Below are 286391 nucleotides of genomic sequence, written 5' to 3'. Positions count from 1 at the left end.
GCCAATGAATGAGACAGACACATGTGAGCAGGTGGAAGTGTATATGGTACCTGTTGGGGGTATGTGTGTTCAGTGTCTAGTGTTATGAAGGCGTGTGTGTGCCTAGGGAGGGGTGTGTGTGTGTTGTCAGCAGAGGATGTGTGTGGGTTCTGTTGGATATGAATGTAGGTTGGTGGTGGGGTGTTGTCTGAGTGTGTGTCCGCTAAGTGTGAGTGTATATGTATTCTCTCCTTGGTCGTGTCTGTGTTTGTAGTGTTTGCGAAGGGTGAGAGTAAGTGGTATCTGTGGGGAGTGTCTGCAGAGTGTGTACAGTGCTGGGTGGGATGTATGTGTGTCATGTCAGCTCTGCGTGCCTGTAGGTGGCTGCCTGCAGGCTGTATCGTGATGCTACCTTCCAGAAACCTTTGCGTAAAATGCCTGATGCTATTCCTGACCAGTAAGCCTGTGCTTGGTCAGAGGCTACTACCCCTGGGCTGGCTGAGGAGGCATGAATGGAGGGTCTGGGGAATTTATTTCCTCAGAAGGTCAGGAAGCTGAGAGATAGTAGTAAGTGCTGTGTGCCTGGAGACCCAGGCACAGGTGCTGGCTGCCATAAGTGGACAGAAGCCAGTGCCTGGAGGCCTCGCATCCTGTTGCAAGGGTCCGCAACCTGTGGGCCACAGCCTGGTACCAGTCCATGGCTCATTAGGAACCCAGGCACACAGCAGGAGGTGAGCGGCTGGGCTGGGCGAGTGGCAAAGCTTAATCTGTATTTGCAGCCGCCCCCCAGCACTAGCATCACCACCTCAGCTTTACCTCAGATCATCAGGCATTAGATTCTCATAGGAGCACCTGTCCCTGATGCCAAAAAGGTGGGGGACTGCTGTCCTGTTGAATAGAAATGGCAAGTGCCCATGTACCACACAAATCCCAGGCAGGGGAGTGGGCACATCAAGTCTGGGTCTCAATCCAGGCAATACATTCAAGCTCAGGACAGTTCAGAAGGAGAGGAGCCCTGAGAGACGGCTGAGCTCAGTTGATTGGGGTGGGTGGGATAAGGAAGTGAGCCAGCTCTGGAGGCTTAGGGTTAGCTCATATAGCATCCTGGGCAGTGGCACTTCCGTGCCAGAGCCTAGGGCTCAGTGAAAGAAGCAGGAACAGGATCTCAGCCCCATGCCTCCCTGTCCAGGTACCCTTGTTCAGTGTACAACCTGACCAACTGTACACCGTAACCCTGGACCTTGGCCTTGAAACCTGCAACTTCTGCTTCCTCTGAAGCAGAGAAGAGTGCTTCCTCCTCAGTCTTTAAAGGAGAGGGAAGGCCTGGCTGGCCAGAAGGGGTTGGCTTTGGAGCAGGATAGCTGGAGGCCTGTTGGCTAGGCACACCATTTCCTGGGTCCTGGGCTGGACTTCACAGTGAAGGCAGGACAGGAGGAAGGGGCCAGCAATCCAGAAACTTCCTGCTCCATAGAGTGCCAGAGTGGCCACTATGACCCATGGGAAAGCTATGATGGGGAAGTGATGACAAAAAAAGTAGGAGGGTTGACCAAAAAGGGCATTCGGAGAGGAGTCTGACAGAGGAGAGAAGAGAAGCCTCCAAATAGTAATGGGAATCACCAAGGTAACCCACTCACTAGATTTGTAACCTCTGACTATTAACTGTTTTTAAAACTCATTTTGTCATCTGATTCAGGCTGTTGGAATAAGCCAGCTTCAAGGTTCTTTTCCCTGTGATTCTAACCGCAGACAGAAGTGAGTTAACACCAGTTCCGGTCCTCATTCAGGGAGGCTGGGCAGGGGCATGAAGAGTGTGGATGCTTCAGGGCAGCCCACCCCCAGACCGAAGAAGACCCAGCCCGGGGGCCCACATCTTGCCGTCTGGAATACCATGTTTGTGTGAACAAAACTTCAAAAGATTATTATGGACTTTTAGTTCCAAGAAGGGCAGTGTCTTTCTAACCCAATTTGAGAATAAAATTTGGAGCCCACTTCTCTAGACTTCCAGGGCTGAGATTCTGGGAAACTCCAGCCAAACTCCTGAGCTGATGTGACTAGCCTACGGCCATTTTTTGGTCACTGGAGCCTGGAGGACAGAGAAGGGCAAGAAGAAGAGAATTCCAGGCCTTTGGAGGTCAGGAGAAAGTGGAGGAGGAGGAGGGAGCTGGCTGCCCCAGCACCCAGGAGGGCGGGGGGAAGTGATGAGCAAGATTTTTCACACCTTCGGTAAAACAGAAAAAAAAATTATTTCTCCTATTTCCTTCTCTGAGATTAATGATAAACAGTCTATCCCCTAAAAGAAAATGATAAAGACTCTAATTTTACTTGGAGGCTTAGAAATGCCATTTCTACGCAAAACAGGGAGCCCATAATCAGACTGGAGCAGGGCAGAGCTTTGATAGAAAATGTTTTCCTCTCTCCTATTTCTTCCCCTCCTTTCCCTCCCAAACCAAGATGCCCGACAGCTAAGAACAATGCTCAATAAAGTGAAATAATATTTTAGTCAAAATAGGCCAAGACTGCTCCCAGCCAACTGTAAATTAGCATTTTGAGGGCAAATATGCAGACAATTTGAGATAATGAAGCCTGATTATTCAATCCAATGAATGTTAACTAGGGAGCAGAGGCTCCACTGCCTTATCTCACTCCCTTCGATTTATTTTTTTAATCGCTTCACATTTGAACTCTTTATTTGTTTCTGTTTTATGCACCCCCTCCCTTCCTCCCTCCCTCTGTCTCTTTCTTTCTCTCTCTCTCTCTTTCACACACACACACACACACACACACACACACACACACACACATAGAGTCTCCCTCCCTCTCCACCTCTACTCCTGCCCAGACTGCAGAAAAGGACCAGCCTGGCCCTTGGGGCAGGCTCAGCAAGCCCCATGGAGCTCCCACTGTGTGCATGCCCTTTGCAGAGTCACGGGGGTTGGGAGCCACGTGCACTAGGCAGCCAACACAGACCTGGCTTCTCAGAGCTTAAAGCAGGGCTGTGGACAGGATATGGGAGAGTCACACACGTTTGTAAAGGAATATGCCAGGTGAGTGTGAGGTATAGGAAACAGGGGTGCACAGGAAATCCAAAATAACAGGAGGAATGCCTTTAAGGCTTTCAACCTACCCTCCCTGAAGTGCCATGGGGGAACCCCTTGTATCCCCATGAGTCACAGAAACCTTTCTTAAATTATTCTTCATTCCAAGTAGAACCAACTTTGTATTTTGTGTGGTCCTGTGCAAAATGAAATGCAGGGCCCCTTGTTAAAAAATTATTGAGAATTTCAAGATGGTAATGGCAGAGCGTTAAACCAAGGATGGGGGCCTTCTTCTGAGCGTGAGGCCTGGGCACCTGCAGAAAAGGACCAGCTGTGGCCCCAGGTGCTCTCAGTGCGGGTAATCCAAGAAGGCTTTCTGGAGGAGGAATGGGGCAGGAATCCACAGCTCCTGGATAGCTGTCAGCATGGTCTTGTTTCCTCTTGACAGCACCTGTTCTCCATCCCGGAAACAATGCTTGCATGGTAATGAAGAGAACATCTTCCTGGGGCGAGGATCCCCCATGCTCTGGTGCTCCCCCGAGCCTCTGCCTCCTCCTTTGGCCTTTGCCCTGCCTTTTCCCTCATCAGCACCTGCCTCCTGGTCCTTGCCGGTTTTCCTGCAGGCTCCTGCCTGAGTGCCAGGCCTTGCAGCCCCCTTCCCTCCGTGCTCATTGAGTGCCTTCATGGTACATGCAGCATGAAGTCTCCTCCCAAGCATGGCCTCCTCTTCAGCATGCCCGCCCCCTCCCCCCTGCCAGACCTCCTGCTCACTGAGGCCCATGTGCACCACGCCTGTGCTCACGCTGAGCTCCTTACCTGGAGGGTCTTCCTTCAGGCCCCCTTCCTTCCTCTCACCTTCTCTCTGTTTCTATCCCTCCCAGCCAGATACACTTTGGTGTCCAGTAGCCCTGGTTCTATGCCCAGCTCTGTCCTATACTGAGCCTCAGTTTCCCTGTGAGTAAATGGGAATATACTAGACCTTGTCTTATGAAGTAATTGGGAGGACAGAATGAGCTGGTGCAGGGGGCTGACTCTCATGAATATGGATACATGTTAGCTCACCCCTCCGGGAGGCCATAGGACAAGGTTTGCTCTCAGAACTCCTGTACTGTTTTGAGTCCCATCACACAGTGTGGTCCACATTCTTGCACTGTTTCCTCCACCTCACTGAGTCTCCCACGAGTGGGGTGGTAAACACTGAAGATGGGCTCCCTCACCCTCCTTTTGGCTGGAGGGGTTGGAAAACTAAAAACTGCATTTCTTAGACTCCCTTGCAGCTAGAGGTCTAGAAGTAAATAGGATTGTACTGATCTGTTACATTCATAAAGTTTGGAAGGTGGACACGAGGCCAAGGCTATTCTCTGCCTCTGGTTGTTTCTAATGACTAGGAAAATCATAGGCACATGACTTCTTTTTCCTGCAGCCGCTTCTAATAGTTCATTCTCTAGCTTCTGGGTGTCAAGAGTCAAGGACAGTGGTGACAATGTCAGTAATAACATAGACTCTGATTTCTTGATTGCAGGTGCAATGGTTTTGAACTCATAGTTCAAGGAATGGTCTCAGAGGATGGAGTGCCACTGGAGTCAGTTCAGAATTCTTCTGGGAATCATTCCTGGGTATTCAGGTTGGAACTCATTATTCTGGCTCTTCCAATAATTTTGAAAGCACTTAATTCACTATATTAAATTTCTCCTTGGTTAAAATGACAGGCACAGGTGCAAACCAAGCCCTCTCTTTCTCCTGCACACCCACAGCATTGAATTTAATATGGGTCTCCCTCTCCCAAAGAAAGTCTCACCCTTCTCACCACCAGACCCAGTGCCAGCCTGGCCTCTGAGCTGCCTGACTCACGTGTGGCCTTCGCCTGTTTGCACATCCATTCACTTCTTGCTCTTCTCTTGCTCTGCTCCTATGCAAGGAGTCAACCCCACAAATTACATTTCCTGGCTGCTCTGTCCATTGCTTTCCTGCTAGGTTCAACCAATTCCAAGGCACTGGTGGCAGGCCGGAAGATGGGAGAAGAAAAAGGACCAGAGTGTTTCTCGTCCTTCCTCTCTCCGTCTCGCTTTCCTTCCAGCGGCATCTATTCCGTGCGGCCAGCTTCTGCCTGGCATCTCCCTCAAATGGCTCCATCTCCCAGATGTTGGCCCCTCCAGATTGTAGCTCTGATCTTGCAGCCCCAGCTCTTGGCCCTAGTAAACATCATCTCCTCCCTCCGATGGTCAAGCTCCAGGGATAGTAGCAGCTTCCTGCAATTGTAAATGTTGGAGTTGCCTCACCTTCCCGTTTTCGGCTCTTCTGATACTCCTGTAACTGGGGTCTCAAATTAAATCCCTTCTGCAGTGAGCTAGCTGGTGTGAGTGGACTTTCCAGACCAGACCATAGCCTCATTCCTTAAACCTGTGGAGCCGGGGCTGAGGGCCCAAGCCACATCTTCCCTCCCACTGGACACAGTCCATCTTAGAGGCCTACCTCACAAGCCAGTGCTGGCCCAGCCTGCAGAAACATCTGGGCAGAGTTCTTCAGGGCCCCTTTCCCCAGCTGGGCAGTGGGGGGCGTGGGAGGAGCCAGGCTGAATGGCAGCTCTGCCAAAACCTCACTCTTCTCTTCTCGACATGTTTACTCACAGGCTGTCTGGAAAGTGAGAATCCTCCCTAATGGATGTTTCACCCAATTAAATAATTAACTCAGAGTGTTGCTAAGCATCTTCAAGAACATCTTCCAGTCCTGGAGGCTCCCTCATGCCACGCCGTGGCCGCTGCCAGCCAGGGTCTGGCCAGTGCTGACAGGACAGAGGCTGCGTGAGGGGGATGCCCCCATATTTCCAGGCCAAGACGAGGGAGGTGAGTGCCACAGAGAAAAGGGGAGGAGAGGTGTTTAGAAAAGGCAGGCTGGGGCTTATAGGAGGGGGCAGCAGACAATTAGGTGAGGAATCTACAGGGGAGAGGCTAAGTATGTTATGAGTCCATTCATGCTGTGGAATATCGCTCAGCTCTTAAAAGAAATAAGACAAACTTACATGTACGGACAGGAAGAGATCTCTAAGATATTATAAATGAAAGAAATGCAGACACTAGTGAATACAGCTGAATTTAATATAAGTAAAAATAACACACATGCACACATATACCTGTCCATCTATGACAGAGGCCAGAGGAGGCGCACTAAACCATTCCTCGGGGCAGCCTGAGAGTGGAGTGAGGAGAAGGCGAGCATTCTCATTTTACTCTGCACTCCTGAAAGGCTTGAGTCTTAATAACGGACCGTGTTCTTATATCACTTCTGTAACTAAAACCAGAAAATGTAGTGAGGGATACTGTTAGAAAAAATAAAGAAATAGCTGTTTTTAAAAATGGCACAGAGGAGGATGTAGGAGTTATGATAAATTGAAGAAAATAGATTCTTAATCCCAGGGAGTCTAGATTCTTGAATCAGTATTTTTCAATCATTTTGGCCTCATGTCACAGTGAGAAATAGGATTTTGGCAGATTCCAGTACACATACATATATTTATTCGAAACCGAAGTTCCACGAAATGATGTTTGCATTTAGTATATGTTGTGCACTCTAGTATTTTCTGTTCGTTTCTAATTTTCCCTTTAGAAATACTGGTTGTGACCCTCTAAATAGATGACATTGGCATTCGTGGGAGAACACCACCTAAGCGGATGGGGCTCTGGGGCCCTCTTAGAAAGGCTCGCCCATCAGGCCCTCAGGGACAACCCCAAACCCCGCCCATCAGGCCCTCAGGGACAACCCCAAACCCCGTCTGGAGAGGAACCCTTATGTCTTCCAAGACCCAGGGGAACAGGGAAAGGCATTCTTCACTGCATGACCGCAGGGTGGCAGAGTGGGCTACACGGGCTATCAGTACAAGCACTAGCCCAGAGGTCTGTCTTCAAACCATTATGTACCAGAATTGAATCACTGCCTACTACCCATCCAGGGGGCTCCAGAACTGAAAGCCACTTCCAGCAGGCCAAGAAAGAAGGAAGGAAGGAAGGGAGGGAGGGAAGAAGGAAGGAAGGAAGGAAGGAAGGAAGGAAGGAAGGAAGGAAGGAAGGAAGGAAGGAAGGAAGGAAGGAAAGAAAGGAAGGAAAAGGAGAAAGGAAGAAAGCAAAAAAGCAAGCAAGCAAGCAAGCGAGCAGAACCCAAAACACTCCACAGGAGGGGCCCAGACTGCCACCAGTACTGGGGTAGACCAGTTTTAAAGATGACACCTAATCCCACCCAAGTTCAAACCCAAGTCCTCACTACCAGCTGTGTGGCCTTGGGCAAGATTCTAAACCTCTCTGTATCTCAGTTTCTTCTATAAAATGGGCATAGACAACAACACCTCCTTCCCAAGGGGAGTTGTAAAGATAAAATGAGTTAACCCAAGTGCAGAGCATTAAGAACAGAGCCAGGGGTCAGTAAGTATAAGCTATTGTTATTACACTGCTTCCCCTCCTGAATGCTCCTACTCTGGAGGCGCTGTGGGGCGGTGGGAAGTGCTTTAGAGGTCAATTAACTACACAGATGAATGAAATCTCAGAGAGCCCATTTCCACCGTCTCCCCTGGCTGGGCAGTGGGCTGGAGCAGTGGGGGCGAGGGAGGTGGAGTGTGGCGGCTTAGATGAGGCTGATAAGCCACGACTCAGCTCCCTTGTGACTGTGCCCTGGGGCCTGGTTGCCCCCACCCCGACACCCCCCGCTGCCGTGCACACTCTCAGAGTCAGGCCTATCTCTGCCATCACTGGCCCTGAGCCAGGCCCACCCTCTCCCTGACCCCGAATGGTGGGGTGAGAGAGGGACACACCCCGTAGACCCCTAGAACCCCTCACTCTACCCTCTGTACCAACCTCATCTCCCTTGGGAACGTAGGGGTGGCCCACTGCTTCCCTCCTCTGTGCCTGGGCACACCCGTCCCCTTTAGCAAGTACACAGCTCCTGTTCAAGGTCACTTCCTCCCCAGAGCTCCGGTCCTCTGATCAGCCTCCTCTCTCTTCTCCAGCCCTGCTTAAAGCATCCTAGTGCACCCCGTTCCCCAAAGCCCTTCCCCTGAGCTGGGTTCCTTCTCCATGCCCAGAGCCAGGCCTATTTCAGCTGTCACTGGGCCCCCAGGCCAGCACCTTCAATTTTATCAGGGCATGATGTTATCTGTTTAGAAACCTGGAAACTACATCCAAAAATATTAAAAGTAACCTTCAAAATGGCCACACTTCTTTTTTTGGAACTGTCTTCATTGAGGCAAATAACACAAGAGTGGAACAAAGAAGCACCTGAGAAGTAGCTCCAGCAATTAAATTCGAATACAGAAAAAGTCACTTTTTTGGCATACAGTTTTATGAGCACTAACTTACGCAGAGAGCCACCTAAATCAAGATATTGAGCAGTTCTATTACCCGTCCCAAATTTCTTCCTCCTGTCTTATTTTACTTATATTTACCTCTTCTCTGCCCGACCCCTTGCAACCACTCATTTGTTCTCTCTTCCTGTAGTTTTACCTTTTCCAAAAATGTGGTATAAATGTAATGCTAGAGTATGTTTCCTTTTGAGACTAGCGTCTTTCACTCGGCAGAGTGCATTTGAGATTCATTCCTGTTGTTGCATGTATTGTTAGTTTCTTTTTATTATTGGGTAGTATCCCATCGTATGGGTGTACCATAGTCAGGTTATTCATTATTGGTTGATAGGTGGATAGTTTTTTAGTTTGTGGCTATCGTAAACGAAGCTGCTTCATATACATTGGTGTACAGGTTTTCGTAAGAATAAAAGTTTTCATTTCTCTTGGGTAAATTCCTAGGAGTAGGATCGCCAGGTCACATGCAATTTATTTAAAAATTAAGAGTGAAAGCAAATCTTCCTGGTCTTCTAACTCCCCATTACAGTTTTCTTTGTATTTTTCCAAAGAGGTGTGTATATGCATGCATATGCAAATGACTATGAAAACGCTTTGAGTATTGATTTTGGGGTTATAAGTTAATTTACACAAGTAGATGAGTTCACAAAACAGAATATAATAGTAGTGAGAATTAACCGTGAATATCTGTACTTTTAGTCCACTAAGAATTGGGGTAATTTGCTCTGCAGCAGGAGATCAATAATATGCACACCCTAATATACCAATACTATACATACTAATATTCATATACTAGAATTCTAGTTTTTGCAGAATAATGATACATGCATAGAAAAGGATCTGGAACCAAAAATACCAGTATAAGTAATTTGGGGTGAGTGGAACTATGAGTCCTTTGTTTGGTGGTATTTTATGATTTTTCCTGAAATAATATTTATTACTCTATGAAAATATAACAAAAGAAGACTTTTAAAATTTATATTGGTAGATGTTGTGTTTGTTCAAGTTAGTTACTTGCTGTTAGACAATCATTTTGCAATAAATTCCATATTATTAGACATTTGTTTGACCCAACCAATCTCTTTTTGGATATTTAAGTAATTCCATCTCATCTCAAACCAGATTACTTTCGGCCAAATTGCTTTGAGGCACGTGTTATACTTCCAACTTGATTACACACACACACACACACACACACACACACACACACACACACACACACACCATCCTTTATCTTCAGCTTTGCCTCCCTTCTTACTTTCCAGACCTGCTCAGGTCTCTCCCATTTAATCAAATAGCATCATTCTTTCCCCAGGAATGCCTGCATTCACTGTTTCCCATACCTTACTTCCAAACTCTGTCCACTGTGGTCCACCTTCTGCCTCCATCTGCTCAGCAGAACTGTTCTCCCAATCACCTGTGGCTAAGTCCAATAGACACTTCTCAAGTCCTTTATTACCCTAGACTTCCCACTGTAATCCCTCCCTCCTTCCTGAAGCACTTTTTCTGGGTTTCCATGTTCACACACTTCCTTCCTACCTGTCTGCCTGCTCCTCTGTGGCCTCTTTTGCAGACTTCAGAGGAAGTGATCTTGGGGCTTCTCTCTCCTTGCTCCTCTTCTCTCCTCACTCTACACTCCCTCTATAGGGAGCTCACTCACTCCATGGCTTCAGTTACCTGTGTATGCTGAGGATTCCTGACAGGTCCCATCAGGTCCTTGCTTCCATGCCTGTATGTCAACCATCTACTAGGCCTCTTACAAGGACGTCTCAACTACACTATACACTCAGGTGGTCCACGCAGGACCCTCATTTCCCTCCCCTAGCCCCCCAAGTCTGTTCTTCCCTTTTTCCCATTTCAGGTTCTCATGCTAGGAACTTGGGAATTATTCTGTCCTCTTCCTCAGACTCCACACAGTGCCTAGTACTCAGGAGCATTCAATTAATATTAATGATCTTAATCAACCACCAATCAAGCTGATTCCACCTCTGAATGACCCTAACACCTGTTAGCCTCTCCTCCCGCCCCAAGGGCAAGATGAGATCCATCCACACTTAGAGTCTGGTCCAGCAGGCTCCACGTCCACCCTCACCTTGGCTCTGCCTGGCTGAGTCCAAAGAAAGGGGTGCTCTTGCTTCTGGGACGTCCCATCCCGGCTGAGAGCCAGGAGAAGAGGGAGGGACAAAGAGGGAAAGGGCAGAGAGATTGTGTGCCGCGTGGAGCAGCGGGGGCAGTGAGGATGGCCAGGGGCTGGGAGAGGAGGACGTGACGGATTTCCTCACTGTTCACAGACCGCCCTGGGTTGACCTTGCTGGTGGGGGCAAAGAAACCTTATTCGGTGGAGAGAACCCAATCCAAACCTAGCCACTCGGGTAGCGCAGCCGCTCGAAGGAATTGTTTTACAAATTACCAGCAGAGGGCGCCCTCAGCTCATCTCTTCTCAGTGCAGGGAGGGTGTTTGAGCTAAACTATGATGGGAAGGTTCTGATGAGTGAATGAGGGGAGCAAGTGTGAAGGAGAGGTGACTTCCACGGTTCTCGCGTGTGTGACAACCAAAACTCAGGCACACAGGAGAGGAGCAGTGTGGTGGTAGTCGGGAAAGTGATGTGTTTGAACCTGTGGGATCTGAGGTCCTGAGGGAGATGTATACTGGGCTATTGCTGTACAATTCTGGAGTTCTGGGGAGAGATCCGGGTTAGACATGCAGATTTGGGGTCATCATTGTGTGAGCAATAATGCAAGACCTGAAATGGCTGAGATTACCCAGAAGGCATGAGAAAGAAGCAGGCCAGAGGCAAAGCCCTGGAGAGCATCAGTATTTAAGGGGCTGGGAAGAGAGGAGATGCAGAATTAGAATGTAGTAGAATAACCAAAGGAGAGTGTGGTAGATGCAAGGAATGAGAGAATTTAAAAGTGGATGAGGTCCCCATTGATAGCTCTCTAAAGAAGAAACTTTGTCAGCTGGTCCCAGGATCTTTTATGATATATAGTCCAGAGAGTGGGAAAACAGAGACGCAGCAGAGAGGCTGGGAGGAAGGCGGAGGCCCTTAGCCAGAGAGGCTGGGCAGGAAGCTGATGTTAGAGAAAAATCTGTGGAGGAGGAGAGGTCACCACTCTGGGGCTTAAGAAAAGTTTTGGAATTTGGGAGTGCGAGGGTCTCCAGAGTAGCTCCAGGGTAAAAGAAAATTGGGAGAGGGAGAGAAAAAGGGGCTCTTGGAAAGTGTGTTCTAGTATAGCATAAAGAGAAATTTCTTCCTGAGTTATATTTGAAGGCTAGATTTGAATGACACACATCTTTGAACCACATAAGACTTCACAGTCCCTTAGTTTTATTATAACCCATTAAACTTTAGCAAGCTAGAAATAGAAAAAAATAGAAAAAAGGGAAATTACCAGAAATTAATAGCATTCCCATAAAATGTAAGACCATAACAAAAATGCCTATTATCGTTGCTATTATTCAACATGGGACTGAAAGTTCTACTTTAACAAGAAGACAAAAAGAAAGAATGATTTTTGGAATGGAAGATACCAAAATATCATTATTTGCAGACCTAGAAGAGACTTAACTGAAAAACTATTAAAACTAATAAGAGAATTAAGTGGCTAACACAAGATCAACATACAAAAATGAACAGTTTTCTTACATACCAGTAATAAGTGATTAAAAAACATGAATATCAAAAGAGGCCATTTCCAACAGCAACTAAAAACTATAAAATATTGTACATGGACACTTACAATTGTTGAAATGGTGAATTTTATTATTTATATTTTATACAATAAAAAGATAAAAATACTATACCTGGAATTTAAATTAATAAAACAAAAGAACAATACCTGTATGAAGAAAACTCTAAAGCATTACTTAGAGAAAAGAAGAAAGGTTGAACAAATGGAGAGATACATAATATTTCCAAAATGATATTGTTGTGCAATATTTTAATTGTTTTAAAACCCCATGAATTAGACATTACTATAATTATTTTATACAGACATTTGTTTATCTACATGTTTACTAATTTATTTGCCCTTTCTTGCATCTCTGATCTTCTTTCCAGGATCATTTTCCTTCTTCCTTAAATAAAGTTCTTCAGCAGTTCTTTAGCACAAGGCTTATTGGCGCTGAGCTCAGTTTCTGTTTATCTAGCTAGATAGGTCCCTAATTCACCTCATCCCCCCCCCCCCACTTTAATCCTCCTCCCTTCCACCCCTGACCTATGGATGTTGCCATTTCCTTTTAAGAACTTGATCTCTGAAGGTGGGGCGTGTCCTCCCACACACTTGTGGGCTTGTGGGGCACACCTGGGCCCTAGTACAGAGGGGGGTGGGGCGGGGAGGCAGGCACAGCTGGGGTATGGTCCATGGCGCTCCCCCTGGGGCACAAACCCAGGACCTTCTGCGTGTAAAGCAGAAATGCTAACCACTACACTGTGGAGCCACCCCTCATCTCATTCTTAAAAATAGTTTTGCTGAATATATAAATCTAGCATGGCAACTATTTTCTCTCTTTTGAAGATAATATTCTGCTAGCTTTTGTTTTTCACTGTTGTTATTGAGAAATTTTTGTCAGCTTAATTATTGTTTCTTTATAGGTAACATTGCTTTTCTTTCTAATTGCCTTTTTAAAGAACTTTATTATAGAAAATTTCAAATGTACCCCAAAGTAGAGAGAAGAATTTAATGAATCTCAATAGTTAACTTTCTGTCAATAATGTTTCTTTTCTTTATTTTGCCTCCTTTTCCCTGAGGCTTTTTTTTTGCTACAGCATTTAAAGCAATTCCATATATATTTATGGATCAGATTGTGTCTTTGACAGATAAGGACTTTTTGCTTTATTTTTACATTAATCTCTTAATATCATCTAATTCTTCATGCATGTTCAAATTCCTTCGATTGTTTCAAAAAGGTCTTTTTACAATTGTTCATTTGACTCAGCATTCAAATTCCACTATGAATTAGGTTGATATAGCTTTTAAATCTTCTCTCATCTATCACAGACCCACGCTGCTTCCTTTTTATGCCATTTATATGTTGATAAAAACAGGCCATTTATCCTATAGAATTTCTCACAATCAAGATTTGGCTGATTACTTCCTCATGGTGTCGTCTCCCTTGTTCCTCCAGCCCTTGTATTTCCCATAAATTAGTTGTTATATCTAAAGCCTCGATTAGATGTAGGCTACATTATTTTGGCAGCACCTGTCGTCGGTGGCACTGTGCATCTCCTTTTGCACCATGCCAGGAGGCCCTCTGCTGTTTGGTTACTGAAATTTGGTGTTAAATTCATCCCTTACTGAATTAGGAGATGCAAAATGGTAATTTCCTTCTATCATTCCTTTTCTATTAGCTGGAATTCATCAATTAGAAACCTTTCTTCAACCAACTACTTGATCGAAATGCAATTGAAATCCCATCAAGATACTGGATTAAGGGGTGTGTGTGTGTGTGTGTGTGTGTGTGTGTGTGAGAGAGAGAGAGAGAGAGAGAGAGAGAGAGAGAGAGAGAGAGAGAGAGATTATGAAATTATGGAAGTTTCTATAATTTCATGTGCTTCAGTGAAAGGTAATCATTATGATTATTAATGCTGAAATTATTCCTTATTTAGCCAATGTCCCTTCAAGTTGGCTCTTACATCCTTTTAACATTATTCTAGTAATTGTTGACCACTTCCTTTACTCTATGGCTCAAGAGAGCTCCCAGGTTCATCTTGCACATATCCTGCCCTGGTTCCTGTTAGCAAGGGATGGCATTTAGAGAGATTCAGTGAGAGCAAACTTTGCTCACTAAAGGTGCTTATTGCTACTTGGTTGTCATTTCTTTAGAGGACAGAGCTAAAAAATACATATTATTTAAAAAGAAAAGTAAGCTATGAGTTTATTTTGATATTTCCAATTCGATTTTAAGACTACAAGGTTTTTAACTCAACTTGAAATTTTCATGACTCTGGTTGTTTTTACAACTCTCCCTTTGTCTTAAGTATTCTTCTGTTTCCTTACAAACATTGGGAGTGAGGAGGAGGTGGATTTCTTTTAATTTATCCTGCTTGACATTACACGGTGTATCTTGTATCTGTGAATTCACATATTTCAGTAATTTTGGAATATTCTTTTATCTCTTCATATATTGCTTCTCTTGCATTCTTTACATAATGCCCTCCTGAGATTTCGGTTAGACAAATGACAGGCCTTTTCATTCTATACTCCATAGATATTACCCTTCTTTACCTTTTCCAGCTCCTCTTTCTCTTTTCTGCATTTTAAATAATTTCTTCAGCTCTTTCTTTGCTATTTCTCTTTTTAATTGTGTATAATCTGTAGTTCAGGATATGCAATGAAGTGGTATTTTTTTATTTTGGTATTATTTATTGATGAAAAACTGGAGGAAGATTGAATTCCATCATTAGATGAATGCTAATGTACATTTATATGTATATAAAATGAATATTATGAAATTATTTACATGGTATTGTATTGTTTTAAAAATAATGTACAAAATTTTAGCTGAACATAATTCAATATATATATATATATACTTCATTGTTTAATTGTGTACCTGAAACTTATTGGATTTCGTTAATTGATGTCACCATAAAAAAATATTTTTAGCTGAAAAAACTAAATATCAATTTAATAAATGCTTTTATCTCAACTATATATAAATTATACACAGAAATAAAAGTGTGACCCATTGAAAGTAATAAAAAAATACCACTTCATTGGTCCATGCAACACAATAGAACAATGAAAAAGAAACACAATATAGCTAAATGAATCAACATGAACAAATCTCATGACCATGAAGGAGCAAACTGCAGAAAAATACCTGCAGTATAATTTACAGAAAAGTCAAAACTAAATGAAACAATATGTCACTTAGAAATGGGTACTAGTTGGACCATTTGAAACTGCTTAGTGCATATGTAAAACAAGAAAAGTAGAGAAGTAAAAACACAAAATTTAAAACACAAAATTAAAGTAATTGAGAATGTAGGGGGCTGGGATCTGGGAAGAGCGGTCAGGGATTTCAAAAGCTCTAGTTTGCTACCTGGGGTGGTGGGTCTGCCAATCTTTGCTTTGTTTTTATTTCTTATATTTTAAACATATGTAACAAGTATTCAAGTATTCTTTTGTATTTGCTCAGTATTTAATAAGGCCATATGTTTACAAGAATGAAAGGAAATCTATTACAGCGATACTCATCGCTGTACCTGGGCATTTTGATTGTGATTTTTGTCCTTCTATATTTTTGTGTCATCAAAATTTTTTACAGTGGCATGTATCACTTTTATCGTCAGAAAAACATCTCCTAGATAAGTTGGAAAGTTGGCAGCAAAAAGATTAATGTTTTCAGAAATGAGTTTCATGTTGGAATGTTAAAAAAAAAAACAAGAAAATTTAGGTAAGACGTTTTACTAGTATTCATGTAGAAAAAGGCAACGACATGTATTTTTTGCGTGATGGCAGTATACTTCTCAAGTTTACTGCAATGATCACAAAGTGATGACACTTAGAGAAGCTTACACAGTATTCTATACATATCAATTACTGCGAGAAATGATTAAGACAGACTAAACATAAGATTGTTCAGATAAAGTTTATAAACCATTCTCTACCAGTAAAATTTGGGAGATTTTGTGAAGGCTAATGAAATATAGTGTAACATCCTTCTCCAGAGATGTAAAGGTAATTTAGGAGAGACAATTTCAAATATACCCTCAAAGTAGGAAGAATAGTTTATTCATACTATTTGTATGTACCTATTACCCAGATTCAACGATCATCCAAATTATGTCGACTTACTTGTGTGTGTGTGTATTTGCTGTTGCTGAAGTACTTTGAAACAAAATCTAGACTTACTGCATCTCTAAAAGATGTAGACTTATTCCTACATAGACATACCATTATCACATTTAACAAAATTAACAATAATTCATTAGCATTCTCTAATACTAGGTTATGTTCCAATTTCACCAGTGGTATCAAAAGGTCTATTTATACTTGGTCTGTTTGCATCAGGACCCACACAGTTAACAATCGTGCTTCTTAAATTTCTCTTAATAGAGCCATCCCTCTTTTGCTTGCTTTTGTTTGTTTTTGTGGTGACAGTGATATGTTGAAGAAGCTGATGAGTTTTCCTGGGGAATGTCCCAATTTCTGGCTTTATGTCTGACCTTCTTCACGATGTCATTTACCTGTTTTTCTCTCCCTTGTGCTGCCATAAATTGAGAATTAGCTCTGAAGGCTCAATTAGGTTCTCGGTTTGTTGAGACCACTTTATCCACAGGCTGTGGACTTTATATTGTATCACATCAAGATGCTCGTATTGTCCAATTGTTCCATCTCCACCAAGTTTTCTTACTTTAACAATTCTGCTTTTATTTCTAGAAGTACCGTTTGTCTCTACTTTTATTTTGTCCTTTAAAATAGTCTCTTTTGTCTTGCTCATTTTTGTGATTCCATCTCTTATTTTCTTAACTATTTTATACACAGGAATTTTTATTATGTAGCTGATAACACCACTCTGGTAGAGAATCTAAGTCTGTTGTTTATAGTTTCTGCTGACTCTCCCCCATCGTAGTCTGTTTGGTACTCTCTGACTGAAAACATGTGTTTGGGTGAATAGAGATGCTTTCCCCTAGAAAGGGTCTGTTTTTGCTCGCATGAGAAACCATGGGCATGGGGGCCTGGAACTGGCTTTGTTCTCTTCTAGAGTCCTGGCCTTGAGGCTAGAACTTCAGGTTCAAGTCCCTACTCTATTTTCGTCCCCAAGATTGATCAAAAAGCTTCCGTTGGCATTTGCCTCAGAGCAACCTTGACTTGGTTTCCTATCATTTACTGTTCTAATTTCAGCTCAAAACCTTTGCTTATTTGCATTTTTTTGTTTTGTTTCCTTTTCTCTTTTTAGATTTTTCTTATTTCCAGTGAGCACAGCGGAAATGCCATACTTTACATGAGCTTTAGCTATTTTGCGGTAGCAGGGCCCTTCTACTAGGCCATACCCCTGGAAGTGGGAGCTTGCAGTGCAATTTGTAGAATTCAAACATGGAAACAACTTGAATGTCCATCAGCGGGTGACAACTGAATGAATTATGGAGCATTACCACAAATCAGATCTTTTATTTACGGTAAGGAGTCTATTTTTCAAAAGGCGCCTCCCATGTCTCTACTCCTTCCCCCAACTCACAGCTTATAAAACACCTACGCCCTGACAACTCCCAAGTATGTTTCTCCAGCCTTAGGCTCTTCCCTTACTACAAAAAATACATATAAAGAAAAAAAATTAAAGAAGGCCCACTCCCAGAATGTTTCACCAGAGAATTTTATCAGATATTTAAAGATGATATTATACTAATCTTTCACAAATCCTTTCACAAAATAGAGAATAGAACACTTCCCAATTCATTCTATGAAAACTAGGGACTAATATCCCTTACAAACATAGATGCAAAAATCCTTAACTCAATATTAGAAAAGAAAATCCAACAACATATAAAATTGTACATTTATATATGTTGGCCTTTACCCCAGGAATGCAAGGTTGGTTTATCATCTGAAAATCAATTAAGGTAAATCATATTAACAAAATAAAGGACAAAAAATGATATAGTCATCTCACAAGATGTAGAAAAAACATTTGACAAAATTTCATATCCATTAATGATTTAAAAAAACCTCTTAAGCTAGGAATAAAGGAGAATTTCCCAACTTGTAAGTGTATCTAACCCAAACCTACAGCAACATTATATGTGATGGTGAAAGTCTGAATGTTTTCCTGTAAACTCAGGAACAAGGCAAGGATGTTTTCTCTTACGACTTTTATGCATCATGGTACTAGAGGTTCCAGTCAGTATGATAAGGCCAAAAAGTAAAAAAAAAAAAAAAATGATATAGAGATAGATATAGAGATAGATATAGATATAGACATAGAGATAGATATAGATAGATACATCTCTATCTCTATATCTCTATATCTATCTCTATATCTATATATACGTGTCTATATTGGAAAAGAAGTAAGGTTGTTTTTATTCAAAGATGACGTGATTCTGTTTATAGAAAATCCTAAGAAATTCACAAAAAGCAGTTATTGTTAAGATGGTAATACTGCCCAAATTAATGTACAAATTCAATGCAATCCCTATCAAAATCTTAGCTGGGGAAATGCAAAGAATCCAGAGGAGCCAAAACAATCTTTAAAAAGAGCAAAGTTGGAGGACTCACACTTTGTGATTTCAAAACTTACTGCAAAACTACAGTCATCAAAACAACATGGCACTGGCATTAAGATAGATTTATAGACCAATGGAGTAGAACTGAGAATCCAGAAATACCCCCTTCCATGTAAGGGCATTTTATTTTTGGAAAAAGTGCCAAGACAATTCAACAGGCAAAAGATAGTCAGTACAAATGTTGACAAGGATGTGGAGAAACTGGATCTCTCATACATTAAATGGTATAGCCACTTTGAACAACAGTTTGGCACTTTCTTAAAAAGTTGAAAATAAAGCTATCATTCAACCTACCAAATCCATTCTTAGGCATCTACCTGAGAGAAATGAAAACTTACATCCACACAAAGACGTATACATGAAAATTCATAGCAGTATTTTCATAAAAGCCCCAAACAAGAAACAACCCAAATGTTCATTAGCAGGTTAATGGATAAACAAAATGTGGTATATTCACACACTTGAACACAAACTCAACGATGAAAATGAATAACTACTGATTACTGATATACACTATGATATAGATGAGCCTCAAAAACATTATATTAAGTGAAAGCTAGACACAAAAGACTATATATATATCTCATGTGATCTCATTTATATGAAGTGCACAGAAAAGGCAAATCTATACAGACAGAAGTAGATCAGTGGTTGCTTGGGCTTAATTTGGGAGTGGGGATTGACTACAAAGGATCACAAGGGAACTTTTTTGTAGTGTTGGAAAAATTCTAAATCTGGATTGTTGTGGTAGTTGCACAACTCTATAAGTTTGCTAAATAATTGAATTGTATACTAACAATGGGTAAATTTTATGATATATACATTAAACCTCAATAAAACCTTTTTTTAAAAAGGAATCATAGGTTCAGAAACCAGAGTATTAAGATATTTGAGGGACATTTTATTCTAGCTGGGGTAAAATCTGTGATAAATTTAAATCTGAGTACTACAGCCAGCTCTGTCCTGTAGTATACCTGTGGTAGGATGAATAACGGCCCCCAAAGATGTTCAGGTCCTAATCCCTGAAGCCTGTGAATGTAATCTTCTATGGCAAAAGGGACTTTGCAGGTATGGTTAAGTTAAGGGAAGATTATTCTGAATTATCCAAGTAGGTGGACCCTGGTTGTAATTACAACTGCCCTTATAAGAAAGAGGCAGAGGGTGATTAACTATAGAAGTAAGAGATGTAAGTGAGGGGCTAGAGGAAGGGGCCATGAGCCAAGGGTTGCAGGCTGTTCCAGAAGCTGGAAAATACAAGGAAGTGTGTTCTCCCCTGGAGTCTCCAGAAGGGCCTCAGCCCTGTTGATACTTTAATTTCAGCCCAGGAAAATGGATTTGACATCTGGACTTTAGAACAGTAAGGAAATAAATTTGTGCTGTTTTAAAGCCACCAAGTTTGTGGTAATTTGTTATAGTGGCAAAAGGAAACTAATATAATACCAACCTCAAACATATTTAATTTAAATTTTATAAATTTTGAATTAATTGCAAACAAAATTTTTTAAATTTCACATTATAATCTGGATTTTTTTTTTATTATTGGAAAATTAGGCAGCACAAATCTTCCCCATCAGCGTGGCAGTAATAATTGCCTGGAACTGAGTAATGATGCTCTGTCTCCCTCGGGGCCTACCTGCTCCTCTGTGGCTGTCTGGCTCCTGCAGGCGTATGAGAGATTGTGACTTCTGCTTTAGAAAGGTTGCTGTATCTTTCTGCTACCACATTGTGTTTGTATCTGAGGACATGATCCAGTAAGTTTGAATGGATGAAGCATCTTCCGTGGATTTTGAGAGGGTCAAGGAGGAAAGAGGAGTCACTTCTGAAGCTGGCCGATATCATCTTGTGTCATCCTGTGTCACTTACACATCTTTTGGCTGAAAAGCCCTTGACCACATGTCACCAAGACTAGTCCCTCTGTCAGGCTTCTGGCATTTCTAGAATATTTGGGGGCGAAGGGGTCTCTTACATTCATACTTTGCTTGCTTTTTCCATTTTGCTGTATTCTGATCCATTACCTCCTGGAGTTCTAGGATCACCACCCTCTCTTGAAAGCTGTTGTTAGCATCTTGGTGGCTTCACAAGTGTAGGAGGGGGACACTGAAAAAGCTCTTCTTGAGCCAAGACATGAACACAGACCTGTTTAATTATTTGCTTCAGCACAGGTGAATGACTGGCAGACTTACCTGAAGTCTTAGGGTGAATCACAATTCATAAAAAAGAAATCATGAAAGTAAATGTTCGAATGCTCTATCATTCAAAGGCCAAGCTCCTCCACTGAAGCCCCTTCTGGGCACTTTCTCTACTATTCCTCAAAAGAGTGAGACCTATAGCACTTTCCCCCATCATGAGCCTGGGCTCATGCAGCCCTCCTGCAGCCCTCGTCACAGGTCAGGATGCTGAGATTGGTCTTTCCACACTCTGACCTGGCCCTTTTCAGAAAGACTGACAGTTTTACAAAACTTACCTTTCTCATCCAATCGCCACCCAAGAATGCCACACTTCTCATCAGAGCACCTCTCAACGTCTGGAGTCGTCAGTCTGGATGAGGGCAGTGCACACGCAGCCTCACTGAACAGCCCCTCCTGCGCTTTGGCACTGCCAGGGGAGGCCCCTCAGGGGAGATTCACCTCCAGGCCTTTTGTCCGCCTTCCTGGCTCTCCTCCCAATTTCCTGTGGGTAACTGCTTTGACCAGGATGTCGCCACACCCTTGCCCAAAGCATAGCTGCAGAGACTGCCTGGTCTACATCATAATTTTTAAAAAGGAACATTTTCCTAATCCATAAATGTTTTACCATGCCCTTGGTAGAAAAACCCAAATCTCGAAAGTGGCTCACAGGTCCTAGTAGTGTGGCTCCTGCCTCTTCCTCTTGCCATCGTCCCCTGTGCTCAGGCCACATCAGCTTTTTCTTAATGTCGATGTCTTTTTTTTTTTTTAATTTTCAATTACAGTCGACATTCAATATTATTTTGTATTAGTTTCGGGTGTATAGCATAGTAGTTAGACACTTGTGTAATTTACAAAGTGGTCCCCCAATAAATCTAGTACCCACCTGGCACCACACATAATTATTACGATATTATTAACTATATTCTCTATGCTATATTTTAATCCCTGTGACTATTTTGTAACTACTAATTTCTACTTCTAACTCCCTTCACCAATGTCAGCATATCTTTCTTAATGTCATGCCAGATCTTCCCTTTCTTCTTTATGCAAACTGTTCAGGGATTCCTTTCCACTTCTCATTTTTCTCTGGTCTTGCCTAATGTAATTTCCTCAGAGAAACTTTCCCGACTTCCCAACTGAAATAAAGTGCTCTGTAATACAGGCTCCCATTATCCTATGCTCTCCCTTCACAGAGCTTATTGAAGTTTGCAGTTTTATATTTTTATGGTTTTAATGTATAATACTGTATTTAATATGTCTCTCCCATGAGACTCCCCTACCCATAGGGGAAGCCTCTTGAAAGCTTGTGTCTGCTTGGCTCACATTCGTTAAATCAATCAATAAATAAAAGGGAACCATTGACACAGGCACTTCCCCCCACTTGGTCCCCACCAATTTAAAACATGCAGAGGTCCTACCCTTTTAAACATTTTAATTTCAAAATAGGACGTTGGGTGTATCTTTATAATTTGCTTAACCAAAAATCCCAAGTCTTACGTGTTTTTCTCAAAATAAACAAAAAGTCACCAAGGAAGAAGCAACAACAAGATAGTTGATGCTTGGAGACCACAGCTGGTCCTGGATGGGTCTGAGGTCAGAGTGCGCCAGGATACTTCTGGGCCAGCAGTTGCTGTGGAAGAAATTTCTCCTCAGCACAGGGCCAGGGTGGGGAGGCGGCTCTGAGACAGGAAAGCCACAGCTGTAGTACCCCACTTGCCGGGCTCACGGCCTTTTCTCTGACATGCTGTGATGTCTTTATCTCTGCTAATGGATATTTAGGCTCCATGATTTTGAATCATGCAGAAACCAACATTCTTATACAAAGATCTTTGGACACTTATGTGGGGATTTCCACAGACTAAATTCCTAGAAAGAGAAGTGCCAGATTAAAGGGACAACACATTTAAAATTGTTGATGGATATTGCTGAGTAATCTCCAAAACTGGCTACGTGGGTTCATACTCCAAGGGTATCTTTTTGCCCCTCACACGGGGTATCACTCTTGTATCAGTTCGCAATTTTAAGCTTGTAGTGAGGCTAAGCATTTTTCCATATGTTTAGTTGTCCTTTGTGGTCCTCAGTGAATTGTTTCTTCAAATTCTTTGAGCAATTGAGATAGAAACCCAGGTATAAAAAATAAACTCCTATGTTTCATTCTATTGCTTTGGTGAAGTTTTCATGTTTAGATCTTTCATCTAGCTGATGGGATTCCAACTTTGTAGTTAATATTTATTACTATTTCTATTATAAGTTGAAAGTAAAGTTGTCCTTTTCCTACATATTTGAAATACCATCTTCACCATAGATGAAATTCTTATGTTTGTGTAAGACTATTTCTAGACTTTCTCGTCTGTTCCTGCTGATTCTTTGTCTACTTCTGGCTCTACCACACATTGTTTTAATTACTGCAGCAATATAACATACGCCTGATACTGGGTAGGCACTCAACAAGTATTTGCCACTCTCTAAATCCATCTTTTGAATATACTTTAGAATCAATTTGCCAAGTTATTTTAAAACCCACTGAGTTTCTTTTACTTTTGAACTCCTTGAGCAATTTTATCTTATTGATAGATTATGTTTTGGTAGTTAGTTTTTTAAACCATATCTGAAAGTATTTTTTATTTTTTATTTTTTTAATTTGTCAATTACAGTTGATAGTCAATATTATTTTATATTGGTTTCAGGTTAAAAGTATTATCTTTTAATTGACAAATTTTTTCCATTCAACTATCATTATACAGATAGATTTGGTCTTGTCATCTTTTATCATTTCAGATTGCTTTCTAATACTTCCTTGTTGTTTTCTATCATTTGCTTTCTGGTCTGTGTTTCTTTGTTGCTTCTCCCCACACCCAACAAAGTGAAAAAAGCATAATTTTTAAAAATTAATCTTTACCTTTTTATTTTCAAATAAATATGATTAAACATGTGAAACTCCAAATTTATTCCTCTTAGAAGCCAAGAGAGCAAGCAGACACAAAATAGAGATATTAACATTCTAAACAGCACAATTAATAAATTGTGATTTATGAAATATAATAGAACTCCACACCCAACAGAGTCCACATTCTTTTTGAGCACAGGAAGAACATTTAAATTGGCCATAGAAGGAGCTGCAATAAATTTATAGACTCAGTATTATACAGACTATGTCATCTGGCCATAACGCACTAAAATTAGAAATTTTAATTAAAACAAAAATAAGGCTTAAAAGCACATGTCTCTTGCAATTTTGCTGGCACTGCTGTCCCTCTGATTTCTCCTACCTGCCCCTCCCTCCTGGATTGCTAGATGGCTCAGGGAAACTTGAAATTTTAACTACACAGCAGTTCCGATTTTCTAGCCTCTCCTTGCAAACTCAGCTCCCAGGCCAACTTTTTTCTTCCAGAACCCATCCAGGTGCCCAGCAGAAACAAAAGTGTCATCTTCTGATTTACCAGGCTCTGGCCTTCCTAAGAAGTTTTTAATGATAACTTCATACACAACCAGTATCTGTTGGCTTTCCGTCTCCTTCCTATATCCTATGTTCAAACAAAAAAGCTTAAGTTTTGAAGCTCTGAATATTGGGGATGGAACCATGATACTTTTGAAGAGTACTACTCAGATATTTTGAAGCATGTCTCTCAATTTGGATTTATCTGACATTTATCTCTGGATTAGAAAGAGGCTATGAGTTTTTAGAAAGGCATGGAAATGAAGTGTCCTTCCCATTCCATTATGTCAGGGGTACATGCTAATCTATATGATTTATCACGGGGGATGTTAATCTAGATCACTTGATCAAGGTGGTGTCTAACAGGTTTTGTCATTGTAAAATTACTATTTTTTATACTCTGTTTTTTGAAGGTGAGTCTCTGAGTCAAGCCACACTTAAGGAGAGTAGAATTAAGCTCTACTTCTTCAAGGGGGCAGTATCGACATATATTATTTAGAATTGTTCTGTAGGGAAGATTTTTCTCTTCTCATTTACTTTATTTGTTCCATCATTCATTGAAATCACGATAAACTTCTGGCTATTTATTTTATTTTATGGGTTATAATTCAATACTATTGTGATTTATTTTGTCATTCAAATTGTCCCAGCTCTGGCCATTGGGAGTTCTTTCAGGTTGGTTTCTGTGTTTTTTTGACATTACCCCTCCTCCCTTCCTTTTTTTTTTTTTTCCTGAGGACTTCCCTAATTTCTAGCATTACAAAATGATCCACACTCATTTTATATTTTCCCTACCGTAGTCCTGGAATCAGCCATTTCTCCAAGGAGCCTAGTTCTTTTCACTGGAGAATAATATTTAAAAACTATGATCTGGGTGCTGAATGTGCTCATTGTTATTGATGTATCTACTTGCTTTTTAAAATGTACTTTTCAAATTTCTAGGTTTCTCTTCTAGCTCTTTTTTCCTTACAATTTACATTTTGAAAAAAACTGCATTATTTGTCCTGTAGTTTCCCATAGTCTGTATTTTGCTGGTTATATCCCTTAGATGTTACTTAACATTTTTCTCTGTCCCATATAGTTCCTGTAACTTTATAGTTGGATCTAGAGACTTGATCAGATTCTGGTTAGAATTTTTTGGGCAAGATACTTCATAGGTAATGGTGTGTTCTTCCATTAGGAGGCACACAGTTCCTGGTTATCTCTTTTTTGGTGTGATGTCAGAAGCCATTGACAATCATTGCTTAGATTCATTCATTTATTAGGGGCCAAGAAATGGTGATATTCCAATTCAATCATTCTTCCTTCATTTATTTGCTGGAATACTTCTGTAAAGAGACTCTTCTCATCTACTATTTTGTTAAATAGTGTTGCAATTCATATAGAAAGGGAAGTATTCTTTCTCTTTATTTAGCAGTTTTCAAAATGGTATCGGTTTCTTACCATCGTCTCATATAAAACAATTTAACTTTTAAAAATGATGAAATTATGGATTTAAATATAGTTAATGTATTTCAAGCCATTGACTTATTATCTTTGTAGATTCTCTATTTGTTGCACTTTTAGCCAGGGGAAGCCTCTTATGTTGGCTCCCGAGTCCTCTGAGACTTCTTCCGATGCATCTGGGAAGCAGGCAAGAGGCAAATGCCCTGTGCTGCCTCTAGGTTTGGCAGAAGCGCCTCCGCCTAGTCTCACCTTTGACAAGGACAACACTGCACCTTCGAGGTTAATGGTAGGGGCCTTAAGGGATTCACCAAGAGAAGGAATACAGGAGGGCGCCAGTCATGGTGGGAAAGATGATGAGTTCAACTTTTAATGCTGTTATGAGCTGAATTGTGTGACCACCCTCTCAAATTTATACGTAGAGGTCCTAACCCCAGTACTGCATTTGGAGATAGGGCCCTTAAAAAGGTAATTAAGGTAATTCAGTATGACTGGTGTCCTTTATAAGAGGAGAAGATTAGAACACAAGAAACACCTAGACTGAAAAACAATAATGTGAAGATATAGCAAGAAGACGGCCACTTGCAAGCTGAGAGAGGCCTCAGAGAAAACCAAATTTGCTAACACCTTTATCTTGGACTTCTAGACCCCAGAACTGTGAGAAAAAATAGATTTCTGTTGTTTAAGCCACCCAGTCTGTGGTATTTTGTTATGGCAGCCCTAGCAAACTAATATCAACTTGTTGAGTTTGAGGTATCTATGGACGTTTGATGGCATTTGTAAGTGTGGATCCGGGGATCAGGAAAGAGGACTGGGCTGAAAGAAGACATACTGGTGTTGGGGTCATATACAAGGGGAATCAAATCACATGTATAAAAATGACTCTCTAGGGAGAGTCTGGGGAATGAAAAGAGAAGAGGGCTGAGAAACCTAGTTAAGAAATAGGAGAAGGAAGAGAAGCCCCTGAAAGACAATCAGAAGTAGTGGTTGAGGGAAAGGCAGGAGCAAAAGCATGAACGGGTGGAGTCCTTGAGGCAGGCAGAAAGTGGGGTTGAGGGAGTTTGGAGAAGGGAAAGGCTAACTACTGAATGCCAAAGAGAGGTCAGGTAAGACTAGGAATGAAGGAGGGCTTTGGGATTTTGCAATTATGAATGGAGTAGGAGCACGGAGAGCCAGGCCGCTGTGGTTTGGGTGTGAGTGGGGAAGTGAGGGGATAAAGACTAGGAGGGTAAATCATCTTCAGGAAACCTGACAGAGAAGACAGGGTATAGAGGGAGTTTGTTGTTTTCTCTGTTTTTAATGGGAGTGACTTGAGCACATTTATGGGATGAGAAGGAGCCAGGGGATGAGAAATGACAGAAGAGACGGAATCCTGAACTGACTCAAGGCAAAGAGAGGGAAATTAATCACACAGAAATACCTCTTCCTCTGAGATGGGAAAAATGTGGGTAGTGGTAGATTGGTTTATAGGTTTGGGGTAGGAATCTAGAAATGAAGATTCATGCACAACTTTTTATGTGGATGCATGTTTTTATTTCTCTTGGGTATATACCAAGGAGTAAAATTGTTGGGTCGTGTAGTAACTCCCATGTTTAAGGATTTGAGGAACTGCCAAACTGTTTTCAAAAGCAGCTGCACCATTTTACATTCCCACCAGCAATGTACGAGGGTTCCAATGTCTTTATATCCTGACAACACTTGTTTTTATTTGTCTTTTTTTTTTTATCTATGCTTTTCTTGTGTAAACTTATATCTTATTGTGGTAGTCATTTACATTTCCCTAACATGGCTAATGTTTTTGGTGTCTTTTCATGTGTATGTTGGCCACTTACATATCCTCTTTAGGAAAATATCTATTCAAATAGTTTAGACATTTTAAAATGAGATTATCTTTTATTGTTGAATTATACGTATTCTTTACATATACTATATACAAGTCCCTGATCCTATATGTGATTTGCAAATATTGTCTCCCATCTTGTAGATTCTTTTCGTTTTCTTGAGCGTGTTTTTTGAGGCACAGAAGTTTTAATTTTGATGTTGAACTTATCTATTTCTTTTTTTTATTCAGTTGCTTGTGCTTTTGGTGTTGTAGCTAAGAAGGCTTTGCCTAACCTAAAGGTCACGAAGATTTACCCTTGTATTTTCTTCTAAGAGTGTTATTGTTTTAGTGCTTATGTTTAAGTATATAATCTATTTTGAGTGCATTTTTGTGTCCAACTTAATTCTTTTGCATATGAATATCCTGTTGTCCCAGAATCATTTGTTGAAAAGACTATTGAGTGTCTTTGTACCTTTTTTGAAAAATCAGTTGGCCATAAATATAAGGGTTTAATTCTGGACTCTTAATTCTATTCTATTGATCTGTATGTCTATTCTTATGCCAGTACCACACTGTCTTGATTTGTAGTTAAGTATTGAAATTGATAAGTATGAGTCTTCCAACTTTGTTCTTTTTCAAGATTTATTTGCCTTGTATTTTCATAAGGATGAGCTTGTCAATTTCTGCAAAAACAGCAGCTGGGATTTTGAGAGAGAATATGTTGAATCTGTAGATAAATTTGGGCACATTGACATCTTAACAATATTATTTCTATTCATAAACATGGACTGTCTTTCCATTTATTTAGGTCTGTTAGTTTCTTTCAATGATGTTTTATAGTTTTGAGTGTATGAGTCTTATATTTCTTTTATTAAATTCATTTATAAGTATTTTATCCTTTAGGATACTTTTATAAATGGAATTGTTTTATTTTATTTTCAACTGTTCATTGCTAGTATATAGAAATACAATTGATTTTAGTATATCGATCTTGTATCCTATAGCCTTGCTAAGCTCATTTATTTAAACTATATTCTAATGGTTTCCTAGTGGATTCCGTAGGATTTTTCATTTACAAGATCATGTAATCTAAAAATAGAGACAGTTTTACTCTTCCTTTCTTTTCAATCTGGATGGCTTTTATTTCTTTTTCTTGTTTAATTGCTTTAGCTAGGACCTCCAGTGCAATATGGAATAGTAGTGGAGAGAGAACATCCTTGTCTTATTCCTAATTTTAGGCAGTATATCATGATTTTTGAATAGCCATTATTTGTAAAGATGTCAAATTTTCTAATAACAATTTATCCCACAATTTCAAAAAGAATGAGAGCTCATGTGGATAAATACATGGGTAGCTATAATATCTTTGAAAAAAGAAATGAGTGGAGATTTGTTCTTCCAGTGTAATAAAGCATTTAAAAGGCAACAATAATTAAAATAGAATGGCATTGGCAGAATTATATAAATCTCAGTGGAGCAGAATATGAAGTTCAGACTCTGTCTATAGTATATATAAGAACTTATATGGAAAAAAAAAAAAAACCCAGTGGCAAAGCAATACAGTTTTGCAGTTTGTATTGGGAAGTTTGGATAGCTAATGGAGAAGAAAGGGTTGGATTTTCACCTCCAATCATTTACCAAGTAGCTTCTAGAAGAATTTAAAGAGAATAAAAGAACAAAGAAAAGCCAAACTTAAAAACTAGAAAAAATATAAGTGAATATTATTGGACCTGTGAGTGTGAAAGAACTTACCTTCGAAACAGCAGAAGAAATTAAAAGATTTTACCACGTGACTTCTTATGCCAAAACATATTTTTCAACCAATATAAAAGACAAGGTGTTATTGTTCTTAACGTATAAATGGTTAATATAAATTAATAAGAAATTAAGACTTCAAAGAAAAACAGGCATAGAAAATAGACAACTTATTGAAAGAGGAAATATAATAAAAGAGGTAAGACTAATAACTAAAAATGAGAGTTCAGTCTCACTGGTAATCAAAAAAATGCAGATGGAACAACGAGGAGGTACAACCTTTTTCTTTCAGCAGAGATTCAAGATGATAGTACTCATTACTAATTAGGGTGTGTTACGATAGCTCTTATACCCTGTGAGGTTAGTTCCTATTATTAGGCCCATTTTATAGCTATGGAAACTGAGATTCAGTGGGGTTCAGTAATTTGCCCAAGCTTATAATGCTAGTAAGTAGCGGCACCAGGGTTTGAACCTAGGCTGTGTGACTCTGCTATGGTGAGGCAGGGAAGAAGAGGTGAAGGGTGGGGGATGGGGTGAGGGAGGTGGGGGGAATGTAGCTTAAAGAGTCAGGCAAACATATTTGAAGTGCCCAGCCCTGGAGTGGCAGAGGAGGCAGGAAGGTCCACCGTCTAACTCTCATGGCTGGCTGCAGGGGGTGGAGGTATTGGTGGTCTCATCTTCTAGAGGAGGAAACACACCTCTAGGCGGCCAAATCCTCAATGTCTTCCGAGTTTTTGCTCTTTTCTCAACCGCAGACACCTGGCAGACTCCGCCCTTTCCTCCTGGGGCCAAGTGACCCACAAGGGAGCCCTGCCTGGTTCACTGCTCTCCTACAGGTCCAATTCAGGGCCAACAGGAAGCCTGCGCTTGCCAAACTGCGTGGGCCAGGGCAGGAGGAAGGAGAGCTCATCTGAATTCTATCACCCTTTCCTAAAGCCTTTTTACTCCACTGGGGAGGGGGGAGGAGGCAGTGCAGTCATGTTGGAGAGCTAAGAAACAAAACAGAACCATTAATGGAGATAAACAAATATATGGTAGTGGGAGTTTGGTAAAGATACCTTTATTTACAAAGCCTTTGGGGAATCCATTCTTAAAGTGGAGGACTTCATCCTGCCTCTGTGACCTTGGGTAAGTCTATTATCTTTTTTTATACCTCGATTTCTTCATCTGTAAAATGGGTATGACAAAACTTACTGCTTAGTCAACTTCAAAAGTATGTAGTGCTTAGATGACCAACAAGCTAGTCTGTGGGGCACATTGCCACAGGCAGTAGGGTCACTCAGGTACCAGTTTCCAGTCTAGTATCTGCAATTTTCCAGTTGGAGACATGGGGAATATTACCCAAGCTCTCTGCTTCAGTTTCCTTACCAGTGAAAATGACAGTAGCAATAGCACCTGCCTTAAATGATTATCTCTTGAAATAAAAGAGAAAAATCATATAAATAGTAGAACCAGGACACCTAAGTCCACAGATTTAACCATTAACACTACAATTGCCTCACAACCATAATGCATATGAAACAACAACATATAAAGACTGGAAAGAAATACAATTGTTAGCAGTGTTTATTTCTGGATGGTGAGATTATGATCTATTTTTATTTTCTTTGTATTATTCTGTATTTTCCAAATTACTTTTATAATCAGAACAAAAGGCTGTATATGATGTTCAGATGCTTTAAGATCATTTGACTGTCTTTACTGCATTACAATCTTTGACTATTTTCTCATGTAAACTTCTCAGCAACTGTGTGATGTAGGAATCATTATCCCCATTTTCTAGATGAGGACATGAGGCTGAGAGAGAGGTCTCATCGCCGCTAAGTGGCAGAGAGCCAAGATCCATAGGCAGGTTTGGCTCTCTCCAAAGCTAGGTTCTGTCCACAGGAATGCTGGACCATGGGGGTCAGTGCCAGGACTCTCACGCCCTAGACTTCTGATCATAGAATTAAAGTTGGAGGCTGTCAGAGTTGGGCCTGTAGCAGATGTGCTCCTGTGGGGCTCCTGTACTGGTTTCCTACATCTATATTTCTGGTGGAGGATAGGGCCTGGAGAGTGGAGATTTCCATATCCTCCTCTCACAGCATAGGAAGTCAAGGGGTGCTGTGGAGAGTCTCCCCAAGAAGAAATAAAGATTTCCACTAGAACTAAAGGTATCCAGTAGAGGAACTAAAAATAATAGCATAACTACACAAGACTGAGGGAGGGAAGTGGGTGTAAGATAAATCATTATCTATCACAGCAGGAAGACAATAGATAATAGCCAGTCCTGATTGATCTAGATATAGCTATGCAAGCATTTTAAATAAAGATATGGAAGCAAACACCAGGCTTGAAAACACAGGTGGAGACTATAAGTGATTATCCCTGAGTCCAGGGGTGGAGCGGGAGTTTTTGCTTTTCATCATAAAGCGCTTTTGTCCTATTTGATTTTTTTAAAGCTGTGTGAGTTGCATTTTTAAAAATTTATTTTAAAAGTACAGGCTCTGGAAGTAAAAAAAACAAGTACAGGCTTTGGAGTCATCTATGTGGATTCAAATCTTACCTTTCTGCTGGTTATGGATCTTGGGCAAGATAATATATCAAACTGGAAAATAAGGATGAAAACCATACTCACCCCACAAGGTTACTCTGAGGATAAAATGAGGTAATGTATATAAAGCACACAAATCAGTACTGGCCAAAATTCAGCAACTGTAATTATAAACCATTGTTATCGTTATTAATAAGCCAAGCGTGCAATATCCAGAGCTTGTACATAGTAGGCACTTAATGGTTGGAATAGTTTAAAACCTTCAGCAGAACCTATAATTTCTCCCAACTCATGACGCATGAGCTCCAGCACTCTGAGTGAACACTTAAATATTGATGTGGTTACTCATTTATTCATCATTTTGCTTTCCGCCGCAGTGTCCACAGAGGGCGAGCCCAGCATTCTGGCCTCCGCGCCGCGGTCTCGCCGCATCCGTAGTCTCCTCCCGCGCGGAAGCTGGAAGCAGCGGCCGCTCACCCGCTTCCAGGTCGCTGATGCGGGGTTGTCACGTGGCGAAGCGGGAATCGTTTCTGGTTTCAGCCGGGCTTCTTCTCGGGCAGGGGCGGGCTGGAGAAGGGGGAGCGCCGCTCAAGATGAGAATAGTAGGGGTCCACATCACTCTCACGTTCTCGCGCCAAGAAGATGGCCATCCTGGGCAGTTTTAAGGAGAGACCTTTCCGGAGCAGAGATATTTTGAAGAAAGATTTGGGATTGGCCGCGAGACGCGGAGCGGGCATTTCAGAACCAGCCAAGGGTGTCGCGGGGCCCCCGGGGAGGCGGGGTTTCGCGGGTGCCCCCAGTCCGGGGCGGGGCCACGTCCGGAGCCCCGCCCACCCCTCTGCAGAGGCCGCGCGCCCTGCTGTCCTCAGCAATCCCGGCGCGTCTGCGGCTGCCGGGGCGAGGGCGCGGCGGCCAGCGATCCCGCAGCACTGCCGCACCGCGGCGCGGGACTGGGTCGCGGGTTGCGGGCAGTGGCGTGGCGCGGGGCGGGGCGCTGACGTCGCGGCGCGGCAGGCGGCCGGGGAGGCGGGGCGGTGGGCGGTGGCGGCCCCTTCGGCCCAGCCCAGCCCGCAGCTGTCGCGCCTGGGTGTGCGAGCGGCGGCGGCGGTGGCGGTGGCGGCGTCCCTCCGCCGCTGCTTAGTTTCTCACTTGGTCCCTGTGTCTGCGTCGGGCTGGCCCAGCCCTCGCCCGCCGCCGCTTCCCCCGCCATGGCCCTGGTGCCGGGCGCCGAGCCGGCGGCGGGGCCCTCCCGCTGGCTACCCACGCACGTCCAGGTGACCGTGCTGCGGGCCCGCGGGCTGCGGGGCAAGAGTTCCGGGGCGGGCAGCACCAGCGACGCGTACACGGTGATCCAGGTGGGCCGCGAGAAGTACAGCACGTCGGTGGTGGAGAAGACGCCCGGCTGCCCCGAGTGGCGCGAGGAGTGCTCATTTGAGCTGCCGCCCGGCGCCCTAGACGGCCTGCTGCGGGCACAGGAGGCAGATGCGGGCCCGGCTCCCTGGGCCGCAGGCTCAGCCGCTGCCTGCGAGCTGGTGCTCACCACTATGCACCGCTCGCTCATAGGCGTCGACAAGTTCCTGGGCCAGGCCACGGTGGCGCTGGACAAGGTTTTTGGCGCAGGCCGCGCCCAGCACACGCAGTGAGTGAGGGGTGCGGGGCGCGGAAACGGTTAAAGGCCTATGTAGGCGGGGCGGCTGGGGTAGCAGGACCCCGAACCTCGGCCTGGGCGGTGCGCCCTTTGCCTCGCGCTCAAGGGCGCAAACCGACAAGTTGGTTCTTCGTTTTTCGGGGTCCCCTTCCGATTCCCAAACGAGTGCTGTACTTGGCCCCTGGTGGGCCATGGGAGGCCCAGAGAGGTGTGAATGGCGGCCTAGCGTTAGGAGTAGATTGTCAAATAAAGTTAGGGGTAGGATCCAGGGACTCTTGGACAGTGGGAACCTCAAGAAAGAAAATTCTGTGGTCATTCTTAGGGCCTCTCCGGGATTGTCACCCTTTCCTCGAAGGGGAGGGGAACTGCTGGCGCCTGACCCACGCCAGGTCTGCTGGCGAGTAGAGAGACGCAGTCTCGCCCTGTGGCGGAAGGAAGGTACACTGTTACCCCCAGGGTGAGATTGAACCCAGGTGCCTCACCAAATCTAGAGACTGCGAGAGCATCTGCTTCTTGTCTGGTACCGGATACCCTGTGCCCTTTAGAGACACCCGGGACCCTGTTCCTCTGTGTCTCTGGCCGGAGAACAAGAGAACCTCAAAAGAAAGGAAACACTTTAGTTAGGCTTCAAGCTCCTGCCTCTCCTGCCTGAAGTGGAAACAGGGGCATGGTTAATGCACTGCAGGAGATAATCTCCCAGTCACTTCCACCTGGAAAGGCCAGTGGTTTTTTTTTTTGTTTTTCGTTATTTTTTTTTAAATCATTTATTTTGGCAGCCTTTAACCTTCCCTGTGTTAACATCAAGGCTTCAGACTTGGAGCCTCATTTCCTGTTTTGGGCTTGGGCAGGATCTGTCCCCAGGACTGACTACCTGCTCTGGATCACTCAAGTGATCCACTGGGTGACACTTCCCCTGGCCCCATGGGTCCTGGATGGGGAGGGTAAGGGAATGGGGGCAGGGATGTGCTATATGTGGGGACAGGTGCTAAAAAGGTTTGCCCAAGTGGAATGGCACCCAACTGCTTAAATCTAGGAAGGCTTGCTGGAGGAGGATGAGCTTGGTCCAGACCCAAATGAAAGCAGGCGTTGGATACAAAAGAGTCTGACCTTGAACGTTTTTCAAAGTGTGGGTAGGGAAGGGCCTTCATGGCTCTTTGTGGTCTAAAGTGGGAAGCACAGGGCAGGTTCCCCGCAGGGCTGCGACTTGGCTCCATCTCCCCCTCCCCTGGCCTTCTCCTCTCCTTCCCTCATGACTTGCTGTTTGGTTGCTGGGTGTGGGATCATGTGGTATAGCTTGGCCCTTGTTTTGTTTTTTTCCTCCCCTTTTCTGTCCTCTTCCTCCTTCCTGACTCAGGGAACCCAAGAGGGTGGATGTGGAGAGGAAAGCTTTCCCTTGGATCTCTTAGCCCTTTCTTTTTTTCTGAAGAGGCTCATATCCCCAGATTCAATCACACCCCTTTCTTTCTTAGTCCTTCAACCTTTATGTCTCAGACTTGTAGATGACACATCTGCAGGGTACACAAAAGTTTCCAGGCTTGTAGGAAGGGGCTTCTGTGAGGTCAGTGACTTTGTGAAGGGCCTTTGATTTTTTGTTCCGTTCCTGTGTATCTTGCTTAGCTGAGCTATGTCTGTAGGCCCAGGTGGGCCTGTTTTCAGTCAAGAACAGTCCTTCCTGGAGTATTTGACTTGCCACCTCTTGATCTGAATGGATGCCTTAATTGACTTTATAGAAATCATCTTGCCACCAGGATCTTTCTGCACCCAGCTGGCTGCCTTTCCTCTGATGCACTGACCTGGGTTATTAATAGAACCTGAAGGGGGCAGGGAAGAGAGGGACACTTGTGGTGGGCAGAGGAAAAGTCTATGAAATTGGCCTGATTTTCTAGTACACTGGACCTTACAGCATGCCCACTGACATAGGGTGAGGACTGCTGCCCCCACTCTGGCCCCCAACTCTGGCTTTAATGGTCACTCCTGGTTGCCTTTCCTGGAGCCCTCTGGCATGGGCTGTTAAGACAGTGAGTCTGCACATTGACCAGTGGGGTGAGGTAAGATGGAGAGGACCAGGGTGTATCCTCCTTAGCTTTGGATAATGGTGGAAAAGAACAGTATCACACTTAACTCCAGGAACCAGCTGTGGTGTCTAAAGGAGGGCAGATGGTAGTTCTGTATTGCCAAGACAGAACCTGACTGGAGAAGGGCAACCTCTTGGTGGAAAGGAGGGGCCTGTTGAATGGCATGGCACAGATTCCAGGCCCAAACCTGCCACCTTGTGACAAGACAAACTCTAGGTGTCTCAGTTCTCTCATCTGTAAAATGGGACTAATTTACACCTTCAAAGGGTTGGTTTAAGAGATAAAATGAGAATGTAATTAAAGTACCTAGTGCAATTCTTGGACATGGTTGATAGTAAACAGTAGTATGGTGGTAGGAGGTTTTGGTAACAATATGTGGTAGCTCTGATCTGGAAGATATTACCTGCCCTGGGAGAGCCTCTCATTGATGGGAGGAGATAATATAGAACTTAGAGCCTGGGAAAGCCCCAGGACTGTGTGAGACAGGGTATGAGAATTCCTGATGAAATGGGCTGGCCTTTTGCAGTCCTCCACCATTCTCTTTGCTGCTAGAGGTTTGAGAACTAGGTAGGGCCAGACTTCACAGAGGCCTTCTGTAGACCTGAAGCCAGGCTCACATCAGCCTGCAGCTCTGCAGCTTTCCTTCCCAGCAGCCTTGTCTGGAGCTGCCCCTGTCCTCTTAGAAAGGCAGGATGGCAGAGTGTTTAAGAACCTGGAGACAGGTTTCACTCCCAGTTCTGTAACTTACTACCAGGCAAGTTACTTAACCTGTTTCCTCATTTCTACAGAGGTCATGATAATAATCATAGAACCGTACAGATAAAAGTAAGACGGTGTCTGTTAAAGCCTTAATATAGTTCCAGAACCATATCAAGCTTTCGAAAATAGTGTTGGGGTTACCCTCAGGGCCCTGCTTTGTGTGATGATGCTGATAGTGGTGGCTGGGATGCTAGGCACCTTAACAGCCCCGGAAGCTCCTTTGTCAGTGGGTTGCTCTTTTGAGGTGAGGGATTTCACTGGAGACTTCCAAATAATGGAAGAGGAAAGTCTCAAAACAAAATTTAAAGTAATACACAGGAAATTGATTATAAGCCATATGTGGCTCATCATGGCTCTGAAAATCCTGAGATGCTTTCCCGCTATTTCCTTTCAGGATTTTACCTCCAGCACCCTTCCTGGTACACCCCAATGGGTGCTCCGTGTGGCGTAAAATGGTTCCTGCCATATAGAATCCCCATCCTGGCTTGTTATCAGTGGCTTGGGGAAGCTGAGGCTGTGGGCCCGATTTGGTTTGGGACTAGTTTGTCTTTTTTTCCATTCCAAAGAGTAAAACTATTGTGACCAAGGACAGGCTGCTAACTGTGGACCCTTTAGAGGCTTTGTCAGCCCTGATCAGACCTGTGCCATTGGTTTTATAGGGGGGTCTCCGGGAAGCCTGTGCCCAAGGGGGACTTAGGCTTGAGACCAAAGTCATTTGGCCTGTGACTCTTGAGGAGGGTGGGTTTGGGGTCATTGGGAGAGACATCCTAGGGAAAATGCAGCTTATTGGCCTAAGTTTGGGGTGGTTTTTGAGGGCGTCTATTCATTCCTTAGCCTCCAGATGGCCTGTGTGGTACTGTTGTGGGCAGGTGGCCCATGACCTCACAGCCTTCTCTTTGCTGGTTTCCAGATGTACCTGCTCCTTAGGAAGCAGCAGAGGCCACAGGGGTCCTTGGCCTTGGCTCCTGTTCTGGCCCCAGATCTGGAGTTGGGGACCTGTGGGGCTGCTTGGGAAGTCTGCTTTGGCTACCAGAGAAGGGTGTGGCTATACTTGGAAGCCAGTCATTAGAAGACAGGAGGCTCCATCTATCTTAGTTATGGGGCAGTTTTTATTTGGGCTTGCTTGAGTAGTAGCATCTGGGGGGTGGTGTGTGGGGAGGGGTAGGAAGTGAGTATCTATCTCATCAGACTGGGCGGCTCCTCCCAGCTGGCACAGCAGCTTCCCCTTCCCTCTGCATCTGGCCCTACATGGAAACCCCATGTCTGCCCTATTCTCCCCTCCCTGTAGACAGCCAGGGACAGGCACAACTCAGCAGAGCCTCCAGCGCAGATGACCTTGAGGGCTGTCCTTTTCCTGTGATGGGGGCTGCCTGCCTCATTTGTTATTGCTGACACCCAGGTGCTGTGACATTCTTGCCTTGTCCAGATGTTTCCCTGCCCTCCCCACCCTGTGCAGGGACAGATAATTAATAAAATGACAGGAGCTCTGTGTGTTCTCTGGGAATCACTGCTCTTTTCCTTCCTTGTGAAAGGCCAGTCCTCTGTGAAATGATGTGGTCATGAAGAAGCTTCGCCCTTCTTCACAGCCAAGTAATAAAATAAGTCCACAGTGTGAGTCCTTTATGCACCTGGCATGCCCACTGACAGAGGAGAGTCTGATTGCTTTGCTCTTATTGAACTGGCCAAGGATGCCTTAGGTTCTTTCTTCCCTCTGGAATGATGGCGGTCATACAGAGAGCTGGCTGGGCTTGGCAGGTCATTTTGAGTCCTGAGTGTGGGACTGGCCCAGGCCTCTCCTCAGTGAGCAGTAAGCAAACAAGGACCCTGCAAGTTCAGCTTTCAGGAGGCAGTGCTTCAGAGGAGCTGCACAGGGAGGGGCTTTGTCGCCAACCACCTCAACCTTCAGCTGACCCGGGAGGTGGGGGGGGGGGGCGGTGGGATGATACAGTCTTTAATCCTGGAATTCTAATGTCAGAACTAGAAGAGCGCTTAGACATATGGAAATTGAGGCTGGGGAGGGAGAGTGACATGCTGTCAGCTACTCAGCAGTTAGGGAGGGTGGGGCTCTGTGTGGTTTCTGTTAGGCCCTGGCAGCCAGAAGATATGGCATTTGGGGCCCTGCGTGCATCCAAGGCTCTTTCTGTGGAAGTGCCTGTGGGCTTTTAGTGAGAGGTGGACATTTCCGCTGAGATGGGGGAGAGGGCCTTGGGGCTTATCTGCAGACCTGTAGGACAGTCTGGAGTGCCTGGGCAGAGGCTGAAGGAGGGGGGCAGGATACAGGTACCCCAAACTCCATGCCTGGAGGGCACAGTCTTATTAGGAGGGTGGAAGACTCTCACATTTGGAGGAAGGGCCATAGCCAGGCCAGGGAGCACTGGAGATGTTCAGAGCAGATGGAGCCATTGGGGTCAGGGAAGGCTTCTGTGAGAAGGGGGCATACACCAAATACCTCCTGCTTTCTCTGAGTTCCTACACTGACAGTATGTGGCACTCCGTTTGGAGGATTATTATTGCCTTGTTGGCTTGATGTATCATTCATCAAGCCCTTTCTAGGTGCTGCCACTGTCCTAAGGACTTGACTTAACATTAGCTCACAGCAAATCCTAAAGGTATAGGTACTGTTACTGTGTAACAGATGGGGAAAAATGGAGAGCCAAAGTGACAATTCTAAAGACGCAGTACCTGGCAGAGCCAGGATTTGGACCCAGGTACCTGGCTTCACATTCTTTGCTCTTCATCACCATGCTGTACTTACTGACCACCTCACTACCCCATGTCTCCCATGATTCAGCTCTGCATGGGACTAGGTGCTCAGTAGGTGTTCTCCTGAGGGTTCCTCTCTCCTCCGCAGAGCAGAGCAGAGCAGAGCTCAGGGTTAGGCTTGAGGGCTCTGAAAGCATGACCTGCTTCTCCCACTCGGGGCCTTGTTAACTGGAGTAAGTGTGTTTGGTCTGTGGCTCCGTGTCTTGTGTGTCTGTCTTGGCATGGGGGTGTTGCCCAGCACTTTGAGAAGGAGGGTATCGCTGCCACCAGGGTTCCCCTCAGGAGCTGGAGGAGGCCCGGAAAGCTCTGCCTTGGCCCCGGTCACCCCCAACCCCAGGGAGATTTGCTCCCATTGGCTTATGCAGTAGAGCAGGGCACGAGTGCATCAGCAGTTATGAGACTTCCAGACCTGGCCCAGGACATCACATGGTTGTTTCACTGTGATGGAACACTGCGAGCCATCTACTTCCTCCCCCTACAGTGATGCAGTCATTTGCTTTTTTGTTTTTTTTTTTTTCCTTTCTTTTGTTCAACATCTAGGAAGCAATGACTGGGCAACCGTTGTGCCTGGGTCAGGGCTTTGGAGAAAACGAGAAAGAAAATGTATAGCCCTTTCTCTAAAAGGTGACAATATGTTTGAGACAAGAATACTTAACTAACAAAGCAGCATAGAAAAAGTGTGAGAGAAGGAAAGGGTCAGAACAACGGTCCAAACTTACCAGGGTTGGAGTGATCAGAGTGGGCTTCCTGGGGGAGGCAGGACTTTGAATGGCAGGGGAGGCATGTGTGTGTTTGGGCACATTTCTAGGAGGGACACCACCATTCCTCCAGAAGAGGAGGTAAGGGTGGTGGGGCTGGGCCAGGAGAGAGGGTGGAGGGGAGCCAAGCCTAGTTTCCTATTTGCCTCTCTCAGCAAAACAGCATGACTTTCTTCTTCTTCTTCTTCTTCTTTTTTTTTTTTTTTGAGTAGTTCACCTGGTTCAAATTCTAAAGGTACAGAGGGTACACAATGAAAAATCTCCCTTGCTCTGACCTGAGTCACCCAGCTCCTCTCTTCGGAGGTATCCAACATTACCAGTTCTTGTGTAACCGTCCAAAGTTATCCCATGCATTCAAAAGCCGATGCATTATGTATTTTCTTCTCCCCCTCCCTTTTCATTTGCACAAATGCAACATTCTCTACACGTGTTTCTACCTATGATCAGCATGACTTCCTCACAAAGGGATGTTTACTGTTTGTCTCATCCTGTAATGAATCTTGAACTGAGACCTTGGCAGAGGGAATGGGTACCACTTAGGTTTGTCCTCTTGACCGAAGACTCCTGTTTGGGGGGAATATGGGATTAGGAGCAAACTGGGGAGGGATAAGAGCTTAAGTAGAATTTCTTCCTTGTTACCCTGTCTGCCAAAGATCCCGGAGAGAGGTCGTCTTGCTTGTTCTCTGCTTCCTCCTGGGCATGGTGATTGCCATTTGACCTTGGGCCACCTTGCTCCCACCAGGCTGATGACAGCCTGTAAAGGCCATTAATAGACACCAAACACAAATCGTTATGTGTGGTTTGTCCTACTTTTCAGAGTCTTTCCCAGCATCACCTCATTTCGTTCCTCCCTGAGGGTAGGCAGAGTGACCCCCATTTTTACAGAGGTAGAAGCTAGGGTCTCAGGAGGTAGAATGATCTGTTCAAGGTCACATGACTTGTTAGTGGCAGCCAGATTTCTGACTTCTAAGCCCAGTGCTTTTTTCCCTACATTGTGCTTTTGGCTGTTCATACTTTCTGTTGCTATCTGTGGTGGTTAGACTTGTCCCCAGGCATTTTTATAGTTTTTTGTCTGAGTAAGTGCAGTAGGGGCCATGTCTGAGGCAGCTGACAGTGACAGACCTTTGGAGCCTCCAGCAGTAGGAGGAATGAGGGTTAGCTAAGATATTTGTGCACAGGAGGAAGGAAGGCGGACCTGGCTGGGGTCTGCAGAGAGCTGAGTAAGCCATGCCCACAGAGGCAAGGGCAACTAATGAAGATGTTTCTGGGCTCTGATGGCTGTTAGTGCCAGGCATGGTGCCAGAGTAGATGACAAAAATCGTCTTCTGGCCTGTTGTGCGATTGTGTCTGGCTTGCAGGTGAACTGTAGATACCAAATCGAAGGGTGGGTTAGGTTGTGAGTGTGGGGAGCCAGAAAGGGATTGGCTTACTGCCTGCATACTTCCTATCTAATAGGTAGTTCATAAGGACGACTGCTCATGGGAGAATTTGGAGAGGAGGGAAGGTATGTAGTTAAAGGAAGCTCCGGGAAAAGGTTTTCTAGCTGTCTCTCCAAACTTTGAGTAATAACAGTTTTAATTATCCCTGCCCCTAACTGGCTTTTTAAATTATTATTATTTTTTTGTCACCTCCTTTTACAGAGGTGAATGGCTAGTTTAAAGCCACTTAGTAAGTCAAATTCAGGGCCGGAACTCAGGTGTCCTGTCTTCCAGCCCATTGGGGTTTTCCTATTATGCCCTTAAAAATTTTTTTTTTCCAACTTATTTTTGCAACTAGCTGAGCCCTACTGATTTCTTCTCATTTATCCAGCAGGTGTTAGAAAGTGTTCCACATATCGGGCCCTAGGTTGCGGGGGACAGAAGGTGGGTAACAGCCCGGCTGTTGATAAGTGGTGAGAGTGCAGGGTGGAGTGGCTCTGCCAGAACGGTGCTGCAGGGGGAGGAAAACCCGCCCCTCCCACCTTCCCCATTGCTCCTGTCCTAGTTTAGTATTATTATTTTTTTTTACCTTGGCTCTGGACTGATATAGTCACTGCTTCCTTTTTATAAATGAGAATACCAGTTTATTAATTTCTGATGAGAAATAACTACTAAGGCTTAAGGAGTTGCTCCGGTCAGCCCGGCCATGGGCCCTGCCCAGGGTTGCTCTGGCTTCCTGCTGGCCTCCCCTACCTCACCTTTTTGCTGTTCCTTTCCCTGCTATCCTGCACTCCTCCTATAGCACAGCTTCAATCAGCTCCTGTCCTCGGTTTGTACCCTGTGGTGCTCTTCAGGGCCAGAAGTCTCCTATCTGCCCTAAAGCATCCTCCTGCCTGTCTTTGCCTGTCCAGCCCTGGGCATCTTCGTATTCTGTTCCACCTGGAATGTCTCCCCACCCATGTCCTTGCCTCCTTCCTACCCATTGTTCAAGGCCCAGAATAAACGACATGTCATTCTCTATCTCTTCTGAAATCATCTTATTACTCCCTTTTAACCTTCCTGTGCAGTTTATTTGTGCATTTTTTGTGGTGATCACCTTCTTCCCTTGTATGGATATCTTATTTCCCCATCAAGATGTAAGCTTCACAAGGACACTCCCTGCCTGTTCCCTTGTTCCTGGCAAATTCTTGGGAAGTGTTTATGTGGAGGCTGAGGCCTCCTCTGGTTGTGTGGGATTTCACTGGTGAGTTAGTTACTGTGCCTCTAAGACATTGTGAGTGCCAGGACGGGCTGTCAGGATGTCACGTGTCAGGCCCCTGTGCTGGGGCTGTGGCCATGGGTGGGTGGTAGCACAAGGTTCAGGACAAGACCAGGAGATGGGCTTAGTCATAGGACAAGGAGAAAAAGCTGTGTCCTGGCCTAAGGCTACCCCTTGATCTCCTCAGGAGTCTAATATAGACCCCTTGTTAGTCCCAGGTGGGACCAGAAGGAGAGTATAAATGAGTCAGTGTTCCCTAGATGCTTCAATATGTGCTTTCAGCCAACTCCAACAGTTCCAGGTGTTTTTTCAAAACCATAACCTTAATGCCATTATTGTGCAGACAAAATTAACAACTCCTTAATAACCATCCAGTATCCAGTCCATATTCAAATTTTTCTGATAGCAAAACTACCTCTCTATGGGTGGTTTGTTGAGTCAGGATCCAGAGAGGGCTCCTGAACTGTGCCTGATGTGCGTCTCCCAGTGTAACAGTTCCCTTCTTAGTTTCATACCCTTCACTAATGGAGGAGCTGGGTTACTTGTCCTTGAGAATATTTCACACTGGCCCTGGCTGATGGGTTCCTCATGACGCCCTTCACCCTGATTCTCCAGACCCTGAACACTAGTTCCGGAATGCCTGTTCCCCTTGCCCCAGCTCCTGGCAGGAGCCCTTCAGCGTGGCGTGGCTGCCTCTGCTGCGTGGCCTCACCATCTGTGTCTCACGTTCAGTGAAGCCCAGATGAAGCAGTGGGTTCTGGGCCATCAGCCCGACTTAGCCATTATGTTCTCTTTCTCCCAGTGGTTTAAATGTCCATTGATGATGATTGTCACCACGGAATCCAGTTCTGCCTTTTTTTCTGTATCTTTCAGGAATTTGGCATAAGGAATCTGACCTCTCAACCGTTTGGTCACTCTACATAGGAATAGCAGGAATGACAAATTTTTGCCATTATTTTTCAATTGGTGATGACTTTCAAATTAAAAATCCACCCTGCCCCTTGACAGCGTGCAAGATAATAGTCACGCACACAGCAGGCGTTTCCTGCCAAGGGGAGACAGCAGGGCCTCGTGAGCTGCGGAGGTGGGGACAGGGTGGCAGGTCTTTTGAGGGCAAATGATTTAATCTGTACAACATCACTTGAAATGGTCGATGGTTGGCCTGGAAATCTGGGGCAGACAATGTTTTGGATAGTTATTTTGGTATTTTCTCTTACAGTTTCCCCCAACTTCTACTTTTTGAGTCACCTGTTTTCCCTTCTAGAACCCTGAAGCCCCCCGTTTGTACTAACTCTAGGGAAGCTCGATGTGGAGAGAGAGGCCAGGAAAGGAGAACTGGATCAGGATTTCTACCCCTGCCTGCTGGCCCCTCACTTTGTCTTCTAGAAGATTCTCCAGCCAGTACATAGGGCAGCATAATTGTCTTCCCTGAAGGCCTGTTGGCTTCATTTGCCTCGGGGGGTGGATTTTGATTCTACATTTGTCAGCTTTGCAGGCTTCTCATCCCCAGCATGGTGGTAGCTTTTCACTAGCCTGAGATAAGGCCAGTCTCTCATGAGACCGGGGTGGAGGCTACAGCCAGGAAAGAGAAGGTGCAAGACCTGACAGGTTGCAGTCGTCACAGGTGAGGCTCAGGTGGGGATCAACCCCGGGGAAGTTGGGGGTTGTGGTATTGGGGTCATGATCAAAACAAACTCTGGAAACAGGTACTGTTGGCTGTTTTTGTTTCTCTGGAGTCACCTTCAATGGCATGCAGGGTGTGTGAGGGTCAGGCTGAGCACTGTAGTATGACGAGTCTCAGGGCCACCGGCCAGCTTCATGCCCATCGTCAGGCCCTCCTGGGCCTCTGATTGGGAACTGGGGAGCAGTGCCTGTCCTCTGCTTTGAGGTCTCAGCTTAGGTGCTATACATTGGGGCAGGAAGGCAAAGACTTGCCCTTCTGTTGCCTTTGTGCCCTCCCTATTCTAGAGCAGGTGTTCTTAGCCTTTTTGTGTGTGTGCCATAGACCCCTTCTCAGAACAAGGTCTTCAAATAACATGAGATTACAAACTACATGAATGACACTGAAGGGCGTTTATCATTTTATTAGAACATTTGCTGAAGCAACATGTGCTTTATTGCTGTATTAAATAATGTGATCCAGTGGTGGTCTAATAACTTTAAAGTTCAAAGTAGTGACGAGTAGAGACAGTATTTTGTGACATCTGTAACATCTGTAATGTGATATGAAAATAATCTGATTTTTCCTGGTGATACCCTCAGGCACTGCTACTCTACTACTGCAAAATTCATAATGGGAAGAAATGCTAAATTTCAGTTAGAGATTAGGGGAAATAAAGATGTAATTTTTCTCTGTTTAACACATACATACCCCTCGCTCTAGGGAAATAAGGAGTGACTAGATCCCTTGGTTGACACAGGGGTTTCTGGGCGTGTGTGTGTGTGTGTGTGTGTGGTGGGGGGTATTGCAGAGGAAGGCAGTATAGTGCAGTGATTAAGGTTGGAGCCTCTGGAGACAGGGAGGTTGAGTTCACATCCTGGCTCTCCTATTTACTGAAAATAATTGTATGACTTAACTCAGTGGACTTCTCCATGCCTCCGTGTCTGTGCCTGTAAAAACACATGAGCTGACACTTGTAGGACATTTCCCATGTGCTAGGCCCTATTCTCTGGTACTCCACACATACTCCACTTAATCTTTACAGTGGTTTTGTGAAGGGAATGGACATCCATTACCCCCATAAGTGTGGAAACAGAGGCGTAGAGGGATTAGGTGACCAGCCCAAGGTCACAAAGCTGTAAGTGGTGGGGCTGGAGCTTCAACCAGGCAGCTGGTTCCAAAGTCTTTGCTGATAGCCACTCTCAGGGTTGGCCTCCCACTCCCACTTCACAGGGCTGTTAAGAGGATTAGTAGGATATAATTTGGTGTGTTGAGTGCTTAGTATGGTGCCCAGTGTGCAATAGGTGCTAGATTAAAGGGGAAGTTGTTAGTGGTGATGAGGCCAGCGGCTTAGTGATGGGCTAGAGTGGGGTCAACAGTCAGCTTCATTCAGGAGGCTGGGCACTCCTCAACTCTGGTTGGGATCCTCTGAGATTCTCAAAGATGGGGATGAAGCCTGGCTCTCGCGGCCCCTTCCTTTGGGAGGCTCCTATTGGGGGATATGGGCAGGGAGCCCCCTTTTGCTCTTTGGGAACTCCTGGTGTCATCAATAAGACCCATGGATTTGTAACGATGGAAACGTTACAAAACCGTTCAGTTGTAAACAGGGACAAACAAGTTCCTAAGTCAATTCATGGATTAACTTGTTAGTTCATTGAACAAATATTTGAGTGTCCACTATTTTAAGTGCTGGGGAAACAGAATAAAGTTGCTGCCTGTAGAGCAGGGGGAGACAGATGTTATATGGCTGTGCGTACACACATTATTTTACTGTGTGAGATATACATGTGTTCACACGCACATGCACAGACACACTGTGTCAGGTAGTGTTAAGTACACCGAAGAAATAAAATAGGGTAAGGGGCAGGTGAAGTTGGGGTATTCAAGGAAGCCTGAGGAGGTTCAGATAAACCAAGACCCGACATCAGTGAGTGAGTGAACCGTGGCCTGAGATTTGGGCCTGTGTCTCAGCCAAGGGAGAGACAAACGCAGTGGCCTTGAGATGGAACATAACAGACGTGTTTAGGGACACCAGGAAGGCCAGTGTGGGATGAGATGTAGAGTCAGGGGAGCAGGGACCGAAAAGATAGTCCTTTCCACCATTCCGAGGAGCAGATGTGATGTGCTCTGATTTCACCCGTTTGCCAGGTGGAGCACAGATGGCAGGGAGGCAGGTAAGCAGGGCACTGTAATGTCTAGCAGGAGATGGTGCTGGACTGCACTATAAGGTGATAGTGGTGGGAAAGGTTGAATTCTGGATATAATTTGCACATAGAGTGAAAAGAGTTCAAAGTTTCAATGTGAGTTGTGAGAGGGAAAGGAGACAAACGTCCCTGGGTTGGAGGCCTGACATAAATGATGTGTAGGGGCTCAGGAGGGGCACGATTATTGGGTCTTAAGTTGAACTTTGTACTGATAAGAACTGGAAGTGAACTGAGTGTGCCTGGCCCTGTGGCTGCTGTGGCCCCGCCGCCCCATCTCTGACAGGAACCGCCTGGCACTTGCATGTGTTTGGTGTCTGCCCTAGGTCAGGCCTCCCAGGGTGCTGGGTTTTTCCAGTTATGCTGTGTGGCAACTGTTAGCCCAGCTCACAGGGTCCTGAGTGATGGGTGGGGAGCTGGGTAGCCCATTAGGAGGAGTAAGTAGGGCCATAGTCTTGGTAACAGGTAAGGCAGCTAGTCCCCCCACACCTTCCATCCCACCTTTGTCCTCTGCTTCTGCTGTAAGTGGAGAGGGGTCCAGCCTGGGAGGAGGCTGACGCGTGATTCCTAAGTCCACACCGGGCCTGCTGAACTGTGTCAGGCTGGGGGAGCATGGGGGCAGGATTTCGGCTGAGCAGGAGCTCTGTAAGAGCTTTCTCATGGTCAGCCCCCCCAGGAATTCTGGACCCTGAGGGCTGTTGGGGGAGGCTATTCTCTTAATGGCCTGGGGACAGAACAAAACTCCTAGGCTCCCTCAGTAATGTCTCAGGGCTCTATCCTTCCAGGATTGTGGCAACTCTTGGAATGATTTTCTGGTCTTCATACCCCATCTCTGCGCCTCTTTGGGAGTCTGTGACGGACATCTAGGCCTTTTCCAGCCTCTGTCTTTTCAAGGTTTCCAGAGGTACAAGCTTGCATTCAACTTGATGAGAAATGCTACACCTTAAAGACCTTGCATAGGCTAGGAGTTAGGCATCTTCAGGGTCAAGTTCTGACTCCATCCCCTACTAGCTGTGTGACCTTGGGCAATTCACAAACCTCCCTGTAAGTTAGTTTCCTCATCTACAGAATGGGAAGAATTAGATTTGGGCCTGTGTCTCTTGGACTATCTGTTTAGTGAAAGAGGCACAGTGAGGCTAGCTCTGCAAATTCTCTAGTCCCATCGTATGTCTCCTTCTGCCTAGGCATGGTCCTCTCAGGCCCATCTGTACCCATGGTGTCAGATCTGTCTTGTAACAGGACCCAGGGACCCTTTAGTACTGTGCAGTTTGAGAAGCGCTGCTGAACATCACTCCCAAAGAGTAGCATCCATAGCTTTGCCTGCTTCTTCTTGTAACAAGGAATTTCCTCTTACTGCTCCTTTCCTAATGGTGCCTGTCAGGCCTTGGCTTCAGATGGACCTGGGACAAGTCCCAGATAATGATCATCTCTTTCAACACCCTTGGTTCCTGATAACTTGCTGCCTGGGCCTCGGTGAGTTCCAGTGCCTAAGACAGTTCGAGAGTCAAGTAGAGGTGAGTGCGATGCAGGTGGAACAGTTTAGTACCTACAGGGAAGGATGTGCAGATTGGTCATTTACATGCTGTAGGAGTCAAGGAACACAGGCTCTGGGCACTGGTTGGTGGCAGGGGAATTGCATCGGAGCAGAATCACTGTCCCGTCTCAGTGAGGGTGCCTTTTCAGAAGTGGTTTCCTGGAAAGAAGGCCTTGTTCGTTATTAATAGGAAGTGCTTAATGGTCCCTGCCCCTCCCCACACATGTGTGCCTCTGGTCTATAGTCTCCTCCCAGGGAAGGGGTAAACATTGCTAGGGTCAGTCCTCTCAGAAGGAGCAAGTCATCAGACTTGGGAAGGCAAACCTTAGCCAGGCAGGGAGAGGTGCACGTTTTTTTGGGTACCACTTGAGTGTCACTGAGGATGAGCCCAGGCTGAGGGAAGGCTGGTCCCTGATCCATGAAGTGATATAGACCAGGCAGGGGACTATCTCCTGCGATTCTCACATGGGGCCTGATGAATTCAGTCATCTGAGAAGGGACCCCTCTCCCTTCACTTAATATAGATTCTCAGGTCTGGCCCTTCTAATTCTGTAGGTTTTAGGAGATGTGTTGGTATGAGTAGGTAGAAAAGAAATCTTGTGCTGATGTCAAAGCAGGTTTGGGTGCCTCACTGGAGAGCTCTGATGATGAGAGATCTGTCTCATGAACCTCCATCTAGATGTGTGTTGGGGCCTTGGTCAAATCCTGATCAATTTTGGCTGGGCCTCAGCCATGGACGGGAGTGGCAGGTTAGGCCTTAGCTTGCTACTTGGAGTTGGAGGTCCTAGGTCTACATTGGCCCACCCAGGCTGGTGGGTGCAGGGCAGTGAGAGAGCAAGAAAGCCCAGGGTGAGGGGTGCATTATGAGGAGGAGCAGGAACTCCAAAACCAGAGGCCAGGTTTAGGAGTCCCTGCTGTTCCTCCCAGGGGCCGTCTCCTCCATGGCCAGTCCTGATGAATTGAGGATGAATATTTATTAAAGGAGCCAGCAGATTCCCTTAAAGGCGAGGCACAGTGCTCAGGGTGAGGGTTTTGAGACCAGAATCAAAGTCCCAGGAGCTCACAGTGTGGGAAGGAATGACAAGACTAAATGGGAAATGTTGGTTCCACCTGATCAGGCTTTGTGTGTGTCATCCTCTTGGCAGCCCCTATATCAGGGATCCCCAACCCTTGGGCCATGGACTGGTACCAGTCTGTGTCCCGTTAGGAACCAGGCTGCACAGCAGGAGGTGAGCAGCTGGCGAGCAAGCAAGCAAAGCTTCATCTGTATTTGCAGCCACTCCCCAGCATTAGCATCACCTCCTCAGCTCCACTTCAGATCATCAGGCATTAGGTTCCCTTAGGAACATCGGTCCCTGGCACCAAAAAGGTTGGGGACCACTGCCCTATAGGATGGTATCCCCACTGGACACCAGAAGAAACAGAGGCTTAGGAAAGAAACCTGGTAGCTGAAAGTTACATACAGGTAAGTGGAAGGGCCAGATGTGCACTCAAGATGCAGATCCAGCTCTGAGCCATTGTGCTCTGCTGCCATGTACATCCAGATGAGACTTCCTAGCCAGGGGTGGGCAGAGCAAGGGGAAATGAGAGGGAGGGGTGCACAGTGAATCACTGAGGGCTTGTGACATCTTCAGGCTTTACTGCTAGGGATACTCAGTAAATATCCACAGGGTACACAGCCCAGCTAGGGAGACCCCAGGTACCTGGGATGACAGTACCAGGTGATTGGAGCAGAGCATGGCCAGATCTGGTTGTAGAGTGAGTTCGGTTCAGAGTATGTATGCTTGGTCAAAAAGAGGAGGGTTGGACGGGGCCAGCATGGTGGCAGCTGAGGGAACTTCCTGGAGGTGATGGAACCTAAACTGGGTCACAGAACATTGCTGTCTTGTTCCCCATTGGAGCTTCAGTCCATAGGGATGAGATGCTGAGAGCATGTTTGCTCTGGGGTCTGCTGTGTACAGGGCTCTGTAAAGAGAACATCTTCATCTTCTCACTGAGAGATTATCAGCCCACACTGGCCACGCTCCTAGCCCCACTGGACTGTGTGCTGCAGTACCTGGCAGGCCTGGGGTCTGTTGGGGGACCCTGTGGACAGGCAGGGGAAGCAGTAAGCAGGGGTCCGAGGGAGGGATGTGGCCTTTTTTGGGGAGCTGTTAGTTGTGGCACCCTGCCATCTCAGCCTGTAGTCAAGTCCTTGAGGCACCCGAAGTACTAGGCGGAGTCCAGTTTAGTCTTCCCCTGGTGGGCAGAGAGAAGTTGGTCGGGGGATAGCTGGGTGACAGTGGGTGGAGTTTCTGAAGCAGATCCTGGCTGTTCCCAGTCTTACCCTGCTCTGAATGGAAGTGTCTCAAAAAATGGTGAAGAAAGCCTTTTCTTTCCTTCCTGGCCTCCCTGAAAAGCAGGTTAAGAGAGACCCCCAGATTCCTTGGGGAAAAGCAGAGGCAGAGGTGACCTTATAGCAGAGGGAACTGGGAAGGGCAGGGGACAAGGATCCTTTGGGCAACGGACCTGAGCCTCTCCGTAGGCTAGTGAGGCCCGCTCCCTTCATCACAGGATGTGAGAGGGAAAGAGGAGCAGCTTATCCTCAGGCTCAAGCAACTGAGGAGACGAGATAGGAACGGCATTTTCATGCCTCTTTTTCCTATTATGACAGTGATACATGCTCCTTATAAAAAATTCAAACAGGACAAAAATAGACAATGTCGGAAGCAATGGTTCCTTGCAGCCTCGTCCCCCAGAGATAACCATGGCGAGCGCTGTGGAGCGTGGAGTGTGACGCGTGGCCAGTGGTGCTGAGGGCCCCTGACCTTTACGCCCCAGCAAAGGGTTTCCGCACTTGCTGATGCCAGCTACTCAGGGCTTGGAGGGTTTTGGGACTGGAGGCCACACCCTTCTGTTTTGCCCCACCTCCCACGATCTTTCTGTCCTTAGTGGGGCCTAGGCCAGGTTTGGAGAAAGTAACTAGGGATGGACCTTTAAAGAGTTAAAGGTTCAGGCCCAGGGCGGGCATGAGGTTGAGAAAGTGGGGTTGTGAGGATGTCGGTGCTAGCTGGTTCCTCCTGCTATTAAACCTCCCCTCTTGCCCCCAGACAAATCCTCACATGCATCCCTTCAGTCTGTCTTTCTCACTTAGCTCTCTCCTCCCCACTCTTATCCCCAGCACACACTTTTTCCTCTCTGCCCCTGCATATTATGACAGCGTGGGGATGTGCACACACACCCTCCGAGCCTGGCCGTGCACCCTCCCTGCTCGTGCCTTGTCTGCCAGGCCCAGCCTTGCCAGGGCTCGGTCTCTCCACTTTGGGAGGGAGAACCAACAGCCCAGGCTCACTCTGCTCAGACCATTGAGTGGTCACCAAGGAGAGGCCAGGCGTAGCCTACGATAGGGACAGGGGGGTTAGTCATGATGACATCGTCCAGGGATGCAGGGGGAGGTGCCCCTGGGAAGACCTTTTTTTTTTTTTTTTTTAATTTCAGCATTAAACACAAAAACTACCACCACCAAGACCTTACAATGACTTAATTCTGGACATTTAGAGGTCTAAAGACTTTTCATGTGTAAGATTACCCCACTCCCAACCCCTTTGTGTCCAAGAGAAGCTCACGGAGGTCACGCTGTGGGGTGGGCAGATCCCAGGTGGACGGCGGCTTCCATAGTGCTGACTCAGGCATGTGGGGTGTTGTGTGACGTGTGTAATTCAGTGTGTAGGGTGTATGTGTGGGGTGTTGTGCAGTGTCACGTGTGGTGTGGTGTGGTGCAGTGTAGTGTAGTGAGTAGAATAGTGCATGACGTGTGTTTGTGTGGTGGTGTGGGGGCTATGTATGTGTGGTGTGTATGCACCAAGGGACTTTTTGAGCCCTTCAGGGATCGATCCAACCATTTCTACCAGACTTTATTCCACCTTCGTGCCTGATTGGCTAGGTCTAGAATTCTAGGCTGTGAAACTTTTCCATCCAGATTTTCAAGGCGTGACTTCCTGTGGTTCCCAGTGCTGCTAGAGAGGGCCTGATGCTATTCTAACTCCTGAGTGTATGAACCTGTCTCCCCTTTTTGGAAGCCTTTAGGATCTCTTTTATGCCTGGTATTCTGAAACCTCACAGTGATACCGTGACTGAGTCTTCATTGTGCTGTGTACTTGGGGGCCCTTCCGTGGTGGTGCTCACATCCTTCAGTTCAGAAAACTTTCTTCCATAGTTTCATCGTCTTTGTTTTCTCTGCACATCCTGTCTTCTTTTTGTAAATTAATAAAGTTTGTTGTTTTAGAGCAATTTTAGGTATACAGAAAAATGAGTGGGAAGTATGGAGAGCATTCATATACTCCCTGATACCTCCATCCCCACCCCAGTTCCAAGTTTCTTCTGTTATTAATGTCTTGTATTAGTGAGGTACATTTGTTACAATTGATGAGCCAATATTGATACAATATTATTCATTAGAGGCTATAGTTTACATTACAGTTCACTCTTTGTGTTTTATACTCTATGAGTTCTGACACATGTCTAATGACTTGTATCTACCATTATAGTAGATACAAGAATAGTTTCTCTGCCTAAAAATCCCCTGTGAGTTGTTGATTTTCAGGTTGCTCAGCTTTTTTCTTCTTTCGTGGTTGAGAGAGATGCCCCCCAAGCCCCTCACACATGGGAACAGACTCCATTCTACTCTTTAGACTCTCCAGTTATTTTGTGGCGAACCTCCTTGGATTGACCTCTAATAATTGCCTCATCTTTGTCTTTCTGCATTCTGGAGATTTCCCTTAATTTACCTTGGAACATATCCTTTGAATATTTTATTTCAGCTATGTGCTGGGAGGTTACTCATTCTGAGAGCTGGTGTGAGAAAAGAAGCTGATTTCCAGTTACTCCTGTTTTCAGCTGCACCTGACCCTATCGTTTTGGCTTGGTGCTCCTAAGTTCAGAACCTTTCTGTTTCAGTGACTCTGAGGAATCTCTCTGCCCACATCTGTGGAGATAGGCAGGAATGTGACCTGGGTGAGTTGGGTGGGAAGGGGGACTATGGAGGTGTTGAGCTTCTCTACTCAGATGCTGTATGGTGTGGCCAGCCAGGCAGAATTGGCTTGGTTAGCCACTCCTTTTTGAGCCTTCTCCTGGGAGTCTGAGTGGTTGGGGAGGAGGATTAGGGAAGCAGAGGAAGGAAGAGCTTCCCTCCCCTGTAGGGTGGGCTCCACCCACCTGGTCATGTGTGTTAGTGGTCTCTCTGCGAGTGCGTAGTAGGAAGAACATGGGCTTTGTAGCTCCGCATCTCCCCTCTCCTTCCCGGCTACTTGTTCTCTGTGAGTTACTTTACCTCTGAGCCTCGGTCTCCTGATCTGTAAAACTGGGTAGTGTCGCCGACCTTATGGACTTGTGAGGTGTAAGTGGGGGTGAGATGAGAACCCCTGCACTCCTGTGACACACAGTAGGTGCTCAGCAGATACGAATCCTCCTTCCCTGGCACTCTTGCTTCAAGCCCCTTTACACCATCTTGTCTGCTTCTCCATGTTGCAGAAATGTTCGTGGTGGGACTTGGGGTGAGTCAGTGAGTGGGTGAGGTGAGTGCGTGTATTTGTACTAGTGTTCCTGTGTTCCTGGCCCTAGGCCTCTGGTGAGCTGTTCTTTCCTGGGCTCACTGGTAGCTCAAAGCAGAGCTTTAGCCTGGACTGGCCAGAGGAGATGATGTAAACAGGGAAAAATGTGGGCAGGTCTTTCCATACCAGGGCCTGGAGATGTAAGTATCCCTCCTAGGCTCAGCCTCAGCCCTCTGAGACTCAGAGACTCAGAGTTGCCGTGGGAGGGGGTGGGGGATAGGGCAGAGGGGAGGTCTCTGAGCTCCAGGGAAGGTGCTGGGCTGGGAGGGGGCCACGGTGTGGTAACAACTGCTGCCTGCCCAGTAGCACCAAGGAGCGTCTGCTACTCAGGATTTGGTTTTCTCTAGCATGGAAAAGTTTTGTATAGTTTCTCAGCTATGCCTGTAGTCTGGAATGCAGGGCCTGTGTATCATAGCAGGAGTCTCGGGAGAGGCTGCTGTGGCCCTCAAAGCAGGGAGGGGCCCTGTGAGGCACCTGATGTTGGTGGAAGCCAGGCTCCCTGCGTCTGTGACCAGAACTCTGTCTGTCACCCCTCTTCTCACAGGTGGTACAAGCTGCACTCCAAGGCGGGCAAGAAGGAGAAGGAACGAGGGGAGATCCAGGTCACCATCCAGTTCACTCGCAACAACTTGAGTGCCAGTATGTTTGACCTGTCCGTGAAGGACAAGCCGCGGTCCCCCTTTAGCAAGATCAAGGACAAGATGAAGGGCAAGAAGAAATATGACCTGGAATCTGCTTCTGCCATCCTCCCAAGCAGTGCCCTGGAGGATCCGGAGCTGGGCAGCCTGGGCAAGATGGGCAAAGCCAAAGGTTTCTTCCTCCGCAACAAACTGCGCAAGTCGTCCCTGACCCAGTCCAACACATCACTGGGCTCGGACAGCACCCTGTCCTCGGCCAGCGGGAGCCTGGCCTACCAGGGCCCGGGCGCTGAGCTCCTTACCCGCTCACCGAGCCGCAGCAGCTGGCTGTCCACCGACGGGGGTGAGCAGTGAGGGGCCATGCCTGGCAGGGAGACCCACGGCCAGAAAACAGGGCTCCTCTTCCCCATGCTAACCCCAGTGTGCTTCCTTTTCAGGCAGAGACTCTGCACAGTCCCCCAAGCTGCTCACCCACAAAAGGACCTGCAGCGATGAGGCCAGCCAGATGCGAGCAGCTACCCCCCGGGCCCTTCTCGAACTTCAGGGCCACCTTGACACTGCCTCCCGCTCTTCTCTCTGTGTCAACGGCAGTCATGTTTACAACGAGGAGCCCCAGGGCCTCTTGCGGCACCGCAGCTCCATCTCTGGCCCATTTCCACCCTCCAGCTCCCTGCACAGTGTCTCTTCACGGCCCTCTGACGAGGGGCCTCGGTCTGCAGATGACTCCTGGGGCAGAGGCAGCCATGGCACCAGCAGCTCAGAGGCAGTGCTTGGACAGGAGGAGCTGAGCACTCAGGCCAAAGTTCTGGCCATGGGGGCCAGCCACTCTGGAGAGGAGGAAGGGGCCCGGCTCCCAGAGGGGAAGCCGGTACAGGTCGCCACACCCATGGTGGCCTCCTCTGAGGCTGTGGTGGAAAAGGAGGGATCCCGGAAGGAGGAGCGGAAACCCCGGATGGGCCTGTTCCACCATCACCACCAGGGCCTGAGTCGGAGCGAGTTGGGGCGCCGTGGCTCTCTGGGGGAGAAGGGAGGTCTCGCCCTAGGAGCCTCCCCCCATCATTCATCCAGCGGGGAGGAAAAGGTCAAGAGTAGCTGGTTTGGCTTGAGGGAAGCCAAGGAACCAACTCAGAAACCCAGGTACGTCCTTGGCAAGACCATCTTTGCCCCTCGGGGAGGATGATGGGGTGTCTGCAGCCTGAATCCCAGAGCCGGGAGGACAGAGCCGATGTGGCCCTCGGGCAGCCGCTGGGGCTCTGGCTTTGCATGGTTGAGCGGGGCTTTCCCTAAGCCAAAATTCGTTGTCTGCACTCGGAGGCAGTCGAGTCTCAAGGGCACAGTGCTCTGAGGGCCATGTGGATTGAGGAGTCCAGCTCCTCAGTGGTGGGCCTTGCGTCATGAGCTGGTACACTCATCCCCTGAGGGAGGCGGAGGACTAGGAGGAAGCGAGAGAAAAGGAAGGGCGTCCTTTGTATGAACTTTTTGCTTCTTAACCTCCACCTCTATCCTCTGGCTTCAAGGTAAGGGAAGCCTTGGCAAGTAGAGGTGAGGACAGACTTACCAGCTAGCTATACATAGGAGGTTCCAACACCCCCTCCTTGGGTTCCATTAATTTCCTAGGGAGGCTCACAGAATTCACAAAAACGTTTTACTTACTAGGTCACCCGTTTGTTATGAAAGGCTGTAATTCAGGAACAGCCAGATGGAAGATGTGCAGAGGGCACGGCATGAGGAGCAGGCACGGTGCTTCCATGCCGAGTGCAGTCACTCTCCCGGAATCTCCATGCGCTCACCAGCCCAGAGGCTCCCTGGGTCCTTTTGCGTTGTTATGGAGGCTTCATGTGACTGATTAATTCATGGCCCATTGGCGATTGATTGATTCATCCTCCAGTCCCTCACCCTCCCCAGAAATTCAGGGTGGGACTGAAAGTTCCAACCCTCTGTGGTTGGTTCCCTTGGCAGTCAGCCCACCCCCTTCCAAAAAGCACCTCATTCACATAAACCCAGTTGTGGTAAAAGGGGTTTGTTATGAATAACAAATATCCATTTCACATTTATGACTCTGAAGTGTTTTCAGGAACTCTGGACAAGAGAACAAGTATTATAAAAGACAAGCTCCCATTGCTCTTATCACTCAGGAAATCTCAAGAGCTTTAGGAGCTGTGGTCCAGGAACTATGGACGAAGGACACATACATATTTCTTATAAATCACAATATTGCAGGCCCTGACCCCCACCCTAGCCCGTGTGCCTTTTCCTAACTCTGCTACGTTGCAGGCTGCTACTACGTTGTCCAGCAGGCCCCAGGATGGGGCTCCAGGCATAGACCGTAGGTGTGGTGTGTCCCCGCTTCCTAAAGGCCTGAGGCCAGCCCTGGACAGGAGTGTCTATAGCAACTCTAACCAATGTGGCAAGGGCAGCCATCTCCATTCTCAGAAAGCCCTGCTCCTCCCCGTCCATGGATATACGGGTGGGATGGGAAGGCTGAGCACAGTGGCAAAGGGTAAAGCCCATGGGACAGCAGGTCCCCAAACCTCTTTCTCAGCAGAGGGAGAAGACTCCTGAAGTCCTGGTTTTTCTCTTTTCCTGTAAAATTCGAGTGTGCTGAGAGGAGTTGGGAGAGAAACATTGGGTCTTTCTCTGTCTGGGCCCTGGCCAGCTGGCAGCCTCATAGACAGGTGTGTGGGGTGGATTAGTCTCCGAGTGATACCACCCTTTGTCCCCCACTTCCGCCCCTGCTGAGTACATCAGCCTTGGTCTGATTGGGAAGAAGGGGATTGGCCTTTATCAGATGCCCAGGTTAAGTCTGGTGGCCCTGTGACAACTTACAGAAATTTGCAGGTGGTGGAATGGAGGGAGGGGGTAGGATACCTGGGTGGGGCATTTGTTGAGAACAGCTGGGGGCCTGTGTCAGAAGGGGCACAGACCATGGGGCTCAGCGCTGTCATTTATGGGGTGTTTTCTAGGGCAGGAGAGATGCTGGGGGACATCTCTCTATGAGGTCATTTCTAGTGTCTGCGCAGGCTTTGGGCACAGACCACTGCAGGCCATGACTTTGAGTTATATTGGGGGTGTCACTGTTCCTGCTTATAGTATCCATTTTACTTCTCATGTTTCTCCCTGTCTCCTAATGACCTTTCAGAATCCAGAGAAGTTAGGTCACTGATGGCCATAAGAATTCTGAAGTGTTTGTCCTTCTCACACTTTCATTCTGAGCTTGTCCGCAGTTGGTTGGAGGGCACTTGGGGCCATTCCTGCCCTCCCTGGGGCCCGTTTGCAGGGGCAGGCTCTGTGACCTTGTATCCAGGTGGGCAGGAGGGGCTTGTCTCTGGATAAAGTGGCTTGGCCTGGAGAGGTGTTGAACTCCATCAACATCACCTGGACCCTACCTTGAGGCAGTGGGGAGGCAGATCTGGTAGAAATGTCTGTTGGTGCTTACCCAGAGGGCTTACGTAGGGCTTTTGAAGAGAATATGAGAGGTGAGCTCCCTGCTGGAAGCTGTAGGTTAAGCACCCAGAACTAGAGTGACTGAATGTAGCTGCAGCATCTCCAGCAAGGACACACGGAACCTGTCCACAGGCCTAGAGGTTTGGGGTGCCTCTGCCCTAGGGCTGCAATTGCAGATTGCTGGGTGCTCTTCACTAGGAAGGGCAGCAGCGCCCTCTAGTGCTCCCACATGGCACTGATGCCCCATGGAGAGGCCCGAAGCAATGTGTTGGGTGCACAGTATCCAGGGAAAGGCAGTGGCTGGAAGAGAAGAAGGGTATAGAGGGCTGAGATTTTCCTCTTGTTTCTCCAGAAATGGCCCTCATCTGTTCGGTCTCGTGGCTGTTACACCAGGCCCCTACTAGCATGTATGTTGGGGGTGTGGGTAACGGAGAGCAAGCACCATCCTGGCCACCGGATGCGTCCCTGCTCACCAGCTTTGCTGTGAGCCGTGCACCCTGAGCTACTTAGTTTAGGACTGTGAAGACCACAGGTGTTAACCCCACCAGTGCCAAAGCGGATTGTTTTTGTGTCTGTCCCTCCCTTTCTCTACCCTTTTAGAGTATCTGCTTCCCCAGGGCAGGTCACTCTGTGCTCCCTAAGCCCATCCTCCCCTCACACTGACCATAGAACTTTGTGCATTGTAGGGGAGCAAGTGGTGAATACAACCATTGTTTTAATTAGGGGGTAAGTGTGGTACAACAGCGGCAAGAATATCGTGGAGGCTTTTAATGATCTCTGCCTCTGCCCTAGTCTCTCACCAGGTGTGGTGGACAAGGTCCTGGTGAGCCTGCACTGTGCAGTGGCCCATGAAAGAGCTTGCAGTCTCAGTGACATTCTTGGTGGAGTAAATGAATAACTGCACTGTGTGCCTAGTGACTTAGAGTTAGTGTGGCCACACGTCCTGTTTGTGCCTGTTTTCCTGGCATAGTTAGTGCCCTTTACCATACTGAAAATGTCCTGGTTTGGAAGATAAATGATATGGTCTCCCTACTCACAAGGTCCCACTGTGTCACCTCTTTCTGCCCAGATGATGGGAGAGGATATGTCTGGTATCCGGGACACTTTTCCTTGACATCTGGGCACGTCTCAGGCAGATGCCAGGAGACCATGCCTTAGGAGAGAGGGTTGAAGGGTGCCTTTTCTGGGAGTGGGTATGCCTCAAAGGCCGGCTTTGGCCTTTTGTGGGGACTGCCTGGAAAAAAAGCCTTTGCAGAGCCGCATGCTACCTCTGGGACCAATGTGGGGAAATAACAAAGACATAGAGCTCATCTCAGCCTGAGAAAGAGCTGCCCACTAGTAAAGCCTGGCCTCCAGCTACAGGGGTGGGCCAAAGGTGCAGTGAATTGCCCAGTGACAGTAGTGTTTAAGAACAGAGGGTCTTTTGGAGTGAACAGATGATTCCTGTATTAAATGGCAGGTTCAACCAGTTGTGCTGAGGTTCCTGCAGGCCCTGAAGTTTGATCTATAATTTGAAGAGGCAGGGCCATTTGGATTTCTAATTTTTTCCCCCAACTTTTGATCCTAACAGAGATGATGAATCAGCATATGTTGAAGCCCCCACTGCTTGATGAGGGGTGGGGGATGGTGCTGTGCTAAGCTGGCTTGGTGGCTTCTGGGATGCACGTGTTTATCCGTCCTCAGAGCATAACCTGCAAAGCTAACCACACATGGGACTGTGTCTCTGATCTGTGCCAGGTGGAATGGTAGGGAGGGGACACATTAAAGTGAGAACCTTCAGAATGTGCATCTCATGTGGAACAAGGACGAGGAAAGCAAGGGGGAGAGGGGTTGTTGTTGGGTAGGAGGCGTGGACAGGATGCTCTTGGTGGTGCCGCTGGCTCCGGGGAAGCTGCTGGGCCTGGCACCTGGAGTCCCTTTCTCCAGGGAGAGCCCTCTGCTGGTTCCATACCAACGGGTTTGTGTTCACCTCTGGGGAGCCATTCGGGGCTAGCCAGCCTAGCTTGGGGCTCCAGCCAACTTCCCTGCCGTTCTGCTGCCCTATAGTTCTGACTACCAGCCAGATGGTTGTAAAGCTTTAAGGGTGAGTACGGCCAGGCTGGGGCCGAGGGGTTGTAGAGCTAAGTTTGGTGCTATTTTATGTTGATGGAGCTCTCTTCCCCTAGATCACTCATCCATAAAGGAGACTGGGGGGAGAGGTAGCTCAGACTACCCCAGCCCTGTTCCTGGGGGTCTGAGTCCTGCTGGCAGGGTTGGGCTGTCTCCAGTATGGGTATCCCAGTGAGGGGCATCTCAGGTCAGGGTCTTGACCCACACCGTGGTGGTATACTTCTCTCCTTGGTCCCCATGGTAAGCCTGGGGCCTGCCTGGTTTGAAGGGAGAAGGGATGTTGGGCCCAGGATTCTCCCTATTTCAGTACCATCACCATGTCCTGACGGTAGGAGTAGAGCACTGCTGGGAAGCCCGGGTGGGGCGGGAGTGGATGGGACTTTTTTACCTCTTCTTTCTCCATCTCTAGGTGTTGGCATGAGACTGAGAATAAACCCTTGGATGGGGAGTTATTGTAGGGGAAAAACAGGGTCAGAGAATCTCTGGAAGCTAGATTTTTAAGAGAAACCCAGAGAATGGGGACCTGGCTACGTCCTCCTCGCGAAGCTGGGCTCACAGATTCACAGACTCTCGGGAAGCCCACCTTTGCTGCTGGTTGAACTGATTCCTTCCCATTTCCTGCTTCTGGTGTTTGTGGACAAGCTGGCCCTGCCTCTGCCCAGCTCTATGTGGGACCTGGTCTGTCTGGACCCTGAGTTCTTGGAAGAATATCCTGGCAAGCTTCAGACTTTTTGGCCTCTTTCCCTAAATGCCCTCCTATCCCAACCTGCAGTCCTCATGGGCTGACTGGTGAAGCCCGCCCACCCCCATGATTTCCCTGTGGGAAGAGGCAGCTTGAGTGGAGAAGATGGATGTGTGGGATTTCCCCAGGATGTTTCCACTTGGGCAAAGGTCGAGGATTGGGAGTCTTGGGGCTTAGAGTGGGGCCTGGGAGATGGGGTTCAGATAGCAGGTGAGGCCACTGAGGTCTGGGTCTGACAGGTGGGGTCAGCCTCAAGGCAGCTGCAAACCACAGCCAGACTGTTGCAGACTGGGGCGCTGGGTCCTGCGCTGTCTTTCTAGTCTTCTGTCTATGTCCTGGGAGTGTCCTGAGGAAGCTGAGAGCTGTAATTACAGAGTCTGCTCCTGCCCACATCCCTAAAGTTAGCTGCACACCGTAGGTACGATACAAGTGTAGGGGATGTCCCCTCCCAGAGAAGACCCTAGAGAGGACACTTGTAGGCCAACAGGTGTTTGTTGTCCAGTGTCTTTGGGCATGTAGGTTCACTGCCATGGCATGGATTTCCCAGGGGAGCCAGGAATCAGTGTGGGGGGCCTCAGGAGGCCCCTGGTGCTGCTCCTGCCTCTGTTCCACGTTCTAGCCTTTGTCCCCACAGCAAGGGCTACTTTCAAGACTGGCACGTGGGTACCCTTGGTGAGGGGCACCGTCTGTCAGGTGCTGGGCCATGTGGACGCCTGACAGTAGATGTCCTCAGCAGTGTTTTGCTGTCCTCCTTTACCTGTTATGTACTAATATCTTGTTATACCTGATGACAGCCCCGTCATCACCTCCTGTTACTGCGAGGGGTCAGTAGAAGCCAGTCATGTCTCTACTAGTGCTGTCTCTGGTCTCTGTCCTCTTCAAGCCAGCTAGTATTTCCTTTCCTTTCCTGGTTCTTGAGGGGATATAAGATACTTTCCAACTGCCTCTTCAGGCATAATTCTGGCATTGAGTGGAATCTTCACAGGGTTGTGGAAAGAACACTTAGTTTAGGTTGAGATCCTGCCAGTAAAATGCTCCCTAGGGCTGGCATGAGAATTAAATGAACTCTGTACAGCATCTTCCTTCTTGGGTGGTACCTAATATATGTTATACGTTGCAGTATTCCCTCTGTCCCCTGGCCTACACATGAGCCTGAACCCTGCCTGTGCGCCGAGACACCTCCTCCCTAGGCAGGTGGGGGGCAGGGGTGTGTGGTATTCAGCAGGGGCGTTTCCAGTCTTGGCATTAACCAGGAGGCTCACGGTTTTGTCTCCCTCCACAGCCTGGACGTGTCTCCTCAGGTAGAACCTGACCCAGCTGCTCCTCCTCACCACCTCCCCTGCTCCCCCTGTGCTCCGGCCCCCCCCACTCCTGCTCCCACCGCTGCTCCCATGCTAAGCACTAACCTTTTTGCAGCCACCTCCCCTGCTGCTACCACCGCTGCTGCTGTCACCGCCGCCCCTGAAGCCACCCCATCTGGATTCTTGGGTCTCACCAACCCGTTCCTCACCTCCTTGCAGAGCAACCCTTTCTTCGAAGAACTCATAGCCGACATAGCACTAAACTCTCCTTCACCTGCTCCCTCTCTCCCCAGTGCCTCGAAGGCCAGCCCCACCCCTCTGGCCTCCCCTGGGAAAGCCCCGCCTGAGTGGGAAGACACCTTCAACATCTTTACTGCCAGCAGGCTGCGTCCAGAGGCTAGTAGCAAGATTCTGGCTCCTGCAGGAGTGGGGCTGGAGGCGACTGGGCTGCAAGACCCAGGCCCTGGGGCCATGACAGTGAAGGCAGCTGAGCCCCAGGGAGAGCCTGGGGGAGGAGGAAGAGGTGGGAGCAGCGTGTGGCTGGAACCCAGAGCTCCTCTGGACTTGGGACTGGATCACCAGAGCACGAGTGTGGCCGACCAGGGGCCCCTCGGGTCAGTAGGGGCCAGCCTGCCCTCCACGTCAGCCTTGCTACACCCACAAGCCTCAGACGCCAAAGCAGAGAGGGAGCCAACGGTGCCAGGAGGGGAAGCAGGACAGAGTCCAGCAGACAGTGCGACATCTCTTTTTAGCTCTCCAGAAGTGATCAGTGTGTGGGAGAGGCTGCCTGGCCCAGATGATGCCCCCGAGAGCCAGGACGAGGAGGCCTCCAGAGGCGAGAACCAGCTTTTGCATGAGCTCGATACCGTCGAAAATTCGTGGCCTTGGGATGTGGTCACCATTTCTCCTGCAGCTGAGATGTCCTCACCAATCATACAGGGAGAAGATTCTGATGAGCTACCTCCTCCCCAGGTGCAGCCAGAGTCGCCAGAACCTGTGAGCCCCAAGGGTATCCAGGGGCTTCCGCCACAGGAGCTGGAGCCAGAGCCCAAACCCGCGTGGGTGTCGGACAAGGGGGTGCAGCGCAGCACACCACCTCCCAAACCACCACGCCTCTTCACGGCCTCAGAGTCTCAGGAGGAGGAGGAGGAGGAGGAGCCTGCAGGGGGGCTGAGTAGCAGGGGGACAGAGACAGGAGACAAAGACGCCTTCTCAAGTGCACTGATTGCTGGTCCCCAGGAGGCCAAGGAGGAGGGCAAGAAGCCAGGCTCAGAGTCTGACAGCTGTTCTTCTGGAACCCTGCTGGGTGAACCAAGCCTGGAAGAGCCAGTAGAGGATGCTAGCCCTCCTGCATCTGGGCCCTGCCTGTCTCTGTCCACCAGCTGCCCTGAGGGTCCTGCCCCCACGCCCTGTTACTCAAAGAGCCTGGATCCTCAGAGTCAGCAGATCTGGGGGGCTCCGGAAAGAGGAGAAGGTCCCAAGGCACCTGAAGCCCACAGCCAGGGACCAGCAGGAGAGGGGCTTGGGCCCCTTCCAGGCAGCTCTCAACAGGCTGCTATGTGGGCCTTGGAGGAGGATGCCTTGAACCCCTTCTTGTCTCATGGGAGCCAAGATCCCCCCAGCCTCCCATCCACATCCCCTCCAGGGTCCAGGGAATCGTCCATCTACTCTGGCCCAGAAGAGCTGCCCACCCCACCAGAGCCTGCCTTTCCACCGCCCCCTCTCCCGCCCTGGGCCAGCCATCGCCATGGAGGGCCCAGCCCTCCATGCTCTCCCCTACCTGGAGCCTGGCCCCTGACCTCTTCCTCCCCGCCCCCCAGGGAGCCAATCTCCCCCAATGGGGGCTCCCCTGCCCCACTTGGGGACGACCACGCTGCAGCCACCCCAGCCTCCCCGCTTGTGCTTCTGCCCTTGGAGACACGACCAGCTGAGGAGCCACAGCCCAGTGCCAGGTGAGCAGCCACCCGAGAGCACTTTGGAGGAAGGGGTTAAAGGGAGCAGCACAGCCCAAGGGCCGAGGTGTACATGATGCAGCCTCAGCCCCTCCATGGGAGAGCGAGCAGCGACTTCACCCAGGCAGGACAAGAGAGGCTTTGAAGATACGAGCCTTCTGTGGTATGGGCCCTGAAGCCACCTCCTTTTTTGGGACCTTGGACCAGCTGGTACCCCTGCAAGCCAGGGGGTTGAGGGATGATGCCGATGAAGTGCAGGGGCGAGGAATGGGGTAGGGAGAGGTGATGTGGGTTGGCAGGGGAAAGGGGATGAGAGCTTGTGCACTTAGGCACTAGGGGCGGGTGGGGTGGGGGGGTGGGCGGGTTGGGGTGCAGTGAAGCTTGTCAAATGAAGGCCCAAGTACTCTGTGACAGGCCCCAGGGTGACAGGCTGCTGTAGGCAGAGAGCCAGAGGAGGGACCGGTACCGAGGTCAGAGAGGAAAACAGAGACACTATTAGAGCACAAAAAAGAAAAAAAAGTGCTTTCCATGTATGCGACCCTCAGAAGAAAGGGTCTCTGGTCTCATCAGGTGCTTCACTGGTTTGCGTTTGCGCCTTCGGGGTGGCCCCCTTGTTCTTAGGACTGTGCTGAGTCGACAGTGGGTACCCGTGTGACTGTGGTCACTCTGGCATTGGTCTGTTTTGGAAGAATTATGAGGCTGTGACCTCACTGGGTAGCTGGTGAGTGGTGACCAGAGCTGAGGTCTGCATCTATAGACACAGGTCACGGGGGGGGGGAGGGGGCGGGGAGGGGAGGGTGACAGGGTGTGATTCAGCAGGTGCAGCAAAGTCCACAGGGCCGCCAGTGCTCTAGGAGGCCTGCGTGAGGAAGTGGGGGAAGCAGAGGTGGCTGCTGCCTCCGATGAGCAGGGCAGGCCCATGAGTTTGGGGAGCAGGGCAGCTCCAGCACTGGCCTATGCATTAAGTCTTTCAGATTCCCTGAGCATCCACTGTGTGTCAGACACCGAACAGAGATGAAGGACACTGTCCCCTCTCTATTCCCAAGGAGTTCCCAATCTAGTAGAGAAGATGGAAGTGAACCATGAAGGGAAGGCCCAGGACCAGTGCTGATATGTGGGTAGTATGTGGGCAGGAGTCTGTGCTGCCCCTTCTGCCGTTTTAGCAGTAGGTGGTGATACCATTCCTGGAGGTATGGGAAAGAAGGTAGTTACCATCTTTCCACTGTTCTCAGCTGGCCCTGCTGTGTGCTAGCAGCACTTCTAGTTATAATTACCACTTTTTTAGAAGTTTTATTCTCTTTGAAGTTGGCTTCATGTCTGTAGTTGGTATGTTCCTTACATCATGGAGTGGGTAAGCCAAATAGAGCTATTCCCAGTTCTCAGGTGAGGAAATGGCATCCATGAGAGCTCCAGGGACCCTTATCTGCAGGGGGTCAATCACATCGGCAGCCAAGGACTCTTGGCCCCTTGTTCAGGGCGGGTACTCACTGGTACTCCCACCTCCCGTGGCATTAGAGGTGGCTTTATACCTTCTTCTCTAATGCAAACTCCTAGGTGGGAAGGATAGACCGAGATATGTCCTTTTCCCTATTCCCTGCCCCTGCCTGGGTTCTGTCACTTCCCAGGTTGTGAGCCTGAATCCATGGCCCTCTCCTAAGTAATAGAGTGGACCTCTCTGGATGTGGGTGAGCCCTTTTCTAGTGGAGTTCAGGCCTTGACCCAAGCCATTTTGCTTCCTACTCGTGAATGATTCAACGCCTCTGTGAAGTAAGCATAAATTATCAGAGGTCTTCTAAGAGGAGGAGGATATTTTAGGGGCTCAAAGCTTCCAGTTTGGGTAACTGTCACAGGTGCAGGATGCTAGGAGATCCCAGAGAGAGGGTCACCTTAGTCATCCTGGGGGACTCAGGAAGGTGTCCTGGAGGAAGTGGCCTTGCCGCAGCTTTGAAACGTGAGTAAGAGATAGCAAGCCCTTGCACGAAGGGGCACCATTCCAACCAGAGTAACAGCTTTTGGAAGAGCCTAAAGGTGAGCGAGAGTGCCTTGTCCGTGGCTGGAGTCTATGGGGGCAGAGATCCAGGAGGAAAGGGCAGGGGCCAATTATGTTAGAGACTGTGTTTTCTGACCCTGAGAGGGACCACGAGACCATGATCCCACAGCAGGATGGAGGAATGGTTGGTGGTGGGCAGGACTCCATGAAGGAGCTGGCTTAGCTGTGGCCAGAAGGAAGGTTTAGCGAGCTCTGGCCTGGAGAGGAGGGGGTGGTATGGGAGAACGTAGCAGGGCCCAATGTTTGTTAAGGCTGAAGCGGGGGATTCAGAGGGGTCCCCAGGTTTCTCACTGGAGCCATGAGAGCCTAATGGTGCCACTCACTACTGGGGAGCAGAAGAAAGGGTAGGTACAGAGGGGAGGGTGACGTGTGCTCCAAGTGGAGCGAGCCAGCCTGCCGCTGTCTGCATGTGTCTAGAGCTCAGGGCTGAGATCTAGGCTGGAGATGGCAATGAGGAGGTGGAGCAGAGAGAACCCCAGGGAAGGCTCGCAGTTAAGGCTAAGAAGGGGCTGTTGGAGGTTGGGAAACCACAGCAGGGTTTGGGGGAAACGGGAGAAGGAGAGCAGCCCAAAGGAAGGAGTGATCCAAGAGTCAACTCCACAGAGACGTCACCAAGGTAAGAACCAAGGGGTTGGCGGCCTCAGCAGGAACACTGTTTGGGGCTGACATTCTATTCTGTGGGTTCAGGAGTCAGCCAAGGTAAGAACTTAGAGTGACAATGCAGTCTGTGTTGTGGAGAGGCCAGGTGAGAAGGAAGAAGAGGCAGGAGTGACTGAGGGTGATAGCCAGGCAAACACAAGGTCAAGGGAAGGTTTCTCAGGCCAGTGTAAATGCTGAGTGAAAGCAACCAGTGGAGAGAGGTGGGCAACCAAGTGATCCAATTTGATCATGTCTTTCTTGGTTTTAGCACTGAAAGTTCCACATCCTGGGAATCCTTACAGTCCTGGGAAAATTAGGAAACAGGGAGAGTTGGTCACCCTCCCTTCCCCTTCCAGAGAAAGGTTCCAATATAGAAGAGGAGGGAGGAAAGATGGATGGAGATGGGTGGCCCTGGCAAAGACTGGCTGTAGGTACAGAGAAGTTAGTAGGAGGCCTCTGCTGTCCCTGTGAAGGGGCAAAGTCACTTGAGGGAGAGAAATGGGGAGGAAGAAGGTAGTCAGGTGCTGAGGAATGCTGGGCACAGCTGCCCTGAGGCCTTGGCTGTGTAGGGGCATTCACCACAAAGTGGTGTGTTTCTATCCAGCAGACCTGTGGCCCCGTTTCCTTGTACTGCCCATCCCTCTCTGTAATGCATCTCCTGTCTGTCTCTGCAGTCCCCACCCTGTGAAGCCTCTCAGTGCAGCCCCTGTGGAGGGCAGCCCTGACAAGAAGCAGTCCCGCTCCAGTCTGAGCACAGCCCTGAGCAGTGGGCTGGAGAAGCTCAAGACAGTCACATCTGGCAGTGTTCAGACTGTGGCTCCGGCACCCCAGGTTGGCCAGACTGTGGATACCAAGAGGCTGAAGGTGAGACCCAGCAGGATGCCAGGGGGCATCAGACAGGACCAGTGGTGCTGTGAGGTCAGGAATAGGGCACTGGGCAGGGTGGAGGAAGGAGCAGGCCTGGCCCCCTCGCTGAAGCCCCGGGGCCAGTTAGGCCACCTCAGGCATTAGAGACAGAGACAGCTCCAGGGGCCTGTGGTGGTGCAGCTGGGGTGTTGGTGGGCGTGTAGGCCTGAGGGTACCCTGCTCACTGTCATTCCATCTGGCCTCAGGATTCAGGTGTACTGGACCAGTCAGCCAAGTACTATCATCTGACCCACGACGAGCTCATCGGCCTGCTCCTACAACGGGAGCGGGAGCTGAGCCAGCGGGATGAGCACGTGCAGGAGCTGGAGAGCTACATTGACCGGCTGCTGGTGCGGATCATGGAGACCTCACCCACGCTGCTGCAGATCCCCCCCGGCCCCCCCAAGTAGCCTTCTTCACCCCTACTTCCCAGGAGGGTTGGCGTGGACCCTCTGCCTAGACGGGCCTCACACCCTCCCTACTCCTACAGAACTCACTCACCTGGGGCAGAGTGCAGGTTGTCCTCTGTTGTCACCTCTTGCTCCCCCTTCCTCCTGCCTCAACTGAGGCTGCTGGAAGGGGGGAGCTTTTGGACTCCCATTGGAGGTGGGTCACTCTATTAGCTTTGGGGGCTCCAGGAATTGGAACAAAGAATTTAGTCCTCAGGACGGAGCAGGGGTGAGCTGCAATTTGATGTGGTATCTGAGACATACTTTATTACCCCACAGGGATGGTCAGCCATTTCTTCCACAGCTAAACCCTTGTCTTCTTCATCTCCCTCCAGACCTGGGGGAGAGGGGGCGGGGGGGGGGGCTTCTAGTATTAGAGCTGTGGCAGGGACCAAGCTGCTCATTTGTCTGTGCATTATGGGCAGCCAGGGCACCTACTCTTCAGCCTCATGTCCGTTCCCCTGAGAGCAAGGAATCTATATGGTCTAGTGTCGTGTCTGCTGTGTCCTCAATCTGTCCATTTCCAGCTGTTTGTGGAGTGACTGCAGTGCGGATGGAGGGAGGTGATATGTATTTTTCAGGTCATTCCCTGCCTTTCTCTTCGCATTTTTCCATGACTGTCACATATGACTATGTGGAGAGCTGGAGGAAGTGGGGGGATAGCACCTCCTTACCCACTTCCAAGGTGTGGGCCCCTCCAGGCCTCTGGGCTTCGGGTGGCTTACATTTGGGAATCAAGCCTCCATCCCTGTTCTCGTTGCCCATCCAGATGTCAAAACTCTGTGCTGCTACAGGGTTTGAACTTGGAAACATTAAAATGTGCCTTGTTGTGGGTGGGATCAAAAGCCTCTGGATGTAGGCCCCACCCCCTGTTTGTTGTGCTCCCCCCCACCCCCGCCAACACATGGGGCTGGATTTGGCAGCTCCCTGGGATGGGAATGGAGGATGGGGAAGCTGGGTTTAGCTGTGTGCTCTGCCCTCCCCTAGAGATAATTTCAATTAAGGGTCTGACCAAGCTGCTGCTGTTCCCTTAACCTTTCTGTTGTCTTCTCTTATTCCCTCAACCCCAATTGAGGGGGGGTCCTAGGAAGGAAACTACACTCTGGAAGTGGGAGGTCACACTCTGCCTATGCTTAGGAAAAGGACTTTGTTGTCCTCCCGTCCACGTACTAGCTGCTGTCCCAGCCTGTCCCTTCTGCCCCATGGCCTTGCCCGGCTTGGCTGTAGTGCACTTTGAAACGAAGTGTCTATCCTTTAGTCCAGCCCTGGTTTGCTTTCAGAAAACACAGTAGGCTTCCCCAGGGCATCTTCAGGGGACCTTTGTGTCTTGGGGCACCCTGCCTTAGCAAAGTTGTGGGGAGACTACTTTTGACCCAGCGAGGAGGTGAGAGCTCCTTTTGAGATTGCCTCTTCTTCATGAGTGGGCTTGTGTGGTTACTTTGTGGGGTTGGAAAGCCTTGGAAGGAGATGTGCTCTGTGGTGGGATGTCTTCTGCCAGGAGGAAGTGGAGGAGTCCCACATATGGGGGAAGCCTCTATAACATTATCTACCTTAAGGACCACTCATCAAAGTGAGGAAAATGTCTATAGGTATCCATGACTTTGGTCATTGGTCATGTTCTTTTGGGATCATTGGGGGTTGGATAGGTATCTCTTCTGGGGGAAGGGAGTCACTCTTCTACTAGGTATTCCTCTGGGCTCTATTCGGTCCCAGCCCTGACCCTCACCTTCCATTCATCCTTGATTATGGGCCTCCAAAATTTCCAGGTCGGGGATGTCTTTGAAATACTTTGGAGATGAAGCCCAAGATTCTCGTTGGATGTTTCTGCTCCTGGACACATGTTGGAGGAGGGCTGTGGATGGGGTGGGCAGGGAGCAGGCACAGTTCTGCTTTGCCATTTGTCTTCCTAGTTGTAACTCCTGTTTATAAAAAGCTTGTTCTTCATGTTTTGAGCACTTTATGAAGAATAAAAAGTTCATAGACTGCAGGTGGCTCTGTTGTGTTCCTGATTTGATGAGCACGTGAAGGGGGCTTCCTGGGGAAGAAGGCAGATAATGGGATGACACTGCGCCTGACCTGACATCTGGGCAGCAGCACAGTGTTGCCTAGGGGTCTGCACTCAGCCTTTTCCCACTGCCAGGGTACTGTGGGGAATATAGAGGGTAGTAAAAGAGCTGACACCTATTCTCAAGCCACTTAGTTTAGTAGGGAAAGATAGGGTACAAATCCAAGATACAAATGGTTCTTCATGGCTAGCTAGAACGTCTTTTCAGCATTAGGGAAAGTCTGTTTCTTGTGGTTCGACCATTGGTGGATGAGGAACTGACTGCTACAGATCATGTGTTCAGAAAGACATGGGCAGGCATGAGCTCACCCTGCTCTTACCACAGGACTAAGGAGACCCAAAGTGGGATTCCTTAGGGTCAAAACCAAATATTTCTACTGGGTGAAGCAGGCAGCATCACCTCCTTTTCCCCCAGTGTGTTTATTATTCCTGCTGGTGCCTTGCTCTACCGTCTGCACTGCTCCCCCTTACCTAAAGTCCTTGTAGTACTTGATACTACTGAACCCGACTCCCTTCTCTCAGGTCTCTTCCTGCCTAGGAAGTAGGCCGAGGAGTAGTGATCTTCCTTGGTTGGCCAAAGGAAGTGGAGGCTGCCAAGTCTCCTAAGCCCCCTCTGTTTAACTCACACAGTCAACAAATATTTGAGTCTCTGCTGTGAGAACTCCTGTGTCTGGTACTGAGGACTAAGAAGGGAACCCATTAGTCACAACTCCTGCCTTATGGACCTTGTAGTAGGAAATACCTACTCAAAACCATAACTAATAAATGCAAAGGGCTGCAAAAGAAGTGCTAGGTGCTGTTGTGGCATGTGGTGGATTTTGTGGAAGTAGAGCGATGGATTGGGAAATGCAACGATTAGGCTGAGGCCATAAAGAAAGCGAGCCAGCGTCAGGAGAAGATAAAAAGTGTCTTCTGGGTACAGAATATTCAAGCAGCAGGGGCGCGGGGCGTCCACCGTACTTCAGGAATTAAGTGACAGAGAGGCTGGGGAGCACAGACGAGAGGCAGAAGAAACTGCATGAAGATTCCGCAGTGCAACTCTCTGCAGAAAACCTTCGGAGATGAACCCTGCTCCGCCTGGAGTCCTTGCGCATGAGAACTGGTCCCGGGTCGGAACTGCTTAAGTAGAGCTCTCTTTTCCTGGGCTGCAGTTCCACGAGCAACGACCAAGGCAGCAACTCGAACTTCTAGGGGCAGGTAACCCGTGGGCCCCCGTCGGGACCGCAGAGTCGTACACGCACACTTTTCCCAGACTGCCGAACCTGGTAATACCGAAGGTGGGAACAGAATCCAGGTTTGAGTCGGTGCCACTCTTCGCAGTCTCGGGTCGTCAAGCGTCGTGACAAGGAAAACTACACTCCCCACAACCCCTTGCGCCTCTGGCTCGCTGCGGTTGCTTATGGCCAATCCGGAGAGGCAGCTGTGGCGGGGGCCGAGGAGGGACATTTTAAAAGGGCCGGAGATTGCGGGCGTCAGTGGCCATGGCGGATACAGCGACTACTGCATCGGCGGCAGCGGCAAGTGCCGCTAGCGCCTCGACGGATGCACCTCCTTTCCAGCTGGGCAAACCCCGCTTCCAGCAGGTGAGGACCGGACTGTGGTCTGAGGGTTGGCAGGTGGCACAGGGAGGGCGAGCAAACTCCCCTCCTAAATCCCCCTTAGCCCTAGGGTCTCCGACCCGCGGCTACCCGGAGCCTGCAGCTACTGGATGGGAGACCTCGGCCACAGCCTCTCCTTTTCCATTGGTCAGCGGGGTGGGGCGAGGACTCCCACTTTGGCTCCCTATTGGCCTTCGGCGCCGTCGCTCTGCGGCTGCCGGCGCCCTCCAGCCTCTCCCTCCCGAGGCGCTCTGTGATTGGCCGCTGCCGGCCGCGGCTGGCGATGCGGGGCCCGCGGGGCCCAGCTGCTGCTGCAGGGTTGCTTTGGGCTGTGCAGCCGCCCACTCTAGGCGGAAAGTTCGAGTCCGGCTCTGGATGAGAAGTTGCCGCGAGAGAGATGCCTTCTAACTTTTACCCCCCGGTGGGGACTGACAGTCTTTCCGAGCTGCTGGAGGAAATTCCGGGCAGCATCTGTGCTCCGCGGTCACGCTCCCAGCCCTCCATCCAGCCGGGTCCACCGTGCGCGATAGGTCAGGGCCATGAACTGAGAGGGCTGCCTGCGGCCGGGAGATCCTGGTCCTCTCCGGCGGTAGCTTCGCTGACGCAGCGAGTCTGCGGGCTGGTGCCTTGCTGGGGATCGAGGGGAGAGACTTGCGGGCAGAGTCGGCTGCGGAGGAAACGCTGTGTCATCCGGGGCCGCGGGCCTCTGGGAGGGTCCAAGTCCCCAGGAGCCCTTCCCCTGCAGCGACCTCCGCGAAGGGTCTCCGCACCCACGCTCTAGGGTCGCCGAGCGCTCGGCCCTGTCCGAGCTTGGGTTCTCTGGGGCACGGTTACAGTGGTCCTTTTCTTCCGGGACCCCCGACAGGGTGTCGCTAACTCGTCCTCGTTCACGGAGACGGGGATCGAACCCGCACCCCGGACGTGAGGCCGGACCGGAGGCTGGGAGGGGCCGTTCCCACGCCGCGGGCCGCCGCATGGCCTCGGCCCTCGTTGCCGCCAGCGCCGAGGACAGGGACTTTATTGGGAAAAGGGCAAAGACTTGCCTAAAGTAAACCTGGGCTTGCCTGGGGTGGGGGACAACGGAGGCGGACAGAAAAGAAGTTTGCGGGAAGAAAGGAAATGTACAAAGGTCGGTGCGGTGGGGGTTTTTTTGTTCTGTTTTTGGTGGTGGTGGTGGTGGTGGTGGTGGTAGAGAAACTGGTTCCAGCAAGGTTATGCACTATGTTTCACTGATAATTAAGGAGCTGTGCTCCTGAGCCTTCTGAGATGTTCTCATTGTTTTAAAAGAGGACTTTAATTCCTTTAAAAAGTAAACCATTTCAGTATGTAGGTGTTTGAGGCGAGACTGGAGTCTTCCTGCCAGTGTAGGGTGCCAAGTAGGGCGAGACTGTCAGGGGTGCCTCTGCTTGGACTTGAGTGACCCTTCGTTGGTTGCCCCGCTTTCAAGCCCTCCACACATTCCACTCATCTGGCAAGGCCCACATCCTCTCCCACGCTGCCACTCCCTACCCCCACCACGACATTATTCCCTGGCGAGACCAGGGCACTGACTCCTTCCTACCCACCTCTTTGGCCACCCCAAGTGGGACCTTTATAGGTCAGCCTGCCTTGTGGTCCTGTAATAGTCCTCTGTGTGATTACTTGGTCTCAACCCTTTTGAGAGAAAGGGCTGATCTTTGCCCTTCCATTGTCTCCATATTACCCTGAGGCGGGATAGACATATGGTAATGTGCTGAATAAAGATTAGTGAGGTGTTTTTTCTGGTACCTGTTCTGCAACATTAAGTTACATAACAGACATTTATCAGGAACTTCCAAGTGGACTAAGCCCTTTGCTGTGATCAACATTGGAGCCATAAATGCACATTTGAGACCACTCTGTTCCAGCAGCCATTGTTGGCATCTCTTTGGCACCGCCCTTGAGGGCAGTAAAAGTGTTTGTTGTATATGCTTTGAAGCACTCCTCCTCCTTGAGCATAGTGACCTGCATAAAGCACAGTGCATGCGATTCATCCATGTTAAGGAATTTCTCTTCCCTGCAAATCTGTTTCTACGACACTACTCTCAGCTGTGCAAGCAGCCCAACCTGCCACCCAATTGACTCCCAAGAAACCTGGAAGTTGCCTGTTTACTTCCCTTCCTCTCCCTCACCCTCTAAGTACAAGCAGAGATCCAGTGTTCTCATCACTTAAGTAGCTCTCAAAAATCTACCAGTCTCCACTGCCAGATTCCCAGATCAAATCACCATCATCTGTCTCTGAACCACTGTGGAAGCCTCCTAACAGGTCTCCTTGCTTCAACTCTGGTCCCCTTCCAATCCCTTCCTCTTCTGCATGGCAGAGTCCCAGTGCAGGTCTGATCAGGTGACTCTCCTCCCCCCCCCCCACACACTTAAACATCCTCCAGTTGCTTCCTGTGCATCTAAGCTGAAGACTTCGCTTTTGAAGGGGCTCCAAAGGTCTGCATGGCCCACCCCCGCTGACCTTTTCTTTCTTGAATTGAACCCCCATCCCCACCCTCTCAAACCCACCTGTTCTTCGTACTGGCTGCTTTCAGCCCCTTGAACTCTGGGTGATTCATAATCCAGAGTCCATTCCCAGAACCTACGCCAGTCTCATCACTTTCTGCAAGAATGGGTGCAAAAGTCTTTATTCCCTGGAGTCACCCCAGAACCCTTTCTTTCATCCTTCAAGGATCTCCCTGTGTGCGAGGGCAGGGAAGCAAGCGCACTGAGCAGTGTCAGAAGGTGGAGACAGATAGCTTGCCTTGGTGGTCTTTGGTCTGTGACCATCTTTCTCCCCATAATATAACAATGTTAGCCAAGCATTTTACCAACCTTTCTTGTGTATTGATTTATGTAATTTTCACAACAACCCTGTGAGACAGGCATACTTATTTTTTATGTTATTGGTGAGGAAACTACAAACAAATTAACTAACTTCCTAGGGATTCTGGCTCCAGGGTCCAAGTCTACTTGTTTATTGCCACCTTTTCTATTATGCGGGTTTCAAACATATGAAAGTAGAGATAGTCGTCAATGATTCCTGTGCACCTATCACTCAGCTTCATCAATTACGTTCCCACCCCCAACCAATGAATTACTTTAAAGCCAAACACAGACATCCTAGCATTTCATTATACCTGCTAGTAGGTATCTCTAAAAAAAAATAAGGACTTTTTCGTTAGTTGGTTTTTTTTTTTAATATTAAATTTTGGAATAATTTTAGGTTTACAGAAGTCCAAAAGATAACAGAATTCCTGTATAACCCTCACCCAATTTCCCCTGATATTATCAACTTATATTACCATGATACATTTGTCAAAACTAAGAAACCAACTTTGGAATATTATTGTTAACTACACTCCAGATTTAATTGGATTTTACCTTTTTTTACATGAAAAAAATTTTTTTTCTGTTTCAGGATCCCACATTACATTTAATTGTCATGTCTCCTTTGGTCTATGACAGTTTCTCAGACTTTCCTTGTTTTTGATGACCTTGACAGTTTAGAGAAATACTGGTCAGATGTTTTGTCGAATGTCCCTTAATTTGGGTTTGTCTAGTATCTTCCTCATAGTTAGACTGGGATTATGGATTTTGGAGAAAGAATATCACAGAGGTGAAGTGCCTTCTTTTTCACACAGGTTTTTTCATTAGTTTTAACATAACTACCACACCATTAACACACCTAAAATAATTATTTTTTAATATCCTCAAACCAATCACTATTTGTCTTATTCTCTTTGGGCAGCTATAAGAAAATACCATAGACCGGGTGACTTATAAACAACAGAAATTTCTAACAGTTCCAGAAGCTGGAGGTTCAAGAGCAAGGCACTACCAGATTTGGTGACAGCTTTCTGTTCCTAGACGGCACCTTCTAGCTATAACCTTACATGGCAGAAGGGTGGAGGGATCTTTCTGGGTTTTCATTTATAAGGGCACTAATCCCATTCATGAGGGTCCCACCCTCATGACCTCATCACCTTCCAAAGGCCTAATACTAATACTACCACCTTGGGGGTTAAGAATTCAATATATGACTTTTGCAGGGACATATTCAGTTCATTGTACTATCTGCATTTTTTGATTGTCACATCATTTTTAAAATAATCAGTTTGTCTCAGTCAGGACCCCAGAAGGGCCACACATTAAATTTGACTAATATGTCTCTTTTGTCTCTTCTAATCTACTGGTTCTACTTCCCTCTTTTTTTTTATTTGTTGAAGAAATTGGGTTGTTTGTCTTTTAGAATTTCTCTCATTCTCAGTGTGGCTGAAGGCATCTCTGTGGTATCAACATGTTTCTCTTTTCCCATAAATTTGAAGGCCATGCTTTTAACCACTGCCCCATTACCTAGTAAAGGTGAAAAAGACAAGACAGCACCTGAGGAAGCTCTGTGACCTGACTGTGCTCCCTTTCCTCCTCCTCTTCTACTCATTTCCTTTCTGGACCTTACTCTTTTCTTCCCTTCAGGTTTGACACCATTTTTGACAAGTTGGGGCCCCAGAGCAGGAAACACACACAAATGCTTCTTCCCATTTGTGTTTCATTCTATTCAGAAATAATTTTTTTAAACTTCCTTGCTCCTTCAGAAGTCTTACTTATCTGCTAAGATAACTGGGGGTATGGGAGTCCTGTGGGTATGTTAGGGTCCAAAATCGGCCGAGGGCCAAAGTGGCAGAGCAGGTGGGTTGCATAGGGCTCCCTCTGGGGTATGGGGAGCTTGCTGAGCAGGAAAATGCACTCTTCACCCCAAGGTGGAGAGGTTTGTGTGGCTGAGAGTCAGGATGCAATGGGGGAAAGTTTCTCATATAGTTTGCTTGAAATAAGTTCTAAAATGAAAATTTCCTTGCAGGTAGTTATGTGTTTTAATCTTTTACGTCCTTAAGATGAGAGAGTGCCTATTTCCCGGTGCTAGTCCTGGGGCTGGCTTGTGCTATAAATAGTCAGTACCCTCTAGTCCAGTGGCTTTCAACCTGCGCTGCACATGACTCACCTGGGCAGGTTATTAAACAGACGCTGATGCCTGGAGCCCACCCCAGACCAATAGAATTTGAATCTCTGGGTGTACAGCTGGTTTTTGCAGTACCCTGATGATTCAGTGTGCAGCCTTGTCCAGGGCTACTGAGTTGGTCCCGCCTTTCTGCCTTTGGGCTATAGGTTCAGTGAGTATTTTATTCCTAATCCAGAAGAGCAGTAATTTAGAGGTCTGGGTACAGGAGGGCTGTCAGTTCCTTCTTAGACCATTGCCCTCAGCTATTGCTCCCAAGGCCCGCTCTACCCTGGGGGTGGTGGAGGTGGGAAGGCAGTGTGTGCTGTAGGCCCCAGACCCTGCTGAGAATTCGCTGACTCACCTTTCTTGTGAAGGGAAAGGGAAGGAATCACTTTGCTGACTCATTCTTTAGGTAAAGAGAAAAGGAAGGAAAAACAACCGCTGATTATCTGATTGGGTAAAGATGGGGGCTGAATTTTGGGGGGGAGGGGTGGGGAGGCCATACATTTTAAACTATTGAGAAAATAAAAGTCAATCAGACTGAGAAAGTAGAAACCTTCCCTGCCATTCATCAAGCTGAGAGAATAGGCACATAAAACAGCTCTAAAGAAACAGGGTTTCTCACAGGGACCAGCTGCAGCTAGAAAGTGTCCTAATGACCTCCTTCTTTGAGTCACTACTCTTTCGTACTTACTGAGAAATTGCATTCTCTTTTATAAGGGCACTAATGCCATTCATGAGGGCTGTACCCTCATATCTAATTGCCTCCCAAAGGCCCCGGCTTCAGATGCCATCACCTTGGACATTAGGACTTAACATATAAATTTGGGGGGATACACATATTCAGTCTATAGTAATAACTACAGTCTAGTTACTATATTTAGGAAATTTAATATGGATATAATGCTTTTATTAATCTACGACTCACATTCTAGTTTTGTCAATTGTTTCAATTAATGACCTTAAGAATGTTTTTCCCCTCTAGTCCAGGATTCAGTCCAGAATCATGCAATGCATTTAGTTGTCTCTTAATTTCCTTTGATGTGGACTAGTTAGTTCCTGAGACTTTGTCTTTAGACATTGACATATTTGATGAATAAGGCAGATTATTTTATGGAATGTGCTCAATCTGGGTTTGTCTGATGTTTCTTCATAATTAGGTTCAATCATTCCAGAATACTATGTGAGTGATATTGTGAACTTCTCAGCGTATCACATACGGAGGCACACAAAGTCCATCTGCTCCTCATTGGTCCTTTTAACATGTCCCCATCATTTCGCGGGGTGGCACTTCATTACTTTCTGGCACAACAGAATGTATCAGTCTCCGCTTGTACCTTTCCTGCCCCAGCCCTGGAACTGGCCATTTCTCCAAGGAGCACTGATTCATTTTAGTGGACCAAGATCTGGATGTCATTTTGTCTCTTTGCTCTCCATCTACTATCCATCTGGCTCTGTTTATCTCCTTGTCTATTAATTGGAATCATCCTCTTTATATGCATTTCACAACATCATAAGCATTTTCCATGTCATAAATGTTGTCTGAAAACATGATTTTAAATGGCTACATAGTGTTCACTCATATGACAGGCCCATCCTTTGTTTAACCATCCACCTTTACAATAATGCAGCAGTGAGCATCCTCAGCATGTTCCTCTGACCACACCTCTGAATGTCTCTGATTGTTTCCTTAGACTTAGACGTGATATTTTGCCAAGACAATGGTGTGAGCATCGTGGTTTAGGCCATTTGAGTTATAAGAGGTTAGGAAAGCAACTGTTTTTGTTAGGAATGGTGCTGAAGCTTGATCTGGTTTGTGAAAGACAGCAGCTCAAAGAGGGTGGAAGTAGGGGGTGGAGAGGCTGCTCCTGGCAGGGAATGTGTCACAGTGAGCAGAGAGATGGAGGCGGTATGGGGATTGGTGGGTGCAGGGGACTTTGAGGTGATCCAGGGCCTGTTTTAGGGTCTTTATTGGGGAGAGAAAGGAGCAGAAGTTGGCCTCAGCATCTAGTGGCCTAGTGAGCAAGGGGAGGGAGTGTGGAGGCTTCTGTTTCCTCCGCTGTGCAGAGGACTGTGCTCGGAGAGTTGTGGGGCTCCAGGGAGCATTTGGGGCAGCGCCCGGGGGTGTAGTGAGGCATGAACCCCCAGCATTTGCAGCTTTTCCCTTTGTCCCTTAGCTTGGCACCCTCTCTCCACCTCTTGAGTTTGGCTTTGTCAAGCTGGCTCTGTCTCTAGGGCAGGGGCCCAGCAGCAGGGTTGCTTGGTTCCCTTTCATTGTTCTCTAGTGCCTGTGGCCTGCTTTGCACAAAGCCCTTCTTTTCCAGGGCCCCCGCTCTGGGATAAGGCCGGGAAAAAGCAGGCTCCTCGTTCTGAGCCTCACAGCAGCTCCAGGGCTATGGGTGAAGGGGGGCCTGAGGGCTGCAAAGCTGGGTTCTCTGGTGCTTGAGCTCTGCCTGTGGGGAGCTTGACCTTGGAGAAGGACCCTCCCACACGCAAGAGATCCTAAGCGAGGCAAGGAGGCTGTGGTGGTGAGGGAAGGCTCAAGAGGGTGGATGAGCAGACATCACCTCCAGCCTGTATGCTCAGTGGTGGTTGGGAGCTGCTGAAAGACTTGGAGTAGATCTCAGGGCACTGGGGGGAAAGGGAGGAAAATGGGAAGCACCTTAAAGAGAAGCTGGACAGTCACTGAGTATCTTAATGATCTTTTTGATTTGACATTAGAAAGCCCTCAGACCTGGGAGAGACACTCTCAGGTCACTGAGCAGTGAGGCCTCTGGTATTCATCACCCACGTGGGGAGTCCTCGGGACTATGGGACCCCAACAGTAGGGGTGAGGTGTGGTGGGGTTCCCCAGTGGCTGGAGGATGATCTACAGCAGCTGATCTAGTCTTCTCTCCTCCCCCTTCTCTAGACATCCTTCTATGGCCGCTTCAGGCACTTCTTGGATATCATTGACCCTCGCACGCTCTTTGTCACTGAGGTAAGTCCTGGCTGTCACTCTTGTGGAGAACTCTTGTCCTTTAGATTGTCACTTTGGAAGATCTGTGGGTCTTCTCTGTACATTGTATGCATTATTTCACTTCATTTGGATCTCACAACATGCTTTCAAGGTAGATATTATCATTATTATTTCAAACTTTCATAAAATTATTGCCGACTACATGAATTACATGCTCATTACAAAAGTTCAAACAGTACAGATATGATTAAGTAGAACAAAAAAAGATCATCCTTTATACAGTCTTCTTACCCAATTTCTTCCTCTCATGGGTAATTATGGTATAATTTACTTTTTATATGTGAACTATTCTATGAATTTTGGCAAACACATTCAGCCATGAACCCACCAACACAGTAACAGTGCAGAGCATTTCTATCACCCTAAAATGTCTCCTCATGCCCATTTGTGGCGAATCTCCCCTACCCAGCCCGTGGCAAACACTTATCTTTTTTCTGTCCCTCCTGTCTGTAGAGTGGAGCCTTGTGTGCCTGGCTTCTTTCCTTTAGCATAATGCTTTTGAGATTCATCTGTGTGTCATTTCATGTATTGGTACTGCATCCTTTCTTATTGCTTAGTAATATTCCATTGAAAGGATGTTCCAGAATTTGTTTATCCATCCACTTATTGATGAACACCTGGGCCGTTTCAGTTTTTTGACTATTATGAATAAAATCACTATTAGCATTCTTTGTGTGGACATATGCTTTCATTTCTCTCGAGTGAATAACTGGAAACGGGATCGCTGGCTCATACGGTAAGTGTGGTAAGTACGTTTAACTTCATAGGAAGCTGCTTTAGCTGCCTCTCTGGGCCAGACTGTCATTCAGAGTGGCTCCATGTTTTACATTCCTATCCACAGTGTTTCAGTTGTTCCATATCCTCACCAACACCTGGTATCGTCAGTTTTAAATGTATTAAGTTTATTTCAGCCATCCCAAGAAGTATGTCTTTATAGCTTTTGTATATATATTTACAGATGTGTGTAGGAATGCATGCACATATAAAATAGCAAAGATTTATTAAGCACTTTCTGTGAGCCAGGCAGTGTTGTAAGCATTTTACATGCATCAGCTCATCAGATTAACTCAAAGCAACCCATGAGGTAGATACTATTACAAGTTCCATTTTGCAGATGAGGAAACAGACAGACAGAAGTTAAGTCTCATGCACATGGTGCTGGCCAGAGATGGAGCCAGGGTATGAACCCAGGTACGCTTGTCTCCAGAACCCTTATTTTTAGCCAGTTTGTGTTCCTATTCAGGTAACGAATTTAGAGAATTCTTCCAAGATTACTCAGCTGGCAGAGTTCTCACCCTGGGCTCTGGCTATATACCCTGAGGCAAGTCACTGAGCCTCTGAGTAGGTTTCCTGAAATGACATCTCTGCTGAGCACTGCCTTAAGTCAGCTCTGGAGGTGATCAGCCCTGGGTGAGAAAAACCATGGTGGAAAGAAGCATAAGGCCCACTGGGCACCTGAGCCTAGAGCCATCACCATTGTGCCCAGGGGAGCAGCCCAGTAACATGAAATGTGGAAATTAACCTGATATGTGGTTTCTTACTGCATCTCAGCAAGGACAGAGGGCTCGAGTATTTTTCCAGCAGGCTCTACCTGTCCCTCTGGGCCCACTGCTTCTTAAGGGCAAGGTTGCTGTTCTCAGTTCTATCTTGATTCTCCTAAGGAGTTGTCAGTTGGATAACATAAAAATTTGGAAGAGCATCGAACTAGAGAGACTACTTACCTAGCCTAGATTATGTGTCTTTCTAGAAAGTTACAAAATGGTACAGAACTAGATACAGTTGTAACACAAATCCCAATGTAAATGCTACTCGCTTGGTAGAGGAGTCCACAGAGGCCAGTGCTTAACTCAAAGGTTAAAGGTGCAGACGGCAGACTTTGAGGCATGTCGAGAGATGACAGAGGGAGACTTGGGAGGTTGGGAAGTATTCCAGCACTCCTCAGATTGCCCTGAGCTTTGGGGATGGATGGGCAGCTACAGGGCAGCGTACTACCTGTGCCAAGGGGCTTACACCCTTCCTCCTCTCCAGTCTGACCTCTTCTCATTCCCAGACCACTTTGTTTTATTATACTCTTCTACCGCATATCTCTTCTTCAACTCTTGCACTTTGAAAGGCCCCAGCATTCTTGTATATCACTGAACCATTGGGTCTAAATAACATCACTAAATACAAAAATCTCACACTTCACTATTAATCGAAGTGTTGAAGCAACTTAACTATTTACTAACTAGAAAATCAAACCAATGTAACAGTTTTAGAGTATTTTTCAAATTTTATCTGTTCCCTCCCTCATCAAAGATTATGATAGACTTCCCAGAAAGATCTTCACCTCCCCTCACTAGGCCCTCCCTTCCCCCACCACATATACCCTCAGACAGGGACCCATTTCTAGCACTGCCTCCCGGCCTTTTGGAAAATTTCTGCCCACAGAAGATGTAGGCCCTAAAAGCTCTGGAAGAGTCATGAGTGGTGCCTTTAGGCTTACACTGGTTCTTGTCCGGGCAGGTTGCTTAGCAAGGCAATCTGCATGGACATAATGAGAAATTAGAGGCACTAAGAGGAAAAGGTCTCACACTTGAGCCCCTCCTCCAGAACTGTGGCCCTACTAGGAGGGCCAGCCCCCCACTTCTGCTGGGCTCATAGACCGTCGCTTCTTCCATAGAACACTGTTTCTCTCGTAGGGCCCTTGGCTGGTGTCCTGGAAGGCAGTGTGGGGCGGTGGCTGCGTCAAAGGACAGGCCTGTCTGTCTGTGAGGGTGGGAGGATAGTGGAGGACGTGAGCGAGTGGCTCTGGAAACCAGAGTTTCCCGGGGCTGGAAAGATTCTAGGCAGCTCGAGCCATCTGGGGACCCGGTCCAGAGGGGCAGTAGCTGAGTCGATGGGTAGATTCATCCTGAAAGGGTTTTGCAGCTACTTGTTTGCAATTTGTAACTGACCAAACTTTAAAAAGATTCCAACCCTTGTATGTGTAATGAGGCAGAGGAAATTTTTTTCACCATAATTTCTCTTTGGAAGAAGGCTGTCTTTGTTCTGTGAAGCTCTTGAGTCAGGCTTCAAAGGAGGAGGTTGGTCTGCTCGACAGAAGGGGAAGAATTGTGTTTCGATCCTAAAGAAGAGAGGAGGGAGAAGGAGGAAGAGGGAAAAATAATGGGACGTAGACAAGTAACTCAGGGAGCCGAAAGGCTGGTACCTGGGGGCTCTTTTGAGACAGGTCATGCCTACTAAGCTTGTGAAAGTCATTGACATGCTGCATTATTTTCTCCTCCACCATCTTTCCTGGGAAGTTGTCAGCAGTCTGCCTGGTTTATGAAATCTCTGCAAGAGTAGATTATTTGGGGAGGGTGGATCTTGAGGGGCTATGAGTCTCTGTCAGGGTGCAATTATTTCAGGGAATGAATGGTCGACAGATTATTACCCTGAAGGGTGTAGAAAACTAACTGAAATAGTGTTAATGACACCATCTCAATACTAGTACTGGTGTGGTAATCTGAACCTATTTGGCTATATTATAGGATAGAACAAATAATTATACTGATGTTGGGAATTGAGGTTCTCACCGTGGGAGGAGGGAGATAACAGATATAAAGAGTGGGGGAAAAGACAAAGCACTATGTCATGTGTATTTATATTGAGAGTATCAATATGAACTCATAATTTACACACACACACATGCATATTTCCCAATTTCCTGGCTGTTCACTGAAAGGGCCCAGAAGCAATGACACCCAGTAACGATGTAGCACTATCCACTAAAAGGAACTAGGGTTTTTTTGAGGATGGCCAGTTCCACATCTGGGGCAAGGAATGTTGCTACAGAAAGTAAGAAAGTGCTCTGAGAATGATAGAGACACAGGAACTGGCTTGAAGGGAAACCCACTGGCCACATTTGGGACAATTTAAGCATTAAGAAGAATAAAAGCAATGGGTTATAACACATTGAGTAATAATAATAATAATATCAACAAGTCCATAGTAATACTAAAAATCTGGGAGGGGGAAGCTCTTCTTCACTGAAGAATGTCAGCTTAATAAGTGTAGGAGGAAATAACCATTGTGAATCCTCAATGAAACCACTGGTTCCAACCAAGATCATGAGTGGATGCTATTTCCATAAACTAAAAGTTTGTTGTGAAACAGGATATTCATATGCTCTCGAACCAGTATCCCCCTGAAGATTACTTAGCAATCACTAAGGAGGAAAAATACCTTTACAATGAAGAGCTTAGAGGACATCCCTTTTGACCAGGTGGCCAAACTTACAATGAAAAAACTGACATGTGGCTTCTGATGTAATATGATTCTGGTATTAATCCCTAAATATAGGAAAATACATGAAAGTCTAAAGAAGAAAATATAAAAACTGCTCATTATTCCATTAGCATTTTGGTTTATGGCTATGTACAAAATTAGGATGTTTATATAATATGTATATATGTATCTCTATCTTTCTATAGATATAATAGAATCATATGATATACATATATGCATAACAAATGTGCACATGATATACTTTTTCCATGTACCATATCATTTGTCATTAAAAGTTTCAAAATGTGTTTAATAACTACATAGTAATCTACTATGTGGTTATTCTGTAACTTCTTTAATCATTTTCTCTACTGTTGACCATTTGGGTGGTGTCAAGTCTTTTACCATTATAAATAGTATTGCAGTAAATATTCTTGTACATAAATCTCCCCATCTTTCTCTTTATTTCCTTTGGATAAACTCCTAGAAGTGGAATTTCTGCATGAAAGGCATTTTAAGGCCTTTGAATGTATTGCCAAATTGTCCTGCAAATTGTACCAACCTGTAGTGAGATTATATCAGTTTATACTCTCAGTAGCAGTGACTGAGGGTGTCTATTTAAATGCATTCTAGACAGCATCAGATATTCTAATTTAAAAAATCTTTAATGGAATTTTAAATAAAAAATACCCAAATGTCAGTACATTTCAAGCTCTTGCCCATCTGCACATATTTTTGGCATACTTATTACATTGAACATAGACTTTTTGTTTGCATTTTTTCATCATTTCCAAGTCTTTATAATTTTTAAAGTCAAGTCTTATAGTATAAAAAACCATTACTGTTAGACTTTTAGGTATAACAAATAGATTGTTTCCTGTCTTTGTGTTCCCACAAAAATCAGTCTCAGGCATATCTCTTTTCACTTCTGCTAAATTTATTTTTTTAGAATAAATTCCCAAGTGTAGGGTATCCAGGCTGGAGGCCATGATTGTTTTTATAGTTCTTGTAATAGCTGGACAAGTTTAATTTTTAAAGGGTATATATACATACCACCTATCGGGCTGCCAGAATTATATTGGTTTACCTTACATAGGCCCCCTTAAGGTGATCAGAAGTGAGCCACAGGGAAATCAGAGCCTCTCCCTATGTGTGCCCGGTTTCTTCTTCCCTTGGGCCTCCCAGAGGGTGGCTTGTGGTTGGTGGGAGGCAAAGGCCAATCTCAGCACAGATAGCCTCGTGTGCCCTTGGTCTGCTGGGAGGGAACAAGAAGGGGCATAGGAAGACCCAGGGAAGACAAGAGGAAGGCTTGGGACTCTGCACACACATAAATCACTAGCTTTGGCCCCCAAGTCCCACTGCCTGGGGCCACAATAGGAATGGATCAACCAGGCTTGAGACAAAGTAAGAATGCCCTGCCCTGCACGTGGCAGATGCAAGACTGGCCCAGGTGAAAACAATCAGATACTGGCCTGTTAACATGACGTGACATAACTGGCTGCCTCCCCTGCCGGCCATCCCTGCTCCATTCACTCATGCACACCCCCGGCCTTGACACTGCTCTTTTCTCTCCTCTTCTCTCCTCTCCTCTTCTCCTCTCCTCTCCTCTCTCCTCTCTCCTCTCTCCTCTCCTCTCCTCTCCTCTCCTCTCCTCTCCTCTCCTCTCCTCTCCTCTCCTCTCCTCTCCTCTCCTCTCCTCTCCTCTCCTCTCCTCTCCTCTCCTCTCCTCTCCTCTCCTCTCCTCTCCTCTCCTCTCCTCTCCTCTCCTCTCCTCTCCTCTCCTCTCCTCTTCTCTTCTCTTCTCTTCTCTCTCTCTCTCTCTCTCAGTTCTGCAAGCTTTGGGATTCTCAAAGCTTTTCCTGAAATGCCCATGTTGCAATTGTTTCTAAACATGCTCTCCAGTTTCTCAAAGGCTGGACTCAGCTTTGAATAAGATTAAAGAAGGACCTTCCTTTTCTTCCCAGGGGTGTCTACCCCATAGTTATCAGGTCTGGGGGGAATGCAGGCTTTACTGTGGCTTCTTTAGGAGATCGCCCTCCTCTCAGTTACTGTGTTGAGGACAGGAGGCTCTTCCATGCTGATGTCTTGTGGAAACGGCCCAGAACTGGGATGGAATGGAGTTGGAATTTTCAGGTGCCACCTACCCACTCTGTGACCCTGGGCAAGGAAATGCCTTTCCCTCTCTGGCCCCAGTTGTCTCAGAAAGGGGATGACCTAGATGGTTCTATAATATAAACATGCAGAGGGGTATTTTTATTCACATCCTGTGGGAACAGAGCATAGTCTCTCGGAATCTGGGAATATAAAACGAGCATCACCATCAAGGGTCTTCAGTCTGCTGCTTTGGAACCTGGATTCCTCCCCCTGAGCATGGCCTTTGTCTCTCCCCCCAGAAGCTTCAGTCATTCATTTTGTTAAATGTGTTTTATGTGTGGCCCTGTGTTGGTGGTGGGCTGGGGTGGGTGCGTCCTGTGGTCCCGCAAAGATACTTAAAACCAGTCCCTTGCTCCCTGCACTTTGCAGTCTCTGACAGATAACATGAGCACATAGGCAGTGAGTGGTCAGAGACCTCAGAAAGCTATAAACCCAATGCCCTCTGACTGTTCATAGGAGGGAACATTTCTGGAAGATTCCTGGAAAAGGTGGCACTGAACCTTGATGGATGGATGGGGATGGGGATGGACTTGGGGAGGACTTGGTGAAAAGTCAACAGTATGGGCAAGATCAGGAGGTGGGAACATGAAGGCACCACCCGGAGAGTGGGTGGGGGTTCCTTTACCAAAAGGAGGGGTGAAATATTTTTGGGTGCTACTCCCATCCTGGTCGGGTGCTGTCACTCCCATCATGTATTTAATATATTAAATATTGTTATAATGAATTAAATATTTAAATCAGTTTGACATCCTCCTTTAATCAAGGGATTACATTCACTGTGTATTTAGTTTGGGGGTGCGCTTTCTCCACTAAAAAAAAATTACTTTTGCTTCTGATGATCTCCTGAACCTTCCTATCTGTACCCTTTCCTGTCTGTGTCCCTCTGTCCCGTTCCTGTCTGGCGTGGTCTCCTGCCCGCTCTCGCTTCCACCCTAACACTTCATACCTGCCCCTTTGCTTCCTTCTCCTTCCCCTCAGGGACTAGGGGCCAGGATTCTTCTCTGTTCAAATTCTCTGCCACTGGAGAAGACCTCCCAGGTGCCAGCATTTCCAGAGGGACCTTCTAGAGACCATGCCTCTGTCAAACACAGACACCTTCACAGTGACACTTTCTGGCGGCTGAGCCAGAGACAGGCAGGCTGGTGATGGAGTCTGGGAAGAGTCCCCAGTCTTGTCTGCAGCCACCTGGGCCCCTCACTGTCCTTGCATTCGGGGCCTGTTCCCGGTTGAATAGACTTTCTGCAAAGTTTACTCTCCCACTGACCTCCAGCTTTCCCCACCCTTCAAGTGCCCAGGGCTCTTCTACCAAGCCTCACAAAGCAAGGGGGTGAGAAGAGGATTGACCTTCCCCTATCCTTTAAGCTTCCCTGAAAATGGCCTCCTCCTCTGCAGTGAGGAGATCTGTCCCCACGACAGCCAGCCCTCAGGGACCTCTCAAGACAGTGGCCTAGGTACTTGGCTGCCCCAGAGAGAAGCTAGAGCCCCAACTCTTCAGCCTCTGATAAGTGGGGAGCCTGGCTGAGGGTTAGTAAGGCTCAGAGGCAGAAAAGTGCCGTTCTAGCTTCCTTCAGTCCTGGATTCTCAGTTTTGTCTTCAGGAACTTTGGATTTATTCTCCCTCAACCCATGCCAACATCAGGGTTCTTGGGAACTTATTCTTGTGGCAGGAGGCCTCCCTTTGATGACTATGTCAAATGAGATGGAAATTGGCCAGGTTGTTATAGGAACTCGGAAGAATCCCTGGAGTGGGAAAATAATGAGAACACGGGGCCATTCACCATTCAGCAGTGGAAAGTAGAGCATTCATTGTCTGGTGGCAGATCCCAAGGCCGCAGGCTTGGGCCAGGGAGCTTGGCACATCACTAGGAAGCTTTGGGTCTGTTGAAGAGACAGAACAAGGGCCTGACTAAACTCTACGTTCATAAACCAAACTGCTCACTATCTGTGTGATCGATCTTAAAGAAGTTAAAACAAGAATCAACATGAAAACAAACATATTAAGTCTAGAAGGAAAGTTATCCTCACTTTTGTAGTGGTTATCTCAGTAGTATGTTTACAAGTGATTTAAAATTATTATTTTTGTGTGCTTTTCTGTTTTTCTGACATTTTCTTTAAACAACATGGATTAATTGGGGGTGAGGGGGACGCTGAAAACACAAAGCTGTCTCCAGTTTAGGAACAAACAGATTCTGGGAAGGCACTCTGGAATTTTGGAACTGATATGCACACGTCGGAAAGAGCAGGGACAGCACTTTCCAGCAGTCAGGCTGCTCCCAAGCAAGGAGTTTTCCTGCCCCCTAATGTTTTGGGTTAGACCAGTGCTGGCCATGCAGGCCTGATTGGTCAGGGTGGGCTGGCTGGTAGTTATTCTCACGGGTCCAGGACAGGAGGTGGCTGTTCATTTCCCATCCTATGAGGCCACCCTCTCAGCCAGCTCAGAAAATGCTCCTTTTCACCCACCGGGTGCCCTTCCTGGTGCGACATCCTCCCTGAGACAAGGGGCTTATGTTGAGGTCTCAGCAGTCCCGTTTCCAGTCAGCCTTGTTTCTCCTCTGTCAAAAAGGGAACCGGGGTGACTTTACCAGGTTTCTTCACTCATGCTGGCCATCCCTGAGGTCTGGGTCTCTCACCTGACCTTGACATAGGCTGCCTTCCATTACCGTTGTCTGTTTATTGCTAATTATTATATAACATAGGTAGGGTGAAATGCACAAATCCTATTTATTGCTTAATGGATTTTGACAGCCGTTTATACCCATGTAACCACAATTCCAATCAAGACCTTGTACATGTCTGTTACTTTGGAGGGTTCCCTCATGTCCTTTGTAATCAGTACCTGACCCGTAACAGGTAATACTATACTTACCTCTGCCACCACAGGCGAGTTTTGTGTTTTTGAACTTTATATACTCATTTGTATTTGACTTCTTTTACTTATCATTATGCAAATTAACCTTCTATTGCTGTGTAAGAAATCAGTCCAGAATGTAGTGGCTTAAAACAACAGTCACTTCTTTTACTTGCTGAACTTCAATTCAGGTAGAGTTTAGAAAAGGTGGGTTGTCTCTGTTCCATGCAGCATTGGCTAGGGCAGCTCAACTAGGGACTGGATGGTCCATTTCAAGATGGCTCACTTGTATGGCGGGCCAGTTGGTGCTGACTGTCAGCTGGTGGCTCAGCTGGAGTTATGGGCCAGGTTCTCAGTTGCTGTCCATGTCTCCATTGGCTGCTTAGGCTTCCTTACAATATGATGGCTGAGTTCCAAGAGAGCAGACATCCTAAGAGAACAAGGTGGATGTGCAAGGCGTTTTTATGACCTAAACTCAGAGGTCACATTGCTTCACATTGGCCAAACTATATTTGTTGAGGCAGTCATGAAAGGTTGGGCAGGATCAAGGGGAGGGGACATAGATTCTATTTCTAGATAGGGATGGGAGAAAGCTCTAGAAGAGCATAAGGGATGGGAGATAGTGGAGTAGCTGTCTTTGGAAAGTACATTCTGCCACATTATATTTGTGAGATTTCATCACGTTGTAACTAACATGCATTTGTAGTTTGCTTTTAAAATTTCTGTATAATATTTCATGATTTGAACTTTCACTATGAACTTTACTTATACAGTCCACTATTGATATTTGAATTGTTTGAATAGTGCTGCTATGAATATTCTTGTACAGATATTTTGGTGGACAAAGGTGGCCTTCTATCACTATTGATGGATCTTTAGCATTTAAGATTTTAAAAATCATACAATTCTATCCTCTTATTTTCTCTCTCCCCATCAGTTACTGGAGACATGTGTACTTTAGTATGTAAATCTCTGCCAGTGTTTTTAAAATGTTGAAAAGAAAGTGTGTAAGTATTACAGAAATATGTTCTCATTATAAAAACTTTCAATACTATAATTAAAATTAAAGTTCCTTCTGACACCCTTTGCCAAGTTGGGCCCTTTCCTCCTACCCCAGGGTAATGCCTGTCACCAGTTTGGTGGGTCTCCTTCTAAAGCTCTTTAAAAAATATTTATTTGTTTGTTTGTTTGTTTATTGATTTATTTATTATGGCGACATTGGTTAATGAAATCTAGTAAGTTTCAGGTGTACAATTTAACAGTAAGGCATATATATATTGCATTGTGTGTTCACCTCCCATAGTTAGATTTCTTTCTGTCACCATTTGACCCCTTTACCCTATCTACCCCCTCCTCTCCCCTCTCCCCTACCCTCTGGTAACCACTAGTCTATTGTCCATGTCCATGAGTCTCTGTTTGTTTGTCCTGTTTATTTGTTGTAAAGCTTTTTTGATACATTTACACACATACATATTCTCATAGAAAATGTTTTCTATGTGTGTTGGTTTTATTTGTTTGGTACAACAAATGGCGGCATATAACTCTGCAGTTTGCTTTTTCACTCAAAAAAATATCTTGGAGATATGACCATAGAATTGCCCATAGATCTATTTCACTTTTTAAACATCTAGATAATGTTTCACAGTATTATCATATCGCTGTCCTTTAGCCATTTCTCTTTGGAAGGACATTTAGGTTGCATTCTTTTTTACAGTTTTGTGGGTAACTGGAGGGCAGGCCTTCATACTGTAATATTGTCGATACTTAATTGATAATAATGCACTCTCACAAGAAGGAGTTGCTGGAGCCTGGGTCTGTGCCTTTCAATGTCCCTTTTCTTTCGCCTGCAGAGACGTCTCAGAGAAGCTGTGCAGCTGCTGGAGGACTACAAGCATGGAACCCTATGCCCGGGGGTCACCAATGAACAGGTAACTCTGCTGCAAGTGGGGGAAGAAGGAAGATGGCAAATTCATAACCCCTTTCATGTAGCCAGGCCTTTTTTCCCCTTCAGTATCCACTTCTACTGCGGCTACAGACCCTGTGGACTTCTGCCTTTTGGTGGGGATACCCATACGCTGGGTCTGATGGGAAGCATGAAGGCTGGTGAGGCTAGAGAGGCCCAAAGGCAGTAGTTTGCTGGAGCTGATGTGTGCATCTTCCCAATTCCATATTTGGTGACATCACAGTGATAGCCTGAAATCTTCTACAATGAGAGTATTTACACAATGGAAACTGACAAATACTACAAATTAGGACTCCTCCCACGAAGAATTGATTATTAAACATTTACCAGATACCACTACCCAAAAGTTCAGGTGGAGGGTGGGAAAGGCAGGGGAGGATGGTGAGGCTAGGACCCTTAATTTCTGTTCTTATATTATCTAAGAACTTGAACTAGAGCTAATTGAAATATTGACGGTTGTGTTTAGTTTGGGAAGAAAGTAGAGGGATGTAGTGTAGGGCGATTTTAATGATTATAGAGACCAATGGTTAATGCACCAAAAATCTTCCTTTTTGTTCATAAAATATACTTTAAAAACTTATAAAAAGTTAACCGCATTTTTTTCAAAGGAATAAGTGTGAATAGTTCCAAAAGACAAATAGTACTAAAACACTTGTCAGGCGAATAGTATGCTGCCCCATCATCTCTCCTCAATTCCTATTCCTCTTCCCCCGAAGCAAAGACTTTCAGCTGGTTATTCAGTTAGAAATCTCTATTTCAAATGACTGTGCTCATGTATACTGCTGTTTCTCAACTAGTTCTTTTGTATTCTCTATTATAGTAGTCGAGGATTCAGCTCTCTTCTTATCCACCCCCATAAACACATTCCTCATTACCCAACCAAGATATGGTTTTGGGGTGTATGGGTATTCAGGAGTCACATTATAATTATATAAATAACAGTTACCATAGAATCAAATTGGTTGTGTCATGATTATGATTTCTGTTTTAACTTTATGTTTTAGCAGCAATTAATAATTGCCTTTTTTTTTCTCATCGGCACAGTTTTCTTTGTACCATCTCTAATTCTTGCTATACCCTCTAGTGATATTTTTAGTGCCACCTTTTAGTCTGAAGACTCCTGTTCCTCAGTTCCATTTCTTTTTTCCTAAAAATTTTCTTTCTGGGGCGCACCTCTCTCCAGCTCCAGGGCTTCCTCTTGGTGTACACTTTTATTTTGGGGGAACACTTGTTCCAGTAGCTTCCTGAAAAAAGAGTAAATGGAAAGAAATTTTTGAGTACTTTTGTGCCTGAAAAATTGTAATTCTGCACTCAGTCTTAATTGACAGTTTGGCTGAGGAGAAAATTCTAGTATGACAATCATTTTTTTTTTCAGAATTTTGAAGACATTGCTCTGTTGTCTTCTGGCTTCCAGTGTAGCTGTTGAAAAATCCAATGCTATTTTATTCTTGAGTCTTTGCAAGTAACCTATTTCTTTTTGGGGGAATGTTTAGCATCTTCTCTTTATCTATAAAATTTATTTCTGAAAGTCCACAGTGCCATCTCTTTTAAAACTTATTATTTTTGGTTCCTGGTAACTCCTTTCAATCTGAATACTTGTCTCAGTTCTGACATTTTCTTATACTGTTTATTTGTTCTCATTATGAACTTCTATTAGTCAAATTTTCAACATCTTAGATTAACACTCAGATTTTCCTATCTTTATTTTTTTTCTCTTCCATTCCATCACTTTGTCCTGTTTGGCTTTGCAGGAAATTTCCTTGAGTTTATTTTTAATATGTCAGATATTCTTGAGTTTATTTTCAACACGTCTATTGAAATTTAATGTCAGCGAGTATAATTTTAATTTCTGAGGGCTCTTTGATTCTTTCCTTGATCCTTTTTGATAGAATCCTCTTCTTGTTTTGTGAATACAGTATCATCTCATCTCTTCACATTCTGGAAGCTGTGAAAGGGAAGGAGGCTGGGATCCCAAAATTCACGTTGTAGACTTTCAGTAATTCCCCTGCTTTTAGCCTCATCTCCTAACCCCTCCACTATGCTAGTGTTCCTAAGTCTGGAGTCACTTGGATTCAGTTTCTCCAGAAGATTAATAAACCTCTAGCATCTGGTGAGGACACAGGTGAGGGCAGTAAGAGTCACCTTGTTGTGAGGGGGAAGACCTAGGAGGTCTTACAGCTTTGAGGACAGACTCAATCAACCCGTGCCTAGCCCTATGATTAGCCCTTTTTTCATGTGGTACCTGGTCCCTCCAAGTCCTGAGCTTTGCTGGTATCCTGGTGCTGATGGGCCGGCTGCTTAAGCATGCCCTCTTCAGGCATTTAGGGGATGGCTTCTTCCTCTCAGCTGGATCAGTTACTAAAATTCTGATTTTTCATCCAGAAACATGTTGCTATTTGTCTTCTGTGCAGCACTGTCCCTGCCTTCTAACACCTTTGGATGCAGAGCCCATGCTGAGGCTCTGTGCTGCCAACCCTACACACTGGGTGTTTCTAGAGCAGGCAAGTTTAGCCGTCAACCCTCCCAGTCCACTTCATTTCTGTATGTATTTATGGAGCACCTACAGGCCAGGCTTAGTGCTAGGGCCTGGGGGAGAGAGCAGAGAAGAGGCTGGAGGAAGGTCTTGCCTCATGGACTAGTCATAATCTAGGCAATGACACTGAAAACACATGAAGCCAGGGGATAACGTAGGAAGGAGGAACCTGCCTGGATGAGGGTTGTCTGGAAGAGATTTCTCTCCGGAAGTTTGAGAGATGAGAAGGGGCTGGTGGCGCTGGGTAGGAGCAGTCCAGATGAGAAAGCACATTGTGAACCCAGAGAGAGCAAGCCCTCCCAGAGGAGGTGATGGGGGAATGTGCTCTACTGCAGCCTGGCTACAAGAAGGGAGGGCAAGTGTGCAAGAGGATGCAGCACCTTGGCCGGATGTCCTTGTACCGGGCCCTGGAGAGTAATGTGAGATGGTGCAGCACCTGGCTAGGCCTAGTGCATCTTCAGGCATCTGCGCTGCCTGCTGGTCTGGGCAGCTGTCAGCAGGAAGGGCAGGCTGTGATCTCCTTGTTCCTAACATGGTGTTTCTCTCTGGCCATGAGGAGCCCGGCGGCATGACCTGACAGCCCCTCTCTAGGCCTAAGCTCTCACAGTTCCTCTCAGACACATCAGAGCTGGATGAGCCTCTAAGCTCTTCCTGACCCCATGTCTGCTCCCAGCCAAGCTCCCCTCTGGCCCATACTTGCTGAGGTTGACCTCTGGGACTCTTTCCAGCTTCCAGAGTTTGGGGAATGAGGCCACATTCCCCTCTTTGCTCCCTTCATTTGCTTAAAATTACTCATCCTGTTTCCTGGGCCTCCTTTGTTTTCTGTCATGAAAGCCTCCATGTGTCCTCAGGGAGTTGGAAGGAGGGGAGGTGGGGGGTGGCCATCACTAGCTGTGCTTTCCTTTCTAGCTAATGTTGGTGAGGCCTGCAGTGTCCATCTGGTAGCTGGGTAGCACAGAACGCTAGGGTGAGCCTGCTCCCTAATAAGCAGTTACTTCTCAGTCCTCCTGGATCCCTGGAACATTGGGGATTGGGCTCAGCGGCAGCTCTTACACTGCTTCCCTTACCTGGCCTCAGTCCGCAAAGCCACGCCCACCTCTGGCCTCCACAGACACTGGAGCGGAGGGGATAGGTGGCGACATTTCAGCTGAGGGTTTGGGGAAGCCTCAGCACTCTAAAATTAAGGACGGTCCTTGACCCGTTCCAGGCTGGCCCTGCTCAAGGGTCATGCCTGTGCCATCTGAAGAAACCCAGGGTGCTTCTTGGTCTCAGTGTGGACAGCAGCCTCTTCTACTCCCAGGCTCTGTGCCTGCTCTGATGTCCTTTTTCAGGCATGTGAGTCAGAAACCTGTGCCTGTGTCCTGATGCCTGCAGGCCTGTCCTGATGTCATGGACAGCCCTGGGTAACCTGCGTGCAGATTTGTTATGTAACCTGCTCTCCAGTTACAGTAGCTCACCAGTGGGTATACACAAGTGGATTAACAGTTTGTTCATACCTCATGGCCTTGGTTTGGTCTTTTGTTAGTGGCTGACTGGGATCTCCTCCAGAGACTGTCAACATGTTAAAAGGTTGCTACACCAATGATAAAATAAAAATAAGTGTAATTTACTCTTTGAGCTTAATAGGTAGAAATTTGATATGCTCGGAATCCTGATAAGGACTATCAGATAAACAACAAAGCCATAGATGAGAGCAAAAATGAAAGCATAGGCAGCAAAGTTTCTGGGTGTCGACTCTGCCGTGTGTACTTCTTGTGCCAGAAGAGCTTGGCATGGATGGCGATGGGCGAGGTTAAACATGGAAGACCTTCCCCCCCCCCTCATTAATGAGCGCCACTCACCGTGTGCTTACCCAGTACCAGGCGCCATGCTAAGTACTAGCACTTTACATGTATTATTACCTCAGTTAATCTTCAAAGAAACCCTATTTGGTAGGTACCTATATTAACCCCATTTCACAGGCAAGAAAACTGAGGCTCAGAGAGGTTACATCACTTACCTAAGGTCACATAGCCAGTATGTGGCGGAACAGGGATCTAATTCTGGGCCTGTTAGATCCAACATCTGTCTTTCTCCCACTATCCGAAGATGGCTTTGGAGGAGAAGGTGATACTCACAAACACGGGGCAGCAGAGTGAGGGGGCAGGTCGTGGGGCGTGCTCAGAGGACCTTGGCCTCCGTGAAGGTTTTACAGCCCCAATTACACCTGTGTGGTTAATGCTGTCAACCCAGGCCATGGGCACCTTCTGAGCGCCCACTGTGTAAAAGGTGCTGAGGTAGGTGGGCACCGAGGGGGAAGTGAGCACATGCCACACTTCCTGCCCTCACGCTGCCAGCTCCCGGCACAGGTAAGGCCACCGCACATAAGTGGGTAGCTGGAGGACAGGCTAATGGCTGAGCTGTGGGGAGCTAGTGCTAAGGTAGTTAGGAGTTCATCAGTGAGAGAATCCTGAGAGCCAGGTAGTGAGGAAAGGCTTCCTGGAGGGGGAGCGTGAGGGACCCCTGAAGGGTAAATTGCATGGAGAATGGAAGGGTAAATTGCATGGAGGATGGAAGGGTAAATTGCATGGAGGATGGAGAGGGAGACCCCAGGCCGTGGGAAGGTGTTCCCAGTAAGTCACAGACAAAAGCCCGGAAGTAGTGGGGAGGGCGGGGAGAGGGAGAAGTAAGGAAAGAGGATGAGATTAAAGAGAAAAAGTTGGAGAGGAAGTCAGGAAGTTACAGGCTAGACTATGAAAGTCTTCAAAATTCAGGTAGAGAAATACTGGCTGTGTTGTGTGGGGCAAGAGGAAGTTGCTGGAAGTTCTTGAGCAAGAGAGTAGTGTGAAAGTGTGTTGTGGTAGAATCATTCTGGTGGGGTGCCAGGTGGGTTCAAGAGGGTAAGTGCTGTTAAGGAAACCAGCTTGGAAGCTACTGGATTGGTCAGGAGTGAGGTGAGCAGGTCTCTGGGAGCCACTGCAGGCTTTTGAGTGGTGGTTCTTATCCATCATCCCGCATTTCCCAGAGGCTAGGAACCAGCCCACCTTTATTAAATGCTTAACTGTGCACCCAGCAAGACATATCAACTGTTCAGAGGCCCCATGCAGGATAGACTTCTATCTGTCTACAAACTGCCAAGGAAGAGGATAACTGGGATGTAAGAGATACTGCAAACCTGCTCCTCTGACAGAGAGGAAATGGGGTCAGCCGTGTTTGGGCTTTGCTGAAAATAGCAGAGAAAATACTGAATTAAAAATACTTCCACCCCAGATCTTCTCTGGGTGTCAGCAGATTTGTTAGAAGCTGGCTGAAGGGAAGGTCTGGCCGACCCCCACCCCCTTACCCTGACTCCTAGCCTCAGACTTCTGGAATCATGATTAGCATGCTGCCTCCCTGGGCCAGCCCAGGTTGGCCCTTATTGTTAGCACAGAATAGGTAAGCGATCAGTACCAGTTGGAGTATTTGTATAAGGTGTTGTACTGGGTGCTGTAGACACATCTCTGGGCTGAGTCACTGCAGTAGCCTTTTGGGGGACCTCTCCATTCTACCTGGGCCTCTCTGTTCATCCCCAGTACAACAGTCAGAGTGATTTGTGAAAACATACATCATTTGTTCCTCTCCTCCAGGGTTTCTCAGCCTTGGCACGACTAGCATTTAGGGCTGGTCTGTCCTGTACACTGTAGAATGCTTAGCAGCACCTCTGGTATCTACCCACTAGATGCCAGTAGCATCCCCTCCCAATTCATGACAACCAGACATTGCCAAATGTCACCTGGATGTAAAATCACACCCCTGTTAAGAACCACTGCTCTAGTAGAAACTCTGTAGTGTCCCCCCTTTCCACTAAGAGTAAAAGCCACAGTCCTTAGCACAACTTGCAAAGCCCCCCTTCCTCTCTGACCATTCCCCTTATTGAGTTCACTCATTCACACTGGACTCCTTCTGTACCTCAGATGTGCTGGGCAGACCCACTTCTGCCTCAGGGCCTTTGAACTATCTCCTACCAAATATCTACATGGCTCATTCCCTCCTTGAAATATTTCCTCCAATGTCACCTCAATGAAAACTGCCCGAACCACCTTACTTACTGCTGTCAGGCCCTAAGTGTCATCCTACTTGAGAATCTATCAGAGAGAAAAATAAAAAAGCCAAGGGGAACAAAAGAAGTAGCCACTAGGGCCAGAAGCAGGATGAGAGAAGGAATCTTAGGGGGCCAGAGTGAATGTGGGGCTCCAGGGACTGCAGACGCTTCATGGCGGTAAGCAAATGCCACAAGAGTCTCCCTCTTCCCTCTTCCACTCAGCTCCAGTTCGGCCTTTCTGATCATCCCTTTCTTCCATGAGAGAAGCTGTGGCCCTGGCCATGTCATCATGTTCCTGTCCGCTACACATTCCCCATCCCTCACCTTCTCCTTTTGCGTGGACCCCATTACAATAAATTAAAAAAAAAAAAAAATCCATCCCCACTGCTAGCACACACCCTGTTCTATTTCCCCATGTGTCCTGGCACCCATCCTTCTAACCTGTCAGAGAATTCACTTGTTATTTTTATTGCTTATTGTCTATACCCACTAGCATTGTAAGCTCTAGGAAAGCAGAGATTCACTGATATATTCTTAGTGTCTAGATCAGTGCCCAGCAAGCAATAGTATTTGTTGAACAAATATTCTTTAATCTTCGCAATCACCTTGGAAGTAAGTATTCATATTCTCATATTACAAATGAGGAAGCGGAGCCTCAAAAAGATTAATTGCCCCAAATCTCATGGCCAGCAAGTGGGAGGCCCCAGAGTTCAACTCTAGGGTCTGTTCTCTTAATAGAGAAAAGCTGCCTGTGTAAGCAACCTGTGACTGCTGCTGTGTGCTTTGCTGCAGAACTGGGGGAAGTTCCTTCTCTTTTCATGTATTTTTAGAATTGGTGGGGTACCTTCACCCCGCATGGACTTGCACATGTACATATTACCTGGGAGTAACCATGGCAACAAAATTAATGGTGAGGAATAATGGGATTGGCCCAAATGATAAATTAGGAAGATTTTTTTTGTTTGTTTTATGGAAGCATCCTTTGCCTTACAGAAGGATCCCCTTCAGGCTCTGTTTAATTACCTTCTGGAGGCTGTTTTAAATAGGCTCTGTCTTTGCTGCCTTCAGAGGTTTGGAGAAGCAGCTTGGAAGAAGGCAGAGGGGAAGGGGAATGAGCCAGACGGGGGGAGGTGCCTGGGCAGTTACTCTTCCATCTGGGGTCTGGGCACTGGAGGTATCCCTGCTCACCCCTAGAAGGCAGTACTTCTCCTTCTGAAGCTTGTTTGGGGCTCACCCTTTGCCCTTTCTTTGGCCTCTATGCTGGGGTCCTAATAGGTTCAGATGGCAGATCAACTGAGACTCAACATTTCCGAAATCAGCAAACTTCTGCTTTGTCCAGCAACCTCTCACCCAGATTGCTTCATGCACACACACACTCTCTGTCCTCATCCTCCAAGTTGAAAAATCAAGCAAGGTCCAAAGTCTCAGATCCACACTGGTTTGTTGCTGCAGCCATCAGTCCAAGGGATCAGGGCTCTACATTTTTATGTTCAGTTAGAGACACAGAGGGAAATGGGCTGAGCCCAAAGGAGATCAGGTCATGCCAAGGAATTGTAGTTTGTTTATTTTTTAAATAATTTTTTTTTAATTTTTCAATCGCAGTTGACATACAATAGTATATTAGATTAGGCATTTATATAACGTAAAAAGTAATCACCCCCAATAAATCTATGACTCATCTGTCACCATACATTGTTATTACAATATTATTGACTATATTCTCTGTGCCATACTTTATATCTCCATAACTATTTTTTGACTACCAATTTGTAGTTCTTAGTCCCTTCTCCCTTTTAACCATCCCCCCAACCCTTCTCCCATCTTGCAACCATCAAAATATTCTCTGTATCGTGAGCTTGTTTCTGTTTTGTTTGTTCACTTATTTGTTTTTTAAATTCCACACGTAAGTGAAATCATATGGTATTTGTCTTCCTCTGTTTGACTTATTTCATTTAGCATAATATCCTCTGGGTCCATCTATGGTGTTGCAGATGGCAAAATTTCATTCTTTTTCTATAACTGAGTAATATTCCATTGTAGATATGTACCACTTCTTTATCCATTCATCTATTGATGGACACTTAGATTGTTTCCATATCTTGGCTGTTGTAAATAATGCTGTGTTGAACATATTTCTTTTTGAATTAGCATTTTGGATTTCTTCAGACAAATACCCAGAATTGGAATTACTGGGTCCGTCTTTGTCTCTGGTTATAGCCTTTGTTTTAAAGTCTATTTTGTCTGTTATAAGTATTACTACCCCAGCTTTTCTTTCCATTTCCATTTTCATGAAATATCTTTTTCCATCCCTTTATTTTCAGTTTGTGTGTGTCTTTACTCTGAAGTAAGTCTCTTGTAGGCAGCATATGTAAGGGTCTTGTTTTCTTATCCATTGGGCCACCCTATGTCTTTTGATTAGAGCATTTAATCTATTTACATTTAAAGTAACTGTTGATAGATATGTAGTTATTACCATTATTTATATTTTTGATCATTTTTTTCTTCTTGAAAAAGTCCCTTAAACATTATTTATAAAACTGGTTTGGTGGTGATGAACTCCTTTAGCCTTTTCTTGCATGGGAGAGGAACTTTAGATTTAAGTATAGCTGCTTCAGTGGGCTGACAAGAAGATACCAGGGGCTCCCTGTACTACATTCTCAGTGTGTATAGACCATTTGCCTCTTCGCTTTTGGCCTCCCATCGAACGCTTTACATCTCAGCATGATCCTTACCTGTAACCAGTTTGCAGGAATGGCTTGTGAAACTTAGCAACCGGCTCTTGGCTTGTGGGCAGTACCTGCTGCCATCTCTGCATCTGACTCCTGGGTCATCCAGCATCTGACTCCTGGGTCTAGCAGGTCCCACGGAAAAGCCTAGACCTGAGAGTCAGACCCAAGTCCTTGTCCTGCTATCTTCAAACCTGGGCCTGGCATTATCAGACAGGAATGGGCCCTGAAGAGACTTGTTTCCACCTTCTGCCCCTTCTCCTGACCGATCAATTTTTAAAATGATGTAAGTCTAAAGTGTGCATTGACTTACACAGGAGGACCATGCAAGTTTGTGTCTGAGCCAGCACCAAAATTGGTGACCCTGACTATTGTTGCTGCAGCCAGGAGATGGAGTGAGCCTGGACAAAATCAGGTCAGGACTAGGGATTTTAATGTAAAATGGAGATGTCTCTCCCACCTCACCTCAAGACCTCAGCCAGATGTTATGAGAAGATCCTCAAATGCTATCTTAGCTCTCATTCCTTCCTCGCTTCTCTGGAAAGGCTTCCCTGATGCCATAGGAGGCCGTTTTCTCTAACCCCAAATGGCTTATCTTAGTTAAGGTTATTCTTACTACTATAACAAAAAGATCCCAAAATGCTGCAGCTCACATAAAATATGTTTATTTCTCTCCCATGTAACAGCCCAAGTTCCAGGTCTGCAGGTAGCTCTGCTCCATAGGATCATTCAGGGACCTTCCATCATGTTTCTCCACCATCTCCTTGGGTTGTCCTCTACATGACCTAGGTATGGCTGCAGCCATATCCTGGCTCTGGCTCATAGGAAAGGAACGGAAAGCATGGAGGGTGAGGCGCCAGCCAGGGAAAGATACATCTCATTTCCCCTCAGATGCCACTAGGGGACTCAATCACATGGAGAAGCCTAACTGCAAAGGAACCTGGGAAATGTAGTATGACAAGTCAGTCACCTGTCCCGCAAAGGAGGCTGGAAGTGTAGTGTAGCAGATCAGCCACCTGCCACTACTGTTCTATTCCTTTGACATGAGACATAGATTTTGTCAAACAGTTAACAGTTTTTGCCATAGAGACAAAAAAAGAGGTTAGAAGTTGTACACCCTATATCTATTTTTTCCTGTGGTTACTCTTAATTTTTTAACAATTATTTTTGAATAGGTAACATATGAACAATCTATAGAGTGCTAAAGATATGACAAAGGTAGAGAATAAAAAACAAATTTCCCTTTCCCTGTGCCCCAATTGCCCACAGCTTCTCCTTAGAGTAACTGTTAGTTTCTTCGGTATTCTGCCAGACATATCTGCGCAGTTATCCTTTTTCTTTAAATGCTAATAATTTAATAATAATAATTCCAGGGAATTCACTGGCACATGGTTGTAACAGCAAAAGATGGGACAGTCACGAAAGGACAAATATTGTATGATTCCATTTACATGAAATATCTTAAGTGGTCACAGTCAGACAGAAAGTAGAATGGTGGCCGCCAGGAGCAGGGGAAGGAGGATTGGGGAGTTAGTACTTACTGGGTACCGAATTTCAGTTGAGAAAGATGAAAAAGTTCTGGAGATGGGTGGTGGTGATAGCTTACAACAATGTGAATGTACTTAATGCCACCGGACTGCCACTTAAAAATGGTTAAAATGGTAAATTTTATGTTATATATATTTACCACATTAAAAAAAAAGATAAGACATAGCCTAAAGGACCACTAATAAGGTACAGTTTACAATACATTCATTCAAGGTTTCTTCTAGTAATAATAAGGCCGCTGCCTGTATGCTGATGTGGAAAGATCTCCAAAATATATTAGATGCTTAAAGGGACAGAATGGTGTGCATTGGAGTGCCAGCATTTAGAGATGGCTACATGTGGTGGTTAAGAGTGGGGATTCTGGAGCCAGAATGCTCGGGTTTAAATCCCAGTGCTGCTGTGGGAAAGCGCTCAACAAAATAGAAAAGCATGGAGTTATCTATCATGTGAGGCTTTACTGTTTTCCCTGATCTGTGGCAGTAGCCTGCCTGGGCCCCATGTGTGGTGGCGTCATTGCGGGATGGGGAATATATCTGTGAGCTCTGGGTTCCTGGCCCTGCTGGCTGACACCCCTGCTGCACTTCTGCCTTTGCTGGTGAGCTGGCATGTGCTAACTCTCCATTGCTGCTCCATGGCTGGAGGCAGAGGAGGCAGTCTTTGAACCTAAGGGACACAGATGCTGTCCTGGATTACAAATGCTGCTTGGCTGGACTCCAGCGGGAGGGGAGGAACAGGTACTGGTGAGGAGCATCAGCTACCAGACTGCAAGAAGGTCCTGGGCCCTCAGAAGGATGTCAATCCTCCTCCTCCTCTTGTGCCTCAGGCCTGGCAGTCACCCTGGCCAGATCGGACTTCAGTCTCCTCCAGGGGGCCCCCAAAGAGCAGGGAGCCTGGGTGCCCAGGTCCATCCTACCACCAGGCCCCTGGGACCCTGGCTGACTCACTTAGTCTCTCTGAGATGAGTTACCTTGTCTGAAAATAATCTACCCACCTCACAGGCATGCTGCAGGAATAAGACAATAGTGGTGAAGTAACTTTAAAAAATAATCACATTAGCATTAATACGCTGGCTAGGTGGAGGGTCAGGGGAGGGAAGGAGCAATTGGGGGGATCATTTTATGAACTATGTAGATGTCTAACCAATGTATTATGTATTTGAAACTAAATTTTAAAAAAAGATAAAAAAGAAAAAATAATAATTACATGCATTAAAATATTGCTTATTTGAATGACTGTCTCTCTATTTTAGGAATTTATGGAGCAAGTTCTATGGGCCAAGTATCTTAGATATGCATATCTCATTTAAACTTCTTTATTAGTCAGGGTAAGCTAAGTGCTTACAACCCCCAGATTTCAGGGACTTCTACAGTCAGGTGTATTTCTCACTCAGGTCAGAGTCCAGTGCAGCTCAAGGACTTGGCACATGCTATTGTTGAGGGACCAGGCTGCTTCCAGTTCACAGCTTTACTGTCTCCTAGGGCCTCACTGTCCTCCACTAGATTCTCTGTGGAAGGCTTTGGGGCCAGGCCTGGAAGTAGCAACCATTATTTCCTTCCACAGTCCATTAGCCAACACCTAGTCATGTGAGCAGCTAGCCTGACTGTGGGGGAGGCTGGGAAGTGTAGGCTTAGCTGTGCGCCCACAGGGAAACACAAGCTGCTGGGGAGCACCAAGCGTAGTCTCTGCCCCACCCTTTTAACAGCCAGTTTTACTGATGAAAAAACTGAGGCACAGAGGCATTGTAATTTGCCCAGGACCACACCACCAGCAAGTGATTTGAACATAGACCTGCCTAGTTCTAACACCTGCTTTTTACACTGTCCTTCAATGTCTTAGACCCGTGTTTTCTGCCCAAGCATTTCATCAGAACCATGGGGAATTTTTTTAAAAGAATTGTATGAAGAAATCTTAAGTTCTTTTTAAATAAAAATTTTAATTTTAGAATAACTTTAGATTTGCTGTGTGCCCAGTGCTGTGGGAAATGCTAGGGAACAGTGTGGAAAGGCTAGCCTCTGCCTCCGAGGAGCTGAACTGGGAATCCACAGGGTGAGGGATTCACCCTCCAGAAATAGGAGGTTCTGATTTGGGGTGAAGAGAGTGAAGTATCACAAGTCTGTGCACAGTCCTGGGGTCACACACACCTAAGACAGTGCTGGATTTGGGGGATGCACTTCAGGAAGATACTTTCTGAGCAAAGGAGGGTCAGCCTTTTATCATTTTGTGTGTGTGTGTCTTTGCTATATGCTCACTTATCTCCAAATGATTCTGCATTTGGTTTTTCTTTCTTTAGTCCCTTCTGTTCCCCAATTATTATTATTTTTAAATCTACGGCTTCCAATCTTCCTGGAATAGCAGACAATCAAATATGTTTGAAATGTATCTAAAATAAGAGTAATTAGACTGTGAATTAAGGCTTGGGGGACTCTGCTGTGAGTAAAATGCATAAACTTTAATATATCAATTTTATAACTTCTATTTTTGCTACCCAGTAGCCTTCTGTAGCCTAATTTACATTCCAGACAATACATCGCCACTTAAATGAAGCATAACTGAACTTTTCTATTATAAAACTTTAAACATCAACTCCTGGCCACATCTTCCCTCTCACCTCCTATCCTTCTTGCGCCATTAAAAATGCACTGGCTGCTGGTTTGCCCACAATGTAAATTTTTATCTACCATGTTTTTTTTTTTTTTAAATTTTAAAAGGCCTATTTTATCATATTTTAACATTTCTTAAGTGGGATGAGTCTTTTTATTGATGCTGGTCTTGGCATTATGTCATCGTTTTCTTTCTTAGTGGCACATAACAGTGTGTCTTGAGATGAATGATGCTTTAGATTCAATGAAATACAGTACTTATATATCATTTGAAGGAATCGACAGACTGTTCTGTTTCTCCAGCCTGTCCCCCACACTGTGCTGGAAGAAGACAATTTCGCCACTCGTTTGAAAGCAACTTTCTCCTCCCTACAACCTACTTATAATAACAACTATAGGAATAATAATATCTACAACAGCAACCAGTGATAAAGCACTTACTATGTGCGCAGCAGTGCTCCAGGCACCTTTCATATACCTCAACAACTTTAGAGGCACAGCTATTATCGCTATCCTAAAAATGAAGAAATTGAGGCTCAGAGGCAGAAGGGAGAAAACCAGGAATCCAGGCAGCTCTGCAAAAATCATGTTATGCTGTCTCTAGTGATTCTAGTGATTCTGGGAGACAGTTGAAGGATCTTCATTTAAATCAGGGCTTCTTACTCGGCTGTACCTTAGAATCAGCTAGGTAGCTTTAGAAAAATGCTCGAAGAATTCTTCGAGTAATGTCACAGCAGCCAGAGTTGAGAACCTTTGGTTTAAATGACCTGCATGAGATCTCCCAGCTCTGCTGTCCTGGGCTGTCCCTGATGACATGCCCTCCAGAGTAGCTGCCAGACCTGGGGTAACCAGGACAGCCTGAGCCTCTTATGCCTTTTGGAGCTGGATCTCTAGGTTAGAAAATGTGACGTTGAGACCTTAAATTGATGTGTGCTTTATATTTTATTTTTATTTTTATTTTATTTTATTTTATTTTTTCATTTTTTTCTCTTTCCCTTCCTTCCAGCTCTGGAGTGCACAGAAAATCAAGCAGGTAATCCAATCTGGTCTTCTTTTCTTTCCCTCCTTCATGTTCTCCTGGACCCTGCCCTGCCCTGTCCCCGGTGATCCTTGGCCGGTGATCCTTGGCCGCTGTGTGCCCAGCCTCTCCTTTCCCCTTTGTCTCTGGCCGCCCCTCCCTTTCCTTCTTCCTCAGCACCCAGGGCCTGAGTTTCTGAATACTAGAGCTCAGGACAGCTCCTCTTTCCCCGGGACCCCTGAGCTCCTTCCCTACAGCTCCTTCCATGCAATCCTTATAGCACGCCTACTGTGTGCCAGGTGTGGGGGTTCAGAGGGCCTGCAAGGTAGACATAGCCCCTCTCTCCCCTGCTTTCAGTTTGAGCATTACTCAGAGGATAAGTGCTGTTTGGGGACCATGTTTTGGTTGTCTTTTGCCTTGAATGGTAGGAAAGGACTGACTAGCCAGAGGCCAGATACAGCCACTGGTCATCTGAGTCATCCTGGGGGAGCTCTCTTTTCTGCTTCTCTCTCTCTCCCCTCCCTATGTCCCCCCTCCCTCTCCTACTGTCACCCTGTGCTCTGTTCCCGGCTCTTGCCAGGCTATTCTACATCCGGACACCAATGAGAAGATCTTCATGCCATTTAGAATGTCAGGTAAGCCCCTGGGACCTTCTGCTTCTGCCCATCTTGAGCCAATTACTATGCTCACAGCTCCTGGAACGTCCAGATGTGCTGTCCGAGGAGGGGATGGAGCCTGTTACAAACATGGCCACACTTACATCTGCATGTTCATCTTGGCTCAACTGGGCAGTCTGGCCAGGCCTCAGAATCACCTGTGGAGCTTTTAGACAATGATGCGCGTCTGCCTTTTCTGCCTGAGCCACTAGGGTGGAGTGGAGGCCTCCGCAGGTCACTGCCTGTGCTCCCACCCCCAGGTTACACACCATGCACTTAGTAGCTGCCTCAGGGGTTACAGTTGCTATGGGCAAGCCCTGCCTTCTGGGAGTCACTCCTCCCCCACCTGTGCACTTTGTGCTTTCTTTCCAGGCCCTGCTCCCTGCTCAGCCCTTTCAGGCAGTTAATCCCCAGAGTAACTCCCTTGTCTCAGATCCTGCTATAACCTGCTCTTCAGATTGTCTGCCTTGGATTTGCCCTACCGGGCACATGGGGATGGCAAAGCCCCATTCTGTGGAGACCATTGGGCAGAGGGGAGAGTGAGAGAGTGGGTGTAAGATCCCTGCCCCAAGAAAAACCCCACACTGTGATCACTAGCAGGACAGTTCTGTACATATGAGCTTAATGGCCTAGAAAGCACTTGTACACACACTGGCCGGGCTGGCGTGGTTATCCTGAGGGACCACAGGCCTTGCCTAGAGTCATATAGCAGAGGTCAGAAGCAGACCTGTGCTGATGCCTCCTCCATGCCATTTCTCAGTGCAATGGGGTGGACTGCCCCCAAGTTACAAGGTGGATAAGAGGACTCCTGGCTGCTACCTTGAGAAGTCCTCAGGCAGCTGGAGAAAGGGTTTTACCAGTGAGTGTTCTCAGTTGGGTAGGTGAGCCAAGGTCCCCACCCTAAGAGAAACTGATCTCAAAGAGGTAAGAGAATAAATAACCACATGACATCTTTGTGGAAACTGGGAAATTAATGCCCAGCAACCCCTTGCTTTACCATGAGGAGCTCCAAGGTAGTGAAGGCTCCCAGCATCTTGTAGCCATGACTGTGGGTACTCCCCAGTTCCTGACAGGCGATAGCAGGCTCTTGCCCTGAGCCTGGCTTTCCTTGTAATTCTCCAAACTTTGGACCTCTCTCCAGAGGATGAGGGTAGAAGAGTGATGGCTCATGGGCATGCACAATTACACACCCTCAGATGCAAACCTCAGATAAGCATGGTCTGCAGTTGCCGTACATTAGAGTTTGGAGACAGGAGGCTGCCTAATGACAGTAGTTGGGATGGCAGAGGGAGAGTCACCATAGTGTAGGTGCCATGAGCAGTGAAGACATGGTGCCCAGGGCTGGGCTGTACTTCACGCCAGCTCTGTTCAGCTCTGCTGAGCTCTGCTGAGGATGTCTAGACAGGGCACTAAAAGCTCTGGTGCTTAAAGGCACACATCTCAAGTGGAGAGGGAATTTTCTTTCCAGTAATGGTCATGATGCTGGGGAGGTAAGAAAAGCTGAGAGAAGAAGGAGGACATTCAGGGCCTTTGAAGACATTGTAGTGTGCATTGTGAATGTGGGCAGGGGCATTGTGCCTCATGGAGGAAATCACGAGAGGACCCCTAAATGTAGAGTGGTGGTGCCCCAGCAGCGGGCAGCCCTGCCTTCAGTGAAGGAATGGGCGTCTGGGCTTTGGAGGGGAGTGAGAACTGTCTGGTGAAAGAGGAACAGGGAGGGAGGCTGGGGGCCCCAGGGGATCCCTCTGCCTTGAGGAGGGCTGAGCTGGGAAAAGGTCTGGAGGCTGGAGGTGCCTCTTGCCCAACTGACTTGAGCCCCTTCATCGGAGCCACTGTCAAGACCAAGCCCAGAAGTCTCTACCGGTATCTTACCTGAGAGGTGGGTGGGATTCCAAGACCTAACTCTTTGCTCTCTCTTCTCACAGGTTACATTCCTTTTGGGACACCAATTGTAAGTATTACCTTCAAAGGATTTTCTTCTCTAAAAAAATTTTTTATGTATAACTTTATATCATTGTTCATATGTATTTTATTGAGTTGTTGATTGAGGATAAACTCCTGGAAGGAAATTACTGGATAAAATAGTATATCTTTCTTTTTAATCTTCTTGATGTGTATTGTCAAACTTCTTTTCGTAGAAGGTGTGCCAATGTCACCCAACACGGAACTTCCAAGTGCCTTTTTCCCCTGTACATTTTCTATCCCAACGATTGTCATTAAGACAAGTTGGTTTGATTACAGGGAAGTTTTCCCCAAAATCTTGGGAAGTCAGAAAGTATGAGTGATTTCTGAAAACAGATTTAAAATTAGTTCCAAAAGCATTTTTTTTGCTCAGTTTTGGAATCAGGGTTACGTTTATGCTTAAATTTTTTTGTATTGGAGTAAAACAAACATACAGTGAGGTATATTCATCATAAATGTACAACTTGATAGGTTTTAACAAAGTGAGCTCATCCAAGTAAACATCACTTAGATAAAGATTTAGTGCATCATCAGCATCCAGAAACCTCTCATGGACCCATCTCAGTCACCACTCCCACAGGGAACAACTTTTCTGACTTCTTTCACTATATTCTCATTTGCCTGTAATTGAACTTTATATAAATGGAATCATTAGTATGTTCTTTTTTTGGCCTTTTGACTTCTTTCATTCAAAATTGTTTGTGAGACGCATCCATATTGTTACATGTGCTACTAACTTGTTTTTTATTGCTGCATAGCATTCCATTGTAATAACTATACTAAAATTCCTTTATCGATCCTACTATTGGTGAACATTTGGGTTGTTTTCAGTTTGGAGTTCACAACAAATCATGCTGCTTTGAACATGATTGTAGAACATGTGTATGTGTGTGTGTATATGTATATACACACACATACACATGCGCGTGCACATACATACTTACACACACACACACACACACACATTCTTGCTTCTCTTAAATTATACCTAGAAGACTAAAGAGATAAGAACTAAATGCAGTGTGTGATCCTAGAATCCTAGGGCAGGAGTATGTATAAAATATAATTGCAATATCTTATAAAGTTAAACATACACGTACAAAGTGAGCCAGCCATCAGATTTTAGATATTTACTTTTAAGAGAAATGAATACACATAATGATCTATATGCAAATGTTTATTGTAGCTTTTTAAAAATATTAGTCTAAAACGGGAAACAGACAAGGATGACCAACAAACATTAAGACCACTGGGTGAAAAGTTGATTGAGAACAAAATATTTGCCTAGTCTCAAAGTTTCTTATATATATTTCATATATGTCATTCCTTCTATGTTTATTATTTGGCATCCTCCTATAAATACGAGACTTCTTCCTCTCCCTTTCATATTTTTTAAAACTATTAGTATAGTCTTGTGTATTTTTTGTATTCAGTAGGTAATAACTTACTTTTATTATTCATTTTTATATACAAGTTGTGCCAAATTTGACCAATAGGAACCCTTTAAAGCAGTTTCTCTGTCCATTTGGTATGTCCTTCTTATTCTTTAAATATTTCAATACTTTTCTGGCACAGTATGTGGATGTTCTAGATTCATCTTGGAGTTTCTCTGCCCCAGTCCAGGAATCATCCATTTCTCCAAAGATCTGTGGTTCCTTTCAGAGTGGAATGGCATTTAGAAACCAAAATCTGGAGTCTGGGTGAGCATATTGTTATGGCCACAGTGTCATTGTTGCTGGGCTATCTTAGCAGAGAAAGCTAGGAGATACAACTTTTTAAAAATCATGAATCTATACTAATACCTCTAATTCCAATTCAGCAGCTCAGAGTTCTTCCCCTTCTCCCATTTCATATTTATATCTCCCTTCTCCCTAAATGAGAATCCAACAACAGCATGTTTATTCACTTACTAAATCTTATACATATAAATAAGAGTTTCAGAATTGCCACATCAACACCACTCCCCCCAAAATGCATTAAGTGAAGCCCACGATTTCTTTGAAGTTCTTTTTGTCCATTGAATATATCCTACTAAGAGAATACAGAGAACCATGTTCAAAAGTTGTTTGAATTGATTTTTTTTTCTTCTGCGTGTTTATGTTATTTATTTGATATACAGTTAGGTTCATTTGTTTCTGTTGTCTTTCAATTTCAGTTGTTTCCACATTGTTATTAATTTATTTGGGAAAATGTGTCAAGTATCAACATAATTCAAGTCAAAGTTATATAAAAAGATATAACGAAAGTTTCCCTCTCTATCCCTTCTACCTTCTTCCTACCCATCTTCTGTAAATAAATAATTTTATTCTTCCTATTTCTTTTGTAAAAATAAACAAATGTAAATATAATTCTCCTTCTTATATAAAAGGTGACGTACTATAGGAAACTTTTGCACAATGTTTTTTCACTTAATGACATACCCCGGAAATCACAGTATTATCAGTTTATAGAGATCTTCCTTATTCTTTTTTTAATAGCTACATAGTAGTATACTATATAGATGTCCCATAATTTATCCAGCTAATTTTCTAAGTATTTATCCAGCTAATTTATCCAGTATGTTGCCAGTATGAATAACGCAAAAATGGATAACCTTGTGTATATGTTTTTTGATATTGTTGGAGATGTATTGTGACAATAAATTCTTAGCTTCTATGGAAGGACTAATTAAATAGACATTTCTGGCAACAGGGAGCAAGAAAAAAAGAGAAGTGGCAAAGCATATAAGGAATAAAAAGTACAATAACTATAGATATAATAAAAGTTAAAAAAATCAGAATACATTGAACAGTCAGGAGTTGTTCTGAAGAAATGGATGCATTTCTAGAAAAGTATAGTTTACCGAAAACTACCTAGCAAGATGAAATATAGAATTTGAATAGATCTATAAATAGAAAGAAATTAAATCAGTTGTTTAAAATATATGCACCAAAGAACCAGCAAACAAACCAAAAATTACTACTAGGCTCCATGATCTTTGAGATGAGTACACTCAAAGGACAAGCCAAACTAAATCTTGATAAAATCCCTGAAAGAGAATAAAAATGAGGAAATGTTTCCCAATTCATTTATGAAGTGCTTTGAGACCAATACCAAAGAAGTAAGTATAAGAAAGAAAAATTATAGGCCAATGTCACTTGTGAAATTACATATAAATAGTCTAAATGAAATAATAGCAAGTTGGATACAGCAATGCATTGAAATACATCATAATCAAGTAATTTTTACCAAGAATGTTAATGTGAGAGAATGTATTAATATCGTCCATCACATTAACAAATTGAAAGAAAAACATGATAATCTCAGTAGATAACAGAAAAATCATTTAATAAAATAAAATAACTCCATTTATAATGAATAAAAAAGAGATGAGATCTAGAAGGACACTTAATTTGATAGAGTTATCCATCAAAAAAAAAAAAAATCAACCCTATAGCAAGCACCGTTCTTAAAGATAGAGCAGATAAAAGTAAATTCTTAATGTCCGGAACAGGATAAGAATATCTGATAATACTGCTTCTATCCAACATTTTCCTAGGAGACAAGCAAGTAAGACCTGAAAAAATAAATAACTAGTATTAGGATTTGAAGGGAAGAAACAAAATCAATTTATGGGAACAAGCAAACTATTGGAACTACTATTTTAAATGATTTCTGAACATAAGAAAAGTATACAAAATAATTGTTGTATGCCTATAAACCTATAACAAACATCTAGAACATGAATTTTTTTTTAAAAAAAGAAAGCATTTACCATAGCACTTAAAACTATAAGTTACCTGAAAATAAATTAAGGATGTGCAAGACTTTTATGGAAAACTCATAAAACTTTATTGAAGGACATTGGGAGAGAGATAATAAATGGAGAGTTATATCATCTTGGATGGGGATACTCACTTTCATGAAGGTATCAATTTTCTTCAAGCTAAAATCTATATGCAGTATAATTCCAATCAAAATGTTAGCAGGATTTTTCATGGAACTTGACTAGTTGATACTAAAAATTATATAAATAAGTTAAGGGCCAATGACAGCCAAGACAGTTTTCAAGAATAAGGTAGTGAGAGAAAATCATCCTACCAAATAGTATAGGACAGTTTGGTTTTGGTACAGAGATAAGCAAATAGATCAATGGAACAGAACAGAAAGCCTGGGAACATGCTTTCCATGCCCATATGGCAACTTGGTACTTGACAAAGGTGGCATTACAAATTAAAGTGGGGAAAAAGGATGGACCATCTAATAAATGGTGCTGATAGTAAAAAATTGGAAAACACTGAAATGTCCACCAACAAGAAAGTGGATAAATAAGTCGTGGTTTAGTTATACAATGGAATACTTATTACAGGAAAGAAAATAATGAACAAGGGCTACATTAATCAATATGAAGAACTCTCAAAAATAATGTTGAATGAAAAAAACAATAGAGTAATAATACAGTTTGATGTCATTTAAAAAATGTTTTAAAATATGCGAAACAATATTATATAAAGATTATGGGTATATTTTTCCATGTATTCATGAAAGCATTCATGGAAACAATTACAACAGATTCATAAAACTGCTTGCTTCTGAAGAGAGCAAGAAGGCAATGGAATCTAGCAGAATAGGAAGTGCTTCATTTGTATTTGTCATGTTTCAGCTTTTAAAAAGACAAAATTTTTACAGAAATTTGATAAAATTTGATAATACGCGGATGCTCATTGTATTATCCTCTAGACTTTTAGTATGCTTGAAATATTTTATTTTATACATATATTAAAATATATATTCATATGTAGAAAGAGTATTATTTATTATTCACATCTCTGTAGTTTTTCTAAAACTATTACATTATTCTTAAGTAGGATGAGAAAGGATTATGTTTCCTACGATAATTGTGTGTTTCATTTTCTTTCATTTCTGGTGGTTGTAGCTGTATGTATTTCAATGTAGGGGTGTTTGGTGTGTTCATGAGTTTTATGTGTATTTATGTGCCTATTTTTGTAATCTCTCTCTCACACACACTTACTAAATATCCCTGTTTCATTGAATATTGTTGTCTTAAATTCTCCTTCATCTCATATTACATTTCTATTTCTGTTTTGTTTATTTGCCTTGTAAACCATTGCCAATACCTTTATATGAGTGACATGTAATTTCTCTGTCATTTTGTGTTACATGTCTCTTATACACAAAATTTAGCTGAAATCTACTTTTTTACCCAATGTGAGAAACTGTCTTTAGTTTTAATAATAAATGGAATCTATTTGTATTTTTCTGCCACTGGTTATTGTGACAACTTATCCCAGCTATCAATTGGTTTGTTTGTTGGTTTGTGTATCAACTTTATTATTATTTCCATTTCTTTTCTGATTTGTACTAGAATGATTATTTTTATTGGTACTTTTAGTTTCTTAAGTAGCTTGGTAGGGGAGCATCCTAATGCTCTCTAATTACCATCCATCTGTAATATTTTGCAGAGATGTTTCATTATATTTACCTTTTGAGGTCAATAATTGAATAATAAATATGACCTCCCCAACCCTACAATAGTGAACATGCTATTTTACTCATCTCTCTACCATGTCACTTATAGACACCTGCCAAGATGTTAGAATATCATAAGATTTTTGGATCCTTGCTTAACACCTGTATTAAACTTCACAATTATTCAGGCACTCTGTGTGTGTGTGTGTGTGTGTGTGTGTGTATGTATGTGTGCGCGCGCGCCCGTCTTATGTTTGGCTAGAATCATTCTTTGAATAATATTCAGAGTGTGTGGGCAATACACTTTCTGAGTTCTTGCTTATCTGGAAATGCCTTTCCCCCCCCCTCATACATGAACAATAGTTGGCCCGATTCTCTTTTCCTTTGTAGGTAAATGTTCCCCATCCCCTTGAGATTCTTTGATATTTTTTTCTCTTTATCTTCAGAGTTCAGAAATATCCTCAGGATTAAAAATTTCTTTTCTCTGTATATTTTATAAAATTATACAAGTAATACATGAATATGTTCTCAGAATTCAAAAATACCAAGAATTTTTTAAAGACTATTTTAAAACTTATACAAGTAATACATGAATATATTCTCTCAGCTCAGAATTCGAACAATAAAAAGAAGTAAAAGTTTCTCTGACAACCTTCAACCCTAAATCCACTCCCAGAGATAACCTCTGTTAGAAGTTGGGTGTGAACTTTCAGGCTTTTTTTCTATATATTTGAATGCATATGAATTATCATTTAAATTATTTTTTCATTAATAATATAACAATATATGCATTTATCTACAATTAGCTTATTCCACTTAGCTATTTGCCTACATAAAGATTTGCTTCATTCATTTGCTCATTCGTTTTTCCTGCTGAGTAGTAATCTCTTCCCTCCCTAGTGATGGATTTAGGTTATTTCTGATTATTTGCTGTTAGAAATAACAGCACTGTGAAAAATCCTTGTAAAGCTCTTTTTTTGCGTAACTAATGAGGATTTCTCTTGAGCCCATTCTAGAAAGTGAATTTGCTGTGTAAATGGGCATGCACATTTAAGTTTCTGATAATTATCAAATTTCCCTTCAGAGGGGCTAGATTTCACTACACCTTTGTAACACCGGTATTTATATTTTTAGTGTTTTTTGCCAGTCCGATGGAAGAAAGGTAGCATCTTATTTGGTTTTAATTTCCCTGAACACACAAAAAAAGATTGTGCTTCTTTTTATAAATTTATTAGCCATTTATATTCCTTCTACTATGAATAACCTTTTCATATCCTTTGTCCATTCTTCTGTTGGCTTTTATTTCCGTAATTGATTTGTAAGAGTTCTTTATATATTTTGGATACTAATTCTTTGACTTATACATATTGCAAATCTCTTCTCCAAACTCTTTTCCCTTTATTCTCTGGTGTCTTTTTTGTAAAAAAAGTTTTGAATATTGATGTTTTTAAATAAAATGATCTATCCTTGGTTTGATTTTGAACCATGTCCCCACCTTTCACCTCCGTCTTCTTTATTAAAATAATTGGATTTGAAAGAGTTTTATCTAGGAATCAGCTCTTGGATGTATTTATCAATTCTTCTGTTTTCATTTTCTAAGTTCATTTTTATTTTCATAATATCCTTTTTGCCTCTTTTCTTCAGTTGTTTATGATTTTTTTTTTTTACTTTTTGCCTTGAATGCTTAACTTTTTTCTCATTTTTTCTTTCTCATAAACACTAATAAAAGTGTTGAGGGCTATGAATTTTCTTTTGAGTATACCTAATACCTGGCTATGCCAAATATATTTTTCATATATGGAAATCTATGACTTCATTTTCTAAATAAGTTTGAAATTATAATTTTGAACTCTCTCGAATTAGTTAGATAGTCAGAAGAACACATTTTAAATCCCAAGTGGTTGGGTTTTTAAAATGTATTCTTTTAAAATTATTTTCTAGTTTATCTTAGTTTCAGCGAGGGGGAACTCTACAATTCTGCCATTCAAATGTATTGTGGTTTTCTTTGTACCATTGTATATGATTGCATCAGGATTAGGAGCATCTGCATATTAAAAATTTCAAAATAATGGTCGCCTAAACCAAATAGTTTATTTCTTTCTCATGGCAAAGAAGTTTGGACATTGGTAGATCTCCACAATGCTGTTATGAACCCAGACTTCCATTTTTCTACACCAGTTTCAGTGCTGGCTTCTACCAACAAAATTACCTCATAGCACAACATGGCTATTGGAGTTCCAGCCATCACATCCACATTACAGGGAAGAGAAGGAGGAAGCAGTAATAGGATGTACCTCCTGACTGAGTCAATTTCCTTTAAGAAGACTTCTTCAAAGTCTCACACAACAGTTCTGTTAACATTTCATGTAGAGTTTAGCTGGTTATACAGTCAATCCCTAGTTATAGGGATTTTGTTAATGAGAAAGCAGGGGAAAATGGTTAACAGGTAGGCAGACAAAAATCTGCTATAATAACATGTATAAATATTTCATCAACACTTAGAAAAAAAATGATGTATCATTTGGCAGTATCATCTCCTTGCCAAACCAGAGAAGATGAATTTGAAGTTCATTTTCCCACAAGAAGCCAACTGGACCCTTGCAAAATTAATGGCTGCAGTCATCTAGGATGAACTAGCTGACCCAAGGGGTGTCAGCACTGTCTCTAGTTCACAACATGTTAATTGAGGACACCTGATATTTTTCCACTCTCTTCTTTTCCTACCCAGAACAGGTCAGTCATTTCAGAGTTACTACAGCCTTGTAGGCATCCTAGGAACCTGGGTGCTGATCCACTCCCATGTTGTTCAGGGCTTCACTGCTGAAGCAGGTGCTGTGTATTTCATGTCAAGACCAATCCTCTCCCAGCCTAGAGTGAACATCCCTCTGCGAATCAATGTGTAGGGTGTTAAAATAAGATGCCCTGCCTCTGAGACCCTATATGAATACTTAGTTGAGGTGAATGGCAGCATGTCTCCCAGCAGCCCTCAGTGAGAACAGCTGGCCCAGAGACCAGGTCCTGAGAGGAGCCATTGGACATGGAGAACCTATAGCCTTCTATCTTGGCACTTTGACTTGAATAAGCAGCATGAGGACTCGTTGGTCTCACCCCCTCCCTGGGCCACTGCCTCATCTTATGTGGAAGGAGCACTGTGGCTGTTCTGACACTTCCACCCAAGGCCTGGCCCCCACTGCCCAAGTCAGCTACTCCGAAACCCTGCTATTGCCTGGTCTGAAGGGGAGTGAAGATTCCAGTCCACACCTTAGGGAAGCCCCTGGTGTGATAGAGGGGGTAAGAAATATACACACACAGAAGCCACTAAATGCTTACCAAAATAGAAATAAGCGTGCCAGCGAATGTGCTAGGAACTGGGTTCCTGAGTGATGAAGGGAAGGAGTAAGGCTGGAAGGTGACTCGACTGAGATGCTTCTAGAAGCAACATCCAAACTGCCTTCTGCCCAGGTGAGCATCCCTGGCCGACCTCACGCTGTTCCTGTCTTGCCTGAAAGAAACCCCACCCCTGCCGTGCTCAGCCCCCCAGAGCTCAGGAGAAACGAGCTAGTTTTCTCCCAGAGGCTGGTGCCAGTTTAGTCAGCACATTTCACAGATCCACTGGCACCCGTGTAGTGTCTTATTTTAAGCTTAACATTTGAAGATGGGAACTTTTCCCCCCTTCGATGTGTGGCAAAGAGATCCCAATTTATACATAAGCACAGTGGCTAAGCCAGTGCATCAAGGCTGCTTCTTATAATTGGCAGGTTTATTCCCTGGTTCCCACTAAGAGGTGTGCGGCACGGTCCTTTCCATGCATGTGCAGCTGGGGAAAGGCAGGGCTAGTGCTCTGGCCCCATCCTGTCCTCTCTGCATTTTCCCACCCACCGGCCTGTGTCCTGCACCCTTGGATACCATAATGTGTCTCAGATGCCAGGAACTGGGTTTCTCTCGTGGGCCTGAGGTTCTCCCAGGTCACCTGTTCCTCCCTCTTCGGCCCTGCTGCCTTCCTCTCCCTCTCACCCCCAGTCTCACATCATTCTGGAACTCTCAAAAGTCAAGGCTCCCATCCCCCATATTCAGCTGGGGGACTGAGGAGGGCAGACTGCATATTCGGCCAGAGAGTCCATTGACCTTGGGTTATGTCCAAACCAGATTTCCGTCTTGGAACATTCGGAGCTTGGACTCGACTCTGAGCCCTTTCATTTTACACTATAGATGATCATTTGGACTTAGAAACCACATTTCTCAGAAGGTGCCTGTGCAGGTCCCTTCATCTCTGGGGGAGGAGGGGTGGACCACAAAGGGTTCACTTTGCATGAGGGTTTGACTTTGTCCCTGGGCCTTTCTGACATTTCCCAACCCTCTTCTTCCCAGACTCTGCTTATTCACATATTTAAATCCCAGTTCCAATTTTCTTCCATTGTAACAGACACCAGCCATTTTGGCCTAGTTTATACCGTATAAGAAGTGTTGTTCAGTTAAGCTGGATTTGACCAGTCAGGGACAAGCATTCATTTGACAAAGGATATTTTCTTAAACTGGTTGGGATTCTTTAAATAGCAGCACCCCCAAAGCGCTGAAGTGTTACTTTTCAGATCATTAGCTACATAAATCAGAAGATGGAGACAAAGTAGAAGGAAAAGCAGGCAAATTGTTGAGTACCAGGCTGTGGCAGGTCTTTGAAAAATGAAGAGGAACATTTAGAATTAAGAGAGTTAGTGTGGGAGAAAGGAGAATGGTTCCAAAGGACCGTTGCTTTACCAGTGAGGATTCCCAGGTATGTGAGAAGTGAACATCGTGTGGGCTCACCCCTCAGAATCTTCTAGAAGCTCTCGAGGAATACACACTTTAAGCAGATGCTATGAGATGAACACTGCAGAGAAGGCAGGCAGGGAGCTGGGGCAACATAGGGCAGGCGACCTAACTTCATCCAGAGAGTCAGGGAAGGCTTCCTGGAGGAAGTGACAGTGAAGCTGAAAGCTGGAGGATGAGGAGGGATTAGACAAGTAGAGATGGGGTGGAGGGTGAGAGAGACAGTTATTTCTGCCATTATCTTGACAAGCAAGATAATTCCGTACCCTGTAGTCTTCCCCTGACTTAAGTTTCACCACCCAGTTGTTTCAACATACCCTGTTTCTCTCCAGATTTTCTACTCCTCAAAAAAAAAAAAAAATCCTCTTTCTCCTATCACTTACGTTAGTTTTGTATGGACAGTGGCCAATGGGGTGGAGGGTTTTTCAGTTCTCTTTTTCTGAGTCCCGATATCGCAGTATCCAAAATTGTTAACAATGGCCTTGTTCCCCTGTCCTTGTGTTTAACTGTCCATGTCCCCCTTTTGGCCAAGCAGATTGGAATGTTTGGTGGCACCTCTCTCCCAGATTGAGACCTCATATCTCTGCAGAGGTCAGAACACTGAAGGGGTAGGCCTGAAGGGAAGACGTGATTTTTCTTGTGAGCCAGTTGTCATGTGGGTGGCGTTGGCCCCATCCCCATTCTGTCCTGAGACACAGCTCAAGCACAAACCATTGTTCATCCTGGACCTGCCAGGGTGGCCCCAGAAATGGGCTAATGGTTACTAGGCGAAGTGAGTAGATAATCTAGGCTGCTCAGGAACCAACATCACCAGTGAAGATGTAATTCGAGGTGCATTTTAATGGTACAGAACTTTGAACCAGGAAGTACAGCATCTTCACTCTTCATATGTGGTAATCTGTATTAATCAGCTATTGCTACTATAGTGCTGTGTAACAAACATCTACAAAATTTCAGTGGCAATCATATCCATTTATTTTTAGGGATCTGCTGTTGCCCGGTATTTGGCTGGTCTAGGCTGCTCTTGACTGAGGCAGTTCTGCTTCTCGCTGCAGATTTGGGATCAAATGGGAGTCAGCTGACACAGACTAGACTCTGCTCCTCATTCCTCTCATCCTCCTTGGACCAGGATGCTAGTCAGGGCATGTCTCCTCACAGTCACATTAGAAGCACCAGAGGGTAAACGGAAGCACATAAGGCTGTTGAGGCCTGGGCTTAGGACTGGCACACTGCCACTTCCTCCCACTTGTGTCATTGGCCAAAGCAAGTCATATGGCCAAGCAACACCGAGAGCAGGGAAATACACTCCTCCCATGTCAAAGGTATGGCTGCAAAGGGACGAGTGAAGAACTGGAACTAAACTCAGTCCGCACCCCCTCTCCAAAGGCCAGCACCTCATGCAGTTCAGACTTTAGTAAAAGGAACAAGGAAGCGATGGCGGAATAGTTGTCATTGTCACAATCCATCACAGATCTTTTCCCTGGCCAATAATTATTTAATGTTCTTAATGAGTTGGCAGTGTTTCCAGCATGTCGTCTGAGTTCATTTTTGTGCTGAGTGCTTTAGGGGACATCAGAAAGGAAAGCCCTGATTCTCCCTTCAGGAGAATCACGATCCTTTGAGGGATAAGGTTTGTGTTCCAAGACAAAGTGGGGGCGAGATGATTCTCAACTGTTTCATGCAGACTGTGGAGTTCAGAGAAAGGAGAGACCAGCACAAACCAGAAGAGAATGGAATAAGCGGAGAGGAGTCACACTAACACCTAGTGAGCTCTTGCTACATGCCAGACACTGTGCCAGACCCTCCCATGCCTCACTCGCATGACCATCCAGAGAGGTATCAGGATCATCCCCACTTAACAGATGAAAAAAACAGACACAAAGAGCTCAAGCAACTTGCACAGGGTCACCTCTTTGATAAATACTGGAATTAGGATTTGTGTCCAGCTCTTCCTGCGATCCCCAGGGCCCATAGCCAGCCACCCGAAGGGAAGGGGAACGGCAAAAATAGACAGATGTGCAAAGAGGACAGCTGCCAGGGGGCGGGAGCTGTGGAGGGGACCCCAGGCACGTTATGAACTATAAATGGTAGCAAAGATAGGATGTGCGATTTGGCCAAGGTCCTGCAGCAAGATAGGTTGGAGGCTGGGCTGGAAATTCTGGCTGTTGGCTCTCTTTCCACTTTTCCCAGTATCAGCCGCATTCTGGGCTCTCTCCACCCGTCTGTGCGGCCACGCCTGAAGCATTTCCCTCTTGGAAGAGGTGCAATCCACTGGCATTGAAGCTGGGTGGACTGGCTCCCTCTCTCTATCCATCTCTTTCCTCCTTTCCCCTGCCACGTTCTGGAAAGGGCAGCGTGAGGGAATGTGGGCAGGTTGCACCAGAGATATACATCTGAGAACTGAAGGAACATTTATTTTTAATTTAGACTTAAAAAGAAAAAAGGAAGTTATAAAATATCTGCTCTTGCTCCTGGGATTGTGCAGATGGTGCTGCGTGTTGCCTAATAGGGAATGGGGCTGGCGTCGTGTGCTCCTGGCCCCACCAGCCTGACTGTAGGTGGGATCCCTATTCCCTTTGCTCAGCCTCAAATGGCTCGCTCAGGCCCGTTTGGACCCTCCCCAGACTCCAGTCTGCTGATTTTCTAAACCTCCTCCTTCAGTGAGGCCAGTCTCATCAGTTCTTGGTCCTGTGAGCTAGCATGCATGTGTACACACATGCGTGCACACACACCCACATGTCAGTACCCTCTTACCTCCTCTTTCAGCAGATAGCCAGAGCACACGAACCTCTCCAAACTCCTGTTTAGATGTTAGAATTTATCAGCTTTACACACACCCGAGTACCTGAGTAAACCATCTTGTCATTTTCATGCCCAGGTGTTATAAAGGACATTAGCATACATTTTCCTGTTTGGTCTTTATGTTTATTGTGGTTAGGTATTCTATAGCTCTCTTCTCTGGTATCCTCCGCTGGGAGCAGCATGGAACTTGGTGCATAGAAGATGCTCGAAAATAGGCATGGAGTCTCTTTCTTTGTGCTCAGGAGGATGACCTGGAGAAAAAGCCCCTAAAATCAGAGAGTCAGGGCCCCCAAGCCAGGAAACAGGAGACCTAACTCTTTCTGTAGTTTGCTGTGAACCCTTGGGCAGATCACTGAACTTCTCTAAACCTCAGTTTTTCATTTGCAAAATACAGAAAGTAATCTCTATTTAGTTTAAGTCCCAGTGTTATATTAAGGATCATGGTAAGTGACATAGGAAAATACTTAGCAAAATCAGTCAATCAATCTATCTCTTTAGGAAAGCATGAGGAGTCAGAGGTGCCCAGCATGAACATCAGGCCTGTGTTAGGGCAGGAGGTTGGAACAGGGGGCTGGTCAGGGTTGACACGGTGAAAAACTCCCTGGTTACAAGCCGTGTGTGTGTGTGTGTGTGTGTGTGTGTGTGTGTGTGTGTGTGTGTGTGTGTTACATAGTCTGGGTACCAGATTAATTTAGGGCTGGAGTTCCTTCTGGAAAAGATTTGATATCACATAAAAAGATGCATGACGCAAGATAAAACAAATGAGAAAAAAAAGAGTAAACAATTGAAGATGAAAATGAGACAAAAGGAAGTTTAGGGAAGGAAAGATAAGATGAAGTCAGGAGTGAAGTTTGGACACAAAATGCATACCATGAGGATGTGTATACTCGGTAGATATGGGCCATGGAGATCTGGCTTGACCTTGACAGTCACTGCAAATAGAGATGCAGTTAAATGCCCAGTGTCTGCAAGACTGTTGCAAATCAGACGCTCTGAAGTACACTTTCTGACCCCAAAAGGATTCAGAAGGGGACCGTTGCTGCATCTTGTGACACTTTTGGTGGCCCAAACACAGTTCAGGGGGTATAACGGACTTGAGGAGGAGAATACAGTGTCATTCATAACACACCAATGTTTATACAAACCGACAGATGAGGGGGACGGGTACGTTCCTAGCAGTGGAGAACGATTTTCATTTCCTCAGGCTTTGGGAGGCAGGCAGACATGCACAAGTGCACATATATGCATGCCCGTGAGTGCGCACGCGCACACACATGCTGGCTCATGCTGTTCCCAGCTGCAGGCCTCTCTAGGTTCAGCTTCCTCTTTGTGATCTGGCTTGTGACTGGAGACCGCCTGAGGGAAGCCCTGGGTTCCCCACGGTACTCTTCTCATCTGGGCTAGTGTGGGGGATTCCCTTCACAGACCATGGGGCTATCTCTACTGACTTAACAGGTATACTTGGAACCCAAGAATATAATTTAAACTGAGATAGGACCTCCAAGGTCAACCCCTTCACTCTATAGGTAAGACAGCTAGAGCCTTAAAGGGGACTGTCTTCTAGCGATCACACAGGGACTGAGCTGAGGCTAAGACCCAGGGTCTCCTGATGCCCACTCTAGTACCCTGAGCTGTCATAGCAAAGAAAAATCAAGTTGGGAATCTCATTTTGGGGAGAAAAATATAAGATAATTCCTCACTGGAGCTATGCAATGGCTTTACATTATATAATTTGATTCAAACTGATATGGGCCAATAAATATAAATGTGTGTACGTGTTCTCTGTTTTAAAACATTTTAATGTTTAAAACATGATTTACTAATGCTGCTGAGGATGTCTAGAATTTGATTTACTGCATAGAATTGAATGTTTATACTTGTTCCTTACAGAAATTCTTGCCAAAGAGCCATTTTATCTACAGGAATAATAAATAAGTCAATATGTGGATGGTTGTGCACATTTTTTCCATATGCAGCAGTACTTGGTAGATGTTAGTTTGCACACAAGCACTCAAAAGGTAAACTTGGGAGACACACATTGATCCCTGAAGTCTGGGGTTTGGCCAGTACCAAGATTAGACAATCTTGTCTTAAACCAAAAAACAAAATCAGTGAATCTAGGTCTTAGGTGATATTTGGGCTTTGGGAATATTGGACTCACACCTATGTAACCATACTTAGCCTAGCCATATGGATATATTTGCTCATTCATTCATTCATTCACTCATTTAACAGGTTTTTATTAGACATCTATGTTGCATTCGATAGCTTAAACATGGTGTAGGTTTTGCTTCATGAGAGTTCAGAGATAACAGATATAAATTTCCCCCAACTTGTATTGTAAAGCACTGATGGCCCTTGAAGTGATTTCCATTTAACCCTCACAAAAATCCTACTGGATGGCTGGAGTGTGAAGGAGCCAGATTAGCTGAGTGGAAGTGAAGGCGTTCCTTTGGTTTGCTTTTTGGTTTTTACTGTTCTGCTGCCCATCAATTATGGATATAATACATGTCCACTGTTAAAAAGAATACAGAAGTATTCAAGAAGAATGTAAGGTATCTATATGCTGTGCTATGGATTTTTTCATGCTTGGAGATATGTACGTATATGCGTATGTGGTTATATATAAGATGGGATGTTTTTCGTTACAAAAATGGGTTTATACTGTAATATAATTCTGCAGCTGGGTTTTTTCATTGTACACTGTCTTCTTGTGGGCAGCAGTTTGTAAGTACACATCATCCACATCAGTTTATATGGATCCAACTTGCGCTTGTAAATTTTACTATGTGATTTTTCTTTGCAAAAGTGTAGGATGTTTCTTTTGCCTTCTTCAGCTTTCTCCCTCTCTCTGTCTCTGTCATTCTCTCTCTCCCATAGGTGGTCGGTCTTCTCTTGCCCAACCAGACACTGGCATCCACTGTCTTCTGGCAGGTAACAGTCTCCTGGCAAAGAGGGGCTCCTGGGGGAGGGCCCAAGTGCTGGTTAAAACTCCCTGCCCCAGTGTCTCCTCTCCCATCCAGCCTCTTGGGGAAAGTGACTCCACTTCCTACCTCTCCCCATCCCAGAAGCTACTGGGAGAAACCCCAGGACTTTGGGCTCTGCTCTCAGGTCCCCAACAGTCCATGTGTCAGGCCATTGTGTATCATTTTAACCTTTGCACGGAGGTGATGGGAGCCAGGCTGGTGCCCTCACCTGATGGCTCGTTGGTGGCCACCCACTTTGCCTCTTGGCTGCTTGTTCCATGGCCAGTGACCTCAAGGCCCACAGCCTCTTTGACATCAGCCTCACACAAATCTATGGGGAAGGTAAATCCACCCCACTCCAAGGTAATGAGGGGAGTGAAAAAACATCACAGACCCTGCTCTCTGCTCTTGGAGAGAGTCTGGGCTGTGGCTCTCTGACAACAGTGGAAGCTGTATGTGTGTGTCTGTGCAGAGAAGGAGGGGAAGGAAGAAAAATCTGTCTTTGGGAGAAAATATCAGTCTTCCCTTAACAGAACTCTGGCTGTACCCATCCATGTCTGGGTGCTGCAGAACACTGGGGTATTTTTGAAAGAGGTTCAGGGCTGCCAGTCATTTTAGGGGCCCAAATGTCCACCTCTTGTCTAGTAAGTAATGTAATAAGGATGAGGTAGCAAAGGCAGGGGTCTGTTTGCAGCAGTGAGCGTGATAATTCCAGAAGATGGTGACTGTCTGGATCGGGAGGGACTGTTGGAGCGGGCAGGACCAGTGTCCTGGTTTGCTAGAAACTGAGGGCTTTCTGAGGACTGAGGATAATCAGTGCTAAAACTGGCACCATCTCAGGCAAACCAGGATAGTTTGTCATGCTAACTAGTGGGACAGATGAATCTATTATGAGCTAGTGACCCACGTCCTTCTGGAGGGATGTGGCCTCCTGGGCCTGGGCCTGGGCCTGGCTTGTAGGGAGGTGATCACACTTTCTCTGACTTCTCCTCTCCCCCCGTTGCCTCTCAGTGGCTGAACCAGAGCCACAACGCCTGTGTCAACTATGCAAACCGAAATGCTACCAAGGTAAGCGCTACGGACCACCACCCAGTGGCGGGAGGCAGGCCAGGGGTGACGTTCATACTCCCTACAATGTGACCTGCCGCTTGTCAGGTTAAGCATTGCCCTCCTATAGGCACATTATTTAAACTGCCAACCTTTCAGGAGCGGCTCTGCTGGGGAAGGACTGTTCACATGAAGTGAAGAAGGCCCGTAAAATGGGAGTGCGGTGGGGATGGCTAAAGAGATGAGCTCTGCTGGCTTCAGAATTCTCCGTGGGCAGCTCTTATAGCCAATATTGAATCAGGACAGCATCAGCCACGTGGAAACTGAATTTCCCTAGAGCGTTCTCCAAGCTTACCTGGAAGCTGACTCGGCGGCCCTGGCCTGTTGACTGCAGAGCTGAAGGGTGGCTCTTGAGAGTCACTTCCTCCACTCTCCCCTGCACTCCAGGGACGAGCTTACGATGGAGGCTCAGTCATCCTGTTGCCCAGGAAGGGACTGGGCCCCTGCTCTCCTTTGGTCAATTCTCTCATACTGAGGTCCAGAGGCAGGAGGTGGGGAGGAGGAGTCTAGGTCTTCTTGCAGGGAAGGGCTGTCAGTTTGAGTAGGAGAGGGTCTGGGCATTTTCTAACCTTGGGGGCTGGCCTGGAGGTAGGAACTTCCAGGCCTGATATTCAGAGGATGTCCCCTCCTGCCATCTGAACGGTCAGTCCACATCTTGCTCAGATGCTTCATACTCGTACGTCTCTGCTTGTATGGCTCCTGTTTACCTTAAACCAAACATCTCCAAAATTGCCATTGTAGTATAGTTGAAGGCAAGTTCCTCAGCTCTTTCTTAATTTTCTGCATTGCAACTTGGGATACATTTTTCCACAGAAATATTGAGCAACTGTCACCTATTGGCATGAAAGCACAGTCGCTGTCTGGGTTGACGAGGCCTGTGAGAGCCAGCCAGGTTTTAGCCAGCCTCAGCACTGCCATTTCTACCTAGGAAGGGCTCTGGTGCCAAACAGCCCACTTACAGCATGTAGTCTTCCTAAACTGAATCTGCTTGCCCCAGCCCTAAATGACCCATTTGGCCCTTGCTATTTTCTATCTCCAGCCAGCAGTGTCTACCAATGACTTTTCTAGAACAAGGCAGTGTAGTGGGCCCTTTGGCCCTTTGGCCCTTTGGCCTCTGAACATTGCTGCCTTTTGTTTCCATGTTTTGACTTGTGCTGGGGCGTTCCCAATAGCTCTGGCTTCCAGAGGGACCTCTTCCTTCTTGCCCAAGCCTCCGAGTTAGGGGACAGGAGTGCCCCTTGCTGGCTGGGGCTGTTTGCAAGTGTGGAGTGTGGGAGCCTTGGGCGCCCAGTGGGCCTGAAATCCTCTGTCTTCCAGCCTTCACCTGCATCCAAGTTCATCCAGGGCTACCTAGGAGCTGTCATCAGTGCTGTCTCCATCGCGGTGAGTACTGTGCCCGACTCCCCTCACCTTCTCTCAGTCCTGCTGCTCTTTGGCTGCCCGATCCACACCCCGCCCCGGCCCCCACCACCAGCATCTTCAGCCAGACCTTGTGTGAGGATCAGATCCAGGAAAAGGGTGAGGGAGACAGGTTTCTGTGGGTGGGCTGTCAAGGCAGGCTTTCTAGGCAGAGGAGAGAGTAGAGCCTGATGACTTTTCAATAGAGAGAGCATAAACCAGTGCTCCAGGTTTCAAAGAGCAGGCGGGGAGGTGAGATGGTGCCTATGGGTGAAGTGTAGGGTTGCCCACTCCAGCCAAGGGCAGAATATCTGTCCTATAGGGCCCCGGGGTTATCTGGCACTCTTCTCAGAGGAGCTGGTCATCATGCTGAGTAACACAGTGAAGCAGGAGGCGAAGGGCTCGAGAATAACCCACAAAGTTGGCCCAAACGCCAGATCCTCTTGTTCTTCGTTTGAGCTCCTGGGGTACTATTGCCCCCTCTCAGTAGCCTTGGTCATGTGGTCACATGTCTAGTCCCTCCTGGAGGCCTATAAGCTCCTCAAGGCAGGGGCAATAGGCTCCTTGTGAGTCCCATAGGACTTTGAAAATAGAGCAGCTGTTAAGTAGGGGAGGTTTGTAGACCGACTATGTGGGTGTAAGGATGGATCCCACATCAAGGCAAAGGACAGGTGACACAGTGAGGGGCCTGGGCCAGTGCCAGAGTAGAAGCCCAGGCTCCTGGGATAGGACCTTGACTACACTTGTCCTACCCTTGGGCCCAAGCTGGCTTCTGTGTGGCACTCCCTAGGTCCCAGCTGGCTGATCTCCTATCGCTGACTCTAGGGGCGAAAGTCAAGTCACAACTTTGTTATTCTATTCATTATACAATAAATACATGCAATTAGTGAGAAAATTAGAAAATTCAAATTAAAAGATGTTCACATGTAATCTTTTTGTAAAACCCACTTCCTTCATTTTTCCCATGTCATTACATAGATATGATTGTTCACAACTAGGCGCTAAACCATTGTACCAACACTGTCATTTACTTCACTTTCCTCTAAAGTAGGGATTGAGGGTTGTTCCGAAATGGCCTCCTTTATTCCACTCCCACATAGACAAGATCATCTTCAAATAGCTGTTGGGTGGGGCGGCGGGGGGGTGTCCCCATTTCATGCCCAGGATCACTCTTCTCCCTGAATCCTTATGTCTCTCCCCAAGCAAGAAGCCAGACATTGCCAACTCCGTTTAGATGGCTGGCGGAGGGACTGCTAATCCCGCCCTTGTGATCCTGCAACCCAGCACGAAACTTCATTTGCTTGGGGTCCTACACACTGGGGAGCCCTGATTCTGAGAGGTTGCTGGCCAAGGTCAGGGGCTCTTGTGAGAGAGGGGAAAAGGCTGTCATCTCTTTCTTGCTGATGTCACCTCCTCTTCACTTATGACAAGAGGAGCTGATGGCTCAGCCTAGTTTAGCAGCTTGAAAATCCCACTTTCCTTCTTTGAGATTTAAGGGTGGGGAGAGCTGGAAGGAGAAGCCACACTGGGAGAATGTTGAGTGGCTCTGATGGGAGGGGCTTGAGGGAAGGGGATCACTGTCCTGGTGGGACTTCCTCCTTCTGCAGGCCAGGGGCCCCCATCACAGGGACATGGCATCTTTTGAGGGCCCCGGGCTCTGTGCACCCCTAGTCCTTGCTGTCTCACCCAAAGGGCCCTCAGTCATGGATCCCAGCCACTTCCTAGGGTCAAAGCTAGCCCACATGTGAGGTGAGCATTCTGAGGCCCAAAGCCTAGCAGAGTTACTAGTGACTCAGGGTCCTCCAGGGCTCTCAGAGCCAGAGTCTCACCCGCAGGGAATGGGGACCTTACACTGGGCTGTCACGGCCCCCCAGGAGACATATGCGGGGGACACCCTCCTTCCTTCTCCCTGCCTAGCTACAGAGCCCTCGAAGAGGCTTTTCCTGACCATGCCAGCCCACACTCTTTTTCCCTTGCCGAGAATCCTAGAAACTTCTATTCTTCCCCGGCTCTCACTCAGTTATACCCGCATCCTGTCCTCTCATTGTTCCACTGGCTTATAAGTTAACCAGGGACAGACCCTGTGTCTTCTCCCCAACGAGGGCGGGGGGCACAGAGCACTGCTCCATAAATACTTGTTAATTAGGTTGCTGATTGATTGCTGGCCTCGGGAGGCCCCTCTCCTCTCTGATCCCCGAGTCTCAGCGGTGGCGGCCTCCCTGTGCCTGCTTCTTCACACAGTGAGGGTCTAACTCCGGCAGATGGAGTGGAGTTTCTGACTTGGAAAATCTGCAGCTTGCTTGCTTTCCTTTTGTGTGTGTAAATTACAAAACCTCCAAAGAAAGAGGCTTTATTTTATTTTCCTTTCCATTGTTCTGTGGAACCCCAGGCCTCGCGGCCTCATTAACTGATCTCTGCTTCAATTAGTGACAAATCCCCTCCCAGGGTGAGCCTGTTAGGAGGAGATGACCTGCAAACAAGTGTCAGGGCCCCAGTAGTTGGCCCAGCTCTAGCATTAATTAAAACGAGTCCCTACAAGCAGGAGGCATGGATGGGGGGCTGACAGGCCAAGGGCAGATCCCAGGATGAGCTAGAGTGAGGGCCAGGCCCAGGGAGTCCATTCAAACCCTCCTCTCTGGACTCTGCAGAGCCCTTTTCTCTCTCACTAGAGTCTATGATCTTGGCCAGCAATCTACAGAATTAGGGTCCCCCGTTGGCATATCCCCAAAGTGAAGTTTCATGCTGGTGGCAGGACTATGAGTGTGGGGTTAGCAGCCTTTTGGTGAACCCCCTAAATAGATTTGGCAATGTCTGGCTTCTTGCTCAAGAATAAAAAAGAAATTTCATCTTAAGTTATTTTTGAGATCTAACAGTTTGCTGTCTTTCAACAAAGGAAGCCTCCATCAGTCTTCGCTGTGTTTTAGTTTGGGAGTTGGTGTGGGGCACTTCTGTGGTCAGCCCCCACTGGCTGCAGGCTGCACGAGGGTGACGCATTCACTCGCTTCAGGGTGCATATGTGCCAGGCACTTTGCAGACACTGAAATGCAGATGCACAGACTGGTGTGTCCTTCAAGATGCTGAGAGGGGAGGCTGGGACACTTTATGCTATAACCAGAATTATGATGAAGGTGACCCTTGGGTGTGGTGGGACCCAGGGAGGGGCCCCTAATTCACACAGGGCTGACTCTTATAGGGTAGACCGGAGACAGGCGTGTGTTTCAGATAGAGGGCACAGCACATGATGAGAAGGAGAACATGACAGCTCCTAGAAGCTGTCAGAAAGTGAGTGTGGCTGCTCTGTACGGAGAGACAGTGACGAGGTGACAATGAAGCAGTGGGAGTCGCAGGAGCCGGTCATGGAGCACTGTAAAGCCAGGAACCCCTGCCTGAGTTCAGGGACCCATGGCACTGTAGGTGGAATGGGCAGAAGTGGGCTGAAGAAGTTGTGGGCAGTTAGCAGGCCCAGCAGATGGACCACCTTCCTGGACTCAGGGCCTGGGTTGAGAGTGGACTTGGGGTGGGAAGGAAGGCTCAGGGCTAAAGTCCGCTCTGGAGCTGGTTGGTAGAGCTGGAGTACGAGAGTTGCTTCATTCCTGATCCTCAAACCCTTCACTTCAGCCAGGTCTTCACTAGCTGAGGACTTTCCCTTTTAGGGCCGCAGTGACTTCCATTCCCAAAGGATCTGGGCCCTTGGGGGTCTTTTCCGTACAGGATGCAACGATGTCTGTTAACCTTTACTATTAGACACCGTAGTACAAGGAAGTGTCCCAGGGGATCCCTAGGCGGAACCCCTCCCCCTCCCAGTTCACATTGCTTGCTCCTTGTCCCCATGATAGTCAGACAGGCAGATTATCATAATGAATAATGCTTATGGAGTGCCAGGTACTGTTTAGGTGTTCATCTCCATTTTACAGATGAGGGAACTGAGGCAGAGCTGGGATTCAAACCGAGGCTCAATCTCATATTGTTCTGCTAACACAGGACCCTTTGTTCTTTCTGCTCTCTGTGTGTCATAAAGAGGCAGAAAAGCCAGGCAGTATTCTCAGCTTCCAGGCTTCAGTAGCTGTTACCAGGCCCCCAGGTAGACAAGTCCCTCCTCAGGGACCCCAAGAACAGTGGGGTCTGGAAAAAAATGTTTGAGAGGCTCTTTAGCTATAACAGGGTTAGGCCCTCAGCTCACCTTCATACTTGGTTCCTGGGCCTGTGGTTTCTGGCCACAGTCAGGTCAGCAGATGTCTTTGTCCCTGGTCCACAGTATACGCTGCCTCCTGCAAGGCACACTTAGCTGGCTCTGTGGTCCAGGTATATGTCAGGTATTCTCTGTGGTCGAGGATATGCCTCGGTGTTCTCTGTGGTCTAGGGTGTACCCCAGATAGTCTCTGGTTCAGGGTGCACTTTGGGGTATTCTCTGTGATCAAGAGTGTGCCTCAAATGTTCTCTGTGGTCGGGGGTGGACCTCAGGGTGTTCTCTGTGGTTGAAAGTGTACCTTAGGGTGTTCCTTGTGGTCCAGGGTGTACCTCAGGCCCTGCTGGTCTTCCCTGGGCCTAATGGAGGAAGGAGGCCAACAGCTTGAGAATCCTGGACCAGACTATTGTCTTGCTGCTTTCACTAGGAGTGGTTTCTGGGTTGGAGGGCCCATTGCATGGACCCTGTAACAGAATCTGAAGTGTTCCAGAAGGCTGCAGATGGTGATGCTGGCAGTGGTTAATCTGACACGAATGTCAGCTGTGTATGTTTTCTGGAGAGGACAAGTTGTTGTCTTTTCCTACATGGAAGGGGTCTAATGTAATTGATTTCCCTACAGGTGGCCAGCTGGTCTCTGTGGGTCATGGTTCAGAGGTCAGGCCCGGTCATTAGCAAACAAACCACTCACTCGCAGCTGGAGCTGACTGGAGTTTCAGCCTGTGCATGACTGACTGTGTCCCACTCACTTTGGCCCTTTGCTCCTGTCAGCCTGGTTAGGGTTGCAGGAAAATTAGAGAATCATGGGACACTTAGTTTCCAAGAGTTTATTCTACAATTAGCGCTCTCTGGTGGGGATTTTTGGTACTGCAGTTTTTTTGTTTTTCGTTTTTTCACCTGCCCCATCCCTTGCCCTGCAGGACCCACACAAACCCCTGACCATTTGGTAACATTATTACCACCCCCTCAGAGTGGATCTAAATTTTGACCCTCCTTTCAGCATGCCGCCTTCTCTGTTGTTCTCCAGGGCCCTTGGCCTGCCTTATGGCAAGTGCCAATAGAGTCCACAGAGGGGGCTGCAGATGATCAGATGATAGTTCATAGTTCTGAAGCCTGCTGAGCCCCTCTGCTTTCTAACCTGGCTGCCTCCGACTTGCCCTTTGGGCCTCGATCGGGTATCCCTTTTCTCAGGAGGCTTCATGGCCCTTGGGGCCACCCCTTCCAAGCCACAGACACCTCAGCTTCCACTCAGGTGCCCTTAGACCTGCATGTGCAGCACGTGGCACTGGTGGAGCTCTGTCTGCTACAGTGGACAGCAGTGACTGCACAAGGCCAGTCTCCTTGTGGCTCTTTTTTTTCCCCTCCTGCTTCAGAAATCACGTGATTTATTCTAAACACATTTGTTAAGCACCTCATTTCACCAGGCACCAGGAAGTCAGTGAGGAATGAGAGACGGAGCATCTGAGCCCAGTGCTTAGAGCCTATTGGGAGCGGTATTTGGTAAAGAGGCCATAGGTAAAAATATTTCTTTGAAATTCAGTTTTTTAACCACACACATGTATTGCTTTGATTTACAACATTTTAAGAAGGTAAATGAATATGTACTTAGAGACCATGACAGGTACATGGAAGGAAGAGTTCCAGGTTCTGTGAGAGCCTATTAAAAGGGAGCTCTGAGCAAAGAGGAGGAGGCCTCTCTGAGGGCCAGACATTCAAGCTGAAAAGCGAGGAGGCCAAGGGAGGGGGCAGTGCTTGGAGGCTCTGGGGGGAGAAATGGGGCCTGAAATGGGGGCCGTGGGGGTTGAAGTAAAAGAGAGAAAATTGTTTACTCAGAGGAGCCAGGACATTGGTGAGGTAGCTAGAGCCTTGCAAGCAAGGCCAGGTGGTCACGCAAGGCTGTGAGGGTCTCTAAGTGCAATGAGAAGCCAAGGAAAGGCTAAAGCAAGTTGGTATCCATTGTTAGGAGACCACTCTGGCTGCTATGTAGAGTGGATTGGAGGAGGGCAAGAGTGGAAGCAGGGAGCTGAGTTAGAAGGTGGGCCGTCATCCAGGGAGAAGAGACTGGTGCTTAAGCTAAGTGGTGGGAGCAGAGAAAGATATTCAAGATATCCAAGAGATGGGACAGGTAGCTCTGCAGGATGGGTTGGATGTGGGATGGCAGGTGTGACATGCGCTGGGAGGGGCTCCTGTCTGGGAGGGCTCCTAGGTGTGCAACAAGAGGAGTGAGCTGAGAATGGGAGAGTACGATGAGGCGCGAGTGAGAAAAAGCAAAATAACCTTGGTTTGGGGTGTGTGAAGGTGGAGTGCCTGAAGGCCCCTGAAACAGAGGCATCCCACAGGGGATTGGGCTGGAGGAGAGGACACAGCCTGGGTGAGAGAGGGCTGCATGCATTGCTCAAGCCCTATCTGGTGTCTTCTGGCTGGCCTTGTAGAAATTAAGCTGCTATTGGCCAGGAAAAGACATTGATACCTAAGGAGACAGCTCTCAGGCATGTAGCTCATGATGTTAAATGTCTTATGTCATGGAGCTCCCACCCCAGTTCCCAGCACTGGTCAATACTTATCCCCATTGTGGGGGGTTGTCAGGAAGCTAGTCTTCTGTCCTCTTCCTCGGCTCCTGTCAGCTGTCTATGGCAAATTCACTAGCCAGGGAGCCGGAGCTTAGAAGTGGCCAGAGAAGATTCACTGCTTCCTCAAGCCTTTCCTGATGTCCCGAGGACCCTGGGCTCTGGCTTCTCCCAGGACCCCCGTCTGCTGGCCACATGGGAATTCTTGTGCAAAATCCACACCCTGTTTGTTTTCCCCTCCACTCAAATGGAGCCCCTGTTTGGTTAATTTCTATTTTGTGGCTTATTTGGAGGCTGTTAAAACAGACCCTAGGGGACCCTCAGCAGTGATTGTTCCATATCTCATTATCTTTCCCAAACCTGATTATTAGCTCAGATTTTTCTGATCGCTAGCTGCTGTTTATGATGAGTTGTGTGCCATTAATGCCAGCTGGTTCCCTTAAACAGGACCCACCATGCCAGGGAAAACGAGCTGGCATTCAGAGCCACCAGCTACTTGGCTTTTTAATTTTAATGGGCTCCACCAAATGTTCCAGGCCAAAGGGCCAGCAAGGAACCAGAACAGACGGGCTCCAAACCCCTGGGACTGTAGCCCGCCCAGTTCTTTCTTAGGCTTTGGCCATCCTAGCTGCTGGGACAGTAGGCCTGGGCTGGGAGCTGCAGGGGGAGCACAGGTGAGTGGCCACTTATCTCCCCCATATTCATGCTTTTCTGCCACCTGGCCCATCATCAGGGGATGGGCGGGGTGGGCTACACAGGAGCCCAAAGCCTTCTCCCCACTTTGCTGGTCCTCAGCTTCTTCCCTGGACTCCGGCATGTTGGCCATGCCCTCAGAAACATATGTGTCCCTCACTCCATTTGTGCTGGGAAAATGCCCATGGGCTTCGAGGAAGGGGAGGCAGGAAGAGACCTGGGACCTGGGCATTGTTTTCTCTCTTCTTTCCTTCTCCCTAACCTGGGTTCCCACATTGGGTAGGAGGAGGCAGGCTGGGTCCCTCGCTCTGGACAATACCATCCCAGCCAGGGACGGGAAGGCTTGGGGGAGGGGGCGGTAAGTCCGAGTGTTTGCTATAAGCAAAGGCCACTACACTCCAGCCCTGCCCACCCCCAAGAGGCTGTCAGGGGAAGGGGCTGAGCTCCCTACTGGCTTCTTGGGGGGCTCCTGCCCCCCACCCCTCCAGCCCGCAGCATCTTTTCAGTTGAATGTGTGGGGTTTTGAACGCAGACCTGATTTCCAGCTGTGGTGGTTGAGGTTGGGTGTTCAAAGGCCATGTCCTCCCTGACTGGAGCTGCCTTCGGTGTTCACTCCTCTGGGCCTGGTCTTTTCAGGGAGGCTTTTGCTCTGCAAATAGCCAATTTTAAATGGCAGTCCTACATTAAAGCAATCCTTGTTGCGGTAGAAAACAATTGGAAAGTGAATAGAACAGTGGTTAAGAACGAACCACTGGGTTTGCAGATGTCGGTTTCAGTCCTAGCTCACCTGCCTCATAATAGCTGTCTATCCCTGGACAAAGTTACTTAACCTCTCTGAACCTGCCTGAACTTCTCTAAATCTGTAAGAAGGGGTAATGCCCTATCTAAAAGCTTGTAGTGGGAATTTAATTAAGGTACTTTATGTGGCTTGGCATCAGCAGGAGGCCTGGCATCTCCCCACACCCCTTGCCTCTTTCTCCTCTTCATCTCCGATACTCGCCTGCCTGTCCTTCAGCCTGTTCCTCTGTACTTTCCCTATCCACACTTTATGGCAACATGTTCCCTGATATTTGGGGGCCATTCCTGAGTCACAGAAATACAGTCACTCGCTGCCGAGAGCTGGGGGACCTGGACTTGACAAGTTCCATGTGCGTGGCAGGGCAGCCCGGAAGCAGGGCAGCGTAGGCTGGCAGTTCCCCTGCCCGCCCCACCAAACCACTGAAGTGTGTCCATGCTGCCACGCATCTCCCTGCCTCCCAACCTTCCCTTGAACAAGCAGAGACAAGGACTAGACTCTGAGCCTCAGTTTGAGGCTTCAAATGGAGCCCAGGTACCCAAGGGGCCAGGCTGTGCTTGCCTGGCAGCACTCTGGCTCCATGGGGCCCTGGGCTGCCCAGGGGCTGGCAGGCTGGCACTCCCTGGCCTCCTGAGTCGCTGGGCCATTTCTGCAGTGCCCCATTTTGACTGCCGCAGGTAGTCACCCAGTCACCCTGGAGGCCTTCCCAAAGCTCAGCACCTTTCCCAACAACGCAGAAGGTTGAGGCCAGAGCCACGGCTATGAGTGCAGGTGGCCTGCGGAGCCAGCAGGTATGTCAGACCCAGAGCAGGAAGCTCCAGGTCCCCTCAGACCAGGAATTATCCACAGGGCAGAGGGCAGGGGCTGGCTCTGGCCTCAGGCGAGGGAGCAGAGGCCTCTACATATCTGACTTCTGGTCTGGACACATGCATCTTGCCTTTTCTCTCTCCATGCCTATGCTCATGCTGTTTGTCCCACCAAAAGGTTTTTCTTCCTCTGCCTAGACTAATCCCACCTCTTCTTCCAGCCTTTCTGATCGCTCCATCCTTTCATCTGTTGGTTCATGCATTTATTCCTCAGTCACACTGTATTCAGCATGTACTACATGCCATCCACTGCCCTAAGTGCTGGGCACAGGAAGATGAAAAAGGCACGGTCCCTCTCTCACAATCTGGCAGGGACATCATCACACGCATGAGCAGTGTACTGAGTGCCGGGAAGGAGGGACTGGTGATGTGCAAAGGAGGGACTTTCTGCGGGGGAGAGGCGACATCGTTCTTAAATAGCTTCATTTATTGAGTCCTCCTATGTGCCAGGCTCAAGCTAAACACTTATATACATTTTTATAGCAGCCCTGGGTTGCTGTAGATATGACTTGCCCTTTCTACAGACAAGGCAACTGAGGCAGAGGTTAAATGACTTCATGACTAAAAGGAATCCCACTGTTAGTAAGTGATACTGGAGGTGAAGCTCAGAGGTGAGCCTTAAAAGAACAGGTGTGGACTGAGCACAAAAAGGAAGGAAGGCGTCTTGGGCATAGGAGCCAGCACGGGCCAAGGCCCCAGGGCTGGAAAGCTCATATCGCATCTGATAAGCAGCAGATTGGGCTTGAGGAAGGAGAACATGGCTCATTAGGGGTGTGGGGTAATGGAGGCCAAGACTGATGCACATAGGAGACCGTACCTTCTAGAACAGATCGTGGGGAGGAGCTGGTGGTGGTAGATGTGATTGGACTTGTGTCCTAGAAAGACGAAGGACAGCGTGGGGGTAGGCTAGAGTGGGGAGCGCCTAAGGCAAAGGCTAAGGGGCTCTGGTGTCCTGGGCTGAGCGAGGGGAGCTGGGGTCTGAGTGAAGATGACCAGTGAGCCCAGGATGTGCACTGCACCCCCCCACCTCACCCCTGTCCTGCAGCAGGCTGCTCTGCTGAGCTCTGCAGGCACCTGTGGATAGGTGTATAGCTCTCCCTCTTCTTGTGGTCTGGCCGGGCCCAAGCCTGGGTTCACAGTGGGGCCTCAGAAAGGAAGTAGGAATGAGGGGGTCCTAGACTTTATTTATTTACAGCAGCAGCCACGCCACCAACCTTTTCCCTCCCATGAGAGGCTGTGTGTGTGTGTGTGTGTGTGTGTGCGTGCGTGTGAGTGACTTTACCTCTCTCCCTCCTTCTCATGAGCCAGTTAACTGGAATGATGGGGCAGTAGTGCTTTAAACAGCCATCCTGGAGTTCCACAACCTGGGGTCTGGGGGTGAAATCGCAGGGGACACACGGCGCCCTTCACTTCCTGCCCCTCACCGCCCCATCTGCCCCTTCCTCCCACAGGCGGCTGCAGCACCATGCGCTTTTTCTGTTTTCTCTTTCCAAGGTGGGCCTTAATGTCCTGGTACAGAAAGCCAACAAGTTTACCCCAGCCACCCGCCTTCTCGTGCAGAGATTTGTGCCCTTTCCCGCTGTAGGTAAGGCCTGTAGGAGGCGGAGTGCGCCTGGGCGGGTGGGGCTGCGGGGCTCTTATGGAGCCGGCTGGACTGTGGTGGGGGCGGGGCATGTTCCCTGACAGGGACAATTTGACAAAACAAGCAGTTAGAAAGAAAGGCGACAGGTCTGGCTCTGTGCCCAAAATTCTGCATAGGGATTCTTAACCTGGGACCCCAGGCCCTTAAACCGCCAGTAGATAGAATGCAGTGGACCTTGTGAATATGGTTGGGGAAAATTTTACACTAGCCTCTAACTGAAATCTGACATTTCCTTCCATTATGAATGTAGACAGCAAACCATAGTAATGAGCAGGTCCTGTGACTGTCAGCAATAGATATCACAGATATTTTCGTGTCCCATTACAGTTGTTACAGAGATCTTAAAATGTTGTACATACTTAAATCAAAAGTTGTCCATAAATCAAAATTATATTAATATATCCACTGGTAAGTCTTGTTTTTTAATTCGTTAGGTAAAAAGCAAATCCATTACTATAACACAACATAAAAAGTAGTTTGACAACTTATTTCAGTGTAATTCCTTTAGAGTCCTATGTCTTTTATACATTTAGCGACATTATTCAGAAAGGGGCGCATAGGCCTCACCAGACTGTCCCAGGGGTTCTTGACACAAAAGAACGTCCACAATTCCCTCTGGTCTGGTGTTCCAAGCCCTTGGGTTTTGTGGGCCCTTTAGGTTTCGGGGGCCTCCACACACATCTAGGTAATTATGGGTGCACACATATGTGGGAGGGGTCTTGCTGCCTTCAGCTGAGTCCTTGCTGGTCTTGGAGCCTCTGAGCTCACAACGCGTGCCACAGGCCTGGGCCCAGGGATCCCACAAAGCCCAGCCTGGCTCTTAAGAGGCCTATGCCTTATTTGGGGAGAGGGTGCCACAGTGGAAAGTTTTTTGAAATTAAAAAGGAACAACATCAAAAGAAACATGAAGCAGTCTGCAATCAGTCATCAAAAGAGAAGTATAAGCCAGTGTTTGAAGCATGACATGGAGTTCTCCATATGATGCCAGAGGACAAAGATGGGGGCCAGCCCAGGAGAGGTGTGGGGTCCCATGACCTCTCTGATACCAAGGCTCAATCTGATCATCTTGGAGTCAAACCCAGGTGCATGGTCCAGATCTTGTTCTCCAGGTATCAGCTTCCCCATCTGTGAAATGGGGCACCAGTACCTACCTTCCTACAGCCTACAGCCCAGAACTGTGGGAGGATCGAAGAGACCACAGACCAGATTCCATTCATAGGAAAGTGCTTTGAAGCACTGAAAGGCCTCAGGGAGATCATTCTTGGGCAGCCCCCACTTCTTGGTGGCCCAGAGGCTAATGAACTCCCTGGAACAACCTCCTCGATGAGCCTCAGCTAACCCAGATAATTGCTATAGCAACTCCACACTTTTAATGAACTCTCAGCTATTTGTGGTGTGGGCCATTAATGGAATAACTCTTTAGATCTGACTTTGTTAACGGCCTAATTGAGTGGACACGGCTGCAGTTCTTGCGGTCCCCGCCACCCCGGGCTGGAGGGTTAGATGCAGCCTGAGAAGGGGGCAGCTCTCAGCTGCACTGAACTGGATCTGGGACTCAGTTGAGATGTAATCTGTCCTTGAGCCAAGCTTACAACAAGGACCTCACCAGGGCCCATTCCAGCCCTGCTCGCTAGCTGTCTTGCTGTGTGACCTTGTGGGGTGGCCTTAACCTCTCTGTGGGTCCTTCAGGAGGAGGGTTCTGCCTTCAGGTTTGACCCTTTCTGCCGTACCTACTTGAGACTTTCTGACCAGTCCCTCTTTGGGCTCCAGACTGATTCCTTTCCTGCCTTCTTGGCAAGGAGGAGCCTATAGGCCTCTCACACTAATTCAGCCTCTGTTGAAGGGTCCGGCGTTTCTGCATATCCCTAACCAGTTGCACAGGTTGCACACAGTGTAGTTTGCAGCCCTGACAGTCCTGGATCACCAGGATGCTGAGCGAAGCAGGCCTTTTCTGTCTGCTTCCTTAGGTCCGCTGTGTGCCTGCACCCCCTGCTCCATTCTCTCCCGCCCACGTGCAGGCTTCCATCTCTCTGGCCCCCAATGTCCGTCCTAGGCCCATCTGCAAATGGGCATTTGCTGACTCCCCTGATCAATGTTCACATGGTGGTGTACGAGATAAACAGGCATGCCCCTCACTCTCCTGGTCTTTTCAAGCCACCATCTAGTTCGTGTACTTGGCCTCCCTCCACCTTATCCGCAGGTGCCTTTGACCAGGACAGAGCATCTCTAAGCCCAGGTCCCACCAAGTGTGGACCCTTCCTTTCCACAGCAGGCTGAGCCAGACTAGGCCAGACCACTGTTCAGGCCACCGAGAGGCTTGCTGAGGATTTGCTTTACCTTGTTGAGGGTCCCTTGTCCCTTTAGACCCTGTCCTGATGGGAAGATAGGATTCCCCGAGCCATGAGTGCACAAGTAGGGAAGGAGGTTGAGGCAAGTGGAAGGGATTAGGTTAAGCTCTGTTTGTTGGGATATGTGTGTAGGAGGAGGGAGCAGAAGGGGATCCTGTGGGTGAGACAGGGGCCTGAGAGGCCTGTGTGACCTGTGCTCAGAGGCCACATTTATGTTCTGTCTGCCCTGGGCGGGCTGGAAACGCAGGCTCTAGGGGAACCAAGGGGCTCCCGAATGTCAGTTGCTTCTGCCCACCACTCTTCCCAGCTCCTCTTGCTGCAGTCTGAAGTCTGGGAAGTGAGAGGACACCTGTCTGCACTGGGTCCCACATGGGCCCTAGGGACAGACCTGCAACTCCTGGCACAGGACGCCTGGTTCTCGCACCTGATTCTGCTGCTCCCACCCTTCTATTACCTCGGACCAGGCCCTGTTCCAGCCACTTCCTATCCCACTGGGACAGCTGGACAATCACTGTAGGTCTACCCTGGGTTTGCAGAGCCCGGTACTCCCAGGGTTCCACAGTGCTCCTCATTTCCCCAGCAGATCTCTGTTTCCTTCAACTGTCCTCCTTCCCTCTCTGGGAAGACCCTGAGGCAGAGCAAGCCATCCCATTTTACAGAAGAATAAATAAATTCAGACTTGCTGAAAGTTATCCTGAGCTGGCCAAAGCCCAGGCCTCGAAGGAGCAGCCCAGGGCTACTTGGAGCCCACTTGAATAACCCCTCAGCCCTGCATCCAGGAAACAGGAACATGGTCCAGAGGCAGCTGGGGCTGCTCGGTGTCCCACCGGGAGCACTCCATCTCCAGGTTCACCCCTGGTTTTCCAGCTGAGGTTGTGCGTGCGTGCGTCCGTGCGTGCGTGCATGCATGTGTGTGCGTTTATGTGTGGAGTATGTCGGGAGCCCTGAGGACACTCACTGTAGCCACTTCTCTCCCTCAAGGTGATTTCAGAGCCTTGCTGTGCCCTGGTTTAGAACAGCAATCATGTGAGAAATCTCAGTTTCTATTTATACATGGACATGTTAGGAAAGATGGTGTGTGCTGGCATCGGAATCGATTGGGGACTGGTAATTAATTTGTTTAGACCTTAATTAATTCTCCAGTCCTTTCTTATTTGTGGACTGTCACGCTTAATTGTGTTCAAGAGCTCGAGCTTGGAGCAGGCCCTCCATTAATTGACGTGTGGTTGCTGTGAGGTGGAAGTTAATGGTTTGGGAGCTGGGCAAACAGTGTAATTAAAGGTCAATTGAGGAGGCTTCGGAAAAATACAAACCTCCAGGTCCAGCCACCAGTCTCCATGAGCAGGGTCCATTCCAGTGGAGGCAAGCCCCACAAGCAGCCTTCCCATGAGGCCTTGGGGTGGGAGCTGGCAGGAGTGGCCAGCAGAAGGGAGTACCAGGTCCTGGGTGCCATGGTGGGGCACCGGCGAGAGAAATAGTTACATCTTGTCAACAGAGGCTTTAGCCAGTTGCTGAGAGGTGGAGAGTTCGGGGGTCACCTGACAAGTGTGTCTGTGTACCCAGGCTTTGTGTATGTGTGTGTAGGGGGCAGGACAGAAAGCTCTGAAGGGTCGCCACTAGGAGGCCTGGGTGAATCCACACTGAGCAGGGACAAGCAGTGTCTGTGCTAATAAAGACCCCATGTGGGCTCTGAGCTCCCAGTGGAAGAAACCTGAGCCTCAGCACCAACCAGCAGACTTCCTTGCACAGGGAATGACCGTCCTGCATGGACCGGAAATGCCAGCCCCATCATTTTTTGCTGGGAAGTGACGTCTTTCTGTGCTGCCTGCAGCAGTCCCTTATGTTAAATGTCACAGCTTATTTCATCCCCATGAAAAAAATCCCAGTATTCACCAATCTCTTCCCCAGGATGTTTGGGCAGCCTTTGGGAGGAGGTCTTCTGTTAGCTCATGCTGGTGTGCCCCGTTTCTGCCCCCACCTCTGTGCTCCCCTCCGCCGCCAGGCCACATGGGTCTTGGTGTCATTGACTCCTTCACTTCATTGTTCTGCCTTGGTGTTCTATCCACCCTGCTTTCCTCATCTGAAAGGTGGCCACAGCAATGTGCCCAAGCCCTGAAGGTGAGTCCCCAGACCTGCTCCTCTCCCGTCCCTCCTCCCATGTGCTTAGAAGACAGCAGGTACACCTGTGTCAGCCGTGTCCTTGGCCTCATGACTTACACCCCCTCCATCCAGGTCAGTGATAATGTTGTAGCCATGGCCTTTAGGCTCTTCTAGAGATCCATGAGTCTCTTCCTCCACCTGGTCCCTGAGCTCGCCTCCACTCATACCCTATCGTAGCTGTAGTGAATCTTAAGATCCACTTCCTGCCTTTCTCACTGGGCCCCAGGCCTTTGCACATGGCCCTGCTGGCTGGAGTCCCCACATTTCCCCACTACCTCAGCCACGCCCTCTGCCTTCCCTTAGTCGCCAGGCCTTTGTTCCTCAGCTCAGATACCACTCCTTCAGGAAGCCCTCCTTGGTAGCCCCAGTCAGGGTTAGACCACAGTACCCTGTGTGTGCCTCTGTCTATCCCAGAACTACCTGTTTTGTTTCTGAGTCTGCCTCCTTCATCAGACTGTGAGGTCCCCAAGAGAAGGACTGGATCTCATTCATCACCAACCCCCAGGTCCCTTGTGTACCTAGCACACAGTCAGTACTCAATGTGGATTTGATCAGTGACCAAATGAGTGCTTTGGTGGAAAACGTTTGCAGTTGGGTACTCAAAGTAGAACACTACCCTGGTGACACTGGTGATCAGATTCTGTAGCTACTTGGACATTTATTGTTTTTTTTTTAAATGTTTTTTGAATGTTTTATTTTTGTTATGTAAGTTTTCACCATCACTGTAATCCACCAATCAGCAGGCCTGGAGTGGGTGACCTACGAGCCTTCCACTTACCAGGTCCTCCTGGGCACGTTCTCCAACCTTGCTGGGTTGGATTTGGAAATATGAGTGGGCTAGGCTGGGCTGGGTAGGGCTGGATGCCAGAATTGGCGGCAGCCCCAGAACTGGCATGGGCCCCCAGTGTGTGTCAGGTCCCAAGAAGACATGGGGCCAAGTCAGCCACAGGGAGGTCTCCAGTGGTGTGTCCTACTGCTCTGTCTTCAGTCTTACTCCCCAGTTATTTATAACTGCCTTGGTCAGAGGAAGCCTGTGGGTTACGTTCAAGGGGCAGGGACAGCAGCTTGGCAGTGATTATGAGTTAATAGACAAGAGCACTAGGATCCAAAAAGATCTCAAAAGGTCTGATGGAAGGCTTGCTGTTTAAAAAAAAAAAAGAAAAGAAAAGAAAAGCAGCTGCACAGTGTAGTGGTGTTGAGACCTGACTTGGCCAGAGTACTTAGGATAAAGAACCGGATCTGAAAACCGGACAGTCTGTTATCGGAATGAGCTGCCTGACTCCTTGGTCAGGGAAGTGTCCGAGTAGCAGTCTGGCCCCAATGCTGTGAGAAGCACTCATGTGTGACCAAGTCACCTCTTTCTGGGCAGCTTGCCCAGGACCTGGCATATAGTAGGTGTTCAGTGAATGTTTTTAAGCTTCCAATTCAGAGTTTTTATAATTCCTGAAATCAGAGGGCAGAGAAGTCCAGAGGCAGAGAAAGTGGGGAGGCACAAGGCAGGGGAAGTGGGATTATGAATGTGTAAGGGAGGACCAGGGCCTGGGGCCTGGTTGGGGTAGGCCAGGCCCGTTGAAGGGGGAGGGGAGAGGGCACGCTGGGGCCTTGGATATTAGCTTAAATTCAAGTACTAGCGGATGGTTAATGGAGAACCACTGAAGGATCTCAAGCTAGGGAGCAGCTATGATAAAAGGAAGCTTTCCAGAAGATAAATGTGTTAGCAGGAATCTTTTATCAAGAGATCCTGAACTTCAGAGTCAGCCTACACCTAAATTTACAGGCTGATTTTTCAATCCAGAAATTCCCACTCCTGAGTTTGTGACACTTCAGTGAGGGGTGTGAAATTCTCCCCAAATTCTCCAGCTATTTAAAGGAAAATCCGTGCCATATAGCACTGCTCTCAGGCAAAATAATGAGGAATATGGTGGAATCAAGGAAATATTAGGGTGTACATCCTTGTTTGATAATCATCATTCTCTAAAAGTAGAGGTGTGATTTGAGTGTGTGTGTGTGTGTGTGTGTGTGTGTGCACATGCATGCATGCATGAGTGTGTGTTTGAGGTGGTGGTATACGTGCATGTCTGCTTGGAAGTACAGTGACAAGGTCTGCCGGAGACCTGAGAACCTGGCTACAGTGGTTGCCTCTGGGAAGGGAGTGAAGCTAAGGGTCAGGGGTTGGAATTATTTGCGCTTTTATGTAATTTGAATTGTTTACTGCATTCATGTGTTACCTACAAAATAGGAGAAGGAGGGATGGAGGGAGGGAGGAAAGGAGGGAGAGAGAGAGGAGAAGGACTGTCCAGTGTCAGTCTGGAGCCAAGATGGGAGCACAAGTCTCCTGGTTGCCGTTACAGTGTTTTTGTTTTTGTTTTAATAAAAATGGTTCTTTTTTTTTTTTTTCTGATAATACACGATTGTTATACAAAGTTAAGCAACCCTACTTTTGTCCCCAAAATAAGTTTAGTATATATTGTTCCAAATTCAAGTAAACATCTAAAAGTGTAGGACTCTCTGCCTGTTTACTGTATCTATGTGTAATATACATACACATTTAATACAATTGAGATTATACTGTGTGCATTGTTCTGTAAACTGCTTTTTAACCTCACGATAAATTTGGGATGTCTTTCCATGGCAGTCGTAAAGTTCCAACTTATCCTTTTTAACAGCCATAATAATTCATTCCATGGCTTTTAAAAAAATTATGAAATATCATTTCAAACACATGGAGTATTATAGGAAATAGAGAAATAAATGTTAGATGCACCCAAAGCCTTCTTTGACCTCCATCTTTTTTGATTCTGGTTTCCTCCTCTCCTGGGGGAAGGCTGCCGACTTGCATTCTCCACATTTATGTTTTTATACTGTATCATATGTGTATGTACCATAAGCCAGAAATTGTATTATTTGTGTTTTTTAAGTTTACATTAAGTATGATACTCTACATGTCCTTTTAAAACTGCTTTTCACTGTGATTTAGAGATTTATCCATGTTAATATATATACATTCATTCCAGCTGCTGTAGGCATTCTACTCTATAACTATTCCATAGCTGATTAATTTGGAACATTTAGGTTATTTCCAGTTTTTCATTACTATACATAGTATTGCACTAAAGAACCCTGTATGTGTGTCCATGTTCACACCTGTAGGAGCTTTTTCTCCAGGGCAAATGTTGTTGAATAACCACCTGGGGAGCTTAAAAAGAAATGCTGAGATCTGGGTCTTAGATCTGGTTTCAGTCGTGCAGCCAGTGTTGAGACTCACCAGTCTAGGCTCTGTACCTAGAAATGGAACAGCTGCGTCACAGGCCCTGCACGTCTCTAGCTTTATTAGGTATTGCCATAAGAGCCTGCTGGCCTTTACCGTGCCTGCAAGGTTCGAATTTTTGTTTCTTCTCCAGTATTTGGTATTATCAATCTTGGAAAAATTCCGCCCATCAGAAATGGTTCTTTCTTCATTTAATTTGCATTTTTTCCAATTCCCACTATGGTTGAGAACCTTTTCTTAAGTGTACTGGGCATTTGTGTTTCCAAATTGGCGGGGCGGGGCGGGGCGGGGCGGGGTGAGGAGCGCGCGCGCACGCGCACAAGAATATCCCTATTTTATACCGCCCCCCCCCCCCGCAACACACAAATAAATTCCAGATAGGTTGAAGACCAAAATATAAAGTAAAAAAGCTTCTAGAAGATAATATAGATGAACTTTGAAGTAGGGTTAGAGTTTCTTGACGACACCTTAAAAAGTATACACCAGACAGGAAAGGATTGCTTATTTGACTACATATTAAACTATATGACAGAAAACACCATCAACAAAGTGATAAAACGAGCCACATGCTATTTGTAAATCATTTAACCAATGAGCATTAATCTCCAAAACATATAAAGAACTCCTGTAGATTGTTTTTTTCTCGGATTTAAAAATCTATTTTGACTATTAGTAAGATTGAATTTGTTTATTGACTTTTTAACATTTCTTTTATAAATTCCTACTCAAATACTTTTCAGTGATTTCGATCACTGTATCTTTTTCTTAATAATTCTTAAAGCTCTTTATACATTTTATGGACATTTTTGGCTGAAAGAAACAGAACTCCTTGATTCAAACCAGCTTAAATAATAAAGGAATGTATTGCTTTATAGAGGTCGAGTCCCATTGGAGGCATTCTGGGCCCTTCCTTCTATCCCTCTCCTCCGCTAGGGACTTCATCTTCAGGGTAACTCCCGTCATGGTTGTGGGTTGCCATCAGCAGTTCCAAAGGTCACATCCAACCCTACCACTGCCCAGAGTACAAGAGGCACTGCCTGCCACCTCTTCTAAAATAAAAGGAGATCTTTCCCAGAAGTCCCCTACAGCCAGACATCCCTCATTGGCTAGGATCAGTAACATGTCCCTTCCTGAACCAATCACTGGCAAGGGAAGGATTATTACAGTTAGTTTAGTTGTATCTTTGGGAGTAGAATAGCTGTTGACAGTCAGTCGCCGTGACTCTGCATAGATTAATATTAGTAGCTTTTTGTCACATGTTTCCTATTTTTTATAATATGGTTCACAAATAGATATTGAAAGCCTTATTTCTCAATTCTAAGATGCCTCAGTTATAAGAGGCATTAACATAATAGCCGTTCAGAAGAGGAGAGAACCGTATTTCATGTTCATCTGAAGAAATAAATGAGCCTTCACTCTATATCGATCCACGTTATTTTCTTCAACACCACAGAGTTTGAGTCTCAGTCTGCTCCACATTTTCCGATTCTTTTTTGGACATAACGTTGTTAAACAGCACCACAGCCACCACTGCTTTTTGTAATCTAATCTTGACCCCTTCAGCCCCTTTATCATCAAGAGTATAATTTCAAAGCATACAAAAGAATTGGGATATTTTTTGTCCACAGTTCCTATTTGATTCTACTTGTGGTTTCATTTTTTCTTTCTTGCAGAAAAAAAAAATTTCTGAAGTTAATCAGCTTCTTTACGTAGTTTCTGATACATAGATGTCTAAGTGTAGGACCCTATGAATAGGTCACATGAGTCCTTGCTGGCCTTCAAATTTTTATGATCTACTTCAAGAAGTTTGGTAATTTCTTTTCAATTTTTAGACAAATGAAACATGATTATATTCTCATTATAACAATGCAAAACAGTGCAGAAAAATTTAGGGTGAAAAAGTGAAAGTCCTTCAACACCCCCTAATTCCCAAATTTAGTTCTTGAGGGAGGTCACTCTGTGAGGTGTGAACCTTCCAAAACGTTACCTGTGGATTTATGTGTACACAGATGTGTATATACCAATTACAGGGTTTTACATTCAGTAAACCATCTTGTACATTCTCAGTAGCTCTTTTCATATAAGTTTGTTTTGGAGAGCTTCCCATGTAAGTTTCCTAAATGGTGGACATTTAGGTTGTTTCTAATTATTTGCTCTTACAAACAGTGCTATAATTAACATCCTTGTAAATGTCTCTTTGTGCATATGGACAAGCATTTCTTTAGGGTAGCTATCTATGGTTTGGCAATTTCTGCTGTCTTTAATTGCATTGCCTGGTATCTGGCAGACGATCTTCCGCATGTACAATAACTTTTCATGTCCGTGCTCCATTATAGTATAAGTTTTAAAAAAGATGTTTTAGGCGACAATTAGAAATCTAAGTTTAAGTTCAAATTCTCTGTGGATTGCTGTAAGCAACTGAGGTGCCACTTGAATGAACAACTACCTCAACTCATGGCTAAGTTCACCCATGCACAGGCAGTTGTGATGGGGGGCAGAAAATGTCCTCCCTGCATAAGACCCATCATGATTTTGAAACATTAAAATATGAGAAAATAGATCTTAGAATGGAGGAGTTATGATGTTTCATTTTCCCTAAATAAATAGTCTATCGCTTCACCCCCATATTTGAATGGTTCTTTGCCTGCGAGTTGATATAATTGCTTTACTTCAAACTCTTTTACCCTGTAGGTGAATGTGTGTCTGGACTATTAACTCTCTTGATCTATGTGTCTGTTCCTGTGCTAGTTCAGGGGGAAAGCTCCCCCGCAGTTTTCTTTTTGAGAACTTCCTTGCACATTTGTCTTCTGTCTACTGCTCTTTCTTAATCCCACATTGTCCCTTTTACACAGGGTGCTTCATTAGCTGTTTGCAATTGGCGTGATTTTGTATCACAATGGGTCTGATGTGTGAACATCTGCAGCAGTCAAGAGCACATTTTCCCCAGGACTTGACACCGAGCTTGCCATCAGCATGGAGCGATCTCTCTGTCTTATTCTCTCTCATCCCATGACATCCCCAGCATCACTGCTCCAACATCAGTTATGCCTGAGTCTCGAATGGTGTCAATCTGAGCTGACAATGTGCCAGCTTTCTTAACATTATCACTAACAGACTGCTTAATTAACCTGCTGATACTGTCAATAGTAGATCTTGTGGTATGCTAGAAAGGAGATCTGGGACCATTGATTGGTCTCTTTTTTTTCCATTTGGTTAGGCTCTCAATGTCTGTGACTTGGGAGCTGGACTTGCCACGAGTGGGATGGGAGGGACCAGGGACTGGGGGTGTTTGAAAGGAATGTGACATGATCGAATGCCTGGATGAGATCATGGAGATGAAATTGCTGAAGCAGGTTGGCAATCTGACTGCTCAAAGGCAGGGATGGCTAGTAACCTGCACCTACAGCAGGTACTCAATTAATAGACAACTAGTATACACAGTCAATGGACGTGATTACAGGGCCTGTGTCATTTGAATAGGCAGTAAGAATGGGGGCTCCAAAGGAGGAGCCTGAGGGTTGCCATTATTCAGAGGTGGCTTTTAGAGTTTTTTCTGTCTCTTTTCCATCCAGGCGGCTTAGAAGAGAGGGCAGCTTTGTCATTCTGAAGTGTCCTGGAGGATCTGTCTGAGGGAAGGGAGGCTGGGTTTTCACTTCTTTTTATACTTTATCTTCTCAAGTCATGTTGTGTTTGAACCAAAGTCCTGCTACACTGCATATTCAGAAATTGTGGAGAGCAAGTGAGATGCCACCATGAACTTGTGGCTGGTCATCCATCATCTCCAGATCCGCACTCTCTCCTCTTTGTCTTCGTCACGCGCGCACGCGCAGACACACACACACTTGAGGCTATAGATGTTTCAGCCATCTCTGGCTTCCCTTGACCTGGTGTGGGCATGGGTGTAGAGGTCATGAGCCCAAAGATTCCATGGAGACCCTATATGCAGGCCCTCCTTTTACACCTGGGGAAGAGGGCAGGGAGTAGAGTTTGCGGAGTGAGGTGGTGGCTCCTGACCTGAAGCAGATTCTCATCACCTGGTCCACATTCCCAGCATCACTGCTCCAACATCAGTTGCCTTTCCTGGAACAGTGGTGGTGGTGTGGTGAAGGTGGAAGGGGTTCTCAGAGGGCAGAGACTGATGCCTTTAGTGCAGAAAACCCCAATATCCTTTCCCATGGTTTTGTCGCATCTCTGAATGTACAGGCCCAGTGGCTCCAGGGGGTGGGAGATGCAGAGCATGTCTGCCACCACTAGAGGGCGCATCACTAAAAGGCCTGGTACCCCCTTCCCAAGGCCACTCTGAGGGCTGGCCCCTGCCCTGAGCCCTGGGGGAGATTTTAAGCCTAGCTGGCCTGAAACCCAGGCTCCCAACCTCTCTTCCTTCACCTCAGATTCGCCTTCCTGATTCTCAGTCTCTGGACATAAGACAAGGTTTTTGGCTGGATAATCTTTTGTTGTGGGGCTGTTCTGCACTGTAGGATGTTTAGGAACATTTCTGGTTTCTACTCACCGGATGCTTGTAACAAACCCCTCAACCCAGGTCGTGATAATCAAAAATGTCTCCAAACGTTGCCAAATGTCTCACAAAATTGACCGAGGTCGAGAGCCACTGTGCGAGACAGGTGAGCGAGCCTGCTGTGGGGACAGGAGTGGCCCAACTCAGAAGAGGGCTGCCCACGGTTACCCCTGAGGCTGAGTGTCGTGTGGAAACGTGAGAGCTAGTCAAAGATGGCGTATGTGCTGTAAATACATTTCAAAACTGTATTTGGTCTTCTGCTTTTCTCTCTAAAGACTGCAGAGCCTCTCGGTCTTCCCCTCTGTTTATTCCGCCTCCCCTCTTTATTGAAACAGGAGACTGAGGCTCAGAGACCCAGGGTCTCAAGCCCCTCACCTGCAGAACCCAGTCCCCCAGCTGCAAGCACCCTGGGCCCCTCTGCTCTGCAGCGTTGGCTCGGGCACCAGGAACATCTGTGGTCCTCCACCTGCCCACTAGGCCCTGCCGCCCTCCAGCTCCCCAAACCCTGGTACCCCCCTCCCTAGAGGGAGTGGGGAAGCAGCAGGTGTTGATGCTAATCAGCGTTCACAGCCCAGAACTGCAGTCGCTCCCAGGCTCACACACTCCCCAAAATTAAACACTCATTATACAAAATTAATTGACATTAATTAGCAAAAATTAAAACTTTAAACACAGCAAGGCGCTTTGGGGGGAGGAGTGAAGCAGGCGTGCTCCACATTTGTTACCCCCCACTCCCCACCCTCCCACCACCCCCAAGTCTCCCCACTTTCATTCTGGAGCAGGGCTTAGAGGAGTTCGGGCAAGGTCAGCGCTCATACCCAGCCTCAGGTCCAGGCTCAGCCACGTGAGTCCCAGGTGAGAGGATCCAAAAGAGGCTCCCTATGCTAGTCACCAGCTAATGGGTGGCCCCTAAGCTCTGGCATCCAGTGCTTAACTAAGGAGCCATGACCCTCACCTCAGCCAAGGTCCCCATGATCTCAGCTGAGATGGGTAGGCATTACCAGAGGAGAAAACCATCATCCGAAGCAAGAATGTAGAAGGTATGCCTTTCGCTCTACCTGAACCCCGCTCCCCTCCCCTTCCTCGAACCCTCCCACCTCCAGGTTTCTAAAGGACCAGGCTCCATAGCCTTTCTTCTCTGTCCCACTTTGCTATATGACCTGAGATAAGTTGCCCCCTTCCCTGAGCCTCAATTTTCCATCCATATGATGAGGGGGCGATGCTTGGTGAGCACGGATTTTCCTGCCTGCTCTGACACCTGCTGTCAGGGAAGCAAATTTCTGGGAACTCTATTCACTCTGAGGAGCAAGGGGCTGAATGTGGGGGGCTGGCATTTTAAGAAGATGCACAGAAAGGCAGCCCAAGGGACTGAGTTGCTGATGGTAGAGCATCAGGCACCAGTGTGAGAGAGTGCATCTTTAGATCAAAGAGCCCCCCAAGATGGGCATCCACTTGGCTTGCCTGTGGGGCCTGTCCCCAAGAAGAAGAAAGCTTCCTTGATAACTGGTAGCTCTCTAATCCCTGAACAGTTTTCCCTTTGTCTCTAACACTGGTTATTTTCCACCAGGTTCCCAAGGGCCCCCAATCCTTCACCAGGCTGGTAGGCAGCAGAACCACACCTTCTCCTACAGCATTTGAACACAGACTTGGCATTTATTCAGAATTTTGTTGCTTGGGCTAGGGAGGCTTGGGTGAGGGTGGAGCCCAATGGTCTTCTCCACCAGGTGGAATGCCATCCTCCCCTTTCACTCCTGCTTCCTGCTCCCCTCTCTCTCCAGCCAGTGCCAATATCTGCAACGTGGTCCTGATGCGGTATGGGGAGCTGGAGGAAGGGATCGATGTCCTGGATGCTGATGGCAACCTCGTGGGCTCCTCCAAGATTGCAGCCAGACACGTGAGTTCTCTTGGGGCTCAGGGAGCTGGTGGTGGGAGCAGCCACAGGGAGGGTATTGGTTCCCCCTAAATGTTTTCATTCCTCAGGGGCTGCTGGTCACAGCACCCTGGCTTTGTCCTCCTGATTGCTCCTCCTCACCTCGCCCCCACCTTCCATCTGTTTGAGCTTGGGCCTTGCAGTCTGGCCCAGCCACTCCTGTTCCCTGGACATCCCTGCTTCTCTACAACTGCCCACTCCTCACCACTATAGAATGTCCCTATCTCGTGTCCCAGACCCTCAGGACCTGTCTTCTCCAATCTGTTAATTGACAAGGGCAGAGGAGATCCCCAGAGCTTTCTTTTTCCCTCCCCAGGACATAGGGCCCTCCTCCTGGGCCTTCATATCCACTGGGGTAAAGAGAGGAAGTGTGGGAGCTGGTGCTTTGTGGTCCTGTGCTGATAGGCACTTCTGCAGGTGACACCTCACCGGGGAGTGACGCCGCCGAGGTATAGGGATTTCAGGCGATGGGAGGCCACGGCGATGGTTAGGAATGAATATTTTGTTACAAGAAGTCCCTTTTTCATCTCTGGTTTCACCAGCCTCAACTGCTTCCGACTGGATCTTTTGAAAATCCAGTCTGGACATTTCCCTGTGCTTTCCGGCCTTTATCCTAATGACGATTAGTGGTTTGTCCTGCTCTGACTTCCAACCACTGGGACAGGGGCATCAGCTGTGAAAAGCTGAACATTCTGCTCTGCTCCAGCCACTGTCCTTCCTCAGCTCCCACGTGAGGCCTGAGCCTTACCTCTGTCAGTGAGGCCTTCTCCACAAACCTCCCACCTGGGGAGACCCCTCTCGTCCCAGTGCTGCCCTCCCCACTGTCTCAAGGAAAGCAGGTGCCCGCTCAAGGCTCATGGGTACCCAGGGGCTCAGGGTGCCAATGCCAACACTGTCCTCTGCTTCCTTGCCTGGCTGTGGGCCCCTTCTTTCCCATTCCTGTTCGGGAGACTAGAGGGGCCCTCTCCCTGGCCTTCCTGAGGCTGATCATGAAGGACCCAAGTTCCTGGGAGAAATTTCCTGTCCCAAGCCTGTCACCAGAGAGGATTTGGCCTAAATTTCCTCCCTGACCCCAACCTCCTATCCAACCCTATACTCCTCCTCCCAGACTTGCTGTGAGGGGAGCTGACAGTCCAAGTGGCAGGGAGCCCCAAGCTCTTCAGCCCTGGGTGTCTGTCAGCCCTTGCTCTCTGGGGGAAGACCCAGGGACCTGGGGGCTACGAGCCATTCCTGGACCTTTCTCAGAGGGCAGGGAGCTGGTGGGGTTAAAGGAACTCCCGCAATGACCATCAGAGTGCAGAACTGCCACTGAGCTATGCCCTGACCGTGCCATCCCAGGAATCCCAAGGGAGCCTCCAGAATGAGTCCCTAGGCAGACCCCATACGAAGACTCAGCAGAAGTACCTACCTCCCCCTCACAAAGCCGACCTCTGGTCACTAAGAAAGACTCATCCAAAGCCAAGAGACACAGGTCTTCCAAATCTTTGCCTTTCAGGGATGTCAAAAAGGGGAAAAAAAGTGCATTCCAGAATCTGTACTCCCTCGGCACCAGGAGCCTCCCGTGGCTCAGCAGGCCCCAGGTCCTTAAGCACCCGCTTTGTTTTTAGAGCCTCTCAAGGCCTCCGTATGCTTCCTCCCCAGCCCCTGCGCCCGCCACCCACCCGAGGCACCTCGCTGGGCACAGGCCCTTTCCTGGGGCCTCTTCTGTGTTGCCACCCCTCCCCCACATGTGGCAGGTGACGGGGATCTGCTCTTCAAATGTGTATGGTGGGAAGCCCGGGGGTGGGAGGCAGGGCTTATTTCTGTTGTTTGGAATACAGCTTCATGAGCAATTCCATGAATTATTCCACTCAGCCAGATGTGCTTAGCAGTGATACACACACCTAGGGGCTCAGGGGTGGGATTTGCTGCTAGGCAGCTGTCCCCCAGCCCAGGACTCCCCACTCACCACGGCCTCTGCTTGCCCTGCAGGCCCTGCTGGAGACGGCATTGACGCGAGTGGTCCTCCCCATGCCCATCCTGGTGCTTCCACCAATCGTCATGTCCATGCTGGAGAAGTGAGTTGGGGCAGCCAGGACAGAGGAGCCACCGCTGGGGAGGAGGGGTAGAGGACGGGGACTGGCCAGCCCAGGGGAAGGGACAGAGGAGCGGCTGGCAGCCAGCCAGGCTTGTTCAGACTCTCCCAGTCAGTGCTACTGGAACCTGTGAGAACCCGTGGCCTTTTACTACGTAGGACCCTACGCTAGGTACTGGAGAGGCTGTCTCTGTCCTCATTTGCTGGTGGTTCTGAGGTGTGTGTGTCTGTGTGCATGCGTGTGTGTCCACAAGTATGTGTATGTATGTATGTGTGTGCATACACTATTAGTGCACAGGGCAAGACTGGTTGTGTAGAGAGTCTGGGGACTGTGGTAGGAAAACAAAGTTTGAGGCCAGTACCACCCCTTTCAAGCATCTACCATAAGGCAAGTCACTGCCTCACAGAGCCTCAGTTTCTCCATTTCTTAACACAAATAGTACCAACCTCCCTGCCTCCCTCAAAGGGATGTTCTGAGAACACATATTTGTGATGACTGTTAAGAAATAAGGGAACACAATAATAAAAAAACAATGATAGGGTGATTCTATTAATTAATGAGTGTGAAACTGAATCATGAATAGTGAAATGCTGTGCTAAGGAGAAGCCGAGCAGAGAGTGAAGGAGGGACCAGTGTTGGTCTGTGATTGTGTAGGTTTGGGCAGGCCCTGGGAATTAGGGTACGTCTAGGAGGAAAAGAGCAGGGGAGGGTCTAGGTGAGGGGAGCAAATTGAACAAAAGACTAGAAGTGCGAAGCCTTGACCCATGCAAGTAAAATTGCAGAGAAAATTGTTCCCTTCCTTCTGAAGGCCCAGCCTCATGGGGTCACACCCCAAGGCAGCAAGGTTGGGTCTGAGGGCAGTGTAGAATAAGGACAGGGTGGGGCACTTCATCTGGGGTTCTGGGGCATGGCCTTCTCCCCAGTTTGGATACCCGAGTATTCCCACAATGTGAATCGTAATTACAGGTAACATTTATTAAGCGCTTACTACACCTCACTCCTCTCTCCGCCAGGCCCCTGCCCAAATGCCATCTCGAGGAGGCCCTTCCTGATCACCCCATCAGCACAACAGACACCATTACCTGCTCTTCCCTCATACTGCCTTATTTTTATTCACAGCACTTGCCAATATCTGAGATTATCTAGTTGTCTTTATCTGTCTGCTGCACTAGAGTGTACTCTCCATGGAGGCAAGTAAATTCCTTTTATTTACTGCTCTACAAAGCATCTAGTATGTTTCCTAGCACATAATAGATGCTCAGTAAGTGTTGAATGAATGAATGAATGAATGAATCATCTAACCTTCACAACAGCGCAATGAGGGAAGTATGGTATCTCATTTTACAGATGAGTAAATGAAGGCAAAGAGAGGTTTTATCATCTGCTTACAGTCATACAGTATGTAATGGCAGAGTCAGGAGTGGCCCAGGAATACAGCTCCAGAGCTGAGCTCTTCCTCCCACACTGGCTCTTTCTTTGGTCTTCAGATCATATCAAATGATCAGCATGACTTTGGGTCCTGCCCTGCATGGAGACTGGGGAGGAGCAGATAAGGGAGATGGGTATGACCCACATACAGGTTGGCTACCAGTGAGACTGGGCAGTGTGTTGTTGGGACCAAAATGACCTTGAGGGGGAGAAGGCACTCTGGGCCCAGCAGCAGAGAAGGCTGGTCCAGAGAAAAGGGGCTGCAGCTGACTCTGAGAGCAAAACAGGATTTGGCAGAAGGGAGGGCTTTCGGGGCAGGGCGTGGACCTGTTGTGTGGATATCAAGGAGTCCAGCCTGACAGAAGCAAAGCGTGCTCATTGGGGCCAGCTGATAAGGAGCCCTGTGTCCAGCTGAGGAGATGATCCCTTCCTCGCCCTAGAAGAGGTAGAGGTATAAGAAGGGGGGTACCCGTGCAGGGGCAGGCTGTGTTGAGCACTGGGATGTAAGAAAATTAATCTCATATGGAAGTTGCAAAAATAAGCAAATCCTGAGGGTTGGTGTCCCATTGGTTTGAAGCTTAAACTCTGCTTTGAGAGGCATGTAGGTGGGGTGGGCTGGTTCCAGTTCTGAATCTCTCTGTTCATGAGTCCCGCGCAGCTCAAGGTCCAAAGAAGCCCCTCAGGCAGGTGGAAACAGGTTGGCTTTGTGCTTGGTCAACCTTCCCTGAAGCCCCTTGGAAGGTCTCCAGGGAGGAGAAAGAATCCAGTCCGAATTCTCCCAGGAATATCAGAATGAACAAGACCCAGTTTGTGCTCTCGCAGACTTACTAACTTACACATATTAGGGGACTGCGAGACAGGGTGGCGGGAGGGCCAGGGCAGTGGAGCAGTGTCAGCGAGACTCCTGGTAGGAGATCAAAATCTGGGTTCCTGCTCCACCACTTTCGAGCCAAGCTGGTCCAAGAGATGCCCTCAGCCTCAGTTTCCCACCTGGGGAATGACGATACTTCCCCCTTCGTCAACCCCTTTGATAGGGCTTTGCATTTCGCACCATCCAGCAGGCCTTTGACTCTTTACAAGGGCCCCACCAGGCACCCCATGCCTTTCCATGAATGGGTGATAGTGGCAGGGCCTCTGCTGAGGAGGCTGGCGGGAGAGGCAGCCCCCACACTAGAGAGCCTCAGCTGGGTGAGAGAGTCAGGACAGCCAGGGAAAAAAGACCAAAGAACACTTACAAAGCAGCCTACTTGCAAATTAATGGAGCGCAAACGAAAACTACTCCAAGTGCTGAGGGAATGCACAGCAGTGGGGAGACAAGCTGTTGTGTGTGGGGCTGGGCCTGGCTCGCTTCGCCTGTGGCCTCAGTTTACCCTCTCTGGAGGAGCCCTTGGAGGTCTCTGGGTTTCCTGCTAGGATAAGAGAGGTGGGTGCCAGGCGTGTTGAAGGTGTCCCTATCTCTGGGATTGAAATGAAAAGTATCTGAAGTCAGAAGCAGAGGAGCATCTGCTCCCAGCCCAGATCATGGGCCTCTGGGGGAAGGGGGGTGCACACGACCCCCACACACATCCTCTCACTTTGTACAGCTTCACCATCCTGAGGCGGAAGCTGGTTTTAGACCAGGGCTGGGAGATCAGCCCCTCTCCCTTAATCTTCCCAACTCAGAGGCAGGTGTGGCAATTTACCCCTCCACCAAGCCCCGCATCCTGGCCCTGGAGGCCGTGTTTCCCTCCAAGCTAGGTCTCAGCTGGGTTTAGGTTCAGGCCACACCCTCCATGGTGGTACTTAAGGCCGCTCCTGCCTCCCTGATTCCTTGGGATCCGGGTCTTTTCTTTCTCCCAGGCTTTCGCACTTCTCTTCATCTGCATATTTTAACTCCCCCAGCTGCCTTTCCAGTCCCTTCTCTTCCCCTCCCCCTGTCCTGCGGTGTTAACTCTCCCGCGGGCTCTGGGCTGCGACTTCCAAGGCTCCTCTTTGGCTACAGTGTGGCGCCTGCCTCTTTCCTGAATCAGAAGCATAGGCCTGGGCTTCCTGGACCCCCTTCCCAGTAGGAACTTCAGCCAGCCACCCCTGAGAGAGAAGCCAAGGTCACAGTCCCATAAGGAAGGGGGTCTGTCTTGTCTAACGCCAAAGTTCCCAAGGATTGAGTTCATGGTCTGCCCCTCACCTGCCACCTTAGTTTTCCCTGTCACCTTCTTTGCCTTCAGTGACCTTTGGGGCTATGCCTCCAGGGACTTCACACCCTCCTGTCCATTCGCAAAGCTCTGACCCCCCTCAGGGACTGAGGTCCCAGTCAGTGCCACTAGGACAGTAGGACAGCCCTGTCTTCCACACTTTCTTCAAAGCTGGGGCTCTAGGTTCTGTGTGCAAGTCTGGAGAGTGAATCCCACCTCCTCATGCTGAAGAAGTGGACAGCACTGAGTTGAAAAGATCTCAGGGCCCATCTCAGCCTTCTTCTCGGCTCCATGACCCCCACGGCAGCTCAGGAGACCTTGGGCTGAGCTCATGAAGGGTATGAGGCCTGTCTGGTGGAGAGAGAGAAGGTAGGGGTGCCTGACCGAGGCCACGGGGAAGGTCAGATGGGCTGGAGCTTGATTTTAGCACCCTTGTCCTGCTGCTTTTAATGCCGTGGAAACTTCCCTCTCCAATAGTCCAATTCAGGCTTAATTCAACAGCTGGATGGATCTTGGGATATAGGCTGATGGGAAGGGCTGGAGGACAGCCCAGCCACCAGGATCCTCCCTCCTTCCTGAACATGACAAGGGCAATAACAACACATAATTACTGAGCACTTACTATGCAGGGACACACTGGGCCAGGTATCCCCAGCAGCGCAGTCTGGGGATCATCTGTTTTAGACTCATGGAGAGTTGTTTGAAATGTAGTTTCCCAGGTGTTGTACCAACAGAATCTGGATCTCATGGGGGTAAGAGGCCCTTGGTAGTCTGCACGTTTAACTAGCTGCCTAGTTGCTGTCTGCTCAAGGCCAGGTGTGCCTGGGATTCTAGTCCTAGGACATGAAGATGATGTAGAGATTGCCTGCCAACCCCACTGAGGCGCTGCCCCCAAGAGAGCCTGCCTCTCACTGCCCGTGGCAGCCAGCCCTGTTCCCACGGAGGAGAGGCAAGAGCCCCAAGCATATCCTCATACCAGGAGCCAGTCACAGTCACGTGGGGGCTGACACAGTGACTGAGGTCAGGTTTAATGCCAATCTGATATTCTCTGGCAAGTCATTCAGTCATCCATCCTGCCACCACATCTCACCCCAGGCCTCCCCACGTAGAATGCCCGGTGGTCTTTGCTAAGGGGCCTGCTGGATGACACAAAATGTGAAGCTCTAATGGACAACATGGTCAAGTTGTATTTGCCAGCTGATATGACCCCCGCTCTATCTGGAGAGCCCGTTTTTTTGTCACAGAGCTGGGGGGCTTAGGCCCTGGAGGAAGGTTGCCATGGGGAGTGGGTGCCAGCCATTGCATACTGGTGATGAAGCTAGCAAAGAGTCCTGAAGGCAGGAGCCAGGAGCCAGGAGCAGCACAGGGTGACAGCACTCATGGGGAGCCATAAGTCCAGGCAGAAGCCCTGCTGGCCTCCTGCAGACTTGGCCTTGGGCAAGTCATTCCCCTTCTCTAAGTCTCGTGGATTGGACTGATAGGGTGGTCAGTGGGGAATGTTCTGTTCCACACACAGAAGAGAGTCATCCCCTTTCAATTGTTCATATGTGTTTGTGTGTATACATGCGTATGATATGCGTATACGTATGGGTGTACATGTGTGTATGCATGTGTATATGTATGCATGTGAAGGTGAATATGGAAGTGTATGTACATATATGCGTGCGTGTGTGTGTGTGTGTGTATGGAAGAGAGAGAGAGAGAGAGAGAGAGATTTGCTTCCTCTCCTGGACTTGGCACCTCTTCTGGTTTCTTTGCTATTTCATTACGTGTTCCCTTCATGAGTGATCTTACTCTCCTGTGTGTTCCCCCAGGAGCAGGAGCCGACAGCCTCCTCTATTATCTTCCCCACATATGGCCTTCTCCGCACAAGGCTGGAGACACGGTGGAGTATGGGAGTGGCCCTCATAAGTGCTCATTTGTGATTTATAGTTTAGAGTTCAACCAGCAGCGTCCTTCAGGGCAGGGCCTAGGAGAGGGATGCCAATTGGGGAAGGCCCCAAAGATAGGATTTCACCACATCTATTTAGGTACAGGCTGGCACTGGCCTAGAGCAATGCTGCACTGGCCCTGGACTCTGAGTCGGACCCGACACAGTGGCCTGCTCACCCTGTCGCCAGGTCTCACAGGGCTGCCTCCTCTTTCCCCCACAGGACGGCTCTCCTGCAGGCGCGGCCCAGGCTGCTCCTCCCCGTGCAAAGCCTCGTGTGCCTGGCAGCCTTTGGGCTGGCCCTGCCGCTAGCCATCAGCCTCTTCCCACAGATGTCAGAGGTCAGTTGGGCAGGGGCTCAAGGGCAGGACAGGGAGGGTGCAGCCTGGCCATTAATTAACAAATAGTTTTTCAGTGCTAACTCCTTAGTACTGGGCTCGGCACTGGGGTTAGAACCATGAATGAGACTGACTTCTCAGAGCTTAGAGTCAAGCAGTGAACACGACAATGAAACAGGAAATAGAAAATGAAGGGTGAGGAGTATTAGGGTGGGACCAATTCAGCTGGATGTAGGAGGAGACAGTAGTGGGCCCAAGGCGAGCCTAGAGGGAAATGGCATTTCCTGGGGCCTGGAGGATGGGCTAAAGTTGGCCAGGTGTGCAGTGAGGTGAGAGGATACATAGGCTGGAGTCACCTGGGATGAAGTTTCCAGGTGAGGCAGTACACAGCATGTTTCAAGAGTTGAAGAAAGTCTACCTCTCAAGTGAGAGCGGAGCAAGATGAGATGGGCCAGGTAAGGGGGCCTGAGCCCGGCTGGTGCTGGAAGCTTGGAAACCAGAACAGAGAGGGTCAGTGTCATCGGAAGGGCTGTGTGAAGCAGGACCACAGATTCCTGATTTCGAACAATCCCCATGGCTGTACTGTGAGGCTGGGTTGGAGCTCCAGAGGAGAAGGAAGCATCAGGAGGCTGCGGCAGGCATCCAGCGAGAGACGCTAGGTGGCTTGGACCAGGCTGTTGTCCGTGGGCATTGAGAGAAGCGGGTCCTTTCAGAGAGAGTTGAGGCAGCTTCATCAAAATTGATGAACTTCATGTGGTGGGAGGGAAAGAGCTGCAGAATGTGTGCCCAGCTTTCTGATTTTGAACAACCAGGCAGATGTGGGTACTAGGTAACAAGATGGAGATACAAAGAGGGGCCAGTTTGAAGGACAGCATGTTGAGTTGGATGGCCACGTGGAGTTTAAAGAGCCTGAGGGAAGTTGGCTCTGGGTCTAGGGGACCGAAGTAGGGCCACCAGCAGAAAAACAGTAATAGAATCAAGGGTGGTGGGTGGGATCAGCTGGGGATCTGGTGGGGAAGAGAGGTCCTCGGGGTAAGGAGTGGTATCTAAAGATGAGTGATCAGGGAGGTAAGGACAGAGCCAAGTGGGATTCGGGAGTGGTGAACTGATCACAGAGTCAGATGCTCCTGAGAGGTGAAGCTCCTCGAGGTTGAAGAGTGTCCATTAGTGTCTCAGGCCATGATGGGTGAGGAGCCCCGGGTGGCAGAGCAGACCACTAGGTCCACGGGCTTGGTGCCAAGGGCAAAAAAAGAAACAGACCCACAGCTGAAAAGAGGGGTGGGATCAAGAGAGCCTTTTTTGTTGTTTATTTCCCCATTTTTTAAGTGGGAAAGAGTGACACTTGTGTGATGCGAAAGGGGAGGCACCAAGAGAGAAGTGGAGGACAGTGGGAGGAGGGGGATGGGAAAGCAAAGCCCATGAGGTGGGGACAGGGGCAGAGCACAGACAAGGGATTCAAGGGACTCACCTTGACAAGGAGAAAGCCCTTCCCACCTTAGTAGCGGGGAGGCAGATGCAGTTGTGGGTGGGGTTCAGGGCTGGAGAGGTTAAAGAAGTTGTTCTCATAGCATCTGGTCTGTGTTCTTAGGACTGAGCAGAGAGGAAACGAGGGTGAGGGGAGGTCAGAGGTTTGAGGACTGTGGAGAAGGTTCTAGACATTCAGAGGAATGAGTGGGAGAGACAGCTGAGCAAGGAAGTCAGAGAGCCTGATGGGCAGTGCAGGGGGATCAGCAAAGGGGAAAGCTGAGAGAGGACACAGGTGTGTGGCAGTGGCCAGGTCTCATCCACCCACAGGTGTTGGGGGCCAGCTCTGAGAGGGGCCACAGGGCTCACCCAGCGGGTTTCAGCCAGCTGGGTAGGGCATTCAGGAGGTTGATAAGACATCAGGAGAAGCAGTGGCCCCTGGAATCTTAGCTGGTAGGAAAGCAAGGTGTGATGGAGAGCCTGGCCGGGAGGGGAGGCAGGGTCAAAGAGTGAACTTGGCATTTGGAGTCACTGAGTTCACAAGTAGATGGAGACTGTGGCTGGAGACGAAACGGGAACTGTGGTTATAGGACTGATCCTGCTCTGTCCTCAAGAAATGCGTTGGGAGGGTACCGTGTCCCAGAAGGAAGCCAGGGAAGGTGAAATTAAGAGGCCTGGGGTGTTAAACCTGGACCATGAGGACTGGTAACACAGGGTCTTAGAGTAGCAGTTAGTGACCCAGCCTTCAGGCCCTGAGGCCCTAGGGGTGTAAGCACTGGGGTCACTTTCCTTCACCGAGCTCCCAGTTTTGCTCCCAATTTTACGATGAAGCTATAATGGATGGGGCTCCTGTCTTGGGGGTGGGGAGGAAGCCATACAGGGATGAGAAGCCTAGTGTGTGATCTGTGCTAACAGTACCCTCATGCCTACAGGGCCCAGCCTTGTCATGAAGCCAGGGACACCCCTCCCACCTTCTTCTTCACCCCACATGAAAGCTAAAGAGTTATTAGCTGCTGACTGGGCAGTCCAGGCAGAGCCCAGGGCTTCCGAAAATGAGAAGGAGGGCACCTCTTAGTGGTCCTAGCATCCTCATCCTGGAAGGGCTGGGCCCAGCACTCCCCGAAGCCACATCTCTCTGTACAGTCGGGCTGAGTCTGAGGTCCTAGGCAAGGGTCCGCGTGCCCCGGGTGCTTGGAGGCACCACTGTGTTCAGAAGCTTCAAGTAGCTCTCATGGCTCTACCTGTCTGCGTAGGGAAGGGACCCACGGTACAGAATCAGAGACCATCCCTGCAGGAAGGACTTTCTAGGTCATCTCGTTTACCACCCTGCAGGCTCTGCTGGGGAAATGGAGGCCCAGAGCAGCCAAGGGAACAGCCCAAGTAATAAAAGCCAGGTGCTGACATGGGAGAGAACCCCAGAGGCCACTCCCAATTTAGACCCCCACGTCTGAAATGCTGCCATCTGCTTCTTCTGTGGGACCTTCTCTCTTTACTCAACCGCCTGACCTACCCAGAGCCAGTAGAAAAAGGCAGAGCTGGGGGCCACCCTGTGATGGGAAGAGTCAAGGAGTACTGCAGGTTGTTGGTGGGTGTTTCTCCGGGGAAGATGGTGGAGAGAAGGCAGGGGGTGGTCTAAGTGAGCAGTCCTGGCCTCAAAGGGGCTCCATGTCCAAGTCTAGGCTCTTTTCTTCCCCCATGTCTGCCTCACATTGGCATAGTTATTCTGAGTGTCTAACCAAAGTCCCTCTTGTTGAACCCAGGCCTTTTTCTCTAGATTGGGAAGGTTACAGTCATTACATAATAAGTCTGTTCTCTGGAAGGGGAAGATAGGGACCTGATTTTCAGAGGCCCCTCCTCACCTGCATCAACCCCACCAGGATACAGGTGGGCCTGGGTATTAATAGGTGTTTTGAGGCCTTACTGTAACCTACAGCACCAAGGCCATCAGCCAGTTGGCTGAGAGGACCTCACTCCCGCCATTCATCCTCCCAATTAATTCTCTCTAACAAGGAGCTGCTTCTGCTGTGTGGGGATCATGTCTCACATCCCAAAAGCCAGTGGGATTTGCCACAATAAGTCTGGACTTGCTTGGGCTGACCCAGCTTTGCCAGGAGTCACCAAGGTTGTCAACAGGAGTAATCGCTGGAACACTAATTAATTAATTAGCTAGGAGGACTTGGAGATCAAGTTTAGGAACTGATTCCTAGCCTGGCTGGCCTGCGGTGATTGGTGTGATGTTTCCAACCCACTGATCCCAGAGGTTGAGGAAAAAACTTCAATCCCTGGGCGAGAGTTTTGTCTGCTCTTTTCAAATCGGTATTTCTGCCTATTGAAATGATGTTAATTTTAAAATTAAGATCGCAAATAATAATAATAGCTACTATTTGCTAAGCATCTACTAGGCCAGGCAGCATGCTGGGGTCACTGCGTGTCCTTCAAGTTCCAGGTACTACTGACTGCCAAAGGATGTTACCTAGACAGATGCATGCGTCTCAGGCGCTGGGGAGAGGTTTTGTCTGGAGACTTGGAAACGTAGGTGCATGGAGGGCACTGAAGCTGAGGAAGGGGTGGGGGCACTGCGGGAGGAAGAAAAGGCATCAAGAAAGAGCGGGAGTAGCCAGGGGCTGAGGGAGAACCCCAAGGGAGTAGTTTCATGGATACCGAGGACAAGGGCATTTCAAAGAAGAGGGAGCTCTCTGCAAGTGAGCTGCTGCCGAAGGGACTAGAAGGGTTTGATGAGACTTGGCAGTGGTGATGTAGCTAAACGAGGCAGCCTAGGAGGCAAATGGTAGTCCATTTTCTCTCTTTGTTTAGAGAATTGAGCTCAGGGATGGGAAAGCATTAAAGAACGGCAAAGAAAGTTTCATTTATTGGGTGTTCTGTGAGTTGGGAGTTCGGAACTTGGAGAGAAGGCAGTGATGGGTCCCTGAGTCCAGTAAGTAGAAGGGTCCAGTTGTCTGTGGTGGGGAAATGGGGGTCCAGAACATGATAGTCCTAAAAGGTAGGTACCCATATTATTCTTTGTTTACAAATGAAAAAGTAGGCACATCAAGGTCCAAAGCTGGTAATGATGGAGTGAGCTCTGTACCCACAGGAGGATTTCACAGCCCTCTCCTGCCCACCCCCACCACACTATAAAGTGAGAAGGCTTAGGTCTGAGCCCCCTCCCTGATAATGTACCAATAGGAACATTCCAACACCCTCACCCAGCCCTCCTGCCCTTTGCGGGGAATCCACATCCATGTCTGCAGGGACCCTCTGGAGTAGGTGTTAGTGCCTTTGTTCTCTGACCCAGAGCTGGGGGGTTGTCTGGCTGGCCAGCAGGTGGGGCAGGGAACCTCCTTAGGAACTTGGGTGTGAGAATGGGGACACAAGGTCTGGCCTCCCAGGCTCAGTCCCATTGCCATGCAGGGAACACAGAGTCTGCCCTGGTGGACCCTGTGACCTGCAGGTGAAGGCTGTGGGGCATTGGCCAAGGCTGTGCCCATGCATGGGCCCATCGTAGTCCAAGTCAGTTCCCCACCCCATAGACACTAGGGTGCTTTCCCCTTCTTCCTGTATCTGATAAGGCCCTGTCATAGCCCCCAGTCTCAGAGAGCCTCTGTTTCACTAGGGCAGACAGAAACCCAATAAACAAGAAACTCAAGTGATGATGCAGCTACGATGAAAATAAAGCAGAGGGCTGTGCCAGAGTTCCCCTGGGGGCAACTCGAGGTCAGGAGGGTTGTGGAGGCTCCTGTGGCTTGGTGGGACCCTGAAGATTGGGGCTCTGGTCATTTGATAAAGAGTGCCAGTTCTCAGCCTTAGAGACACTCTATGTGTTGAAAGGAGATGGAACACAGGAAACACACACTATCAGAGTCTCCATGTATGAGGTGAGACAGACCTTGGTGGGGCTCATCAAGGAGGACTTTCTGGAGGAGGGGTTATTTCTGGAACAGTTTCATACACACACACGCGCACACACGCATATATACACACTGGTGACTCAGGTCCCTCGAGGGGGATGTCCAGGGTCCAGTCCCCGGGCCCTCAGGCTTGGCTGCAAAAAGAGGCTGCACCCGGGGGTGGTGATGTCCCCCTAACTCTGACAGCCAGTGTTCCCCACCTGGGAGTGTTTCTAATCCCATTTAATGAACCTCATGTCTCCCCAGAACAAGAAGCACCTTGGCTAAGGCCCCCTTTCTGCATCCCTGCCTGTTTCTGTTTCTGTCTGTCTTTGTGGCTCTTTCTCCCTTCCTCGATTCTTCTTTGGCTCCCCACTCAACCCTATTCCCCTCTCTTTCCCCCCACTCTTCCCCTGGGAGCTCGGGGGCTGGGGAACAGGGCTGCACATACAAGCCGGAGCCATTGTTCCACAATCTGTTTTTGTCTTCATCTTGTTGGCAGGCGGCAGGAGAGGACCAAAAGGTTAATGAGGCACTGTGCAGCGGGATTACCGCGTGAACGGCAAGTGGCGGGCGGGCGAGCCAGCCATGGTGACAGGGAACTAATTAGGAGCAGTTTAACAGGAGGAAAAAGTGAAATCTCCTCTTCACCAACTGTCAATAATTAGCTGATTTGGTGAGGTTGAAATGTGTCCACAGGAGAAGGTGGGGCTCTTCTGTGGGTGAGTGAGATTCAGAGGAGTGGGGGCCACTGGGGGCTCTGCCCTGTCCCTGGTGAGGTGAGGGCTGGGGGTTGCCCCATGCCCTATTCCCCTCATGATGACATCCCTTAGCCTCAACTATCCTATGACCTTAGCCTTGACCTCAAAGATCTCAGTTTCCCCAGCCACAAGATAAGGTGTTGGAACTCAGTTTCTTCCTGGCTCTGCCCATTAGGATTCCGGAATTGAAACCAGGAGACCAGGCCCTGCTCCTAGAGTTGGGAGAGCTGTCAGTGGGCTGTGTGACCTTAAGTCAGGTGTCTTGTCTGCAGCATGGGTGTGCTCTCTGAGAGCCATCTTCTGGGGCCGGGCATGGCTTGAGAATGGTGCCAAATGGTAAATGGGCCCTCCTTGGAACATCACTCACTTGGCTCCTTCTGGCCTTCCAGCAGCAGTAAGGGCTGGGACAAGGACACAGGAAAGATGGGGTGGCTGCCTCTGGTTGGGCTGCAGGTGGAAGAGAAGGCCCAAGGCTGCCTCTGTAGGGCTGGGGCTTGTCCAAATGTGTGTGTCAGCTTTGCAGGGACAAGGAGTCAGGGTCACTAGCAGCAGAGTTGTGTCCTGTTGGGCCTGTTTGTCCTGCAGTCGGAGTTTGTTGGCTTCTGCCCTTTAGCCTTCCCTGACACCTCAGCTGGGGACCCCCTCCTCACCTTTCCTCTGCCCCTCCAGGTTCTGCCAAACACCCTGACTGGAAGAAAGGCATCATCGGAGCTTCCTACTCAGAGCCTCTATGGCAGCTCTGCCAACCCCCTACTTCTCCCTCTCGGCCTAGCCCCTCCTCACCTCAGCCCTAGAGGATCTAGGGCACTAGAAGCATGTTCAGAGGAAAGCTTAGACCCTCAATTCACAAGCCACATCTTGCCCTGGTCCTAGAGGGTGGCACTGAGGCCAGGCCCACACAGAGGTACCCTGAAGGGCAGGCTCAGGGTACCCCCTTCTCACTCTCCTTCCCCTCCCATCTCCCCCTCCAGCTCTCTGAACTAAGAAACAAAGAGGTACACCCTCCCTGTAAAAGAATGTGGGTGCCCCCCAGGGAACCACAACCTCCTCTATCTCTCTCCCCATCACCAGCCGTGAGGAAAATTGTGGTTTTTGATGAACTGACTTGGGAGCCGTGACCCACCAGAAGCAAATGTCTCCACTAGCTTGCCTCTTTTTCTCTGAGAAAACATTTGAACTCCCAACCAAGAATACGAAAGAGTTGGGAATTAGCTCAGGTCTTTTTATTCAAGCTGTTCCAGAAATGACCCCTCCTCCTGGAAGTCTTCCCTAACGAGCCTCAGCAAGCTCTATCTCACCTCATAGGTGTAGACTCTGGTAGTGTGTGTTTCCTGTATCTCATCTTCCCCCTCGAGACAATAGTCCTTTCTCCATCCCTCAACACATAGTGTCCCTAAGGCTGAGAACTGGCATTCTCTATCAACACCTAATGCAGAGCATGGCTCATCTGGGCTCACCTTGACTTCGTTGGTTCCTGCTTCTCCTGCTCTTCCAGGGCTGATGTGAGACCAGAGGCAATGCCTAGGGAGCACTGTGGCCCTCCTGAGTCCACAGGTGTTCACCATCTCCCAGAGAAGGGGCCTCCTCCCCTCCAATCTCAAATTCATCTCCTACTTTGCTTAGAGATGTTTGTTTGGGGTTTTTCTCATTTACTGGTTTAATCAGTCCCTACTGAACTCCGAAGTGGGCTATTTTTGCTATCAGAAATCTGCCGCCTCCCCGCCCGCTGCTTTCTTGGAGTTTGCCCACAGGACCCCCCAGGAGGGATGGATGGGAATGGCAAAGCCACTCAGAGCTCAGGAACGCCAACGCCACCTGTCATGTTGCCTGTTCCCCACACCCCCAACCCACACCTGCACATGCACACAGGCCCACACACAAGCACACGCTCGAATATGCACACACATGCCCCAGTGACAGGCCTCAGCAAGACCACCTCTCAGCCCGTCCCTGGTTCTTTCTAGGACCTTCTAGAACATCTAGAATAATTCAGGACATGGAAGGAGGAGGCTTGGTTATGCAGAGCTTCTGTTGATAGGATTAAAAGTGTTGATATGTGTGAGGTGCTTAGGACATGCCCAGCCCAAAGCAGGGGCTCAGACTTATAAGCCGTGAGGAGATGCTGGCGAACAAAACCCAGCCTGGGCACTGGGCGAACCATGGAGTCCTGTCTTCCTAATACAGCGGCACATAGGTTTTCAAGCTTCCGAAGGGCTTTCCCATCCATTTCTTGATTGATCCTCAACCCTACCCCAGGAGGTAAAAAATATTCCCACTGCACATATGGGAAAACTGAGGCTTCTAGGCTGAGAAGGCGGAGGACAGAGAATGATTCTGAAATTGGTCCACCAGAGGGCACCTAGGAACAGTGCAAAGCCCCAAAACGAGGAAGGGGTTCTGAGCATCCCCTAGGTGCACATTGCACAGGGGAGGTGGAAAAGTATAAGGTAGGATCCCTGCACTTGGGGAGCTTGGTTCAATTTGATGTAACTTTTATTGAAGTCCGGTAGTACACAAGGTATAGGAGTACTGTCTTCAGTGGCACACACTGGGGCGAAAGGAGGGACCACTGTATTCACAGAGGGTTAGTGTACAGATTGGCCTATGACTGGGGATGTGATAAAGACAGAAATAAGTGTCAGAGGCATCAGAGGTGGCAGTAATGGATTTGGTCTGAGATCAGGGGAGGCTTCCTGGAGGAGCCAGCCTTAGAAGCCTAAGGCTTCAAAGCCTAAACATACAATGTACTGGAAATGGAGCACAGGCAGTGTGTGGGGAATCTGAAGAAGGTCCCAGAAGGCATTAGTGCCAAGGAGTCCAACATTCATTGAGAAGGCAGCAGGAGCCCAGAGCCAGCACTAGAGGCCTGTTTCAGGGATCCAGGCTCAGGCCTCAGCTGCTCTCAGCCCCAGCCTAACACCTTTGCCCACCACTCGCTGGCTTCCCCAAAGAGGGGCCTAGATGTATATCTGAGGCCTGCCAGCCCTGGAGAGAAAGGGTAGGATGTTGATTCCAGGGAGGCAGAGGCCTGAGGCACACAGGATAAGCCAGGTGCCGGCCTGCGTGTTGGACCCCATGTCAATGTCATGCTACCTGCAGGCCCCCAGAGGCCCAGACCCTTCCTTGGCCAGGAGCAGGAGGCAGCTTTGAGTGGTGTCATGAGGTCACAGGTCACACTGAACACACCCCAGCCCCCAGCCCAGTGCCTTTGAAAAGGAGGCAGAAAAGCCTCCAGAAGAAAGGCAAGGAGGAGGAAGTTCTTTGTAGTAGGTAAAAGCCCCTGAGAATGGGGCACAGGCCAGGGATCCAGTTTCCTGTTTATGTCTCGGCACCTTAGCTCCAGGTTCAAATATGTAAACTATCCACTGGCCGATGGCTGCAGGTGTGTATGTGCTCAGAGGCTGCAGAGGCAGAGGTGGCCCCAAATGCATTCCTGACTCTGACCCCCCACCCAGGATGAGCCCAGAGACAGGCAAATAGCTCAGAGTTAACCCTTCCTGTGCCACAGAGGAAGGACATCAGGCTGCTCTAGGGGACTCTGGGGCCAGCTGGGCCTTGGGGTGCTCGGGGGAGTCTGGTGGGGTAATGGATATAGTGCTTCACGTTCGCTGTGTCTGGCCTTAGATGCAACCGGAGTGTCGGGGTATTTGCTGCAAAGGGCAGCAGGGCCTGGCTGGGTCTGGAGGATGGATCGGGGTTCTGATATTGGTGTGTCGGGGGTACAGTCCTGATGAGGCCATCTGGGAGCGACGGTACAGGTTCTGGCTCAGAGTCAGGGAATGCTAGCAGGGCTACACTGCTTATGTCATGGCTGGGTAGGCACGTTCCCAGCAGGCTCACGTCTTCCTGGTACCCCCAGTTCTGGGGCTGGGGGTTACCAATTAGCCAGTGCTGATTGCTAACTTCAGCTTCCTTGCTGGTGCCTGCAGCCCCCACCCTCCAGGGCTCTGGCTCCCCATCCCAGACAGCCCCTTCCCTCAAGGGCCACTGCTCACTGGCCATCAGGTGCCTGGGCTAGGGTCCACCAGATAAAGAGGGACCCACAGGTTCCCACCTGCCCCCCTCTGGCAGCCTAGGACTAGATCGCCCCTTCTCCCTAAGGACACTCCTTGCCCAGTCCCCTTTCTCCTTGTCATGTTCTCCCTCAGAGGAAGCCCTTCAGAGCTCATCTGTGGTGAGAACCACGCCCCTGCCCTCAGCCCACTGCCCTGGGACGCTGGCCTCTACCGACGTGGTGCTGCCCCTCCTCGCGGCACCCACTCCGCCCACTGGGCCTCGGCATCTCCCTCCCTTCACAACATGCCTTTGAACCACTACAGCTACCACGCCATTCATTCTGCTGCTGATGTGTTAGATACTGTTGCCGGCTTCTACTTCTTACCTGTCAGCACCCCCAAACAGCAGGGAGACCCCAAGGAAACAGCACAACCCTTTGTCCCTACCCTGGGGACCCCAGAGCTGATTAGGGCTGCAGCAGGGCACTCATTGTGCTTACCAAGGAGCTGGATCACATTCATTTACTACTTAGCACGGTCCTGGATGTGATTTCCATGAAGGAGACAGCCCCCCACCCCCACCCCATTCCTCAGGCAGGTGATCTTCGGGGGAAAGGGGCAGCCCAGTTGTCCCTGCCCCAGCCTCTCTTGATAGCCCAGTGGTGATGCAAGGACCCGCAGTGGTCCTTACACCCACAAAACCTCAAGATGGTGGGCCATTGGCCCTACCTCCAGCTGCGGCCAGAGAGCTGGAGGAGTCTTTACCAACGGCCAGTTAAGTTGGCCCAGGACAGAAATGAGAGGCTGTGACAGGGGTCAGCACAGAGCGAAGGTTAGGAAATCTGGACTCTGGAGGTCACCAAATCCTGTTGCCAAGATTGAAGTCTCTCAGCCCTCCCTAGGACCACCCAGAAAACTGTTTGCTGGCATCCATGCTGCCTGGTTTCTGCGGCCCCCTCTGTCACTGCTTCCACTCCTCGGGCTGGTCCCCCAAGGCCACCATCATGGGCTTGTTCCCTACGCCCGCCCCTCAAATGTGCCTGTTCCCCAGGCCTGGCACCCTCCCCTTCCATCTGCTCTCCTGGGCAAGCTCCTCCACTCCAGGGACTCCGGCTGTGCTCACACAGCCCGGGCTCATTCTCCTGCCCAGACCCCTGCCTGCCCAGAGCTCCAGAACCCAGGACTTGTCTGCCTCTCAGGCCTCTCTCCACCCTGGAGACTCAACATGGTCAAACCTGAGCCTACCACCCTCCCACCCTGACCTGTTCCCCTCCCATATTCCCTGCCTCTGAGAATGGCGTCACCAACCACCCCAGCTCCCAAGCCAGAATTAGGAATCATCCAACGCACAGTCGTCTTCAACACCTCCCTCTCGCCCCCACATGGGATTGGTCATCAACTCCTGTGGATTTCATCTTCAGAAAGGATCCCCAGCACACACCCTCCTCTCAGCCCCACTGGTGGCATCATAGCGCAGGACCTGGCACCTCCCTCTGATTCCCACAGCTGCCCCTTGCCCCTCTAGTCCATCCTCCACACCCACTGCCACCGTACAGACCTTTCTATAATAGAGCCCACCCCGGCTCAGAATCCTTCCATGAATCCCAATTGCCCTCAGAGAAAATGCTGACTTCTTCATGCGAACTGTCCGTTTCCTGCCAGATACCCCACATGCCCAACATTGCCTACGCCGAACAGGCCACGCTGGCCAGCTAATGCGTTTCCCTTCACCCAGCAAGCTTTTCCTGCCCTCTTGTCAAAATCTTCCCCTTTCTTCCTGGCCCACCTCCTCTGAGAAGTCTTCCTTCCTTTTTCTTTCATCAGTACATGGGCACCCCTGCCCCCTTCCCAGTTTCCATGGTACTTTGTCTCTCTGGGATCCATCTGCTTTCATATCTGACTCCTCCCCTAGACTTTGAGCTTCTCAAGGGCACAGACTGATCTTATCAATCTCTGTGTGCCCAGCCTTGGTGCATGGTGTTGGCAGCCATAAACATCTGCCGACTCAAGGGCTGATTGAACTGAAATGAGAGAAAAAGCCTTGAATGCCAGCTCTGTCCCCAGGCCCTTGCTCCTGAGTGCCTCAGTCACCTCCCCACCAGAACCTTCTCGCTGCCTGTATCTCCCTCATACTTCCCTCCTACCTGGGGCCTCAGCATAGTGGGGAGCCTGGGGCAAGCTTGGAGGCCCTGGGTCTGTGACAGCCTCCACTGAGAGGGTCACCGGGACAGTGCTCTCCAGGGAGTGGGCCGAGTGGGCCGTGGCCCTGGCCTGTGGTCCTCCACCGTGGTGGTGAGCAGCCTCTCCGATTTTAATGCGGGCCTCAGTGCTTCAGTGAAAGCCGGCATGGGAAGTTGCTAATAATGGCACTAAAATAAAATATGCTACATCTGTTATGGGTAGCAGAACAAAATTAGCTGCTCACACCTCTGACATCCAAGATGTCTTAACTTAAAATACTCCTTGGCTTACTTTACATCATTTACTGATTATATTTAAAAGAAATACAATTTTGCAATTACTGTTCTTTCCAGCGTGATATCTATGCATCATTTTCCTTTTATGTTTATATATTTCTCCTTCATTAGTGCAGTCTGAAGGGTGATTAGGATTCTTCAAACATTTTACAGAGGTTAAACGTTGATTAAGATTTAATTATTACTGTAAATAGCTTGGAATGACATATGGTGCAAAAGCCTGACATATGTGCATTTGAATAAATGAAGTGCTATTTCCCAGGATGCCTCAGTAGCTGTTTAACAGCTTTCCCGAAGGGTTATGTTACACCTCATGGTAAGATTGCTGGGATGTTATATTTTGTTGGTTTTTGCAGCTGAAAGCTAAGAACAGTTTTCCAGTTTTTTAAAAACATTGAATATTTTAAATACCTAAATTGTTTTGCACAAATTTTTGCTAATTTGTCTAACTAGGTTAAACATTTTCAAAAGCATTTAGATTTTTAAGCGTGGGCGCTGTGCATTGTGTCAGTGGCAGCGTGGGGATGAGGGGAGCGGGTGGAGTGGAGGGGACTCGGAGGCCAGCAGGGGTGGGGGCGGAGGAGGTGTTTTGAGGAGAGGGGGTGGGGAACAGGCCCAGGACTTGAGCCTAGCTCTTGTCTCTTTGGCCCTCTCAACTGGCCAGAGCCTGGGTATGGGGGTACCAGGGACTACAGGGGAAGCGTTCCTATTTCTCCAGGAACTCTCTTGTGCCCACTAGCTCTAGTCCACACCATATTCACTCTTGTCTGGCCTCTGATGTGCACAGCCTGGGCATGACAGTTCTCGAAGGCAAGGCTGGTCCGTGCCACCTCGTGCCAGAGAACCATTGGGTGGCGGCATGGGGAGCTGGCTTGGGACAGGGGTTGATTCAGTCCTGTTTTTGATGGGTTGAGTTCAGGTGCCTGTGAGACATCCATAGAATGGATGGAGACTCCTCAGGAAGGCATCACCAGGAAGGCTGAGTCACAAGGAACGGAGCCCAGCCAGGCCAAGCCCCAGGGACCCTGGGAAGTATCCAGTAGATGTCACAAAAAGAGTGTCAGGAGTGATCTTGGAGAGAGAGATTTTTGTGGAATGTGGCGGGAACAGAAGCCAGATTTGCTGTGGGTTGAAAAGTCAATAGGAAGTGAGGAGGTGGAGACTGTAGCTACTGTAGATAATACCTTAAGGAAATTTGGTTGTCGGGGAGGAGAGACACCAGGCGGTAGCTACATGGGGTTAAGGGTGGTTTTCTCAGACAGAAAGTTCTTGTCTGTGTTGAAATGCTGGTGGATGTTGAAATGATGGGAAAGAGGACAATCCAAGAGTGGGCTCCTGGAGTGGGCAGGGGGGAGGTGGAGCCTGGGGGCATCTGTTTCTGAGGGGAAAGACAGTTGCTATGAGAGGACAGATGAGGAGCAGAGTATGGATGTAGTAGGTAGGTTGTGGGTTTGATGATGGGATGCTGAGGGATTCTTTCCAATCCTTCCAGTTTTTTCGCTGAAGTAGAAACAAGGCTCATCTGCTCAGGGTGAGTAGGGAGCTGGAGGTGGGGTGCCCTCTGTGGAGACCAGGAGAAGGAAGTGACCAGCAATGTATCCAGTGGGTAGGGGTTTGCAGGCTACCTTGAGGGTCCAGCCAAAGTCAGAGACAGTGAATATTGAATGGTCTCCATTAGGTGGTCAGGTTCAAGTGGAGACAGTGTGGATATATGATTGGTTTCTGCCAGTCAGGGTTGGAAGGACCTTGGGCTAGGGACTAGCTGAAGTGATGGCCCTTCATGTCCAGGTTGGAGAGGGAGGATGTGAAGACGGAGGCATAAGGAGTCTGTGACCTGAGGTCTCAGTGGTATAAAAACAGAAAGGAGTGGGGTGCTGGAAGGGTAGGGGACTGTGGGGTCCAAGGAAGTGGGGTTTGGATTTAAGGAGATTGGGTATGGCCCTGGGAGGAAGTTTGTACAGTGCCCTGGGCAAGGTCATCAGAGGTGAGAGAAACACCAAACTCGGAGGCCAGAGTATAGGATTTTCACCGCACAGACACGCTGTCAGGGGGAGCGGCAAGTCCTGGGTGGGAAGGGATCCTGTGAGCCCCTTGGCAGGAAGGCAGAAAAGAAGGAAGATGTGTCATTAGGTGGCAAGCGTGGGGCCTAGCTGGGGTGCTAGGGCAGAGGGGGAGAACTGTGGGCCCCAGGGTAGTCCTAACTGCTGCTTCCAGCCTCCCCACGCACCCCTTCCCTTCCATCTCTCCTCACCTTCCCTCCCTCTGTTCTTACTCTCTCCTCAGATCGAAACCTCCCAGTTAGAGCCTGAGATTGCCCGGGCCACAAGCAGCCGGACAGTGGTGTACAACAAGGGGCTGTGAGTGGTGGCCAGCTGGCCTGGGGATGCAGGATTGTCCAAGCCGGAGAATGAGGGGTGGGGAAGGAATCTCATTCACCTGCAGGGAGGGGCAAGCTGACCCCACTAGTCCTGGGGCACCTGGGGGGTGGGTCTCCATCAGCAGTGGTAGGGAGACTAATCTATTCACATGTTAACATAAGGGAGAGGAATTCTGACACATTTCCTATAAAAAATAATCAAATGCATTTCTGGGCCTTACTTGGGGTTGTCAAAACTCTACTCAGCACAATTATGTGTGAAGCTGAAAAATACTGTAGAGTGCCCACTGGTAGAGTTAGGATCCTTTTATACTTTGTTTTGTTTTGTCGTTTTTTTATCGGAATCAAGCCTTGGTTGCAGCTGCCCAGATTCATTGCTGCTAGCAGGTGGACTGGTGGCGGGAATAAGAGTAGGCCTGGGAGCTAGTTGTTTTAGTGGCTGTGCTGGTAAATTTAAGATATTACTGTGGCCAGGACTGGGGTGGACAGGGGCAGGGAAGGGAAGGGAGGCAGTCTACACCTCACAGGATGAACCAGCTATGATTAAGGTCCTCAGGAGGTGGCCCAGGGAATGAACACTGGAGGCCTCTGGAAGTTTCTATGGGCAGCTACCTCTCGATATGGCCGGCCTTTATCCATGACACACCTGCAGAACCAGTTCTTCTGAAGCCCAGTGACACACTGAGTCTGTCATTACCCTCCATGGATCCCCGATCCACTTGAGGCCCCTGAGAAGACTCCAGCTCGAGGCAGAAAGCCCCAAGAAGGAACAGTGTTAAGCAGGAACCATGGGTATGCACTCTGGTGCATTTCTGAACTATGGAAGATCCTTCTTTTGGGCACCAGGCTGGAAGCTTGGCACTGGGGCCAAGGGTAGGGCTGGAGCTGGGTGGGCTGACTGTCATCGGGGGAGCCTCTCCAGCCACCGAGCCTGCCCGTTCCATCCCCCTTCCTGAGTGGAAGGTTTTGTGGCTGAGAGTGTGGAGGCCAAATCTCTAGGCACCTGTCTGAGAGGAAGCTTCGACCCAGGAATGGCAGGCCCCGGCTCTGGCACTAATGTGCTGTGTGACCTTGGACAAATCCACACTCTTCTCTGAGCTTCCACTCTCTGCTCGGAACCAGAAGACAGGATTGAGAGGTTCCCACCCGCTCTTCCTCGTTTTCGCCTGTACTACGCAGATGCTGGTCATCTCGGGCGCATCCCAGCGTGGACACTGAACTGGGAAAGGAGTGGGCCTCTTTGCGAATGACTAGCAGTTGGACTCAGAACCTGGACTTTTCCCTACTGTATGTGATCCCACGTGCACTTGACCTTTGCCAAACACTTTACAGTTCTGAGAGAGGAGGGAGCATGATGCCTGGACCTGAGTGGGGCGGGGAGAGAAGGGGCACACCCACATGCCGCCTCTCACCCTGCACTGGCCTCGAGGCCCTTTGCTGCTGGCTGCTGTCCCTCTTCCATTTGCAGGGCCTAAGGTGGGGCCGAGCAGGGTACCCCCTCATCTGAAAGGCCCAAAAGAGAAGAAACATGGGTCTCAACACACCCCTCCCCTGGCTCCAACTGGAATGAGCCCTTGACGTGCAGCTACAGGGCCTCGCTTCCCCTGGTGACTCCACCTGTGAGAGACCTGACTGGAGGCGAACGCGTGCATGTGCAGGAGGAGGCTAGTGCAGGGCAGCGAGGGCATGGCCGCCGGCCGCTCGCGCTATCCTTAGGGTGGGGGGAGTTGTGGCGAGGTGGGTCTTCCACAGTCATCGACACCATGCACCGCACCACCCTCCCAAGAAGCCCCTGATGCCCTTACCTCCCCAGGCCCTGGGAGCCTCCCAGCTAGCTCTGCAGGATGTTACACTGAGGACCCCTCGCTCTTCCCCATCAGGAAGGGGAGAAGGCGGAAACAAGCATGGAAGACAAAACAGCAGAAGGAAGGAGTGCCATGGTGTTGGAGGGGCAGGGCAGGTATTTTTTTTTAGCTACTCCCACCATAATGTGTCAGTGATTGAGGGCCAGACACGTCTGGGTCCTCTTTTGCAAAGCTCACTTTAAGCTCACCCTGCCCCACCTCTCATCGGGTCTTCTTCTTGTGCACTTTACCTTGGAATTAGAGCTGCCCACCCCAGCTTCACTCCCACCGTGTCCGGAGGCCTGGCAGAGATGGGGTCTCTCCAACGCAACCCTCCGTGCTAGCTACCCTGACCTAGCTCCACCCGAGTCCCAGCCCTATAGCCCCTGCATTTCATAACCTACTTAGTTTGTCTCTTGGATGATTTCCAGTCATGCTTTCAAATGCAATTTCAGGTCAGCTAAAGAGGCTCCTCCTGGTGGGGTGGTGGTGGCAAGTGATCCTTATAGCTCCGGTGATGGTGACAGATTTACCAAGCCACACTGCCGAGCCCTGGTCTGGTTACGGAAAACACTGTGAAAGGAAACTTTCAGCCAACATCCATCTCCCATTCTGCTGAGGCCAGAGGAAAGCAGGCCTCATGGGAAGATTGTTTCATGACTAGGGAGCAGGCTGAGCCATGACCCATAGTCAGGGTAGAGCTAGTCCAGCTGTACCAGAATACAGAGCATCCCTGCAACTAGTTCTCCAATACTGGTGTATCTGCCTGACCCTCCTCCGGTCACTTCAAACATTCCAGAAGGCTTGGGGGTGCCTTCTCCCATTTCCAGGAAGCAATCTGAGTGTGCGGGGACCAAAAGCCCAAGATGTCAAGATGGCCGACAGACCCCTTTACATTTCCTGATGGTGGGTTATTTGCTGTCCTGGGCCTCTAGCTTGGCAGAAGGGGGGTCCTGTGAGGAGAAGGGCCAGCGAACAGAAGCAAGGTGATTTCCCAGCCCTGGGCCAGTGTGAGTAAGGGACCAGCACACATGCCTCAGCCATACAAGTTACTTTGCAGTGTCTTTTTAACCTTCTCAGAAAATTTCTTAATCCCTGTGATTTGTGTAATACTAATGAACTGTGGGCAATAAATGATGGCTTTAAAGCATCAGGGCGTTGCTTTGTGTATTGTGGGTGGGAGAAGTGGAGGCACAGAAACCCCGTGGGAACAATCCAAGGGCTGCCTGAGGATTCTGTGGGCAGGCTCCTGAAGAAGGTGCACAGGCTCAGGAGGGGTCAGGCCCCCTGGGAGGCCTAGAAGGAAACAAGCAGGAAAGGATGGAAGATCAGGTAAGGGCAGGAAACTGGACAGCAGGGGTGAATTGAAGCTCTGCAGAAGGAACCCCCTTTACAAAGCACTTGTTGAGTGCCCACTGCAAGGAACTGGAGTAGATATGGAATTTTTGTAGATTTTCACACTGTATATCCAGGGGCAGGCCATCCTGGACTGCCTGGGGGCCCAGAGAGGCTTCACAGGAAGGAAAGGTTTGAGCCAATGTCCCCTCCATGCCCAGCACCGGCCCTAGGAGCTCTGCCCCATCTCACTCTTCCACAGACCCTGGGGGCCAGGCCGTGGCTGCCTCCCGATGGCTCTGGCTCCCCCTCTTCCAGGCAGCCTTCGGAATCCTGAGGGAGTGAGGCCAGGCATCTTCTCCAGGACCTCCACACATTTTCTGCTCCTGCAGGGAGAAGCCGATGGCTTCCCAGGGCAGGAAGACTATGTAGTAGAGGTGGAGTCTGCAGCTGAGGCCAGGCCAACTCAGGTTCCAGCCCCAGCTTGACCCCAACATGACTCTGACCTCAAGCCTTTATTCACCCATTCATTCGGTCAGATGTTTGTGGAGTATCGTATCTTTTTTAGCAGAGCCTTGGTGTCCTGCATTATAAAATGTCAAGAACATCATCACTCGCTAGACTGGTGTAAAGAGATTGGAGAGACCAGGTGAGGAACTCACCTAGACACTTTTCTCACCCTTCCCAGAGTCAGAGGTATTGGGCCTCCCTAGGAGGGTGGGAGGAAGGATAGGGATAGGGGAGAGAACTGTTCCCAAAGTGATACTCCTAAGTTGGGGGAGGGGGCTTCTGGTCTCTGGGGAATTTTTGCTGAGAACCCCCCTGGTCTAGCCCCCATCCGGGTTGACAGAAATCCTTGACTCTCAGGACAGACACAAATCCCTCCTGGGAGCTGTTTGTTGTTTTTAACTGGTCTGGGGGCTCAGCCCCTACCCAGCCTTACCCAGCCGGAGATCATTAACACTCCAGGAATGTGGCTCTTCCTCTGGTCTTCTCCCCAGCTGCTGGCCCCTAGGGCCTCCCTCCTCCCACTCAGGCCATGGTTAGGAGAGTCAGAATGCTAGAGGATGAGGGCAGTGATGAGTGACTTTCCCAAGGCTCTGGTGATTCCAGCATCATTTTCAGAATGGAGCTTCCCTCAGTCTCCAGAGCAGCTGCTGCTCCCTGCCATCTCAGCCATCCTCCTGCCACTGATTAGTCCCCAAAACAGGAATGTCTCAGCCACTTCCTGCGAGGCCTAACCCTCATATGCCCACCCTTTCGTTAGTACCAGGTGTCTCTCAGGGAAGTAGCCCCACTCAAAAGTGAGGTAGCTGTTGGCAGCCTTGTCTAATGTCAGAGCCTGACTCCTTCCCCACAAGGACATCTCAGCGGAGCAAGAATCTGGGGCCCTATCTTACCCTGGTTCCCTGGGCCTTATGGAGGGGTAGAGAGAAAGAAGGCAAGAGCAAAAAGGGGAAACAAGATGGACAAATGGGCGAACAGGAAGAGGCAACAGATGCTCGCCCTTGAAGACCCCATGCAAATCCAGCAAGGAAGTGAAGAAAAGGGGCTGCTATCAGTCCCCAGCTGCCTGAGCTGGTCCTCCTCTTCACAGGTAAGCAGGGCAGAGGGAGGGACAGAATAGCAGGGCTCTCACTCCCTCCAGGGGTGAGCTGCACTAAGCTCAGTGTTGTTAGAGAACAGTGGGCAAGACACAGGAGGCAAAAGTGGGCCAGCTGCTGCAGGGTCAAGGACAGCCGGGAGCCATCAGAGGCTTTCAGCGGGGAAGTGGATTCATCTGGCAGCAGAGTAGAGTGTAGTGTGGACCAAGGCAAGACTGCTGGGAGACCAGAGAAGAGGCCACTGTGGTTGTCAAGGTGAGAGAAGATGGGACCTGGACCAGATAGGGGGATGGGAACGGAGAGCAGAGAAGAGATCAGGATTACTCAGCTCTTGGTGATTCTTTGTAGGGAGGGTGGCAGAGAGGAGTCAAAGATAGCCCCAAGTTCCTCACTTGGGCAGCTGAGGACATAGATGGTGGTGCCATTTCTCAGAGCTAAGAAACAGAGAAGAACAAGTTTTCAGAGAAGGTGATGTGTTCTGTTTTACAAGTTAATGGAGGTTCCTGTGAGATAACCAAGTTGAGATGTCTGGAACTCAGGAGGCAGGCTGAGATTGAATATGTAGAGTGGCATGCTGTCCATTTGTTGAGGGCACCTGGAGCTAAAAGAACAGTGGCAACCACCCAAGGGAGTATCTGGGGCAAGACGAGGAGGACCTGGGATGACACCTCAAGTGGGCCCCATCTCCAAAGCCTGGGCAGAGGCAGGGGGCTGCTAAGAAGTTCAGCCACAAGAAAAGTGTCATGGACTGAATCGTTTCCCCTCTCAAATTGATATGTTGCAGTCCCAATCCCTCATACCTCAGAATGTGATTGTATTTGGAGGTAGGGTCTTTAAAGATGTAATTAAGTTAAAATGAGGTTGTTCCAATGAGTCGGTTCTAATCCGATATGACTGGTGTCCTTATAAAGAAGAGGAAATTTGGACACAGACAGGTATAGAGGGAGAAAACCAAGTGAACACGAAGACAACCCCTGCTGGCACTTTGGTCTCGGACTTCCAGCCTCCAGAACCGTGAGAAAATCTCTGTTGTTTAAGCCACCCACCTGTGGTACTTGTCACGGCAACCTTACAGAACAAGAGGTAGGAGGAAGATGAAGACCAGGGCGCATTCCTTGGAAGGACCTGCAGAGGATGGTCTCAGTGAAGTGTGCTCAGGGCAAAAGCCAGATCTTTGTGGGTTGAGAAGTTAGCAGGACTCCCACTGACTGCCAGTGTAGATAATTCTTTAAAAAAATTTGATCGTGAGTTGGGCAGAGAGACGCGAGGCTCTATAAAGGAGGACTTTAAGAGGGAGACTTTGGGGCTTGTCAAAACTCTAATGGACAAGAGTGGAAGAAGACGTAAAGACAGGAAAAAGGAAAAACCACCCAGTGCAAGGAAAATCCTCCTTGAGGAGAGAGGAGTCTAGGTTGGTAACAGGAGTCAGGTGGAGAGGACGGATTGGATGCAGGTAGTTGGGTTTGAGGGTGGGAAGTTGTGGGGTGAGAGGCCAGTTTCTCCGGCCCCTCCAGATCCACTTTGCACCGTTCTCCACCAGCAGTACGTCCCAGGAGGCTCACTCGAATGGACTTGATGTCTGGCTCCCACCACTGGGAATCACCAGCGGACACTGGAGGATCAGAGCAGAGTGACATGAAGGGATTTATTCCCCCTGGCCTCCCCTGCGGTCCTCACTACTGAAGGCCACAGCTCCATTTGAGGCCCTCTGCATCCAGCTGTCCTCTCAGGCTCTGGTAACTGCTCCTACCCATTGCCCCTAAGGGCCTAAGGGCCATGTGAGTTCTTTCCCATTGTTGCTAGCCTTGGGGTACTGCAATATTTCTTGTTGACTTTCCCAAATTCGTTAATTGTTCCTTTATTCAACTCTCAAAGGGGCCCATTTCAAGGGACCATCTCTTCTTGCCAGGCCCCTGACTGATATGAAGATGTTCCCTTCCAGCGGCTTTTTTCTCTCTGAAGATGGAAGTCCACTGCTAAGGGTAAGGGAGAGAAGAGGTATGGGGAGAAGGGTGACTGTTTGAGACATTCCCTGTGGAGAATGGGGAGGGGCTTAACAGGGATGAGGCCTCCGCTGAGGCTGGGACCTCAGACTTCCAGGGTGCCATTAGCGAGCTTGCCCGATGTCCTCACAGCCTTAGCTATAAGGACAAACAGGGAAACAGGTTCAAGCAAGGTTGTGACTTTGCCAGGCAGGTCCTAAGGACAAGGGGCTGTGGAGGGGGAGCAGAGAGGGGCCCGTGAGGTCAAGCATGGATGTAGAAGAAAAATGAGCAAATGAATGGGGAAAAGATAGGGTCCGATAGGAAAGGACATCTGAATGTGTGATTCAGAAAGAAGCTACAATTCTGGGCTTTGATAAGCCCTGAGACTGGGTGGTGATGAGGAGAGTAGGGGAGGAGAGGCTGGGGTGCTAGGTGGGTTGTCTACATAGACCCTCAGGCCTTGGGGAGACAGAAAGCCCATAAGCTGATAGCCATAGTCTCTGACAAATGAGGGGGTGGGACTGGGACACGCAGCCACACACTGCCCACGTGCACAGCCACACGCCCACACACACCCACACAGTCACACTAGCGCACACACACCCACAGCCCTCCCAGACACCCTCACACGCACTCACCCTCACACGCACACCCCAGACAGCAGATGGGGCGCCCGGGTAATTGGTTAAACCTGTTCCGATGTCTGGCTCCGCATTGGCAGCGCCTGTCTGACAGGAAAGCTGGCTGGGCCTGCTCCGCTCAGCCTGCTGGCCTCCCTGCCCCTCCCCTTTGCATGGCTGCCCTGGAGCAGGGGCTTGGGAGAGGCCTCTGGGCCCAGCCTGGCTCCCTCCTGCCAGAGCCCTGTCCACAAGGCCAGGGTTCTATGCACCCCATGGGAAGCAATCGCAGCACCTGTGACAAGGAGCTGATGTAAACTGAACGCTGAGATGCTAAGGACATGAGCCATGTGGCTGCGGAGGCCGGAAGGACGAATCCCAGCAAGTTCTATGGACGAGAGGTTGTGTAATCAGTCCCTGAATGTGAGGCACGGGGCTTAGGCCACGAGAGTGAAGAACTGCTCCCCTGTGTTCCCTCCTCTTCAGCTGCATGCAACTTGGGGTTCTCACAGGTGCTCATCACACCTCAGCCCATCGAAATCTGCAGGGCCCAGGAGTCCACCCCCGCTGAGGGGAAAAAACCCTGGTACCAGGCTGTCTCAGGGAAGGCCTGGCCCAGCCGCTACTGTCCACCAGACTGGTCCTCACCCCTGCAGGCTCTAATCTCCAGGGGAAGGAAGAGTCACAGGAGGGAAGGGAGCATCATTCCTGGGCTTCTTCTCCCCTTCCCGGCTGCATCTGTGTCTCTTCGAGAGAGACTTTGGTTTGTTCCCTGGAGAGGGCCCAAAAACTCCCAAATTAGCAAACCTGGCAAGCCCGCAGCTCAGAAAATAGTTCATCCTGATTCCATGTTTTTCAGGCTCACAGAAGCCTTTATTAATGAAGTCACAACACCAATATTTACCGTCTGCAGGGAGAGGCACAACATGGGGGATGGATGGGAGTACAGCGAGACTCCCGCCCCGCCCCCTGCAGGCCTGGCCTAGGAAGATTGGCAGGTTTCCTTGGGTCTTTTCCAGCTCTTTATCTGGATGACAGGGGGTGTTTTGCTGTGATCTCCCTGCACCCCTCCCCCACCGAGTGAGAAAGAATCTCAAGAACGGCTCACCCACTCCTTTGCCCCCTCATTAGTGCCAAAAGGATGCCTCCTCTTCTCACCCCCAACCCAACCTGTGCACACATGTTCCCCAGAGGTCATCCCACCTGCCAGACAGTGAGAGTCCATCGAGCTTTAACTGGGCCTTGTCAAGGATGTTAGGGATGTGTTTTCCTCTTCGATGGGGGAAGGGGCATTGGAGTGGGGACAAAGCCCTTTGGTCTCTAGCACTGACTAGTCCCAAAGTGAGATGCTGATAGACCCAGCAAAAGTGCCTTCTGTGTTTGGATCCCTGCATGTGTCACAGGCAACAAGGCTGGGCCTTTGACATCTTTTCAATAACTTCAACATTGATCAAGTCCCCCAGAACATTCCAGGTACCAAGAACAGCACGTGTAAAGGCACAGTGCAGGCAGAACCCCTGACTCACTGGAGGACAAGGATGACATGGGTGAGACTGGAGCAGAGGGCAGCAGGAGCAAGGTAGGAGAGGTCAAGCATGGAGAAGTGAGGGCAGAGTGGGAGGGCAGAGTAAGAAGTGGGGGGCATGGTCCTCTGTGGGCTTGAGGAAGAGAATCCCAGCCATAGAATCAAGGTCCTCCTTTGAAATGGGCCTCATGTTTGACATCCACATAAACCTAATTATGCCCACCACTCCTCCTCTCCCTTCCCCACCTCCCTGTTTCTCATTTGCCAAGGTGGGCAATCCTGCAGGAGAACAGGTGGGGAGGTGGGGAGGAGTGTTATCTGTGAACGTGTTGGGTTTGAGGTGCCGAGGGGCATGGAGTGCAGCAGACACCTGGCGGCTGGCTTGGTGGGTCTGCAGCTCAGTTGGAGGTCTGCTGGAGGCTTAAATCTGGAAGCCAAAGAGAAGTCCTGGCCGAGGATTCGAAGCACCAGGCTGAGGGCACAATGAGGAGAAGGACTGACTCTGGGGGTGACCATAGGTGAAGAGGCAAGGACAAGCCTGGGGAGGGACTGGGAAACATAAGAGAAGGTGTCAGAGGTACAGGAATGAAGGCAGGGAGAGTTGGGGGAGTCAGGGAGCAATGGCCAGAAAATTGGGGAGCAGGTGAAGGCCGATGGGAGGCAGATGATTTTGGCCACAAGGGGGTGGTGGTAAATGTGATTGGTGTCTGTCCTCACAATCAGCAGAGGATTGGGGAGCATTTGGGAGGTGAAGTAGAGACAGGTCTGAATGTCATAACGAAAGGTTGTTAGGAATACAGGTTTGTTTTTTTTTTTTTAGGATGAAAAAAACCTTGGTGTGTGACAAGCAGAAAAGACAAGTGGACAAATTAAAGGGCAGGTAAACTAAAGAGCTTGGTGTGCCCTGCCTTGAAGCTCTTTCTTTGGGCACTGGTGGCAGGCCCAGCCTCCAGCACTCTCTCTGAAGCTTTAATCTGCATGGAAGGGGAGTCTCCAGGGACAGGTGAGCATCCTGGTAGGGCCAGGACTTGGGGCTGGTACTATTAGTTTCTGTGAAGGGTGCCCCCTCCACCCAGTCCTCAATGCTCCCCTTTTCCTCCGGTTTCTCCTCAACTGGAGACACCAGCAGAGTCTCTAAGCATGGGGAAGTATGCACACTCGCTCTCTCCCCCGACCCACCTGGGCCTGACTCTCATTGCTCAAAGTTTGGAAAGACCTGAGCACAGCCTCATATACAGGGCGGTCCTTCCCTATGTCTAGTCTCAGTTTCTCTTGTTGTGGAGTTGAGCTAAAGACCAGGTCAATCACCAGCAAAGGAAGGGAGTTAGTAAATTGAGTCTCCAAGGCCCCATCCCAGGCTCTCAGGCCCTGAACAAACTTACTCTGCCAGACCCCACAGGCCCCCAGAGCCAGGATCCAACACTCCAGGCTCATGGGCTCTGGAGTTGGAGCTTGATACTCGTGTCATTAAGAGAGAGACTTTTATTGTTCCCATAGGGAAGGGAGACACAGGGGATCACAAAGAACTACAACAGGCACCTGGAAAATAAATTAAAGCAGAAATGCATCAAAACAAAAAGAAAATAAGAGAAATGGAGAGTGGCTGGGAGATGGCAGCGGCCACGGGCCTGCCCAGGCAGGCAGGCAGGCAGGCTCTCTGTGGAAAAGATCAAGCAGTCCCAGGCCTCAGCCAGCCCATTTCTTGTCCCTCTGTCGGTGGTGGCCCCAGGCTCCAAGCCCTATGGGACTGTGGCTTGAGATATCCCCGCAGCCCGACCGGGGAATGGCCAGAGTCCAGCTGGGCCCACCCTGGGGTCTTGCTAGCAGCAAGCAGCACTCTGCCCTCATGGGTTCATGGCCACCCACCCTAGTCATTGGAGGTGACATCGATGTCCTCTCCGGTGGCCTGCTTGGTGGCGATGCGCCACCGGTTGATGTGGTGGGAGCCCTTCTTCTTCTGCTCTGATTCGGGCCCTTCCTCCTCCAGCTTCTGCCGCTTGTACTTTGTCCTCCGGTTCTGGAACCACACCTTTACCTGGGCCAGGGAAGGAAGGGCACAGATGAGAAACACCCAGGAGGCCCCCAGAGCAGCTACCAGGGCCTCAGCACTCACGCTGAGCTGGGAGCCAAATGGGGAAACCGAGGCCAGGGTCCTCTCCTCTGGCCAGTTGTCACCTGATGGGTCTGGAGGCCTGCTGGTCTGGGAGAGGACACAGTGGGCCAGAGAGGGGCAGTTTTCCTGTGCCTCTCAACAGAGGAGAGTGAAGGGTCAAGGAGCAGCGGAGCATCCTGAGCATCCCGTAGCCATAGTACAACAGAGCAGGAAGGCGCGGGCTCTGCAGCCTGGTGGCCCTGGATCCCTACGGGTTTCCAGAGAGGAGATAATAATCACTCCTTCTCAGGGTTGATGGGAACATAAACGAGAGGACATATGAAAAGCCATCGCATGCTCCGTTGGTCGTCTCCTCCTGACCATGCAGTTCTTTACTTGGTCTTGTTGCAGAGCCAGTCCAGACCGGATTATTCTGAGTCAGTGGGAGGGGCCTGTGTGCTGATCATCTGCTAAATTCCTTCTCCTCTCTGGGTTTAAGTCCCTGGTCTACAGGAGAAATGTTTTCTGGGGCCCTTGCATCTGCAAGGCACCTCCTGGGCTTTTGCTCCAGAGGGTCTCTGGGGGAGGTGACGCAGATTGGGCAGGGTCGCAAGGTATGGATGGTTTCCTGGAAAAGACAGCACATTTAAAAGCAACTAGTGCCAACTGCAGCTGGAGCGATCCAAGGTACCCGTGCGGGTGGTGAGTGGTGAGTCGTGTGTGGGGAATGATGGTGAGCACCTTGCTTGTGGCAGCTGCAGTGACTGCTGAGGGGAGATCCTTAAACCCTCGGCAGGGCCAAGGGCAGTCCTCAGAAAGACTACCCAGTCTTACCCCTAAGAATGGTGAAAGGCACAGGCCTTCGCCATAAAGACACACAATGGCAGCCAAAAGCAGGCCTGGCATCCAGGTCCAAGGGAGCAGTTTCCTGCCCAGGATACCCACCCTCGCAACTCCCAGACACTCCTCTCTGTTCCTTCCTTCCATGTAGACCACCTAACCCGGGGGTAACCACCCCGCTCCCAAAGGTTTCCACAGCACCATCTGCCCTGCCCTTTGATTTTAGAGCACTAGGATGGGGGTGGGGATAGCCAGTGCTAGCGCTATGCAGAGCGGCCAGCCAAGGACAGGAAGAGGTGAGGATCCTAGCCTCAGAGGGGATGGAATGAGGAGAAGGCCTTCTTCTCTCATTTCTAGGCCGGGGTTCAAATTCTTCACCTGTGTGTCTCACATCAGGTAGATGGGGAAGATGGCAGGTGTTCCAGATGCAGGGCTTCTGGATTCCATGCCCACCTTTCTTTGGGTACAGGGCTGACTGGGCCCTGGGTGGTTCTCAGCATAACCATTTGGCAGCCAGCCTGGCCCCTTCCCCCCTCCCACCCTAGAGCCTGCTGTGACTGTGCCATTCAGTAGGCGGGTGAGCTCACCCTGCCTCCTGTGCAAGGCGTGTGTGTGAGTCAGGTCTGGGTGCTGGGCTGGGGTAACACTCCTGAGAGCTCAAGAGGTTGGCCAAGGGCTAGGCATGGCCGCCTGTTGATGGGATGATCCAGGATAGCCCTGGGCAGAACCAGGAACAGAGAGCCCTTTTCTGCACCTTCTCCCATACACACATTCCCAAGGCTCCTTCCTGGAGGGAGACTCGCCTGTAGTGGGATGGACCCAGTCTTCTACCCTTGCCTGGCATCACTGGCCCAAAGAATAGAAACTTTAATGGTGTAACTTCAGGCGCAGGAGCAGCTTCCTGGCATACCCAAATGAAAGGCGATTTTCAATATTTTCTCCATGAAAACAACCAGGATCAAGGAGGCAGCTATCTAGAAATAGGTCTGTAAACCCTCTCCTCAGGCAGCCTGGCTATCTTCTGGAGAACAGCCTTGGGCCGAGTGTCCAGATGCTGTTTACAAAGACAGCATAGTAACAAGGGGATGCTTATGACTAGTAAAAATGGCAGAATGCACAGTTTGGGCACAGCATGATAACAACCACGAAAAAATAAAATCTATACACGGGGGTAAAAAAAACTAGAAGGAAATGTACCAAAAGTATGGGTGACTTTTTTTTTCTTCTTTCCACTTTTCCAAATTTTCTTTAATGCATTACTGATAACAATTCAGTTATTTTTTACTTGGAAAAGAAAAGGAACTGGGCTTTGAGTGTGGTAGGAGATAAGAGTGACACGTGTGACCTTTATAACCCAGCTAGACAACTCTGAGGTCACCCCAGAGCCCCTTCCCTAGAGGACAGAGGACTTAGGAACTAGGGCACATAGTGTGGCTACCAGCTTCTTGGGAGCCAGCCTTAGGAGGCTGTGCTTCTTCTGAACCTGTCTCCCCCTCAACCCCGCAACACCCACACACCTCTCTCTAAGCCCCAAAGGCACAGTTGGGATGTTGGCTAAAGGAACCCCTCACCCATCTGTGACCCCTCAGGATTTGGGGATAGGTTCCTTATGGTCTCCTAAGTCCCTACCTCAGGGAACGTTTCTCAGTTTTTCAGATAAGCCAGACTCTTCCAAGATTCTTCGCTTTTGCCTGAGTTACCCCACCTGAAATACTCTTACTTAGCCTTCAAAACCCTGCTCAGATGTTCTAAGAGTGGACCTGCCCCATCTGTACTTCCTTAATATTTTTCTCTAACTCAGTAACAGTGACCCCGGCAGTGCACAAATTTATTTGCTCGAAACTGTCTCCTCACCAGACTGTGGGAACCTGGAGAACCAAAGCGGTGAGTTAGCCTGCTTTGGAGTCCCAGCGGACACATTCCAGGGCTGTTCAGCCAGCTGGGCAGAGATGAGGTGATCCAGCCCTATGATCTGGGCCAGACCTGAAAAACAGGAGAAAATCAACGGCAGAGTGATTGAGGACTAATCAAAAAAGGGGTTTGGGAAGTGCTAATCGTTGAAGAGATGGGCTTCTTCTTTGGCTTAGTTTGGTGGACACTTCTACAAGATGGTCAGTTCTTAATTCTCCACATTCTGGATTGGATTAACCACTGGTAGAGGGAAGCTGGGGGAGGGAGACTTATTATTGGGGGAAACAAGGGTCAACTTGAGTCAGGCAGGATGAATGAAACTGCTGTGGATGAATGAATGAATGCATCAATGCATTAGCAGATTGATCAAGGTATGCATTGATGAATGAAGGCATTCATGTATTAATTCATGAGTGAATGGACAAATGAACTAACAAATAAGCAAACTATAGCTCCAGCCCCTATTTCAGACTTTATTTTTGAAAAATCTGCTGTTGAAATAAACCAAGTCTGGGTCCCTTCTTTTCTACCACTCCCCAAACCTAGCCCATCCCAAATGGAAGGGTCTGTGGTTCCCGCCCCCTGAATACTTTTAGGTGAATATCTGCCCTCACCTCAAGGAGTTCAAATACCCTTGTCAAGGGGTACTTGAGTCTTATAACTCTGACACAAGAAGTTCCTCCTTATGTCCTGTTATCTCTCCTGCTTTAATTTAAGACTGTGTCCTCTTGGTCTGTTATTCTCAGACATAGAGAAAGTCCTCAGACTAGATAGAGGCTTGGAGACATCAAGCAAGCCACTCCCTCAGCCTGGAGATCCATTTCTTATCATTCGATCATGTAAGCTGCTCCCACTCTAAGGTAGAGCCCAATGCCATGCTAAGCTTCTCACACTATCAAACTGAGGTCACATGTGACCCCCCATCAACCAACCATAGTCCTAACTCTTTCTAAGCCCTCTTATCTCCTCTAAGACCATCCAGGATGCTTGCCCTCACTCTCAGGTGAATCTCACAAGATTCACCTGGCTCCTCAGAACCATTCCCTCAGAGAACTACTCTAGTCTTCCTTATCTCCCCTGCCCCCTCCTGCCTCCCACTGGACTCCTAGAACTTCAATGGTGCTGAAGCTCTTGGAGAAGACCTAAAACTTAGAGAAGGGATGAGTCCATCAGAACACACAGTGAGCTAGTAACGAAGGTCTCTTGACCTTCTCTAAAATTCAGGTCACCTGGATATCTCTCTCTTATCCATCCCCCAAAGGCAGAGCATTCCAGAGCAAGAAGGGGCCCCAAGAAGTCTCCAGACCATGCCCCTAGGGGGAAAAAATCCCATATGCAGTTGACCACGCACCTGCTTCCTAACACCTCTCTCCATGCTCTCTGGCTCCAAGATAGTGGCCAGACCTGACAACTGTCCTGCTCTATCTTAATCTGCCCACCTCAAACCCTTTCTTTTCTTCCCACCAACCTAGAGTCCTATCCATCCTCCAAGCCTCCAGGACCTGAGGCCTCCTGCAGTTCTCCTGCCTCATGCAGGTCTCCCCTAAACTCCCTCAGCACACACCTGTGACTTCAGGGAGACTCACTTTGCTCAGTCTGTACATGTCCCATAAGAGTACATACTTTGCATTCAGGTCCCACCACTAAATGAGGAATCTCCAAGGCCAAGCAAGGAGCATGTTTCCACACCCTTTCCCCTCACAGCTCAGCTACACTCAAAGCCAGAAAAGGTCAAGAAGCACCTGCTGAAAGTGTTCAGAAAAGGAGGGGCAGCTGGAAACAGTACCCAATCGATCAGCCTGGAGCAACCAAATGCTTTCTGTCACTCCCCTTAAAATTAATGTGCGCCCCCCCCCCCCAAACACACACACAGAAGCTCACAAGCTGCACTCCTTGCTATCTGATGGCTTACTGGCCAGCATCTAATGTGTGCATATGATATCACCTGACCTTTGGGCATCAATCACACTAAGCCCATATGTGCCCTACATTGTGGGCACACAATGTTACACATAGCCATCACACACACACATACTCACTCAACTTGCACCCATGGTTCTGATCTGACCCCACCAGCCACCACAACTGAACTTAGATGGGCATCATCTGGGTCATACTCTACGGCTGCACCACAGTAATAAATAGCAACTGATCAGAGCCAGGAGGGAGAAGAGCCTGGGGCCGCTCCCTCCACCTCCTGGATGGATCCTCAGCCATCCCAGTACAAATACCCTACTCTCAACTACACATACATCTCTGCCCCAACAAAGAAGCTCCGGGTGCCCACCTCTCAACACTCCATGCTAAAGCTGTAGGCATACAGAGACCCCTGAGCTCTGGATTAAGACCCACACACCGATTTGCTTAACCTTCTCAGGATCTTTATCCATAGATAAAACTAGATCATCTAGATCAACAACCTAGATGAAAGTGCAAGGGAAAGATAAAAAACAGAGGAACAGGGAAGGAGCAGTGACAGCAGAGAGCAAGGGAAATGACAAAGTTAACATTCTGTACAATCAAGAGAAGTTTGCCCATTTATTTACATGTTTATGGAGCACCTATTGCTTGCTGGTCACTGAACTGGGCCCTGGGATATAGCAAGAAATAGGAAGGCTTGGCCTCTGCCACCCAGAGCTGAGATGCTCAGGCCTATTGTTTATCGAAATCACTCTGAAAGCTGTTGTAAAACTTTTCTGGGTCTCATCCTGGAATTCCTAAGAAAATCTCCTGAGTAAGGCCCAGGAATTTGTATTTTAAGATTTCTTTGCACGGTGGATATAGTCTATCTACAGACTGACATTTGGACATGGCAGACAACTAAACAACAGCAAAGTCCTGTGCATGTTATGATATGTGGGAGATATACCATGAGCTCTGAGAATTTGGTGGAAGACTTGTATGGAAGCACAGAGAAGTAGAACATTGATGAGCCAGAAATTTGGGGCCGAAAGAACCCTGGATTTCATTTCATTAAATCTTATAGATACAGCAACTGAGGCCCAGAAAGAAGACAAAGCCAGAGCTGACGAGATGATAGATAACCATTAGCAGACATAGGAATATACTATCTGTCAGTTGCTAATGGATCTATAGAGATGGAAGTTTGAGGTGGATGCTGGATATACAGAAGATTAAACAAAATAGATGATAAAGAGATAACCAATAGTTGAGTAAATAGAAGTTATGTTAGGAAGAAGATTATAATTAATAAAAAATAGGAAGTATAATATGAACAGCTTCGGGGAGGCAGTTTAATAAGAGCAGACAGAAATACATGGCTAGATATAAAACAGCTATCTGTGAGGGACAGATTAGAGAGCTTTGAGAAACAAATATAGATATTGAAGTAGAAATAGATGGCAGGGGGCTGATGGGACTGACTGATAATTGACAAGTAACTGATAGCTGAAATGGCAGATTAGCTTGCCTGGTAAATAAAGATGGATAGGTAATTAGTTAATGCTACAACCTGGGTCCAAATGATAAGTTATGAGAGGGACAGAAAGACAGCTCTGATAATAAAGGAGACTAGACATAGAAGAAAGAACACTGGACTAAGGAGTCAGGAAACCTAGGTTTGGATCTTATTATGACATCAACTTGATATGTAACTTTAAATAAAGGGGAAGGAAGAACTGGGGATGAGAACTAATATTACTCGAGTTCACATTAGGTGCCTTTAATTCTTAAACAACCTATTTTCTGAATGAAGAAACCAGAGCTTAGAGAGGTCACACAGTCAGTTAGCAAAGAGGCAGATATGGACATTGCAGCTGCCTTGCCTGGCGAGCTCTGCCCTGTCTCTTCATCTCAGAGTCCTTACCTGGTGAGACAGGCCTCTACAATGAGGTTTCTCAGGCCCCAACCTCCAATAGTTCTATTAATTTTTTTGTTCCTTATGCTAAACTCGGCTCACCTATATAGACGGAACAAGATTAGACATGAATTTTGAAGTGAAGCTGGATACTTTCTATTATTCTATCTAGTTTTTAAAAATACATGTTTGAAACATACTAAAAATGAAAGAAACAATCATTACGTTTACTGACTGGCATTATTAAGAGGAAATATTGACAGGCAGCTAGATTCAGTTTTAAAGTTAATTAAAAATGCTCTCACTGAGCTAAAAAATTAAAAGTTTAAAAACAATGACATTATTTCAACAAGTGTTAATCTGTGAATGCTGGGATTATAAACCGTTTTTGTTGTCTTATACTTCTGCAATTAAATTTTAATAACTATTTTTAAATGAAGTTAACTGTAAATACCATTCTTAAATTTATACCTTGTTTTAGATAACAATTTTAAAATGCTGTTTGCCAGGAGCGAAAGGGGGTATTATTTAATTAACGTGGGTTTTTTTTTACATCTTTTTTTAAACGGTTTTAAAAATTAACTCCGTTGTTTTATAAGCTTTATCTCTGCAGTTAGAACAGCCCAGCTAGAAAATCTGAAAAACACGGGTCCTGGAGCAGAGACGACAGCAATGTATTAATTAAATGGGGCATCAGAAGGATAGGACGACAGTAGATACCAAAATACGACGCGAGGACGAGCAGGTGAGGTTGGCCGGCTGCAGGGAGCTGGGGACGCAGTGAGGGCTTGTACTCTCCCACTAAGCCCCACTCCGATCCTCATTACTACCCAGGAGACCCCAAGCTGCCCCTCTCGCCCTAGGCCCGGGGAAGGGTGGTGGAGGGCGAGGCGAATAGGAAAGGGGTGCAGATGATAAAATGCCGACGGGGCGGGAACTGTTAGGACAGCTTGCAGACCTCTCTCTCGTTTGCAGATCTGGGAGTTATCCACGACCGCAGGGAGAAACGTCTTCCGAGGCCCAGCCAGGCACTGAAATCCGCTTCCAGGGCAGCAGCGGCCCCTCCAGCACATCGTACTCGGTTAGACCAAGAGCTTAAGCGGTGCTTCCAGTCAGCATTTATTTATGGCAAAGTCTTTAGTTACAATAAACCCAAATCGTCCCTGTAGCTCCCATCTAGTTCTTTGAAATTATTTTTCTTAATTATCTATTACAAAAGTACTACGTGGTAATCATAATTTCACCCAGTTTAAACCCCTCCAACACTACTGGAGTTTATTCTCTCTCCAAGTCAACAACCCTTCAGGTCACTGAAAACGGTCACCGAGGACCCAGAATCTACTTCCCCACCATTCTCAGGCCCCTCAGATGCGCGCGCACGTCCAGAGCCATTCCCACGGTTTCCAGAGCCCCTGCCGGCCGGCCTGCACCGAGATCAGGGGCACCCTCCGACCCCAAGCAGGGCTGGCCGCGCCCTGGCAAACCCTCTCTGTTTCTGATATCTCTAGCTTGAGGACACGTGGAATTTCTCACCACACCGCACCCACTGGTGGGCAGTCGAGGCCTCCGCCAGCTCTGCCCGCGAACTGCAACGAAGCCTGAGCCGTGAAGGTCTGGGCATCTCACGAAATCATGAGCGCCCTGGAAGAGTGGCGGGAGAAGGGGGGCGGTAATCACAGGGCTGAGTCGGCTCCAGGGTCCACTGGTGCAGCCTGTGAGTGACAGATAACCTGGCACTTCCTATGGGTTTGGGGAGCGGACTCGGGATAAGGTTCGATCCCACCTCTTGATGGGTCCTTAGGGCTTGATTAAAGTCCTGCGGCCTTTGCGAGGCTAAACACCGTGGGAGTTCCGGTACTCTAAAGACAGGCTTTGTGGGAGCTCCGCCGGAGTGGCTTCGGAACTGGGAGGCAACCGACTCTAGGAAGGACTCGTGCCGCTCCTACACCCGCCCGTCCCCACCTGCATCGGGGCTCAGGGTCGAGCGCGGGCCGCGGCTGGAGGGGTGATTATTACCTGCGTCTCCGAGAGGCTGAGGCTGCCGGCCAGCTGCTTCCGCTCCGCACCCACCACGTAGTGGTTCTTCTCGAAGGCGCGCTCCAGTCGCAGCAGCTGCGAGGGCGAGAAGGCCGTGCGGATCCGCTTGGGCTTGCGCGCGAAGGGGCCGTGCAGAAGCAGCCCGTCCTGGGGCACGTCACTGGCTGCGGCCGCCGGCAACACACGCAGGTAGACAGAGAGAAGGGGCGCCGTGAGCCTAAGCCAGGGGCCCGCCCTCCCGCTCGCACATGCCCTGGAGAGCTCTGCTAACCTCCCTAGTCCTTGATCCCCCTATGCTTTCTCCCCTTTCCTTTTTGCCACCCCTTCCTTAAGTCTGCTCTCCTCCTCGATACCCACACTCCCCACACTCCCGGTCGGGCACGCGTGGAATTGCAGCGCTGCTTGTTGGCCAGGAGGTGGGCCCGGGTCCGGTGAGGCGCTCACCAGCCCAAATCACAGTGCCTGGAGCAACCCAAGAGGCCAAGGCATGGGAAAAGTCCCTTATCTCTCTTCCTTCGCTTGTCCCATCATATTTTCCTCAAAGTTAACCCATCAAGAGTAGAGAGAGAGCTGGGTGTCAGGAAGATGATAAGGGGAACAGTGAAACTAGTAGGCATTCCCACGCCAAACACAGATTCAGGAACTAAAAGATACCCAAAGAACTCCTTTCACACCTGCTTAAACCAGCCTGAGCTAAATGCTCAGGCCACCGGCCCTTTGAAAATTCCTACCAAAAGGCCCAAGTTCTACCTTGTAAATGGTAGAAATAGGTCAGCAGCTAGGTCAACTAGCCAGGTAGTACCTGGAAGTCTAAGGTCAGGTTCTTCTTTTCTTCCCCACCACTCTCCCTCTTCCCCTTGGGTAAAACCCTGTCCCCACAGGAGACTCCCACTGCTTTCTGGTGGGAAAAGACCTTGCTTCATCCCTGAATAGTCCCCTGCTAAAAAAAACATGTTTATAAATGTCTGGAATCATCTTTCTCTCTAATATATACAGATATAGATATGTTGGTTTCTGCATGGGCGTGTGTAAATATATACTCCAGCCTCCCTACTGTCTTTTTCTCCCATCTACCATACACGATTTTCAGAGTGTGACTGTCCCTTGGCAAATGCTGTCCACCATGGGGGACTCAGCTTCTACATGCAGGAGAAGGGGCTGACATTAGACTGGATGAGGCTGGTGTGGTGAGGTCAGGAACTACGAAAGCCAAACAAACTTCTATCCACAGTCCCAGTCTCAATGAAATACCCACCCTCCACCCCGTCCAGGCTTTCACACAATCTCTGGCTTGGTTGCACATGCTAACAGAACCGGAAACAGGCACTGACATCACCCATGTGATGTCATGCAGTGGCACACAACAGTCCCCCTGACCCACCAACAATGCAGAACCCTAGATGGAATGTTTTGACAGAGTTAACTGTTGAGATTGACTGATCCAATTAATTTCTTCAGAAATGGCCACTGGTTTGACTCAATTTGACTTATTGTTTGTTCTTAAGACAATTGTTTGGATCATTCAGTTGAGATCTCCCATCTCTGAAAATTTCTCTGTAAAAGAAGCAGGGCATATAATTGAGATGCTGTTGCTAAAACTTTCCAGGTTCATGTCCCTCTGCTGGTGGAAACTGCCTGACATTACTTTCTCCAAGTCCCTGGACTTCAGACACTGACAGAGATGAACTTTATTGCTGGGGATTTCTATAGAACAGGATTGTCTAGAAGGAAGGTGCTAGTGCTTGGGGATAGGGGGACAAAGTCCCCTGACCCCAACAAGTCACTGACTTCCAGTTACCTTATCCATTTTAAGTGGCTAGATCTGTGCTGCTACAAAAGAAAGCAGGCTCACATCATAGAAAGATGGAGAGGGGACACCCTGCCCATCGCACCCGTCAAGATGGGGGCAGGCCCAGAACTCTCAGGCCTGACTACAGGAAGAGAAGTTTAACTTGTAGTCGTGAAGGGGAACAGATGGTCAGGGAGGTGGTCTGGCAGAGAGTGGTAAGAGGAAGAAAAGGGGGGCAGCTGATCCAAGTAAGAATAAGAAGGATGAAAGTCTGGAGTAGGGGCAAGTGTGATAGGCCAGAGAAAGGTGGGAGAGGTAGATGGGAAGCAGATGCTTCTTGTTGATGTTAAAATAAATTGCTTCAAAAAACAGTATTTTCTGAGTCCAGGCAAAGTCCCAACAGTGGTTTCCTCTGGACAAATGAGCTGGAGAGAAAGAGAGGAAGCCTAGCTCATGCTAGCACTTGGAGGGTTTGGTTCTAGCAGCTAGACTGGCCCAGAATGGTCAGAAGTGGGGTGGCAGTGGAGAGACCGGTAAGTATGAGTCAATGGGATGCAGAAATAGGAAAAGGCAGTGTGGGGCCGAGGAAGCAGAACTGCAGTCTATCTCAGTGTGATTTGATGGCTGTTTTATAATTTTGTGGTTTGTGTTAGTCACTTGTGTGGTGGAGTTGTCTGTATTTGTCTTTACAAACCCAACGTAGACCACGGAAGCAACAAGACATATGCATGTCCCTTCGTCTGCAGTCTGAGTATTTTAGAGGAAAGCTAGGTTGTTTTGGTGTCTGCCTCATTGAGAATGGCCCCAGTTTATTGTCATGTCCTGTTGGGGAAGATACCATGCATCTACATGCATGTGCAGAAACATTCAGGGTCCTTTTGACCCAACCATGAAAAGCAGGCGGCAGAAAAATTATTCAAGACGCTGGTAAGTGATGACAGACTTGATTTCAAAGGAAGCAGGGCTTTTCTCTGTAAGGAAGAGAATGTTTAGTACAAACCTAACCAGCCTGAGAAGCTGATCAATAGCCCCATGTTCCTGTAAGGACAAGGGTAGTGGCTTAGGTGCCTATGTGCATGAGCCTCTCTCACTCTGACCTATGGGGAGGGAGCCTTGACCATCCCTAACGCAGTTTCAGTTTCCCTTAACTGGACTAAGGGCAAAACAAGCTTGGAGCTGGAGTGCAATGTGGCCTGTTTCATCCAGTAATTCTGGGCGGTAAGAGTGGGCTGTCAGTTTCAGACAGGGACAGATGAGAAAGTAGAACAGGGCTGGCTTAGGTTTCTCTTTAGCGAGGAACTGAACCCCACGCCACCTCGTTTTCCTACAGCCTCTCTTTGTGGGCCACTTCAAGGCAATGCCTTGGAACTAGCAATAGAGACTCCCAGGCACGAGGCGGCTGGAAGTGGGAACTAGGAATCCAGAGGGCCCGAGGCTCGAGCTGCAGTCCCTTCTGCAGAGGCCGCTGCCCGCCTGGGGCCTGATGGCCAGGCGGAGGGGCCCCGGGCTAAGAGATGGAGAGGCAGCGGAGATAACCTTATTCCTCCTCCTCTTGCCGGAACAAAGGCTCTCTTTGAAGCACCGGCCCATTACCATCTACAGTCTCAGAGGGCTGAGTCTCCCACGGCCCCTCCCGATGCTGCTCTCTGGCTTGGAAAGTTCCTGCTGTCCGGGAAATAGCATCGAAGTGCAGCCAACACCCGGCCTCCACCGGCACCTCCCCTTCACGCCTCGAAAGCTGTCCCCCAGTCCTCGCTTTAGGGTTCCCGCCGGCTGGTCCCGATCGTCCTGCGCTGGCTTTTCCTCTTCCACCGCCTTGCTTAGCGGAGAAGTCGCTTTCCTGCGCGCCGGGACCGCGCTGCCGGAGAGCGCAGAGCACAGAGCGCAGACATGTTCCTTTTCGTTCGTGTGGGGTTTCGTTTCTTGTATTAAAACGGGGCTGAAAAGAGCATCGCAGAGACCGGGTTCTCTAGAAAACGCGGCACGGGAGGACCTGGGCCGGCTCGGCTCGCAGACCCGGGGCCGGCTGACCCCGCAGGGCACTCGGCTGCCGGGTCGCGCACGCTTCTACCGCGACGCTGACCGGCCCCAAAGCCAAAAGTATCAGAGTTCAAAGTCCTTCAGTGCCCAGCGGATTGCCGAGTTCAAAAATGCGGCCACCCTTGGCTCCATCTCCGCGTCCAGACACGGTTCTTGAGAGAAAAATCCAAACGTTTTCCAACTCGACAACGTGCTCCCCGGGACTGATGGCTTAGGGAGCAGCGGCAATTTCTGAAAGGATTTTGCAGAGGATTTATCTGTCCTCGCCTGGTTGGGGATGCTCAGAGAAGGAGCTGGATCTCTTGCGAGGCACCCTGGCCGGTGGACCCCCGAGTCGGCGCGGGCGAGGCCAGAGGCGGGAAAGGCGGCTCCCAGCGCAAGGCGCGGGTCGGAAGCCGAGGGCGCCGACGCAGAGGCCTTCTCCAGCGGAGCAGAGACCATCAGTCTTAGGACCTGCTCTGCCCTTTCTTCCAAGCCGCTGTCCCTCCAACCATCTTACTTAACTCTGGTCCCTCCGCCACCTGGCCTGAAGGTTTACAAACAGCCACGACTCTCAAATCAGTTGGCAGACGCTGGATTTCGAGACCCAGGCCGGGGTCCGAGCCCATGGAGGACCGAGCCCACGGAGGATCGAGGTGATTTGCTCAATTTTGAACAAAACTTAATTTTATTAGTTAACATTGATTTTAAATTGACAAGATTTTTGGCCCAAGCGCCTGACACCGTAAGCATTTTTCCCCCGGATGATTTGATCAAATCTTTGAAATCCCCATGGGAAACAAGTCTGCCCACAAAAATTCTTGTTTAAGAAATCACATTCTCTTATTCTGTGGGGTCCGTTGGGCAAGGGTCTACTAGCTAGATGGAACTGAGAAAACATTCTGACAAATCGGGACGCGAAAAAACGGTTTTCCGTGAAATAAACAGCTATAGCTAAAACTACAAGAGATCATTTTTCTCCTATTATCTAGATAATTATACCAAACATCCAGTTTACTTTGACTGTGTAGACCCGGTTTGCCGTCAGATTAGCTCCAGGAGCCGAAGCTCTAGACCTGTCCTTTTCATTTATTTCACTAAAAGCAGGGTTACCTAGCTCTGAGTGATGAAACCTCATAAGGCTGAGGTCCATCAACCCTAACAAAATAAAGCCAGAAACTAAAGCAATTGCGGCACAAATTAAGGCTACTTTAAAAAAAGAAAAGAAAAGAAACAAACTCCAACAAATTCAAGGAAGAGAACGAACTCCAACAAATGAAACTCTCTTTCCTTTGGGAAAGTCAGATAATTCAAACGTGTGTGTGTGTGTGTGTGTGTGTGTGTGTGTGTGTGTAAGGCCAGTGGGGGATCTTCATTAGCAAACCTATTGCCCAGTGCAGACGTGGAGGTTCATACTGCCTAAGACCTTAAAAGATTTTTGCCCCCGCCCCTGCCTGGGAGGACCGCCATCCTTCCCCCAGCGGCCAGGTGGTCTCCTAGAGTTCGCGAACGGCGGAGGAAGATGGTTTGCTACTGCAAACCTTTCTCACCCCGGGTCCGAAAGGCGCGTGTGACTTGGAGAAGTCGGGCGGAGGTTGTTGAGAAACATCCCAAGACAGCGGAACACTTCACACTGAACATTAACTCTTCAGTTTGCCCTGCCCGCTGCCCCTTCTTCACACAGACCCAAGACACGCGAGTGGACTTTCCCCTGCCGGGACGCATCAACGAGGGCAGATCTTGGGAGTTGGTGGTGGACCTGCGAGCGAAGTATGATCCCAGGCCCAGCCGGGGTAGAGGGAGGGCGGCGGGCGCAGCCGGACTGACTTAGCCGAGAGGGATTAAGGTAGGCCAGCGGGAGGACCAGGAGAAGCTCCAAGGATGCGCCCGGGCTTGGAGTCCGGACCCGTATCATTCCTGGGAAAGCCTGGAGGTCTCAGCATGGCTCTCTGGGAGGGAACCTAACGCGACAGAAGCACAATGGATCCAGCACGGCTCTTCCCAGCTTGGGAACTGACCTTTGCGGACCCGCAACCTTTTCGCAACAACTTCCGAACAGCCCCGCGCGCCCCCGAGCCTCCTCCACGCCACTGCAGCGCGGGCGCCTGCTGGCTGCCTAAGCTGGCACAGCGTGGGCACTCACCCTGGAAGCGGTGGCCGAAGAAGCGGTTCCGCAGGACCCAGGGGTAGAAGTGCAGGGGGTCCCGGTGCTGGGCGCTGAAGAAGGAGTGCGGGGGCTGCAGAGGGGAGGCGCCCAGCTGGTGCGCCGGGTGCACGGTCAGTGCGGGGTGGTTCATGGCCTCGGGGAACACGAGCTCGGGCCCGCCGTAGAGCGAGCGGCCCGCACCCGCGGCGGCGGCGGGGAAACCGCTCACGAAGGCCGCTTCTGCCGCGCCGGGGTGAGGGTAATTTAGCGCCGTGGGCCGGAGCGGCTCCTCCGAAGCGGCCGCCGCCAGGGGATGGGAGCCCGCGCCCCCTCCGCCAGTGCCCCCGCCCGTGCCGCCGTCCTTGGCCACCAAGGACTCGATGGTAAAGCCGCGCTTGGCTGTGGGCTGGAACATGGTCGCGGGCGCCAGAGCCGAGACAGGCAGCCGCCGGGTTCTGGGGAGCGCTTCGCGTCCTGGCGCCGCCGCCGTGCGGGATGTGCACCCAGCCAGGCACATGCACACACACCAGCACCCCTCACCTCCCCCACCCGCCCACCCGCGCTCAGCCCCTGCGGGCGAGCCAGGCGCGGAGGGGCGAGGGGCGTGTGAGCCAGCGAACGAGAAGTCGGGCCACGGCGCGCTGCTAGGCGCGCCGGCCTCTGCGGCCGAGCGGGCAGCTCCTGGCGCGGGCACTGGCGCGGGCTCCGTGCGATGCTGCGAGCTGCCTCTACAGCCTGGGGGCTGAGCCCAGCCCCCTCCCTCCCGAGGCCAGCCAGGACCGACCCCCGCCCCCGATCCTCCCAGCACTGCCCAGCCTGGCCGCTGCTGCTGCTCTGCAAGACGCAAGTTAGCGGGCACCTGCCCTGCGCTCGCCCATTGGCCGCTGCTCACCTGCCCAAGGTGGGGGGCGGGGCGGGGCGGGGCGAGGGGCGGCGGGTGGGGAAGGAGCCAGCAGTCGGAGGCAAAAACCGGACTGGAGCCTTTGCAGGGCGGTCTAGGCCTCTTCTCCCGCCTCCCTCGCCACTGGCTTCTCGTCGCGTCTCCGCCCTTTAGCTGAGTCTGGCGGCTTCCGCAACCATCTCAACCCACGCGGGAGCCGGAGAAGGTATCCGAGGGCCCAGAGGCTTGGGGGAAACTCCAGCCTCACTTCCTGGTGTGTAACTCAGTTGAACCCTTTCCACTTCGTCCCGGGATGTCATTTCAGTTCTCAGACAATCTGAACGAGTGGGGGGTGAGTGTTTAGGGTTCAACAAACAGGTTCTCCCAAGAACCAGTCCCCCACTCCCCTGGCCTCCGGAACTCTCCCGCTCACCCACCATCCGTCTCCTGGTCCGCGCGGCCTTGTTCATGAAGTTTAGCCTTTTCTGGGTGTCATGAGGGACTGCTCCAGAAAGGGGATGCTCAATTCTTTTTACAAGGGCCCAGGCCTGGGACAGTGCGAGAAGCCGCCGGGGCAGTCGCCCTGTAGCCCTCAAACTGCAGGTCGCGGGGCTCGGAAGCACCATCTTGGCCCAACCACAGCCACTGCTTGTCGGCTCGCAGCGGACGGCGGGTCTCAACGCAGGGCTATCTGATTTCCTCGCCTTCTGCGGTCCTGGGGCTCAGGTGCAGGCGGCCCCGGCCAGGCCAGGGACTAGTGGACGCGGTCTTAAATTAGAGCTAGCTGAGCAGTCGACCCTTTTTCCCCAAGAAGACACATCAGCCGTTCCAGGAACGCAGAGGCCGCCTGTCCTCCCCTGACCTTCACCTTCCACCCGCGACCGCGGAGCAGCGGACGCCTCTTTTCTGGACAATTCCCTTGTCGTACAATAACTTCCCGAGGGATGAGAGGGCGATTGGCAAGGAGAACCAGTACTCTGTAAACTTTTTCACCTGGGCCTTCAAGGCCGCAGGCAAACACCGTGTCGAGGCCTAGCAGGGCGCTGGACAGTGGTGGGGAGGCTGAGACCCGGACCCTGCCCGCACAGTGCGAGATAGGAACCGCGGCGCGTTCCTCTTCCACGCCGCTGCCGGGGTCAGTCAGAGAGGCCGATCCCGCAGCTCGGGTGCGCAGATAGGTGCTGGGCCTCTGCAAGGCCAGAGGGTCCGCGTGCTGCGTGAGTCTGTAAGGACTCCAGGCCGGGTCTTGGGACTGGCCCGCCTGAGCGCCCAGAGCCCCTGGTCCGGGAGAGCGCTCCGGGCGCCCTAGTCGCCACAAAGCGGGTTAAAGTCTATTTTCCACTCCACTGCTTCGAAAAGCCCCCGCGCGCCGTTGCCATTCCAGCCCCTTGGGCTAGGTGGGGAGGGAGTGGCGAGGGGGGGAGGTGAGGCCACCGCACCCAGCAGCCCTTCGCGTGCTGTAAAGCCCAGGGCCAAGCACCGCGGAAGTGCCCAGTAACGCCTGCGGCCGGACTCGTTAAGGAATCCGTGGCGAGCGCATGTGTCTTTTGCTGGCCACTCCGGATCATTCTGGCTCTCTGTGCTGGTCTCTCCCTCTCTCAAGTTTCGGACTCAGGCTTTCTATTTTTCCCATCTCCTGTCTCCCTGCTCCCTTACCCCGACTTTTCTTCTATTTCTTTCCCCATTTCCTTTGCCCTATCCTCAGTCCTAGAAAAGGGGAAGCTCCACTGAGTGGGGACAAGGACCTAACCAGGTCACATCACTAAGAAGGCGAGGGTGTGGAGCTGGGCAGAGGCACAGATGAGGAGAGTTTTGTTCTGTATGGAAAATGACAGGGCGGCAAGGTCCCGCAGGGGCGGGGGTTCAGTTGGATAAGCATTGCCTAGGCCTATGCTCAGGAGACAGACCAAGGGCTGGGGGCTGCGAACAAGTTGAAGCTGGCCCCAGGGCCTTGAGCCCTTAGAGGGAGCGGAATCCTACCTGTCCAGCCGCAGGTCCTCACCTCCTACCCCACCTCGAGGCTGGGCGTTGATGTCAAACTCGCTAAACTGGGCAGGTAGAAGAGCTGGGACCACACCAGGTCTTTCCTGGACTTGCATCTACAATTGGCCACATCTACATTCATTCATTCATATGGCTCTGGATATACATGGTCGTATTTAATTAGGTAGATCTTCAAAGCAACACCTTCCCTTGTGGTGCTTTCCAAATACTTTGGCATCCTTGCCCATCACTAACCCCATTTTACAGGTGGAGAAACAGACTGCATGGGACTAGTGACTTGAATCTGGTCATGGTCTGGCTTGAGCTGGGGCAGCTCTGTGGTCTTGGCTCAGGTTCCACCTCCATTCCACCCCCCTATTCTCCCCCCACTCCTACCTCCTTTCCCCCTCCACTCCCCCGCCCCACCCCAAGGCCAGCCAACTCTCACAAGCTGGGCTGTTCACAGGGTTAGGGCTGGGGTGCTGAGGTGTGCTGAATGGTGGGAGTTTTACCTTTACCCTCCCTCTCCTTTTCCTCTCTCGTAATTTTCTAATTTCTCTCTTTCCTTTCCCTCCCTTTGCAGATATTCATCCCCTACTTGATTTCCTCTATCTCTGCTTTTCTTAAGGTCTCTTCATCTGTTGTTGCTTTTCCTGCAGTAGATTAAAAAAAGAACTTGTCACCCTCAGGAGGTCTCTAAGCCTGCCACTGTGTTCCGATCCAAAATCAATGACCCTCACCCAGCCCCAATCTCTTCCTGTGCCATCTCCCCTGCCAGGTCTCTGCCAAACTCTAACCTTTCCCCCTTCCACCCTCCCCCCTACACACACAACTGAGTGTGTACACAAATGCCTTCTCTTTTCACCAGCGGACAGACACCTTAACCAAAATCTCCTGCTTCCTCCCCCATCTCTGCTCCTCAACCCTTCCTCTCCACTTTTCCTGTCTTCCCTCCCAGGTTACTGAGCTCTGCCAGTGACCAGAGTCTGGCCATGCCTTCCTTCTGCTGGAGTAACCTATTGTCCCACAAAGCTGTGGGCTGCTTACCTTCCAGTCCACACCTGCTCACCCTTTGCCCATCCGGATCACCTATCCTGGCTCTGGCCCCTCAGCAACTTTTCTCATCTCTTCCTCTATCTCTGGAACACTGTAGGTTCAAATCCTGACTCTTCTGCCTCCTAATGGTGAGCCCTGAGGCCAATAATTTTGCCTAGCTTACACATTTGTGAAATGGCAAGCACGATATGGAAACTCTGTGAGAATTAAATGAGATCGGTGTGTGGTGCACAGGACCAATGCCCGACTCCAGAGAGGCTCTCGGTAAGTGTTATTGTCTTTGACTTTTGCCTATGCAGGGAAACTTGGAAACCATCCTCAAATCTTCACTCTCTCTTATCCTCCACAACTAACCAGTCACTGGGCTTGCAGTCAAGTACTTCTCAAGTCTAATCCCCTCCCTTTTTGCTTCTTTGCTGGCTAAATTCATTCTTCACAACTCATTTCAGCTCTTCCCCGGGAAGCCCCTTCCACCACCACCCCTCACCACTCTGTCATAACATTCACCTGCAGGATAGAATTGTCTGTGTCTGTGTCTGTCTCCCTCACAAGGCTACAATGCCCCCTATCCCACCCCACAAACTATCACGGCATCCAGCACATCCTGGGCAATGTTTATCCAATAGAGCCCTCCCTTTGGTGGAGAGCTTGGTGCAATAACATCCCCAGCCTTTTACTTTCCATCTCCATCTTTCCTCTTCAGCCTACGTTCATCATTTTTCCCTGCCCTAGAAAAAGTCTTCTGTCCTCATATTTTCCTCATTCTGTTAACTTATCTCTCTCCAACTCCCTCATTGAGTCAATAAGGCTTTGCAACCTGGCTTCCACCCCATCATGTTAGGAAAATGGCTTATAGGGAGACAGTAATAAACACAGCAACTTTGCGGAGTTATTGTGAGACTGAATGAATTATAATCTCCACCCAATGGGCTTAGAGCATTGCCAAGTGCATATTAAGTACTTGATAAATGTTAGCTATTATTTTATAGAACCATGCTGTTCAGTGTGGAAGCCATGTGGTTACTGGGTGCTTGAAATGTGGATGGCCCAAACTGAGATATTCTATAAATGTTAAATGCACACCAGATGCAGAAAGCTGATCGTTAAAAAGAAATGTAAAATATTGTTAATATTGTCTGTGTTGGTTACATGTTATAATGATAATATTTGAGATAGTTTGAGGTTAAATGTATTATTAAGATTGTTTTATCTGTTTTTCATTTTTAAATGTGGCTACTAAAATATTTAACATTACATATGTGCCTTATATTTTCATTGGACAGAGTTGTTATAGAAAATACAGGTAATGCAAAAGAGTGAGAGAGGGTAATTGAGTGTGGGAGAAGGGAAAACTGAGTTTTTATAATTATTAAATTCTACCAGCCAGAAACAATCATCATGAAATTCTTGCAGTATATACTTCCAGTTCTTTCTCTCTATATGTATCTCTCTTTAAAAGGGTGTGTGTGTGTGGGGGGGGCGGATTTATACTGTACTCAGTTTTGCAGCCTACTTCTTTATAACCAATCATAAGCATCTTTGTATATCATTAAATATTCTCTATTGTTGGAAATTTATGCTGTTTACAGATTTTCACTATTTTAAACAAAAATTTGACCAATAATGCCATAGCTATATCTTAGCACGTATTGAGTATTACTTGTCTATATAAATTTCTAGCAGTATAATTCCTGGATCTGCAATATTTTTAATTTCTTTGATGCATATCACCAGCTTGGCCTCTAAAAATGTTGTACCCATTTTATTCTTTCATGAATAGGGATTAAAGTTTCCTCTTCATCTTCTGAAATGTTCATCAGGACTCCTTATTTCCTAATTCCCATCTTTTTTAGTCATAATTATCTGTGGGCTCTTAAGCATGACTACATTATACTCCCTTTTTGGAAATTCTCTCTCCCTTTTATTTTCTTAACAAGATACTTGCCTGGATTTGCTGTCTCGTGGCCCATCCCCCTTCTTCTCCTAACTGTGGGCATCCACTAGGTATCCTTATCTGTTCTGTTATCTATCTATCTATCTATCTATCTATCTATCTATCATCTATCTATCTATCATCTATCTATCTATCATCTACCTACCTACCTACCTACCATTGTTTATTCCCACAGCTTCAGTAAATACCTTGATGCAGTCCTGTAAGGGTAGAGGTTTGTAATGGCAACTCTGTATTTTTCCCAAATCAAGTCACTAATTTTCAAGTACTTGTAAGATGCCTTCACAAAGTTCCTATAGGCTCCACAGTCACTCACTATACCCCTAAACTGAGCTCAACATTTTCTCCTGGGCTCAGTCTCTTCTGATAATGGGCTCACCTTCTTCTCCAGGAGACCCAGTCTCAGCAGCTAATAGGCAGCTGTGATAAATTTCTCTCAGTCACCACCTTGCATATCTAGTCAGACTTTGCACACATTCTTTCTGTTCCTCCTGCTACTGGCCCACATCAGGCTCTTGCTTCCTTTCCCCAGTGATTCTCTTATAATCACCATTCGTGGTCTTTTTTCGATACAGTCCATCTTACACATGGCAGCCAGATTTCTGTAACACAACTCTACCCTTTTAAAATGTTTTCACACAACTGTGCAGTTTCTTAATCTCTCTTTGACTCGGTGTTTCATCTGTAATCTGGAGCTAATAATAGTGCCTGGGGAGTTGTTGAGAGAATTAAAATGAGATAATTCTTGTATAGCTCTTAGCACATAGTAAGCACTCAATAAGTATTAACTGTCAGTGTCGCTATTTCCATTAAAGTTCAAACACCTTAGCTTGGCATTTGAGGCCTCCCATGAGCAAGTCTCTGCATTTCTAACCTCAGGTCCTCTGCTCACTTATGGATAGCCTGCATGGTGGCAATACTGCCACCACCCAGGGCATTCATGCAGGGACTCTGCTCTTTGTGCCTCTTCATGCCTCTTTGTCATGCCCTACATATTCCCCTCCAAGCCTTGCTCAAAAACATTACTCCAAATCATGTGTCAGTCCAACTTATAAGAGGAAGAAAATTGTCAGAAGTACATGAAATCAACTATACAGAAAGCTAACTTCATGAGAACTTTATTTATTTTGTTCACTGCTGTATTTCTACTACCTAGCACAGTTGACTGGCATATAATAGATGCTCATTAAAGATTTGTCGACTGAACATATTAATTTGAAAAACATAATCTAAGACTATGTTCTGAGACATTGTAAAAATGTAAATTTGCATCACAATAGAACATAAAGAAGAGATAGTCCATGCCATGTGAAGTTTGCCATGAAAAGAGAAGTGTCATCTTAGAAGATTTCTCCTATAAAGCCTCTAATTGATGGGAAAGGAAACCCAGACATTTTGAACTTGGACCCTCCATAGAAATTGGCTAAACTCTTGGGTGGGGAGGACTACAAATTAAAAATTTCTAGTATATCTCTACAGTGTAAAATGTGTGAACTTGGAGGAAATATCCCTTTCTTCTGGGAAGACCACTTCAAAGAATGCCTTGTCTTTGCAATGGCAAACTGAAGACTGAGTTCTTTTTAAAAAATAATTTCTTATTTTTCAATTATAGTTGGCATGCAATAGTATATTAGTTTCAGGTGTATAACATGGTGATTAGACATTTATATAACTTACAAAGTGATGACCCTGATAAATGTAGTGCCCATCTGACACCATACATAGTTATTACAATATTATTGACTATATTCCCTATGCTATACTTTACATCCCCATGACTATTTTGTAATTACCAATTTATATTTATTAATCCCTTCTCCTTTTTCACCACCCCCAGCACCCCTCGCATCTGGTAACCATCAAATGTTCTCTGTACCTGTGAGTTTGTTTCATTTTGTTTGTTTATTTTGTTCTTTAGATTCTCTATATAAGTGAAATCATATAGTATTTGACTTACTCCACTCAGCACAATACCCTTTAGGTCCATCTATTTTGTTGCAAGTGGCTAGATTTTATTCTTTTTCTGTGGCTGAATAATATCTGTAATATATATGTACCACCTCTTCTTTATCCATTCATCCACTCATAGACTCACAGGTTGTCTCCATTTCTTGACTATTATAAATAATGCTGCAATGGACATATGGATTCATATATCCCTTCAAAGTAGTGCTTTGGGTTTCTTCAGATAAATACCTAGAAGTGGAATTACTGGGTCCTTCTTTGTCTCTTGTTATAGCCTTTGTTTTAAAGTCTATTTTGTCTGGTAAAAGTATTGCTACACTAGTTTTTTTTTTGTTTCTATTTTCATGAAATATCTTCCTCTGTCTCTTTACTCTCAATCCATGTGTGTCTTTCCATCTTAAGTGAGTCTCTTGTAGACAGTATGTGTAAAGGTCCTGTTTTCTTATCCACTTAGCCAAAGACTGAATTCTTAAGTGGAGCAATTAGAGATCTCGGGGTTCATTGTCCTGCATAACAATATAAATGTCTTCTCTACAATAGATGTTATCTTCACAGGTTACTATTACTTCAGGGAAACATTTCTTTTCAACATGGATCTAGGCTTCCCTAGTCCTGAAAATTAGGTCTTTTTCTTGGAGTGCGGATGTGTTCTTATCCAAATGGAGAACATAGAACTGGAAAATGAAGGGCAGAAAGACCTCTATACCTTACACCGGTAGAGGGTTCTTGACCAGAATGGTCAAAGCTCACCTTAAACTATTTATTCCGCTGAATGCCCACTTTGGAAAGTCCAGAAGGAATCTTCAGGGTTTGGGAAATGTACTAATGTCAGAAGATTACGTAGTAGAAGATTATGTAGTAGTGGTGGATTGTTCCAGTGAGATTCAAGACAAGGCCACCCCTGGGAATGCTAGAGTAGACATAATAACTTGCAGGGATCCTGTGAGGCAGCAGAAGGGACACTTAGAGAACAGATAAGATTTTGGCTGGAACTGGGAGACCAACTCCCCTAAAACTAGAGAGGCTGGACCTATGAAAGGAAGAAGCTAGATCCTGCTCTTACATGGATCCTGGGTCATGCCATAAAAAACTAATCCCTTTAGTATAATTCAGTGTCAAAACACTTCAGCAGGCCCATCCCTACCTGACTTGATGTTCTGCCAGCCTGCTCACCTGCCTGCCTCTCCAAGTGCCCACTCACGCAAATTTGTTTTTTCATATCTGGATCTGAATAGCTTTATATCACTCAGTACAGACATTTTTTAATCTCCTTCAGTTGTTTGACAATTTGGCCAGGGTCATTTGTGGATTCTTTCTTTGTAAGTGAGATCATTGAATATGATGTCACATTACTTTCTAACAATATGGTAGACTAGATATCCAGAGAGCCTTCCCAGTACAGAACACCTAAAAATTCTTTTTATTATATTTTGACTTTGTAATTATAAAACTTTCCAAACATACATAAAGTAGACAAAATAGTATAATGAACACACATATACCCTGTCACCTAGATTATACAATTAACATTTTCATTTTGCCTCATCTCCTTTTTCTCTGAAGTATTTTCAAATAAATTAAAGCATCATGATGTTTCACCCCTAAATATCACTAGGCATCTCTATGGGGAATTGTTTTTTAAGAAACTAAGATTTATTATTATTATTATTATTATTATTATTATTATTATGTGAAATTTCCAACATATTTTGTAGAGAGAATGGTGTAATAAATCTCCACATGTTTATCACTCGACTTCAATTCTCAGTCTTTTTTCAATCTTAAAAAAAAAACACACACACCTTTTTGAATGATGGCTGAGCTGGCAGAAAAATAAGAAAAAATCCTCAATTGCCCAGAAATGATAGAAAACTTGAATTAAAACAAGGAAATGAGTTCTGAAGCTGGAGTTTGTGTTGGGACAAATCCCAAATCACTGATGGCCCAGAGGGCTTTAGAGGGTCATGAGTAAGAGGGACAGAGAAAGCTTGAGACAGAAATTCAGATCAGAGATCCCTGAAAGGTGACATCTTTACTGAGTAAATGAGTGAAAATTCCACTTCCACAAAGGGAGGTGGTGGATACATGTGTCTGGCTTAGCTTTGGCTCTGTATGGAAGGGAAAAAAAAGAAAACATGTTTTTTTGAAAGTTCCTAACCACAACCCCACTTTATTGGGGTTTGGGGCCAGAAATTTCAGGGAGCCTTAAAAGAGTCCAAGCTGAAAATTTGTATCCACTGGCAGAAGCAAACAAGTATATTTATGCCTCTTCTTTCAGGAAATATACTTGAAAGCTAAACTTCAAATAATTCCTCCAGACAAAGTTCCAAGGAAGATAAACTTACAATCGAAAATCACAAAGTACACAGGGAAACAAACTACCATGAGAGTTAGCAGAAACCACAAACTGCAGAATCAGACCTGCAGAAACAATATTTATTAGGAAATCAGATTTAGAATATAAAATAATTATGTTTAATATGTTTTTAAAAATAAAAAAGAATATTAATAAAAACTTAAAAATACCTAGCAGAGTGAGAATGATACAAGTTTGGAAACCTATTTGACAGTTTTAAATAAAATTAAATATATACCCACTCAGCCATTCTCCTCCTGGGTACATACATAAGAGAAATTAATGCATATGTCCACAAAAAACTTTATTTATAATCACCAAAACTGTGAAACAATCCACATGCTCATCAACAGTGGGATGAAAAAATAAGTTATAAGATTCATACAATGGAATGCAATAAAAATGAACAATGAATACATACAACAACATGGATAGATCTCAGATACATTGTTGAATAAAAAAAGCCAAACAAAAAAGAGTATATGCTGTAAGTTTCCATTTATATGGTACTGTAAAAGAGGCAAAATTAATCTGTTGATAGAAGTCTGAATAATGGTTGCCACTGAGGGGTTATTGACTAGAAAGTGGCAAAGTTGAATGTTCTGGGGTCCTAGAAATGTTCTGTATCTTAATATGAGTGGTGTTTACATGAATTTATATAAATGTAAAAATTCATCATCATATACACTTAATTTTTAAACATTATACCTCATTATAAACAAAAGGGACCCAGCCAAGTGGAAAAGTATCAAAGAGAAATATAAACTGTAATCACTGAAAATAGGAACTTAATTTACAAGAAATTATCAGATTAAACATAGAAGAAGAGAGAACTCACGAACTGGAAGATCCAAATAGTTGAATAAATGTAGCACAGAAAGAGGCGAAGATGTAAAAGTTATCAAAAGGTTAAGAGATATGGAGGGTTGTACATGAGAAGTATACCTAATCAGGATCTAGATGTAGAGACTAGAGGTGATGGGGGAAAGGCTATGTTTGAAGATCTACTGGCTAAGAATTTTTCAAAATTGATGAATAACACCAATTCTTGGATTAGGGAAGTTCGTCAAATTCCAACAACATAAAAATATAAAAATTCGCACACAGACAATATAAGTGCAGAACAACTAAGGAAAAGAAATCTTAAAAGTAGCCAGAGGAAAGAAAACTCAGATTATTACAAACTGATGACAATTAGACAAGTGATTCTTAATGATGGATGCCAGAAGATAGTGGGATATATCTTCAAAGCAATGAGAAAAAATAACTTACAACTCAGAATTATATTTCTAGAAAAAAATAGTCCTTCGATAATGAGAGAAAAAAATGAGTGAAATTAAGACATATTCAAGCAAATCAAAAATGAAAATTTCTACTAGCTGACCCTCACTAAAGGAATTCAGGCAAAAGGAAAGTTATTGCAGAAGGAAAGTCTGAGATGAAAGGATAAAAGGTGAAATAAAATTAATATACATAAATATTGACTGATTCAAAAATGGGCAAAGGACTCGAGTAGACATTTCTCCGAAGAAGATATATGAATAGACAATGAGCACATGAAAAAATGCTTAACATCAACTAATCATTAGGGAAATGCAAATCAAAGCTACAAAGATATACTACCATGCACACAATGGAATAGCTACTATTAAGAAACAGAAAATAGCAAGCGTTGGCAAGGATGTTAAGAAATTAGAACACTTGTGCAGTGTTAGAGAGAATATAAAATGGTATAGCTACTGGGGAAAATAGCACAACAGTTTCTTTAAAAATTAAAAATAGAAGTACCATATGATCCAGCGATTCTACTTCTGGGATATACTCAAAAGAAAGCAGAATTTTGAAGAGGTATTTCTACACCCATATTAATTTCAGCATTATTCATAATAGCTAAAACATGAATGCAATCCAAGTATCCATGGATGGATGAATGGATAACCAAAATGTGGTACAAGGGAATATTATTCAGCCTTAAAAATACAGGAAATTCTGACATGTCAGATGAATGTTGAGGAAATTATGCTAAATGAAATAAACCAATCACAAAAAGATAAATATTGTTTGATTCCACTTATATGAGTACTTACAAAATTCAAAATCATGGAGACAGAAAGTAGAATGGTGGTTGCCAGGGAAAGGAGAGAATGAGCAGTTATTGGAATGTGGAGTATTAATGGGCATGTAGTTTTAATTTGCAAGATAAAAAAAGTTCTGAAGATGGATGGTGACAATCATTGCCCAACAATGTGAATGTACGTAATGCCACTGAACTGCACACTTAAAGATAGTTAAGTTGGCAATTTTTGTCATGTGTATTTTATCATTTAATTCATTTTTAAAAATAAATACATAAAAATAAATAAATAAATAAATAAAATGATGGCAATAGCAAATAGTGTGTGTCTTAAAACATATCTTTTGGGCAAAATAAAAACTTAGCAACACTCCTCAAGTATAAATATTGATTTTATTAAATAATATTTCTGTATAATTTGTAGGACTAACAAATAGAATTAAATATTGAACAACAATAGCACATAAGTTGGGAGCAGAATGGTGACCAAAGTTAAAGCATATTTGGATCATATATTTTTATGAAAGAAGGTAAAGATAGAATTTAGATTTTCCATAAGGTAAATATGCCTGATAAAATGTCTGGGGTAACCACCAAAGGAATAGAAATAGGGCATTATCTCTAAATTAGTAAAAGAGAAAAAAATAGAATTTAAAAATTTACAATGAATGATAATTCAATAACTATAAAATACTTTCTTAATACAAACAATAATCAGTGGGAAAATCTTAAAATCGATGGTTTCCAGGTTATAACAGTGTATGCCACCAAGCTGAAAGAGCCCTGCTTTGGGACATTAATCTAGTTAGAAAATAACTGAGAAAACATGGAAAGTGTCATAACAAGAAGTGTTAGAGAATCTGTCATTGGCATTCTCTTCTTGGAGATGGAACACAATCACTGAGCAATTCTAAATAAATACTTAAATTACAGGAATTTAAAAAGTGATGTCAAAACAAAAGTTCGAGTTCCGATTTTTCACAAAAATTTCCAGGAGTTAGCCCTCAAATTATGATGCCAATAGTATTATGAGGAGTAATCAAGTATTTCACCATCAAGAATTAATCAGGGTTGACATGAGGGTTGGTCTAGAGTAATATATTTCAAGCCAAAATTCTGTGCATGGTTTGAAATTTAAGAAAGAAAGTAATAGGCCTTATCAATCCAAATCTACCTTCAAAGTGTAAAAACTTCAAAGTGAATTAAAATATTGTTTTAAAACCTTTGCAATCTTATTGTTGATAGATATAACAGAGCATTGTAAAAGATGTGCTATTCTGTTACCCATTCTAGTTGTTCTGCTAACAAAATTCAGGAAAGAAAGAGCAATTTAAACTTGAAAAAAATTACTGGAAAATTTCAGAAAACCAGAAAAAAATGTGAAATGCATTTATATTAGTGTAGTTTTGTAGTAAACATCTACTTTTTGGTCATATTGTCTTTTGTAAATTATACTGATTAATTGAAACTGAATAAGGGAAGTAGGATATATCTAAAGTAAAAAATATGTTATTCCTAAGAAAACTGTGTCTGTCAAGGGCATAGGGAACATAGGGAATCTAGTTTGTAAAACAAAAGCAAGTATTTTGAGTTAGAAATCAAAGAGAAATATAAAGAGAACTTACAACTAATTTCAGTTGTTTTTTACAAATTGTATAAACTGACCATGAAACAAACAAATCACTTAATCTTTCAGGGCCAGTTTCCTTTTCTGAAAAATGGGACTAAATCATAGAACCTGCTTAATTGTTGGTAAGGAGGATTCAACGAGTAAGCACTGAGGATAGTGTCTGGCACATCCCAAGCTTTTAGAATTATTAATAAAATAATTAAAATGGGCATCGTTTTCATGAATTACTCATGAGATAATAAGACGACTACTGGTGTAATGACTCCAAACTCTCAACTTGTGCAAATGTCTTGTGGAAAATGCCCAAGACCATCTTAGTTAAGCAGGAGTTCATGGATGCCAAGGGTATGGATAAAATGATTGGGAGGTCTTACACCAGATTATTATGGAAGCAGATTTTAATAAAATGCATGGCTATGTCTATACAGGAGCTGCTGACACAAGCAAAAGATTTAATGTTGTTGCTACAACGTTTATGGAGGATGAGCCAAGAGCTTCATACACACATTGTCATGCACGTCTTGGGGATTTAATGGTGTTGAGGTTTGTCGGGATATGAAAGAACTCTGCAGTGATCTCAGTACTGTCAATTCTTTGTATGACACTATTCATGCATCTCTGAAAAGTTGGCAAATTTTCAAAACATTTGTAAGCGGAGTGAAGGCATAACATACAGGAAGCTCCAAGGTTCTTGAAAACATGTTAGATTGTTGGTCGTGATTGAGGGGCTTCTACAGATGACTCAGACATGGGAAGCTGTATCCAGCTATTCTTAAAATGCGCAGGTGGCTGGTGCAGTGAGATCTTGGCTGACTTTGGTTTCCAAATTTGAATTTACCTTTCGTTTACAAATTTTAAACAATGGGCTAAGCATTACAGGCATTTTTTTTCCCTAAAGAGCTACTAAAAGAAGCTTAGACATTTTTTTCTCCTCGCCATCAAGGCTGAAGCCAAAATCTCATGGTTTATCAGCTGAAGTAATAAACATTTCAAAACCATTTGGGATAGAATAGAGAAATCATACCAAAAAGTATACCAAAAAGTTATATCCAAAATTTTAAAGTTCAAAAAATTGTGTTAAGGAAAAAAATGTCATGGCAATTCAGGTAGTACATTTCCTTTATTATATCAGAAAAACAATTTATAATAAATATTTATTTCCAATAAATGTTACCAAATTCATGTTTTCAAAAAGCTATGGCAACAAAATTTTAAAAATTACAGAAATACTATTTTACCCAACAGTATATTAAATGGAAAAACAGCTAAACATGTGCAATAATTTTCAATGTGCCTACTTGCTGTGCCCACACCTTCACACACCCCCAACTGTCCTGGGTGAACCACATAGCCCTTCCTACTGGCCACAACTGATTGGACTGAGGTGGTCACCATAAGCTTGCTGGTGACCTTGATTTGGGGCTGGGCTCAAACAAGGTTTCTCTCTCAGGAATTCTCTCTCAAGAAGTGACTTAGAGAGGAATGACACTTGGTAGTGAACAAAGAATGCAGCAAACCTGGAAGGCAGGGGCGGTGCCTGGGTACCCTGAGGGCTCGGCTTCTGGGTGAGCCCAGAGCAGCAACCTCTGAAGAGAAGAGAGACTATCCTGGCTTCCATCCAAATGCCTACTGTACTTAAGATAAGAAACACAGGCTTTATCGTGGAACTGCTCCACCCATGTCTTTTTCCCCTGAGCAACTTTTAAGTCCCTGAAGCTTTTATGGCTCTTAAGTCTTGTCATCTCATGTCTCTCTACAGTAGATGTCCACCGGACTCCTTGGGAAATGGATTAATTAGGATAAGAAGATAGTTAGGAAATCCAACCAGGTGAAGGATGTGATGAGTGTGGAAGGCACTGCAGAAGAGGACTTACTGGATCCTCTGGAAGGTGGCTGGAGTGTTGGTGGCATCAGCGTCTGCAGAGAGCCCTTGAGGGAGACCATGAGACAGCTCCAGGAAGTCTCAGGAACCTGGTATTGAGGACAACATCCTGATAATGTGGACACTCATCCCCAGGAAACTACCTCATAAGCCTCAGCGCCTCAGTCCCAGTGCCTCAGCCCTGGTGCCACAAAGACATCTGTCATCTGGCTTCATCCACTTCTCTCTAACAGATCATGGGCCACCCAGCTAGTTGGTATCCCTGTCCCCATATGTCATATCCATTGTTCCCTCAGTGCTTTTGCTTATGAGGTTTCTGCCAAACAGCATGCCTTCCTCCTCCCCACCAATGTCGGCCCTGCTCAAACTTGAAGTCCTGTTCTAGTCTCACTTCTGCTGGGCAGCTCTAGCCACCCTCCCTCCCCTAAAGGTTGCCCTTTGGAGCCTTCAGGCCACATGCATTTGTGTAACTCAGGAAAAGCAAGTGGCAGGGACCTGGGACTCTCTAGAACATGCCATGAAAAGAACAAGCCAGCAGCCACTGCCCTTGGTTCCCACACTGGAAATTCAGGCCCTCCTCACCCCCATTTTGCCTCATTCCATGACCCACTGGCCCAAAGAGAAAGAGTCAGAAGACGTTCTTTTCTCTCACAGCCATGTCTGGGTTTCCAGTAATCCTCCCCATCCAGGGAGCCTCTGCTTTTAGCTGTTCTCTCTCCTTCTGCCTTTACAAAGGCACAGGACGCTTCTCCCAGGTTGCAGCTCACCCACACACCCAGCTCCGGGGACACCCTTTTCTCTGTCCCAGGCCGCAGCATCATTCCAGGCCCCCAGCCCCAGCACCTGGCAGGTAACCATCTTTTAATGAGCATGCTAATGCTCAGGTGTGGCGAGCCAGGGATTCTCAGTAAGCTGGGGTGAGCTTCCTGTTATCTTAATGAGCCACTGCAGCTCTTCTGGAGACCTTCCTTTCTCCAGGGATCATAGACTTTGACCCGTCAGTTGCAGCACTGGGCCCGCCTTGCCCTTCTCACCTTGCCACCTCCTGCAGCTCAGGCCTCAATCTTGCTGCCCCCATCTACCCGTTGTCTGGGAGACTGACTCCAGGCCCTGACCTGTCTGATGTCCTCTATGCTGACACTGTGGTTGGTGGAATTTCTGGTTGCTCAGACACGAACCTCAGAAAAAGGCCAGGACATGCTAAGCCAAGCTTTCTCTTGGAGCAGTGGAAACCCTATCTTGCTTCCTTCAGCTCAATTTGCCCTTCCTCCAGGAAGCCTGACTACTCTAGCTCACTCGGATCTTCCAGTTCTCTCTAGAGAAGTCCGAAGCTCACAAATAATTCTACTGAAGGTAAGCATGTTTGTTATATATGCATAAGGCCTCCGGGGAACATAGGCCACACAACTGCGCTCAGCACAGTATGGGTAAAACAGTGAAAATTTAGTAGAAATTTAGAATGGCAAAACTACATTTTCTTTGAACATTTGCCCTTCTTTCCTCCCTTCCTTCTTCCTGTCTTCCTTCTCTCCCTCTTTTCTTTCTTCTCTCTTTCTATTATACTTTCTTCTTATTACCAGAGAAATGCATGTTCACTATGGAAAAATTTCAAAATACAGAAAAGCAAAAAGAGCTACATAAAAATTATTTGAAATCCTGCCACTCAGATATCATTATTTAAAAATCCGTTCTTAATATTAATAACACCTAATATTTATTGAGCTCTTTCTAGATGTAAGGCACTATTCTACGACCTCCCACACATTATTTTATTTAATCCTCTCGATCCTCTGAGATGGGTGCTCTTTTTAACTCAACAGACGAGGAAACCGAGACATAGTTTAAGTAGGTGGCAAAACTGCAACTTGAATCCAGGCAGGCGATAACTAACTTAAGCAATAAGCAGTGCTAAATTTTTTATGTACATATTTATGTACATATGATCTTTTAAAAAGATCATAAACTAACATGGACTCCTTTTCTGTTTCTTTGTGCAAATATATTTGAAAAAATTTCAAGTAACATATAATATTACTTTATATTGTTCAAGTAATATATTTGTGTTAGAGAAAGTAAAAAATACATTATTTAAAGAGGAAAACACAAATCATTTGTAATCTTCCCACCCACAAGACCACTGTTTATATTTTGGAGCCTATCCTCCATTCCTGGAATGAATTTAGGATAAGGAACATAGCCACAGCTCCTAAATAGGGCAACATCACCAAGGGAGTCTTTAATAGGCTGGGAAACCACGTGAACATTTGGCAGTTGGGTGCACACTAGAAGATATGAATTATATTTGAAACCTTGAAGGATACTTCTGTCTGATGCAGGAGAGCGTGTTCCAGATTGTAATGTTAAATGTTGCAGAGAGTCTTTATAAACAGCTGGGTTGCAGTGGAAAGAGAACTGTGCCGGGGTCAACAAGGCCAGACTCTCCTCCTGAGATGCATGGTCTGAGGAAGTCACTTCTTGCATGAGCCTTAGTTTCCTCATCTGTATAATGAGCTGCCGTACAATTCTAGGAATGAATGGATGTCCATGGAGTTTCATTTCTGGGTTATCTGCTGTGTGTCGGACGATTCCTGACACAGCTCCCACCCAGCTCTGGGAGGAAACACAAGAGGAGCGGTATTATGAAAGAAGCTAGGGTCAGGGAACACCAAAGGCTTAAGGACGCCCCAAAGAGGGTGTGAGCGCTATTTTCCTGGAGGGCTGGGCCAGCCAAGCCGATTAGGGGCCCTGAGCAGCTGTGGGCTGAGGGAGGCCCCTGGGAGTAAGGGGATTCAAATGGCTCTTTCCCACCCTCTCCCCCACCAGCCTGCTCTGTGTAGAAATTCCAAACTCCCAATCAAACCCCCTTCTCTTTTCTCCTTTCATTCACCTGCCCATCTTCCTCTCCTCTTCTCTCCTTTTCTATCCAAACTCATAATTAATCGCTCAAGGCAAAAGTAATGAATGTTAATTGGCCATCTGTAGGAAGACTAATTAAAATCTACCACGCTGGGGTTTCAAACATACCTATAGCAACGGAGTGAATCGGGAATGAGGCGAGGAGGGACTGAGGTAACAGCTGAAAGACTGCAAAACACCATTGGGCTTAGGTGTGAGGGAACGACGCCAGAGAGGGGCTGCGATCCTGGAGAGAGGAAGAGGGAGGGAGAGAGAGTGAGAGAGAGTGAGAGAGAGGGAGAGAGTGTCTTCCCTGATTTACTCTTACCACTGCAGGACCTATTCTTTTGTTTAACAAACACATTTACACATTTCCTTCTCACTGGACATGGCTTAAGGGTGGCTGGAATTTGTCAACAGCCAATTGTCCCTCAGTCACAAGCTTGAACATACCCATTTATCCAGGAACACCTGAACCATGTTAAAATCACATCCAGATAGACACACACATGTGCATATACACCATGCGCGCGCGCACACACACACACCGACATACACATACGCTGGTTAAATCTCATGCACAGCTTTGTATAGGTTCATCCTTGCAAGGCAGTACCCTGTTGCAAGCGTACACATGCACAGCCAGTTATAAACTGAGAGCAACCCCAAGGACACAACACGTGGTTATACAGAATCACACGCAGTCACATATATGCACATTGTTGCATGCATTTAGAGTTTAAGCACACAAACCCACTGTTATTCAAATGTAAATGCAGATGTGCATTCGCAGTAGTTTACAACTGCACTCACATTCACACAATAGTCTTACAGGTATGTACATATGGTCTTACACCCAAACCCACATTCATATGCATACACCGTCATCTGGAAGTTTAACATCAAAATGCTTATAGGTACACATACAATAATACAAGCTCCCCTCCATACATAAGCAAACTTAAAGCAATTGTATGACTAATAATACTAAGGTGGCAAACAGTTACACACATGCACACACACACACACATCACTGGGTCCAGGGCAGGCCCATGTGTGGTTCATATACATTCATATATGTACACGCAGAGACTCTGGCCCTAGGAGAAAACACACCCCAATGATGGCCTTTTACCTTCCTGAAAGGGTAAGGATGGAGCCACAGAGCTAAGGGCCTAGGTTTCATTTCCTCCCTCAGAACATCTTGCTTTGAGCAACATAAGCACCTGCAGCCTGCCTAGAATGTCCCGTCCAACCTCTAGGCAGAAAGGACAGTGGATCTGAGGGGAGCACGAGGGAAGGAAGGCCTGAGGGTCAAAATGGGCAGGAGTGAGGCTGCCAGCCTGTGGGATGGGCGACAGGGCCTCTGTACTCTCTATATCTTGAAAGAGTCAGTTCTGCAGGTCTGGGAAGGTCTGACCTAGGTGGGCATGGTACTGTGGGAAGAGCCTGACATAGGGGCTGGGTCCCTTTGGCCAGGGTTTCTGTTTCCTCTTAGAGTGTAAAATAAGAGGACTTTCTGGATAGTTCCTGGGACCTCTTTCTCATTACTGTAAAAGCTCATTATGATAAGCTTAGATTAAAGCAGGAGGGAATGAAAACACATTAAAAAACTTCCTGACATGTGGGGGATGGGGGAGGGCTGAAAACGTGGAAAGGGTCACCAGAGAGAAAGGGCACAGGGCCTACTCAAGGATCCTTACAAGAAAGGGTTAAGCATTCCTGTGTCCCCAGACTTTGTGCCAACCCTCTTTGCTCTTGGATGCTCAAGGTCTGAAGTTCTCAGATGTCTGCAGCCAAGAGTCACTGCTCAATGCACATCCTCAGTTTTGGTAGGAAAAGCAGCTGGGAGAAGAACAGGCCAGAGGAGGGCCATGTCCCCTGTACCACCAGAGGGACCTATGTGCTAGGTGTACCCTAAGAAGTCAGGAGTAGACACAGACAGAATTCCTACCTGTAACAGACAGGATGCCAAGGTGTCCCAGGAATACCAACATGCATGAGACCAGGTGCTCGTCATCACCCCTTGGGGATTCAGGTGGCATGGCTACTTTACATTCCCACCTGACAAGTGAAGAAACCAGCTGTTCTAACTGCCCAGGGCCACATGGCTGTAAGCAGACAAGCCGGGACACAGAAGCCAAGCCCAGCGGGCTGGCTAGCTCCTAGAACTGGGTGGCCCCTGGGCCTCTCCCTGTGCAGGACTGGAAGGAGTGGGGTCTGCTTCCCAGGGTATGGACTTCCTGGAAAGCCTCCAGGGCCCTCAGGGATCTCCCTCTGCCAGGCGAAGGCCCTCAGAGTTCTCTGGGAGGAATAGGCATGCATAGACACACTCTCACACTCACAACCCTACGACAGCTTCTACATTTGGAGCTGACAGATGTGCAAGGTAACAGCTCAGAGCTGCCTGTGCAGCTGAGGCCCGGGCGTCGAGAGCGGGATTATTTCCAGCGAGGCTCAGGGAGGCTGCGTGAGCACACACCCGGGTGTGGCGTGTGAGTGTGTATGTGACAGAAAGAGAGTGTATGAGTGTGTGAGTGTGTGTGGCTTCTCCTACATTCTCTCTCCATCGGAATCTGTCTTATTATATTTTCTAATCTTTCTGTCTCTATTTTCCTGCCCATGTCTCTCCATCTTCCTCTGTGTCCTGCTCATCCCGTGTCAGTCTTTCACTCTCATGTGTCTTTCCGTGTCTTGGCCTGGGGTGCTCAGGAGACTCACCTCCTCTCAACTCCCTTACTTTGCCCCTGCTCTCTGTCCTTTCCCACCCAGGCAGGCCCCAGGATAAACTCTCAGAGAAAGCCCATTTTGTTCCAGATAATGATGGAGCTGTCCCTGTGCAGAGGGCTCCTGTCCAGGGGACAGGAGGCAGGGGTATCTGGGCTGTCTTGTGGCTGAGAGCAGCCCCCCAGCCTTGGTCACTGTCTTCAGGCCTGGCCTTCTCCTCCTAATGGCACGCTCACCATTTATGTCTATATAAGCATTTTAAAAGCCAATAGTGCAGGGCTCTTTTGCCTCTCAAAGTTTCCTGTCTCCCTCTCCATATTCGCAAACCTTACCACAGACAGAACTTAGTTGTGGTCCTGTGCTGACCTCAAATCTGGTCTTACAGTGACCCTGACCCTGTAACTATACACATGGCAGTGGGTGTCAACAGCATTCACTTGTCACATATTGATCCTTAATTATGACCTTGGACAAACCTCAACCCCTAATACTGACTCTGTCCTCTGAACTTTCCTTTCTCTGAGGGGCTGCCTCCTTTGATTACTACTAATACCACTCTGATTCAAAAGGTTTACAGCTCACTTTTGAAATTAATTACTAATTTTCACAGCTCACATTTTAATGCTCCATTAAAAAGCGGGGACATACCTAAATCCACTGAATTACCATCTGGGTAAAAGAGGAGCAATGAGACAGAGAGATTTTTGGAAAACTCCTGAATGATTCTTACAAAGGTCAGCCCTACCCACTTTCACAATACCCACATGTGGGCTTTCCTTTAGGGATTCCAAGGGGGCCCTGAATCCCCACGTAGGAATGCCTGGTCTGGGTGGGGACCCATACAGTTGAGGCTGGTGTGCAGAGGCCCAACTCCCAGGCACCAGTCATCACACCCAAGCCCTTCAAATGCTTCACTATACACATTGCAGTGGGTCGCGACAGCATTCAGTTGCTAACTTGAGTGCTCACTCTCACATTTACTCATTCATTCATTCATTCATTCGTTCGTTCTTGAACCACTCAACAATGCCTCAGTGTGTAAAGTCTGCGGGTTATACACAGCCTCTTAAGCCTGAGGGCTTTGATCCCTTGGGTCAAGTTGGGGCTTAGAGTACAAAGCCCAGGCAGGAAAGACCTCTGTAGCAACGGACCAAGACCTGAACCAGAGTATGGGCCAGACAGACTCCTGCAGCCCACGAGAAGTTACCGGATTTGAGGAGTGAATGCTAGGCCGCTCAGTTCCCATTCCCTGCAGGTGGGGGGTTAGGGGGATGGGCCTGTGGACTAAGAGACCCCCAGAAAGCTTCCAAGTTAGTCAGCTAAGGAATCTCTCTGAGTCTGTGGGGTCTGCTGAGGAAGAGGTTAGGCCTGAGAGGTAGAGCCCCCAAAGGTAAAAAGGAACTTTCCTTCTCCTTCCCTTCCTCTTTTCCCACAATCCCTCACCGAAAGTAGAATTCCAGGGCTCTCCCTTTTCACACTAAAAGCAGGTAGGGCTGAGGGGGAGTGCATGAGGATGGGTAAAATGGGAGACAAAAGGCAAGGTAGGGGAGCCTTGCTGGGAAGTAATAATTCTGGGATGGGAGCAGGGAGGTAGCTCTACTTTGTAAGTCTGAGAGAACATCCAGGCTTGGCCCTGCCTACCAGCACCACAGGCAGAAGACCTCAGAGTTGGGGTGGAGGAACAAGAAAGGCTCACTCCATCCTCTCCTCAGCTACCCTTTAAAGCTTCCTCAGTTGGCCCTAGGCTCCAAGTGATTCCTCAGCTAACTTCCTTGCAAGCTGCCCAGTGGCCTGCTCCATTGCCCTCCTCCCAGATCACTGAGAGATGCTGTGGGGACTGCAGAGGCATTACCTTGTGGGTTCCCCACACTGGCAACTGGAAGTGCTCTTCACTGGTGAGTCACCACACGGGACCCCAGTGGTGAGGGAGCACAGCTCAGCGCTCTTGGGCATGTTACACGGGGATGTGCCCATGGGCCGCGTGGCTGGGAAATGCTACACACACGTTCTCGTAAGAGGCCATGTTCTGTGGGGAGAGGCTGTGGTTCATGTGAAGGAGGCCAGAAGGCAGTTTCTCAGACTCTGCAGCTCCAGGTGAGACATGTGCGGATGCTTGGATGGAGCACTTCCCCAAGAGGTGGCTCTAGATGGGGAGGGAGGAGCAGCTGGGCATCTCAGGGCTTCTCTAACAATGGACTCGGGCACCAGCCTGCGCTGTATTCCTGGGACAAAGAACAGGAATTAGGGGTTGGGGTGGGGGCGGGGCGGCTACTGGCCAACCTAGTCCCATCTGGTCATGGTCACGGACAGAGGTGCTGGAGCTCCCTGGGGTGGGCCTGGAGTATTCCCCTCACTCCTTTGCTCCTCACAGGCCAGCTGCTGGCCCCCAGCTCAGGGGTATTAAACACAAAACCAAAACCTTGCCCAGCCATTCATACCAAAGACAAAGAGAAACCTTATTTGTTTTTCAGCTAATCTGAGGCCCCGCTCAACCTGGCAGCTGGGCTCTGGGCATGTGCAGGCATGTATTGTGTGTACTTTCATGTGCTCCTGTGTGTGGTGGCCAAGGCCAGGCCATGCACTTTGGGAACACAGATGGTCGCCCCTCTGGTGAGTGGCTGCTCTTGGCCCTGAGGCTGGCAAGAAAGTTTTGGTGCCCCAGGGGTGACGGACCTGAGGAGTCCAGGCTAAGGAGTGAGGGCTGGGAAATCCCTGTGGCCAGACCTGTGGGTCACTGAGGAGGCCTTGGGGCCTGACAGGGAGAGTGATCCTGGCCTTTTCTGCCTCCCCAGCTCCCTGGGGCCTCAGAGAGCCCGGGATCCTAGAGGACAGGGAGAAAGAGAGACAGGTCTAGCTAGGGTCATTCCCAAGGCTCCTAAATCCCCGGACTCTGAGAGAACAAGTGTCAGGTGTGAGGGTATCGCCACCTTGTGGGGACAAGCGGCACTCCTCCCAAGGTCCTGGACACGGGGCTGACAGGGAGAGGGCGTGGGGAGGTAGCTCTACTTCAAAAGTCTGAGAGAACATCCAGGCTTGGCCCTGCCACCCAGCACCACAGGCCGAAGACCTCAGGGTCGGGGTGGGGGAGCAAGGATGGCTCACTCTCTCCTCAGCCACCTTGTGGGAGCATCCACTAGGGGGTCTGGCTGGCGTTGACTGCCCTCACAGTCTCAGGGGAGGGAGCAAGGGGCCAGGTGGAAAAATTCGCCAATGCCTATTAGACAGAAGGGAGCAAGGGGCCAGGTGGAAAAATTCGCCAATGCCCAGCCACACCTGCAAGGGCAAACCCGACATCCTCAGGTGCAGCCTGACCATGTTTGAAATCACTTGGAGAAAGGTTTGCAGGAAGGAATCTTAGAGCGCATCTGTTTTAAGGAAACTAAAGCCCAGAGAGAGCGGGACCCTGTCGGAACTCTACAGTATCTCCATTACGGAGGGAAGTTAGACCGAGGGTTCTTGACTCCAAGGCTCATGCATTTGCCCGAGGGTCCAGTGAGTCCAGGACAAGCTGTCCAGACTGTACGCCCACCCTACCAAGGCTTAGAACAGGGGCAGCACAGTGAGAGTTCTTCCCTCGTCAGCAAGGGGAGGGCGTCTGGGCCATGAGGAAATGAGGCTGCAAGGGGGGGCTCCAGGATGACCTGGATCTTGACCTTAAAAGGTGACGGATAATATTAGCACCTGTGGGGCAAATACTACGATGCTAGGGAGCGCTACATTAGGTCATTTAATACCAGACACTTTGAGGGAGGCACCACATTTTAATCCACATTTTTCAGATAAGGACACTGAGGCACAGGGAAGCAAGTTGCCCTGGGTTACATTTGGTTAGTGGCAGAGCAGGGATCTGTGTATAGCGACCGTGACTCCAGTGAGCATGAGCATGAGTTGCTCAGTCCCCCAGGGAACCCAGCAGGGTGCTGCCAGCTCCAGCCCAGGGCCTGGCTCCAGCCAGGAGAGCGAAAGGGAGTTAGTTCTCCAGGAGGCACGGCCTCTGTGCGCCCTCTGCTGTGCACAAGGAGTAAAGAGAGTTCTCTCCGGCATGATCAGATGCAGGGCTGTCCCGGAGATGGCTGGCAGGGCCCACGCTCTCCCTACCCAAATATAAGCTTGCAAGGGGCTGACTGTAGACCACTACTGCAGAGCTCCCAGCCCACCCACATCTACCCACCCACAGGGTGGGTTTAGTTATGTCCCTGGTTTCTCAGGGTTTCCCTCTCTTGGAATCCTGCCCACCTTCCCCTAAGGCATGTTGGTCCTAGGCCCACCCCACTGAAAACCGGGACCATGGGCCAGATGGACATTACCAGGAAGGCCCCCAACAGGCCTCCAGAGAAGCTGGGACTCATTTAGAGCATATAGATCAGGGGTCAGAAATGGGAAACCGAGAGCCAGGGCAAGGACCCCTCCCTGGGGGCCGCAGTGACTCAAATCAGGCCCTAAAGGCTGGATGCTCTTTGACCAAGTCAAAGGTGAGGAAAGGGTAGTAAAGACTGTGGTCAGTACAGGTAAAGGCTTGAAGAAAGAACAGGTGCCTGGGGACACCTATTTTGGCCAACTTTGAACCTGGGCGGGACTCGGTGAGAAAAGGCACACTGCCCCAAGACAGCTCCCCAGGAAATAAGGCCAGCACCCTGAGTTTGGGTTAATGGCCTCGGGAACAGCCCTGGGCCCTGTAAACAAGGGAGTAGGTCATGGACTATGCATCAAAGACATTATTGTACTCCAGGCATTAATAAAGGACAATTCACATTTTATTTGTATCTGCCTTTGACATGTACGACAGCTCTCAAGGGTCCCTTTCCCTGATCTGGAGGATAAAGGGCAGATTCTGGAGGAAGACTGCATTAGACAAGGTCATGAAATTCAACAGGTCCTGAGTCCTGGAGTAAGGGGTATCCCTGTGGGGCAGAACCTGCACTGCCTTCCCTCCCTGCCAGGCTGTCTGTGAATCCTCTGGGCCCTCCAATCTGACACGGCTTACCACCCCCTCCCTGAGGACTGGCCATGGGCAAGAGACCCAACCCCTTCTCAATGTTTCAGCTTCTTGTCCTGCTTTTCCCATCCCTAAAATTTCAGTCCTGGAGAAATCACCATCATAACTTCTCTTTCAAGCCTCCTAACTCAGGGTGCGCAACACACACCCCTGAGAACCGGGCACCCCAGTGACTGAAGCAGGCACAGGTTACAGAGTCTGAGGCAGGAGAGCAGGCACCAGCGCTTATCTTTGTAAAGCACAGCCGGTGGTGCCACTGTGGCAGAGTGCGGGAGTAGGGCTCCTGAGAGTGCCTGAAAGAGGAGGAAGAGAGCCCCAGGAAGCCAAGGCTTATGGATCAAAGACGTCAACATGGACTCCAGACTTGAACGTGTCTTCTTGTAGCAAGCTTAGCAGTTTCTTGGCTGATACCTTGCAATCCACCAGTTTCCCCTTTGTCTTTAACTCCTCCAATTGTTTTCGCAAGTCTGGGTACACGGAGGTCTCCATGGCCAAACGCAGCATGTCTGTGTACATGGGCCCTAGAGGATGAAGAGCAGAAGATGAGGGAGGGGCCCTGCAGTGTGTGAAGTAGGGTGGAGTCATGTCTGGCTAGAGGCAACACCTCGTCTTGGCTGACATGTGAGGTCAGGGTCACCAAAGGCTCCACTCTGTCACTATTGAGCTCCAGACTCACTCAAATTCCACTGCCCACTGAACATGGTCCCTCTACACAACTGCATGTACAGCCAAGATTACCATCTCCTGTCCAGCCAGTGCCTCCTCCTAGGTGACATCAGTGAACTCTTACAGGTACTCTATGTTTAATGTAGGAATCACAGCACCCCGGAATTTGGAGTTTATGGGCCTCAGAAGCAGAAAATGAGGAATCTCAGGGTTGGAAGGAGAACTGGCCTCCTGATCTTTGAATGTGTTTCAAGTAGCTGTGTGCCTTGGTAAGTGGGTACTGCTACCTTTCTAATCAGCCCATTCTCCCTTTGGACACCTGTTAGAACATTCTCCCAGAGACTAAAATGAAAACCCGACTGGTCTCAGCCTTCATCCAGGCCTTGGTGGCCATGAAAAAAAGGTCAACTGCCTCCTAATTCTCCGGCAGTCAGTCAGTCTCCTAGGATCTAACCCAGTCACATGGCATTCTGGAGTCTGCTCCACTCCTGGCTATGGTTTTTATTGCTCAGTTGATTGAATCCTAGGCTGAGCTCACAGTTGGTGCTGAGTTGAATGCTGGCTGGAAGAATAACTGTGTATGTGTCAGGAAGGGAGGACTTGGTACTGCAGAGCATGAGGAAGTAGAAATGACACTGATTGTGAGCTGGAGGCAAACTTTGATCCTGGCTCTGCAACATCTAAGCTTTGACCCCAGGGTGCCAAGGGGAATAGACTACTGGATCACTAAGTTGCTCAGACATTACACCACAGCTATGTTACAACCTTCTATTCCAGTAACCTTGAGCCTAGGATAGAAGCCTCACTTTTAAGAAAGGCACAGTGGCATCATGGTACAGTGGTGAGAAACTAGACAAAGTGTTACAAGACCCCCTACACTTTAACTTCTGGGGCCCTATCTTATTTTCCCCAGCGCCTCCCTCCCCAATGTCCCAGCACAATTCGGGATTCAACAATGTCTATCTGTTCTTCATTCGACTATTATTTTCTGCAGACTGACTCAGTGGGCACTTCAAGAAACAGTTCCTGCCTTCGAGGCTTTCCTACCAAGAGAGAGAACTATATACATGAAGATAATACAGTGTGGTAAGTCCTATCTAACAGTTAGACAGTACTTCATAGATGGGGATTATTTTCACATATATTACTTCATTCAGTCCTCCAAACTGCCCTGAGAAACAGGTGGGATCTTCCTTATTTTATATAAGGAAATGGGGTACAGGGTTGGAATTTAAACCCTAATTGTCTCTCAAACTCTAATGTCTCAGATTTTCTGGCCCCACCCTCCAGTCCAGGCAGCACCCCACTCTCTCTCTATGGCTCCCTAACCCTGCCAGCTCTAACTTCCTTGGAGTCTATATTTATTTTCTTTAAGGAGTGACAGATCATGATTCAGGGACAATATACGCTGTGGGCCCTTTCCCAGAGGGGACAGACTAGCCCCCGTGAGCAGCCCCCATAGGGGAACCAGCTGGTTCTGGAGGACAGGGATGGCAGTAATGCTCCACCTACCTGGAGCATAGCTCAGTACCCTCACACTAGGTTCCTCTGTGGCCAGGACTTGGAACATCATGTCACGGGCAGCCTTCCCTGCACAGTACAGTGTCCAGCCCTTGTAGGGTTGCAGAGCACAGAGGGATGAGATGTTAACCACAATCCTGCTGAGGCCAGGACTGTCAGGGAAGGCCTTCAGGATACTGGAAGTCAGGCAGACCATAGAAGTCAAGTTCAGAGCCCAGTAGCTGTTTATTTCATCTGGGTCGGCCAGGTCCACGAAGCTTTTGGACACATCTCCCAGAGTGCCTGCAATACCACACATTAAGAATCAACTAGTACAAGTAGGGCTTTCTCTTCCCCCAGCTCTCCAAATTCCTCCCCAAACCCCCTTCCCATCCAGACTTGAGAAGTCTCATAAAGACTTCTGAAGATGCCTCTCTTCCCAGCTCTGTGCGCGTGCACACACACTCAGAAACCATGGGCACCCACGTACCCCACATTGCTGACAGACAGAGACAGAGACAGAGACAGAGAGAGAGAGAGAGCGCGGAGAGCGGGAGGGGGCGAGAGAGGGGGCGAGAGAGAGGAGGGTGGGGGAGGGGTGAGGAGAGAGAGAGGAGAGGGAGAGAGGAGAGAGAGAGTGTGTGTGCGTGTTGGCGGGGTGGAAGGATGAGATGAGCCGATTCGGCAGCACTGAGTCCTCCTCCACACCTTGCTGAAACAACTAAGTCTTTCGGGCGTCTTTTCTGACTCCCTGTTGTCCCCGTTAAAATTCCAAGCGGTGGGGGCGGTGAGAGGGAGAAAGGAAAGAACACTCCCTGCGCATTCCGAGCGCTCACCCGGGGAGTCCGCCCCCTCCCTCCTCCTCAGGCGGGCGTCTTACCTGCATTGTTGATCAGCAGCACCCGCTGCAGCCCCTCGGGCCTGGGGAGCTCGCGCAGGGCGCCGAGAAGTCGCTGCAAGCCGGCCTTGGAGCCCAGGTCGGCGGGCACCCGCACCACCCGTAGGCCGGGCTGCCCAGTGCCCAGCTCGGCCTCCAGCTGCTGCAGCGCCTCATCGTTGCGGGCGCTTAGGACCAGCATGGAGCCTGGGGACAGCATCGGGGCCAGAAGCAGGGCCAGCGTCCGGCCGAAGCCGCGGGAGGCCCCGGTAAGCACGCACGCGACGCGTCCCAGGCCACCCTTCAGGCCGACCTCCATTTTACGCACTTTCTCACGCAGAAACCTCAGAAACTGCTGGAAGCCGGGCCCCCGCGGGGGGCGGTGCCGCGGCAGGCGCCCCGCCCCGCGGGGCGGGAACCCAGGGCTTGCGGCTCGGCCTCTGGTTGCTGAGGTGGGGCGGTCTGCCCCGTAGGAGTCCGCGCGAAAGGACTAACCGAAAAGGGCGTGGAGGCGCGGCTCCCCCTGGAAGTGCTAGGCCGGTTCCAAGCTGAGCACTGCCAGACGTTCAGTCCTCAGCTGGGATGCATTCTCCTCCCACGTCCAGACCCAACTTTCTGGCACAAGTGACCTCCTGCTGGTCAGGCTATCTTGCTCCGTGCTGGGCGTCCACGTACGAGGCCAGCGTCAGTCCTAAATGAAGCCCATGGCAGTTTAGGGCTTGGGATCCCTGCTGGGCTTGGGGAGCTCACCTCCCTGTGCGTTACAGGCGCTACCTGCGGGAGAACCATAGTCGCTTCTCCCAGTGATGTAAAACCTCTTCTCCCTTACCAAGCTCTGAGCAGCGTGGTGCTGGCCCCGGTTCCCCTGCCTCTCAGATTTCTGGCTACGCCACTCTCTAAAGTTCTGTGTACCCCGGGATTCTGCACTCACTCATTCTACGCTCTTCCTAGTTGGCCATTCCATCTACTCCCAGCTTCAGGTTTACGGAGGTGATAGCCAATGCCCTGTCCAGATCTGTGCTTCAGAAAACCCGTATTTCCGTCTTTTTTCAAGGAGAGAGTTAAGATGGAGAAACTGGCTACAAATCTCCTTAAAGGAGGGGGTCTTCAGAATTTAGCGAGGGCGGTAAGTAACCTCAGATAACTCAGCCCAAGTCCTCACAGGGCTCTTTCCTCCTCTAGGGATTAACTTCGAAGTTTCTGGAAAAACAAACTTCCTTGTGCTGTGTATTATCATTACCAACACCAAAACAATTTGGGGTGTGGAGGGGGCTTTTCGCTGTCGACATAGGTGCCTTTGCCGTAAACTTTTTTCATTTTGGACTGCACATCTTCGTGGAACATAACCCAAGAATAAAACTGCAAAGAAACCTTAAACTTCATTTAGTAGATTTATTATCATTAATATGTATAGTATTATTTTGAAACTATTTTATGTAATAGGACAAAGAAAACGAGTAATTATGCTAATAATGTTAGAGAAAAGAAACCAAGTATGAATTCAAGGAAGTTAAGGGAAAAGATCTGTAAGATTAAATTAGAATTGGAAGCTAGAACATTGTAGAATTTATTGCAATTGTATGTGGTAACACCAAACATATGTTTTTATCTTCCAGGTGTATTGGTTCTCCAATATCTACGACCAATCTTTTTAAGAATTCTGCCTGCCACAGTGGTGCCCAGATAGTCTACAGCTGTGCTTTGTTTGGCTCAAATAGGGCTTTTTTCTTTTTAAGTTTGAAGCAATGTTTCTAAAGTGGAAGATTTTACATAATACCAGACTTTCCAGCTTCTTTTGACTAATGAGTGGGTCAGGCAAAATGTGTGCTGGTTGAGATGAGCAGCAGTGCCTCTTGGGAAAGAGAAACAGTGCACTCAGTTTGCCAGGACCCTCAACCCTCACAGGTGTAGACGTTTGTGTTTCCTACTTTTGATGCAAAGCTGAATTCTTACCCACTGGTGAGAGTCCAGACATTTAACAGTGCAAGCATTGTGCTGGATTGTGGAGAAGTGGACCTGGGGAGGGGTCAGGAGGCTTTTGATATGTTAATACAGGTAGGACTCTGTGTGTTCGTGTATACCATTTAAAGCTGCCCTGCTTTTCACTTATCTGAAAACAATGGAAGTAAAAGATCTTACATCTGATTGCTCTAAAGCTAAAGTCTCCTGTACTGACCCAACAGCCTACTGTTTAAATAATTTTCCGTAGCTTCTCCCTTTTCTCCAGGCCTCAGAAAACAGGTCGGTGAAAACACAATCCATCCATTCATCTATTTGACATTTATTGAATTTCTGCCATGTGCCAGGCTTTGAAGAAAGGATGAAAGGATGGTGAAAAATCAGACCCAGCTTCTTCTAAACTTTGCTGCTTCTAGGAGGAACCTTTGGGAAACAGCCCCCAAGGAGCGTGTGGTTTGCATGGTTTGGGAGAGATCCTGGAAAATTATTTTCCGATGCAGATTATTATCTGCCCCACACTGTCCCCCACTGCCAGTCTCATTTCAAGTAATAGTTCAGTAATTTGTGAGTAATATCTCAGAGGCAACACAGGCCATAGAATTCTTTTAACAACGGCACAATGGTTGCGGAATTTGTCTGCACACTGGAATCACTGGGGTACTTCAAAAACAGTGATGCCATGTCCCACAGGCCTGGACTCGGGAGCATTTTTTATTCAGTTTATTTAAACTAAAAAAAAGTGTACCTATTTCTCTCACCCTCTTCACCCCTGCCTCTTGCAACCACCAACCTATTTTCTGTGACTATGAGCTTGGGTTTTGTTTGTGTTTTCAGATTCCACATATAAGTGAGAAAATACAGTATTTGTCTGTCTGACTTATTTCACTAAGCATAATGCCCTCAAGGTCTGTCCATGTTGTTTGTTGCAAATGGCAAGATTTCATTCATTTTTGTGACTGAATAATATTCATATATATATTTCTCACAATTTATCCATTGATGGACACTTAAGCTATTTCCATGTCTTGGCTGTTTTCAGTAATGCTACAATGAATGTGGGGGTGCATATATCTTTCCGAATTAGTGTTTTCCTTTTCTGTGGATAAATACCCAGAAGTGGAATTGCTGGATCATATGGTAATTCTATAATTAATTTTTTGAGGCACTTCCATACTGCTTTCCATAGTAGCTGCATAAATTTACATTCCCAGCAACAGTGCACGAGGGTTCCCTTTTTTCCATATCCTTATACTTGTTATTTCTTGTCTTTTTTTTAATAATAGCCATTCTAACAGGTGTGAAGTGATGTCTCATTGTGGTTTTGAGTTGCGTTTTTGTGTTGACTAGTGATGTTGGGCATCTTTTCATGTACCTGTCATCCATCTGTCTGTCTTCTTTGGAAAAATGTCTTTTCGTACTTTCTGCCCATTTTTTAATGGATTTCTTGTTTTTTTCTTTTTACTATTGAGTCGAATGTATCCTTTATATACTTTGGATATTAGCCTTATGTCAGATAAATGATTTGCAGTTATTTTTTTCCCATTTAGTAGGTTGCCTTTTCATTTTGTCGATGGTTTCCTGCCTGTGCAGAAAGAAGCTTTTTAGTTTGATGTAGTCCCATTTGTTTATTTTTGCTTTTGTTGCTTTTGCCTTTGGTTTCAGATTCAAAAAAATCATTTCCAAGAACTATGTCAAGGAACTCACCACCTATGTTTTCTTCCAGGAGTTTTATGGTTTCAGGTCTTGCATTTAAGTCTTTAATCCATTTTTAGTTGATTTTTGTGTATAGTGTAACTTAGTGATCCGGTTTCATTCTTTCCCGTGTGGCTGTCCAGTTTTCCCAACACCACTGATGGAGGAGACTGTCCTTTCCCCATTGTATATTCTCAGCTTCTTTGTTGTAAATTGACCATGTATGTGTGGGTTTATTTCTGGGCTCCCTATTCTGTTCCATTGATTTATGTGCCTTTTTATGCCAATACCCTCCTGTTTTAATTACTATAGCCTTGTAATATAAGTTGACATACAGAAGCATTGTTCTTCTTTCTCAAGAATTTTATCTGGAAATTTTTAAAAGGTCTCCAGGCAATTCTAATGTGCAAGCAAGTTTGGGAACTACCACAATAGAAATTGCAGTAACATTTTTTTAAAGGTACAAATGTCTGAAAGGTAAGAAATACGTTACAATAGATTTAAAAGGCTAAACTTGATAAAGGACGTTAGGAGAAAAATTTGTGAAATTTGAATAAGATTTGTAGGTTACTGGCAATGTATCATTTCCTGCTTTTGACCATCGAACTGTTGTTGGAAATATGCTGAAGTATTTAGAGGCGAAGGGAACCTTATCTGCAACTTACCCACAAACGTTTCAGAACAAAAATAGAATCAATAAAGCAAGTGTGATAAAATGTTGACATTTAGGAAATCTGGGTTAAAGGGATGCAGGATTTCTTGATATTATTTTTGCAACTCTTTAAAAATCTGAAATGATTTCTAAATGGTAAAGTTTTTTAAAAAATTAACCATACTTACAATCCAATAATAAAAAACAAAATTGAAGAATAAATTAAGGAAGTGAAAAATCCAGAACGTGAGACTTCTACAGAACATTGATCTATTTCTTTGAGTCAGTGGCATTAAAAAAAAAGGTGGGAAGGACTGTTTTATATTAAAAAGACATGACAACTCAATAATATGGATCTTGTTGGAATTCTGATTCAAACAAAGCAATGTAAAAACATTTTGTTTCAGATAATTTAGAAAATTTCGATATGGTTTGGGCATTAGATGATGTCGATGATTTATTATTAACTTTTTAGGCGTAATGGGATATGGTTATGTAAGAAAATGATTAAATTTTTTAGATGAATTAAAGTGACATGAAGTCTGGGATATGCTTTAGAATACCCAAGTAACAAAAAAAAAAAAAAGGAGAAGGAGCAGAATGAAAAGAAGAGAAGGGGAGGAAGAAAACGGAGAGATAAAGCAAAATCTTGGTAATTATTGAATTATTGAATCTAGATGATGGGTACGTGAATGAAAAAGGGGCAATGCAGCAAACCTGACAAGCTCAGGAGGCTACTTGACAGGCCTGCAGAGGGCTACAGGTGTGTGTAGGGATAGAGCATTATGCTATGACAAGCTCAGTGTCCACAGAAGCAACCACACAGGATGATCTGATCATAAATTCCTAACTGGACACCCAAGGCCTATAGCTTTCTTAGTAAAAGGTTCATCTTTATGTTAAGTGAGCCCTGTCCATTGTTCTCATGCGTCTGCAGTAACATACCTTGGAAATGCAGGTAATTTCCTTTTCCAGACCCCTTGAGGCCTAACCACCCTCACAGGAGCACATATACCAAAACTCTGTGTTATTATTTTGTTGCCCACATACCATTTCTAGTTACTGTAAATGTTAAACTTTAACTATCTTGTACCCACCAATGTAAAAGATATATTTTTTTTATATTGTTCTTTATGCAGTCCTGGAGATTTGCTCGTTTTGCTTTCTCCCACCTCCTTAATCTGCCAGCAATGGATTTTATGTAACCTTCCTTACTTATTCTCTTTTCATTCCAAATGTATCAAATGAACCATAATACAGCCATTTTTCTGGAGCATTTTTTCAGTCTATTGAGATCTTGCTTCTGGGAACATCTTCAGATTGGCTCAAGTAAACTCTAATAAATTAAAAAAATTTTTTCTATAGGTTTAGACTTTCTTTGACGGGTATATTGTGGTCCATTATATCATTCCCTTTCTTTTGCATATATTTGAAAAATTGTATAATAAAAAAAATTAAGCCTCAGAAATTGGTCAAAGTGCCAATTTAATATGCAGTTTAATAGATATTTCCCAGAAGACCTGTAAAGAGGCTCGAACAATCCTATACTCCACCTAATAGCATATAAGCTATCCATTTCACCATATTAATTTTCTTTTAGTTCTTTAGATTTCAGTAAGATTGTGTATTTTCATTTCTTTTATGAGTCGTTTACTCATGCTCTTTGATTAAGCTTCCTATTTCTAAGCTTTATCAATGTGAGAATGTCCCAACCTGTAGAGAATTTTTATAAAAATTTATTTGAACCCCAGAGAGGATACACTTGGACACAAGATCTCGACACACTGAGATAAACGCTTTGAGAATAACAATTTTGCATCTTCTTTTATGCATTCGAAAGTAAGGAGGGAAAGTAAAGAAGATTACATGGAGGTGGGAGAAAGCAAGGCAGGGACTGGATTACAGGATAATTAATGAGATTATGTGTTCTCTTGTGGGTAGTTATGGTTTATTTCAAAGGTGTGTTAACCTAGGTACACAGAAACAATGGACAGGGCTTACTTCTGGCAAAGATAAACCCTTGTTTGCTAAAGAAGTTATGTGCCTGGGGCATGACTGCTCAGCATGACCTGCCCAGTTAGGAATTTGTGATCAGAGAACCCTGTGCAGTTACTTTCCACAGAACCCCTTTTTTCATCCACAGCTCTTTTGTGTTTTTTTTTTTCACTCAAGTTTTTTGTTTTGTTTTACTTTACTTAATTTTTTCCCTATTTGGAAGTTGTATATCTTATTTTTAGCCTACCAATGGTTACTTTTAAAATAAAAGAAAAATGTGTGAACTTTTATTTCTCTATCAATACTAAAAGCAAAACATTATATTTTGGGGGAAACAATATTACTCTGGATTTTGGAGGCAAACAGGCCTGGTTGGGATCCTGGCTCCACCCCTTACTTGTGCAGTCTTGACCAGGTCACAATAACATGCTAATCTTGCTTATTTTATAGGCTTGCTTATTCAGCATTGTGCAAGTATTTGTTGAGTGCCTGACATGAATGGTGAAATGGGCTGGCCTCTGAAGAAATGGTTGACTCAGATAATCCCTGTGTTTATAAAGGGTGGAATAAAGCAGCTAAATATAAAGCACTTAATACATTGCTTTATAATTCACTGAACATCAGATATTATTAATATTAGGTCTTCATATTATGAGAGATTTAGCACATTTTAAATTCCTTCTCCACACTTTCCCAGGCACCAGTGTTTTAAAAAATGTATGTGGCTTCTAGATTCATCTTATTAAGATTTAATTTTATACACTGCCTTCAGATATTATTTTTGACACCTTACTGTTTCATAAGCATGGAAACAAAGGATTTAAGCACTAACTAATGTTTTCTGGTCTCAATGGTTTTCTATGTTTTTATCACATCTTCTATCTGTTTGAATTCTTTGATTTATTTCTCAGTCAACTGGAGTATTTCTTTGAGTTTTTTTCAGATAGTATATAATCGCTTTCTTTTTGAGCCCTTGAATGTATAAAAGTGTCTTTCTATTGTCCTCTCTTAACAGGGCATGGAATTATTGACTCATAATATTTTAAATTTGATACTCTGAAATGATGATCTATCACCTTTCTAACATTTTCTGTTGTCCCCAAAGCAGTCTGATGTTGCTCTGTTTTTTTTTTTTTTTTTATTTTGTAGGTAACCCATTTTGTTCCTGATTGAGTCTGTACAGAATTTTTTACTTATGCTTGAAACTTTAAGAGTCTACTTGATATATTTAAATGTAGCTCTTATTTTTATCATTTCAAAATTTATAACAAAGATTTATTGAGAATATTGTGTTTTCATGGTGATTTAGTTCATGGCCCTTTTGTTATGAAGACTCAAATCTTTCTTCAGTTTAGGGACATCTTTCTATAATATTACTCATTTTAGTCTCTTTAAGTAGATGCCCCATAGTCCATTTGAACTCCTGGATCTATTTCCAAGTTTTATATTTTCACTTACCATCATAGTAATCTCTTTATTCTTTTCATATGAATTGCATAAGTGTTTCTGAGCAGTCTTTTAAATCACTGTAGCATCAATCTATAAGTCATTGCCTCTACAGATTTTCCTTGTTGAATAAAGGGCTCCAGAGGGCTATAAGGTATAGGGATAGAGCGTTCTGTTATGGCCAAGGTTTATGAGGAGGAAAACTCTGAAATCATGTAAAACAGCATCCACGATAAAGTAACTTCGACCCAGATGTAACAAAGAATGTAGACTATGAATAAGAGGAGAAAGCCAGAAAAATTTAGATATCCCAAACCCATTCCGTTCTTACCAAATTTCAAAACAACAGACTTTATAAAAATATCTCAAGAAGATAGTTCCTTCTACTTTTGAGCCCATGCAAGAATATAAACAGAGCTTGACAAAGATATTGGCACAGACTGCGGACTATTTTTAGTGGTAGAAGATGAAGGATTTTTGACATTTGATGAAGATACAAAATTTCCTTCATAAAAAAGTTTTTAGAATTAATATCTACTGTGTATAAAAAAATTAATGATATTATTAAATGTCCTACTTGTATATCTTATACAGCAGACACTTGAATATGCAGAAACAATCAGCCTTTTAAAAAAGCAAGACAGCACCATGGATTAATAAACAGAAAGTAGGCCTTTTCTATATTCTCCAGCCAAAGCAAACTATGTGATGTACAAGATACTCTGGAATTGCTTTGTCATGTAGTTACAGAAGACATTCAAACAGGATAAAATGGTTATTACACGTTAAGAAGGCCATTTGACTAAAAGAACACGCTGACATTTTACTTTTCAGATGATAATAGCAAAATAGCAGGACTTTCTAACAACTCATGGTAGCTTACAGATACATTTATTTGCTGGAAACTTCTGAAGAAGTAAATTAGCTGAATTGTCTTGTGAGGGCAACGATTCTGTTACTGTATGACTCTGCTGTTGGAATGGGGATTTGCAAGTAAACGAGCAGGGCGGAAGGCAAGAGTGAACCATTTGAAGACAGATTTAGCAATGGAGACAAAGGTATGAACTCATATACAGCTTAACATAGACACAGAAGAGTAAATAGACAAATGATTATAGATATGTGTGTATACACTGATGTAATTCCAAGCTCTGCCCCTCTGAGACGGCCAAGAAGCAAAGACGCCTCAGGAGACATAAGCATACCCAGTGCTGAGACCCTCGTTTCTAACGCCATTCCCAACAAAAGAACCAGGGCTCCCTAGAGAAATGGCTGATTCTAGAACTGGTGCAGGAAATACCTGAAGCATCTTGTAGTGGCAGAAGGTTTAAAAGGTGATTTAAAAAAACAACCCACAATGACAGGGGTGTGTCAAATAGGCTCGGAAGGCAACTGAAAGTTCTCCCAGTGGCCAAAGCAGAATAAATTGAGCAACAAATCACTTAGTATTGGATTATAACCCAAAGTACAAAATAATTATCCACAAGTCCACATGGGATAAATAATAAATGGAGGACAATAGACAAATATACAGAATAATTTCAAATAACATGCAGATACTACCTTTTTAAGAAGGTGGAGCATAGCTCATCTCTTTTTAAGTGTGGGCTATGCATAGTGAATTCCTTCCAAATTGTATAGTATGTAATAGGGAGGAAAAGAGTAACAATATAGTGGAGAAGCCTAATAAAAATTACCTCAGTCATGGAGGTCGAGTTCACCATCAACATGAGCCATGTTGATAGCATGTAGCCTTGCTATGTGATGAGAATGTTGCTTTAGCACTGTGGTCTTCCTCCCCCACAAACCAGCAAGCCCAGTATAATCATGAGAAAGACATTACACAAACTTAAATTTTGAAACTCTACAGAATACTTGGCCAGCACTCCTCAAAAATGTCAAGGTTATCAAAAACAAAGAAAGCCTGAGTAACTCATTAAGAAAAGTACACTAAGGAGACATGGTGACTGAATATAATATGGTATCCTGGAACAGAAACAAAGACTATTAAGTGAAAACTAAAGAAATTTGAGTAAAGTGTTGACTTCAGTTAATAAAATATATCAATATTGATTCATTAGTTGTGAATAAATGTTCCAAACTAATGTAAAATCTTAATAGGGGAAGTTGGGTGTGGGTGTACCTTCACAATTTTTCTGTAAATCTAAAAATATTCTAAAGACCTAGTCTTTAATCCTTTTAAAAAATTACTTGAATTTAGGTAGATGTATTTTTATGTCTTCCATTTACTTTAAAATACATCCAAAAAGTTAGGTGCATTAATGGAAGAATAGAGGGATGACCTAGATGGATGTATATGTTATAAAGCAACTATGGTAAAGCATTAATTATAAAATTTAGGTGATTGACTGGCAGTTCCACTTCTAGGCATCTACCCAAGAGAAATGAAAAGATGACTTGTATGCAAGTGTTCACAGTAGCGTTATTCACAATAGCCCCAAAGTGGAAGCAATTTGAATGTCCATCAATTGGTGAATAGATAAACAAAAAGTGGTGTATCCATACAGTGGAATACTACTCAGCAATAAAAGGAACAGTCCTGATACATGCTACAACATAGGTGAACCTCATGAAAGAAGCCAGACACAAATCGTGTATTTTTACTATTCCATTTATACAAAATTTCTAGAAAAAGCAAAACAATAGCGACAGAAAGCAAATCAATGGTTACCCAAGACTGAGGGTGGAAGCAAGAGGTAGCTGCAGATCAGCATGAAAGAACTTTCTGGGGTGATAGAAGTGTTCTAAAACTGGATTATGGTGATGGTTGCACAACTGTATGAGTTTTATAGTTTTAGCTCTTAAATGTAAGTTATGATCCATTTTGAATTAATTTTTGTATATGCCATGAGCTGAAGGTCCAACTTCATTTGTTTGTTTGTTTTTTGTGGATACCCTATTTCCCCATAATATTTTGTTGAAGGGACTGACCTTTCCCGCCATTGAAGGGTCTTAGTACCCTTGTTAAAAATCAATTGACCATAGATGTAAGGATTTACATCTGGGCTCTCAATTTTACTCTGTTGGTCTATATGTCTACTCATATGCCAGTATCATACTGTTTTGACCACTGTAGCTTTATAGTAACTTGTATGAGTTCTTAAACTTTATCCTCTTTTTCAAGATTGTTGTAGCTATTCAGGGTCCTATGAAATTCTATATGAATTTTAGGATGGGGTTTTCTATTTCTGAAAAGACAAAAAAAAATGCATTGGGATTTTGATAGGGATTCCATTGACTCTGTATATCAGTTTTCCAATGCATGAACATGGGATATTTTTCCATGTTATTTAGGTCTTCTTTAATTTCTTTCAGCAATGTTTTGTAGTTTTCAGTATGTAAGTCTTCTGCCTCCTTAGCTAACTTAATTCCTAAGTATTTTCTTTTTGATGCTATTTTAAGGGAATTTTTTTTTCTAATTTCCTTTTTGGACTGTTCATTGCTAGTATATAGAAATGTAACTAGTTTTTATGTGTTGATTTTGTGTCCTGTAACTTTTCCGAATTTATCAACTCTAACACGCGTGTGTATGTGTGTGTTGTGTATTTTTCAGGTTTTCCACAAATAAGGTTAATGTCATCTGTGTACAGAGGTACATTTACTTCTTCCTTTTCAATTCAGGTGACTTTTATTTCATTTTCTTGCCTAATTGCTTTAGTTTGAACTTCCAGGGCAGAGTTGAAGAGAAGTGGTAAAAACAGGCATCCTTGTCTTTTTCCTGATTTGGGGGAAAAAGTTATTAGTCTTTTACATCATTGAATATGATGTTAACTATGCATTTTTATATGTTGAAGAAGTCCCCATCCATTCCTATTTTGTCGTGTGTTTTCATCATAAAAGAATGTTGGCTTTTGTCAAATAATTTTTCTGCATCAGTTGAGATGATCATATGGGTTTCCCCACTTAATTCTATTAATATGGCATATACATTGATTAATTTTCATATGTTGAACCAACTTGTCCTTCCTGGCATAAATCTCATTTGGTAATGGTTATATTCCTTTTAATATGCCACTGAATTCAGATTGCTAAGACGTTGAGGATTTTTCCATCTATGTTCATAAGGGATATTGTTCTGTAGTTTCCTTCCAGTGTCTCTTGCTTGGGTATCAGGATAACAATAAAAGAGATTTGAACAACACAGTTACAAATTTGACTTAAAAGATTTTATATATATGTAGTGTGTGTGTGTATAAAAAGAGATTTTCCTATGCACAAATAGATGATACTTATTTTTTAATTATACAAAGAACATTTACAAAAATTCATCATGTACATAAAGCTCTCTCTAAATTCCTGAAATTCTCTTAACAGAATGTAACAAAATGAAAAAATAGCAATAAAATAATTTTCAGACAAATTAGTTGAAATTCTAAAACAACTTTTCCAAATAATTCAGTTCAAAAAAGAAATAAAAATCTATTCAGAAAACAAGAACAGTAAGAACACTACTTTACATATGAACGACCTCAGTTCTCAGAGGAAAATTTATATTATTAAACATATTCTATTAGAAAGCAAAGAAAAAAATGAATCAAGAATTCAGTTTGTAGGAATTAAGGATCTTTGTTTGCAAAAATCAGACATCAATTCAGACAAAACAAAACAAAAAAACAAATTTTTGGTTCAGCTCACAGCACTAAAAGGAAAAGCTGAAAAGCCAGATCTAAGAAGGGCAGGAACCTCATGTGGCTCTGGGAATGCTTTCTGAACCAGGAAATAAAAAGCAGTGAATCAAATACAGGATGAATCAGTTACTAGATGAATCATCTTATAGCTGTTTTTGGTCTTATCATTTTGCTTAAAATTTAAGTTGCCTTGGAGCAAGCATAAAATTAGCCTAGGTCAGGTGTCATGTCTATTTTTTTTTAATCTAGAAAAGTTTAATGCGTCTTCCCTGATGGTTTCATCAAATAGTATCTAATAGGGGAAGGTTAGCTTTCCAAGAATAGTAGTAGGGTTAGTGTTATCGAAAGAGGGAGCAATGCATGTGGAGTGGTAAAAACAACAAATTGTTCATTACACACCTTTAGAAGCTAGACTTTTGCTAGGATGTTCACTATAGCATTTACTACAGTACTAAAAAGTTATAAGTGTGAGCGCTCTCTCCCTTTCCCTCCTTCTTTCTCTCCTTCCCTGTGTGTGTGTGTGTGTGTGTGTGTGTGTGTGTGTGTGTGTGTGTGTTTACATCCTAACACCTGGCTCTGTGAATATGACCTTAGCTGGAAAGTGAGTCCTTGCAGATGTAAATTTAAATTAAATTGTAATCTCGAGATGTGATTATCCTGGGTTATTCTCATGGAGAGAGACAAGAGAAGATGTCCTGACAGAAAAGGCCATGGCCATATATGAAGATGGAGATTAGAGTAATTCAGCCGCAAGCCAAGGAATGCCTGGAGCCACCGGAAGCTGGGAGAGGCAAGAAACTGTTCTCTCTTAGAGGCTTTGAAGAGAGTGCCGCCCTGCTGACACCTGGATTTTAGACTTGCCTACTGTAACTGTGAGAGAATAAATTTCTGTCATTTTAAGCCACCTGGTTTGTGGTACTTTGTTACAGCAGCCCTAGGAAACGTGTGCGTGTGTGTGTGTGCGCGCACACACACACACACACAGGAATATCTATAGATGGATGGTTAAGAAAATATATAAAATACATTTTCCCCAAATGTCTTTATTTTTCCACAATAAAGCATATTGTTTTAAAATGTGGGTTTAAAGAAGGCTACTAAATTTAATGCCAGACAAAATAAAACTTAAGCAAAACAATTAAATATGCCGATATTCTCATAGGCAATGAATACCCCCATGAGATTATTAGTCACTCTGACTTAGGGAACCCCTCCAACCATTTCTCCTGTTTGTTGCCTTCTGACTTTCAGGTGTCTGCTTCTTTCTCTCTCCTCCACTCCTCCTTTCTCTTCTCTTCCATGTCAGAGTTGGCAGGGTGGACTGGTTGGGAGTTGGATCTTACTCCTCCCTGCTGCCGCCTCCTGTGTTCCTGCTCTGTCTGACTCCAGCACTGGGTATTCTGGATCCCTACTTGTCTGGGAAAGGGGTCTCAGACATTTACCAAGAGAGGCTGTTGCTAAGTACCCATAGCACATGTGGAAGGATAATGAGTAAATGCCAACAGTAACACGCCTGCACCACCATGTGAATTCTGATCGGATGCACAGCATAATATGGTGATTGCTTTCTATTCTCTACAGGCTGAGGTGGAGTTAAAGTTATCTTTGTCGGTAGAACGTTTGGCCGCGCTGTGAAAACGCAGGCCATCTTATTTTTGGAAACCGGAAAGTGGAAGGTGTTGTTCTCGGTATTCTCCTGGCCCTGTGTCCCCAGGTCACTCAACAAAGCAGGTGCCATCAAACTAGGCGGATCCCAGGAAGACTGTAGCGCTCTTGGGAGTTGCTCCCAGCCAGCGGAGGATCACTTACTTGCTCAGCACCGTCATCCCAAACAGGGTTTACCCCCAGCCTGTCAAATCACCACGAGGTGGCGCCAAAGAGCAGATGACGCCTAGTGGATTCGAATTATGCAGCCTCAGTCTAGAGCTGTCCGGGAAAACACCAGAATCATTGGTCTTGGGAAGCACCCTGCCTTCTGCATTCCACCTCCAGAGCTGGAACTCCCCCCAAAGAGGGCATCGACCCCCACACCTCACTTTCCAGTTAGGGGTGTAAAATCTTAAAGTAGAGGTTGTCTGGGGAGAACAAGGAAGCAGAAAGGCTTACAGAAGTCAGTCCCTGGCAGCCTGGTAAGAATCAAGATTGTCAAAGGACTAGAGGCTCAGAATATGCAAAGAGTTCAGAAAAGTGGCTAGAAGAGGGCTGGCAGATAGACGTGGCTTTGAGGTCTGGGCCAGTAGTGCAGCTCCCCAAACTGGGAAGTGTGGGGAAAAGCCCACTAAGCTAATGTCAGCATGGTCCGTGGCAGGTGACAGGCCTGGGAGGGGAAAATGATGTGCATCTCAAGGGATGCCAAAGGTGATGACCACAGAACATTCAGATGACCCTCCATTAAAGCTATGAAAGTTCCCCTGACTTCGATGGTTGGAAGGGGGAGCTGTAAGACTTGGATAATCTTGAAAAACTAGAAACAGAAGAAAGTTTCTTTCTCTCTCACAGTACAATAAGATATTTTGAGAGAGAGATAAACAGACCACATTTGCATAAGTTTTATTATATTGTTATAATTATTCTATTTTATTATTAGTTACCATTTTTAATCTCTTACTGTGCCTAATTTATAGACTGAAGTTTATCATAGGTATGTATGTATAGGAAAAAAACATAGTATATGTGTAGTTTGGTACTATCTGCAGTTTCAGGCCTCCTCTGGGGGGTTTGGAATGTATCCCTGTGGATAAGGGGGGACTACTGTAGAACAGATGAGATAGGAAGAGTGAGATCCCAAGGTGTGGGTCCCTCTAGCTAAACAAGTCTGTGACTTAAACTAGCCAGGCTCTCTGAGAACCCTGGAGAAAAGCTAGCCAGCTGCTCCCCCGTAGACAAGCTCCCTGGGTCCTCGTCCTTGGAGAATTTGCACCAGAGTGCCATGGCGACAGTGGTCATGTGGCAGATGTAGGCCCCACCTGCAAGCCCCGAGGACCTAGTGTACTATAGTTGGAAGGAGGTTTGGGAGCAAGACCCCTGGGCTTTCATGCAGGGCCTCTTAATTGTCTTTGGAATCAACAGAGTTGATGTGTGGTGTTTTTTGACTTCAGCCCTTTACAAAGGACCAGTTTAGCCCAGCCCCAAGGGAAGGAGTAGGAGGGCTACAGGCTAAAGGAGAGGAAATGCCAGAGGCTACTGAGGAAGGAGAGGGAGACTAGTGGCTGTCCACCAGGCAACAGAATCAAAAGTAAGGAAGTGCTCAAAAACAACAGGATGGTGACAAATCAAAAGGACACAAGACTCAACCTGAATGAGCTCCCAGTGGTCAAAGCTAGAACGATGTGAGCAATAAAATAAATAATATAACTTTGGATTATTACTTAACCTAAAATTAATGTACACGTGTCCATAGTGATAACACGTATGTTTGAATAAGCAAGTAAATGGAGATGGGAGAAATCTTTTTGTAACCAAGAATTTTATTAAACATATGTAGATATTTTCTCCTCTAGGAGGCAGAACTTAGTACCCCTTCCACACATGATGGTGGACTTTATTTAGTTTGGAGAGGGAAAAATAGTAACATTGCAGTGGAGAAACCTGGCAAACGCTGCCTTTACCATGTGATCAGAGTAAATATCACCAGTGATGTCATGTGCCTCCTACTGTGATGCAATAAGAAGCCGCCTCACCTCTGTGGTATTCTTTCCAGAAACTCATAACCACAGTCTAGTCATGAGAAGAACATCAGCAAAACTCAAATTGAGGGATATCCTATGAAATACCTGAACTGTATGATTTTTTAAAATCACCAAGGTCATGAAAAGGAAAGCCTGAACAACTGTCACAGATTAAAGAAGACTAAGAGACATGATGGCTAAATGCAGTGTGGTGTCCTAGATTGGATTCCGAAGTAGAGGACATTAATGGAAAAAAACAATGGAATCTGAATGAAATCTGGAATGTTTCAATACTGGTTTCTTAGTTTTGACAATGTACTATATATAACATAAGGGGAAAATGAAACTGGGTGAGGGGTATACAGGAACTCTGTATACTATTTTCACAATTTTTCTCTAAGTCTAAAATCATTTTAAAGTTAAAAGTTTTATATCTATCTATATATATATCTACATATATCTAGGAGGTTATTGATTCAATACATTGGAAGCTTCCTCATTTCTTTTTAACTGGTGTGTATTACTCTAGTGTATGGATTTACTGTAATTTATTTAACCATTTTTCTTCTGATGAAAATTTAAGTTGTTTCTAATCTTTTGCAATTACTAACAATGGTACATGAATGATATGTCATTTACATATGAGCGAGAATGTCTGTAGAATAAATTCCTAGAAGTGCAATTGTCAGATTAAAAAATATTGGCACTTGTCACTTTGATTTATACTGCCAAATGGCCTTCCTTAAATGTTTATGGGGGGAAAAAAAGAGTTCTATGAAAGTAACCTCGCAGGGTGATGCGATCATAAATTCCTAACTGGGCAGATCATGCAGGGTAGTCATGCCCCAGGCATACAACTTCTTTACTAAAAGGCTTATCTTTGCCTTTGGCAAGTTCTGTCCATTGTTTCTGTGCATCTAGGTTAGCACTTCCAAGCGCCTCTTTTAGATCTTTCCTTCTAAGACTGTAACCATCCACAAGAGAGCAAATAATCTTACCTATCCTGTAAACCATTCCTGCCTTACTTTCTCCCACCTTCATGTAATTTTCCTTATGTCCCCTCCTTAATTTCAAATACACAAAAGACACTGCAAAACTGTTATTCTGAGGAGCATTTGAGTTTTCGCTCCCCGACATATGTCATTAGTTTGGCTCAGATAAACTCTTATAAAAATTCTCTGCAGGTTCAGCATTTTTTTATGGCAACATTTACTTGGCAGGATGCCAAAGAGGCCCACCCAGGCTTACCCTGTGGACCTGGATGCTTTGTTATTTACAAGCTGGGACCCACTGTGCCCCACTGGCTCCTCGCTTAGCATCCAGTGGACTTGGCTGAGTCTTCTCTCAGAATTCAGGGCCTCCTTGCTTTAAGTAGATGGCCATGACCTTATTTCATCTGTTCTTAGAAAATCCTCCAGGTGGATAAGGGTTGAGATAACCCAGGGAAAGGAAAAAAAAAAAAATGGGCTGCTGTTTTTAATTTATACTTCCACCAGCAATATAGAAGATACCTGCTTCCCCATGCCCTCCCAACATTGCTTACGATCAGACCATCTATAGATGGGAAGTTCCCACAACCCTCTCAACAGGTTTCATTTATTTGCTAGACTGGCTCACAGAACTCAGGAAACTGGTTTACCTACTAGATTACTGGTTTATTACATAGGATTTTAAATGATACAAATGAACAGGCAGATGAAGAGATACAAAAGAGTTGGTCCCGAAGGTTCTGAACACCAGAGCTTCCATCCCAGTGGAGTCTGGGGCGCGGCACCCTCCTGGCACATGGATGCATTTTGGTTTAGTTCTCCAAACCTCACAGTTCAGAGACTTTTATGGAGGCTTTTTTTACATAGGTATAATTGATTAAATCACGGGCCGTTGGTGACTGAACTCAATTTCCAGCACCTCTCCCCCCCCTGAAGGTTGGAGAGTGGGGCTGAAAGTTCCAACTCTCTAGTTACATGGTTGGTTCCCTTGATAACCAGCCCTCATCCTTAGGTTGCCTAGAGGCTTTCCGAAAGGCCCCTTATTAATATAAACTCAGGTGCGGTTGAAAGGACTTGAGGACAAAAGGCCAAATGTCATAGCAAAAGATGATCCCTCTTCTCTAATCCCTGAAGAAATTTCAAGGGTTTGGGGAACTGTGAGCCAAGAACCATGGACAAAGATCAAAATATGTTTTTATTATAGAGCACAATATCACAGGTTTATAACAGCATGTGGTAGGCAGAATAGTGGTGCCTCAAGATGTCCAAGTCCTAATCCCTAGAATCAGTGAATGTGTTACCTTACATGACAAAAAGGACTTTGCAGATGTGTTTAGAGATCTCGATATGGGAGATTATCCAGGATGTTCTAGGTGGGCCCAATGTGAGGTGACTTATAAGAATCTATTGAGTGAAAGAGGAATGCAGGAAAGTGAGTCAGAGAAGGAGATGTAATGACAAAAGCAGAGGTACCAGTGACTAGATCACTGGCTTTGCAGATGGAAGGTGGTCACAAGGCAAAGAATGCAGTCAGCCTTCTGAAGCTGGAAAGGCACAGAAATGGATTCTCCCCTAGGTCCTCCGGAAGGAACACAGCTCTGCTGAAACCTTGATTTTAGTCCAGTGAGACCCACATCAGACTTCTGACCCAGAGAGCTGTAAGATAATACATGGTGTTGTTTCACGCCACTAAGTTTGTGGCAATTTGTTACAACAGCAATAGGAAACTAATACATGATAGTTATAGTATAATTTTTACATTTTTGAAAGATGGTTCCATCACCTGCCCACAACGCAAACCTCGAAACACTTGCATCTATACCTTACTCCCTGTTCCGATGGATGAATATCCTTGGCTTCCTCAAAAGCCAGTGTTAATGCCCCCAAAAAACTATTAGAAAAACATGTTTATCAAGTTAACCTTAGTTTGTTTGACTAATTGCAATAAGGGAGAACACCACTTGCTAAATCTTAGTAGTGTCTCAAAATAAGAAAATGAGGATGGGATATTTATAGAGTTTTAGGGCCTGGGCTGGGTGATCTTAAGGTGGGTCTCGCAAGGAGGAATGGTTAGGATTGAATGTAGCGTGTATAACAGCTTTGGAATGGTGGGCATGAGATGAAGTCTTTAGTGAAGGGGGAGGATCTTGAAGGAGTCTTAATGACCAAGTCATTTTAGTTGGTTCAGTCTTACCTCTCAAGAGCAGGTATTTCCTGGTGCATTCAGCTAAGGAATCTTGGCTTGATCTCAGTATTGTTTAACACCAGGACAGGAAAGTATGCCCAGGCCCAGTATTGTTAAATAAAGGAACAGGGAATTATTTTGGCATCAACACTCACCCAAACTCCGCTGGTGGCCTGTATCTTATTCCTTCCCTAAAGACATAGTCAAAGTCTTTAGTTTTATGACTTTGTTTGTTTCTTTAGCATCATCAAGTCTTTTTCCCTACTGGATATTTCAATCTTGGAGGGGAAAAAAAAAAATCTCCCCACAGACCTTTTTGTTACCTACCCCATTTTTGTTTCCCTTTGTAGAAAAACTTCTTGAAAGACTCATCCGTGGTTATGGTGTTCACCTCTGCACCTGTCATTCTAGGGGCTCTCCCTCCTTTGCCCTCTGTGCTCCCGCCACATGAGCTGCCTTTAGGTCTCTGGAATACTCCAAATGTATTCCTGCTATAGGGCTTTGCACTGTCTGTACTTTTTGCCTGTACCATTTCTCCCTCCCCCACCGCCTGGCTCCTTTCTGTCATTCAGAGCTCAGCTTTAATGTCACTTCCTCAGGGACATCTCTGACCATCAATCTAGAAATTACCTGTGTAGGCTCTATGAAGTCACTCCACTTTTAAAAATATTTATTTGTTTTAATTGTGGCAAAATATATGTAACACAAACTTTCCCATTTTAACCAGTGACATTAATTCAGTGGCACTGAGCAAGTCACACTATTGTGCAACCATCACCACCATTTACCTTCAGAACTTTTTCATCTTCCCAAACTTAAGCTTTGCATCCATTAAACAATAGTTCAGCACTCCCTTGGTACCCCTAGCCCCTGCAGCCACTACTTAATTTCTGTCTCTGTGAATTTGCCTATTCTGGGTACCTTGTATAAATGGAATCATACAATATTTGTCCTTTCATGTCTAGCTTCTTTCAGTTTGCATAACGTTTTCAAGTTTCAATCATGTTATGCATTGTGTTAGAATTCCATTTTTTAGGGATGAATAATGTTCATATATATATTTTATATATTATATATAATATATACATATATATATAATGTATATATAAAACAGATGACTGGATTAAACAAAATGTCCATCTGTTGATGGACAGGTGGGTAGTTTCCATCTTTTGGCTATTGTGAATAATGCTTTTATGAGCATTGGTGTGCAAGTATCTGTTTGAATCCCTGGTTTCAATTCTTTTGGGTATATTCCCAGAAATGGAATTGCTGGATCAAACGGTAGTTCTTTGCTTAATTTTTTGAGGAGCCACCATACCGGTTTCCACAGTGGCTGCGTCATTTTACATTCCCACCAGCAGTCACAAGGGTTCCAATTTCTCCACATCCACACCCACCCTTGTTATTTTCTTTTTTTTAAGCTATAGTCATCCTAATGGGTGCGAAGTGGTATATCAGTCCATTTTAAGATTTAAATAGTCCTTGTAACCTGTGTGGGGATCCAGAACGAGCTACTTCAAGCTGTGCCTCGGTGGTGTTCAGACTACTTTGAGCTAAAGACAATTTTAGATTCAGGCGCAAGAGGAAGTTCTTTCCCCTTATCCCTTTAACTACCTAGAAGAATTCAAATTAAGGCCTTGCCCATAGGAGATTATCAGGGATAACTTCTTTTGAGCCACCTATAAGGCAGGGCAATTTAGGAATTACTGAAAGTCTGCTCTTCTTATCATCCTGCAATGACCCTTTGAAGCCCCTAGGGCACTTCACCTCATCCCTAGGTCAGGATGTCTTGTATACCTCAATCCCCCTTTCTATCTCTAAACCTTTCTTGTATATGGGATCTCTGACTCCCTCATGTATGCGGGGTTCCTGTGCACATATTGAATTTGATTTTCTTGTCAACCTGCCTCCTGTTGATTTTATTATTTGGCCAGCCAAAAGAACCAGAGTAAGAAAAGAGGAATTTTTTCCCCTCCCAGGGTTTTGGCCCTGTGAGCAGGGTAAACTCACTGGCTGAAATCCCCCGCTTCCTTGTGAGGCTGCTGCAGATGAGGCGATCCCGGGGTGTCTGACACAGGCTAGCAGAAGGCAAGGATTCTTACTGTGTCAGCACACCTCCAGATACCTCTCTGCAGGGACCGGTGGAAGTACAGGTGGTGAGAATCCTCTTCTCTCTGCTAAATTTAGATTGGCGAAAGAAAATATTTGTAAAATTAGTTCTTGGGCTAGCGAAATTTGGTAATTTTCTCTTGCTAATCTGTCTCATATCTACCTGATTATTAGATTGGCCAGAAGTACATTAAAGGTAGAGGAAAGCTTTTTCCTACCCTATGCTAGCTGATATTTTACACACACCCGCCCACACATACACGCACACTGTTTTCCTCCCCCAACTATATTGTAAGCTATATAAGAACAGATATCTTGTCGCTCTTGTTTACCACCCTATCTTCATTGTGTTATGGGTGGACAATTTTCCAGTAAGCCAGTATTAAATATTTACTTCTGATTCTGTTAACCAGGGTGTGGTAATCTGACCAAGGAGATGCTGTTAACCAGGGTAATCTGATCAAGGATATGCTAAAAGCCAAGTGTTAACCAGGGTGTGGTGATCTGCTCAGGGATGTGCTGGTGGCTATATAAACTGCCTCTTCTGGGAGCTCGGGGCTGATTTCTTCTAACCCTAAGTGGTGGAGAGTTAGTTGCTGGCCGGCTAATAAAGGCTCACAATTCATCTCAATTGGCTCTGTGGGTCTTGGATTTGATTGCACCACAACAATTGCCTAAGAGTGCCTGGTAAATAGTATCAGCAAGAAAGACAACAGCTACAATAAATGTAATAACCAACATTGATCCAGCACTACTTATGTACCCAGCGCAGTTTTATAGCAATATAATGATCCTATAGAAGTATTATCATCATATTGTAAGGTAAACGCCGGACGAGCTGAGAAGTTTTAAAAGCAAGCCTTTATTGGGAGAGGGCTCCAGGGCGAGGTTCACTGGTCCTGAGAGGAAAGGGGCTAGAGAAGTCGTGCCCTGGGATGAGAGGGTGTAGTTTTTAGAGGGTTATGTGGGGGTAGGGTATAGAATGGGGAATGTCAGTTAAGCATCCGGATTAGGGCGGTGGCACCAGGGCTTTAGGGTGGGCCCTTGTCTGGATTCTGATATCAAGCTGGGAAGCCTCCAGGCAGGCCCCCTCCGACCTAACAATCAGCAGCAGCAGCAGCAGCAGCAGCAGCATAATCCTGACTTACAGATAGCAAAATTGAGGCACAGGGAATTAAGCAATTGCCCAAGGTCACACAGCAAGTGTCACTGTAATTGCTCGAAAAATATTTTTTGAGTAGAGCAAAGGAATGAATGATGGGGAAGGACAATTTTAGGAAAATGAGTTGGTGGACTATTGTAAAAGTCCTGATATGAGATGTTAAACCTTGATTTCTTGTAGTGACAGAGGTGCTAGACAAAGGGTGGGGGGATTCTGGGCCACCAAAGAAGTAGAATCACTGACAAGATTTCATGGTGTAAATGTGCATTCAGGAATGTCTAATGTAAGAGAACTGGATTGTCTAGGATGAGCACATCGGTTGTGACAGAGGGCTTAGAGACGAGGAGGTGAAGAAAAAACTAACCCCAAACACTTCTGATTTATCACGTCATAGATTTGGTACTTGGTTATTTTCAATTTAGCACGTTATTACCTTGTCTTTGCAAAGTTTCCTGTTTGACATAGGGCAGGATAATGCATTCAGCTTCTACTTGTCTATCATTCTCCTGATTTCCTCCTGTTCTAAGGAGACAGTCTGGCCTTAGTTACCATTGCCTCAGAGCCATTTGCATGGCAAGAGAGAAATGAAAGTAGTTAGAGGGAAGTCTAGGTTCCTTGATGGGTTAGCACTAGGCTGTGGGGAGAGGAAGCGTGCTAGTGTCTGAAGAGATAAGGCTGAAAGGAAGAGGGCAGAGGGGAAAGAAGAGTTCTCCAAAATTTGGGGGTGATTTGGGGGTTTGCAAGCATGTGATAACCCTGGCCTGTCCCCTTGGGGTACCCTGCAGAGGTTGTGAGACAGTAGAAAGGAATGCCTGCCAGATGCCAGGGTTATCAACCCCGCAATACTTCCAAAGAAGAAGGCTTTAAAGGACCCCCCAGAGTTGGGACATGAGCATCTCAGTTGGGGGGGCCTCCTGAATTTCCCAGAAGAGCCCCAGGCGTTTGCTCAAGGCTGTACTGAGACTGAAATTTTGCTAATAGAGATTGAAGGTTTGGAGGTAGATTTAACTTGATTGAGGAGAATTAAAGGAATGTACCTTTTTTTGCATACCCATTTGTAAAGAAAAGTTTATATCTGCTTTGTGTGTGCTGGTTGGCTTCCCCCAATACACGAGACACTCTTCACATGTGAGGATCATTTTTTATTATTTATTTGGTCCACAAAGATGTATTAAGCACCTACTCTATGCCAGGCACTGATCTAGGCACTAGGTGTACATTAAACAAAGCAGACATTTGTCCCTTCTCCTTTGTATTTACAGCTTAGTGAGGGAGAAAGAAAAACAAACAAATAAATATAATTATAAATTGGAACGAGTGCCATGAAGGAAAAGAACAGGGTCTTCATCTTAGCAGCAAGAACGTCTGATTTAGGAACTGGCACCACATCCAGCACTGTCATAGCAAGAGGAACTTGGTACGCTGACGGAGCCGGTGCCTCAGCTCCTCTTCTCGAGCAGCATGTCCACCAAACCTCGAGTCTCAGGCCTGATGCTGCTGTCTGGAATGGCCAGACATGCCAAATCTTTTCACTTTGGACTTTTAATACTTCAAATACCGTGTTCGAGTGGCCATTCACATTCCGTTGGTTATTGTCTTGAGGAACGTAACTAACCTAAGGCCTGCCAACTCCGACTCATCTTGCAGGTCTCAACGTAAGCATAAATTGCAAAGCCCGAAGCGATTAGGATGTTGGTGTGTTTGAAGGATTGAAAGAGGCCCATGTGGCTGGCGGGGGTGAGCACGGGAATGGCAGTGCAAGGTGAAGCTGGGGATGGTCGGGGTGAGGTGCACAGGGCCACGGTTTAGGTTTGGATTTTGCTCTAGGTGCAATGGGAGGCATGTGAGCCCTACAAGCTGAGGACTGCCTGTCTAATTTTTGTTTTAAACCATATCCCATAGGGCCAGGTATTCAGGTAAATAACTGGTTGTTCGGTTGTTTGATGATTACTTGGCAAATTGAATTAAACTAGGGGTCGGTGGATGGAGAGAGAAAACCTCGTTATGGAAATTGTTTCCTTACTGCTAACCAAGACTGTTGTTAAAAATGCGAGAGTTCAGGGTTGAAGCCATTTCAAGTTTCCAACCACTTTAAAGTGGAACAGCCCTGTGACAGTCAGATCCCAGAAAGATTGACGAGTTTTCCTAATTTCCTCTTGCTCAGCTTCCCCCTTTTCCAGTCTGAAAAAATCACTTAGAAGCATTTTTCTTGCGTGGGGTGGGGGGTGTGTGTCAGGTGAGTTTAATTCCCTACATTCTTGTGTTTCCTGATTTATACTGGTATGTCACAGAGTCCAGGCAGTTCATGTGTAGAGCAAAGTACTGAGTGAGGCTTACGCTTTGAAGGGATAGGAAAGTTAGGTGAGAGACAGGGAGGAAAGCTGCCCACACATCAAAGGAGACCCTGGACAAAGGAAAGGACCCCAAAATCGTAATTACAGAAGTTGTCTGCGGCAGGGACGTGTAGATGAGGTCTGAGCTCCTTACTAAGCCTGTGGAAACATGGGTGACGTCAGTGTGCTTGTGCTCTCAGGGGTCTGGCAGAGCAGGAGGCTGACATCACCACTCAGGGGACGCGGTGAGCCCAAACTCTTTATAGTCCCCACAGATGCTGGAGTAGCAAACATGACCAAGAGAGCCCTGGGGGCTGAGTTGCTTGTATCTGCTATTCAATTATTACCCTTTTCCTCCACTCTTCTGCCAGCACAGAATCCTACCTCAAAACTGTGGGGAGAGACAGAAGGAAGGAGCACTGAGGCTCTGCACCCAGGAAACTTTAGGCCTCTCCATGTTTTTTCTCCTAAGAGAGCCAGCTGCTGGGATAGGCCGCTGCCCCTAAGGAGCTCATGGTATAGCTAGAGAGACAGATTTGAAGACTAATAAAAGCAATAAAAGAAAGTGTATGAGCTTTGAGTTTAGGCCTGACTACTAACCTCAGTCTGTCATTTAGTTATTAGCTGCAAGTTATTTAACCCATGGGGTCCTAATTTTTTCATCAGTAAAATGAAGTCAACGATTTTTGTCTCACAGCAGGATGATAGTGAAGATTAAATGAGAGCGATCATATTATATTTCTGGAACCCAGCAGGTATTTAATAAATGGTAGCTGTTATTATTGCCAGTAGTCGAGGTCATGCAGTGTGATAGGGACAATGTAGAGTCACGTATTAATACCAGGTAGAGATATTGACAAAGGATTCATTGATTGACTGCCTGTGTCAGGAAGGGAAGGCTTCTCTTCACACAGGAAGGTCACATGAGCTGGAGTAATTTCACCAAGTAAGCAAGGAGAGGGAAGGGGGAAGACTATTTCTTACAGAAGGAACAGAATAGCCTGAGTAAAGACTGAAGAAAGAGACAAGCAGTAAGTTCAGTTTATTTCAGTTCAAGCTACATGAACTAAAATCTTTCTATTCTAAGTCCTCTGCTAAAGTGCTGGCCACCCAGAGGTGAGTAATAGTATTAATATGAATACTTATTTTAAGTACTTTGTATGCATTCATTCAATTTAACCCTATCGAGTATAGCACTATTATCATCTCTATATTATGGATGAGGAAACTGCAACATAGAGAGATGAATAATTTGCCAATCACAGAGCTAGAAACTAGTTGAGTCAGGATTTTAACGTCTGACTCTAGAGTGTCCTAATTACTCTGCTATAAGAGACTGAGCTATCCTGAGGGGAAGACAGTGGTAAAATCATGTGGTAACTCTTGGGACAAACATATACACAGGAGCCTGAGAGCCCAAGTGAAGGAATGAGATCATACAGCAAAGACGCCCCACAGGAGAGGGTGACTCTGGAGGTAAGTCTTAAAGAATGACTGTGTCGTTCCAGGTGGAATGAACAGCATTAGCAAGAATGAGGGCAAGTAGATTGCTTATAATAAGACCCAAATAAGAAAAAGAATAAAATACTTAAGAATAAATTTAATAAAATAAGCGCAAGACTTGTTACCAAAGACAACAAAATGCTGAAAGAAATTTAGAAAGATCTAAATAAATGGAAAGATATCCCGTGTTCATGGGTTAATGTCGTTAATATTGTGAAGGTGGTAGTACTCCCCAAACTAGACAGTAGATTGACAACTTTCCAATCAAAAGCCTAGCTGGCTTTTTTTTTTTTTTTTTTTTTTGCAGAAGTTTACTGTAAAATTCAATTGGATATGTAGGGATCCAGAACATCTAAACAATCCTGAAAAGAACAAAGTTGGAGGACTCACTCTCGATAATATCAAACACACAGTAATCGAGATAGTGTTGCAATGTCGTAAAGGCTAGATATAGAGATCAATGGAATGTAATTGAAAGTTTCTAAATAAATCCTTACATTTATGGTCAATTGATTTTTTAAGAAGAGTGCCAAAACATTCAATAGAGAACGAATAATTTTTTCTATAAGTGATCTAGAATAACTGGATATCCCGCTGGCAAAACATGAAGTTAGAGCTTTACCTCACATCATTTACAAAAATTAACCCAAGTGGATAGTGATCTAAATGTAAGAGCTAAGACTTTAAAACTCTTAGATGAAAACGTAGGACAAATATTCATTACCTTGGGTTAAGAAATGATTTCCTAGGTATAATATCGAAAGGATAAACAACAAAAGAAGAAATAGATAAATTGAACATCAGTCAAATTAAAAAATTTTTGTTCTTCAAAGAACACCATAATGTGAGAGGAAAGACAACCACGGAATGGGAGAAAATATTCATGAAGATGTATCTGCTAAGGAGCTTATATCTACAACAAGGACAGAATTCTTTCAACTCGATGACAACAAAAATTCACATAAACCAATGGAAACATGGGCAAAGGATATGAATAGGCATTTCTCCAAAGAAGATATACAAATGCCCAATAAGCACATGAAAAGATGTTCAGCATATCTGCCGTTAGGTAAATGCAAATCAAAACCATGATGAGATGCTACTTCATATCCACTAGGTTGGCTAATATGCAAAAGACATGTAAAAACAAACATTGAAAAGCATGTGGAAAAGTAGGAACTCATATATTGTTGGTGGGAATGTAACCTGGTGCAGACTCTTTGAGAATATTCTGGCAGTTTCTAAAATGCTAAACATAGTTACCATATGATCCAACAATTCTACTCCTAGGTATATACCAAGGAGAACTGGAAATACATGTCCACACGAAAACTTGTCCATGAATGTTCACAGCAGCATTACTCATAATAGTTTAAAAATAGAAAAAATTCAAATGTCTATCAACTGATAAATGAATAAACCCAAGTGGTATATCTATATAATGGAATATTATTTAGCCGCCCAAAGGAACAGAGTGCTGATATATGCTACAATATAGATGAAACTTTGAACACATTATGCTAAGTGGAAAAAGCTAGTTACAAGAGGCCACATATTGTATGATTCCATTTATATGAAATATCCTGAGTAGGCAAATCTGTAGAGACAGAAAGTAGGTTAGTGTTAGCCTAGAGCTGGGGTGATTTGGGTAAAATAAGGATTATTGCTAATGGGTATGGGTTTTCTTTTTGAGGTGATAAAATATTCTAAAAATTAATTGTGATAATTGTTGCATGACTCTTTGAATATACCAAAACCAATTAAGTCATAGACCCTATGAGTAATAAAATGTTTGTTTTTTATGCTGGTAAGTTTGGGATGATTTGTAACACAGCAGTAGTAACTGGAACAATAAGTTCTCATCTAATGATATCTTTTATTTATTTTTTTAAAGAAAAGGAGTTGAGGTAACCGTGTGTGTGTGTGTGTGTGTGTGCATGTGTGTGTGTAGTGGAGTTCTAGGGATTGCACAGATTACTGACGTGTCAAATAGCTACCAAGGAAAATGTGAATGAGAATTGGCTACAGACAGGTATAAGACAGTCGCAGGGCAGGGGATGGGCAGCACACAGACCTTTGCAGAGACTGGTACTTTGGTTTGGTGGCAGTTGGCATGTTTGTGCTCTTTTCCTAGGTGTCCTTGGCACTTCAAGTGTAGTAGGAATGGAGAAGGGTGATTGATTCACAGTCGGGGTTTGTAAGACAATATAGTAGGAAGACAAGGGCCTGGCATTGAGAGTGATGATGGAAGACAGACCTATCAGCTTTGCATCAGGAAGGCTCATTTACGGCAGGAGATGGCAGGAGTATTCTGGGAAAATGTTAAAGGAGACTGACTTAAAGATCAACTGGGGGAAGAAATTATAGAGCAGTAAGGGAGTAAAGCAGTCTGGAGAATTTGTAATTTCCATAGCAGTCAAGAATGATTAGGATTGAAAGCAAGGAAGAAATTTTTCTGGCTCAGATGGCAAACTTCCCGAGGCTGCTATCTGCCCGGATCATGTTGGCAGAGGACAACCAGTCTGTGGGGCAGGTCAGGTGCAGTTATTCACCCCAGATATTCTTTGCTTTGTGCAGGCCTGGGATGGATCTCTACAAATTTATGGCTATTGAACAAATTTCAGGTGGTATTGTAATCTGTCAGAGGGAAGATGGGGAGTGAGAGCTGATTTTGTCAAGAAATATAGAAATTTGTTTAAAATATTGAGTTTAAAGTGGTAGCAGAATATCACACAGCAATGTCCAGAAGGCAGCCAGAAATCTGGATCTGAAGTTTAGAGGACAGTGTTAGCAGTCTACAGTAGAGATTATCTCTGGCCCTCTGGTATTAAATGAGATTGCTTAGGGAGAGATTATGAAATGGCTGGGAAATAAGGTTGAGGAGAGAACCAAGCAGGTAGACAGTAAAAAAAAAACAACGGTGAAGAAAGTTAAGAAGATGTAAGCACAGGAGGGGTGAGCCAAGATTTTTACATGCCCCAGAAGCTAAGGGAAGAGAAACTTTTATGAAGGAAGGCAGAGTGTATTTGATAGCTATTGTTACAATAAAGCCATGTAACTGACTAACCCAAAGGGCAGTGGCATGAAACAAAAATTATTTCTCACTTATGAGTTTGTGGTCAGCTGGGGTGGCTTTGCTTCAGGCTGTGGTTTGTAGATTGGCTGGGTAGCTCTGCTCCACGTGTCTTTTATTCTTACGGAACCAGTGGACTTTGTTAGGCATGTTTTTCTCATGGTGATGCCAGAGAGGCAATAGAATAAGCCCCAACCATGTGAGTACACGTCATTTCCCTGCTATTCCATTAGCTACATCAAGTCACATGGCTGAGCCCAATGTCAAGGGTCAGGGCCGTACACTCCACCTGTAGTGGGAGGAACTGCAGAGTCAGGTGGCAGAGTGAAGAATTGGGAAGAATAATGGAATGAACTACACACAGATAGTCAACTATGTCTGCTCCCTAATATTTTTGTGAAGACTTGAAATAAGGGTATAAACGGAGGTCCACTCCTTTTGTCTTTGTATTTCTTGGCTCCATTCAGCACCTGGGGTTAAATTTGACAGCACACCGTTAAATAATGGATGTAGATCAGGTAGATGATGGCTGGAAAATGCCTTTGGATTTGACATAGAAAGTTTAGGATCATGTGCAAAATGTTGTTTCCCTGGAGTGGTCTGAGTTAAGACATTAAGGAACAAGTGTTTGGTAAAGAGAAAGAGTGAGTGTAAAATACATTTCCAAGTAATGAAGGGAATAGAGGAACTGAAATAGCTCAAGGGAGCAAAGTTGAAGAGAGTTTTTTTTTTTAATTTTAATTTTTTCCAGCTTTATTGAGACTCAATGAACATATAACATTGTGAGTTTAAGGTATTCAAAGTGATGATTTGATATCCTTATATATTGCAAAAGGATTACCACCATGGCTTTAACTAACACCTCTATCATGTCACATAATTACCATTTCTTTTTATTTTGGTGAAGATATTTAAGATCTACCCTCTTAGAAACTTCAAGTATATAATACAATATTATTACTTAAAGTCACCATGTTGTACATCTCCAGAACTTATCACTGGAAGTTTGTACCCTTTGACCATATCTCCCTATTTCTCCCATCCTCCAATCCCCGGGTAACCATCACTCTACTGCTTTTATGAGTTTGGCTTTTTTTAGATTCTACATATAAGTAGTATCATACAGTATTTGTCTTTCTCTGTCTGACTTATTTCACTTAGCATAATGTCCTCAAGTGTAATGCATGTTGTCATAAATCAGGATTTCCTTCTTTCTCCTTTTGTATAATATTCCTCTATCTATCTATCATCTGTCTGTCTGTCTGTGTCTCTATTATCTATCTATCTATCTTTCTTCCACTTATGTGTTGCTGGACACTGAGATTGTTTCCATGTCTTGGCTATTGTGAATAGTGCTGCAGTGAACATGGAAGTGCAGATAATCCTTTTGATATCTTGTTTTCATTTCCTTTGGGTAAATATCTGTAAGTGGGATTGCTGAATTATATGATAGTTCTGTTTTTAACTTTTTGATGAACCCCTACAGTTTTCCATAGTGTCTCCACCAATTTCCGTTCTCACCAACAATACATGAAAAGTCCTTTATCTCCATACTCTTGCTAACTCTTTTATTTTTGACAAGACACATTATTTGTCTTTTTCACGATAGCCATTCTAACAAGTAGGAAGCCATATCTCATTGTGGTTTGATTTGCATTTCCATGATAATTAGTGATATCTAACGTCTTTTTTTGTGTACCCGTTGCCCCTTTCGATGTCTTCTTTGGGAAAATATCTATGCGGTTTGTCTATGCATTTCTCGATTGGATTTTTTCTCCCCTTTGGCATCGTGGTGTATGAGTTCTTCATATATTTTGAATATTAACTTCTTATAATTTGTATGATTTGCAAATAATTTCTTTCATTCTGTAGGTTGCCTTTTCATCTTGTTGATTGTACCATTTGCTGGGCAGAGCTTTTTAGTTTGATATAGTCCTACTTGTTTATTTTTGCTTGTATTGCTTGTGCTTTTGTTGTTATATCAAAAAAAAAACCCACATTGTCAATATCAATGTTAAGAGCTTTCCCCCTATGTTTTCATTTACTGGTTTTACAGTTTTATGTATTACTTTTAAGTCTTTAATCCATTTTGAGTTAATTTTTTGTGCGTAGTGTAAGATAGGGGTCCAATTTTATTCTTTTGCATGTGGTTGTCCAGTTTGAGGGATCAGATTTTTAGTTGGAAAGATTCAAACATGTTTATTGACCAAGGTAAAGCATGAAAGGAAAGACCGAAGCTGTTAGAGGGAAGGGAGATAATTGTCGGAATTTTCCCCAGAGGAGAAGTTGACTTAAGAAACTGATAGGGATCCCATTCCTCTTACACAAGAGATGAAGAAGAGTTGGATGAAAAGATGGTGAAGGGGAGAGAAGATGAGGATTTGTTAATAGATGGTGGCCCATTCAATGAAGTGGAGCGCAAAGGTACCTTCTAAAAGTGAGGTGAGTGGGAACAGGGCTAGGATTGTAAGCAGAGAGAAAAGGATTATAAGTGGATGCTGTGAGAAGTCAAAGGATTAGTCAGCAGCCCTCAGGGCCCAAATGATATTGAGCAACACAAATGTGCAGTGGTGCTAGTTGCCATGGTCACAGTCTTCTTTCTCCATTGCTATAGACGAGGAAGAAGAAATAGTCAGTGTGGGTATGGTGATGATCAAGATGTAAAAGGAAGCTAAAGAATTAGAGAAGGTTTAGTCAAACTGGTGGCTGATGGGAGTACATGCAGTGGGTAGCTGCTAACATTTATTCTGCCAAGCTCTGAGGTAGGCCTCTTACATTATTCTAACTCTAACAACTGTCTAAGATATATATTATAAAATCTATTTAATATATAAGAAAACCGCAGCTTAAGGAAACCGCTTCACACCCAAATTCACCGGTTGATTAATGGAGAAGCTAGGAATCACAGTCAGATCTCTCTGAATTGGAAACTTGGATAGAAAAAAATCCAGGGTGGAAGGGAAAAGATGCCAGTAGATTACATAGAAGTTAGAGATGATGATCAGGACTAGAGTAATGTGTAGGTTCCATAGAAATTAGGCAGAGGAAGAGGTGGATGGAAAAGAGACATAGAGAGGAATTTCAGAGTGTATAGTCTTATGGAGCAGTATTTATAGAATGTTAGAGAAAAAGCAAGGCCATGAGTGTATTGCCTGTGTGGCATGAGGACATGGTTGGGATAGTTGGGATCTACGAGGTCAGGGTGTTGGGTGGGTTATCTATGTTGATGTTGAAGTACCTCACAATGATGGTGAGAATGAGGTGGACAGGAAAACTTGAGCCAAGTGGTGAAAGTTCTGAGGAATTTGAGCATAGTAAATGCCCAAAGCACAACCTATGCTCTAGATTTCAAAGGGGAGTTGAGGAATTAAGGTGTCTGAACAATTGTTTAGAAGTGGCAGTATGGAGTAGTGAGAATATTGATGCTTTAATGCGAGTAAGTGGAAAGAGGTAGTTCTGTGAAGAGGTCTTCAAAGTGATTTGAAAGGTGTCCGAGAAACGATATAATATATTATACTAATGCAAAAGCAGATGCTGAGAGGCAGAACGATTTGCTTAGGCTTACACAATAAACTGTGGCAATGGAAGATGTGGGTGGGACATTATGACCTGGTGATCAGGAAATGGGCCTTGAGACCAGATGGACCTGGGTTTGAATACTAGCTTCATTATTTACTAGCTATGAGATTTGAGGTATTACCAGTTCTCTCAACTCATCTGTAAAATGGGATACATAATATCTACTGCGAAGGATTGTTGTAAGGATTTAATGATATATGCGAGGTGCCTACTTTGTATTGTGCCTGGCATACAGGAAGTGGTCAGTACATTTTAACCATTAATACTGGAATTGAATCAAAAGCCTCTGGCTTTTAATGTAGTGCTTTTTGGTCATTCTATACTGACCTACCATTCTTTCTATTTAGAGGGCAGGCCATCTTCACTGGAGCCTTTATCCTATACCAATAACTCCAGATGCATATACCCTTTTTGGTAACATGAGATGTTGGGCCTCTGTGGGGGCTCAAGAAAACTGCTGACAGTAGGAGAAACTAGTTTAACTACTGCTATGCGTATCTGGTCTACACACCAGTCTGCTTCCTGAGATGGACAAAAAGTTTTTTTTGCTGAGTGAGATGCTAAAAGGGGTGCCTGAAGGGACCCTCCGTCATATATTTCAAGAGATCTTTAGAAATATGAATGGCTCCATACTCTCTGTACCCCTCCTACATCCATCTGGAATTGTTTAAACATGAGTAATGAAATAAAATGAGGACAGCCAGAGATTATGTAGACATAGACAGGTTTAGCAACTTGCTCAGTTCCTGGCAAGCCAGGACTTGTAACCTATTCTCCTCATTATTTATTTTTAAAATCTGTTCATAGTTAATAGCAACTATTTTTATTGAAAAAGTAATAAATGCACAAGGGAAAGAATTCCAAAAGTATACACATAATTAAAAATTACTTTCATTCTACTTTAGGCCTCTTCCTTCCAATCTGTCTCTTGGCTGCCACTACTGTTAACAGTTTCTTGGGTATCCTTTCAGAAATATAGTATGTATGTAATATTTCATATACATGTAAGCATGTAAATATTTATTTTTATTTTTTATCCCCCCAAATTATTGTTTCAATAAAACAAATAAAAACATATTGTATATGCTGTTTCATGCCTTGCTTATTTTTAATTCAATGCTACGATTTGAAGAAAGTTTCCTATCTGAATATAGAATCTTTTTTCTTTCTCTTCAATGATTGCATAATAATCCATGGTGTGCTGTAGCTTTAGCCTCAACTTCCAGTTTGGTTCATTTTACATGCCTTTTATTTTTGTTGTTGTTGATGGCAATATCATTTCCCCAATCAATCTGCTCTAAACCTCAGAGTAATATGCAAGGTCCTCCTTCCCCATATATAGTAAATCATGACAACTCTGCTTTTAAATTCTTCTACTCTTTTACATTCTGGTTTAGGCTTTAAAATTTTCAATGGTATTTCCCTGTTTGCATATATTCTATTTCTGTCCATCTTGCACACTTGCTCTTGATCGTTTCCCTATGAAAAAGTTCTGATTGTTTCACTCCTTTGCTTAAAAACCTTCAGCGAATTCCCATTTATCGTGTTATGTAAAAATTCGAACAGTAGTCAATAAATATAATTTTAAAATTCTGATCTGGGGAGTTTATGAAATGCAATTGTCTAGATCAAAATGTCCAGATGTAGGACTTTTAGTCTGTATTAAAAAAAAAAATTCTAAGCGCTTCTGATACAGTTGGTAGTTGAACCAGTGGAGCCATTAGAATAAACTGCAAATTTCTCAGTTCGGTTTTTCTCTCCAAGGTACTTTTCTATCCCCATCTCTTACGACTACTTTCAGCGTATCAGTGCAAATGTAGTTCTTGCTGGCTTTCTGAGAACTCCTCACACCTTCCAGTCACACCTTTAAATCTCTAAGCCCAGTCTATGAAGCCTTCGCACCCAGAAGTGATCCCTGGGCTCGATTCTCTTAACTGGCTTACAGCAACATTCTGCTTTATCTCCTGGTACGTGTTTCTCCAGCTTTCTGCTCCTTCTTCCCTCAGCTTGTAACATACCTGTCGGCAGAAACCTAGTTAGCCCTTTCTTATTATTTGCACCTGTAGAGCTTTTTGAGCTTTGTGGCAAGGGTCTTAAGAATTAGTGGGATTAGTGCCACTGCCTGACTTGGTCACCGCTGCATATGCAGGCTTATAGTGCAGCTTTCATTAAATCCATATGTATTTATGACTTTAATGAATAAATGAGCGGAGCCCTAACATCGTCCAAGGAACTACAAATCCCAGAGGGCATTGCGTGAAACGTCGGCGGACGTGGCGACGCAAGGGGGCGTGCTGTGACTGAGGGCGGGGTCGTTCTGCGGATAGCCGGAGGCTTGGGGAGGCTTTGGAGCCGGGGGTGAGAGTGGGAGTGAAAGGTGAGTGGAGCTGAAGGAGGGGACAGTGCCGGGCTCCCCGAGTCTATGGAGCGGAGTAAGATGGCGGAGGCGGAGAGCCTGGAAACAGCTGCGGAGCACGAGCGCATCCTACGAGAGATCGAGAGCACCGACACGGCCTGCATCGGGCCCACGCTCAGGTACCCCGCGTGCCGGGGCCGCCGACGGGCGGGCACGGGCGGGACAGGGGGGCAGGCCACTTCGGGGCCGTGTGTCTGGCCAGCCGCCCGCAGGGCCAGCTCCGGCCCCACCCTTCGGAGAGCCAGGCGCGCGACCTCCACCCTCTGCGAGGCGGGTCTCCATCCGCAGCTTGACAGAGGGTCCCTTCCCGGAGATCGCAGGCTCCCACAGCCCAGTTACTCTGAAGGCTCCTCCTGCTGCCTTCCTCCGGGCTGGGGCAGCCTTCGTTCTTCCTCCGAGGCTAGCCGGGTGCTGTGCAACTATACAGTGTGCTGGACCGATGGTGGTTCTTAGCAGATCTTTCCCCGAGGACATCACCCTTCTTCCTCCGTGTCAAACCCCGTCCTGCCCTAGACATAAGTCCTGCTCTTCAGACAAAACAGAATTTTACCCCACGGCCTGTTGCTCGGAAATTGAACTCTAGCCTCGTTAAAATCACAACCGCTTCTCAGAAACGAGTTCCTGAAAATCCTAGGCCTGGAAGGAAGGAAGTTTCCCTCAACCCTCGCCCCTCTCCTGGGAGCGGGTGCTCTCTTAACCGAGTCAAGAGGACGACCTCTTTCGAAGTTGCAGCCTTATGGTAGTATGATCGCCAAGAAAATATGATCCCCGCTCCCACCCTCGTTACCATTACTTTGCCCACACACCTACATTTTATTTGGAGATGCGAACAACCCCCAGCTACCTCAATTTGTTTGACAAAACTTAGGTACCACTCACTGTGTATAGCGCAAGATACAATTAAGCAATTTACAAATGTAATTTACAAACCGCAAGACTATCCTATTAGGTAGGTAGGTATTGTTACTACCTTCACTTTACAGATGAGGCAGAGAGGTTAAGTGATTTGCCCAAGGTCACTGAGAAGATAGAGTGGGGGAGTTGAGATTCTTACTCAGGCAGTGTCATCCAGAGTCTGCATTCTTAACCTCTGTTGTTTTGCTTCAGTTGGGGGATTATCATCTACCTATACTTTCTGTTACTTACTTACCAAGTCCAATTTCAATCTACCTTTCCCATTCCCCTCAGTTTACTAGTGCCCTACAACTAACTCATCTACACTCTTCCCGTGGTACCTTCTGATTTCCATGTAGCCAGTCAATAATTGTCTTACCGGTCTTGTACAGTCTTGGATCACTGCTTTTCCCTCCAAAAAAGGGTTTTCGCTCATTGCTTGTTTTTTCATGGGGAGAGTTGCTTCATGAAAGTGTTTGAAGGGGGTGGCAGAGTGGAGACTTTACTCTTCACCTCCACTGGCACAGCTTTCTTTTTCAGGGCACACTCTTCACGCAGTTCTCCAAGTGCCATCACTGAACATAACCATCCTTAGTGGTTTGCCTTTGGTTCCTTAATGCATTGTGATCATGACCATTATGCTCTTCTGTTTATCCATTTTCTTGAGCTCTTGAAGGTGAATGATCAATCCTCATTTCATTATCTTTTATTTAAACTAAGGTCTACTTACTAGTATTATAAATTCATTGTTAATGGTTACTAATAGTTGGTTTTCCTAAAACCAAATGTTATTAAAGTTACTGAGGTTGCTGTTTCAGTATTTTAAGAAATTTGGCTGCTAAGCTGCATGCCAAACAATGCTCCCACTAGAGCAGTTGGAATTACCAGAGTTTTTAGGAAGGATTCAATGTTGTTAAGTGTTGGTTGTGGTTTTCAATTGCTGTAGTTCCTAGTTATAAGATAAATTTAGTGTTATCAACTTAGTTTGTTGTGATTTATTTTGTTAACCCTCCACGGAATAGTAATGCATATTTGTATCAACTGAATTTTGGCCTATAATTTTCTAGTATCTTCACTTAAGAATATATGCATTAAGATTCAAATATAAGTTACCTGTTCTTCCTAAAATTTGCTTCACTGTTATCACTGAGTTCTTTTCCCACTGTAAAGTGAAGTTTTGTGGTTGTAGATGGATTAAGGGATCATTTGCTCTAAGTGAATGTGGTTAAAAAAAAGGTTTGAGAACCTCTGCACTATCCTGTCAGTTTTAGTTACTTTTCCTGACTCCCTTACTCATTATTAAAGGTTTTTCATTTTTGGCCTCATCCTGTCTTTGGCAGATCAGACCCAAGATTCAGTCACTTGAACATACTTTAATACATGTAGTATCTACTGTCTTTATCTTTAGCTTGTCCCTGCCCATATTCATAGGGAATGATCTCACCTTTTTCCTTATCCCATGTGGAGATAACAGCATGCACAGACTTGATGTTTTAGATCCCATGCTTTACCCTGGATGCACCCCTATCATCATTATATTGTTTTTCCACCACAATACAATAATTATTCAGGTTCGATTAAGGCAGTAGGCTCTCTTCCCTAAGTTTACCCTCAACTGCAAATCCCAGACAACTCTTGTCTCTTTTCATCATCTATCCCTTTTCTTCCATCTTTTGAGGTAATATTTTAAGGCACCAGATTCTTAGCTGTTCAAGAATTAGGTTTTGTAACTGAAAAGGAATGAAAGAACAGACAATAACAGTAAGCTGATAGTAGATATAAGATTAATATACCCATCCCTAAAATTCCTGCTCTTCACAAAAATCCTCTTGGCTACATTGCCTAACCAGACTTTCCATTGCCAGCTATCGTGAATCATTACTTGCTTTTTTTCCCTGGTACATAAATTATTCTTCCAGTCTTATTCCTTTTTGTTTGAGGAGCCACAGTAGCTTGACTTTTTCATATATATCTATCCTTATTTTACTCTTGAACAGTACATGCAATGTTTGTAGATTCCCACATATCATAAGGAGTACCTCTCCTTTTTCATTGTAATTCTGAAAGGCCTGAGCATATCATGCATATAGAGGTTGTTGCCTAGCAAATTCTTTTGGGAAAGCAGCCATCTCTTTTTTCTCTGTCTTCATCTTACAAATTATTTTGTTAGCTGGACGTCCTGGTTTTACAGATGAGGAAAGAGGTATTATGGTTCGTCTTGCTTTTTTTCCTTCCCCACCTACCCTAACCTGTCTTGTTTTTAAAATAATATTCATTCCAGCTTTGTAGTACTAATGCTAAAATATTGATTGCAGATCACTCATGCACAGTGTTCCATATTTTCATTTTTTTTAAAATCCCATCTCTGTATCTCTAGTTTTCTTATTCAGCAGATCATTTCCTCAAGTTACTCTCTGGGTTCTGGCAGTTAACATTCATTCTTAATTTCTATTTCAGATTTCGTTTTTAAACTTTTTAAATTATTGAGGTAACTGATTAATAACATTATATAACTTTCAGATGTACAACATTATAATTTGTTATCTGTATACTCTTGTGTGCTCACCACCCAAAATTTAGTTTCCATCCATTATCACATGTGAAATATGTTATTTTTTAAAAAAATAGTTTTATTGAAATATAATTCATAGACCATACAGTTCACCCATTTAAAATATACTATTCAGTGGTTTTTAGTATAGTCAGGGTTGTGCAGCAATCGCTACAATCTAATTTTGGAACATTCTGAAAAGAAATCCCATACCCATTAGTAGTCACTCTTCATTTTGTCCTCCCTTTTCCCCAGGCAATCATTACTTTCTGTATGGGTTTGTGTATTCTGCACATTTTGTGGAAATAAAATTATACAATATGTTTCTTTGTGACTAAGCATAATGTTTTCAGGGTTCATTCATGAGGTAGTTTATATCTGTACTTCATTTTTTTTTTTTCTTGCTGAAAAGTATTCGTTTGTATGGATATGTCACATTTTATTCATCAGTTGATGGACATTTGGGTTGTTTCCATTTTGGGGCTGTTATGAACAATGCTTTTATGAACATTGTGTACTAATTTTTTTGTGGACACATGTTTTCATTTCTCTTTCATGTATTCCTAGAAGTTGAATTCCAGGTCATATGGTAACTATGTTTAACGTTTGAGAAACTGCCAAACTATTTTCCAAAATGTCTGTACCATTTTACATTCCAATGAGCAATGTATGAGGGTTCTAGTTTCTCCATATCCTTGTCTGCATTCGTTACTATCTTTTTTATTTTAGCCATTCTAAGTATGAAGTTGCATTTCACTGTAGCTTTGATTTACATTTCCCTAATGGCTAATCTTTTCATGTGCTTATTGGTTATTTACCTTTGAAGTAATGTCTGTTCAGATCCTTTGTTCAGTTTTTAATTGGATTATTTGTCTTTTTATTGTTGAGTTGTAAGTGTTCTTTATATGTTCTGGTTATAAGTCTCTTATCAGCTATATGATTTGTAATACTTTCTTCCATTGCGTGAATTGTCTTTTTTCTTTTATGATGGTATCATTTGCTGCACAAAAGTTTTTAATTTTGTTGTGATTCAGTTGATCTATTTTTAGTTTTTTTTCTTGTACTTTTGGTATCTACAAAGCCTTTGCTTAATGATAACGAAGGTTTGCTTTTTTTCTAAGAGTTTTATAGTTTTTACTCTTACATTAAGGTCTGTGATCCATTTTGCGTTAATTTCTCTATCTAGTGTAAGCAAGGGTGTTCAATTTCATTCTTTTACATGATAGTATCTAGTCATTGGAGCATCATTTATTGAGTGCCATCTTTGCTTACCCAAATATTTTCCTAGTTGATTTATCTTTTTACTGTGAAATTTATATTCCTTATTTGTGGTAGAAACATAATATTTAAGACCCTGTCATGTTTACTTGACTTTGCTGTTCAGCCTGATTCCCTTCGTTGAGTGTTCTCACCCAGAAAGACATTTGCTCTAATGTTGCAGCCAGTGATTTTCTCTTGTTAGCTCAATTGCTGCCTTCCGTTTCTGAGGTCTTGTGTTATAAGAATGATGTGATTGTTATATTTGATCCTGGTAAAGCACTTTACTTTTGGGACTGATTCTTGTCTTACCTTGTGGAATTGCTTTGTGTCATACTACCCAGTCTCAAGATTAATATAAAGTGTGTTAGTGATAGAATCTTATCTCTCTAATTATTTTCACTGTTGAAACATTGTCAACATAAAATTTTGTAAACTATTTTAAAAATTATAATTCTATAACACGACTGCTGTTATTTTGATGCATTGCCTTCTAGACTTTGCCTTACATATTTTGTCGTTATAAAGCTATATTCTTGATGTCTAATCATTGGACTGTATACCTGAAACTAATATAAAATAAATAAAATTAAATAAAGAAAAGCTATACTCTCAGTGTAGGAACAATTTCTATCTTGCTTTTTAAGGTTTGTTTGTAAAGGTGGCTCTTACAGAAAACAGATTGGGAGGAATTTTCAAAAGATATTTTGCTCAGTGCCATTTCATAATTAAATATGGGGACCCAGCTTCCCCACTTAACTACTCTGTGCCTTTGGCTACAAGACTTTGTTTTTCATACTCTACCTTTCCCTATTATCTGAATTGTATGGAAATCAGTTAATTATAATCCTTAGTTCATGATACTTTCTCATTATTGGTCCATGCACGGACCTCTTTAATTGATTAATTATTTTTATAAGCAACTTGCTACCTGAGTGGGCAGAGTTTTCTCATTTATAAAATGGAGATATCACCTACATTGCAGAAACAAAAAATTTTAAAAAAGGAGATAAAGCATTCTTTTAGGTAGTAGTTTACTCAGGTAATGAGAGTCCACTTTTGCTTTTTATCCTTAAGTTTGATATGTGGAATTAAGATATTTCTGTTTTTGGAGTTAATGTTTAGTGGTTCTTGGCCATTTTTTTTGTTGTTGTTCTGTACTCACATATCTGAGGGATATAATATTCATCACTAATCAGAGCCTGGGAGTGTTTATTTTGGGATAGAGAACAGAGGAGGAGATAAGAAACAAATTTATAAAGCCCCTCAAGTGATTCTGATATCTTCCCTTTCTGACAAACATTGAAGGGAAAGAAATTATCTTTTATTGTTGATTGCTTATTTTTTAGTAGTAGCTCCCTTTAAAAAATAACATTTTACTATTTTAATTATATAAATGTAATATAATGACTTTTAAAAATATCGAAGAAATAGACAGCAAAAAAGGTAATCCTACCACCCCGTCACAACTCTTAGATTTGTATATTTCTTCTTAACTTTTTCCATGTGTATTTTATTACAGGAAGTATTAGAAGAGTATTATCATGTTGTTCCTTGCTTTTTTAGTTGACATGTTATATACAGTTTCATATTTTGTGTCTAACCAATGTACCATATACTTGAAACTAATTAAAAAAAAAAAGAGAGAGGCAATCAAGGATGATTCTAAGGCTCTTGGCCTAAGTAACTGGGTGAGTGGTGATGCCATTTATTGGTATAGAAAATCAAGGGAGAGGAACTTTGTTTTTCTTGATAGCACTTACTACTGCCTGACATATGTAATTTTTTTGATTGACTCTTCTACTAGAGTATAATATTATAGGAGGGGAGGGATTTTTTTTCTTTGAGTGCTTGACATACAATTGATGCTCAGTAAATATTTGTTGAATAAATGGAATAAAGTAATCGTATTATGAACTATTAATTAGGGGTTAATTAACTGCTTTGCAGATTAACTGTCTTAAAAATATGACAAAGCTTTTGAGAAAAAAACTGCTGAAAATCTTGAAAACGTCAACATATCAGAAATGTTTACTTTTTGTAAATATATGTAACTTTCTCTTCATCAACCTATAGTATAATCTGTGGTTCCTTATCATTCTTTAGTATTTTGTGCAGTGTTGTCAAAAGTTTGTGAATTTAGGTATGATAACTCTAGTGATTAAAATATTGTAATCTAATTGCATGTTTTATAAAGTTTAGCGTTTAACAAAAAGTTAAAATTGTACATTTGGAAAAAAGAGGTGAGTTAAATGCTTCATTACTGTATGGAATAGAAGAATGAATTTCTTGCATTTGATAGAGCTTTTTTAATAACATCATTGAGTTGTCAAGCAAATTGGAAAATTTGAAAAACTGAAAGTGCCCTTGTGTAGCTGATGAGACAGTGCTGATTAGGTTCAGTCAGCTATGGGATCCATGTCTGGTTTTATTTGAGCTACATAAACAAAAGTTTTCTTTGAAGCTCTTCCATTGGAAGGTTATTGTGATGTGTTATTTGATTAATTAGATTCAAACCACAGACAAATTAGTAGTCACAGAGAGAAATTAAATGGAAGTATAGCATTTGGTAGTTATTCCGCTTGAGTTTCAAGAGTTTATTTGTTGTCATCATATCTAATATATAATACTTGCAAAACTGATCTGAAAATCTTAAGTACTATAACTTTGAAAATAAAAAGTGAATAGATAAATTATTTTAGTCTGGATTTGAAATATTTTATTATAAAAATGAAAGAAAAGGAATGAACCATTGGGCTAATTAATATTTTTTGTTCATTTCCTCTATTTTCCCCATTTTACTGTTGATCTTTCATCGTGGTTTTTATGGAAATATAAGCTTAGATACTTTTCCTTTTTACAAAATAAGTAGTGTACTATATATACAGTTCTGCAGCTTAGTTTTTTATTCCTCAATACATTTTGGAGATTTGTTCATCTCAATATGCAGAGATTTTCTTTAATCTTTTTTGCAGCTACTACTTCATAATGTAAATATGTCATGGTTTATTCAAACAATCCCTGTTTCTACATAGTTGGGTTATTTCCAGTCTTTTGCTGGACAAAATAATGCAGTGATGAATAATCCTGAATATTTGTTATTTCTTAGTGGGTAAATGATGAATGTATCTGTAGTTTGGTAGGTATTACTCTCTGTAGAGGTTATGCCATTTTGCTCTCCCTTGGATAGTCTATGAAATTGCTTATTTTTCCATAGGTTTTTCAACAGGGTATGTTGAATAAACCATGTCATGGCATGTATTCTTATGTTTACATCATTTGCAGCATCAGCACATCATGCATTAGTTGCAGAAGTTACTAATAAGGACAATTATTTAGCGTGGGTTTGGAAGCAGTTTAGAATTTCATATAATATTTATGATGTAATTTTCATTTGGAATATGATATATATGAATATTAATTAGGTCATAGAGGAAAATAAAATTTTGATTTTTTACATCATTGAAGTTGATGGTTTGTAGTATTTGCTTATGATGTAATAATTGATTTAATCATATACCGGAATCAAGCTTCTAGCTGAAAGCAACTTGAAGAAAAAAATTAGAGTGGTTTATCAATGAAATGTGTGAATCTGGGTTGAGAAGCTGAGCAATGATGACATTTCAAATTTGCTTGGGAGGGAAAAGCAAAAAGTTGGGAGGAGTCAGTAAAAATTGAGTTAGTGCAGACCTGAGCTTAAACACGAGACCAAAGGTGACTAGAAGTCATTTCTTAGAGATCTTTGCTTTTGCTGTGGGAAAGAAAAGTAAAGCCATTTTTGCAATGTAGTAGTACCTCTGGAGTATTTAAAAAACAAGGAAGACATTTGCTCAAAGGCTAACTGATGTTGCATAGTCTTTGTTCCAATATTTGAGTTAAGGAGAGTTCAGCTAAGAAATAGACAACAATAATGGAATATGTTAATATTTTGACTATTTTAAAACAATTTGTTATGTGTATCTGTAAATTATATGTATTTATATTTTATATTTCTAGACGTCTATAGAATGATAATTTTTTTTTTTTAAAATTGCGTATGAGTTAACATGTTTTACACCACATTTTGACTTTTTCTTGAGGGGAAATTAATTTTTTCTTAACTCTGTTTTTGGATTATTCTCAAACTTCTTTCCCTCTCATGGAAAGGAATTAAATCAATTGACAATTAACTCTTCTTTCTCTTATTCTCTAGTTTTCTCCTTTCCTTTTTCTAGAAAGCAATTAATTTACAAAAATGTACATGACAAAAAAATATACATAATAGATACATGGGAGGTGGTGAAGAAATTGGGATGCAGGGAAAACAGAGGTAGGAAGAAGTACATGAAGTCAAGAGTGAGAGCAGTTAAACAATTCATATTAGTAAAGAGCAGATCTTTTAGAACATTTAACATGTTCCAGAAGAATACTTTTAGATACACCAAGAGGTTTTGAGTCAAAGTGTAACTTCTTAGTGGGGAAGCCATAACTTACTGAATTACAAAAGGAAAGACATGGAGGAAATTTAAGTGAATGAAAGAATTCATATTGGAAGACCTGTACATCAGTTTGGCCCTAGGCTTTCTAGCAACTAGTACAAAAAGAGACATGTTCAGTTATTTGCGTTATGGTGTTGTAAAATTAAAAAGTAGTTATTTTGGAGAAGCACAGCTATTTTTGGTTCTGAGTAAGACCAGAGAAATGTTTCTTCCATATGTCTTCATAAAGAAGGCCCTGGATAATGTAAATTTAATATCTATATAGTAAATCCAGCAGTATGTAACAGGCTGTTTCCTATATTGTCCTTTAGTAAAAGCATATGGCATAACCAAAGCATGATTTAGTAAAAGCTGTTCTGCAGAAAGCCAAAGGAATGCAATTCTCTGCTGATCTTTGCTTAATCAAGGCATAGATTTGGTAATATCTGTAGTAGAAGTTGGAAGTGTTTTATTATCCCTCCGCCCTTTTTTGGGATCATTGATTACTTTTGAATCTTATGAACTATAGACACTTTCTTTAATAAAATGTATATGTGTCCAGTCTCCACGATTTCTAACTTGAAAGCATATATGCATTGCGTGTATGTTAGTTATTTCTTCGTAAGTTCTACTTTTAGTAGTCAAAGTTTTTGATAAGTAATGAGTATTAGTGAGTTCAGGGTTGTAGAAAGGAATTAGTTTCTTATTTTTGAATTATCATTTGCCTGTGTTCTTAGTTAAGTACAGAGCAATATGTGCTTTAAAAGGAAACCATCCGTGGGTAGGATTACTATCTTTTTATGAAAGTCGAAGAACCCGAATAGGCCACCTTATTCCTCCTGAAGAAGTGGAGTGAGGAAGAGTACCCAAAGAGTGTGCTAAGATTCTAACCTAGAAGCAATTTGGGGTGTGCTCTAACACTTAAGTAAATGCCATTATAACCACAGTAATTTCATTCGTAACAATCTTAAATTTGATGTTAAAAAACCCCAGCCCACCACGACTGTTTAAAAAACTGCCAACAAATACAATGGCCATAGATGTTTTTCTCAAGAGCAGAACGATAAAAGAAATTTAAGCATGTAATGTATGTTTGCATAATCGTAATTTAGAACTTAACACATATATCCAGTGAAATATCTAAGTGAGCAAGAACTATCACAGTATAACCAACAGATTACCTTAATGTGATTTGTGGTGATACATATGGATTGGGACTCTGTTAAAACACCTGCCTGCTATTCACAGTTTTGAAGATATCATATTAACATGACATTGCATTGTAGTGAATTTACCTTCAATTACTACTGTGGTTTCATAATTAGATGGATTGTTAGATAAAACCAAATGCAAAACAATGACAATAACAACAACCTTTTTTTTTCTTAAAGAGCAGTTCTGTAATTTTTTGAGTTTAGAATCTTCTGGTATTTTGAATGCTAGATAAATGTTCTGTTGTATGTTAGATAAATGATGAAGGCCATTTGCCAAAATGATGATTTTAATGAAGATACAGGCTCTTTTGCTATATTTGTTTTTTATTAAAAAGCTGTGGGATAACACAGGCTTTCAGTTTTGATTCTGGTTTTCTGTACCTGGAACATGATACACTCTGTGATGAAAGCATGTCTTTTGGCACTATTATATTGTATAGTGGAACACTGGTACCTCGTTACATGTGTAAGAGAAGTGTTTTTACTCCTTTGTTCTAAGTATCTCATTTTTGAAACTTGATTCTTGATATTTTTCTCTTTTGCAAATTGTGCCTTTGTTTCCTCATATTTGTGCTCACTTTTTGTATCTGTCATACCTCCTGTAGTTTAGAACTTTAAAACACATTATCTAGTGAAACAATTCAGCAAGCAAGAATCATCACAGTGCAACTAACTTCCACTTTCTATGGGAACTCCGGTGCCAAAAAACAATAAAATTCTTTTTTTTTTTTTAAAATAAAATTGTAAAGTCATTGAAAGAAATAAGGGAGCTAGCCAAGCAGTTTGCTTTTGATGAGGTAAAATAATTGCTTGACATTTGTAAGGAAGAGGTGTACAATGAAGATCTTGTGGCACTGGACTAGCAAAAGTAAGAGGAAAGTGAAATGAGAAGAGCTCTCGAAATCCAAAGAAAAATTGGTTATTAGAAGTATTTAAAATTTTTAATGTAGACCTGCCTCTGTACATTTATTATTTGCTTTCTTTAAAGTTAAACTTTTTGTTTTGAGATAATCGAAGAGTCACATGCATTTGTAAGAAATAATACAGAGATCCCCTGTACCCTTTACTAGTCTCCTTCAATGGTAATATCTTGCAGAACTGTAGTACAATATGTCAGGACCAAGATGTTGACATTGTGTCTTGGCAGTAAAGATATAGACTATTTCTGTCACCACAAGGGTCCCTCCTCATGTTGCCTTCTTACAGCCAGAACCACTTTCCTTCTGTCCCCATCTCTTTTAGCTCCTAATAACCTAGTCTGTTCTCTTTCTATAATTTTGTCATTTAAAGAATGGTATAGAAATGGAATCATACAGTATATAATGTTATAATGTTTTGTAATTGGCTTTTCTCATTCAGCATAATTCCCTGAGGATTCATCCAAGCTGTTGTGGTATATCAATAGTTTGTTCCTTCTTACTGTTGAGTAGTATTCCATGGTATAGTTGTATCACAGTTTGTTTAATCATTCACTCATTGAAGAACATCTGAGTTGTTTTTGATTTTTGGCTATTACAGATAAAGCTGCTATTAACATTTGTGTATAGGTTTTTTGTGAACGTATATACCTAGGAGTGGAATTGCTGGCTCATATGATAACTCTATGTTTAACTTTTTGAGGAAGTGCAAAAATTGCTTTCCAAAGTGGCTATGTTGTTTTACACTCCCATCAGCAATGTATGAGTGTTCTTATTTCTCCACATCTTTTTCAGCATTTGGTATTGTCACTCATATTTTAGGCATTCTGATAATGTGTTTTAATTTGCATTTCCCTAATTGCTAATCATGTTTAATATATTTTCATGTGCAGTGTTTGCCATATGTACATCTACTTTCACATCTTTTACTCATTTTCTAATGGTATTTTTTTTTTTTTTACTGTTGAGTTTGAGAATTCTTTATATATGCTAGATACTAGTCCTTTGTTGGATATGTGATTTGTAAGTATTTTCTCCCACTCTGTAGCTTGTCTTTTCACCCTTTTAACAGGGTCTTTTGTATATCAGAAGTTTTAAATTTTGATCAGGTTTAATTTATCAATTTTTCCTTGTATGGAGCATGCTTTCTGTGTCAATTCTAAGAATTCTTTACACCTTGAAGGTTTTCTTCTGTGGGTTTTTTTTTTTTTTTTCTTCGTGGGTGTATTTCTGGGTTCTCTTTTCTGTTGATCTGTGTGTCTATTCCTCTGCCAATATCACAGTCTTGCTTACTGTAGCTACATAGAATAAATTTTGATATTGGGTAGACTGATTCCTCCCACTTTAATCTTTGTCAAAATAGTTTTATCTAATTGAATTCCTTTGCCTTTTAATGTAAATTTTAGAATTATATTGTCTATATCTACAAAATTATCTTGCTGAGATTTTGATAAGAATTACACCAAACTTGTTTATCAATTTATAGAAAATTGACATTTTTATTTCATGAGTTCCTTCAATTCACAAACATGATGTGTCTCTCAATTTATTTAGCTCTCTTTTAATTTCTTATCAGCATTGTGTAGTTTGTAGCATACAGAGTCACTACATGTTTTGATAGAGTCACACCTAACTATTTCTTTATTAAAAAGTAATTGTAAATGGCATTGTATTTTTAATTTGGTGTCAACGTGTTCATTGCCAGTTTATAGAAATACAGTTAATTTTGAATGTTTATATTGGATCATTGTGACTTTGCTGAACTCATTAGTCTAGGAGATGTTTTTTGGGGGCGTGGTAGATTCCTTGTCATTTTCTATGTAGATAATAGTGCCATCTACAGATAGGGACAGTTTTAGTTCTTTTCTTCATTCTGTATGCCATTTCTTTCATTTTCTTTCACCGATTAGAACTTCCAGGATGTGATGAAAGTGGACATCTTTGCCTTGTTCCTGATCTTGGAAAGCATTCAGTCTTTTTCTACTGAGTGTAAGTAATGGTATAGATTTTTTTTTTTTTTTTTTTTTGCAGATGCTCTTTATCGAGTTGAGGAAGTTCTATGCCTATTTTCTGAGAGTTTTTATCATGAAAAAGTGCTAAATTTTGTTCAGTTTTTTTACTACATTGATATGATCATGTGATTTTTCTTTCTTACTTTGTAGTTGATTGATTTTTGAATATTAAGTGAGCCTGCCTCCTTGGAATAAACATAGCTTAGTTACTGTATGTATTTCTTTTTGTATACTTCTGAATTTTATTTGCTAGTAGTTTTAAAGGGATTTTTGTGTTTATATTTGTGAGGGGTATTGGTCTATAGTTTTCTATTTTCAAAGTTATGGATTTCTGCTCTTTATTACTTTCTTCCTGCTGCTTGTTTTTTATTTTTGTTTTTGCTCTTTAGGATCTTGAGGTATAGGACCTTAGATTATTGACTTGAGAATTTTCCTCTTTTCTATCGTAGTCCTAGCACTGCTTTATTTGTGTCCCATAAATTTTGATACATTTTAATTTTTACACAACTTAGTGTATTTTTTAAAAATTTTCCTTTTGACTTCTTGTTTGATGCATCAAATATTTAGTAGGGTATTGTTTAATTTCCAAGGATTTGGTCATTTCCTGTTACCCTGTTACTGATTTCTAGGTTAGTTCCATTGTGGTTAGAGAATATACTGTGTGTGATTTTATTTATTTTGAATTTGTTGAGTTTCATTTTATGGCCCACAGTATGGTCTTTCTTGGTATTTATTCTGTGGACACTTGAAAAAAATGTGTATTCAGCTGCTGTTAGGTAGAGTGCTTTACTAATGTTGATTAGATCTTATTGGTTGACAGTGTTGTGTTCTTTTATATGCTTGCTGATTTTCTGTTTCTATCAGTTATTGAGAGAGTGATGTTGAAGTCCCTAAGTATAATTGTGGAATCGTCTGTTTTTCTTTTGAAATTTATCAGTTTTTGCTTCAGATATTTAGCAACTCTTGTTTACTACATACACATTTAGGATTGCTATATTGTTGTCTTCTTAAAGAAGTCCCTCTAACATTTCTTGTAATATTGTTTTGGTGTTGATGAACTCCTTTTGCTTTTTCTTGTCTGGGAAGCTCTTTATCTGTCCTTTGATTCTAAATGGTTGCAAAGCTCTGGGTAGAGTAATCTTGGTTGTAGATCCTTGCTTTTCATCACCTTGAATATTTTGTGCTAGTCCTTTCTGACCTGCAAAGTTTCTGTCGAGAAATTAGCTGTATGGGAGCTCCTTTGTAGGCAAGTAATTGCTTTTCTTTTTCTGCTTTTAAGATTCTCTCTTTGTTTTTAATTTTTGACATTTTAATTTTGATATGTCTTGGTGTGGGCTTCTTTGAGTTCATCTTGTTTGGGACACTCTGATTCCTGGATTTGTGTGTTCGTTTGCTTTGCCAGGTTAGGGAAGTTTTCAGTCATTATTTTTTCAGGTAAAATTTTAATTCCTTGCTTTATCTCTTCTCTTGGTACCCTTATGATGCGAATGTTGGTATGCTTGGTATTGTCCCAGAGGCCCCTTAAACTATCCTTAATTTTTTGAATTCTTTTTTCTTGTTGCAGTTCTGATTGGGTGTTTTCTGCTATGTCATCTTCTAAATCACTGGTTTGATCCTCTGCTTCATCTCATCTGTTGATTCCCTCTAATACAGTCTTCATTTCAGTTGTATTTTCATTATTGTCTAGTTTTTATTATGTTTTCTATCTCTGTGTTAAAGTTCTCACTGGAAATATCTATTCTTCCCCTACGTTCATTGAGCATCCTTATAACCAGTGTTTTGAATGCTGTATCTGATGGATTGCTTATCGCCATTTTGTTTAGATCTTTTTGTGGAGCTTTGTTCTGTTCTTTCATTTGGGGCATGTTTCTTGTCTCTCCATTTTGGCTGATTCTCAGCGTTTGTTTCTATTTAAGGTAGAGCTGCTGTGTCTTCTGGTCTTAATGACTGGCCTTACGTAGTGGTGTCCTGTGGGGCCCAGTGGAACAGTCTCCCTCGTCACCTGAACTAAGTGTTCCAGATGTGTGTTCCTTGTGTGGGTTATGTGTGCCCTCCTGTTGTAATTGAGCCTTGGTTGCTGTTTGCATGTCACTGAGAGCGATTGATTGTGAAAACTGGTTGTGATTACAGTGGAGGAGCTGTTGTGCAGGGGCTGACCCTCAGAGCAGTATTCACTTTAACAGGATTGTGGTGCCTGCCAAGTCTGCCCTTTGGGTGTGTTGTTTGGGGAGGCAGCCAGTTGGTGCTCTAGCTCAGTCCCCGGGGCCTCCTGGGAGGGGCCTTGCCTCAATCCAAGCTCTGCTGTAGCCTGTGCCTAGTCTAGCCTGGGGCTACCTGGCATGAGCTAGGGTATGGAGGTGTCAGGGAAGGTGTAAGCTGTGAACTGAGGCTGGCTGCTGCTAGTGCTGGGCTTGGGGCTGCTTAGCAAGAGGAATAGGGCACACTGAGGCCAGATGCTGCTTGTTTGGGGTTTGTGAACCTTTGAGAGATTTTAGGAAAGTCCACAGCATGAGCCAAGATAGGCAATTTGTATGGAAAAGCCGCTGGAAGTGGCTTGGATGGGCCTGCAATTTGGGGCAGGTAGGATCTCGGGAATCACCAAGGCAGGTGACCATTGTTAACTAGATTGATGGAGACTCAGATATGGTGGGTACCTAAGTCTGCCTGCTTAGCAAAGGAACTATAGCCTCTGCTAGCACTTCTGTCTGGGAAAAAGCCCTCCCTCCAGCCCTCACCCTGAAACCAGACAATTCACTTTCTCCCATATGTCCCTGGTGCCTTTTGAACTGCAGCCCCAGCTCTGGAGCTCAGAGCAAGTGAGTCCAACAGTGAGTAAGTAAATCCACGCAGCGGTCCTTTAAGAAGAACACCTAGGAGATCTATAGCCCTCTGCACAAGCTCTTCTGATTTTCACAGCCAGAAGTTGTGGGGACTTCTTTTCCTGGCACTGGTGCTCTGGGCTGGAGAACCTGGTGTGGGGCTGGGACCCCTCACTCTTCCAGGAGGACCTCTGCAGCGGAGATATCCCTCTTGATTCTCAACTGCCATACGTGGATATGGGACCAACCCATTTTGCATGTCCGTCCCACCTAGTAGTCTTATTCTGTGTATGCTTAAAGGACTTCTGTTCGGCTAGACTTCAGGCAATTCTCTTTGATGTTTGTTCTGTAGGTTAGTGTAATTTTGATATGGTCTTGAAAGGAGGCCAGCAACGGTGTTTACAGACTCCGCCATCTTGACCGGAAACCCAACTTAACTCTGCTTTTTTTGTTTCGTTGTTTTCCATTTATTGTCTCCTTTTTTGTTTCTGTTTTCTTTTTCATGCCCTCCTTGGAGTTACTTTAACATTTTTTTTAGAATTTCATTTTGATTTATCTTTAATGCTTTTGAGTGTATCTTTCTATATAGTTAGTTTTTTTGTTGGTTTCTCTAGGTAAGCATTATTTAATATGTAACATCACAGTTTAGTAGTGTCCTCATTTTACCAGGTTGAGTGAAGTTTAGGAAACTTACTTTCCTTTATGTCTCTTTCTCCTCCCCTATTTATAATATAACTGTTTTAAGTATTTTCTTTATAAAGGTTTAGAATCACACCAGCATTTTTGCCTCAAGTAGCAAACCTAATTTAGAAGACTCTGGAGAAGTAAAACCAATTCCATTTACCCAGATTTTTGCTTATTGTGTTCTTTTTTCCTTTCTAATGTTCCAAGATTCCTTTTTTAAAAAATAATTTCCTTTCTGTTTAAAGAATTTCCTATAGTCTTTTTTTTTTTTTTTTTTTTTTTTTTTTTTTTTTAAGAGTAGGCCTGCTGGCAGCAAATTTTCTTATATGAGAATGGCTTAGTTTTTCTTCACATGAGAATGTCTTAGTTTCCCCTTTATTCATGAACGATTATTTCTGTGGGATGTAAGATTCTATTTTGGTGGTCCTTTTCTTTCAGCACTGGAGAAGTGTTGTGTCACTTCTTTCTGGCTTCCATAGTTTCTGATGAAAAATTTTTTGTCAATGAAGTTGAAAAGGTGTCCTTTTTCTTAGGCTACTTTTAGGATGTTTTTGTCTTTAGTTTTTTAATTACAGTGTGTCTTGGCATGGATTTCTTTGGGTTTATCCTGTTTGGGGTTTGCTGAGCTTCATGAGTTTGTAGGTTTATGTCCCTGCCAAATTGGGGATGTTTTCATTCATTATTTCTTCAAGTACTTTCTCTTCCTACCCTCTTTCTACTGTTATTCTGGGACTCTGGTGACGTGAATGTTACATTTTTTCAGTTCATTTTCAGTGTGTTCATTTTTTTCAGTTTATTTTCTCATGTTGTTTAGATAATGTAATTTCTTTTGTTATGTCTTTCAGTTTACTGATTCTTTCCATTGTGCTCTTGAGCCCCTTACTGAGTTTGTGTTATAATTATTGTATTTTTCAGTTCTAAACTCTTCATTTGGTAATCATGGTCTCTGTTTTTATTTTGCTGAGGCTCTTGCTTTATACTGCTAGTCATCTCTCACTCAGTCTCTCTCAGTTCTCACTATCCATTAACGACCTTGCGGAAGTCTTGCAAACTCACTCATATGTGTTTCGCCAATGTTTTCAGCTTCTTTTTGTTCATAATTGTTGAATAGTTTTTGTAATAACCACTTTAAAATCTTCATCAGATAGTTATAACATCTGTCATCTCAGTTTTGGCTTCTAGTGATTGTTTTCATTAGTTTGACAGCCTCATGGTTCTTGGTATAAAGAATAATTTTTAATCGAAATCTGTATAGTTTCATATTGTTATAAGACTCAGGCTCTTATTTAAACCTATGATTTAGCTAACTTTTTTTTGATGCTGATCTGGGAGGAGAAGATGTGGGTTTACTGCTTCGTTACTGCTAGGTGAAGGTAGATGTCCATGTTCCCTGCTTAGACTCTGTTGATACCTGAGAGGGGCTCCTCATTACTGCTGCAGATGGGAGTTATGGCTTCATACATGGTCTGTGCTCACACCATGGTGTGGGAAAGGGGTTGTAACCATCTGGTGGGGATGAAGGTCTCAGCTCCCTTCTGGGCCTTCTCTGATACCGTGACCGGAGTGTTGGGCACTTCATTATAACCTTGTCAGGGTGGAAGTGTTGGCTTCCTCTCCACCTGTGTTGGTATGAGTGTGGGTGGGGCCATAGTATTTTTTCTGTGGTGTTTGGAATACAACAGTGATTGTGTAAATGTTTTGTATTTTGGTAGGCCACCCCTTTTGTCATCTTTTGGCTAGAGAGACAGCAAGCTTTTGTTGGGGCTTTTTGTTGTTTGTCCTCGTTTGTGTTTCTTGGTTGTTAGTCTCTTCAGTTCCAAGTCTGGGATATAAGGCAAAATGAAAATCCAGGAATCTGACTACTATGTGTTGTTAGTCTCTTCAGTTCCAAGTCTGGGATATAAGGCAAAATGAAAATCCAGGAATCTGACTACTATGTGTTCCTACGGTCTCAAGGTCCCAAGCCAGTCTCCTTTCTTCTTTCCACCTTTCAAAAATTTTTTTCTGTTTGTTTTATATATAATGTCTAGAGTTTTCAGTGGGAGGGATAGGAAAAACTATGTTTGCTTCCTCTTCCCAGAGTGGAAGTCCTCTTTTTTATATATATATTTTCAAATTATTTTTCTTTTTGGAAGTGTGGTGCTTGCTCATTAGCAAAAATAAAATCAAGCAGAATAGAAGAGTGTAAAGATGACATAAATATATATTGACCAAAAATCTGCTTTTGAGAAACTATTATTAATTTTAGTGATCATAATTCTAGATCAGTGTCATTTCCCACAAATATACAAATAGGAGGGTGAGTAGAAGATAATTTTCATAAACCTGGATATTGGACATGCTATAATGTTTCTATTAAATGTATTAAATTTAATAGTACTTGAAGGAGAACTGGAGTAAAACATGAAATTACAGAATTTTAGGTGTTTTTTGTTATAAGTAATGTTCATTTTTTACAGATCTCATAAACTTAAGAAGTCAGTTTCTATATTTGTAATTTAAAAAAACTCACATTCAGTATTAGGCAGTATTAATTGATTTCCCACTATGGAATAAAGGAAAATTAGTGCTTTTTCTTTTTTTGAAAACAACTTTATTGAGGTATAATTCCCATACTGTACAATTCACTGATTTAAAGTGTACAGTTCACTGGTTTTTAGTGTATTCTTAGGCTACATAATTTCTCCAGAGAAAAATCCCCTGATGCCTTGCCTAGGGTTAGGTCTTTGGCTGCTGGAATATTCATGTATAGGGTAAATGTGTAGAGATTTGACATTTCTGTATTCAATCTTTCAATTAATGTGTTTGTTTTCAGTGCTTCCATTATTCTTGGCATTCTGAATCCTGACCTCCATGGTTATGGCTGGTACTGACTCCTTTTTGGATTTCATTCCTTTGGCAAGTACTCTGGGTTCTTTTTTGAACTACTACACCTCATCCTTACTGTCATTTATCAGCTTTTTCCTCACAGAAATTTGTTGCTATTCTCATTGGCTGCAGGCTCTTTTCTTTCTTTCTTTTTTTTTTTTTTTGAGTAGTGGGTTTATACATTTTTCTTTAATGAGGTTTTAGGAGAGTGGAAGATCAATGCATGTGGTTGTGTCATCAGATTGAAATGGATTCCAGGAAGCTAGAATTACTCCTGCGGGCTCAAGTTGTTATCCTCTAGGGTGAATTCAATATACATTAAGTAGGAGATATTCAGTAGATTTTTAAAAATGAAGGAGGACTCTAAAGAAGATTTTTCATAGCCACAAACTGTTCCATTCTATCCCCTACCCCTCATTTTCAATACTGTTTCCTTATAGTGTGATGACTCTCATTTATGTAACTCTTTCACTTTTTTTCTAATTTTCCTTCCACATATTTTCTCTCGATCTTCTTCTCCCCCTTCCTTGCTTTATGCTGCTAGTCATCTCTCGCCCAGTCTCTCTCAGTTCTTGTTATCCACTAACAACCTTGTGAAAGTCTTGCAAACTCACTCATATGTGTTTCACCAATGTTTTCAGTTTTTTTTGGTTCATATTTATAAAAAGTATTAGTTTACATGATATTCCTTTAAAGTTTATTATTTTCTATTTTGTATGAAATTATTTTGTGTCATATCTATGAATGTGTGACATCCCTGGCCAATTCATTTAAAATTCTCTTTTGTTAATTTAACCTTTTTGTAACAGGTACTTTATTTTAAAACTGTAATGGATTTTAAATATTTTAAAGTTTTATAAGTTTATTATAAAAATAAAGAAAATTTAGAAATATGCAAGTAAAATTCCCTTTTTTCCCCACTCTAAACTTATCCCTTTTTAAAGCATTATTAGTAGTTTGATATATAGTTTTCTATACTTTTTTTCTATGCTTATATGAGTGTGTATATCCACACTCATATTTGCATATACATACACAATCTTACAGTTTTTTTAATTTTTATTTTTCAATTAGAGTTGACATTCAATATTTTTTTATATTAGTTTCAGGTGTACAGCATAGTAGTTTGACATTTATATAATTTACAAAGTGATCTTCCTGATCATTCTAGTACCTACCTGGCACTATACATGGTTATTACAATTTTTTTGACTCTATTCCCTATGCTGTACTTCACATTCCTGTGACTGTTTTGTGACAACCAGTTTGTACTTCTTAATCCCTTCACCTTTTTCACCCAGCCCCGCAACCCCCCTCTCATCTGGCAATCACCAGTTTGTTCTCTGTATCTATGATTCTGTGTTTGTTTTGTTTGTTTATTTATTTTGTTCTTTAGTTTCCACATCTAAGTGAAATCATAACGTATTTATCTTTCTGTCTGACTTATTTCATTTAACATAACATCCTTTAGTTTCATCCATGTCATTGCAAATGGTAAAATTTCATTTTTTTAAGTGACTGAGTAATATTACGTTGTATATGTATATATGTGTGTGTGTGTGTGTGTGTGTGTGTGTGTGTGTGTGTGTGTATCTCACAGCTTCTTTATCCAGTCATCTGTTGATGGGCACTTAGGTTGCTTCCATATCTTGGTTATTGTACATAGCGCTGCAGTGAACATAGGGGTGCATATATCTTTTTGAATTAGTGTTTTGGTTTTTTTTGGATAAATACCCAGAAGTGAAATTTCTGGGTATTAAGATAGTTCAATTTTTAATTTTTTGAGGAACCTCCAAACTGTTTTCCATAGTGGCTGCATCAATTTACAGTCACACCGACAGTGTACGAGGGTTCCTTATTCTCAACGTCCTTGCCAACACTGTTATTTTTTGATTTATTGATGATGATAGCCATTCTGATGGATGCGAAGTAATATCTCATTGTGGTCTTAATTTGCATTTCTCTGATGATTAGTGACATTGAGCATCTTTTTATGTATCTACTGACCATTTGTATGTCCTCTTTGGAGAAATGCCTTAATCAGGTCTTCTGCTCAGTTTTTAATTGGATCGTTAGTTTTTGGTGTTGAGTTATATGAGTTCCTTATAAATTTTAGATATTAATCCCTTATCTGATACGTCGTTGGCAAATATCTTCTTCTATCCCATAGGTTGTCTTTTCGTTTCGTTCATGGATTCTTTTGCTGTGCAAAAAGTTTTAGTTTGATGTAGTCTCATTTGTTTATTTTTTCTTT

General features: G+C 45.9%; 5 protein-coding genes and 1 long non-coding RNA gene across 21 annotated transcripts in view; 4 read left to right on the top strand and 2 right to left on the bottom strand.

The window, feature by feature from the left end:
* The first annotated feature begins 32062 nt into the window (after positions 1-32062).
* On the top strand, positions 32063-67802 carry RAB11FIP5 (RAB11 family interacting protein 5). 4 transcript variants are annotated; one of them, XM_036225200.1, is made up of 6 exons: positions 32063-32231; positions 53951-54387; positions 54482-55181; positions 61622-63592; positions 66956-67145; positions 67394-67802. In XM_036225200.1, the coding sequence occupies exons 1-6, from the start codon at positions 32080-32082 to the stop codon at positions 67595-67597; spliced, it is 3654 nt and encodes a 1217-aa protein (XP_036081093.1). In that variant the 5' UTR covers positions 32063-32079; the 3' UTR covers positions 67598-67802. The 4 variants fall into 4 exon arrangements, with proteins under 4 accessions (XP_036081093.1, XP_015986083.2, XP_036081092.1 ...); XM_036225199.1 differs by lacking the exon at positions 32063-32231 and adding an exon at positions 32771-33383; XM_036225201.1 differs by lacking the exon at positions 32063-32231 and adding an exon at positions 32779-33383 and having other exon boundaries at positions 61934-63592.
* Positions 67803-70810: 3008 nt separating this feature from the next.
* Positions 70811-177043, top strand: SFXN5 (sideroflexin 5). 6 transcript variants are annotated; one of them, XM_036225205.1, is made up of 15 exons: positions 71138-71284; positions 79207-79275; positions 90414-90491; positions 105000-105026; positions 105592-105646; positions 107593-107618; positions 123587-123640; positions 124684-124740; positions 126097-126162; positions 136777-136867; positions 150995-151110; positions 153118-153203; positions 158974-159091; positions 160782-160784; positions 163138-172158. In XM_036225205.1, exons 1-15 carry the CDS (start codon positions 71183-71185, stop codon positions 163276-163278), a joined length of 1089 nt encoding a protein of 362 aa, XP_036081098.1. In that variant the 5' UTR covers positions 71138-71182; the 3' UTR covers positions 163279-172158. The 6 variants fall into 6 exon arrangements, with proteins under 6 accessions (XP_015986085.2, XP_036081098.1, XP_036081095.1 ...); XM_016130599.2 differs by lacking the exons at positions 160782-160784; positions 163138-172158 and adding an exon at positions 173956-177043 and having other exon boundaries at positions 70811-71284; XM_036225204.1 differs by lacking the exons at positions 71138-71284; positions 160782-160784; positions 163138-172158 and adding exons at positions 72299-72428; positions 173956-177043.
* Positions 177044-184423: 7380 nt separating this feature from the next.
* EMX1 (empty spiracles homeobox 1) lies at positions 184424-200498 on the bottom strand. 2 transcript variants are annotated; one of them, XM_016130600.2, is made up of 3 exons: positions 199608-200498; positions 193636-193820; positions 184424-184994 (listed from the first exon to the last, which is right to left on the bottom strand). In XM_016130600.2, exons 1-3 carry the CDS (start codon positions 200125-200127, stop codon positions 184827-184829), a joined length of 873 nt encoding a protein of 290 aa, XP_015986086.2. In that variant the 5' UTR covers positions 200128-200498; the 3' UTR covers positions 184424-184826. The 2 variants fall into 2 exon arrangements, 1 of the variants encoding a protein (XP_015986086.2); XR_001595106.2 differs by lacking the exon at positions 184424-184994 and having other exon boundaries at positions 193712-193820; positions 199015-200434.
* A 25250-nt stretch (positions 200499-225748) lies between these two features.
* SPR (sepiapterin reductase) lies at positions 225749-229415 on the bottom strand. The gene is made up of 3 exons (XM_016130709.2): positions 229055-229415; positions 228187-228477; positions 225749-226529 (listed from the first exon to the last, which is right to left on the bottom strand). Exons 1-3 carry the CDS (start codon positions 229368-229370, stop codon positions 226339-226341), a joined length of 798 nt encoding a protein of 265 aa, XP_015986195.2. The 5' UTR covers positions 229371-229415; the 3' UTR covers positions 225749-226338.
* A 60-nt stretch (positions 229416-229475) lies between these two features.
* LOC107502941 lies at positions 229476-231206 on the top strand. Its single transcript, XR_001595111.2, has 2 exons — positions 229476-230177; positions 230668-231206. It is a non-coding gene; the product is annotated as an uncharacterized LOC107502941 (long non-coding RNA).
* A 33155-nt stretch (positions 231207-264361) lies between these two features.
* Positions 264362-286391, top strand: part of EXOC6B (exocyst complex component 6B) — a 514225-nt gene continuing 492195 nt past the window's right edge. For 6 of the 7 annotated variants that reach the window (XM_016130555.2, XM_016130553.2, XM_016130554.2 and 3 more), the window contains exon 1: positions 264362-264583. In XM_016130555.2, the coding sequence (XP_015986041.2) occupies positions 264471-264583 (113 nt within the window). In that variant the 5' untranslated portion in view covers positions 264362-264470. Of the gene's footprint in view, positions 264584-284084; positions 284168-286391 lie in introns of all 7 variants that reach the window. The other variant, XM_016130556.2, reaches the window with a different exon arrangement.

Source organism: Rousettus aegyptiacus, unplaced genomic scaffold, assembly GCF_014176215.1.
Source record: "Rousettus aegyptiacus isolate mRouAeg1 unplaced genomic scaffold, mRouAeg1.p scaffold_m13_p_7, whole genome shotgun sequence".
Classification (NCBI taxonomy): Eukaryota; Metazoa; Chordata; class Mammalia; order Chiroptera; family Pteropodidae; genus Rousettus; species Rousettus aegyptiacus.
This window is presented reverse-complemented; position numbering and strand designations above follow the sequence as displayed.

What these genes read in the sequence shown, in the direction of transcription:
- RAB11FIP5 (XM_036225199.1), top strand. Translation starts at nt 32,953, where the DNA reads ATGGCCCTGGTGCCGGGCGCCGAGCCGGCGGCGGGGCCCTCCCGCTGG. An exon ending in CTGGCTGTCCACCGACGGGG is followed by an intron (nt 54,388 to 54,481) that starts GTGAGCAGTGAG and finishes CTTCCTTTTCAG; the next exon opens with GCAGAGACTCTGCACAGTCC. An exon ending in GAACCAACTCAGAAACCCAG is followed by an intron (nt 55,182 to 61,621) that starts GTACGTCCTTGG and finishes CTCCCTCCACAG; the next exon opens with CCTGGACGTGTCTCCTCAGG.
- SFXN5 (XM_036225205.1), top strand. Translation starts at nt 71,183, where the DNA reads ATGGCGGATACAGCGACTACTGCATCGGCGGCAGCGGCAAGTGCCGCT. An exon ending in GCACGCTCTTTGTCACTGAG is followed by an intron (nt 79,276 to 90,413) that starts GTAAGTCCTGGC and finishes TTTCGCCTGCAG; the next exon opens with AGACGTCTCAGAGAAGCTGT. An exon ending in TGTGCCCTTTCCCGCTGTAG is followed by an intron (nt 136,868 to 150,994) that starts GTAAGGCCTGTA and finishes CTCTCTCTCCAG; the next exon opens with CCAGTGCCAATATCTGCAAC.
- EMX1 (XM_016130600.2), bottom strand. Translation starts at nt 200,127, where the DNA reads ATGTGCCTGGCTGGGTGCACATCCCGCACGGCGGCGGCGCCAGGACGC. An exon ending in CTTCGGCCACCGCTTCCAGG is followed by an intron (nt 193,821 to 199,607) that starts GTGAGTGCCCAC and finishes CGGCGGCCGCAG; the next exon opens with CCAGTGACGTGCCCCAGGAC. An exon ending in TCAGCCTCTCGGAGACGCAG is followed by an intron (nt 184,995 to 193,635) that starts GTAATAATCACC and finishes TCCCTGGCCCAG; the next exon opens with GTAAAGGTGTGGTTCCAGAA.
- SPR (XM_016130709.2), bottom strand. Translation starts at nt 229,370, where the DNA reads ATGGAGGTCGGCCTGAAGGGTGGCCTGGGACGCGTCGCGTGCGTGCTT. An exon ending in GCTGCTGATCAACAATGCAG is followed by an intron (nt 228,478 to 229,054) that starts GTAAGACGCCCG and finishes GTGGTATTGCAG; the next exon opens with GCACTCTGGGAGATGTGTCC. An exon ending in GGTACTGAGCTATGCTCCAG is followed by an intron (nt 226,530 to 228,186) that starts GTAGGTGGAGCA and finishes TTCATCCTCTAG; the next exon opens with GGCCCATGTACACAGACATG.